Source organism: Amblyomma americanum, chromosome 3 (assembly GCF_052857255.1).
Source record: "Amblyomma americanum isolate KBUSLIRL-KWMA chromosome 3, ASM5285725v1, whole genome shotgun sequence".
Classification (NCBI taxonomy): Eukaryota; Metazoa; Arthropoda; class Arachnida; order Ixodida; family Ixodidae; genus Amblyomma; species Amblyomma americanum.
This window is the reverse complement of record NC_135499.1, coordinates 852,960-1,141,317: the sequence shown is the minus strand read 5'-3', so window position 1 is coordinate 1,141,317 and position 288,358 is coordinate 852,960. Positions and strand designations below refer to the sequence as shown.

The 288,358-nt window shown below is 50.3% G+C and overlaps 1 protein-coding gene and 1 long non-coding RNA gene across 3 annotated transcripts; both read left to right on the top strand.

The window, feature by feature from the left end:
- Nucleotides 1–55,110: 55,110 nt before the first annotated feature.
- Nucleotides 55,111–286,127, top strand: LOC144124408 (alkaline phosphatase-like). Its single transcript, XM_077657035.1, has 8 exons — nt 55,111–55,269; nt 136,289–136,623; nt 154,782–155,015; nt 188,368–188,560; nt 195,094–195,234; nt 265,456–265,647; nt 280,424–280,531; nt 280,590–286,127. The coding sequence occupies exons 1-8, from the start codon at nt 55,152–55,154 to the stop codon at nt 280,856–280,858; spliced, it is 1,590 nt and encodes a 529-aa protein (XP_077513161.1). The 5' UTR covers nt 55,111–55,151; the 3' UTR covers nt 280,859–286,127.
- LOC144124409 (uncharacterized) lies at nt 257,836–261,031 on the top strand. 2 transcript variants are annotated; one of them, XR_013313155.1, is made up of 4 exons: nt 257,836–259,208; nt 260,354–260,420; nt 260,473–260,535; nt 260,600–261,031. It is a non-coding gene; the product is annotated as an uncharacterized LOC144124409 (long non-coding RNA). The 2 variants fall into 2 exon arrangements; XR_013313156.1 differs by lacking the exon at nt 260,354–260,420.
- Nucleotides 286,128–288,358: the final 2,231 nt, after the last annotated feature.

The window sequence follows — 288,358 nt, the reverse complement described above, 5'->3', positions numbered from 1 at the left end:
TAGTTGGTTGATTCGTGTCAGAGCAGTGCAGCTGAAATTTGCCCTCCCGAGACCGTCGGAAGCGCGCTAGAATTATGCAACGCCTGCCGTATTCGTACACATGCCGGGTATAGCGGCCGGGAAGAGCGGTAGTTTGAGTCGTGTCAGAGCAGTGCAGCTGAAATTGGCTCTCCCGAGACCGTCGGAAGCGCGCTAGAATTATGCAACGCCTGCCGTATTCGTACACATGCCGGCTATAGCGGCCGGGAAGAGCGATAGTTTGAGTCGTGTCAGAGCAGTTCAGCTGAAATTGGCTCCGCCGAGACCGTCGGAAGCGCGCTTGAATTATGCAACGCCTTCCGGATTCGTACGCATGCCGGCTATAGCGGCCGGGAAGAGCGATAGTTTGAGTCGTGTCAGAGCAGTGCAGCTGAAATTGGCTCTCCCGAGACCGTCGGAAGCGCGCTAGAATTATGCAACGCCTTCCGGATTCGTAGACATGCCGGCTATAGCAGCCGGGAAGAGCGATAGTTTGAGTCGTGTCAGAGCAGTGCAGCTGAAATTGGCTCTCCCGAGACCATCGGAAGCGCGCTAGAATTGTGCAACGCCTTCCAGATTCATACACATGCCGTCTATAGCGGCCGGGAAGAGCGACAGTTTGAGTCGTGTCAGAGCAGTGTAGCTGAAATTGGCTCTCTAGAGACCGTCGGAAGCGCGCTAGAATTATGCAACGCCTGCCGTATTCGTACACATGCCGGCTATAGCGGCCGGGAAGAGCGATAGTTTGAGTCGTGTCAGAGCAGTGCAGCGGAAATTGGCTCTCCTGAGACCATCGGAAGCGCGCTAGAATTATTCAACGCCTTCCGTATTCGTACACATGCCGGCTATAGCGGCCGGGAAGAGCGATAGTTTGAGTCATTGCAGAGCAGTGCAGATGAAATTTGCTCTCCCGAGACCGTCGGAAGCGCGCTAGAATTATGCAATGCCTTCCGGATTCGTACACATGCCGGCTATCGCAGCCGGGAAGAGCGATGGTTTGAGTCGTGTCAGAGCAGTGCAGCTGAAATTGGCTCTCCCGAGACCATCGGAAGCGCGATAGAATTGTGCAACGCCTTCCAGATTCATACACATGCCGGCTATAGCGGCCGGGAAGAGCGACAGTTTGAGTCGTGTCAGAGCAGAGTAGCTGAAATTAGCTCTCTAGAGACCGTCGGAAGCGCGCTAGAATTATGCAACGCATGCCGTATTCGTACACATGCCGGCTATAGCGGCCGGGAAGAGCGATAGTTTGAGTAGTGTCAGAGCAGTGCTGCTTAAATTGGCTCTCCCGAGACCATCGGAAGCGCGCTAGAATTGTGCAACGCCTTCCAGATTCATACACATGCCGGCTATAGCGGCCGGGAAGAGCGACAGTTTGAGTCGTGTCAGAGCAGTGTAGCTGAAATTGGCTCTCCTGAGACTGTCAGAAGCGCGCTAGAATTATGCAACGCCTTCCGGATTCGTACACATGCCAGCTATAGCGGCCGGGAAGAGCGACAGTTTGAGTTGTGTCAGAGCAGTGTAGCTGAATTTGGCTCTCCCGAGACCGTCGGAAGCGCGCTAGAATTATGCAACGCCTTCCGGAATCGTACACATGCCGGCTATAGCAGCCGGGAAGGGCGATAGTTTGATTCGTGTCAGAGCAGTGCAGCTGAAATTTGCTCTCCAGAGACCGTCGCAAGCGCTCTAGAATTATGCAACGCCTTCCGGATTCGTACACATCCCTGTTATAGCGGCCCGGAAGAGCGATATTTTGAGTCGTGTCAGAGCAGTGCAGCTGAAATTGGCTCTCCCGAGACCGTCGGAAGCGCGCTAGAATTATGCAACGCCTTCCGGATTCGTACTCATGCCGGCTATAGCGGCCGGGAAGAGCGATAGTTTGAGTCGTGTCAGAGCAGTGCAGCTGAAATTGGCTCTCCCGAGACCGTCGGAAGCGCGCTAGAATTATGCAACGCCTTCTGGATTCGTACACATGCCGGCTATAGGGGCCGGGAAGAGCGTAGTTTGATTCGTGTCAGAGCAGTGCAGCTGAAATTTGCTCTCCCGAGACCGTCGGAAGCGCGCTAGAATTATGCAATGCCTTCCGGATTCGTACACATGCCGGTTATAGCGGCCGGGAAGAGCGATAATTTGAGTCGTGTCAGAGCAGTTCAGCTGAAATTGGCTCTCCCGAGACCGTGGGAAGCGCACTAGAATTATGCAACGCCTTCCGGATTCGTACGCATGCCGGCTATAGCGGCCGGGAAGAGTGACAGTTTGAGTCGTGTCAGAGCAGTGCAGCTGAAGTTGGCTCTCCCGAGACCGTCGGAAGCGCGCTAGAATTATGCAACGCCTTCCGGATTCGTACGCATGCCGGCTATAGCAGCCGGGAAGAGCGACAGTTTGAGCCGTGTCAGAGCAGTGCAGCAGAAATTGGCTCTCCCGAGACCGTCGGAAGCGCGCTATAATTATGCAACGCCTGCCGTATTCGTACACACGCCGGCTATAGCGGCCGGTAAGAGCGATAGTTTAGTCGTGTCAGAGCAGTGCAGCTGAAATTGGCTCTCCCGAGAGCGTGGGAAGCGCACTAGAATTATGCAACGCCTTCCGGATTCGTACGCATGCCGGCTATAGCGGATGGGAAGAGCGATAGTTGATTCGTGTCAGAGCAGTGCAGCTGAAATTTGCCCTCCCGAGACCGTCGGAAGCGCGCTAGAATTATGCAACGCCTGCCGTATTCGTACACATGCCGGGTATAGCGGCCGGGAAGAGCGGTAGTTTGAGTCGTGTCAGAGCAGTGCAGCTGAAATTGGCTCTCCCGAGACCGTCGGAAGCGCGCTAGAATTATGCAACGCCTGCCGTATTCGTACACATGCCGGCTATAGCGGCCGGGAAGAGCGATAGTTTGAGTCGTGTCAGAGCAGTTCAGCTGAAATTGGCTCCGCCGAGACCGTCGGAAGCGCGCTTGAATTATGCAACGCCTTCCGGATTCGTACGCATGCCGGCTATAGCGGCCGGGAAGAGCGATAGTTTGAGTCGTGTCAGAGCAGTGCAGCTGAAATTGGCTCTCCCGAGACCGTCGGAAGCGCGCTAGAATTATGCAACGCCTTCCGGATTCGTAGACATGCCGGCTATAGCAGCCGGGAAGAGCGATAGTTTGAGTCGTGTCAGAGCAGTGCAGCTGAAATTGGCTCTCCCGAGACCATCGGAAGCGCGCTAGAATTGTGCAACGCCTTCCAGATTCATACACATGCCGTCTATAGCGGCCGGGAAGAGCGACAGTTTGAGTCGTGTCAGAGCAGTGTAGCTGAAATTGGCTCTCTAGAGACCGTCGGAAGCGCGCTAGAATTATGCAACGCCTGCCGTATTCGTACACATGCCGGCTATAGCGGCCGGGAAGAGCGATAGTTTGAGTCGTGTAGGAGCAGTGCAGCGGAAATTGGCTCTCCTGAGACCATCGGAAGCGCGCTAGAATTATTCAACGCCTTCCGTATTCGTACACATGCCGGCTATCGCAGCCGGGAAGAGCGATGGTTTGAGTCGTGTCAGAGCAGTGCAGCTGAAATTGGCTCTCCCGAGACCATCGGAAGCGCGATAGAATTGTGCAACGCCTTCCAGATTCATACACATGCCGGCTATAGCGGCCGGGAAGAGCGACAGTTTGAGTCGTGTCAGAGCAGAGTAGCTGAAATTAGCTCTCTAGAGACCGTCGGAAGCGCGCTAGAATTATGCAACGCATGCCGTATTCGTACACATGCCGGCTATAGCGGCCGGGAAGAACGATAGTTTGAGTAGTGTCAGAGCAGTGCTGCTTAAATTGGCTCTCCCGAGACCATCGGAAGCGCGCTAGAATTGTGCAACGCCTTCCAGATTCATACACATGCCGGCTATAGCGGCCGGGAAGAGCGACAGTTTGAGTCGTGTCAGAGCAGTGTAGCTGAAATTGGCTCTCCTGAGACCGTCAGAAGCGCGCTAGAATTATGCAACGCCTTCCGGATTCGTACACATGCCAGCTATAGCGGCCGGGAAGAGCGACAGTTTGAGTTGTGTCAGAGCAGTGTAGATGAATTTGGCTCTCCCGAGACCGTCGGAAGCGCGCTAGAATTATGCAACGCCTTCCGGAATCGTACACATGCCGGCTATAGCAGCCGGGAAGGGCGATAGTTTGATTCGTGTCAGAGCAGTGCAGCTGAAATTTGCTCTCCAGAGACCGTCGCAAGCGCTCTAGAATTATGCAACGCCTTCCGGATTCGTACACATCCCTGTTATAGCGGCCCGGAAGAGCGATATTTTGAGTCGTGTCAGAGCAGTGCAGCTGAAATTGGCTCTCCCGAGACCGTCGGAAGCGCGCTAGAATTATGCAACGCCTTCCAGATTCGTACACATGCCGGCTATAGCGGCCGGGAAGAGCGATAGCTTAGTCGTGTCTGAGCAGTGCAGCTGAAATTGGCTCTCCCGAGACCGTCGGAAGCGCGCTAGAATTATGCATCGCCTGCCGTATTCGTACACAAGCCGGCTATAGCGGCCGGGAGGAGCGATAGTTTGAGTCGTGTCAGAGCAGTGCAGCTGAAATTGGCTCTCCCGAGACCGTCGGAAGCGCGCTAGAATTATACAACCCCTGCCGTATTCGTACACATACCGACTATAGCGGCCGGGATGAGCGATAGTTTGAGTCGTGTCAGAGCAGTGCAGCTGAAATTGGCTCTCCCGAGACGGTCGGAAGCGCGCTATAATTATGCAACGCCTTCCGGATTCGTACACATGCTGGCTATAGCTGCCGGGAAAAGCGACAGTTTGAGTCGTGTCACAGCAGTGTAGCTGAAATTGGCTCTCCTGAGACCGTCAGAAGCGCGCTAGAATTATGCAACGCCTTCCGGATTCGTACACATGCCGGCTATAGCGGCCGGAAAGAGCGATAGTTTGAGTCGTGTCAGAGCAGTGCAGCTGAAATTGGCTCTCCCGAGACCGTCGGAAGCGCGCTAGAATTATGCAACGCCTTCTGGATTCGTACACATGCCGGCTATAGGGGCCGGGAAGAGCGATAGTTTGATTCGTGTCAGAGCAGTGCAGCTGAAATTTGCTCTCCCGAGACCGTCGGAAGTGCGCTAGAATTATGCAATGCCTTCCGGATTCGTACACATGCCGGCTATCGCAGCCGGGAAGAGCGATAGTTTGAGTCGTGTCAGAGCAGTGCAGCTGAAATTGGCTCTCCCGAGACCATCGGAAGCGCGATAGAATTGTGCAACGCCTTCCAGATTCATACACATGCTGGCTATAGCGGCCGGGAAGAGCGACAGTTTGAGTCGTGTCAGAGCAGTGTAGCTGAAATTGGCTCTCTAGAGACCGTCGGAAGCGCACTAGAATTATGCAACGCCTGCCGTATTCATACACATGCCGGCTTTAGCGGCCGGGAAGAGCGATAGTTTGAGTAGTGTCAGAGCAGTGCAGCTGAAATTAGCTCTCCCGAGACCATCGGAAGCGCGCTAGAATTGTGCAACGCCTTCCAGATTCATACACATGCCAGCTATAGCGGCCGGGAAGAGCGACAGTTTGAGTCGTGTCAGAGCAGTGTAGCTGAAATTGGCTTTCCCGAGACCGTCAGAAGCGCGCTAGAATTATGCAACGCCTTCCGGATTCGTACACATGCCAGCTATAGCGGCCGGGAAGAGCGACAGTTTGAGTTGTGTCAGAGCAGTGTAGCTGAATTTGGCTCTCCCGAGACCGTCGGAAGCGCGCTAGAATTATGCAACGCCTTCCGGATTCGTACACACGCCGGCTATAGCGGACGGGAAGAGCGATAGTTTGAGTCGTGTCAGAGCAGTTCAGCTGAAATTGGCTCTCTCGAGACCGTCGGAAGCGCGCTAGAATTATGCAACGCCTTCCGGAATCGTACACATGCCGGCTATAGCAGCCGGGAAGAGCGATAGTTTGATTCGTGTCAGAGCAGTGCAGCTGAAATTTGCTCTCCAGAGACCGTCGCAAGCGCTCTAGAATTATGCAACTCCTTCCGGATTCGTACACATCCCTGTTATAGCGGCCGGGAAGAGCGATATTTTGAGTCGTGTCAGAGCAGTGCAGCTAAAATTGGCTCTCCCGAGACCGTCAGAAGCGCGCTAGAATTATGCAACGCCTTCCAGATTCGTACACATGCCGGCTATAGCGGCCGGGAAGAGCGATAGCTTAGTCGTGTCTGAGCAGTGCAGCTGAAATTGGCTCTCCCAAGACCATCGGAAGCGCGCTAGAATTATGCATCGCCTGCCGTATTCGTACACAAGCCGGCTATAGCGGCCGGGAGGAGCGATAGTTTGAGTCGTGTCAGAGCAGTGGAGCTGAAATTGGCTCTCCCGAGACCGTCGGAAGCGCGCTAGAATGATGCAACGCCTGCCGTATTCGTACACATGCCGGCTATAGCGGCCGGGAAGAGCGAAAGTTTGAGTCGTGTCAGAGCAGTTCAGCTGAAATTGGCTCTGCCGAGACCGTCGGAAGCGCGCTTGAATTATGCAACGCCTTCCGGATTCGTACGCATGCCGGCTATAGCGGCCGGGAAGAGCGATAGTTTGAGTCGTATCAGACAAGTGCAGCTGAAATTGGCTCTCCCGAGACCGTTGGAAGCGCGCTAGAATTATGCAACGCCTTCCGGATTCGTAGACATGCCGGCGTTAGCAGCCCGGAAGAGCGATAGTTTGAGTCGTGTCAGCGCAGTGCAGCGGAAATTGGCTCTCCCGAGACCGTCGGAAGCCCGCTAGGATTATGCAACGCCTTCCGTATTCGTACACATGCCGGCTATAGCGGCCGGGAAGAGCGATAGTTTGAGTCGTGTCAGAGCAGTGCAGCTGAAATTGGCTCTCCCGAGACCGTCGGAAGCGCGCTAGAATTATGCAACGCCTGCCGTATTCGTACACATGCCGGCTATAGCGGCCGGGAAGAGCGGTAGTTTGAGTCGTGTCAGAGCAGTGCAGCTGAAATTGGCTCTCCCGAGACCGTCGGAAGCGCGCTAGAATTATGCAACGCCTGCCGTATTCGTACACACGCCGGCTATAGCGGCCGGTAAGAGCGATAGTTTAGTCGTGTCAGAGCAGTGCAGCTGAAATTGGCTCTCCCGAGACCATGGGAAGCGCACTAGAATTATGCAACGCCTTCCGGATTCGTACGCATGCCGGCTATAGCGGCCGGGAAGAGCGATAGTTGATTCGTGTCAGAGCAGTGCAGCTGAAATTTGCCCTCCCGAGACCGTCGGAAGCGCGCTAGAATTATGCAATGCCTTCCGGATTCGTACACATGCCGGCTATCGCAGCCGGGAAGAGCGATAGTTTGAGTCGTGTCAGAGCAGTGCAGCTGAAATTGGCTCTCCCGAGACCATCGGAAGCGCGATAGAATTGTGCAACGCCTTCCAGATTCATACACATGCCGGCTATAGCGGCCGTGAAGAGCGACAGTTTGAGTCGTGTCAGAGCAGTGTAGCTGAAATTGGCTCTCCCGAGACCGTCGGAAGCGCGCTAGAATGATGCAACGCCTGCCGTATTCGTACACATGCCGGCTATAGCGGCCGGGAAGAGCGAAAGTTTGAGTCGTGTCAGAGCAGTTCAGCTGAAATTGGCTCTGCCGAGACCGTCGGAAGCGCGCTTGAATTATGCAACGCCTTCCGGATTCGTACGCATGCCGGCTATAGCGGCCGGGAAAAGCGATAGTTTGAGTCGTATCAGACAAGTGCAGCTGAAATTGGCTCTCCCGAGACCGTTGGAAGCGCGCTAGAATTATGCAACGCCTTCCGGATTCGTAGACATGCCGGCGTTAGCAGCCCGGAAGAGCGATAGTTTGAGTCGTGTCAGCGCAGTGCAGCGGAAATTGGCTCTCCCGAGACCGTCGGAAGCCCGCTAGGATTATGCAACGCCTTCCGTATTCGTACACATGCCGGCTATAGCGGCCGGGAAGAGCGATAGTTTGAGTCGTGTCAGAGCAGTGCAGCTGAAATTGGCTCTCCCGAGACCGTCGGAAGCGCGCTAGAATTATGCAACGCCTGCCGTATTCGTACACATGCCGGCTATAGCGGCCGGGAAGAGCGGTAGTTTGAGTCGTGTCAGAGCAGTGCAGCTGAAATTGGCTCTCCCGAGACCGTCGGAAGCGCGCTAGAATTATGCAACGCCTGCCGTATTCGTACACACGCCGGCTATAGCGGCCGGTAAGAGCGATAGTTTAGTCGTGTCAGAGCAGTGCAGCTGAAATTGGCTCTCCCGAGACCATGGGAAGCGCACTAGAATTATGCAACGCCTTCCGGATTCATACGCATGCCGGCTATAGCGGCCGGGAAGAGCGATAGTTGATTCGTGTCAGAGCAGTGCAGCTGAAATTTGCCCTCCCGAGACCGTCGGAAGCGCGCTAGAATTATGCAATGCCTTCCGGATTCGTACACATGCCGGCTATCGCAGCCGGGAAGAGCGATAGTTTGAGTCGTGTCAGAGCAGTGCAGCTGAAATTGGCTCTCCCGAGACCATCGGAAGCGCGATAGAATTGTGCAACGCCTTCCAGATTCATACACATGCCGGCTATAGCGGCCGTGAAGAGCGACAGTTTGAGTCGTGTCAGAGCAGTGTAGCTGAAATTTGCCCTCCCGAGACCGTCGGAAGCGCGCTAGAATTATGCAATGCCTTCCGGATTCGTACACATGCCGGCTATCGCAGCCGGGAAGAGCGATAGCTTAGTCGTGTCTGAGCAGTGCAGCTGAAATTGGCTCTCCCGAGACCGTCGGAAGCGCGCTAGAATTATGCATCGCCTGCCGTATTCGTACACAAGCCGGCTATAGCGGCCGGGAGGAGCGATAGTTTGAGTCGTGTCAGTGCAGTGCAGCTGAAATTGGCTCTCCCGAGACCGTCGGAAGCGCGCTAGAATTATACAACCCCTGCCGTATTCGTACACATACCGACTATAGCGGCCGGGATGAGCGATAGTTTGAGTCGTGTCAGAGCAGTGCAGCTGAAATTGGCTCTCCCGAGACCGTCGGAAGCGCGCTATAATTATGCAACGCCTTCCGGATTCGTACACATGCTGGCTATAGCTGCCGGGAAAAGCGACAGTTTGAGTCGTGTCACAGCAGTGTAGCTGAAATTGGCTCTCCTGAGACCGTCAGAAGCGCGCTAGAATTATGCAACGCCTTCCGGATTCGTACACATGCCGGCTATAGCGGCCGGAAAGAGCGATAGGTTGAGTCGTGTCAGAGCAGTGCAGCTGAAATTGGCTCTCCCGAGACCGTCGGAAGCGCGCTAGAATTATGCAACGCCTTCTGGATTCGTACACATGCCGGCTATAGGGGCCGGGAAGAGCGATAGTTTGATTCGTGTCAGAGCAGTGCAGCTGAAATTTGCTCTCCCGAGACCGTCGGAAGTGCGCTAGAATTATGCAATGCCTTCCGGATTCGTACACATGCCGGCTATCGCAGCCGGGAAGAACGATAGTTTGAGTCGTGTCAGAGCAGTGCAGCTGAAATTGGCTCTCCCGAGACCATCGGAAGCGCGATAGAATTGTGCAACGCCTTCCAGATTCATACACATGCTGGCTATAGCGGCCGGGAAGAGCGACAGTTTGAGTCGTGTCAGAGCAGTGTAGCTGAAATTGGCTCTCTAGAGACCGTCGGAAGCGCACTAGAATTATGCAACGCCTGCCGTATTCATACACATGCCGGCTTTAGCGGCCGGGAAGAGCGATAGTTTGAGTAGTGTCAGAGCAGTGCAGCTGAAATTAGCTCTCCCGAGACCATCGGAAGCGCGCTAGAATTGTGCAACGCCTTCCAGATTCATACACATGCCAGCTATAGCGGCCGGGAAGAGCGACAGTTTGAGTCGTGTCAGAGCAGTGTAGCTGAAATTGGCTTTCCCGAGACCGTCAGAAGCGCGCTAGAATTATGCAACGCCTTCCGGATTCGTACACATGCCAGCTATAGCGGCCGGGAAGAGCGACAGTTTGAGTTGTGTCAGAGCAGTGTAGCTGAATTTGGCTCTACCGAGACCGTCGGAAGCGCGCTAGAATTATGCAACGCCTTCCGGATTCGTACACATGCCGGCTATAGCGGACGGGAAGAGCGATAGTTTGAGTCGTGTCAGAGCAGTTCAGCTGAAATTGGCTCTCTCGAGACCGTCGGAAGCGCGCTAGAATTATGCAACGCCTTCCGGAATCGTACACATGCCGGCTATAGCAGCCGGGAAGAGCGATAGTTTGATTCGTGTCAGAGCAGTGCAGCGGAAATTTGCTCTCCAGAGACCGTCGCAAGCGCTCTAGAATTATGCAACTCCTTCCGGATTCGTACACATCCCTGTTATAGCGGCCGGGAAGAGCGATATTTTGAGTCGTGTCAGAGCAGTGCAGCTAAAATTGGCTCTCCCGAGACCGTCAGAAGCGCGCTAGAATTATGCAACGCCTTCCAGATTCGTACACATGCCGGCTATAGCGGCCGGGAAGAGCGATAGCTTAGTCGTGTCTGAGCAGTGCAGCTGAAATTGGCTCTCCCAAGACCATCGGAAGCGCGCTAGAATTATGCATCGCCTGCCGTATTCGTACACAAGCCGGCTATAGCGGCCGGGAGGAGCGATAGTTTGAGTCGTGTCAGAGCAGTGCAGCTGAAATTGGCTCTCCCGAGACCGTCGGAAGCGCGCTAGAATGATGCAACGCCTGCCGTATTCGTACACATGCCGGCTATAGCGGCCGGGAAGAGCGAAAGTTTGAGTCGTGTCAGAGCAGTTCAGCTGAAATTGGCTCTGCCGAGACCGTCGGAAGCGCGCTTGAATTATGCAACGCCTTCCGGATTCGTACGCATGCCGGCTATAGCGGCCGGGAAGAGCGATAGTTTGAGTCGTATCAGACAAGTGCAGCTGAAATTGGCTCTCCCGAGACCGTTGGAAGCGCGCTAGAATTATGCAACGCCTTCCGGATTCGTAGACATGCCGGCGTTAGCAGCCCGGAAGAGCGATAGTTTGAGTCGTGTCAGCGCAGTGCAGCGGAAATTGGCTCTCCCGAGACCGTCGGAAGCCCGCTAGGATTATGCAACGCCTTCCGTATTCGTACACATGCCGGCTATAGCGGCCGGGAAGAGCGATAGTTTGAGTCGTGTCAGAGCAGTGCAGCTGAAATTGGCTCTCCCGAGACCGTCGGAAGCGCGCTAGAATTATGCAACGCCTGCCGTATTCGTACACATGCCGGCTATAGCGGCCGGGAAGAGCGGTAGTTTGAGTCGTGTCAGAGCAGTGCAGCTGAAATTGGCTCTCCCGAGACCGTCGGAAGCGCGCTAGAATTATGCAACGCCTGCCGTATTCGTACACACGCCGGCTATAGCGGCCGGTAAGAGCGATAGTTTAGTCGTGTCAGAGCAGTGCAGCTGAAATTGGCTCTCCCGAGACCATGGGAAGCGCACTAGAATTATGCAACGCCTTCCGGATTCGTACGCATGCCGGCTATAGCGGCCGGGAAGAGCGATAGTTGATTCGTGTCAGAGCAGTGCAGCTGAAATTTGCCCTCCCGAGACCGTCGGAAGCGCGCTAGAATTATGCAATGCCTTCCGGATTCGTACACATGCCGGCTATCGCAGCCGGGAAGAGCGATAGTTTGAGTCGTGTCAGAGCAGTGCAGCTGAAATTGGCTCTCCCGAGACCATCGGAAGCGCGATAGAATTGTGCAACGCCTTCCAGATTCATACACATGCCGGCTATAGCGGCCGTGAAGAGCGACAGTTTGAGTCGTGTCAGAGCAGTGTAGCTGAAATTAGCTCTCTAGAGACCGTCGGAAGCGCGCTAGAATTATGCAACGCATGCCGTATTCGTACACATGCCGGCTATAGCGGCCGGGAAGAGCGATAGTTTGAGTAGTGTCAGAGCAGTGCTGCTTAAATTGGCTCTCCCGAGACCATCGGAAGCGCGCTAGAATTGTGCAACGCCTTCCAGATTCATACACATGCCGGCTATAGCGGCCGGGAAGAGCGACAGTTTGAGTCGTGTCAGAGCAGTGTAGCTGAAATTAGCTCTCCTGAGACCGTCAGAAGCGCGCTAGAATTATGCAACGCCTTCCGGATTCGTACACATGCCAGCTATACCGGCCGGGAAGAGCGACAGTTTGAGTTGTGTCAGAGCAGTGTAGCTGAATTTGGCTCTCCCGAGACCGTCGGAAGCGCGCTAGAATTATGCAACGCCTTCCGGATTCGTACACATGCCGGCTATAGCGGACGGAAAGAGCGATAGCTTGAGTCGTGTCAGAAGAGTTCAGCTGAAATTGGCTCTCTCGAGACAGTCGGAAGCACGCTAGAATTATGCAACACCTTCCGGAATCGTACACATGCCGGCTATAGCAGCCGGGAAGGGCGATAGTTTGATTCGTGTCAGAGCAGTGCAGCTGAAATTTGCTCTCCAGAGACCGTCGCAAGCGCTCTAGAATTATGCAACGCCTTCCGGATTCGTACACATCCCTGTTATAGCGGCCGGGAAGAGCGATATTTTGAGTCGTGTCAGAGCAGTGCAGCTGAAATTGGCTCTCCCGAGAGCGTCGGAAGCGCGCTAGAATTATGCAACGCCTTCCAGATTCGTACACATGCCGGCTATAGCGGCCGGGAAGAGCGATAGCTTAGTCGTGTCTGAGCAGTGCAGCTGAAATTGGCTCTCCCGAGACCGTCGGAAGCGCGCTAGAATTATGCATCGCCTGCCGTATTCGTACACAAGCCGGCTATAGCGGCCGGGAGGAGCGATAGTTTGAGTCGTGTCAGAGCAGTGCAGCTGAAATTGGCTCTCCCGAGACCGTCGGAAGCGCGCTAGAATTACACAACCCCTGCCGTATTCGTACACATACCGACTATAGCGGCCGGGATGAGCGATAGTTTGAGTCGTGTCAGAGCAGTGCAGCTGAAATTGGCTCTCCCGAGACCGTCGGAAGCGCGCTATAATTATGCAACGCCTTCCGGATTCGTACACATGCTGGCTATAGCTGCCGGGAAAAGCGACAGTTTGAGTCGTGTCAGAGCAGTGTAGCTGAATTTGGCTCTCCTGAGACCGTCAGAAGCGCGCTAGAATTATGCAACGCCTTCCGGATTCGTACACATGCCGGCTATAGCGGCCGGGAAGAGCGACAGTTTGAGTGGTGTCAGAGCAGTGTAGCTGAAATTGGCTCTCCCGAGACCGTCGGAAGCGCGCTAGAATTATGCAACGCCTTCCGGATTCGTACACATGCCGGCTATAGCGGCCGGGAAGAGCGATAGTTTGAGTCGTGTCAGAGCAGTGCAGCGGAAATTGGCTCTCTCGAGACCGTCGGAAGCGCGCTAGAATTATGCAACGCCTTCCGGAATCGTACACATGCCGGCTATAGCAGCCGGGAAGAGCGATAGTTTGATTCGTGTCAGAGCAGTGCAGCTGAAATTTGCTCTCCAGAGACCGTCGCAAGCGCTCTAGAATTATGCAACTCCTTCCGGATTCGTACACATCCCTGTTATAGCGGCCGGGAAGAGCGATATTTTGAGTCGTGTCAGAGCAGTGCAGCTAAAATTGGCTCTCCCGAGACCGTCAGAAGCGCGCTAGAATTATGCAACGCCTTCCAGATTCGTACACATACCGGCTATAGCGGCCGGGAAGAGCGATAGCTTAGTCGTGTCTGAGCAGTGCAGCTGAAATTGGCTCTCCCGAGACCGTCGGAAGCGCGCTAGAATTATGCATCGCCTGCCGTATTCGTACACAAGCCGGCTATAGCGGCCGGGAGGAGCGATAGTTTGAGTCGTGTCAGAGCAGTGCAGCTGAAATTGGCTCTCCCGAGACCGTCGGAAGTGCGCTAGAATGATGCAACGCCTGCCGTATTCGTACACATGCCGGCTATAGCGGCCGGGAGGAGCGATAGTTTGAGTCGTGTCTGAGCAGTGCAGCTGAAATTGGCTCTCCCGAGACCGTCGGAAGTGCGCTAGAATGATGCAACGCCTGCCGTATTCGTACACATGCCGGCTATAGCGGCCGGGAACAGCGATAGTTTGAGTCGTGTCAGAGCAGTTCAGCTGAAATTGGCTCTGCCGAGACCGTCGGAAGCGCGCTTGAATTATGCAACGCCTTCCGGATTCGTACGCATGCCGGCTATAGCGGCCGGGAAGAGCGATAGTTTGAGTCGTGTCAGAGCAGTGCAGCTGAAATTGGCTCTCCCGAGACCGTCGGAAGCGCGCTAGAATTATGCATCGCCTGCCGTATTCGTACACAAGCCGGCTATAGCGGCCGGGAGGAGCGATAGTTTGAGTCGTGTCTGAGCAGTGCAGCTGAAATTGGCTCTCCCGAGACCGTCGGAAGTGCGCTAGAATGATGCAACACCTGCCGTATTCGTACACATGCCGGCTATAGCGGCCGGGAACAGCGATAGTTTGAGTCGTGTCAGAGCAGTTCAGCTGAAATTGGCTCTGCCGAGACCGTCGGAAGCGCGCTTGAATTATGCAACGCCTTCCGGGTTCGTACGCATGCCGGCTATAGCGGCCGGGAAGAGCGACAGTTTGAGTCGTGTCAGAGCAGTGTAGCTGAAATTGGCTTTCCCGAGACCGTCGGAAGTGCGCTAGAATTATGCATCGCCTGCCGTATTCGTACACAAGCCGGCTATAGCGGCCGGGAGGAGCGATAGTTTGAGTCGTGTCTGAGCAGTGCAGCTGAAATTGGCTCTCCCGAGACCGTCGGAAGTGCGCTAGAATGATGCAACGCCTGCCGTATTCGTACACATGCCGGCTATAGCGGCCGGGAACAGCGATAGTTTGAGTCGTGTCAGAGCTGTTCAGCTGAAATTGGCTCTGCCTAGACCGTCGGAAGCGCGCTTGAATTATGCAACGCCTTCCGGATTCGTACGCATGCCGGCTATAGCGGCCGGGAAGAGCGATAGTTTGAGTCGTGTCAGAGCAGTGCAGCTGAAATTGGCTCTCCCGAGACCGTCGGAAGCGCGCTAGAATTATGCAACGCCTTCCGGATTCGTAGACATGCCGGCTTTAGCAGCCGGGAAGAGCGATAGTTTGAGTCGTGTCAGAGCAGTGCAGCTGAAATTGGCTCTCCCGAGACCATCGGAAGCGCGCTAGAATTGTGCAACGCCTTCCAGATTCATACACATGCCGGCTATAGCAGCCGGGAAGAGCGACAGTTTGAGTCGTGTCAGAGCAGTGTAGCTGAAATTGGCTCTCTAGAGACCGTCGGAAGCGCGCTAGAATTATGCAACGCCTGCCGTATTCGTACACATGCCGGCTATAGCGGCCGGGAAGAGCGATAGTTTGAGTCGTGTCAGAGCAGTGCAGCTGAAATTGGCTCTCCCGAGACCGTCGGAAGCGCGCTAGAATTATGCAACGCCTTCCGGTTTCGTAGACATGCCGGCAATAGCAGCCGGGAAGAGCGATAGTTTGAGTCGTGTCAGAGCAGTGCAGCTGAAATTGGCTCTCCCGAGACCATCGGAAGCGCGCTAGAATTGTGCAACGCCTTCCAGATTTATACACATGCCGGCTATTGCGGCCGGGAAGAGCGACAGTTTGAGTCGTGTCATAGCAGTGTAGCTGAAATTGGCTCTCTAGAGACCGTCGGAAGCGCGCTAGAATTATGCAACGCCTGCCGTATTCGTACACATGCCGGCTATAGCGGCCGGGAAGAGCGATAGTTTGAGTCATGTCAGAGCAGTGCAGCTGAAATTGGCTCTCCCGAGACCGTCGGAAGCGTGCTAGAATTGTGCGACGCCTTCCAGATTCATACACATGCCGGCTATACCGGCCGGGAAGAGCGACAGTTTGAGTCGTGTCAGAGCAGTGTAGCTGAAATTGGCTCTCTAGAGACCGTCGGAAGCGCGCTAGAATTATGCAACGCCTGCCTTATTCGTACACATGCCGGCTATAGCGGCCGGGAAGAGCGATAGTTCGAGTCGTGTCAGCGCAGTGCAGCGGAAATTGGCTCTCCCGAGACCGTCGGAAGCCCGCTAGGATTATGCAAAGCCTTCCGTATTCGTACACATGCCGGCTATAGCGGCCGGGAAGAGCGATAGTTTGAGTCGTGTCAGAGCAGTGCAGCTGAAATTGGCTCTCCCGAGACCGTCGGAAGCGCGCTAGAATTATGCAACGCCTGCCGTATTCGTACACATGCCGGCTATAGCGGCCGGGAAGAGCGGTAGTTTGAGTCGTGTCAGAGCAGTGTAGCTGAAATTGGCTCTCTAGAGACCGTCGGAAGCGCGCTAGAATTATGCAACGCCTGCCGTATTCGTACACATGCCGGCTATAGCGGCCGGGAAGAGCGATAGTTTGAGTCGTGTCAGAGCAGTGCAGCGGAAATTGGCTCTACTGAGACCATCGGAAGCGCGCTAGAATTATTCAACGCCTTCCGTATTCGTACACATGCCGGCTATAGCGGCCGGGAAGAGCGATAGTTTGAGTCATGTCAGAGCAGTACAGATGAAATTTGCTCTCCCGAGACCGTCGGAAGCGCGCTAGAATTATGCAATGCCTTCCGGATTCGTACACATGCCGGCTATCGCAGCCGGGAAGAGCGATAGTTTGAGTCGTGTCAGAGCAGTGCAGCTGAAATTGGCTCTCCCGAGACCATCGGAAGCGCGATAGAATTGTGCAACGCCTTCCAGATTCATACACATGCCGGCTATAGCGGCCGGGAAGAGCGATATTTTGAGTCGTGTCAGAGCAGTGCAGCTAAAATTGGCTCTCCCGAGACCGTCAGAAGCGCGCTAGAATTATGCAACGCCTTCCAGATTCGTACACATGCCGGCTATAGCGGCCGGGAAGAGCGATAGCTTAGTCGTGTCTGAGCAGTGCAGCTGAAATTGGCTCTCCCGAGACCGTCGGAAGCGCGCTAGAATTATGCATCGCCTGCCGTATTCGTACACAAGCCGGCTATAGCGGCCGGGAGGAGCGATAGTTTGAGTCGTGTCAGAGCAGTGCAGCTGAAATTGGCTCTCCCGAGACCGTCGGAAGCGCGCTGGAATGATGCAACGCCTGCCGTATTCGTACACATGCCGGCTATAGCGGCCGGGAACAGCGATAGTTTGAGTCGTGTCAGAGCAGTTCAGCTGAAATTGGCTCTGCCGAGACCGTCGGAAGCGCGCTTGAATTATGCAACGCCTTCCGGATTCGTACGCATGCCGGCTATAGCGGCCGGGAAGAGCGATAGTTTGAGTCGTGTCAGAGCAGTGCAGCTGAAATTGGCTCTCCCGAGACCGTCGGAAGCGCGCTAGAATTATGCAACGCCTTCCGGATTCGTAGACATGCCGGCTATAGCAGCCGGGAAGAGCGATAGTTTGAGTCGTGTCAGAGCAGTGCAGCTGAAATTGGCTCTCCCGAGACCATCGGAAGCGCGCTAGAATCGTGCAACGCCTTCCAGATTCATACACATGCCGGCTATAGCGGCCGGGAAGAGCGACAGTTTGAGTCGTGTCAGAGCAGTGTAGCTGAAATTGGCTCTCTAGAGACCGTCGGAAGCGCTCTAGAATTATGCAACTCCTTCCGGATTCGTACACATCCCTGTTATAGCGGCCGGGAAGAGCGATATCTTGAGTCGTGTCAGAGCAGTTCAGCTGAAATTGGCTCTGCCGAGACCGTCGGAAGCGCGCTTGAATTATGCAACGCCTTCCGGATTCGTACGCATGCCGGCTATAGCGGCCGGCAAGAGCGATAGTTTGAGTCGTGTCAGAGCAGTGCAGCTGAAATTGGCTCTCCCGAGACCGTCGGAAGCGCGCTAGAATTATGCAACGCCTTCCGGATTCGTAGACATGCCGGCTTTAGCAGCCGGGAAGAGCGATAGTTTGAGTCGTGTCAGAGCAGTGCAGCTGAAATTGGCTCTCCCGAGACCATCGGAAGCGCGCTAGAATTGTGCAACGCCTTCCAGATTCATACACATGCCGGCTATAGCGGCCGGGAAGAGCGACAGTTTGAGTCGTGTCAGAGCAGTGTAGCTGAAATTGGCTCTCTAGAGACCGTCGGAAGCGCGCTAGAATTATGCAACGCCTGCCGTATTCGTACACATGCCGGCTATAGCGGCCGGGAAGAGCGATAGTTTGAGTCGTGTCAGAGCAGTGCAGCTGAAATTAGCTCTCCCGAGACCGTCGGAAGCGCGCTAGAATTATGCAACGCCTTCCGGATTCGTAGACATGCCGGCTATAGCAGCCGGGAAGAGCGATAGTTTGAGTCGTGTCAGAGCAGTGCAGCTGAAATTGGCTCTCCCGAGACCATCGGAAGCGCGCTAGAATTGTGCAACGCCTTCCAGATTCATACACATGCCGGCTATTGCGGCCGGGAAGAGCGACAGTTTGAGTCGTGTCATAGCAGTGTAGCTGAAATTGGCTCTCTAGAGACCGTCGGAAGCGCGCTAGAATTATGTAACGCCTGCCGTATTCGTACACATGCCGGCTATAGCGGCCGGGAAGAGCGATAGTTTGAGTCGTGTCAGAGCAGTGCAGCGGAAATTGGCTCTCCTGAGACCATCGGAAGCGCGCTAGAATTATTCAACGCCTTCCGTATTCGAACACATGCCGGCTATAGCGGCCGGGAAGAGCGATAGTTTGAGTCATGTCAGAGCAGTGCAGCTGAAATTGGCTCTCCCGAGACCGTCGGAAGCGTGCTCGAATTGTGCGACGCCTTCCAGATTCATACACATGCCGGCTATAGCGGCCGGGAAGAGCGACAGTTTGAGTCGTGTCAGAGCAGTGTAGCTGAAATTGGCTCTCTAGAGACCGTCGGAAGCGCGCTAGAATTATGCAACGCCTGCCGTATTCGTACACATGCCGGCTATAGCGGCCGGGAAGAGCGATAGTTTGAGTCGTGTCAGAGCAGTGCAGCTGAAATTGGCTCTCCCGAGACCGTCGGAAGCGCGCTAGAATTATGCAACGCCTTCCGGATTCGTAGACATGCCGGCTATAGCAGCCGGGAAGAGCGATAGTTTGAGTCGTGTCAGAGCAGTGCAGCTGAAATTGGCTCTCCAGAGACCGTCGCAAGCGCTCTAGAATTATGCAACTCCTTCCGGATTCGTACACATCCCTGTTATAGCGGCCGGGAAGAGCGATATTTTGAGTCGTGTCAGAGCAGTTCAGCTGAAATTGGCTCTGCCGAGACAGTCGGAAGCGCGCTTGAATTATGCAACGCCTTCCGGATTCGTACGCATGCCGGCTATAGCGGCCGGGAAGAGCGATAGTTTGAGTTGTGTCAGAGCAGTGCAGCTGAAATTGGCTCTCCCCAGACCGTCGGAAGCGCGCTAAAATTATGCAACGCCTTCCGAATTCGTAGACATGCCGGCTTTAGCAGCCGGGAAGAGCGATAGTTTGAGTCGTGTCAGAGCAGTGCAGCTGAAATTGGCTCTCCCGAGACCATCGGAAGCGCGCTAGAATTGAGCAACGCCTTCCAGATTCATACACATGCCGGCTATAGCGGCCGGGAAGAGCGACAGTTTGAGTCGTGTCAGAGCAGTGTAGCTGAAATTGGCTCTCTAGAGACCGTCGGAAGCGCGCTAGAATTATGCAACGCCTGCCGTATTCGTACACATGCCGGCTATAGCGGCCGGGAAGAGCGATAGTTTGAGTCGTGTCAGAGCAGTGCAGCTGAAATTGGCTCTCCCGAGACCGTCGGAAGCGCGCTAGAATTATGCAACGCCTTCCGGATTCGTAGACATGCCGGCTATAGCAGCCGGGAAGAGCGATAGTTTGAGTCGTGTCAGAGCAGTGCAGAGGAAATTGGCTCTCCTGAGACCATCGGAAGCGCGCTAGAATTATGCATCGCCTGCCGTATTCGTACACAAGCCGGCTATAGCGGCCGGGAGGAGCGATAGTTTGAGTCGTGTCAGAGCAGTGCAGCTGAAATTGGCTCTCCCGAGACCGTCGGAAGCGCGCTAGAATTATGCAACGCCTTCCGGATTCGTCGACATGCCGGCTATACAAGCCGGGAAGAGCGATAGTTTGAGTCGTGTCAGAGCAGTGCAGCTGAAATTGGCTCTCCCGAGACCATCGGAAGCGCGCTAGAATTGTGCAACGCCTTCCAGATTCATACACATGCCGGCGATAGCGGCCGGGAAGAGCGACAGTTTGAGTCGTGTCAGAGCAGTGTAGCTGAAATTGGCTCTCTAGAGACCGTCGGAAGCGCGCTAGAATTATGCAACGCCTGCCGTATTCGTACACATGCCGGCTTTAGCGGCCGGGAAGAGCGATAGTTTGAGTCGTGTCAAAGCAGTGCAGCTGAAATTGGCTCTCCCGAGACCGTCGGAAGCGCGCTAGAATTATGCAACGCCTTCCGGATTCGTAGACATGCCAGCTATAGCAGCCGGGAAGAGCGATAGTTTGAGTCGTGTCAGAGCAGTGCAGCTGAAATTGGCTCTCCAGAGACCGTCGCAAGCGCTCTAGAATTATGCAACTCCTTCCGGATTCGTACACATCCCTGTTATAGCGGCCGGGAAGAGCGATATTTTGAGTCGTGTCAGAGCAGTGCAGCTAAAATTGGCTCTCCCGAGACCGTCAGAAGCGCGCTAGAATTATGCAACGCCTTCCAGATTCGTACACATGCCGGGAAGAGCGATAGCTTAGTCGTGTCTGAGCAGTGCAGCTGAAATTGGCTCTCCCAAGACCGTCGGAAGCGCGCTAGAATTATGCATCGTCTGCCGTATTCGTACACAAGCCGTCTATAGCGGCCGGGAGGAGCGATAGTTTGAGTCGTGTCAGAGCAGTGCAGCTGAAATTGGCTCTCCCGAGACCGTCGGAAGCGCGCTATAATGACGCAACGCCTGCCGTATACGTACACATGCCGGCTATAGCGGCCGGGAAGAGCGATAGTTTGAGTCGTGTCAGAGCAGTTCAGCTGAAATTGGCTCTGCCGAGACCGTCGGAAGCGCGCTTGAATTATGCAACGCCTTCTGGATTCGTACGCATGCCGGCTATAGCGGCCGGGAAGAGCGATAGTTTGAGTCGTGTCACAGCAGTGCAGCTGAAATTGGCTCTCCCGAGACCGTCGGAAGCGCGCTAGAATTATGCAACGCCTTCCGGATTCGTAGACATGCCGGCTATAGCAGCCGGGAAGAGCGATAGTTTGAGTCGTGTCAGAGCAGTGCAGCTGAAATTGGCTCTCCCGAGACCATCGGAAGCGCGCTAGAATTGTGCAACGCCTTCCAGATTCATACGCATGCCGGCTATAGCGGCCGGGAAGAGCGACAGTTTGAGTCGTGACAGAGCAGTGTAGCTGAAATTGGCTCTCTAGAGACCGTCGGAAGCGCGCTAGAATTATGCAACGCCTGCCGTATTCGTACACATGCCGGCTATAGCGGCCGGGAAGAGCGATAGTTTGAGTCGTGTCAGAGCAGTGCAGCTGAAATTGGCTCTCCCGGGACCATCGGAAGCGCGCTAGAATTGTGCAACGCCTTCCAGATTCATACACATGCCGGCTATTGCGGCCGGGAAGAGCGACAGTTTGAGTCGTGTCATAGCAGTGTAGCTGAAATTGGCTCTCTAGAGACCGTCGGAAGCGCGCTAGAATTATGCAACGCCTGCCGTATTCGTACACATGCCGGCTATAGCGGCCGGGAAGAGCGATAGTTTGAGTCGTGTCAGAGCAGTGCAGCGGAAATTGGCTCTCCTGGGACCATCGGAAGCGCGCTAGAATTATTCAACGCCTTCCGTATTCGAACACATGCCGGCTATAGCGGCCGGGAAGAGCGATAGTTTGAGTCATGTCAGAGCAGTCCAGCTGAAACTGGCTCTCCCGAGACCGTCGGAAGCGTGCTAGAATTGTGCGACGCCTTCCAGATTCATACACATGCCGGCTATAGCGGCCGGGAAGAGCGACAGTTTGAGTCGTGTCAGAGCAGTGTAGCTGAAATTGGCTCTCTAGAGACCGTCGGAAGCGCGCTAGAATTATGCAACGCCTGCCTTATTCGTACACATGCCGGCTATAGCGGCCGGGAAGAGCGATAGTTCGAGTCGTGTCAGCGCAGTGCAGCGGAAATTGGCTCTCCCGAGACCATCGGAAGCGCGATAGAATTGTGCAACGCCTTCCAGATTCATACACATGCCGGCTATAGCGGCCGGGAAGAGCGATATTTTGAGTCGTATCAGAGCAGTGCAGCTAAATTTGGCTCTCCCGAGACCGTCAGAAGCGCGCTAGAATTATGCAACGCCTTCCAGATTCGTACACATGCCGGCTATAGCGGCCGGGAAGAGCGATAGCTTAGTCGTGTCTGAGCAGTGCAGCTTAAATTGGCTCTCCCGAGACCGTCGGAAGCGCGCTAGAATTATGCATCGCCTGCCGTATTCGTACACAAGCCGGCTATAGCGGCCGGGAGGAGCGATAGTTTGAGTCGTGTCAGAGCAGTGCAGCTGAAATTGGCTCTCCCGAGACCGTCGGAAGCGCGCTAGAATGATGCAACGCCTGCCGTATTCGTACACATTCCGGCTATAGCGGCCGGGAAGAGCGATAGTTTGAGTCGTGTCAGAGCGGTTCAGCTGAAATTGGCTCTGCCGAGACCGTCGGAAGCGCGCTTGAATTATGCAACGCCTTCCGGATTCGTACGCATGCCGGCTATAGCGGCCGGGAAGAGCGATAGTTTGAGTCGTGTCAGAGCAGTGCAGCTGAAATTGGCTCTCCCGAGACCGTCGGAAGCGCGCTAGAATTATGCAACGCCTTCCGGATTCGTAGACATGCCGGCTATAGCAGCCGGGAAGAGCGATAGTTTGAGTCGTGTCAGAGCAGTGCAGCTGAAATTGGCTCTCCCGAGACCATCGGAAGCGCGCTAGAATTGTGCAACGCCTTCCAGATTCATACACATGGCGGCTATTACGGCCGGGAAGAGCGACAGTTTGAGTCGTGTCATAGCAGTGTAGCTGAAATTGGCTCTCTAGAGACCGTCGGAAGCGCGCTAGAATTATGCAACGCCTGCCGTATTCGTACACATGCCGGCTATAGCGGCCGGGAAGAGCGATAGTTTGAGTCGTGTCAGAGCAGTGCAGCGGAAATTGGCTCTCCTGAGACCATCGGAAGCGCGCTAGAATTATTCAACGCCTTCCGTATTCGAACACATGCCGGCTATAGCGGCCGGGAAGAGCGATAGTTTGAGTCATGTCAGAGCAGTGCAGCTGAAATTGGCTCTCCCGAGACCGTCGGAAGCGTGCTAGAATTGTGCGACGCCTTCCAGATTCATACACATGCCGGCTATAGCGGCCGGGAAGAGCGACAGTTTGAGTCGTGTCTGAGCAGTGTAGCTGAAATTGGCTCTCTAGAGACCGTCGGAAGCGCGCTAGAATTATGCAACGCCTGCCTTATTCGTACACATGCCGGCTATAGCGGCCGGGAAGAGCGATAGTTCGAGTCGTGTCAGCGCAGTGCAGCGGAAATTGGCTCTCCCGAGACCGTCGGAAGCCCGCTAGGATTATGCAACGCCTTCCGTATTCGTACACATGCCGGCTATAGCGGCCGGGAAGAGCGATAGTTTGAGTCGAGTCAGAGCAGTGCAGCGGAAATTGGCTCTCCCGAGACCGTCGGAAGCGCGCTAGAATTATGCAACGCCTGCCGTATTCGTACACATGCCGGCTATAGCGGCCGGGAAGAGCGGTAGTTTGAGTCGTGTCAGAGCAGTGCAGCTGAAATTGGCTCTCCCGAGACCGTCGGAAGCGCGCTAGAATTATGCAACGCCTGCCGTATTCGTACACATACCGACTATAGCGGCCGGGAAGAGCGATAGTTTGAGTCGTGTCAGAGCAGTGCAGCTGAAATTGGCTCTCCCGAGACCGTCGGAAGCGCGCTAGAATTATGCAACGCCTTCCGGATTCGTAGACATGCCGGCTATAGCAGCCGGGAAGAGCGATAGTTTGAGTCGTGTCAGAGCAGTGCAGCTGAAATTGGCTCTCCAGAGACCGTCGCAAGCGCTCTAGAATTATGCAACTCCTTCCGGATTCGTACACATCCCTGTTATAGCGGCCGGGAAGAGCGATATTTTGAGTCGTGTCAGAGCAGTGCAGCTAAAATTGGCTCTCCCGAGACCGTCAGAAGCGCGCTAGAATTATGCAACGCCTTCCAGATTCGTACAAATGCCGGCTATAGCGGCCGGGAAGAGCGATAGCTTAGTCGTGTCTGAGCAGTGCAGCTGAAATTGGCTCTCCCGAGACCGTCGGAAGCGCGCTAGAATTATACATCGCCTGCCGTATTCGTACACAAGCCGGCTATAGCGGCCGGGAGGAGCGATAGTTTGAGTCGTGTCAGAGCAGTGCAGCTGAAATTGGCTCTCCCGAGACCGTCGGAAGCGCGCTAGAATGATGCAACGCCTGCCGTATTCGTACACATGCCGGCTATAGCGGCCGGGAAGAGCGATAGTTTGAGTCGTGTCAGAGCAGTGCAGCTGAAATTGGCTCTCCCGAGACCGTCGGAAGCGCGCTAGAATTATGCAACGCCTTCCGGATTCGTAGACATGCCGGCTATAGCAGCCGGGAAGAGCGATAGTTTGAGTCGTGTCAGAGCAGTGCAGCTGAAATTGGCTCTCCCGAGACCATCGGAAGCGCGCTAGAATTGTGCAACGCCTTCCAGATTCATACACATGCCGGCTATAGCGGCCGGGAAGAGCGACAGTTTGAGTCGTGTCAGAGCAGTGTAGCTGAAATTGGCTCTCTAGAGACCGTCGGAAGCGCGGTAGAATTATGCAACGCCTGCCGTATTCGTACACATGCCGGCTATAGCGGCCGGGAAGAGCGATAGTTTGAGTCGTGTCAGAGCAGTGCAGCTGAAATAGGCTCTCCCGAGACCGTCGGAAGTGCGCTAGAATTATGCAACGCCTTCCGGATTCGTAGACATGCCGGCTATAGCAGCCGGGAAGAGCGATAGTTTGAGTCGTGTCAGAGCAGTGCAGCTGAAATTAGCTCTCCCGAGACCATCGGAAGCGCGCTAGAATTGTGCAACGCCTTCCAGATTCATACACATGCCGGCTATTGCGGCCGGGAAGAGCGACAGTTTGAGTCGTGTCATAGCAGTGTAGCTGAAATTGGCTCTCTAGAGACCGTCGGAAGCGCGCTAGAATTATGCAACGCCTGCCGTATTCGTACACATGCCGGCTATAGCGGCCGGGAAGAGCGATAGTTTGAGTCATGTCAGAGCAGTGCAGCTGAAATTGGCTCTCCCGAGACCGTCGGAAGCGTGCTAGAATTGTGCGACGCCTTCCAGATTCATACACATGCCGCCTATAGCGGACGGGAAGAGCGACAGTTTGAGTCGTGTCAGAGCAGTGTAGCTGAAATTGGCTCTCTAGAGACCGTCGGAAGCGCGCTAGAATTATGCAACGCCTGCCTTATTCGTACACATGCCGGCTATTGCGGCCGGGAAGAGCGATAGTTCGAGTCGTGTCAGCGCAGTGCAGCGGAAATTGGCTCTCCCGAGACCGTCGGAAGCCCGCTAGGATTATGCAACGCCTTCCGTATTCGTACACATGCCGGCTATAGCGGCCGGGAAGAGCGATAGTTTGAGTCGTGTCAGAGCAGTGCAGCGGAAATTGGCTCTCCCGAGACCGTCGGAAGCGCGCTAGAATTATGCATAATGCGATACAGCGCGAATAAAGACGGGGACGAAGCGAGACAAGACACCACAGCGCTGTGGTGTCTTGTCTCGCTTCGTCCCCGTCTTTATTCGCGCTGTATCGCATTATGGAAAATTACCAACTAGCCCGATCTGCCACTCTTGCTAGAATTATGCAACGCCTGCCGTATTCGTACACATGCCGGCTATAGCGGCCGGGAAGAGCGGTAGTTTGAGTCGTGTCAGAGCAGTGCAGCTGAAATTGGCTCTCCCGAGACCGTCGGAAGCGCGCTAGAATTATGCAACGCCTGCCGTATTCGTAGACATACCGACTATAGCGGCCGGGAAGAGCGACAGTTTGAGTCGTGTCAGAGCAGTGTAGCTGAAATTGGCTCTCCCGAGACCGTCGGAAGCGCGCTAGAAATATGCAACGCCTGCCGTATTCGTACACACGCCGGCTATAGCGGCCGGTAAGAGCGATAGTTTAGTCGTGTCAGAGCAGTGCAGCTGAAATTGGCTCTCCCGAGACCGTGGGAAGCGCACTAGAATTATGCAACGCCTTCCGGATTCGTACGCATGCCGGCTATAGCGGCCGGGAAGAGCGATAGTTGATTCGTGTCAGAGCAGTGCAGCTGAAATTTGCCCTCCCGAGACCGTCGGAAGCGCGCTAGAATTATGCAACGCCTGCCGTATTCGTACACATGCCGGCTATAGCGGCCGGGAAGAGCGGTAGTTTGAGTCGTGTCAGAGCAGTGCAGCTGAAATTGGCTCTCCCGAGACCGTCGGAAGCGCGCTAGAATTATGCAACGCCTGCCGTATTCGTACACATGCCGGCTATAGCGGCCGGGAAGAGCGATAGTTTGAGTCGTGTCAGAGCAGTTCAGCTGAAATTGGCTCTGCCGAGACCGTCGGAAGCGCGCTTGAATTATGCAACGCCTTCCGGATTCGTACGCATGCCGGCTATAGCGGCCGGGAAGAGCGATAGTTTGAGTCGTGTCAGAGCAGTGCAGCGGAAATTGGCTCTCTAGAGACCGTCGGAAGCGCGCTAGAATTATGCAACGCCTGCCGTATTCGTACACATGCCGGCTATAGCGGCCGGGAAGAGCGATAGTTTGAGTCGTGTCAGAGCAGTGCAGCGGAAATTGGCTCTCCTGAGACCATCGGAAGCGCGCTAGAATTATGCAATGCCTTCCGGATTCGTACACATGCCGGCTATCGCAGCCCTGAAGAGCGATAGTTTGAGTCGTGTCAGAGCAGTGCAGCTGAAATTGGCTCTCCTGAGACCATCGGAAGCGCGATAGAATTGTGCAACGCCTTCCAGATTCATACACATGCCGGCTATAGCGGCCGGGAAGAGCGACAGTTTGAGTCGTGTCAGAGCAGTGTAGCTGAAATTGGCTCTCTAGAGACCGTCGGAAGCGCGCTATAATTATGCAACGCCTTCCGGATTCGTACACATGCTGGCTATAGCTGCCGGGAAAAGCGACAGTTTGAGTCGTGTCAGAGCAGTGTAGCTGAAATTGGCTCTCCTGAGACCGTCAGAAGCGCGCTAGAATTATGCAACGCCTTCCGGATTCGCACACATGCCGGCTATAGCGGCCGGGAAGAGCGACAGTTTGAGTCGTGTCAGAGCAGTGTAGCTGAAATTGGCTCTCCCAGAACCGTCGGAAGCGCGCTAGAATTATGCAACGCCTTCCGGATTCGTACACATGCCGGCTATAGCGGCCGGGAAGAGCGATAGTTTGAGTAGTGTCAGAGCAGTGCAGCTGAAATTGGCTCTCCCGAGACCATCGGAAGCGCGCTAGAATTGTGCAACGCCTTCCAGATTCATACACATGCCGGCTATAGCGGCCGGGAAGAGTGACAGTTTGAGTCATGTCAGAGCAGTGTAGCTGAAATTGGCTTTCCTGAGACCGTCAGAAGCGCGCTAGAATTATGCAACGCCTTCCGGATTCGTACACATGCCAGCTATAGCGGCCGGGAAGAGCGACAGTTTGAGTTGTATCAGAGCAGTGTAGCTGAATTTGGCTCTCCCGAGACCGTCGGAAACGCGCTAGAATTATGCAACGCCTTCCGGATTCGTACACATGCCGGCTATAGCGGACGGGAAGAGCGATAGTTTGAGTCGTGTCAGAGCAGTTCAGCTGAAATTGGCTCTCTCGAGACCGTCGGAAGCGCGCTAGAATTATGCAACGCCTTCCGGATTCGTAGACATGCCGGCTGTAGCGGCCGGGAAGAGCGATAGTTTGAGTCGTGTCAGAGCAGTGCAGCTGATATTGGCTCTCCCGAGACCATCGGAAGCGCGCTAGAATTGTGCAACGCCTTCCAGATTCTTACACATGCCGGCTATTGCGGCCGGGAAGAGCGACAGTTTGAGTCGTGTCATTGCAGTGTAGCTGAAATTGGCTCTCTAGAGACCGTCGGAAGCGCGCTAGAATTATGCAACGCCTGCCGTATTCGTACACATGCCGGATATAGCGGCCGGGAAGAGCGATAGTTTGAGTCGTGTCAGAGCAGTGCAGCGGAAATTGGCTCTCCTGAGACCATCGGAAGCGCGCTAGAATTATTCAACGCCTTCCGTATTCGAACACATGCCAGCTATAGCGGCCGGGAAGAGCGATAGTTTGAGTCATGTCAGAGCAGTGCAGCTGAAATTGGCTCTCCCGAGACCGTCGGAAGCGTGCTAGAATTGTGCGACGCCTTCCAGATTCATACACATGCCGGCTATAGCGGCCGGGAAGAGCGACAGTTTGAGTCGTGTCAGAGCAGTGTAGCTGAAATTGGCTCTCTAGAGACCGTCGGAAGCGCGCTAGAATTATGCAACGCCTGCCTTATTCGTACACATGCCGGCTATAGCGGCCGGGAAGAGCGATAGTTCGAGTCGTGTCAGCGCAGTGCAGCGGAAATTGGCTCTCCCCAGACCGTCGGAAGCCCGCTAGGATTATGCAACGCCTTCCGTATTCGTACACATGCCGGCTATAGCGGCCGGGAAGAGCGATAGTTTGAGTCGTGTCAGAGCAGTGCAGCGGAAATTGGCTCTCCCGAGACCGTCGGAAGCGCGCTAGAATTATGCAACGCCTGCCCTATTCGTACACATGCCGGCTATAGCGGCCGGGAAGAGCGGTAGTTTGAGTCGTGTCAGAGCAGTGCAGCTGAAATTGGCTCTCCCGAGACCGTCGGAAGCGCGCTAGAATTATGCAACGCCTGCCGTATTCGTACACATACCGACTATAGCGGCCGGGAAGAGCGACAGTTTGAGTCGTGTCAGAGCAGTGTAGCTGAAATTGGCTCTCCCGAGACCGTCGGAAGCGCGCTAGAATTATGCAACGCCTGTCGTATTCGTACACACGCCGGCTATAGCGGCCGGTAAGAGCGATAGTTTAGTCGTGTCAGAGCAGTGCAGCTGAAATTGGCTCTCCCGAGACCGTCGGAAGCGCGCTAGAATTATGCAACGCCTGCCGTATTCGTACACATGCCGGCTATAGCGGCCGGGAAGAGCGGTAGTTTGAGTCGTGTCAGAGCAGTGCAGCTGAAATTGGCTCTCCCGAGACCGTCGGAAGCGCGCTAGAATTATGCAACGCCTGCCGTATTCGTACACATACCGACTATAGCGGCCGGGAAGAGCGATAGTTTGAGTCGTGTCAGAGCAGTGCAGCTGAAATTGGCTCTCCCGAGACCGTCGGAAGCGCGCTAGAATTATGCAACGCCTTCCGGATTCGTAGACATGCCGGCTATAGCAGCCGGGAAGAGCGATAGTTTGAGTCGTGTCAGAGCAGTGCAGCTGAAATTGGCTCTCCAGAGACCGTCGCAAGCGCTCTAGAATTATGCAACTCCTTCCGGATTCGTACACATCCCTGTTATAGCGGCCGGGAAGAGCGATATTTTGAGTCGTGTCAGAGCAGTGCAGCTAAAATTGGCTCTCCCGAGACCGTCAGAAGCGCGCTAGAATTATGCAACGCCTTCCAGATTCGTACAAATGCCGGCTATAGCGGCCGGGAAGAGCGATAGCTTAGTCGTGTCTGAGCAGTGCAGCTGAAATTGGCTCTCCCGAGACCGTCGGAAGCGCGCTAGAATTATACATCGCCTGCCGTATTCGTACACAAGCCGGCTATAGCGGCCGGGAGGAGCGATAGTTTGAGTCGTGTCAGAGCAGTGCAGCTGAAATTGGCTCTCCCGAGACCGTCGGAAGCGCGCTAGAATGATGCAACGCCTGCCGTATTCGTACACATGCCGGCTATAGCGGCCGGGAAGAGCGATAGTTTGAGTCGTGTCAGAGCAGTGCAGCTGAAATTGGCTCTCCCGAGACCGTCGGAAGCGCGCTAGAATTATGCAACGCCTTCCGGATTCGTAGACATGCCGGCTATAGCAGCCGGGAAGAGCGATAGTTTGAGTCGTGTCAGAGCAGTGCAGCTGAAATTGGCTCTCCCGAGACCATCGGAAGCGCGCTAGAATTGTGCAACGCCTTCCAGATTCATACACATGCCGGCTATAGCGGCCGGGAAGAGCGACAGTTTGAGTCGTGTCAGAGCAGTGTAGCTGAAATTGGCTCTCTAGAGACCGTCGGAAGCGCGGTAGAATTATGCAACGCCTGCCGTATTCGTACACATGCCGGCTATAGCGGCCGGGAAGAGCGATAGTTTGAGTCGTGTCAGAGCAGTGCAGCTGAAATAGGCTCTCCCGAGACCGTCGGAAGTGCGCTAGAATTATGCAACGCCTTCCGGATTCGTAGACATGCCGGCTATAGCAGCCGGGAAGAGCGATAGTTTGAGTCGTGTCAGAGCAGTGCAGCTGAAATTAGCTCTCCCGAGACCATCGGAAGCGCGCTAGAATTGTGCAACGCCTTCCAGATTCATACACATGCCGGCTATTGCGGCCGGGAAGAGCGACAGTTTGAGTCGTGTCATAGCAGTGTAGCTGAAATTGGCTCTCTAGAGACCGTCGGAAGCGCGCTAGAATTATGCAACGCCTGCCGTATTCGTACACATGCCGGCTATAGCGGCCGGGAAGAGCGATAGTTTGAGTCATGTCAGAGCAGTGCAGCTGAAATTGGCTCTCCCGAGACCGTCGGAAGCGTGCTAGAATTGTGCGACGCCTTCCAGATTCATACACATGCCGCCTATAGCGGCCGGGAAGAGCGATAGTTCGAGTCGTGTCAGCGCAGTGCAGCGGAAATTGGCTCTCCCGAGACCGTCGGAAGCCCGCTAGGATTATGCAACGCCTTCCGTATTCGTACACATGCCGGCTATAGCGGCCGGGAAGAGCGATAGTTTGAGTCGTGTCAGAGCAGTGCAGCGGAAATTGGCTCTCCCGAGACCGTCGGAAGCGCGCTAGAATTATGCATAATGCGATACAGCGCGAATAAAGACGGGGACGAAGCGAGACAAGACACCACAGCGCTGTGGTGTCTTGTCTCGCTTCGTCCCCGTCTTTATTCGCGCTGTATCGCATTATGGAAAATTACCAACTAGCCCGATCTGCCACTCTTGCTAGAATTATGCAACGCCTGCCGTATTCGTACACATGCCGGCTATAGCGGCCGGGAAGAGCGGTAGTTTGAGTCGTGTCAGAGCAGTGCAGCTGAAATTGGCTCTCCCGAGACCGTCGGAAGCGCGCTAGAATTATGCAACGCCTGCCGTATTCGTACACATACCGACTATAGCGGCCGGGAAGAGCGACAGTTTGAGTCGTGTCAGAGCAGTGTAGCTGAAATTGGCTCTCCCGAGACCGTCGGAAGCGCGCTAGAAATATGCAACGCCTGCCGTATTCGTACACACGCCGGCTATAGCGGCCGGTAAGAGCGATAGTTTAGTCGTGTCAGAGCAGTGCAGCTGAAATTGGCTCTCCCGAGACCGTGGGAAGCGCACTAGAATTATGCAACGCCTTCCGGATTCGTACGCATGCCGGCTATAGCGGCCGGGAAGAGCGATAGTTGATTCGTGTCAGAGCAGTGCAGCTGAAATTTGCCCTCCCGAGACCGTCGGAAGCGCGCTAGAATTATGCAACGCCTGCCGTATTCGTACACATGCCGGCTATAGCGGCCGGGAAGAGCGGTAGTTTGAGTCGTGTCAGAGCAGTGCAGCTGAAATTGGCTCTCCCGAGACCGTCGGAAGCGCGCTAGAATTATGCAACGCCTGCCGTATTCGTACACATGCCGGCTATAGCGGCCGGGAAGAGCGATAGTTTGAGTCGTGTCAGAGCAGTTCAGCTGAAATTGGCTCTGCCGAGACCGTCGGAAGCGCGCTTGAATTATGCAACGCCTTCCGGATTCGTACGCATGCCGGCTATAGCGGCCGGGAAGAGCGATAGTTTGAGTCGTGTCAGAGCAGTGCAGCGGAAATTGGCTCTCTAGAGACCGTCGGAAGCGCGCTAGAATTATGCAACGCCTGCCGTATTCGTACACATGCCGGCTATAGCGGCCGGGAAGAGCGATAGTTTGAGTCGTGTCAGAGCAGTGCAGCGGAAATTGGCTCTCCTGAGACCATCGGAAGCGCGCTAGAATTATGCAATGCCTTCCGGATTCGTACACATGCCGGCTATCGCAGCCCTGAAGAGCGATAGTTTGAGTCGTGTCAGAGCAGTGCAGCTGAAATTGGCTCTCCTGAGACCATCGGAAGCGCGATAGAATTGTGCAACGCCTTCCAGATTCATACACATGCCGGCTATAGCGGCCGGGAAGAGCGACAGTTTGAGTCGTGTCAGAGCAGTGTAGCTGAAATTGGCTCTCTAGAGACCGTCGGAAGCGCGCTATAATTATGCAACGCCTTCCGGATTCGTACACATGCTGGCTATAGCTGCCGGGAAAAGCGACAGTTTGAGTCGTGTCAGAGCAGTGTAGCTGAAATTGGCTCTCCTGAGACCGTCAGAAGCGCGCTAGAATTATGCAACGCCTTCCGGATTCGTACACATGCCGGCTATAGCGGCCGGGAAGAGCGACAGTTTGAGTCGTGTCAGAGCAGTGTAGCTGAAATTGGCTCTCCCAGAACCGTCGGAAGCGCGCTAGAATTATGCAACGCCTTCCGGATTCGTACACATGCCGGCTATAGCGGCCGGGAAGAGCGATGGTTTGAGTCGTGTCAGAGCAGTGCAGCTGAAATTGGTTCTCCCGAGGCCGTCGGAAGCGCGCTAGAATTATGCAACGCCTTCTGGATTCGTACACATGCCGGCTATAGGGGCCGGGAAGAGCGATAGTTTGATTCGTGTCAGAGCAGTGCAGCTGAAATTTGCTCTCCCGAGACCGCCGGAAGTGCGCTAGAATTATGCAATGCCTTCCGGATTCGTACACATGCCGGCTATCGCAGCCGGGAAGAGCGATAGTTTGAGTCGTGTCAGAGCAGTGCAGCTGAAATTGGCTCTCCCGAGACCATCGGAAGCGCGATAGAATTGTGCAAGGCCTTCCAGATTCATACACATGCCGGCTATAGCGGCCGGGAAGAGCGACAGTTTGAGTCGTGTCAGAGCAGTGTAGCTGAAATTGGCTCTCTAGAGACCGTCGGAAGCGCGCTAGAATTATGCAACGCCTGCCGTATTCATACACATGCCGGCTATAGCGGCCGGGAAGAGCGATAGTTTGAGTAGTGTCAGAGCAGTGCAGCTGAAATTGGCTCTCCCGAGACCATCGGAAGCGCGCTAGAATTGTGCAACGCCTTCCAGATTCATACACATGCCGGCTATAGCGGCCGGGAAGAGTGACAGTTTGAGTCATGTCAGAGCAGTGTAGCTGAAATTGGCTTTCCTGAGACCGTCAGAAGCGCGCTAGAATTATGCAACGCCTTCCGGATTCGTACACATGCCAGCTATAGCGGCCGGGAAGAGCGACAGTTTGAGTTGTATCAGAGCAGTGTAGCTGAATTTGGCTCTCCCGAGACCGTCGGAAACGCGCTAGAATTATGCAACGCCTTCCGGATTCGTACACATGCCGGCTATAGCGGACGGGAAGAGCGATAGTTTGAGTCGTGTCAGAGCAGTTCAGCTGAAATTGGCTCTCTCGAGACCGTCGGAAGCGCGCTAGAATTATGCAACGCCTTCCGGATTCGTAGACATGCCGGCTGTAGCGGCCGGGAAGAGCGATAGTTTGAGTCGTGTCAGAGCAGTGCAGCTGATATTGGCTCTCCCGAGACCATCGGAAGCGCGCTAGAATTGTGCAACGCCTTCCAGATTCTTACACATGCCGGCTATTGCGGCCGGGAAGAGCGACAGTTTGAGTCGTGTCATTGCAGTGTAGCTGAAATTGGCTCTCTAGAGACCGTCGGAAGCGCGCTAGAATTATGCAACGCCTGCCGTATTCGTACACATGCCGGATATAGCGGCCGGGAAGAGCGATAGTTTGAGTCGTGTCAGAGCAGTGCAGCGGAAATTGGCTCTCATGAGACCATCGGAAGCGCGCTAGAATTATTCAACGCCTTCCGTATTCGAACACATGCCAGCTATAGCGGCCGGGAAGAGCGATAGTTTGAGTCATGTCAGAGCAGTGCAGCTGAAATTGGCTCTCCCGAGACCGTCGGAAGCGTGCTAGAATTGTGCGACGCCTTCCAGATTCATACACATGCCGGCTATAGCGGCCGGGAAGAGCGACAGTTTGAGTCGTGTCAGAGCAGTGTAGCTGAAATTGGCTCTCTAGAGACCGTCGGAAGCGCGCTAGAATTATGCAACGCCTGCCTTATTCGTACACATGCCGGCTATAGCGGCCGGGAAGAGCGATAGTTCGAGTCGTGTCAGCGCAGTGCAGCGGAAATTGGCTCTCCCCAGACCGTCGGAAGCCCGCTAGGATTATGCAACGCCTTCCGTATTCGTACACATGCCGGCTATAGCGGCCGGGAAGAGCGATAGTTTGAGTCGTGTCAGAGCAGTGCAGCGGAAATTGGCTCTCCCGAGACCGTCGGAAGCGCGCTAGAATTATGCAACGCCTGCCCTATTCGTACACATGCCGGCTATAGCGGCCGGGAAGAGCGGTAGTTTGAGTCGTGTCAGAGCAGTGCAGCTGAAATTGGCTCTCCCGAGACCGTCGGAAGCGCGCTAGAATTATGCAACGCCTGCCGTATTCGTACACATACCGACTATAGCGGCCGGGAAGAGCGACAGTTTGAGTCGTGTCAGAGCAGTGTAGCTGAAATTGGCTCTCCCGAGACCGTCGGAAGCGCGCTAGAATTATGCAACGCCTGTCGTATTCGTACACACGCCGGCTATAGCGGCCGGTAAGAGCGATAGTTTAGTCGTGTCAGAGCAGTGCAGCTGAAATTGGCTCTCCCGAGACCGTGGGAAGCGCACTAGAATTATGCAACGCCTTCCGGATTCGTACGCATGCCGGCTATAGCGGCCGGGAAGAGCGATAGTTGATTCGTGTCAGAGCAGTGCAGCTGAAATTTGCCCTCCCGAGACCGTCGGAAGCGCGCTAGAATTATGCAACGCCTGCCGTATTCGTACACATGCCGGCTATAGCGGCCGGGAAGAGCGGTAGTTTGAGTCGTGTCAGAGCAGTGCAGCTGAAATTGGCTCTCCCGACACCGTCGGAAGCGCGCTAGAATTATGCAACGCCTGCCGTATTCGTACACATGCCGGCTATAGCGGCCGGGAAGAGCGATAGTTTGAGTCGTGTCAGAGCAGTTCAGCTGAAATTGGCTCTGCCGAGACCGTCGGAAGCGCGCTTGAATTATGCAACGCCTTCCGGATTCGTACGCATGCCGGCTATAGCGGCCGGGAAGAGCGATAGTTTGAGTCGTGTCAGAGCAGTGCAGCTGAAATTGGCTCTCCCGAGACCGTCGGAAGCGCGCTAGAATTATGCAACGCCTTCCGGATTCGTAGACATGCCGGCTATAGCAGCCGGGAAGAGCGATAGTTTGAGTCGTGTCAGAGCAGTGCAGCTGAAATTGGCTCTCCCGAGACCATCGGAAGCGCGCTAGAATTGTGCAACGCCTTCCAGATTCATACACATGCCGGCTATAGCGGCCGGGAAGAGCGACAGTTTGAGTCGTTTCAGAGCAGTGTAGCTGAAATTGGCTCTCTAGAGACCGTCGGAAGCGCGCTAGAATTATGCAACGCCTGCCGTATTCGTACACATGCCGGCTATAGCGGCCGGGAAGAGCGATAGTTTGAGTCGTGTCAGAGCAGTGCAGCGGAAATTGGCTCTCCTGAGACCATCGGAAGCGCGCTAGAATTATTCAACGCCTTCCGTATTCGTACACATGCCGGCTATAGCGGCCGGGAAGAGCGATAGTTTGAGTCATGTCAGAGCAGTGCAGATGAAATTTGCTCTCCCGAGACCGTCGGAAGCGCGCTAGAATTATGCAATGCCTTCCGGATTCGTACACATGCCGGCTATCGCAGCCGGGAAGAGCGATAGTTTGAGTAGTGTCAGAGCAGTGCTGCTGAAATTGGCTCTCCCGAGACCATCGGAAGCGCGCTAGAATTGTGCAACGCCTTCCAGATTCATACACATGCCGGCTATAGCGGCCGGGAAGAGCGACAGTTTGAGTCGTGTCAGAGCAGTGTAGCTGAAATTGGCTCTCCTGAGACCGTCAGAAGCGCGCTAGAATTATGCAACGCCTTCCGGATTCGTACACATGCCAGCTATAGCGGCCGGGAAGAGCGACAGATTGAGTTGTGTCAGAGCAGTGTAGCTGAATTTGGCTCTCCCGAGACCGTCGGAAGCGCGCTAGAATTATGCAACGCCTTCCGGATTCGTACACATGCCGGCTATAGCGGACGGAAAGAGCGATAGCTTGAGTCGTGTCAGAAGAGTTCAGCTGAAATTGGCTCTCTCGAGACAGTCGGAAGCGCGCTAGAATTATGCAACGCCTTCCGGAATCGTACACATGCCGGCTATAGCAGCCGGGAAGGGCGATAGTTTGATTCGTGTCAGAGCAGTGCAGCTGAAATTTGCTCTCCAGAGACCGTCGCAAGCGCTCTAGAATTATGCAACGCCTTCCAGATTCGTACACATCCCTGTTATAGCGGCCGGGAAGAGCGATATTTTGAGTCGTGTCAGAGCAGTGCAGCTGAAATTGGCTCTCCCGAGACCGTCGGAAGCGCGCTAGATTTATGCAACGCCTTCCAGATTCGTACACATGCCGGCTATAGCGGCCGGGAAGAGCGATAGCTTAGTCGTGTCTGAGCAGTGCAGCTGAAATTGGCTCTCCCGAGACCGTCGGAAGCGCGCTAGAATTATGCATCGCCTGCCGTATTCGTACACAAGCCGGCTATAGCGGCCTGGAGGAGCGATAGTTTGAGTCGTGTCAGAGCAGTGCAGCTGAAATTGGCTTTCCCGAGACCGTCGGAAGCGCGCTATAATTATGCAACGCCTTCCGGATTCGTACACATGCTGGCTATAGCTGCCGGGAAAAGCGACAGTTTGAGTCGTGTCAGAGCAGTGTAGCTGAAATTGGCTCTCCTGAGACCGTCAGAAGCGCGCTAGAATTATGCAACGCCTTCCGGATTCGTACACATGCCGGCTATAGCGGCCGGGAAGAGCGACAGTTTGAGTCGTGTCAGAGCAGTTCAGCTGAAATTGGCTCTCTCGAGACCGTCGGAAGCGCGCTAGAATTATGCAACGCCTTCCGGATTCGTAGACATGCCGGCTATAGCGGCCGGGAAGAGCGATAGTTTGAGTCGTGTCAGAGCAGTGCAGCTGATATTGGCTCTCCCGAGACCATCGGAAGCGCGCTAGAATTGTGCAACGCCTTCCAGATTCTTACACATGCCGGCTATTGCGGCCGGGAAGAGCGACAGTTTGAGTCGTGTCATTGCAGTGTAGCTGAAATTGGCTCTCTAGAGACCGTCGGAAGCGCGCTAGAATTATGCAACGCCTGCCGTATTCGTACACATGCCGGATATAGCGGCCGGGAAGAGCGATAGTTTGAGTCGTGTCAGAGCAGTGCAGCGGAAATTGGCTCTCCTGAGACCATCGGAAGCGCGCTAGAATTATTCAACGCCTTCCGTATTCGAACACATGCCAGCTATAGCGGCCGGGAAGAGCGATAGTTTGAGTCATGTCAGAGCAGTGCAGCTGAAATTGGCTCTCCCGAGACCGTCGGAAGCGTGCTAGAATTGTGCGACGCCTTCCAGATTCATACACATGCCGGCTATAGCGGCCGGGAAGAGCGACAGTTTGAGTCGTGTCAGAGCAGTGTAGCTGAAATTGGCTCTCTAGAGACCGTCGGAAGCGCGCTAGAATTATGCAACGCCTGCCTTATTCGTACACATGCCGGCTATAGCGGCCGGGAAGAGCGATAGTTCGAGTCGTGTCAGCGCAGTGCAGCGGAAATTGGCTCTCCCCAGACCGTCGGAAGCCCGCTAGGATTATGCAACGCCTTCCGTATTCGTACACATGCCGGCTATAGCGGCCGGGAAGAGCGATAGTTTGAGTCGTGTCAGAGCAGTGCAGCGGAAATTGGCTCTCCCGAGACCGTCGGAAGCGCGCTAGAATTATGCAACGCCTGCCGTATTCGTACACATGCCGGCTATAGCGGCCGGGAAGAGCGGTAGTTTGAGTCGTGTCAGAGCAGTGCAGCTGAAATTGGCTCTCCCGAGACCGTCGGAAGCGCGCTAGAATTATGCAACGCCTGCCGTATTCGTACACATACCGACTATAGCGGCCGGGAAGAGCGACAGTTTGAGTCGTGTCAGAGCAGTGTAGCTGAAATTGGCTCTCCCGAGACCGTCGGAAGCGCGCTAGAATTATGCAACGCCTGCCGTATTCGTACACACGCCGGCTATAGCGGCCGGTAAGAGCGATAGTTTAGTCGTGTCAGAGCAGTGCAGCTGAAATTGGCTCTCCCGAGACCGTGGGAAGCGCACTAGAATTATGCAACGCCTTCCGGATTCGTACGCATGCCGGCTATAGCGGCCGGGAAGAACGATAGTTGATTCGTGTCAGAGCAGTGCAGCTGAAATTTGCCCTCCCGAGACCGTCGGAAGCGCGCTAGAATTATGCAACGCCTGCCGTATTCGTACACATGCCGGCTATAGCGGCCGGGAAGAGCGGTAGTTTGAGTCGTGTCAGAGCAGTGCAGCTGAAATTGGCTCTCCCGAGACCGTCGGAAGCGCGCTAGAATTATGCAACGCCTGCCGTATTCGTACACATGCCGGCTATAGCGGCCGGGAAGAGCGATAGTTTGAGTCGTGTCAGAGCAGTTCAGCTGAAATTGGCTCTGCCGAGACCGTCGGAAGCGCGCTTGAATTATGCAACGCCTTCCGGATTCGTACGCATGCCGGCTATAGCGGCCGGGAAGAGCGATAGTTTGAGTCGTGTCAGAGCAGTGCAGCTGAAATTGGCTCTCCCGAGACCGTCGGAAGCGCGCTAGAATTATGCAACGCCTTCCGGATTCGTAGACATGCCGGCTATAGCAGCCGGGAAGAGCGATAGTTTGAGTCGTGTCAGAGCAGTGCAGCTGAAATTGGCTCTCCCGAGACCATCGGAAGCGCGCTAGAATTGTGCAACGCCTTCCAGATTCATACACATGCCGGCTATAGCGGCCGGGAAGAGCGACAGTTTGAGTCGTTTCAGAGCAGTGTAGCTGAAATTGGCTCTCTAGAGACCGTCGGAAGCGCGCTAGAATTATGCAACGCCTGCCGTATTCGTACACATGCCGGCTATAGCGGCCGGGAAGAGCGATAGTTTGAGTCGTGTCAGAGCAGTGCAGCGGAAATTGGCTCTCCTGAGACCATCGGAAGCGCGCTAGAATTATTCAACGCCTTCCGTATTCGAACACATGCCAGCTATAGCGGCCGGGAAGAGCGATAGTTTGAGTCATGTCAGAGCAGTGCAGCTGAAATTGGCTCTCCCGAGACCGTCGGAAGCGTGCTAGAATTGTGCGACGCCTTCCAGATTCATACACATGCCGGCTATAGCGGCCGGGAAGAGCGACAGTTTGAGTCGTGTCAGAGCAGTGTAGCTGAAATTGGCTCTCTAGAGACCGTCGGAAGCGCGCTAGAATTATGCAACGCCTGCCTTATTCGTACACATGCCGGCTATAGCGGCCGGGAAGAGCGATAGTTCGAGTCGTGTCAGCGCAGTGCAGCGGAAATTGGCTCTCCCCAGACCGTCGGAAGCCCGCTAGGATTATGCAACGCCTTCCGTATTCGTACACATGCCGGCTATAGCGGCCGGGAAGAGCGATAGTTTGAGTCGTGTCAGAGCAGTGCAGCGGAAATTGGCTCTCCCGAGACCGTCGGAAGCGCGCTAGAATTATGCAACGCCTGCCGTATTCGTACACATGCCGGCTATAGCGGCCGGGAAGAGCGGTAGTTTGAGTCGTGTCAGAGCAGTGCAGCTGAAATTGGCTCTCCCGAGACCGTCGGAAGCGCGCTAGAATTATGCAACGCCTGCCGTATTCGTACACATACCGACTATAGCGGCCGGGAAGAGCGACAGTTTGAGTCGTGTCAGAGCAGTGTAGCTGAAATTGGCTCTCCCGAGACCGTCGGAAGCGCGCTAGAATTATGCAACGCCTGCCGTATTCGTACACACGCCGGCTATAGCGGCCGGTAAGAGCGATAGTTTAGTCGTGTCAGAGCAGTGCAGCTGAAATTGGCTCTACCGAGACCGTGGGAAGCGCACTAGAATTATGCAACGCCTTCCGGATTCGTACGCATGCCGGCTATAGCGGCCGGGAAGAACGATAGTTGATTCGTGTCAGAGCAGTGCAGCTGAAATTTGCCCTCCCGAGACCGTCGGAAGCGCGCTAGAATTATGCAACGCCTGCCGTATTCGTACACATGCCGGCTATAGCGGCCGGGAAGAGCGGTAGTTTGAGTCGTGTCAGAGCAGTGCAGCTGAAATTGGCTCTCCCGAGACCGTCGGAAGCGCGCTAGAATTATGCAACGCCTGCCGTATTCGTACACATGCCGGCTATAGCGGCCGGGAAGAGCGATAGTTTGAGTCGTGTCAGAGCAGTTCAGCTGAAATTGGCTCTGCCGAGACCGTCGGAAGCGCGCTTGAATTATGCAACGCCTTCCGGATTCGTACGCATGCCGGCTATAGCGGCCGGGAAGAGCGATAGTTTGAGTCGTGTCAGAGCAGTGCAGCTGAAATTGGCTCTCCCGAGACCGTCGGAAGCGCGCTAGAATTATGCAACGCCTTCCGGATTCGTAGACATGCCGGCTATAGCAGCCGGGAAGAGCGATAGTTTGAGTCGTGTCAGAGCAGTGCAGCTGAAATTGGCTCTCCCGAGACCATCGGAAGCGCGCTAGAATTGTGCAACGCCTTCCAGATTCATACACATGCCGGCTATAGCGGCCGGGAAGAGCGACAGTTTGAGTCGTTTCAGAGCAGTGTAGCTGAAATTGGCTCTCTAGAGACCGTCGGAAGCGCGCTAGAATTATGCAACGCCTGCCGTATTCGTACACATGCCGGCTATAGCGGCCGGGAAGAGCGATAGTTTGAGTCGTGTCAGAGCAGTGCAGCGGAAATTGGCTCTCCTGAGACCATCGGAAGCGCGCTAGAATTATTCAACGCCTTCCGTATTCGTACACATGCCGGCTATAGCGGCCGGGAAGAGCGATAGTTTGAGTCATGTCAGAGCAGTGCAGATGAAATTTGCTCTCCCGAGACCGTCGGAAGCGCGCTAGAATTATGCAATGCCTTCCGGATTCGTACACATGCCGGCTATCGCAGCCGGGAAGAGCGATAGTTTGAGTCGTGTCAGAGCAGTGCAGCTGAAATTGGCTCTCCCGAGACCATCGGAAGCGCGATAGAATTGTGCAACGCCTTCCAGATTCATACACATGCCGGCTATAGCGGCCGGGAAGAGCGACAGTTTGAGTCGTGTCAGAGCAGTGTAGCTGAAATTGGCTCTCTAGAGACCGTCGGAAGCGCGCTAGAATAATGCAACGCATGCCGTATTCGTACACATGCCGGCTATAGCGGCCGGGAAGAGCGATAGTTTGAGTAGTGTCAGAGCAGTGCTGCTGAAATTGGCTCTCCCGAGACCATCGGAAGCGCGCTAGAATTGTGCAACGCCTTCCAGATTCATACACATGCCGGCTATAGCGGCCGGGAAGAGCGACAGTTTGAGTCGTGTCAGAGCAGTGTAGCTGAAATTGGCTCTCCTGAGACCGTCAGAAGCGCGCTAGAATTATGCAACGCCTTCCGGATTCGTACACATGCCAGCTATAGCGGCCGGGAAGAGCGACAGATTGAGTTGTGTCAGAGCAGTGTAGCTGAATTTGGCTCTCCCGAGACCGTCGGAAGCGCGCTAGAATTATGCAACGCCTTCCGGATTCGTACACATGCCGGCTATAGCGGACGGAAAGAGCGATAGCTTGAGTCGTGTCAGAAGAGTTCAGCTGAAATTGGCTCTCTCGAGACAGTCGGAAGCGCGCTAGAATTATGCAACGCCTTCCGGAATCGTACACATGCCGGCTATAGCAGCCGGGAAGGGCGATAGTTTGATTCGTGTCAGAGCAGTGCAGCTGAAATTTGCTCTCCAGAGACCGTCGCAAGCGCTCTAGAATTATGCAACGCCTTCCGGATTCGTACACATCCCTGTTATAGCGGCCGGGAAGAGCGATATTTTGAGTCGTGTCAGAGCAGTGCAGCTGAAATTGGCTCTCCCGAGACCGTCGGAAGCGCGCTAGATTTATGCAACGCCTTCCAGATTCGTACACATGCCGGCTATAGCGGCCGGGAAGAGCGATAGCTTAGTCGTGTCTGAGCAGTGCAGCTGAAATTGGCTCTCCCGAGACCGTCGGAAGCGCGCTAGAATTATGCATCGCCTGCCGTATTCGTACACAAGCCGGCTATAGCGGCCTGGAGGAGCGATAGTTTGAGTCGTGTCAGAGCAGTGCAGCTGAAATTGGCTTTCCCGAGACCGTCGGAAGCGCGCTATAATTATGCAACGCCTTCCGGATTCGTACACATGCTGGCTATAGCTGCCGGGAAAAGCGACAGTTTGAGTCGTGTCAGAGCAGTGTAGCTGAAATTGGCTCTCCTGAGACCGTCAGAAGCGCGCTAGAATTATGCAACGCCTTCCGGATTCGTACACATGCCGGCTATAGCGGCCGGGAAGAGCGACAGTTTGAGTCGTGTCAGAGCAGTGTAGCTGAAATTGGCTCTCCCAGAACCGTCGGAAGCGCGCTAGAATTATGCAACGCCTTCCGGATTCGTACACATGCCGGCTATAGCGGCCGGGAAGAGCGATAGTTTGAGTCGTGTCAGAGCAGTGCAGCTGAAATTGGCTCTCCCGAGGCCGTCGGAAGCGCGCTAGAATTATGCAACGCCTTCTGGATTCGTACACATGCCGGCTATAGGGGCCGGGAAGAGCGATAGTTTGATTCGTGTCAGAGCAGTGCAGCTGAAATTTGCTCTCCCGAGACCGTCGGAAGTGCGCTAGAATTATGCAATGCCTTCCGGATTCGTACACATGCCGGCTATCGCAGCCGGGAAGAGCGATAGTTTGAGTCGTGTCAGAGCAGTGCAGCTGAAATTGGCTCTCCCGAGACCATCGGAAGCGCGATAGAATTGTGCAACGCCTTCCAGATTCATACACATGCCAGCTATAGCGGCCGGGAAGAGCGACAGTTTAGCTGAAATTGGCTCTCTAGAGACCGTCGGAAGCGCGCTAGAATTATGCAACGCCTGCCGTATTCATACACATGCCGGCTATACCGGCCGGGAAGAGCGATAGTTTGAGTAGTGTCAGAGCAGTGCTGCTGAAATTGGCTCTCCCGAGACCATCGGAAGCGCGCTAGAATTGTGCAACGCCTTCCAGATTCATACACATGCCGGCTATAGCGGCCGGGAAGAGCGACAGTTTGAGTCGTGTCAGAGCAGTGTAGCTGAAATTGGCTCTCCTGAGACCGTCAGAAGCGCGCTAGAATTATGCAACGCCTTCCGGATTCGTACACATGCCAGCTATAGCGGCCGGGAAGAGCGACAGATTGAGTTGTGTCAGAGCAGTGTAGCTGAATTTGGCTCTCCCGAGACCGTCGGAAGCGCGCTAGAATTATGCAACGCCTTCCGGATTCGTACACATGCCGGCTATAGCGGACGGAAAGAGCGATAGCTTGAGTCGTGTCAGAAGAGTTCAGCTGAAATTGGCTCTCTCGAGACAGTCGGAAGCGCGCTAGAATTATGCAACGCCTTCCGGAATCGTACACATGCCGGCTATAGCAGCCGGGAAGGGCGATAGTTTGATTCGTGTCAGAGCAGTGCAGCTGAAATTTGCTCTCCAGAGACCGTCGCAAGCGCTCTAGAATTATGCAACGCCTTCCGGATTCGTACACATCCCTGTTATAGCGGCCGGGAAGAGCGATATTTTGAGTCGTGTCAGAGCAGTGCAGCTGAAATTGGCTCTCCCGAGACCGTCGGAAGCGCGCTAGATTTATGCAACGCCTTCCAGATTCGTACACATGCCGGCTATAGCGGCCGGGAAGAGCGATAGCTTAGTCGTGTCTGAGCAGTGCAGCTGAAATTGGCTCTCCCGAGACCGTCGGAAGCGCGCTAGAATTATGCATCGCCTGCCGTATTCGTACACAAGCCGGCTATAGCGGCCTGGAGGAGCGATAGTTTGAGTCGTGTCAGAGCAGTGCAGCTGAAATTGGCTTTCCCGAGACCGTCGGAAGCGCGCTATAATTATGCAACGCCTTCCGGATTCGTACACATGCTGGCTATAGCTGCCGGGAAAAGCGACAGTTTGAGTCGTGTCAGAGCAGTGTAGCTGAAATTGGCTCTCCTGAGACCGTCAGAAGCGCGCTAGAATTATGCAACGCCTTCCGGATTCGTACACATGCCGGCTATAGCGGCCGGGAAGAGCGACAGTTTGAGTCGTGTCAGAGCAGTGTAGCTGAAATTGGCTCTCCCAGAACCGTCGGAAGCGCGCTAGAATTATGCAACGCCTTCCGGATTCGTACACATGCCGGCTATAGCGGCCGGGAAGAGCGATAGTTTGAGTCGTGTCAGAGCAGTGCAGCTGAAATTGGCTCTCCCGAGGCCGTCGGAAGCGCGCTAGAATTATGCAACGCCTTCTGGATTCGTACACATGCCGGCTATAGGGGCCGGGAAGAGCGATAGTTTGATTCGTGTCAGAGCAGTGCAGCTGAAATTTGCTCTCCCGAGACCGTCGGAAGTGCGCTAGAATTATGCAATGCCTTCCGGATTCGTACACATGCCGGCTATCGCAGCCGGGAAGAGCGATAGTTTGAGTCGTGTCAGAGCAGTGCAGCTGAAATTGGCTCTCCCGAGACCGTCGGAAGCGCGCCAGAATTATGCAACGCCTGCCTTATTCGTACACATGCCGGCTATAGCGGCCGGGAAGAGCGATAGTTCGAGTCGTGTCAGCGCAGTGCAGCGGAAATTGGCTCTCCCGAGACCGTCGGAAGCCCGCTAGGATTATGCAACGCCTTCCGTATTCGTACAAATGCCGGCTATAGCGGCCGGGAAGAGCGATAGTTTGAGTCGTGTCAGAGCAGTGCAGCTGAAATTGGCTCTCCCGAGACCGTCGGAAGCGCGCTAGAATTATGCAACGAGTGCCGTATTCGTACACATGCCGGCTATAGCGGCCGGGAAGAGCTGTAGTTTGAGTCGTGTCAGAGCAGTGCAGCTGAAATTGGCTCTCCCGAGACCGTCGGAAGCGCGCTAGAATTATGCAACGCCTTCTGGATTCGTACACATGCCGGCTATAGGGGCCGTGAAGAGCGTAGTTTGATTCGTGTCAGAGCAGTGCAGCTGAAATTTGCTCTCCCGAGACCGTCGGAAGCGCGCTAGAATTATGCAATGCCTTCCGGATTCGTACACATGCCGGTTATAGCGGCCGGGAAGAGCGATAATTTGAGTCGTGTCAGAGCAGTTCAGCTGAAATTGGCTCTCACGAGACCGTGGGAAGCGCACTAGAATTATGCAACGCCTTCCGGATTCGTACGCATGCCGGCTATAGCGGCCGGGAAGAGCGACAGTTTGAGTCGTGTCAGAGCAGTGCAGCTGAAATTGACTCTCCCGAGACCGTCGGAAGCGCGCTAGAATTATGCAACGCCTTCCGGATTCGTACGCATGCCGGCTATAGCAGCCGGGAAGAGCGACAGTTTGAGTCGTGTCAGAGCAGTGCAGCAGAAATTGGCTCTCCGGAGACCGTCGGAAGCGCGCTAGAATTATGCAACGTCTGCCGTATTCGTACACATGCCGACTATAGCGGCCGGAATGAGCAATAGTTTGAGTCGTGTCAGAGCAGTGCACGTGAAATTGGCTCTCCCGAGACCGTAGGAAGCGCGCTATAATTATGCAACGCCTGCCGTATTCGTACACACGCCGGCTATAGCGGCCGGTAAGAGCGATAGTTTAGTCGTGTCAGAGCAGTGCAGCTGAAATTGGCTCTCCCGAGACCGTGGGAAGCGCACTAGAATTATGCAACGCCTTCCGGATTCGTACGCATGCCGGCTATAGCGGCCGGGAAGAGCGATAGTTGATTCGTGTCAGAGCAGTGCAGCTGAAATTTGCCCTCCCGAGACCGTCGGAAGCGCGCTAGAATTATGCAACGCCTGCCGTATTCGTACACATGCCGGCTATAGCGGCCGGGAAGAGAGATAGTTTGAGTCGTATCAGAGCAGTGCAGCTGAAATTGGCTCTCCCGAGACCGTCGGAAGCGCGCTAGAAATATGCAACGCCTTCCGGATTCGTACACATGCCGGCTATAGCGGCCGGGAAGAGCGATAGTTTGAGTCGTGTCAGAGCAGTGCAGCTGAAATTGGCTCTCCCGAGACTGTCGGAAGCGCGCTAGAATTATGCAACGCCTGCCGTATTCGTACACATGCCGGTTATAGCGGCCGGGAAGAGCGATAGTTTGAGTCGTGTCAGAGCAGTGCAGCTGAAATTGGGCGCTCCCGAGACCATCGGAAGCGCACTAGAATTATGCAACGCCTTCCGGATACGTATGCATGCCGGCAATAGCGACCGCGAAGAGCGGAAGTTTCAGTCTTGTCACGCAATAGCGCGCGCATTATGTAGCGTGAAACGCGGTATCTGTAAGGGGAAGGAGAGGGTGACGTGCACGAGGAGGCGGGTGGAGAGGAAGTGGCAACGCCGCATGGCCGCTAACAGCAACACTGTGTGGCCGTCAAACTCGGCTGTACTAAATCTGTCGTGCAGTCTGGTAACATTGGTGCTGGAGTCTGGCCGCCATTTAAGTTATGTCAGCGGGATACGCGCCGACAACAGTGCCTCCTATATGCTTCCGAAATACAGGAGGCGCTGGCCTGAGCGCACAACAAACGCTCACTGAAAAGCTACCGAGAGTGGAAATTGTCCTTAGCGCCGTATACGGTCCGCTGCGAAAAGCACGCGAGCGTACAGGCACTTCAACAATTACATACGCACCCAGAACATAGCACGTTTCATGAAGGTACTTCATGAAACAGAACCGGCGCGATCACACAACCCGTGAAGCTCATAGAAGAACCGTTGGCGCACTTCGAAACAGACCCGAAAAGGCGGAACCGGAAAATGCAAAAGCCATTACGGGTGGAAGCCTGGCGGCAGAAATTAGTTTTTGTTTCAGTTTCTTCAGGGAAAAAAAAGAAAGGTAGATTTTTTTTAACGACGTGTATTCGGCCCCATTGGTGCCCACAGAAGTCAAAGCGATCATCAGCACTTGTCTCTCGTGGACAACGTGTGTTGATTGACGATCTGTTGCTTCGTTTCGGGTTCAAAATGCTTGAGTTCCGTGGGCACAGTCTCAATACTGCGGCACTCATTCGCACGAACATTGGTTGATTTTCGTTTGCATAAGTCCTCATGCATGTTTTTATTTTCAGCTACTACGGGATAAAGAAGATTAACGACGTTCACAGCAAATAGCCATAGTGCGTAGGTTATTGCGAAAACTTAGCGTAGTGACTGCTGTGCATTTAAAGTCTTGTTCGGCATGCCACACGGACGATGTGACAGCGTCGAAATGAATCCGGAATTTGATCTTCATTGTGTGCTGCAGTTCCTGCGCGCGTGAATGTACTGCGTTCTTCAGCATGTTTCTTGCGGCAGGCAGCTTACACGTCGCCGATCGCATTCTCCATCTCTGAAACAGTACGCAGCTCCATCGGTTGTATACGTGGGCACGCCGTTGGGCGAAACAGTCAGGCGAACGTTCCTTCGCAACACAGGCGGGATCAAATCCGGCCCAAATGATATGAGAGCCCTACAAGTGAGGCAAACCACGTCCGTAATGTGAATATACGCCCTTTCAAAGCGGCCGCTGTGCCGAACAAGACGGGGTCAAATAAACTATATAACGGCGCTGAAAGAAAGTCGCATTATGAAGCAGCATTCTCAGAATCACTGCTGCCTAGATCGTCGACAAATAAACATTTTGTGCAGCCGATTGAGTCTAGACATTTTCCACGTTTCAGGGTGCGCGCACGCTGGCGGAGGCGGTCATTTTAAACTACGCTCCGCTAGCTGCTCTCACAAGGGGTTCAAGAATAATCGAAAGACAAACTGAAGAAAAAATTACCGTAATTCTTCAGCTTTAAGGCAGTGTGGCGCAGCATGTTAAAGAAAAGCGCGGAAGTTTTTGAATTTCGCTTTCGCAGTGCAACGTACAGCGGGCTACAATGATGGTCGGCGCGCGCCAAAGTTCATTTTGACCGGTCCAATTTGAACCTACACAAGTAGCTCAAGCTAGTCCTGTTCAAACTTATATGGGGCAAGCGGCTCCTATAACGATCAGGACATAACTATATTCCTAACAGGCGGCTCCTATGACGGTCAGGACATACCTATATGCCTGACAGGCGGCTCCTATAACGATCAGGGCATACCTATATGCATACAGGCGGCTCCTGTAACGATCAGAGCATACCTATATGCCTGACAGGCAGCTCCTGTAAATATCAGGGCATACCTATATGCCTGACATGCGGCTCCTGAAACGAACAGGACATACCTATATGCCTAACAGGCGGCTCCTACAACGATCAGGACATGCCTGTATGCCTAACAGGCGGCTCCTCTAACGATGAGGACATACCTATATACCTGACAGGCGGCTCCTATAACGAACAGGACATACCTATATGCCTGCCAGACAGCGCCTATATGTACCTGTACATTCCTATATTCACGACGGGAGGTGCCTATATGGACCTATATTTCTCTAAATGCCTGCCAGCCGCTACCTATTGTGGGGACCTGCCCTGCAGCCCCCTGAGTTTGCTTTCCCGCGAGGCACCGTGCAGCGGCGGTCTCACCTCGAGGCTGAGCGCGTTTCCTTGTGAGTTACATTAACTGGCAAGAGAGGGCACCAGCATCTCTGCGCGGAGACTGCCAAAGCCCGCGCACGGGAGAGGGAGTCTCGGCTGGGATTTTCGGCGCGGGCGGACGTGTCGCTCGCGGCTCCGCTCTTCGCCGGCGGGGCGAACAAGCGACGGGGAGACAGGCTCCCGTACTCGTCCCGTCCGGCCTGCGGAATTTATATCCCTTGCCCTAGCGCGGGCGAACATTCGCTCGGAACCTTGCTGGTGAGTCGGACGACCTCGATTCATTAGCGTACCTTGCTGCTAGCTGGCGTTATTGTTGCTGTAGCAATAAATGCCTGTTTGTGTCAGCCAATGTGTCGTTCCTTTGTTCCCGCAGAGCAAGGCCCGCCGTGGTCGGAGAGCGCTCGGTAGCGTACGCGATCACGGGGGTGGGGTTCGGGCGGCTTTGAACCGTGTCAGCCGCGATTGAGTGGGGAGAACGTACTTATCTCCCCAATTTAACCCCACACTATAAGAACCTAGCCAGACCTATCCCCTCCTATTTGTTTCTAATATATACCTCTTCTTACCTTTATGATCCTATACGAGTTTTTTTTAAAAGGGTGTCTCCTTCCTTTCTTTGGTCTCCCTTTAACTTTCTGTAAGAGTGTCAGTCACCGCCGTATATATGCGGTAAGGGAACCCTGCTTTGCACATTCTAGCTACCTCACCCTGAAAGCTCGCCTGCATCATCTGAGAGCATGACTTGAGGAGGGCGGATTCCAGGGATAGGGTCGCAACAGCTCTCATGACCGTTTTTCACTGTGCTAAATCAAAACGTAAAAAAATCTTTCCTAGCCCCAGGGCGGTAACACCAGCAAAAACATCTGTCTCCGAGCATGATGTTGAGGTCTAATAATTGAAGGTTACTTTGTTCAGACAACTCGTACGTGAAAAAGAGGCCTTTGCTATGTTGCCGGAACTTATCTAAAATCTCATTTGCAACTACCTGATGACCACATGTATTACGCCTGTTTAAAATTACTAAAAAGTCATACATATAAAAATCTTTCATCGTTCCATCGTCAATAACTGAAGCCAAAATGTTGTCAATTGATGAAAGAAAAATTTTGCGCAAAACAGGAGCGACACATGATCCTATGCATATGCCCTGACGTCGTAAAAACCGTCGGTTGTCAAACTGGATAAAGGTGGCGGGATATAAAACTCTAAAAAGTGACATAAAATTATCAACACTCAGGCCAGCTGCATTCTTGAAGGCAATTACGCCGTTTCTCTCAATGCAATCATTAACAGGAGTAAACAGGTAGAAGAACTGCAGATTGGGCTAGTTGGTGATGCATAGTGGTGGTTCATCAGCGCAGCAGCACACACAGACCAAGTAGGAGACGAGACACACAAACCAGCGCTGAACTTAAAGCTGATTTTTTATTGGGAAGAAGCACGTCATATATACAGTCACGAAAAAACAGCGCACATGCGCAATGTCAAGAAGACACCTAGTGGTAGTACATGGTAAAAACCGCTTTAAAAGCACGTGTGCATCCGCTGGACCGCTACCCACTATGTAGCATATTGATTTCTAGAGGCGATAATGAAACAGATGGCGTACTCACGCATCCTTCACTTTTTCCGGTAATATGAAATGCCTCAGCTACTTCTCGAGTACGCTGGTCAGGATGAGCGAACAGGACATCAGTGTCGTCAAAAAACGGCGTGCATTTGCACGTGAAACAATGTTTAGCTGGGTTGGTTTCTTTCTTCGTTAAGGAATTAGCGTGCTCTATGAGCCACGTGCGGCTCATAGAGCACGCTAATTCTTTTCTTGGAAATGCTCAATAATATTAAAGCAGCGCTAAGCAACAAGGACGAAGAAAGAAGGGAACACACACACACACAGGCGCTGATCTTACAACTGAATTTTATTTCAAGTAAGCAGGTCAATTTATACATACACAAGAACTACGCGCATGCGCTTGGTCAAACACAGATGTGCTCATTTAAAAATGCAAATAAAAACACACTGCATCAAAGGCTCGTGCAGTTGCTCGTGTAGTGTTGCGTCAGCCCACCTTCAGTAACCCTAACCTCCAAGGAAATGAGCCTGTTGCACAGAGGATAGCATATCGGCGATAACTGCACCAGCCTTTGATGCAGTGTTTTTTTTTGCATTTTTAAATGAGTACATCTGTGTTTGACCATGCGCATGTGCGTAGTTCTTGTGTACGTATAAATTGACCTGCTTACTTTAAATAAAATTAAGTTGTAAGATCAGCGCCTCTGTGTGTTCTCTTCATTCTTGATCCTTGTTGCTTAGCGATATTTTAACATTATGGAGCCAAGTGACTTTTTCGCTTACTATATTGTCCTTAATGGAGCATGAACTTTAGGACATGCAAGACGTGTTAGCAAAGTTTTGAGGGCAGAACTACGGAGGCAAGTGAGAATGCTGCAGGACTGGTTAAGTTCGGCGTGCCTAAGTGAAGGTACAGAATGTTTGGATAAGGTGAAATTTCAATCCCTTCGACAGCAAGCTGCCCAAGCGACTGAGGTATTATGGAGGTGCATGCTTGATCAAGCCCTGCACAGTGGTACGAAGCCCCCTAGAAAAGAGGAAGCAAGGAGGGAACCGGTGGTTCTTGGGGACGTCACTTTCCAAAAGACATCGCAGACCTCCGGGGCAAAGGCCCGCTTTGAACCGAGTGTCCCGATGCATGAGTTTTTGCCTCTTAACCGGCGCGTAGTAAAGAACGCGGAAAAACAGGACGAAGAAAGGTGTGTTCTCGACGCCGTAGACAGCCTGGCAAGGACCACGCTGAAGAAACCCGCCGCGAAGGGGAAAGCCATGCGGACAGGGTGGTGCCGTATTGCAGGGACAACGGTTGTTCTCTCCTGAAAGCGGTTAAAGAAGGATGCTTCGTCGTCTTACCATCTTCAAGCAATAGCGAAGAACTTTGTTTCGGTCAAAACCATCTGCGACCCGTATTAATGGCAAGGCATCCAACCTCTGTAAATCCATGGACCTCGAGAACCTGGAAATTAAGAATGAATTACTTGTCGGTTTTCTTCGCTGTGAAAACCCACAAACCTGATACTACGTTAAGACAATAGTTAGCGAAAAAGGCACTTTGCAGTAGCACATCAGTCGTTTCTTGCTGAAGTGCCTAAATAAGCTAGCAGTATCAGACCCTTTCGGTGCCAAAAATTCATTGGATGTTACCAGCTTTCTGGAAGGAGAGCAGGAAATTGCATAGGTTTTCTCTATAGATGTTGAGGATCTATTTTGTTCAGTGCCGCATATTCACCTGTTTACTGCTGTTAATGATTGCATTGAGACAAACGGCGTAATTGCCTTTCAGAATGCAGATGACCTGAGTGTTGATAATTTTGTCACACTTAGAGTTTTATATCAGCGCCACTTTTATCCAGTTTGACAACAGACGGTTTTTACAACGCCAGGGCATTTGTATAGGATCATGTGACCCTCCTGTTTTGCGCAACACTTTTCCTTCATCAATTAACACCATTTTGGCTTCACTTATTCACGATGAAACAGCCCTAAATATTTTTAGATATGGTGATGATTTTTAGTTATTTTTAACATTCGTAATACAGGTGGCTATCAGCAAGTTGCAAATGAAATTTTAGATAAGTTCCGACAACAAGGCAAAGAGCTCACTTTCACGTACGATTTGCCTGAACAAAACCACCTTCAATTTTTAGACCTCAACATCATGCTCGGAGAAAGATGTTTGCTGGTGTTACCACCCTAGAGCTAGGAAAGATTTTTTACCTTTTGATTAAGCACAGTCAAAAACTGTCAAGAGAGCTATTGCGACCCTTTCCCTGGAATTCGCCCTCCTCAAGTCATGCCCTCACATGATGCAAGCGAGCTTTCAGGGCGAGGTAGCTTGACTGCGCAAGGCAGGGTTTCCTGACCGCGTACTGACAGCGGTGACTTAGACACTGTTGCAGAAAGTTAAAGGGAGACCAAAGAAAGCAAGGAGACGACCAGGTAGCAGCGCCAAGCCAGCGATTATCCCCTGCATTCACAGGGTGTCCCACAACCTGAAAAGGGTTGGCAACAAGTACGGCGTGCCGCTGGTCTTCTCTGCGCCAGTAAATTGGCAAAGACGTGCTCCAAGGTCAGCAGTTGCAGCCCTGACAGTTCCGGCAGTGGGAAGGATCACGCAAAGCCGTACGTGTGGTGTGCCACAGGTGTGGTATACGAAATCCCCCTTAAATGTGGCAAAGTATATGTCGGGCAGACTGGCCACTGTGTGTACGAACGTACCAGGGAGCAAGAACGTTCACTTGGTAACGTTGCCGACTCGTTTGAAAATCTACCCGCCCACTGCTGCTCCTAAGAACGGCAAAAACTGTGAGCCACGACTTGAGCATATCAAAATTCTAAGCAGAAGTAAGGACAGATTAGCACGCGAATTGTCCGAAGTGTTCTTTATCAATCAAAGGGGTGACACGTGCGTCAGCACCACATCCGTCTCCCTGCGAGACAGCCAATACAGATTAACAAATAGACGAGAGGATGCAGTCTGCTCTCCCTTATCTACCCGAAATACCCCGCCCGCATGCGCTCTGGTCCTTCATTTTGTTTACTGAAGAAGTTGGAGGGGAAAAACGGGGACAAGCGATACAAAGACGATCGCTCGTCTTTGTCTCGCCTGTCCCCGTTTTTCCGCGCCAACTTCTTCACTATGAACATCAACCAACTAGCCCAACTTTCTGCTCTGCTTCATTGTGTTAAATACTGGATGGGTCAGCTTCATTAAAGCATTTGACTCAGTGCAGACCTCAGCAGTCTTGCAGGCATTGCGGAATCAAGGTGTAGAAGACTCTTAGGTGAAAGTACTTGAGGATGCCTATGACGACTGCACAGCTAGCATTGTCCTTCATAAAATCAGCAATAATAATCCTATAAGCAAGGGCGTTAGACAGGGAGACCCGATCTTGCCAGTGCTATTGACCACTTGTTTCCACGAGGTGTTCCGAGGCCTGGATTGGGAACAGTTTGAAATATGAGTTAATGGAGAATACGTAAGTAATTTGCCACAACCTGATGACACTGCCTTGCTAAGCCACTCGGGAGATGAGCGGTAAAGCATGCTAAAGGACTTAGGCAGGCAGAGCAGAACGGTAGGTTTTAAAATTAACATGCAGAAAACCAAAATAATGTTCAACAGTCTCGCAACGTGAACGACACTTCACATTTGCTAGCGAGATGCTGGAATTGGCAAGGGAATACGTGGACATAATGCAGGTTGCGATCGCTGATCCGGATCATGACAGGGAAATAACTAGCAGGATAAGGATGTGATGGAGCACATATGGCCGGTTATATAATATCATGAATAGCAGTGTACGAATATCCCTCAAGACAAAAATATACAACAGCTGTATCTTACCAGTACTCACCTACGGGGCAGCTGAACGAAAAGGGTTCAGTTTAAGTACAACGCAGTCGAGCCATGGAAAGGAAAATGATAGGTGTAACGTTAAAAAACCGGAAGCGGGCAGAGTGGGTGAGGGAACAATTACGGGTTAATTACATTATAGTCGAAATCAAGAGGAGGAATTGGGCTTGGGCAGGGCGTATATTTCGAAGGCGAGATAACCGCTAGTCCTTAAGGGTAACGGAGTGGATTCCAAGAGAAGGCAAGAGTAGCAGGAGGCGGCAGAAAGTTAGGTGGGCGGATGAGATAAAGACGTTCGCGGGATACGATGCCCGCAGCTGGCAAAGGGCAGGGTTAAGTGGAGAGATTTAAGAGAGGCCTTTCCCTGTTGTAGGTGTAGCCAGGGGGAGGATGATTATGATGGTGGTTAATTCGAATAATGCGCTTGAGAGACGGGGCATCGGACAAGATGACGATCATAAGAACTAGTGTAAAACGGATCATGTGTGTCAAGGTGCGTGTCTTCTCTGCTAATTCGAAGTCCCACTTGTGGGCGCCTTTTGTCTGTGTGGCGCCCCATTATCACTTATGCCGCACTAACTGACCGGCCAACATGCCTTCCGGCTGCAGTACTCTGCCTGCTTGCTTACTGTCGTACGCTGTTCAGCAGTTCACGGGAAAGACAAATGGCCATAATCTGAGGTAAAATTTCTAAGGAAAAGACAACTGGTTCGCAGAAAACCACGCTAGTACTACGTGTTGTTTAGCTTAAAACCAACTGGCCCAGCTGTCTGCTTTAAATTCGTGTACAAAGTGCTCTGGGCCCGGTATTCGCTCCGTCTTTATGTTTCAATCTTCCTGCTAGCCTAATCGCGGTGACGACGGGCCGTGCAAAGACCATCACCTATTCGCCGGACAACCGTCGCTTCGCTGAGCGCGATGTCGTGTTTCAACGGTGTTCTCTCTTTCCCGTACCTGGCTGCGGAGTGCGCCGCTCTGCCGGCGACGCCCGCCACTCGGCGGCGGACGAGAGAGAGGGAGTGCCCCCCTCGTCTTCGGGGCGGCGGCGGCGGCGTGGCAGAGCGATGTCGTCCTTCGCTGGCGTCGGGCTGCTGCTGCCGCTGCTGGCTGCCGCGTGTGCCGTGGCGCACGAGCTCAGCACCACTGCGAACGCCTTCCCCAACCCAAGCGCGACCGTCGAAGGTGAGTACAGGCATGCTTTCGCGCGACGCGAAACGTGGTGGCTGACCTTGTACCGCGTGGCGGGGAGAGCGGCCGGTCGAGTCACTCGCCAGGCATCGGCACGCACCTGACTTTCTTGCCGGAAACGAGTCGGGCAGGCAGCTGCTGATATGCTCGCATATGCTGAGCCACGCCAGTTGCACTTTGTAGCGGCAGTGATGCCCTCTGCCTTTCAACCCCCAGCGCAAAGACGGAAAGAAGAGAGCGGGACTTTTCTCGCGTGTTTCCTCGCTGTGTGGGTCTACACCGATTCCTTCGATGCCAGCCGCAAACAATGTGACCCAACAGGCCGCTTTCTACGCGGTCTGAGCATCAGGAACGCCAGGTTTAGTGGAACCCTCAGCTCAGACGCGCACCTTGACGCACGAGCGTTTGCCGATGCCAGCGAGATCAGTGCACGATTCACCACGAGAGCCCAAGCCGCGCAGCAGAAAGTATTCGGCCTGAATGGCTCAGGGGGAGGCCAGCGCAAGGCATTCTAAGACCTGTTAAATAAAAAAGGCATTCTGTTACCACAAAGGAACACCAAGCTTGCCAACGCTGCTACCATTCCAAACGTGAACTCACTGCTAGCCCCTACCTTGGCGCTCCGTGCACAGCTTCGCCCTCAGTGATGAATGCTGCTGAGATGGAGAGACACACTGTATGCACCCTAAGAAAATATCGAACGGTATTTTAGTATAGACTACTTTTTACCTGATTTGCGGACCGTAATAAGCGTTCCCACTTTCCAGCCGACCGGTATTAGTCGTTTCCGCGACTTAGAGAGGGAGCATTAGTGTATAGTGTATGCAGTATGCTGATATTATTCTATTTGGGCGCATAAACGGCCACATCGAGGATCTGGACTGATACACGGATCGCAACGGGAAGTTAATCCTAGAACTCGGTCAGCAGCGCAACCAATTTATTGCAAATAGAGAAACTAGAAGTAGGGGACAATCTCGTAAAGACCTAATGTCGCAGGGAATCATAGCAAGCTCGTAGAAATAGAAATGCGCGAGGAGGTACTGGAGTACAGTTTGGGAAGGGACCATAAACGTTTAGTCTTCAGATGAGACCAAGAGAGAAACGCTGAAGACACAAAAACGTAACGCAACATTAAACGACGAACAATTATAGCCCCAACAGCAGCGGGAGTTGAGTAGGAAATTGTGAAGCGCGAGAAAACTGAGACTATCATCTTAGCTACGGCTCACTAGGAAAATAAAACAAGTAAAAGTGGCAACCTGATGGAAAAGGAAGAGAAGGCCGCGAATCTGGTAAAATTAGGCCATCAAACGGCGACGGGTGGCTTCAAAAGAGCACACACAGCAAAGAAGGTGCAGCTTTTTCGGGAGAAAATAGACCAAAAATTGCAATCTTACCTTGAAAAGAACCCTGAGGCACACATCCTCGTCCAGGGTAAAATAAGGAATTAAAAAAAAAAAACTGCGCCGGTACGAAGACAACAGAATGGACAAAAAGACCACATGCGTTGTTGATTGTGTTGTCTCTCGTCCGTTGCCTTCGAAGCGCCCCACTGTTTTCAGTAATGCACTAACCCGCCCCACAGGCTGTTATTCTCAGTACAATAAGGAAGTTTTCTGATCGCTGAATGGCTCAGGTGCGTGATGCAGTTATTTCCGAACCATTCGCACTAAAACTGTAACATAACCGTTCGTCCTACAGTGTACCCGGTGGTTTGATCCGATTTCTCGTTGCATATAGCTTACATGTGGTAAAGGAGGACAAAAAAAATTCTGGAGTCTTGTAAGCCGTCTCGCTAAAAAGAATCGGCGAGAGCTGGAATGCATTCAAGGAGCCTACGGAAAATGCTGAAGGAGACGTCGCTGCGAAATACATTATCTCAGTTCTAGCTCAGTCATTTAGGAGCGATGATAGGGTAATCAAGGAGCAAAACAGGGAAGTATAATAGGAGGCAGCTCAGAACTGACCAATCGTAACTGAAAAGTGGTGGAATAAGATATTCCTAAATGCACATCCGCAGGGATAGACGAAATTCCAAATCAAGCTGATTAATCATCTTGGTTCAACAAGCAAAAAAAGACGTTCTAAAAGCATTGGAAACAAAGATAACAAATGAGGAAATTCCGGACAGCAGGGAACAGTAGGGTAGAATGAATTTAATTTAACTTGTAACTTCATTGGTGCGCTACTCATAGGTACGAACAGCACTAGAGGCAAGAAACAGAGAGAGAGGGCGCCAACTATCAACTGATTTTGTTCCGCGGGAAACACATATCATATGAACGGTTAAAAGGAAAAAGCGATTAAAGAACACTCAAACGTGGTGGCCTCAGGTGCTCAGTTAGCTTCTTTTTTTTTTTGAGGATGAGCATGCGCGGCGGTTCAGGCTCATGTCCTTAAGAAGTCGACTTCTCGCTTCGTCAACGTGACTGAAGGGTTGCTTACGCACGTGTCTTCATTCTCTGACGTCATGCAAAATGCTCCAAACAGCTGCCTTTTCATCTTATCCTGCGACCGAAGGATGACAGTAGTGTTGTCAAAAAATGGTTTGCACTTGTCGCGTCTGGAGCTGCACGTCGCAAAATTGCGTGTCGTTGTTAACAAGCGGCATAACCAGCGATGCTTCCGGAGCCGTACGCTCAAGCATCGTCCTGTCTGGCCGACGTATGCCCGGCCGAATGAAAGCGGAATTTTATAAACCACTCCCGAAGAGCAGGGCAAGAACTCTGCACATGTGCTCTCACGGCTTCTTGGCTTCGGGTTGTTTACCTTTGCACACGCGCCCTTTGGTTTATTTGGTGCAGAAAACAATGTTGCGACATCGTGCCGTTCAGCAACTTTCTTCAGCCTATGGGAGACAACGTGCATGTAAGGCGAAACCTCTGGCCGCCTATCTTTTTCTTTCTTAGTCCTTTGTTTTCCTTTCATGGCTGACTTGAGGACGCCTTCAGCCACTGAAAACAGCATTTACGTTGGGTAGCCTGCTGCTTTCAGCCGCACAGCTTGCAGTATGATGCTGTCACTGACCTGGTGACGACAATGGCTTTTTCCCAGCCTGCGTAAATAAGACATCGCGATGCCGCGCTTGACAAGCTTCGAACGCGCTGAGTCGAATGGCAAAGTCCCTTCTCGGTTCTGCATCTGAACGACCAACATAAGTGTAGTCCTTCTGAGATGAAAATGTCCAGGTAGTGGAAATTTCCTTCCTTCGGGACTTCATGCGTGAACTCGAGTCCGGGATGCGCTCTTCGAAACTGGCGCGTGATGGTGTGTATGAAGCCTTCCGTTGCGCATTTTACACGAGCGCAAATTAAGAAATCGTCTACATATCTCAAACATTTCACCGCCCCAAGGGGCTTTAAGGTCTCATCATGCTGTCTAGCTATCTCCCCTAGCCAAGCACAGGTCGCAAAGCACTAGCGCTATGCAACTGCCGCTACACATTCCATCTTTCTAGAGAAACACTTCACTTGCGAACTCGATGAACAGAGAGGAGAAGCATGTCGCGAGGAGAGCCACAAAATCCGAGGTGCTCACCCTGCTTTCGTTCATGAATTTCACTGCACCCAAACTCAGTTATAGCTGCCTCCACAACTTCAAGCATTTGCTCCCGTGGCACGTTGTCGAATAAATCTTTGATCTCTGTGGAGCAGCAGGACACTTTCGGATGTTCCTGTAGAAAACCGATCAAATAGTCCGAATTTCGGATTAGAAAGGGATCTTTCACAGGCAGCTTGTTCGGTTCTTTTGCGAATATCCTGCGAGTATCCTTTTGGCAGAAGAGTGCAAATACGGGCTGGTTGGTACATCTTTAACGGACTAGATAAGGCAGCGCTACGGAAGACGGGACAAGAGAAGGACGAACACCAGCGCTGGTGTTTGTATTTATCGTGTTTCGTCTTCCGTAGCGCTGCTTTATCCAGTCCTTTCGGCGCGTACCTCTACCTTCCACATTTGTCCAGAGGGGGCCATCTCGCTTGTGTGTCCTTACCAAGAAGAAAACATTTAAGCATAGACCTCTGCTTTCCATCATGTCCTCAGCAATATGCTCTAGGCCCATTGATTCGCAATGCTATTGTACTTGCTTTCGGATGGCCGTCTAATAATAATAATAATGGTTTTTGGGGAAAGGAAATGGCGCAGTATCTGTCTTATATATCGTTGGACACCTGAACCGCGCCGTAAAGGAAGGGATAAAGGAGGGAGTGAAAGAAAAATGGAAGAGGTGCGTAGTGGAGGGCTCCGGAATAATTTCGACCACCTGGGGATCTTTAACGTGCACTGACATCGCACAGCACACGGGCGCCTTAGCGTTTTGCCTCCATAAAAACGCAGCCGCCGCGTTCGGGTTCGAACCCGGGAACTCATAATCAGTAGCCGTGACATTCCTTCGGGAAAATGATATGGAGCTTCTGATGCGGGACAAAACAGGAAAGTTTTCTGCCATTGGAGTAAGTCAGTACAACGAAAAAGCCGTAGAAGCGATTCTACAGAACTTCAATAGGCAAGAGAACTTTAACGAAAAACAGCAGAAGCCCATCCTGAACCCGGGAACTCCGGATCAGGCTGGCCTTCCGCGGTTTTCGTTAAGGTTCTCTTGCCTCTTGAAGTTCTGTAGAATCGCTTCTACGGCTTTTACGTTGTACTGACTTATTCCAATGGCAGCAAACTTTCCTGTTTTTTCCCACATCAGAAGCTTCGTATCATTTTCCCGAATGAAGGTCACTGCTTTTTCTGGGGCCCAGCGTTCTTGGGCCTAGTGTTTCCTGGGGCCTAAGTTCTAGTAGTGGTTTGCCTTGCAACGCAGTTTAAGCCCTCCAATTTTCATGCCCCCTTCTCTTCTTTTTCGGCTTTGTTAGCTATTGCATAGGACATGCATAAGAGTTCGTCAAAAGGTGTTACTGAATGCTGAGCAGCGTGGTTCAGTCCTCTGTTCAAGTCTCAAGGATTTTGCTGGTAGTGGGCTCCCAGCGAGATTCACAACATCGGTTATAAAGGGAAAGGAGATAGGATGAATATAAAATTCTTCAGATTGATAGTGTCGCGAATTGGTAACGCGTCCCCGAGTTTCCGAAGGGGAACGCTATCTCATGCAGGTTCGAACGAAACAACAAAGAGAAAACAAAACGAAGCCTTATTTATAATTTAAAGCAAAGGGGCCAATAAGAAACGGAAACGAAAACAAGAAAAATACGCACTCAACACACGTACAGCCACACAGAATAAAAAAATTAATGTGGATTAGCTCAGCTAATTCAGGATATACAAAGCGTAAGATGGCGGCGTTCACAGTTCATTGGCGTTGGTGTTAACAATGTTCTAGACGGCGATGGCTTTGAGGAAAGGAAGGGCGCATAACTGGCTCCTTGGATATACGGACTCCTCATTCGTGCTTTGATACATGCGGTAGCGGTGAGAGGGAGATGTGGCCTGAATGCATTAGCGCTGACAGCGTTGTGGCTGACATGGCGCACAGCAGCAATAGCGAGGCCGCAGCGTTCATTTGGTGATCAATCTCTCGCGATCAACCAGTAACTGCATGCGACCTCCCAGGGTGGCAGGGAGGGCGCGCTGCCTGTCCAGTGTGCGGAACGCAATCAAAGCAGGCTTTTGCAGTTGCACACCAACGCCACGTACATGAAAGCGAGATTGAGGTCTCCACTGATCCACGGAGCCGGTTGTGCGCCTTTCGTTTCGTGAAAATGAACGGCCTTTGCACAGTTGTCAACGCCAATGAACTCTATGAACGGCGTCGGCTCACTTGTTTTGTTTGGTTTCTGAGGAAAGGAAATGGCACAGTAACCATCTCACATATCTCCGGGGACACTCGAACCGCGCCGTAAAGGAAGGGATAAAGGAGGGAGGGAAAGAAGAAAGAGGAAACTGAAAATTGAATGTTAGATTTTGAGGAAAGGCGCGGGGCTGCGCAGCGGCGGAACACCTGCGGCTCCGTGCTATTAGTGGCGCATGCGCAGTAGTGACTAGGGAGTGAGAGAGAGAGAGAAATATGCGCGGCGAGGCGCGCGTTGTGACGTCATGTGCTTCCTGGGAGCACCGCCACGGCGAAATCGCAAGTTCGCGGCCAGTAAAGCTTTCGCTCTAAAAGGAAACAGTTCACCAGGTACTGAGCGTCCAAGGTGAAGCGGGGATGCCTTGCAGACAGGGCGGATGCAGGTGGATGTAGTGCGACGCGTCGCTGGCGTTGCGTCGAAGGAAGCGGTGGAAGGGAGCCAGGTGGTAGTAGGAGCGGAGAGGACTGCAGGAAGACGCCGATGGTCCCCCGACAACAGCCCGAAGAACTTGGCAGCAGAAAGAAAACGCGTAGCCGAGACCCGTCGACGGCGTTCCGAAACACCGGAGGCTTAATGCAGGCTATCCAATGGTGCCTTTCGGCAGCACTCAGTCTATCGGCTGCCACCTCCACGCTTGCAAGGAACGCAGGAGGCTTGCGTTAATGATCCAAGGGAGGTCACGGCAGCACGGACCCAACGTCCGACGGCTGCCACCTCCACGCTTGAATGACTCGATCCCCGCTTCGCTGTCTCCCTTCACGCCTCGGTTTTCTGACACGTCAGCTCTCCGCTCCTCGTGCTCGCCACGTTCTTCGTCGCCTCGCACACACCATTCGCAAGCGCACACGCGCAACGCTGGGCTGGCACGCGCAGCGCTCCGCTGTCCGACGCACCATTGTGGACGCACCGCGTTCACAAATCCCCCGACGATTTCGTGTGCACATCACATATAAGAATAAAATCTATTATCCACAGGCCGTGAAATTAAAAAATATAGCCATGGATGGATAGGAACTAACACTGAAGGATGCAGGTGTCTGTCGTTAGATAATTGTTACCCTAAAGGTAATATACCGAGATAATAGATTTAACATTGCATAGGCAGGGACAAGAATTACAACTGTCCATGTGCGGAAAGGATTAAGGCAGCGTTGTCCTCTTTCATCGCTTCTAATCATGCTTTGCAAGTTGAGCATCAAAAAAGCTTACAAAAACTAATCTAGATTATAATAAATACCCCAGGTTAGGTGGAAGGCTGAAGGGCAGTTGCTGATCGGTTTAATCTCATCTTCGGCCCAGCTGCCCAGTACGACAAATGTCGAGGTACGGAATGATAAAGAAGGTTTGGCCTCTTTCACCGTCGCTATTCCTGCTTTGCACATTAAATGTGGATAGAAGGCTAAAACAAAATAACTTAGGTTATAGCAAAATAGTGAACACCATGCGGAAAGCTGTAGAGCAGCGGCTGACCGCATTATTGTCATCATCATCACCGGCCCGACGTCGCCCACTGCTAGAAGAAAGCTGCCATTTCCCCCCAATTAACGTTGTCCCGTACAACAAATGTCGACGCTGAGTTGAGTTTATTTTTTCCACAAACAATGAGATAAAAATGGTTGTGGGGGGATACAAGGGGGAAAAGCTGCGCAGGGACAGCTTGACTGGCCCCAAGTACAAGGGAGCAAGGGGCCCATACGGGCCCCGAAACGTCAATGGTTGTTTTTTTTTCTTTTTTCCTTTTTTAGCGAGTGCTCCTCTTTTCAGTTATTATGTCCTTCCCCCCCCCCCCCCCCCCTCGCCCGGTAGACGGGATTCTGTCAAACACTCGACTAGGTACGCATATGATAAGAAAGAGTTGTCCTCTTTCACAATTGCCATTCATGCTGTCCACAATAAATCTGGACACAAGGCTCACATAAAGTAATCTAGGTTATAATAAATAATAATAATAAAAAACAAATAATAAATAATAGGTTATAATGGCCACTCCCCCGGCGCCCCTGTTTTTATCAATGAACATTTATGCCCGACATTTAAGCAGTTACTTGGAATGGCCATATCAAAAAAGAAGGAGCATAAGTGGAGCTTTGTTTGGATCAAAAACGGAAAGGTGCTTGCAAAGAAAGATGAGTCATCTGATGTTCATATCCGACAAACACAGGACCTTGATATGATTGTTTAAATGGAAATGGCGGTGCCCCCATCTGATGTAAATGCTGTTGTTCGTTCCCACAAAGATATCAGGCTGACATGCTTTCACCTTAATATCCGTTCCGCAAGACATAAAGAAGAAGAATTGGCCACCTTTTTAAATGAATTTTCCTTTGACTTCGACGTGATCATGTTAACGGAAACATGGTATACATCAAAGGAAGAAGTATACAAACCCCCATGTTATCAAAGCTTTTTCCTGAACCGCTCACACAAAATTGGTGGTGGTGGAGCAATTCTGGCGAAATGTTGACTGGGTTTCGAACTGATCTCAGAGCTCAGCATTATCAATGCAGATGTTGAGTGTCTAACTTTGAAATTTCGTAATTACATGTGCTGTGTAATTTACCGGCCTCCTGATTCTAATTTAATTAATTCCTTCGTTTTCCTTGACAATATCCTGGAATCCGTGAAAAAAAACAGGTTCAAAGTTATTCTTGCAGGAGATTTTAACATCGATATTCTCAAACCCTCGCCTGCTCAGAGTTATTTTCGATCCTAGAATCAAATGCACTCACCGTTTTTACAGAAACTCCGACCCGTGTCACCGCCCGCACAGAAACTTTAATCGATTTATTTATCTCGAATATTGACGCAAGCCATGTGCATTCGGGTGTGCTTTGTAGTGATATTAGTGACCATTTTCCTATTTACATGCTCTAGAAGACACTCATAAAGTAGCGCACGACGAACCTTCCTTTACTATACAGAATATTACACCCCTTACACTTGACGCATTTCTAACGAGCATCGCAAACATCAGCTGGGATTATTTGTACCACTCTGAGGACGTGGATGCAGCCTACGAGTTGTTCATTTCTATATTTAAAATGATTTATAAACAACTTTTCGAAGAAAAGACTGTCAGGACAAAGGGAAAAAAATCGCAAGCCCTGGATTACTAAAACGCATCTAAAGATGATAAAGAACAAAACAAAGCTTTTTTAAAAAATTTCTGAGTACTAAATCTTTGAGTGGCTTGGCGAACTATAAGCAATATCGAAATAAGGTGACTGCACTTTTTAAACGCGAGAAAAGAGCATTCTTGCAAGATAAATTTCTTGCAAGATGAAGCCTGTAAGAGAAGCTGCGACGTTTGGAAAACTTAATCATTTATTCTGTCGTGCATCAACTGTACCTCCTGTCAGTGGACTAATTCTTGAAGGGCACCACATACAAGGATCAGAATTGGCAGAAGCATTCAATAACTTTTTCATAGACATTGTCGGTAATGTGCCATCATATGATACTGTGGGGCTGGATATAAGACGTAATACTGACAGTATTTTTCTTTGACCAACTGATGAGCATATAATTTGCAGAATTTTTACTTCTTTCAAGAACAGTAAAGCCTGCGATATTGATGGCATTCAAATAGCACCGGTGAAACATGTTATCAGTCTGGTAGCTCCTGCACTTACCTACATATTTAACCTTGCATTGTTTTCTGGGCAGTTTCCCAAATTAATGCAGATTTCTAAAGTCATTGTGCTTTTTAAAAGTGTAGACAAAGATAATATGTCAAATTATATAGGCCTATATCCATCCTACCAGTTTTTTCTAAAGGTTTAGAAAAGGTTATCCACAGTAGACTAACGAAGTTTTGCGCTAAATTCTCCTTACTTTCTTCATACCAGTACGGGTTTTTGGAGGGCAAGTCTACTGAATCCGCCTTGTTGATGCAAAAAGAGATTGTTTTGAGTGATTTAGAAAATAAACAGATATGTCTAGGTGTATTTATACATTTTTCTAAGGCATTCGACCGCCTTAATCACCAGCGTTTATTAAGAAAATTGGAAATTTTAGGCATTCGTGGCACGCCTCTGTCCCTTATAAAGTCATATTTGCAGCATCGTCTGCAATGTGTAGAAATAACAAAACAGGCCTCATCTTTTTTTACAATTAAAGCCGGTGTTCCACTGGATAGCATTTTAGATCCGCTATTGTTTCTTTTGTACATAAATGAGATCACGAACATCGACAATACACCAGAGTACATAATATACGCAGACGACACAACTATGCTTTTTAAAGGCGACACTCCTGATTCAATAATTCCAGTTGTAAACAATACACTAGGAAAACTGAGGGCTTGGAGCGAACAAAATTCTGTAATCATAAATACACAAAAATCAAAAGCAGTCATATTCCACCCCAGGCAACGTATAATTTTTAAAAACTTTGATTTATGCATGGGGGACTCCATTATAAACGTTTCACATTCTGTTAAAGCACTAGGAGTTATTTTTCACTAAAATTTGAGTTGGAACGCTCAGATTGACAATGTTGCATCTAAACTTTCAAAATGCACGGGTGTTCTTGCAAAATATCGCTCCTGTTTACCGGTGTCAATCAAACTCATAGTGTACAATGCACTGTTTTTGCCCTATCTCAGTTATTGTTTTTTGGTCTGGGGCAGTACCACGGAGACAAATATCCAAAAACTTTTTCGACTACAAAAGAAAGCAATTCGTTTTATTGCAAATGCTGAATACCGAGCTCACATGGACGAGTTGTTTACCCGCCTCAATATCATCAAAATTCCAAAGCTCTACGAATAATGCTTAGCTACAAGGTATAAAGAATCCCTTCACCATATCCATGATAGCTTTCTAGACATGTGTGCGCTAAAACCAAATGATCTAACATCTCTCTTCGAAATCCTGAATTTTGGTGGATCCCTTTTTCACGCACTACATATGGTGACCAAGTGCTGCGCCATAACGTTCCAGTACTGTTAATAGGCTTATCTTGAACAACGTCTGTATTGACACCTGCAATAAGGAAGACATCCGGGACATATGTTTACGATTGTAGTGTTATTTATGTTGTTTGTGCCTGAGACAGCAGATTAATCACTTGATGCACTTCTGTTTGTGGTATATTTTGAGATCTAGTGACCGCCTTGCTTGACATGTTTCTTGAGTTACCAGAATGTATATCTTAAATGCCAAATGTTTTGCGCTTTATTTCGCACGCAAATATTATTCGTGTTTTTTTTCTTGTTTTGTACATGTGTCCCCCTCGCTGCAAACCATGTATACGGGGGGGTTCAGGCTGTTTCAAGTGGAAGTTGTTTCCACTTTTTGCCTGAACCAACCCTCATCATTTTGTGATGAAAATAAAACGATTGATTGATTGATTGATTGATTGATTGATTGATACAGATTAGGTGTAAAGCTGCAGAGGAGCGGCTGACCGCTTGAATGTCGTTGTCATCGAACCATCTGTGCCCAATACAGGACAAAGGCATCTCCCATATTTTTACAACTAACTCGTTTCTGTACGACAATTGTCTGGATACGCATATGATAAGGAAGGTTTATCGCCTTGCACCGTTTCCATTCGTTATTTGAACGATAAATGTATATAGAAGGCAAAAATAAGGTAATCTATATTATAATAAATAGCACAGATTAGGTGTACTGCTGCAGAGGAGTGGCTGACCACTTGAATGTCGTTGTCATCGAACCATCTGCGCCCAATACAGGACAAAGGCATCTCCCATATTTTTACAACTAACTCTTTCCTGCACGACAATTGTCTGGATATGCATATGATAAGGAAGGTTTGTCCCCTTGCACCGTTGTCATTTGTTATTTGTAGGATAAATGCAGATAGAAGGCAAAAATAAGGTAATCTATACGATAATAAATAGCACAGATAGTGTAAAGCTGCAGGGGAGTGCATGACCACTTGAATGTCGTTGTCATCGAACCGTCTGCGCCCAATACAGGACAAAGGCATCACCCATATTTTTACAACTAACTCATTTCTGTACGACAATTGTCTGGATACGCATATGATAAGGAAGGTTTGTCCCCTTGCACCGTTGCCATTCGTTATTTGTACGACAAATGTAGATAGAAGGCAAAAATAAGGTAATCTATATTATAATAAATAGCACAGATTAGGTGTACAGCTGCAGGGGAGCGGCTGACCACTTGAATGTCGTTATCATCGAACCATCTGCGCCCAATACAGGACAAAGGCATGTCCCATATTTTTACAACAAACTCTTTTCTGTACGACAATTGTCTGGATACGCATATGATAAGGAAGGTTTGTCCCCTTGCACCGTTGCCATTCGTTATTTGTACGACAAATGTAGATAGAAGGCAAAAATAAGGTAATCTATATTATAATAAATAGCACAGATTAGGTGTACAGCTGCAGAGGAGCGGCTGACCACTTGAATGTCGTTTTCATCGAACCATCTGCGCCCAATACAGGACAAAGGCATGTCCCATATTTTTACAACAAACTCTTTTCTGTACGACAATTGTCTGGATACGCATATGATAAGGAAGGTTTGTCCCCTTGCACCGTTGCCATTCGTTATTTGTACGACAAATGTAGATAGAAGGCAAAAATAAGGTAATCTATATTATAATAAATAGCACAGATTAGGTGTACAGCTGCAGGGGAGCGGCTGACTACTTGAATGTCGTTATCATCGAACCATCTGCGCCCAATACAGGACAAAGGCATGTCCCATATTTTTACAACAAACTCTTTTCTGTACGACAATTGTCTGGATACGCATATGATAAGGAAGGTTTGTCCCCTTCCACCGTTGCCATTCATTATTTGTACGATAAATGCAGATAGAAGGCAAAATAAGGTAATCTATATTATAATAAATAGCACAGGTGTACAGCTGCAGAGGAGCGGCTGACCGTTTGAATGTCGTTGTCATCGAACCATCTGCGCCCAATACACGACAAAGGCATGTCCCATATTTTTACAACTAACCCTTTTCTGTACGACAATTGTCTGGATACGCATATAATAAGGAAGGTTTGTCCCCTTGCACCGTTGCCATTCATTATTTGTATGATAAATGTAGATATAAGGCTAAAATAAGGTAATCTATACTATAATAAATAGCACAGATTAGGTGCAAAGCTGCAGAGGAGCGGCTGACCGCATTAAATGTTGTCATCATCGAACCGTCTGCGCCAAATACAGGACAAAGGCCTCTCCCATATCTTTACAACTAACTCTGTTCTGTACTACAATTGTCTGGATACGCATATAATAAGGAAGGTTTGTCCCCTTGCACCTTTGCCATTCGTTATGTGTACGATAAAAGTAGACAGAAAGGTAAAATAAGGTAATCTATATTATAATAAATAGCATAGATTAGGTGTAAAGCTGCAGAGGAGCGGCTGACCGCATTAAATGTTGTCATCATCGAACCGTCTGCGACCAATACAGGACAAAGGCCTCTCCCATATCTTTACAACTCTGTTCTGTGCGACAACTGTGGAGTTACACATATGATAAGGAAGCTTTATCCTCTTGCACCGTTGATATTCGTTATTAGTACGATAAATGTGTATAGAAGGCTGAGATAAAGCTATCTAGGTTATAATAAATGGTGCAGATTAGACGGAAAGTTGCAGAGCAGCAGCTGACCGCTTTAATATCATCATAATCAGCCTGACGTCGCCCACTGCTAGAAGAAAGCTTCTCCCACGTGAAAGTGAGAGCCAGTTGCGCTCCCGAGTTCCGATGCCTGAGCGGAGGCAGGCCTGGGTTTATACGCAGGTCGGACCCACGAAATCCGGCACGGAAGGATTGTACCTACAAATTGCAAAGCGTTTTCAAATACATGCTACCTGCCTACGAACACGGGGGCGTGCACGTCTGGCTATCGGCGCGCCTGTTTCGTGTTGCGGAGGAACCGGAGTGTGGGGGGGGGGGGGGATTTGTAGCAGCAGCAGCGGCTATACGCAGCAGGAGCAGCACCAGCTGTCGAAGATGATGGCGGCGAAGTGCAGCCGAATTGAGCGCTCTCCTCGTGCTGACGTCACGCCCCGTTCGGCACTCCGCCATCATACGTTCTAGAACTTAAATCAGCCAGTAAATCAATCATTTCCTTCATCGGTCCGACCTCATACTGATTGGCGCGACAAACTGGTGACTCCGGACGTCCGCTCGAACACCCGCTCCTACCATGGCCGACGCCTCCGCCATGCCCGGTGACGGACCCTCCAGCGCAGTCTCTGCGCTGTCCCTTCGCCTTCCTCAGTTCTCGGAGGCCGATCCTCAACTCTGGCCGATCCTCAACTCCGCCCCCCGCGGCCCCGTTTGACACGTTGGCTGCTGAGCTCAACAAGCGAACAGCCGTCTCAGAACATCGCCGCCTGCAGCAGCTCATCTCCTCCGAAGAACTGGGGGACCGCGAACCAACACAGTTGCTGCGGCGGGTCCAGCAGCTCCTGGGCGACAAGGCTGCCACCTTCGACCAAAGCCTTCCTGCGTGAGTTTTTCCTTCAGCACTTGACGTCGTCGGTCCGCCTGGTGCTTGTGCGTGCCCAGGGTTTGTCTTTACAGAGCCTCGCTGAGCTGTCGGATTCCGTCATGGACATTTCCTACTCCACAATTTCTGGTTTCGCAGTAACCCAGCCTCCCAACCCGCCATCATCTCTTCCCTCCCGCGTGGACCTTCAGAGCCTCCGTGACGGCTTCCACGCCCAGATCACATGTCTCTCCGACCAAATCGCCGCACTGTCGACTTCCCGTCGCCAGTCCTCACCTTGCCGACATAGTGCTACCCCACCTCTTCAAACCAGCGAGTGCTGGTACCGCCGCTCTTTTGGCGAAGCAGCGCATCGGTGTACGCCGAAGTGCAGCGGAATTGAGCTCTCTCCTCGTGCGGGCGTCACGCTCCGTTCGGCTGCACGCCATCATACGTTCTGGCACTTCAGCCAGCAAATCAATCATTTCCTTCATCGTGCGGGCCTCATACTGATTGGAGCGACAGGTTTACAATTCACGAGTAAACTCACCTTGAGGGGGCGCTGCGAAGTTTGGCAACATAATCGCATTTCAGGAGTGATTAAGAAAAATCGGGGAAAATCAGTTAGTTAGAAAATTCTTCAGGTACCTGTACATGAGAAACGTTGACACAAAATGGAGAAAGCGAACTCTAAAACTGACCAGTAGATGTCTGGACAGGAATTGGGGACAAATCAGCAATTATCGGTTAAGAAAAAGGTTAAAGAAATAGAGAGTGCTCTGTGGAAAACAGGGATGCTGACAAATCGGCACTGGGAACGTGCAGGATCTTTAAGCAGGAAATTGCCCAAGAAAATATCTATAATAATAGCAAGGAAAACTCTTTTTTGTTTGAGGCCAGGACGGGACTTAGACATATCGAGTCAGTTACCATGAGATAGAAACGTTGTGCGGTTCGTGTGGAGAGGAAGAGGAAACGCCTGAACACTTTTTACTCTTCTGTAAAGTGCTTCACCCTACAGCGTAAAGCAGTGAGGCTGATTTATTCAAAGCATTGGGTTTTAAGGACAGTGAAGGAAAAGTAGATTTTAAGCGGGTAGAAGTAGCCAAAAGAAAGTTATCTGATCGGTGGCTAAAATAATGACAAGAGTATAATTTTTACGAGTCATGGGCAGGTAGCTTGAACCACCACCCGATTTAAAGCGTTCAGCGTTATCTATCCATCCATCCATGCAGAGCTGAGTGGAGGTTTACGAATAGCTCGTCTGTAGTGCCTAAAAGATATTCCTCGGCTCGTCGCTTATCAATGCATGAGCGTTAGTTGCTTGTGACGAAAATCTCGCTGGACTTATCGCGTCGTTAACGGTAAGCACTTAATTTTGACATTCTCTGAGGGCATCAGAGACTATCAGACCAAATTTTGGGCCACGGCGTGGCTGTCATGGCCATGGAAGAAATCGAAGGCCGTGCTCTTGCGTCCTTCACGCCTGCCCCAAAAGTATTCCTGAGGTACGTGGACGACTGCTTTTGCATCCTGAAGAAAGAAGCATTGCATGACTTTACTACTCACCTCAACAGTTTGGAGCCTAGCATACAATTCACCGTTGAAGAGGAAATCAACGGCCGCCTCCCATTTTTAGATATACTCGTTTCCAGAGAGTCCTCACGTCTTAATTTCACCATTTACAGAAAACCCACGCACACCGGCCGGTACCTACATTTTAAGTCCGTTCACCCTGATTGCCAGAAACGTTCTGTGGTGTCATGGCTCCTTCGACGAAAAGAAATGTGTTCCAGAGGAGAAGACCAAATTGCTGAAGATGTGCGTGTACGGCGTGACTTGTCCACATGTGGCTATCCTGTACACGTCATGGACTCCGTACAGCGCCAAATGGAACGTCCTAGGCTGCAAGCTAGTCCCGCTACCCAGAAACGAGCCGCGATTCTCTATGTCCCTGGCATCAGCGAACCTTTGGCGCGCATATTACGGTCCTACGAAGTCAAGACCGCGCATGTGCCAGCTCGAAAACTGAGGAGTCAGCTTGTGCACGTCAAAGACAAGCTAAAGAAAGAAAAGTTCCCAGGTGTCGTGTATTCGATACCCTGTGCGGACTGCCCTTCTGTGTATATCGGCGAGTCGGGTAACTTTGAACGAAGAATACGGGATCACCAGAGTGACGTCAGAAACCGGCGCGAAGGTCAAAATGCGCTTGCCGAGCACTCGGTTTCCGCCGCACACAACATAGACTGGGCCGAGGCACGTGTGATTGCAAAAGAAAGGGACAGCAAGTCACGGCTCTATCTGGAATCACTGATTATTCAGACGACAGCGCACACGCTCACTCGAAATGACGGGAACTTGCCCCCAATCTACGCCGGGTGTCTGGGGTCACTCATGCGCCGTGTATAAATAAAGGACGAAGCTACGTTATGCCTCATTGTGCACAAGGCTCCCGTGGGGGAGTCGAAACGTCATCCCATCTTTTCTTTTGGTCGGCGCCTTCTTCTTTCGTCATGTACCATCCCGACCAGACGGGTTTCCGTCAGACTCTAGACTTCAGATATGTACTTTGCTGCAAAAAGTGCTCGATACGAAGGACCTAGGTGGCTGGGGTGGGTGGCATCTCAAGTAGCTTCCAAGGCATCTACTGTATTCTTATAGTTGAGGTTAGGCGTCTACTTTTCTGGTTCCATTTGTTTGCTTCATAACGTTCGCAGCGGAGAAGATATGCTGCAGTGAGCTGTAAACAAATAATTCATTATATCGCCATTTCTCCCCGAAAGTTGGGGCACGCGCGCTCGAAACATACGACGCAGCCGAGAACGCTGTGCGCGAAAGTGGCGCGGAATATTCGTTCTTACGTCAAAGGCGGGGAGTTTCAGAGCACACTGACGCCTTCCTGCCATTCCTAAAGCCCAGCGCGGGCCTTGCCTGGGAACCTTAACACCAGTGCCATCTTCCCCGTACGGGGCCGTCTGCAGCTTGCAGACGTTGGTGAGTGGCGACACCACGGGTTCCCGAGCATCCGCAGGGACATCCCCGCAGAGGGATGATGGTGAACAGTGCATCACCACGGACCCGAGCACCCGCGCTTCGCCGTGCGTGGCATCGCCGTGTCCGGGGAAAAGGGGATCCTGGTGGTTGAGCCGATGCCGAGCGTTTGGACCCTTAAGGCCCCTCGGCGGAGGCAACACACCACTTTGGCCCCAGCTTCCTGTAGACGGCACCTCCGGCCTGACCCGACCGGGGGAAATCGGCAGTCGCCTTTTCCTATCCTCCCCTCCATCTTTCACTTTCCTATCTCTTTCTCACAACTCTCCTATCTCCTACTCACTTCTTGGGTTTTTCCTTTTTTCCTGGCGGCGAGGGTTAACCTTGTGTGACCGACTACCCTGAGTTGCGTCATATTTGGTTATAGTTGAGGTGTACAGCTGGCATGGGCAGGAGTTGCATTCAAGTTCCTGTCCCGTCCCCTTGTTGGACTCCGTGGTGGGTGGCTGGCACCATGACCGAATAACTAAATTTTCTTCATGGCTCCCCCCCTTTCGTAACCTGATCGCTCTCTGAAAAGAGGGCGGAACGAAGCAACAGACTTTTTCCCGAAAAAGAAAACAACCTTCCCAAAGTTCCATGTCATACATAGTACAGTAGAAGGAAAGCAGGCAAGAATACTATCCCCCTTTCTTGTGTCAAAGTGCCTAACAGATGCACTGGGCCCCGGATATAAGCTATCGAAAATGGCCAGTGGCGACTTATTACTAGAAATCCGTGACCATACCCAAAACTCCAAGATCTCAGACATTCTCTCTATTGGAGACATCCCAGTCTCCATAACAGCCCACAGATCCCTCAATACCGTCCGTGGTGTCACCTCAGAAAACGACTTCATTCATCTAACAGAAAAAGAAATGCTAGAAGGTCTCAGCGACCAAAATGTCACAGATGTCTATCGAATTAAAATCCGCAAAGACAACAAAGAAATAGATACTAAACACCTGGTACTCACAATCAGCACAAGCACATTACCTGAAACCATCGAAGTCGGATACCTTAAAGTTAATGTCAGGCACTACATTTCTTCTTTCACTCCCTCCCTTATCCCTTTCCTTACGGCGCGGTTCAGGTGTCCAACGATATATGAGACAGATACTGCGCCATTTTCCTTTCCACAAAAACCAATTATTCACTACATTCCGAACCCACGCAGATGCTTCAACTGTCAGAGATTCGGGCACGGCTCTCAGAGCTGCCGCGGCCGCAAAACCTGTGCGAAATGCGCTTCTAAGGACCACAATTCAGAGGAATGTGACGCAGCACTGCGCTGCGCAAATTCCGAAGGAGACCAAGCTGCGTACTCCAGGGCGTGTCCGTCCTGGAAAAAGGAGAAAGAAATTATCACCATAAAGACCAAAGGAAACATCTCATTTAAAGAAGCCAGGAGGCGTTTTGCACTAACCAACACATTCTCGTTCACAGCGAAACCAAACTTCGCTGATGTGGTGCGCAGGGGCGTAGCACCACACAGCACTCCGGCACCTGCCGAGGCCACTTCCACCGAGCCTATGGCAGGGCCATCACGCCCCAGGCAGGGTCAGCGAAAGCTGCCCTGCCATTGTCACAGCAGGGAGCGCCGGTCCATGGGTCGGCATCCCGCAGGACTTCCCCCCGTCAGGGGAGGCCTGAAACTAACACAACCGCGGCTGCGCGGTCCTCCAGCACCTCTGGCGAGGTGATGGATATAACTCCCAGTCCGCCCGCTTTGCAGCGGCGGAACAGCTCTCTTGAGCGAAAAAAAGACAGACCCCTCATAACGGGCCCTGAGCATAAGTAAACGCCTTAGCGTTCTTACCCCAAAAATAAACACGGCTTTCTTAATTCAGTGGAATTGTAGAGGAATTATGCGGAACTACAGCGACGTAACATATGTTTTAGGGTCAATGTTACCCACAGTTTTATGTCTTCAGGAGACCAATCTTGGTCCACAACATGTGCATATCCTTAAACATTATAACATTTTCAGACGCGATCGCGAGCAGGCAAATCGACTCTCGGGAGGCGTCGCGATTGTCCTTCAAAGCGGCGTCCCTGCTCAAGAAATCAAACTTTACACAAAACTTGAGGCAGTTGCAGTTAGCGTTGTTACCTACAAAACAATAACAATTTGCTCTTTATATCTCCCCCCACACATCACATTAACAATACAAGATTTAGAAGGCCTGATCAATGAATTGCCGGAGCCATATCTGGTAGTTGGCGATTTTAACGCTCACTCCCCGTTTTGGGGAAGCGAACGCTGTGACTCTAGGGGCAAAATAATCGAAGATTTTCTCCTCTCGAATAATGTCTGTCTTTTAAACACAGGAAAGGCCACATATTGTTGCCCAAGCTCAGAAAAAATGAGCTTCCTTTATTTAGCTTTCATATCACCGTCTCTTTTTAACGATTTTAAATGGGATGTTTTAAATGATCCTCTGGGAAGTGATCACCTACCCACTGTCATCAGGCTCTCGTCTTCCACTCCAGTCATCCCCACAAGACCACGGCGCTGGAAATTTCACCTCGCCGACTGGTCACTTTTTACAGAAAGTGCCACTCTAGATATAGAATTTTCTGAAGACCTCAGCATAGATGAAATTAATGAAAGGTTTACTACATGCATAATATCTGCTGCAACACTCGCTATACCACAAACAACAGGACTCGTACAGAAGAAACACAAAGTATGGTGGACACAAGAATGAACAGTCCTCACGCGCATGGAAACTCAAAGTGCAGACATAACTGGCTTAAAGAAACGCATGGAAAGCTTGAAGAAAAAGTTGATGACCAAGAAACAAAGAAACTGAGGCAAGAGATCAACAATCTCGAGCAGTATAGCAGACAGCAGAATATGGAAATACATGGACTGCCTCAGCATACCGACGAAAAGCTTTTAGACAAAATTAACCTTCTGGCCGATGAACTTGAGATTGCTCGACTTTCCGAGGCCGACGTTGAGGCAGTGCATCGACTTCCACTCAGGGGCGATAAAGACGCTTCGGAAAGGATAGCACCTGTGCTAGTTCGCTTTTCATCTCGTGTGACTAGGGACAAGTGGCTAAGCAAGAAGAATGAACTGAAGGACAAACAGTCAAAGATATTCTTAAACGAGAACCTTACAGCACAAAATAAGGACTTGTTGTGGAGAATGAAGTCGAAGGCGAAAGAAAAGGAATACGAGTTTGCCTGGGTTAAGAACGGAAAGCTGTTTGTGCGTCGGGCCCCTCGTAGCAAGATTATTAGGATCGCTTCTGTCGATGATCTAGAGAAAATACGATAAGGATTCTGATGGGCCAAGAGTTGCTTACTTACTGGCTTTATGCCAATGACAAACTGCATTTCTAAAGGCGGCTATCATGACGCTGTTTCTTTCCCTGATTACAAGACTCGTTGTGCTAAGGCCTTTTCTGTCTGCCACCTAAATGCTCAAAGCCTACGAACAAAAAAGGACGCGTGGGATATGCTTCTGGACTCGTTAAATCATCGGTTTGACTTGTTCGCTTTCACTGAGACCTGGTTTTCCAATGAAATGAAGGTTATTGAATTTAGCGGGTACAAACATACGTCAATTTTTCGTACTAATACAAGAGGCGGAGGCGTGACCGTTTATGTCAAGGAAAATTTAAGTTGCAGTGTTATCTCAAAATATTGCCGAATTAGTCCTCATTTTGAGACGGTTATGATAAAGTGCGAGAGCATAGTATGTGTGGTAGTATACCGACCTCCATCTGGAACACTGTCTATGTTTCTTGAATTTCTTGAAGAAATGTTGGAGTGCTGCATACAATATAGCTCATCGGTTGTTTTCCTTGGTGATTTCAATGTAGACATTCTTTGTCCTGATTTGAATAATCAAGAACTTACTGATGTGTTTCTTTTATACGGGTATGAAAATGTAATTTATGTACCAACAAGAGTAACAAACAATTGTGGAACCTTGTTAGATCTTTGTTTCACGAACTGTAGCTCAGCCGATATTGAATCTGGTGTTTTATTAGCGTACCTGAGCGACCATCTACCGATCTTTATTTTTCTAACACACCTTACACAACACACGGCGCGACCCTCGCGCACGTGGATTCAGTACACGGTTATTAATGAAGAAACAGTTAAGATATTTGAAAGACTAACAGCGCAAACAAATTGGGATGACGTTTACTGTTCAGAGGACCCAGTAATGGCGTACAATTTATTTTCAGAGAAAGTTGAGAACACTTATAAACAATCATTTCCAGTATTAGAATTCAGGAAAACTAGAAAAGTAAGAAAGCCCTGGATTAACAGAACACTTTTAAACAGAATCAAGGAACGTGATAGACTTTTCGCTCTATTTATCAGAACTAGAGCTCTGGACTACTTAAATCAATATAAGAAAATAAGAAACAAACTAGGACATGACATTAAAAAAGCGCGCCATTCCTACTACGAAAACAAGTTTGCAGGTGTCATCAACAACCCAAGAAAAATGTTGCAAACCGCAAACCATCTCATGTCAAATACTCAGAAGAAAGAACTCAAGGAATTGAATATTGAAGGCACAACTTATACGGGAACCTCGCTAGCAAATAAATTCAACAAACACTTCCTAAACGCAGGAGCATTTAATACGAACAACGCGGATAGCTCTAACCTTGACTGCAAATCATATATGGGTTCGGCTGTTGCGGGTTCCATCTATTTGACTCCTACTACAGAGGCAGAAATATTTACGCTACTAAAAAAGCTAAGTAACAGTAGTGCTTGCGGAGTGGATAACTTGAAAGCGCAACCAATAAAATCAGTTGCACATCTATTTAGCCGCCCTTTGTCGCATATATGCAATTTGATCCTAAGTTCGGGTGTCTTTCCTGATAAACTGAAAATCGCAAGAGTATCCGTTGTTCATAAAGGAGGTGATAAATGTAGCCTTAATAACTACAGACCTATCTCTGTCTTGCCAATCTTTTCTAAAATAATAGAACAAGTTATAAATACACGCCTTCTAAACTACTTCCAGCAAAACGACGTCATAGTAGAACAACAGTACGGGTTCCAAAAATGTAAGTCAACGGAGACGGCCCTTCTATATATTAAAGATCAAATAATAGATAACTTTGAGCATAAATTGTACACAGTAGGATTGTTTCTTGATTTCAAAAAAGCATTCGACTCTATCAAACATGAAATCTTACTGCAAAAGTTACCCAACTACGGAATTAGAGGCGTTGCTCTCGACTTAATTAAGAGTTACCTGTCAAACAGATTTCAGTACACAGCGGTAGGCAAAGCGCAGTCAGATATTGGTGTTATCGCATATGGGATACCACAAGGGTCTATACTTGGTCCATTATTGTTTCTGTTATATATCAATGATATTGTAAATATTCCATTAACCCCGCAAATTATCCTGTATGCTGATGACACTAACGCCTTTTTTCTGGTGCGAATATTGTAGATATTGAGAGGCAGGCGAATGTCTGGCTGTGTAACCTATCGGTATGGCTCGACGTAAATAAACTAGCCCTAAACACGAACAAAACAAAATATATTTTATTTCGACCAACAAATAAATGTATGTCAGACATTCTTCTGCGCTTCGGCAATGAACAGATCGAACGCGTTGCATCACATAAATTTCTAGGTGTAATCTTTCAGGAACACCTAAACTGGTCTGCACATGTCGAAAAAGTTCGAACAGATATCTCAAGAACGATTGGGCTCACCTATAAACTAAAGGATTTGCTACCACCATGGTTAAAAAAGCAATTGTATTATGCTCTAATACACTCCCGTCTGCACTACTGTCTTCTTGTATGGGGTACGACCACAAAAACAAATTTAGAAAACCTACATGTACTTGAGTAAAACACGTTTTTGGGCAAGTTGGTAACATTCTTGATTCATATTGGAGCGAAGAAGCACACACACACAGAGAAGGAACACGCAAAAAAACACGCAAAAAACACGGACGAACGCTGCTTCGTTCGTCCGTGTTTTTTGCGTGTTCCTTCTCTGTGTGTGTGTGCTTCTTCGCTGCAATATGAATCAAGACTACATGTACTACAAAAACATTTTCTGCGCCAAATAGAAAATGTCCCACGCCTAACTCATACAGCACCGTTATTCCAAAAACACCGAATCCTGACTATCACAAACATCCTATGTAAAAAACTAGCAGTAGCTATATACACTCAAATCAAACAGAATGCATCATCGTTCACAGAGAAATATCTTCATAAAGAACACATGTACAATCTCCGGCATACCATTTATAACAGAGACAGGATTCGTACAAACTACGGAACACAAAAGTTAACATATCAGATTCCTGATTTCTTGAATAAGCACGCCATGGTTATGAATATTATTACTGACAGTTCTTCAGCTCTAGCCTTTAACAGAAACATTAACACATTTTTTTAGCACACAATTTTGACTATTTCCTTTTTTTTCTGGGTTCCAAGTAGACACCAGATGGTTTTTGTTGTGAATGTTTTATTGTTCCCGCTTGTTTATTTTCTCTGCCTATTACTGCATGCGATTTATATTGGCTGTTTGTTTCCTCGCAGTATGACTTAGCCCTGTATGCTATGCTGTATTAATGTGTTCCTTTTATGTTGATCGAAACTTTGTTCAACGATGGGACTGTACCTGCTGTTGAGTGATGTGTTTGGGAAGGGGGGAAGGGGGCCGACACTGAGTCAGGCATTAATTTTCCTTTATGTCTGCCTCCTAGGCACCTATTACTGCTGCCTGAATAAAATGACTTTGACTTTGACATTTGCAAAAAAACAGCAAAATAAAGCATGGGGCACCCTGCGTCGGTACCCCACTAGAGAACTTACTCACTTTTAAGAGGGCCAAGGCGAGAGCGCGGTACGTGCGCAGGAATGCTGAGAAAACCTCCTGGCAGAAATATGTGTCCTCTATAAATAGTTCAATACCATCAAAGAAAATGTGGGACAAAGTTCGTAAATTCACTGGTGACCATACTTCCGTCACACTTCCGCTTTTGACAACACCCGGTACACAAACATCGTTGGAAGAACAGGCCAATTTATTGGGCGAGCACTTTGCTGAAGTCTCAAGGTCATCCCACTACACAAACACATTCCAGAAACACAAAGCTATAGCTTAAAAACAAAAACTTCCATTCGGAGCAGGCATGCAGGAAGACTACAACCAGCCCATTACGCTCCAGGAATTAAATAGGGTATTATCTTCCGGTAAAAAGACAGCACCAGGCCCAGACAATGTGCATTACAATATGCTTGCCCATCTCTCTGATACTGCCGTACAGGCACTGTTAAAATTCTTCAATAAAATATGGATGACTGGCAGAATACCTGAGGAGTGGAAGAAGGCAGTAATAGTACCTTTTCTGAAACCCGGAAAACCACCAACAAGTTCTGACAATTACAGACCAATAGCCCTCACCAGCTGCATTGCTAAATCTTTTGAAAGTGTAATAAACATTAGACTCACCTTTGTACTCGAATCTCGGCAACTATTAGATGTACATCAATGTGGATTCAGAAAAGCATGCTCAACCACCGATCACCTTGTCCGCCTAGAGAACACCATACGGGAGGCGTTCGTCCACAAGCAGCAGTGTATCGGGGTCTTCTTCGACATGGAGAAGGCATACGATACCACGTGGAAGTTCGGCATCCTCCGCGACCTAGCAGAGCTAGGTATCCGAGGCAGGTGCTGAACTGCTTGAACGACTTCCTGGCTAACCGCACATTTAGGGTCCACCTAGGAACAACTCTCTCCATGACTTTCACCCAAGAGAATGGCGTACCCCAAGGTTGCATTCTAAGCACGACACTCTTCGTAGTAAAAATGAATTCGTTAGCCAAAGTAATACCCAAGTGCATAATGTATTCGGTTTATGTAGATGACCTACAGATAGCATGCACTTCCTCCAGCATATCGTCCTGCGAGAGACAAATACAAATCGCACTAAATAAACTGGCTGCTTGGGCAGCGATAAATGGGTTCAAGTTCTCTCCTCAAAAAACAGTAGCTGTTCTGTTCTCATTGCGACGAGGCCTACAATCCAATCCCAACCTATACTTGAATCAAGCCACACTACCAATTAAACCAGAACATAAATTTTTAGGACTCACTTTTGACAAGAAACTCTCATTTCTACCACACATTAACAACCTTAAAAAGAAAGCATCCCAAGCCCTCAATGTATTAAAGGTGCTCTCGCGAAAACGGTGGGGTTCCGATAGAACATGCCTATTACACATCTATCGCTCTCTGGTACGCTCCAAGCTGGACTATGGGTGCATAGTATACGGTTCAGCAAGAGCATCCTACTTGAAACGACTGGAGCCTGTTCATAATCTTGGTCTGCGACTATCAACTGGAGCATATAGAACATCCCCGGTAAACAGTCTTTACATTGAAGCTAATGAGCCTGCACTAGAGGATAGAAGAGTCACACTGACATGCGCATACGTCCTGAAAACCCGTTCTCTTCCTAAACATCTCTGCCATCCCATTGTTACCAAGTGCCCATCCAAACGATTATTCAACAATAAACCACAATCCATCCGGCCACTAATAATGCGCTTTGAAGATAAATGTGAAGAGTTAGGAGTACTGGATGCCCTGCCGAATATTGCACAAAAATATGAAAATTTACCACCATGGTACAGCCTGCCTTCAGTGTGCGACTTCACACTGACACACTTACATAAAAAGGAAATGCCACATCAGCTCATACTACAAGAATTCTTTGAACTGCAAGAAAAATATGACACCTTCACTGAATTTTACACTGATGGGTCAAAAACAGAAAGTCATGTTGGAAGTGCAGTAATTCAATGAAAAAAATGAAAAAATGATACGACTGCCACAGTATGCATCGGTTTTTACTGCCGAGAGTTATGCAGTCTTTGTAGCCGTAGACCAAATAGTAAAAGAAAACATTAAAAATAGCATCATTTACACCGATTCACTGAGTATGCTCAAAGCGCTGCACTGTAGAAACGCTGCTGAACCCATTATAGTAAACATCATACATAACATAATTAAAAAAAAAACATAACATTATATTCTGCTGGGTGCCCAGCCATGTTGGAATTGTCGGTAATGAGAGAGCAGATGCATGCGCAGCACAAGCTCGAATTGATCAAATAAAACAAGATAACATACCACACAGGGATTTTTTGAAATTAGTGCACAGTAAACTCAGAATTAAGTGGCAGGCTGCATGGGAAGAACAGGCAAACAACAAACTGCATTCTATAAAACCCGTTTTAGGAGAATGGAAATCATGTAGACATCAAGAACGTTTCACTGAAATTATTTTATGTCGGCTACGCATTGGGCACACACACATTACACACCACTTCTTACTGACAAAACAAAGACAAACCTCTCTGCGAAATGTGCGGCGATGTACTCACTGTAAACCACATTTTAATTTCATGGACAAAACTGGAACAACTGAGGAAAAAATATTTTACAACACTCTACAATGAATACATTCCATTGCACCCCAAGTTGCTTTTAGGTGATCAAGCACTGGTTGATCTTTCAAGTATTTTTAAGTTTCTTAATGAAGCCAATGTTTTAAACAAACTCTAGTTATAAAAAGTGTAACATTTAACAAAAACCTAGCCTTGTGTTTGGCGCATCATAGCCATAGTTGCTTTTGCGCCATTAAAATCAATATAACTAACTAACCAGTGCCATCTGTGAAACATAGCGCTGCACGCCATTTTTATAGTGATGCGTACCCTGTAAACAGCCAGCTGAGCTGTGCCATCTGCAGGTGGCTGCTCCGCTAGTGCGGATCGGCAACTGGCGGCGCCCGCTCAAACGTAAATGCAAAGAACACATTTCTTGTATTGTAATGTTTCCATTGTGTACAGAAGCCACCAAAGAAGCGCGCGTTGAGCGAGGGAGTGGCCAGTGTGACCCATTTTGTGATTTTCTCACAGATTTTGCATGCGTTTTTCTTGTACCGCGCTCATGATCCTGGCATGTTTATTGCGTCGCACATTGTGTATTTGCTCTACCTCTTTCACCTGTGTGCGCACCACTGCCTGTCGCTGCAGAAGCGATGCGTACACGGGTTGGAAATTCAGTGTCACTTCGCATTGTAAAATGTCACTGCGGTGACAAGTGCTAGGCTGAGAAGAAAAGTGCACTTCGTAACGTACTTTTTCCAGCAACGTACTGTATTTCTGTAAGGCGCGTTACGGTCTTCCTGCGAACTGCGCACGACAAGTTGGCTGTTGTGGTAGTATTTTGTGAGCATACACACAGACGCCCGTACTTTTCCCACTGACCCGCCTCAGGAAAGAAAACGTGGCCTGGTTCGCTTGTCGAGGATTGAGCGTTCTAAAATTGCAGCGCCGACAGCGCACTGGCTGGCAGCTGTGCCCACAGGTGGTGAGCGCATGTATCTGGTCTGCTTAGACGACGCCGCCACTGCGCTAGAATTTTAGCCGCACGGGATGGCTGACTGTGGTGTTTCAGCTAAGTGGAGTGAGACCACTACGAAGTGATTGTTTGTGCACCCTATGCGCTTGAAACCAATCGTGTGCGGCTACCCGACTGACAGGAATATCAGAGTCACCAGAATTTTTGTACCTTCGCAGTTAATACTTATAGCATTCAAGAGGAAGCTGCGAACACACAGCAAACCACTCAGCGTGAAACGCGTGTGCAAGGCGTTTTGAGGGTATCATGTTTCCTTCAGCACTGTAGCCATTGGGCAGTGCCACTCATATGCAAAACATACTTTAGAGCAGCTCTGCATAGCAAGTACCTTCAATGTTAAGTCGCATTTCAGAAAAAAAAGGGCACTCTGACGTTGTTCTTATCCTTCTATTAATTTTTGCTTGTCAGAAACAATCAGCTTCCTCAGGCGAACACTCGCACTTAGCCAAATAGCAACGTTACAATGTAGGCTTAGAATGGAGTATATTTATCTATTCTGGTCAGGTAATATTTGCGGTTACAATTAGCGCTTGGAAAGATGTGAATCCTCTAACATTATCGGATTTCTGTGAGACAAACTTCCCTCACTGCTGCGATGTGACGGTTGTGTTGAGAAGCCTTAAAATTTACAAGCAATAAGCATTACATAAACGCGTCACAGGTGCGGCAGAAATCTAGGTGGGTGGATGAGATTAAGAAGTCTGCGGCGATAGGGCGGCTGCAGCTGACATGGGTGGGGTTAACTGCAGAGCAAGTTATGCTGCGGGGCTAGTTTGTTTTTGTCAGACATTATGGAATCGCAGTGCTCGCAGACGAGGTCACGCACACTGCTGTGTTGAAGGGTCAACTTTATTTTGAACGTGTTTTGATGCGCTCCTTGTATTTTACACAAGGACATTGACGCGCAAGCGAATATACAACGCAGATATGAATCTGTAGCGGCCAACATGGGCCGAGTGCTTATCCACAACAAAAAAAAAACAGCATGAAACAAATGGCAAGCAACAAATTGCCTGCGCCTGGGTCAACAAATTCCAACAACTAACAGAGCTACTAACGTAGCAGAGACATGGGAAAGGCATTCGTCCTGATGATGGAGAGTCAGGAGCATCCGCTCAAGTGCTGCCATACGGCTGCACTCGAAACCTGTGCGGCTTCTTCAGAAACTTTGCAGCTGATGAAAAAAATTGATGATTGCCTAGCTCTGTTGGGCCAGGGTTTACCTAGCGAAAGCGCGGCGACATCTGGTTCGGAAGAGTTGATATATGAAATCTGTGCATAAGCTGGCACTGCGGGACCTTTCACTTCTTAGGGGTTCATCTTCACCAAATTCGCAACAGTGGCGCCTACTGGGATTCGCAGGTAGTCTTCATGAGGCGAAAAACCCAGACTTGGATGGGTAGGGAACTCTCAGTGTCTGCTCTGGCTCAAGTCTGCAACATTTTTTTTTATTTTCAAAAGTTGCGTATGTGTTGCAGGTTCTCCACTGTGCGAGGAAGAGTGTGCAGGTGATGCGCAGAACAGTTGCTACATTCGTATGGCGTTCCCAATGGCAACCCATGCTTCGCGATAACCTATTTCTTTCTCTAGAGTCTGGTGGAATCGGCCTTGTTCACTTATTCGTGCATAAGCTTGTTTTTTGCTTTTCCAAATCGTCAAACCACCCTTTTTAGTAACTGTGCTTATTAGGCGTCTGAGTGCTAATTTGCCTTTCCGATTCGAACCGACTGGACACACTCGTGAGGGGCCTTTATGGGGATTCCTTAAGGAAGTTGCTGACACCTTAAATTTCCACCCTGTGCGCTTTTCTTTAGACTACCTGTATAGCCTCCCCAGAAGGCAGATGACTCAGGCCAGGCACTTACAGAGTATTTGTTTCCTGTACCGATGTATCGGCAACCTTTTCTGGACTCCCTCGACACCAGTGTTTTAAAACGTGTTAGAAGAATCTGCATTTCTTCTGCCGCAAAAACATTCTTCTTTAAACTGCACACATCCACGGTGCCTGCGAAGGCATGACTTCATGCTAAGTAGATGCTTGCGCCATGGACGATGAATTGCCGCCTGTGCAATACACCTGGGACAATCGACCATTGTTTAATTCTGTGCATTGATGCTAAATTCCTCTGGGACATTTTACAACGAACAATTAAGAAGGACATTGACATCACACCCCACAGTATCCGTTTTATTGCCTGTGGAGAAAAACAGTGTTGTGCCATATGATCTATTTATGTTGCTGGGACTATTTAGTCTCTGGAAGAGCCGCATGATGGACCACCACGCCGAAGCACCATGATCGTCGAAATCTTTATTTCGTGAACGATGCGCTTTGGTTCGGGGAGTATACGCTGCCCTGCAAGAGCCGCCTAGCTGGCTCCCCTATCTGGATGCATGTGTGTGCCTCCCAGACTTTTGATTTTTCGAAAGGAGGGTTCATGGAGGGGTAAGGTGGCCTGGTGTTTTGCCTCGTAAGCGTGCTTAGACTTTTCTTTTCGGCGCTATTTCCATGCAATAAAGGAAAAAAAAAGCTGTCGTGGCGGAGTGGCAGCATCCCCACATAAAACGCAGGTGGCTCCCGCCACCGACCAAGTTGTTGGTCACGTGGTCGGTAACATGGTGCGGAGCAGCTGCCCGGCGTCGCCGTGGCTGGTCACATGATTCGTCACGCGGTTGGCCATGCGACCAGTCACGTGGTAGGTCACGTGGTGCGGTGCGAGCACGGCGAAACTGCGAGTTCGTGGCCAATGTAGCGTTCGCTACAAAATCGTTCTGCTCCGGCTTTTGAACCCGGTTTGAAAAACGCCACCGCCTTGGTCTGACTCTCGTCTTACCATATGCTAACCGCTGCGGTTAGCTCAGTTGAGAGTGCTCCCGTGATTCTGTAGTCGCGGGTTCGAACCATAACGAATTTTTCTTCAGCTGCAAAGCTTTAGTCGAAAATGTATGTTATTCCTGTAGCATAGTTGATCCATTCTCAGAGTTCTTATTGCCCCGTCCTGCCTTCTTCATCCTCGCTCTGTGTGCAAAACAGAGCTCAGTGAAGTTGCCCAGCCTTCCTTTATAGCCGTATGGCTGTGCTTGAATCGATGGTAATGAGTGATTACTGAAAACAAGAACTTCGCAAAAAGCACGGGACTAGCGCATGCTGAGTGTGCTTCCCGTACGTTTCTTCTCTCGTGCCGCGTCCTTTTTCCTGTAATGCGCCCAACTAGCCCCTCACTGCACCCTTCTAGATCATGACCAATATCTCGGAGCCCCGCGCTCAGTATTGTACCAGTGTTTACTTCTTCGTCCGCCCAGTGCTGCAGCGGATGCAGGAAGCAGCATCATTGGACGTCATTAGAACCCGGACGCACGAAGCGCGCTATTGCCGGCAGTCAGCGGAGGACGCAGTTGCAATCGTTTTCAGCGCGGCCTAGCGCACTGGCGCCACTCAGAGGGTGCTGCTCATTACTGGTGCAGCGCAAGCACTGTTTGCAAGGCAGCCATTTTGCGCGTAAGTGTTCTCTTGCAACTCGTTATTTCGGTGTTCTAATGACTGCCTGCTCTCTGAGAGGGACCCGGCCTTCTCGGCCATTTCATTCTTTGCCGTGCTGCTCGTTGTACGGCTGTGTGGCCATCCGGCAGCAGTCTTGCTTGCATTCCATGGGAATGCCAAGCCTAAGGGCACGCTGTTGCGCCGTTCAAGGCACCCCGTAGTGGATGCGCGTGTTATTGCCGACATTGCATATGACAATCAAAAGGCGTTCCGCACTTCAGAAGTCCTTAGAAAATATCGAAGCTATGGAATATATCGAGAAGCCGCAGGGCATTGTCGGGTTCTTTGGGCGGCCGTCGGGTTTTTCGGGTAGCCAGCTACAGGTCGCCTATCGGGGGCCGTAATGCTGGGCCCGTTCTCCGTCGAGGGGACGGCTGGTCGCCATCAGCCACTTCAGATAACGGCGTCTGAAGAGAGGACTCGATAACGGTAACATTTTTGACCTGGCGGGCCGATGGCTCCTCGCCTGTTTCTTTTCAGAGAGGCCACGCCCCTCAGAATATTCTCCGCGGTCTGGGAAGCCCCCACTGTAGCGGGCGCGTTCGCTCCTTCCAATGCGCACCACTGCTGCCACCTCTATCGGCGTGTTCTGCCGAAGTGGGCGCGATTCCCTTGCATCTTTCGCCGAATTTACTGCGCATTCTAGGGTCGTAAAAGACCAACAGGATTCGTCTTGTGAGCACCCTTTCTGCCGTCGTCATTTGGCCGGAGCTGCGAGCTAACCAGCGCCACGAGGCAGCACAGCATTTGATAAAAACCTAAATGCCGGCGCCGCGTTCGAGGGCGGAGATCTGCAGGCTTTTAAGTACATAATAAATCACTGCTCTCGACGCTTGCTCCTTGCCTCGGTCGACTTGCAAAGACGCGGAACAGCCACGCACAGCCGGCCAAATCTTTAGCACTCGACGGCTGCGTCTTTTGTGCTCAAGATTAAGCACGGCCTTGGTGAAGATTTCATTTTTTTCTTCCCAAGTTTGACCGTCACAAGGCGTAGCAGCGGTGAAAAGACGGCGCTAACTGAAGATTTTTTTCGTCTGTACGAAGGGGACGCTGTTTCCAGGCAGTGTCGCTAACCATTCGAGATGCTCTGCACATCGCTGCGTTTTCCAAAAATGACAAACCAACCAATATGGTGTGTTTATGGGCCGCGTAGCGGAGCACGGAGCTCTAAATCCGTACGGCAACGTAACGTCAGGAGGGCTCACCTTTCGAGACCTTTGCGGTTACAGCAAGGACTGCGTTATAGATACGGCTGAGAGGCGAACCCGATTGTACAGCCCTACCTTCGGCAAGGATTTTGCAGCACATTCCAAAAAGTGCTTCTAAACACCATATTCCGCATACAGTGTTCAGAAGAACTCGGCATTCTCTCTTTTTGCAACCTACTTCTATTTCAGAGGTGATCAGGATTTTCGAAGGCCTTAAGAACAGCCACTGTAGGGATGCCGATGACTTACAAAATAAGTCCGTTAAGTATATAATAAATGTAATCGCGCCTATCCTTCCGCATACTTTCAACATAGCTTTTTCTACTAGCGTCTTTCCAAATAAAATGCAGGTAGCTAGGAAGATAAGAATACTTTTTCTAGTTACCGTCCAGTCTCAATTTCACCTGTGTTTTTGAAATGCTTTGAAAAAGTGATTAATGCGCGAATTGACAGTTTTTGTAGCAAACATAACCTCATAACAGGTAATCAGTTTGGGTTTAGGAAATGTCGTTCCACACAGAGTGCTCTTTTGATCCACAAAGAAATGATATTAGAAAACAGAAAATAAATCGATAGCACTAGGGATATGCTTGGATTTTGGCAAAACGTTTGACCCTGTAAATCACAACAATTTAACGGATAAACTGGAAAGTTATGGGCTCAGAGGAGTAGCGCTGGAGCTAATTGGTTCATATCTTACAGGGCGATCGCTATATACGGAAATAGGTAAATGCAAATCACGCTTGCAAGAGATGGTATCAAGGGTGCCACAGAAAAGTAGTTTGGGACCTATTCTGTTCTTTTCTACATCAACAACATAGTACAAATAAATAAAACTTGCAGATTTGTTATCTATGCAGATGATTGCTCCGTTTTTTTTTTCAGGAAAAGATCTAGCGCATGTTACTATCGAGGAAGATGCATTTTGCTACAGTTTAGGTGAATAGTGCAAGGCAAACTGTCTGATGTTGAACGAACCTAAAACGAAATGGGTATTGTTTCGTGCACTGGGAACATCGGCAGAAGCGCATGAATCCATTATGCTTGGCCCGTACAATTTTTGTAATGAAAAGAGTGTGAAAACACTTGGTACAATGTTTACTGATCAAATATCCTGGAACGAGCACATTCAGTTGTTACTCAATAAATTAAGCAAAACAGTGGGCGTAGTGAACAGGTACCGACAAACCCTCCCGGCGACGATTAGGCGATTACTTTGTGGTGCCCTGTTTAGCTCTAATTTGTGTTATTGTATACTGGTTTGGGGTACGACTGCAGCTGAAAATTTACGCACAGTCACTCTAGTGCAAGAAGAGAAGCAATCCGCGCTGTATCCAATGCTTCCTATTTAGAGCACACGGCAGCTCTTTTCGAAAAGCATAAAATCATTAAATTTCTGCACTTGTACGCAAATACACTATTATGTTCCCATCAAAAATCGGTTCCAGGCAGACTACATGCTTTTCTCGGCATTACACAACTTGAGCCCACCCCTATTTCATATGCGTTTCGCTGTATCCCACTTTGGCTTGTTCGTTTTTCGCGCACACAGTATGGTAGACAAACAATTCAGCATATGCTTCCAATGATGCTAAATCTTTGTGAGGCACAGAATATGGACGTCACAACATTAACAAAGAAAAGCCATAATAAGGTTGTTTACACGGTAAAATAAAAGAACATTTGTTTGTGTACAAGAGTATGGGTCAAGATGTCTGTGCTTGTATTCTGTGCTGTAATCCTGTCGCCCTACCACCTTTTATCTAAGATGTTGCATTTTTTTAAATATGTCCTTTGCTCTTCTTTAACAGCATCAGTGTGCATCATTATGTGCTAAGTTTTCCGTGCGAGAATGACTGTCGCCTATTATATCATTTGCTGTGTGTTGTCTTAGTTTTTGATGAACTATTGTTCATCAAGAAGGCATAGGCAGGCGTAGGCATTTGATGGGCGCAGCTGCCAAAGGACAGGGTTCATTGGAGAGACATGGGAGATGCCTTTGCCCTGCAGTGGGCCTAGTCAGGCTGATGATGATGATGATGAACTATTGTATCGCATAGGTAGTACATGCCCTCTTGTTATCATTGAGGATTCTCCGTTCCTCTATATCAAAATGTCCTTATAGTGGCGCATTTGATTTCTGGTATATTTTTGTTTTAGTTAGCGTGCTTTTTATTATTTTTAATGCATCTTCGCTTCCACTGCTGACGGGTGGCTGGAGCCTGGTCAAACGGCACTGTAGCAGCTTTTTCTCCGGCCACCTTTTTCGCGTTGTAAAGTTGCGAAATAAAGTTACTTTGATTTGATATATTGCTTTTTTGTGTGCACTAGCTGAAATAGGAAACCGTATTTCCGGACGCAGTCAGCAGTAAATTCTGAGCATAAATTGTACGGTTCAACGTTTTGAAGCGACGACTAAGCTATGAGGGACGCCGATGTGGACCGCTGCGGATTAATTCATGGGGTTCTCTCAGCGTGTCCTCTAATATCGCGTCTCCACAAAGTGCTGCCTTTGTTCGATCCCACCGCCTCAAGTCCCCAAACCTGGTGTTTCGACCTAAGAATGTCCCACCACTTTGTAAGATATCTTTAAGATACGCGTAAAGCAGTTTCCGTTGTTTTTCTTTTGTTGACTTTCTTGACGCCTGCATTAATAACATCTTTTGGGAGAAATCGCCAGAAACCCGAACCCTCTCGGCCTTGTGCTCTTGCGTTGGCAGAGTAAAATTACGGGAGGGCATCTTTAACGTTATGCTCACACCGAGCCCTCTTGCTCTGTGCTGTGTGCAAGTGGCCTGGATTATCCTATGAAGACAACAGCGTAGCAGCTTTCCTTTTACCCCGGACAAAACAGACGCAAGTAGTGCCTGTGCGAGGCAGGATTGTCCTACTGCAGGACAATTACGACTTGTGCGCAGCTGTGACCAACAGCTGCGCTTACTGTTCGCTGCCGAAAGATGCTTCCCATTGCGGCTGGTTGGCTCGATCGGCAGGAGCTTTTTCCGTTGTCCTAGCTACACAGTGCAATAGAAACATTTTCTTTTAATGAGCACTGGGGACAACTGTGCCAAATTTTTGTGTGAAAAATACGATACACTAGCGCTCAGTGTCGCTTCTCCGGAAGCGAATTACGTGTTTATTGCTGAGGTTGGATTGGAAAACATTTAATTGGTTTCGATTCAAACAGCAAATCGTCCTTCCCGCCCCTCTGATTCAAACCTGGCACTCTCGTGGAGTAATCTGCAGACAATAACAGTGCGGGCTACATGATTGCTGGCAGCCAGCGGTGTGGTTCAGCAGTAGCCGAACATTTTGTATTTTCTGTTGTAATTTATAATTTCCGCCAGAAGGCACGCTGCCGCAATAAAAAAAAGGAACCATCCGAACTGAAAGCTACCGCCGGCCGGCCGTTGCAGGCATCTTAAATCAGCTGCCGCTTCGTTTCTGCCAGCCTTACTGTGCATCCTGTCCCGACAGCGAAGTTCTCGCCAACCCCGGCCTGCACTTCAATGGTTTCGCAGAGCGTGTGACACTTTTGAGGGCTGATGCAAATGGGCGAGAGGGATACCAAGAATATCCGAGCGCCGACAGAAGGTACCACTGCGGCATGCAGCTGTCATCTCCGATCAATTGTTACTACGACTGACTATGAGTTGATACGGCAGACACTTTTAAATTCTTTAATGATAGTCCACGCAGCACTGGTTATGCAGCCTAGCTTCCGCGAAACGAACACGACGAGTAATGTGGTCGCTTGCGTGGAGGCCCGTGCAACATTCGCTAGCCGTAGCTGTTTTCCTCTACCTTCTCCGAAGCGTGGGGGCAAAAAAATGCAAAACAATCTTTAAAATTCGGCATCACCTATCGCTTACCGATACAGGGTGTTGTCTGAATTATTAGCGAGGGTAAGGAAAGATTAGTAAGGGTATAACATAACTTACTTGGTGACGTACTTGACTTCGCTGATAACGCAGTCGGCTCAGCATTTGTGGCCAGAAACGTATTAAACTTGCTACCTGCACTCCTCACTGGGAACACAGACAGGAGTCTTGTTTCAGGCATATCATATACCGAGCAATTCTGGACAAAAGCATTTTTGAACGGGAAACCATTTATGAACGCAATTTTTTCATATAATGTAAGATTTTCCTATAACAATCAACTTATCTGCAGGCCACCCGACGGCAGTCTTGAATTTTTCTATTAACGGTTTTGCGATCTCCAAAAGCGCTCCCCATTGGTTTTCTATGGGAGCATTAACTGTTCCCCCGCAGGGGGGCGCCTGCAGCTTGCAGGCGTCGCGACGGTGAGTGGCGACACCGCGGGTTCCCGAGCATCCGCAGGGACATCCCCGCAAGGGGATGATGGTGAACTGTGCATCACCACGGACCCGAGCACCCACGCCTCGCCGTGCGTGGCATCGCCGTGTCCGGGGAAAAGGGGATCCTGGTGGTTGAGCCGATGCCGAGCGTTTGGACCCTTAAGGCCCCTCGGCGGAGGCAACACACCACTTTGGCCCCAGCTTCCTGTAGACGGCACCTTCGGCCTGACCCGACCGGGGGAAATCGGCAGTCGCCTTTTCCTATTCTCCACTTCATCTTTCACTTTCCTACCCCTTTCTCACAACTCTCCTGTCTCCCACTCACTTCTTGGTTTTTTCCTTTTTCCTGGCGGCGAGGGTTAACATTGTGTGGCTGACAAACCTTTGTTACGCCATATTTGGTTATAGTGATGGTGTACAGCTGGCGCAGAGAGGGCTTTTTAAAGGCACCTGTCCCGTCCCCATGTAGGGCTCCATGGTGGGTGGCTGCCACCATTGCCGAACAAAGAACACATTCCATGGCTTCTCATTTTTTTCAACCCGATCTCCCTCGAAAAAGAGGGCGCACCGAGACAGATAAATTCTTCAAAAAAAATCGCTACAAGCTTCCCTCGATTCCACGTTGTTCACAGCGAACACGAGGAACAAACTGCTAGACAAGTGTCACCATTCATTGTTACCAGGACTTTAACAAGTGCCATAGGAGAAGGGTACAAGATCAAAAAACTAGCAAACGGAGACCTTCTTTTAGAAGTTTTATACAACCACCAACAAGAAAAATTGTCAGAAGTGAAGTCATTCGGAGATATACCGGTCACAATCAGCACACACCGATCTTTGAATACTGTTAGGGGAGTTATCTCAGATGATGACCTCAGATATGTAACTGATGAAGAACTTCTGGAAGGTTTGAAGGAGCAAAACGTGACCAACGTGTACAGAATAAAAATGAGACGAGATAATAAAGAAATCCCCACAAAGCACATTGTCCTGACATTTGCATCTAGTATCCTCCCCGACTCCGTAGAAATAGGCTACATAAAGCTCCAACTAAGACAGTACATACCAAACCCACGACGCTGCTTCAAATGCCAACGTTACGGCCACAGCTCTCAGAGTTGCCGGGGCCAACTCACATGTGCTAAATGCTCTTCCCATGAACACGATTCCGAAAACTGTGCAGTTGAACCACACCTATGTGTAAATTGTGAGGGCAGCCATCCTGCATACTCACGCACATGTCCAGTTTGGAAACAAGAAAAGGAGATTGTCACAATCAAAGTCAAAGAAAACATAACATTTAGGGAAGCGCGAAAGAGGGTAGCTTCAATACACAAACCTACTTTCTCCGATGTGGTGCAAAGGGGCACAGCACCACAGCCGCTTTTGGCTCCCACTCAGGCCACACGCAGTGAGCCTGTAGTGGGGCCACCCGTGCCCAAGGTGGCAGCAGCTAGCGCTGCGCCACCACCCACAAAACAGGACGCGCGGACCTCCAGGTCCGCGGGCTCCAAGGTCCCTCCCCACACGGAGAGGCCGAACATGAAAACAAACGTGCGGCTTGCACGTTCGTCCAGCGTGTCGGAGGATGCGATGGACACGATGGACACAAGTCAAAGTAGTCCTAAGGCGTCGACGTCGAAAGGGCGGCGGGGCTCCATAGACCGAAAAAAAAGAAAAGCCCCGAATAAGGGCGCCTGAAAACCCCACCTAGTTCCTTTCAGTACCCACATAATACAAGATGGCTTTTATACACCGGAACTGTAGGGGACTCTTACATAACCTAAGCGACATAAAAGACATATTAGCCACATACTCACCTGTCGCCTTGTGTTTACAGGAGACAAATTTAGGCTTTAAACACGAAAACATTCTAAAACACTATAAGGTCTTCCGCCGTGACCGAGAGCAGGTGAGCCGGCTTTCGGGTGGCGTAGCCATCATTGTTAACAGTGGAATCGCAGCCCGAGAACACAAGCTTAAAACCAAATTAGAAGCTGTGGCGGCCATCCTGCACACATTTAAAACAATCACAGTGTGCTGCGTTTATATTGATCCAAATCTTAAAATAACACTCCAAGACTTACAAGACCTTTTAGTGCAACTACCAGAACCGTTTTTGATGGTCGGAGATTTTAACGCCCACTCCAGTTTTTGGGGCAGTAACAAAACCGACACTAGAGGCCAACTGATCGAGGATTTTATACTCTCCAATAACCTTTGCCTCCTGAACACTGGCAAACAAACCTATTGTTCCCCTAGCTCAGGAAAATTCAGTTGCATAGATTTGTCTTTTAGTTCGTCCTCGATTTTTACAGATTTTAATTGGGATGTCTTAGATAACCCATATGGAAGTGATCATCTACCCATACTAATTAGCTTAGCACATTCACCCGAAGTAATCCCAACTAAACCACAACGATGGAAACTGCACTTAGCCGACTGGGCACTGTTCCGTGAAGAAGCCAGCCTAGATAGAATAGTTTCTGACGACGGGAGTGTAGACGAACTAAACGAATGTCTCACAAACTGTATTATTGCCACTGCACGCCAAGCTATTCCTCAATCCTCTGAAATAGTAAAACAAAATCACAAATACTGGTACACAAAAGAATGTACAGAAGCAAAAAAGAAACAAACCAAAGCCTGGGGCATTTTTCGCAGATACCCCACACAGGAGAATTTTATAAAATTTAAAAAGGCGAGAGCAAAAGCTCGTTATATCCGTCGTAGTGCAGAAAAATCTTCTTGGAAAAATTACGTGTCGTCGATAAACAACTCAACCACATCAAAACAAATGTGGGAGAAGGTCAGAAAGCTAAAAGGCAACTACTCTCCGTTCACAGTCCCCCTTCTTACCGCCCCCGGTGTACAGACTAGTCTAGAACAACAGGCAGATATTTTAGGCGAATATTTTTCCGAAGTTTCCAGCTCATCCCACTACAGCGATTCATTTTTAAAAAGCAAAAAGACAGCAGAGAAACAAAGACTGCCGACAGACTGCGGTACAAACGAACCGTACAATAGTTTAATTACAATACAAGAAATCCAAACAGTACTTTCTGCCGGTAAACATACCGCCCCCGGCCCAGACCAAATGCATTACCAAATGCTAGCCCATCTTTCTGAACCTGCCGTAGAGGCGCTTCTAAAGTTTTTTAACAAAGTTTGGGTATTAGGAAAAATACCCAAAGCTTGGAAGGAAGCTATTATTGTGCCGTTTCTTAAACCCGGGAAGCCACCAACCGCTCCGAACAGTTATAGACCCATAGCCCTTACCAGTTGCCTCGCCAAGTCCTTTGAAAGTGTCCTAAACATAAGATTAACTTTTGTCCTTCAATCCCGTGAACTTCTCGACAGCCATCAATGTGGTTTTAAAAAAGGATGCTGCACCACAGATCACCTAGTCCGCCTTGAAAATACTGTCAGAGATGCGTTTATACACAGACAACAATGTCTTGCAGTCTTTTTTGACTTAGAAAAGGCATACGACACAACCTGGAGGTTTGGGATTCTGCAAGACCTTGCCGAGCTTGGCGTCCGCGGCAGGATGTTAAATTGCATAAAAGACTTTTTATCCAATCGCTCATTCCATGTGCGCCTAGGCTCGACCTTTTCAAAGAATTTTATTCAGGAAAATGGGGTACCCCAAGGCTGTATTTTAAGTACAACTCTCTTTGTCGTAAAAATGAATTCTATTAGGAAAATAATCCCAAGGTCCATTATGTATTCTGTTTATGTTGACGATCTTCAGATAGCATGTACATCCTCAAACATATCCACTTGCGAAAGACAAATACAGCTAACAATAAATAAACTGGCAACATGGGCAGACAGGAATGGTTTCCAGTTCTCTCCACAGAAAACAGTGGCCTTACTTTTTTCACTGAAACGGGGTCTACAGACAGACCCCACATTATACCTAAACGAAAGCCAGTTACCTTTAAAAACTGAACACAAATTCTTAGGCATAACATTTGACCGAAAACTAACTTTTCTACCTCACATAAATGCCTTGAAAAAGAAAGCTTCTCGATCGCTGAATATACTCAAAGTGCTTTCACACAAACACTGGGGTTCTGACAGGGCAAGCCTTCTACACATCTATCGCTCTGTGGTACGGTCCTGCTTAGACTATGGCTGCCTGGTGTATGGTTCTGCAAGGCCATCCTACTTGAAACGACTAGATCCAGTGCGTAATTTGGGGTTGCGTCTTTCCACTGGCGCTTACAGGACGTCGCCCATAAACAGTCTTTATGTCGAAACAAACGAACCATCACTTACAGATAGAAGAAGCATGCTTACATGCTCATACGTCCTAAAAATCCGTTCCCTTCCAAAACACATCTGTTATGAAATAGTTACAAAGTGTCCATCCAGAACAATCTTTAACAACAAACCGCAAACCACCAGGCCACTGCTCTTGCGCTTTGAAGAGATCTGCCAGAATCTCGGCATACTGAACACATTACCCAGCATTGCGCAAAGACGAGGTCCACTGCCTCCATGGTATGATTTTCCTACATTGTGCGATTTCACTCTCACACAGTTCCGCAAAAAGCAAACTCCACAACTCCAAATAGTACAAGAATTTCTGGCACTTGAGGAAAAATACAATGGTTTCACAGCCTTTTATACTGACGGTTCGAAAACGGATACTTATGTAGGAAGTGCAGTGGTGCGAGGGAATTCGGAGACAACAATACGACTTCCACAGTGCGCATCCATCTTCACTGCAGAATGTTACGCAGTATATGTGACCGTAGAAAAAATACTCAGCGAGAACCTCGAAAACGCTATTATTTACACAGACTCTTTAAGTATACTTACAGCCCTCCACTCAAGAAACGCAATCACTCCTATACTTGGTGACATTATACACAACATAGTAACAGCCACAGCTAGAAGACAAAACATTAAACTCTACTGGGTCCCGAGTCATGTCGGCATAAAGGCAATGAGCGAGCAGATTTCTGTGCTGCTCAAGCTCGTGGCAAGGAAATAAAAAAGTAAATATACCCTTGAATGACTGCATGAAATTAGTACAAAGGAAGTTAAGGAAAAAATGGCAAACGGCTTGGAACAGCGAATTGAATAATAAACTACACTTAATAAAGCCGATTTTAGGTGAATTTAAGTCATGTGTGCACCAAGAACGTTTTAAAGAAGTGATTTTATGCCGTCTCAGAATAGGCCACACGCACCTTACGCACAACTTCCTGCTAACAAAACAAGATAACCCTGTTTGCGAAGAATGCGGAGGTGAACTTACAATTAACCACATTTTATTCTCATGTATAAAACTAGAAAAACTAAGAAAAAAGTACTTCACTCAATTTTATCATGAATGCATTCCTTTCCACCCTACATTGCTTTTAGCTGATAATGCCATTGTTAACATACCTTCCATTTTTAGCTTTTTAAAAGCAGCAGGCGTACTTGAAAAGCTGTAATTTTTTTTAACCACTGGATCGCCTTTATACATGATACACCTCAGCCACTTTCTCATTCTTGAGAAGTAGGCTGAGGCTGTTTATTTGATTGGTTGGAAGCCTCAGGATCCTTGCTAGCCAAGGAAAGTCGCTTAGGCTGCCTGACCATCTTTAAGGCTTTTACCATTAGCCATTTCCAAATTTCTTCCCTTTTATTACTAGGCAGTACAATCTTTTTAAGTCATCTGCACCATCGCCTCTTTTTTATACTCCAAAACATTCTGTAGAAAAGCAATTCTATACCTTGTGCTTGGCGCATGATGGCCTTAGCTGCCTATGTGCCATAAAACCCAACACAACACAACGCATTAACTGTTCGATTCGACCGATGGAAACACTAAAGAAGGGCCTCTCCAATATTGCTCCAACTATTCCTGTTCTTGACCCCTCTGATAACTTGATGAAACGCACGTGGCCCTAAAATAAACGTTACAAAATTTGCAAGCGGAATTTTAAAATACTGTGAGGAGCGCCACATGACTGGAAATATTGTGACAGAACAGAAGACGAACTGGGCAGTGGCGCGGGCAGCATTGCTCGCGCCAGGCCGTCCGCCATAAAAATCATTCTGTAGCCATCTGTCACCTCATCTCATTCATCGGCTTGCCGTCACGTAACATTTGGTGTGAGGTGCTAGGGTCCCTTCATCGCCATCCTCATCGGTCATCGGTCGTGTGCACCTCGTCCGCCCCGCCCAGCTTTGCCCCAGCCCGCCAGACCAGAACCGACCTCGCCAGTCACCCCTGCCCCATCCCCCGCCCGGACCACAAGACACGACGAACTGACGACGTTGCCGCGACCAGAATGACTCGACCCACCCGAGACGCTGCCCACACCTGGGGACACCCCCACCTCCTGCCGTTCGGTTCGTCCGAGGACCTCGGCCGTCAGCTGCCGGCACTCTGCGGCCCGGGTGCTTCGCGGACCGGGACTCATTCGCCTATCGTCCCATCCACCGTGGCGGCGAGCGTTTTTAAAGCCCATTGTCATCTACAGCATTTCACCTTCACTGCCGGTCTTCTCGTTGGCGATCGGAACGATCCCCTGGCAGCCCCGAGTAGTGTGACGGAACAGAAGACGAACTGTGCAGTGGCGCGGGCAGGAGTGCTGGCGCCAGGCCTTCCGCCATTAAATCATCCTGTAACCATCTGTCATCGGCTTGCCGTCACGTAACATTGTTGTGTCGTTGGTTTCATTTAGCGCCGATAGGTGATTTGTTTTGAAATCCCTGGTTCTTGTTTGTTTATTGTTCATGAGGTTTAAGGCTCAAATCCCATGAGGGACGCTGTAGTGCGTGGCTCCGTGTGATTTCGACCACCTGCGGATCTTTAACGTGCGCTGACATCGCACAGCACACGAAGTATATCATCTCGACTCCATCGAAATGCCACCGCCACGCCTGCAGTCGGATCCGCGTCTTTCGGGTCACCATAACCATTGAGCCACAGCGACCATTGCTTCAAGTGACGTGAAACACCCTGTGTGTATTTTTCCTGGCGGAGTGCGTGCGATGTCACAAGCTCTCACTCCTAACGTCACTGAGTTCGGACTAGTCAGCGTGGTGCACTCTCCTAGCGCGTTGCAGTGACGTCATGCGTGATGCCAGCTCATGCTGACCAGTCAATGTCGAACGAGGCCGCGCAACTAGCAAGCACGCCCTTCACAGCTCTCGGTGTGAAACGGCTCTCACTCCGGCGTCGCACAGCGTGTTTCGGCGAGGGCGGCTTGGTTGAACGCCACGACGTGCTCCTGTTGCCCATGGCTGACCCACTGTGACTATTTTGCGCCAATAGTCGATTCGTATGCGGTTCTATTTGGAAAACATGTTCCATTGCAGCGTTTTTATTGCGCGTAAATACGATGGATTAGAAATTGCCGTGTGAAGAGTAGCTTCAGACTTCAGTGCAGGAGTGCTTATCCCACGCTTTAAAGTGGTTCTCGTAGCGCGGCACCAAATTGCGCCTTGTCAGGAAAGAGGTCCTGAAGTCCGCGGTCAAAAAGCGCTTCAGGGTCTCAATTATGGCTCACACGCTTCCTTGCAAAAATTGCTGCCCTGTTCAGACATCTGGCTGCAGTAAAACCGTGCCTTCCCTCTGAGGCTGGGTGTTAGGGCGCGTCTACTGAAGGCCTGCGACGGAGGAATGTATGCTCTGTGGGGAGCAGTGTCAGCGCCTGCACACACTCCTTTCCGCTGAGCACACAGCAGCAGACGACCAGCCCGAGCGCCGGTCACCTTGACAAAGCAGGCGGTGAGCGTATGCCCAAACCGGTCGCTTATCATCCCTCGCGCCGGTGGTAAAAGTGCGCTTGCAGATAAAGCCGCTCCAGTGCAAACAGTGTCACCCGGAGGTGAAGGTGTCGTAAGATTCCCTCCCCTCTTGGGCCCGCCGTGAGCAATGGGGCATAAACTTTGCGTAGCAGCGAACAAACGGCTTATGTCAACACACGCTGCATTCACAGATCTTTATTCAAGGGGGGCTTGCAAGGTCATCTGTAAACATATATACCTTATGTAAATTTTATTCAGATACGTAAACTGTACACCAAGAGGCGTTCGAGGGCTGAAATAAGCAAGATCGAATCGCTGATTCCGCATGAATGAAACTTTCAGCTTTCATGTAACGAGCGTGTAATGCACTTCTGTAAAGATTTATTATTCCTTAGCTGCTTTAAATCAGGTGAACTGCTGAAACTGGAATCTCAGTGAACAGTCGCGAGTAACAAAGATTAGCACTAGTGACGTGCCACAGGAGCGGCCCAACGCTCGCCCCAACGGTTACGAACGCGCTGATAACAAAATTCCTATAGGTGTGTTCGAAAAGCACGGCGCCGCGCGAGCCGCGCTATGCGATTTTCATCGCTCGGGTGACGTCACACTGATAATCTTTCTATGGTACCTAGCCACCAGAATTCCCTTTCTTTAAGCGCCATTTTTTTAAGCGAAAGAGTTCAATGCCTCATACACGCGGCCACGACCTTGTCCGTCCATCCGTTACGTTCTTCAGCAACTCAATAAGAAAAAAAGCTTTGTGCACGATGGGATTCGAACCACCATTCTTCCGTTCCGCAGCCGAGCGTGCTGACGACTACGCTACTTCCTGCCAACACAATTGCAGTTCTCCTTGTCTAGGACGCCGGGAAGAGTTTGTGGAAAGGCGTGGAATCAGACGGATGCCTCCCAAGCGCCCTCCAGTGTCTCCATCATTGAAGATTCACAAACAATTGTGTACTTAATTAACATCTTAACCACACATCAGTGACACAAGAAGCAACACCGCGCTAAAGCCTTTCGCCTCACCGCGCTTTAGGTCAAAGGGCCCGCGAAATTTTATTTTATGAATCAGTTTGCAAAGGCTTTACTTTTCAACTGTGTAAAGAATTTGTCAGTTCGTAGGAATCAGATATCAAATTTCCGCTCTGCAAATACGTGTTTTGTGTTTCGTGATGTGCCTGCATACGAAAAAAGTTTCTTTATGTACAAAGACGGCTCGAATTGCTTAAACAATGTCGGTACTTGAATTGGCCCCACAATCTCGGTCCTGAAAACTTCATGAGCTGTGTTTTATCTTCCTCTGGCAAAACCAAGATTTGCTCGACAGACTGTATGCTGCAGAAATTGGAACTGACAAAAAGAGTGTTTCAGGACTGTGTGCCCTTAATTTAGGACGTGGTATCTCAAAACAGAATCACATTTTGCTTCAAAATAATGTTTATCTCGTACGAAATATTCAGAGTATTATATCAATTTATTTTGAGGCCACCTCTGTGTGCAAGCTGTTTTATTTTCTCTGACATATTTTTCATAAAAATGCCCCGACAGTTACGGTGAGGGCAGGGTAGCGCTTGTTCCGAGGACACTTCTGCGTAATAAACAACCGGTCAATTAACTTTCCTGTGAATCTGTTTAAATCGATTCGCACTGAATGAAAAAGATCATCCTCTGGTGTCTGGAACTATGCACACGTGTAATAAAGAGGACGCAAAATGGTACTTACTATCGCTCGTATCGGCTTCCTGATCTGTTTGTTTCAGACGAGATTTATTTATTTATTTAAAATCGGTACTTACAGCGCCTATGAAGCATTATTGCAATATATAATCAAACGTTCGACGGAACACAGTCTAGTCAGGGTGAAACATTGCTAACATGAAGATTGGGTCACTGACCAAGTCAATTTCTGATTGAAAGCTGTCCGCTAAAAAAAAAAAACGTTAACAGGAAAAAGAGAGGACAGACGACAGGGAAGAAGCGCAACTTTCAACTTTAATGACGACAAGAGAAGCCAGGCGCACTTATATATCCGCTGTTATCCAAAGATCAGCTGCATGAGAGAGCGTCAACCTAACAACCAAACACGAGAAAGAGCAATGGGGCATAGCTAGGCGAGATTAAAAACCTAAGAGGGTGAACATATCATCAACACGTGCCGAGGTATGGTAATGTAGTGGTGCTGTGGTGGAGCACCGAGGAGGCACAGAAACAGACCTTGAGCTAGGCGGACGCCGCGCGCTCGCCGCGCCATATGGCATGACGTCACACCGCGCGCATCTCGCCGCCCTTACCCTTACGCGCTTAACCGCTAACCAACGTGTTCGGTGGCGGCATCTATGGGAACCACTGAAACCCCCGCACACTCATTGAATAAAAGGAAAACTGTGTCAAGGTCGGGAATCGAGCCGGGGTCTTTGTCGTTTGAAGCGGTGACGATGCCACTAGTGCCGCCACGGCGGCTCAAGGTTTAATGATGAATAAAGGCGCATCTAGTGAATGCCCGGGTTTCATATATTAACTCTTCCGATCCAGAAGTAGCCGCGCTTTCGCTACGTATGGACCTCCTGCATGTTTGTAAACAAACGAGGTGGCGCTGCAGTCGCTAGCGAGCTCGTGGTAGGCAATAGGTCGGGGAGTGGCGTCGCGGATAGGTGTTGTGCGCGGGTTTTCAAGGCTTGTAGGCGCGTTTCCAGTTTCTGCGAATCATAGCAATGGTCGATGCTTCCAACTTAGTAATTTGTCGAAGTACATGAGCTCGCGTTGTCCACGTGCGGCCTATAAAGAGAAATAGTTTGACACTGTGTATTGTATATATGGTTAGTAGTAAACATGTAGAAAGCGTTCCTGCTGTTTATTCATGCGCTAGGCATTGAATAAAACAAGTTTTGACACTCTGCACTAGCCGGAATGATTTTACTTCGGGACAGTAGTGAGGGGAAGTGCTGGCGTTGTTTCGTCGGAGCAGACATGCGCTCATCGTCTGCTGACATACGTACGTGTCGCGCTGCGCGAAAAGTGGGGACAGCGTCGTGTCCCCGATCTCCTGTCTCGCTTAGCGCTGTTTTTAGCCGCATGACCACGCACCAGCCAGGCCGACTTGTCCTCTTGTTAAGCTGGTCGATTTGATGAAAATTTTTGATTTCTAGAATTATTTTCTTTCCTAGCCCTGAAGTCTAGTTTCGTGACGAAAAATTATAGCAAAATATTGAGTACAAATTTATAAATTACGCTTTTTAGAAGTGTGGTCGTCAGAAATTGTGAGGTAATTTCTTTGATTTCAGTGCCGCATTTCTTTGACCAAAGCGAAAGCGAAGATGCCATAAACGAGGGAATAAAGTTTAAGGTTCGTTTTCTGACCTCTTGCATTTTCTGCGACTGGATCACTCACCTTCGTAATTCGCATGAAAATCAAATGATTCCATTTGTCGCAAACTATTCCTGAGACGTTGAGGAGCGTAATAAATATCTCGATTTTTTTCCCTACACATGCAGTATTGTGTTAGTTATTTTTTGTAAGAAACGTTTTCATGTAACTATGCATGCATAAGTACTGATCATATAGAAAAAGAACTAATCGCGTCATCATACAGAACAGGGCTTTATGCACATGCTGGCATAAAAAAACTGCGCACTATCTACTCAATTATTTGAGACCTAGCTTGGGGAGACTTGACGACGGTGTTAATTATAATTACCCAGAACTGCACCAGGTATAGCTATATATAAAAGGAATGACTGAAACTAGCGTAGGAATTTCATATTTGCACCAAGTTTAGTTACATATCGCATGCATGAATAACGAAAACACTTTTCATGCCGCGTCCCCTCTCAATCTCGCCACGTGTCTGTTAGTAGCACGCCTGCGGCTGCTTCTTTCCAAACAAGCTTCGCGATCATGTATTACTTCATGAAACATGACACATTCATGATGCAATGAAAAAGCATATGGCGTTTAGCACACTTAAGGTACGCTATTCTAAGCACACCAATGCGACCGCGCAAGATTGACACAACTTACCAGACTTCTTTCTACTCGAATGAAATAATTACGTCGTCATATCAAGAAACAGTTTCAAGTAAATATTAAATATCACAAAACGCGCCATTTAAACATGGTGTGCTATTAACAAAAAAACGCATTCCTTGGGGGCGAGTGAACCAGTCGGCGCCCCGTGCACTCCGGCTCAAGGTGATAAGTACGTGTGCAGCTAAATGTCTTTTTTTTTCCTTGAGCAATTATCAGCCTACTATCCTGAAGTTCAGGTGGATGAACGCAGTAACTTGCATGCTATTAAGTGCATTGAGTGGCAGTGCCCATCGACTCCCAGACTTCGCGCTGTACTACTGTTAGCCAGTTTCCGAATGCGGCATTTATGCGCGAGAAACCTATCGAGGCTAATTTAATATTTTTTTTATGCTACTACGCGGATCCAGCAGTGACGCAGCTGGTCAATACATGCTGCTTCTGCAGTGCACAGGCTTGAAGCAGCCGCCGGTAGCTGCGGCAGCTGCGGTAGGCACGGGCAAGCGGAACCTGTTTTGCCTACCATGCGAAAGTCGCTGCTAACATCAGCGCCACCGCATCTTCGTGACGTCGCGGGGTGAAGGAGGTCCATATCCTGGCCTAACAGGGCTAGGCCATCAGCAATGTTTCTTCACTTTCGTGGTAAAATTTCTGGGGTAACCGTTTCGTTCAAGGTCCCTTGTTACCACCTTCATTTCATTGCCAAGGTTTGCCGGGTCTGAACAGATGTTTTTGGCAATGTTGTTTACCGAAGCAACAACCGCACTCTTGTGAGCCGTAGGGTGAGCCGATTCAAGACCCAGCTATCTTCCAGTGTGCGTTGCTTTTCGGAAGACGCTGAAGGTCAAGCGACGCGCATCTTACGGTTGAGGAGTGCGTCCAAAAGCGGGTGAAATTTATGGATGGCTCTGCGGCATTGAGGTTTTCAAGAAAACGTTGAAGGTGCTGCTTGTTTGAAATGCAAAAGCAGTGATCAACGCACCCAAGGGAAATCTTCGGACGTGATGTAGACGAATTTAAGGATTTCTGTTCAATGCATTCCATTCTCTGGTTGGCAGCCGTGACTGAAAATGGTGCTCCCGTTGCGGTTCCGAAAATATGCTTGTATACCGCGCCATTGCAAGCGAAATACTTGTTGACCAAACAGAAGTGACTCAGTTAGTTCGCTGATCTCGCTGACGTCCAACGGTGTGCGATCGGGAAGCGACGGGTCGTTTTTCATGAGCTTTTTGCAGACGTCCACGGCAAGGTTGCCCGGAACGTACATCGAATGGCACGAGTACGTGCTTTCGTCCAGAACGATGTCCTTGATTTTTTCAATAATTCCTGCGAATTCCTAATGCACGTCGCTGATTTTCCCACCAACGGAACCAGAATTTTGTGGAGATAGCTGGACAGCTGGAAAAGGGGCGACTTGGTGAAATCGATGATTGGCTTTAGCGGAGATTCATTTTTGTGGATCTTCGGCAAGCTGTGTATTGCGGCCCCGCAGGGCAGTCTGCTACATGCAGACGTTGGTGAGTTGCGACACTACGGGTTCTCGAGCATCCGCAGGGACATCCCCGCAAAGGATGATGGTGAACCGTGCATCACCACGGACCCGAGCACCCGCGCTTCGCCGTGCGTGGCATCGCCGTGTCCGGGGAAGAGACGATCCTGGTGGTTGAGCCGATGCCGAGCGGTTGGCCCTTTAAGGCTCCTCTGTGGAGGCAACACACCACTTTGGCCCCAGCTTCCTGTAGACGGCACCTCCGGTCTGACCCGACCGGGGGAAATCGGCAGTCGCTTTTTCCTATCATTCCTTCCACCTTTCACTTTCCTGTCTTACTTACACTTCTCTTGTCTCCTCCTCTCTTGTCGGTTTTTTCACTTTTCATAGGCGGCGAGGGTTAACCTTGTGTGGCCAACCACCCTGAGTTGCGTCATATTTGGTTATAGCTGGGCTGTACAGCTGGTGTGGGAAGGACTTCCTTGCAAGTGCCTGCCCCGTCCCCTCGTTGGGCTTCATTGTTGGTGGCTGGCAGCGTAGCCGAAAAACGCGCATATTCGATGGCTAACCTTCTCTCAGCAACTGATCGCCCTTTCAAAATAGGGCGGACCGATATTACTCAACAGATCCTGCAAAAAAAAGCAACGTTTCCTAAGTTTCCTTTGATTCATAGTGAACAAACAGAGAAATCTGCTAGAATAATCTCCCCATTCATTGTAGAAAAATGCTTGACAGTTGCCTAAAGCTTAGGTCACAAGGTTAAAAAAAGTGGCCAGTGGAGACCTCTTACTCGAACTCCGATATAGCGTCCAACACTCAAAGCTTTCCAACATTGTGTTGATGGGTTACATACCTGTCTCCGTCTCCGCCCACCGATCCCTCAATACAGTCCGCGGTGTAATTTCAGAGAATGATTTCCTCCACCTTACTGAACAAGAAATCAAAGAAGGGCTTGTCGAACAAAACGTCCTGGATGTTCACAGGGTCAAAATAAAAAAGAGGGCAAAGAAATACCAACAAAACACATAGTCTATGCATTTGCACTTACTGCTCTCCCAGATTCAATTGAAGTGGGTTATCGGAAAATTAATGTGAGACCCTACATTCCTAACCCTCCATCATGCTTTAACTGCCAGAGGTTCGGCCACGGTTCACAAAGTTGCCGCGGTCGCAAAACTTGCCCGACATGCGCTTCAAAACGTCACTCTTCTGATGACTGCAACGGCATTCCACGCTGCGCAAACTGTGGAGACAATGCTCATACTCCAAGCCGTGTCCGTCCTGGAAGAAAGAAAAACAAATAATCACACTGAAAACTACTGAAAACATTTCTTTCAAAGTAGCAAGAAGGCGACGCACACAAACAAGCACATTCTCCTTCACCGCAAGAACAAACTTCGCCTATGTGGTGCATGGGCGCGGCGCACCGCACCAGGCTTCGGCACCTGCCCAGGCCACACGCAGTAAGCCTGTGGCGGGGCCATCCGCGTCCACGGGTGGAGTAGCTAACACTACTCCGCCAACCCCAAAGGAGGCCTCTCAGACCCTCCTGTCGGTGGGCCTGAAGATCTATTCCCATAGGTCGAGATTTATCTCGAATGTCAACTTGCCTTCAGCACGGTCGTCTAGCGTCTCTACAGAGGCGGTGGGCACGACTCAAGGCAGCCTCGTGCCGTTCACGTCAGACGGACGGCTAAACTCCTTGGATCGATCAAAAAATTGTAGGCCCCAGTCATTGGCCAAATACAAGCTAATCTAGTTTTATCTTCACAGAGACACACACATCGAGATGGCTTTCATAATAGGCTGGAACTGCAGAGAACTCGTAAATAACTAGAATGACATAAAGGACATTTTAAACAGAATTTCTCGTGTTGCGCTATGTGTGATTTATCTCGAATGTCAACGTGCCTTCAGCACGGTCGTCTAGCGTCTCTACAGAGGCGGTGGACACAACTCAAGGCAGCTTCGTGCCGTTCACGTCAGACGGACGGCTAAACTCCTTGGATCGATCAAAAAATTGTAGGCCCCAGTCATTGGCCAAATACAAGCTAATCTAGTTTTATCTTCACTGAGACGCACACATCGTGATGGCTTTCATAATAGGCTGGAACTGCAGAGAACTCGTAAATAACTATAATGACATAAAGGACATTTTAAACAGAATTTCTCCTGTTGCGTTATGTGTGCAGGAAACCAATTTATGCCCTCTGCACACAAAGGTGCTAAAAAATATACTGTATTTTGCCGTGACCGAGAGGAGAGGGGGGGGGGGAGCAGACTCTCGGGAGATGTAGCCATCATTGTGCAACCTGCAGTAGCTAGCAGCTCGAGAGCTAAAACTGAAAACTAGATTCGAAGACGTAGCAGTCACTGTGGTTGCTGACAAAACCATTACACTGTGTTGCATATATCTTGAACCACACCTCGAAGTAACACAGCATGAATTAGAGAAACATTTTGAGCAGTTACCGCAGCTGTACTTGGTAGTGGGAGATTTTAATGCACACTCTTATTTTCGGGGCAGTGAGATAACTGATTGCAGACGTCAGGTCTTAGACAATTTGGTACTATCGAACAATATTTTATATTGAACACCAGAAAAGCTACTTATTGCTCTTCTATAGTTCATGAAAAATGAGCGTTTTAGATTTTTGTTTTAACACTCCATCACTTTTAGCGATTTTAAATGGAATCTTTTAGGCAACCCCTATGGAAGTGATGATCTCCCTGTTGAAATCTGCCTGTCATCCTCACCATGAGTCACCCCGACAAAATCACGGCGTTGTAGACTCAATTTAGCAGACTTGCAACTATTTAGAACAGAAGCCACGTTAGAAAATATTGCGTTAGAAAATTTTAATGCCAGTTAAATAAACGAAATGTTCACAAATTTTATTCTAGCTGGCGCACACTTGGCTATCCCTCAATGTTCAAGAAAAGCACGATGCAACCATAAAGTGTGGTGGACACGAGATTGCAAAGAGGCAAAAAAAACTACAAAATAAAGCTTGGGGTATATTTCGCACATACCTCAAGCAGGAGAAACTTATAAACTTTCAAAAAGCTAGAGCCAAAGCGCGGTACGTACGTCGCAATGCCGAAAAAACATATTGGCAGAGTTTCATTTCCTCGATAAGCAGTCAAGTCTCATCGAAAAAAAAAAAACAATGTGGGAGGCAGTACAGAAATTAGATGGTTGCTACTCTCCGTTCACGGTTCCTCTTCTGGCAGCCCCTGGTGTGCAGACAAATATAAAAGACCAAGCAGATATATTAGGTGAACATTTTTCCACTGTATGTAGGTCATCTCATTATAGACAATCATTTTTGAAATGTAAAAACACAGCCGATAAACAACGACTGACGACAGCGGGCAGTGCTCCCGAAGCATATAATAACCCATTTACACTACAAGAAATTAACAGGGTACTTCCGGTAAACAGACTGCACCAAGACCAGATGATATTCATTACAAAATGCTCGCGTGTCTGTCCGAACCCGCAGTATACTCGCTTCTGAATTTTGTTAACAAAACAAGGGTATCAGGAGCAATACCGGAGGCTTGAAAAAGAGCCATTATTGTATCATTGTTGGGGCCGGGAAAGGTACCTACGTCTCCTGGCAATTACAGGCTTATAACCCTATTAAGCGTACTTGGTAAATCCTTTGAAAGCGTCCTTAAACACTAGATTAATGTTTCTATTACATTCCCGTGTTCTTCTTCACATTCATCAAAGTGGATTCAAAAAGGCGTGCTCTACAACCGACCATCTGGTCCGCCTACAGAACACAGTCCGAGAAGCATTTATACACAGGCAACACTACCTTGCGGTATTTTTCAATTTAGAGAAAGCCTATGGCACCACATGGAGGTATGGCATACTGCCGGGGCCTTGGAGATCTCGGAATCTGCAATAGGATGCTGAAAATCTTGAGCGACTTTTTGTCCAACCGTTCATTTCAAGTACGCCTGGGTGCCACTTTCTGAGAACTTCATTCAAGAGAACGGCTTGCCTCAGGGGTGCATTTTAATCACCGTGCTTTTTATAGTAAAAGTGAATAAATTCCTTTGGACTTTGGAATTAAAAATAATTCCAAAGTCTATCATGTATTCAGTCTCTGTCCACGATGTCCAGATTCTTGCACATCTTCTAACGGAACATCGTGTGAAAGGCAAATACAGCTTAGAGTAAATAAACTAACAACGTGGGGACATAAAATGGTTTCATGTTTTGTACGCAAAAGTCAGTAGCTGTTCTCACGTAGAAGACGACTGCACACTGATCGCTCCCTCCTTGCTTCTATATGAAGTCACACTGCCAGTTAAAGATGAGGCCAAATTTCTATGAATAACTTTTGGCAAAAAGCTCATATTCCTACCGCACATAAACACCCTCAAAAAGAAAGGGTCCCGATTTCTGAAAATACTAAAAGTACTCTCACGAAAACACTGGTGTTCCGATAGGACTTGTCTTTTACAAATTCATTCCTCTGTAGTGCGCTGTACATTAGATTACGGATGCGCAGTTTATGGATCAGCGAGGCAATCGTACATTCAACGTTTGGGTTCACTACATACTTTAGGTTTGCGTCTTTCCTCTGGTGCATACATGACGTCACCCGTAAGCAGTATTTATGTAGAAATCACTTACAGACAGAAGAACCATGCTCACACGCTCGTACATTTTAAAAATCCGTTCACCGCCCAAACACCTATGTTACCCCATAGTCACAAAGTTCCCATCTAGAACACTATTTACCTACAAACCGCTAGCTATAAAGTCACTCCTCCTGCGTTTTGGAGGGATCTGCCAAAAGCTGGGAGTACTAGATACATTAACTGGCATTGCTCGGAGACAAGATCCACTGTCTTCTTGGTACAATTTTCCAGCAATCTGCGACTTCACTCTTATATAGTTCTGTAAAAAACAAAGTCCGCACTGACATATAATACAAGAATTCCTTGCCCTCGAATAAAAATACAGTAGTTTTACAGAATTTTATACTGATTAATCAAAACCGGATGGTTACGTAGGAAGCGCAGTGGAAATAATACGACTACCACAGTCTTCAACCATCTTCACGGCGGTATGCTACGCTGTATGTGTGGCCATAGAAAAAATACTCAGCGAGAACCTCAAAAACGTTATTGTTTACACAGACTCCTTAAGTGTACTTACAGCTCTCTATTCTAAATGTCCAAGCACCCCTCTGCTCGGTCACATCATAAACAACATAGTAACTGCCACAGCTCAAGGACAAAATATAAAACTGTGCTTTGTCCCGAGTCATGTGGGAATAAAACGCAATGAGAGCAGATTTGTGAGCTTCTCAAGGTGATAGCAAGGAAATAAAAACGTAAATATAACTTTTAAGGACTGCATAACATTAGTAGAACACAAGTGAAGGGAAAATGGCAGTCAGGTTGGAACAATGAAGTACACAACAAACTGCACTTAGTAAAGACAGTCCTAGGTGAATGGAAGTTATGTTTCCACCAAGAGCGTTTCATTGGCGTTATTTTATGTCGTCTCCGTAAAGGCCATACACATTACACACAATTTTCTATTCACAAAAGAAGAGAAAACGGTTTGTGAAAAATGTGGAGATGACCTAACAGTTAAGCATATTATATAATCATGCATAAAACTTGACAAACTTGGAAAAAAATATTTTACTCAGTTTTTTAATGAACACATTCTTTTACACCCATTGTTGCTTTTGAGAGAAGATGCAATAGTTGACACAATTTCTGTTTTTGGCTTTTTAAGAGAAGGAGGTTTTCTTGGCAAACTCTAAATCTCTATCCACTAATTCACTTCATTTTTTGATACACCTCAGCCACCTTCACATTCATGAGAGGAAGGCTGAGGTTTTGTTTTACTGGTTGGGAGGCTCAACATCCTTGCCCAGCCAAGGAGGCCTGCTGAGACTACACGACCTTCTTTGCAGCTCTGATAATTACCATTCATAAAATTTCTTGCTTCCTTCAGCATTAGGTAATGCAAAACAATGTTTTACGCGGCCTACACTGTCGATAGTTATTATTTCTAAACACGTCTGCAGAAAACAATTTCCCTTGCATTGTGTTTGGCGCATTCAGTTTCGCTATGTGCCATAAAACACAACACAACAGCACACACAACGTATATTGCGGGAGCCGACATATTTGTGCAGTGAATCCTGTAGTACAGCTTTCTTTTGGAAGGTGGGAGACCGCTGAATATGTTAGGCAGGATTTCTTGGAGACTACGCTGCACTTTGAATGTAGGGTGCTTGGCGAGCATGCAGTATAGGTCCTCGCATGCGCGAGCATCTCTGTCATTTTTTTAGTGTTAAGCAGAGCGGTCAAGAACCACTGAGACATTTTTTTTGCCTGGGAGGAGAATGGCAATACCCTCATTTTTTTCGCGCTGACTCGACAGCTTTTGTTCAGCTTCGGAGAGAGTGTGCTCTGGAGGGCGTCTCCGTCTTCCCTTGAGAACACCGACCGCGTTTGTTTTCATACCTTCTTCTACATATCGGTCACGGAGACTAACGGCTCTTTTCACAGCGCAAATCATCTTCCGCGCATCCGGCAGCTTCCTCTCATTGGAATTCAAGCCCGGACTCAGCATAATCTCCTCGGCAGCACTCGTAGTGATCGATGACAGGTTTTTAGCCTTCAAGGATGGTCCTTTGGTCTCGCTCTCTTTTTCGTCCATCGAAGTGCATAGCTTCCTTCTCTGAGAATCTTCGTGTTTTTCCGTTGTCCGCCTCATTTCTTGGTTGGCGGTGAGTTGTATCTCAGCGGAACTCTAGCCGCCGCTTCGCAAAGCAAGCCCCCCGTTGTAGGCATTTCAAGGTGCACTTACATCCATAACGGAGTGGAGCGCATATAACAGGTTTTCTCAGATCATGAATGGCAGTTTACCAATATCCCTCAAGAGAAAAGTGTACGACAGCTGTATCTTACCGGTGCTCACGTACGGGGCAGAAACATGGAGGTTAACGAAAAGGGATCCGCTTACGTTAAGGACAATGCAGCGAGCCATGGAAAGAAAAATGAGAGGTGTAACGTTAAGAGACCGGAAGCGGGCAGTGTGGGTGAGGGAACATACGCCGGTTAAGGACATCCTAGTCGCAATCAAGAGGAAGCAAGGGGCTTGGGCAGGGCATGTAATATGAAGGCAAGACAACGGCTGGTCCTTAAGGGTAAAGGAGTGGATTTCAAGACAAGGCAAGCGTAGCAGGAGGCGGCAGAAGGTTAGGTGGGTGGATGAGATTAAGAAGTTTGCAGGCAAAGGATGGCCGCAGCTGGCAAAGGACAGGGTTAATTAGAGAAACAAGGGAGAGGCCTTTGCCCTGCAGTGGGTTTAGTCCGCTTTTTGATGATGATGATGCCCCACTAAGGTCATCTAATACAAACGCTATTTGGATGACATCTTTTTAAATTGGACTGACACAGAGCAAGAACTCATACATTTTATTTTACACTTCAACCTCGTCCACCCCTACATTTTTTCACTGACATGTACTCCCACACAACATTTAACTTCCCTGATGTTAAGATTTCGGTAAAGGAAGGCTCAATTACCACAGGTGTATACAGAAAACCGACCGACCGTTAACAATACTAGCGCTGCCAAAGCTACCATTCTCGTCATTCTAAAACAAGCATTTCATACACTGAGGCACGTCGATTTCAAAGAATATGGTCCCGAGATCAAGTCTTCGAAAAGAATTCCAAATGCATCCGAGAGGTCCTCATTAAACAACGATTTCCCCCGCCATTGTCGACGATGCCATTTAAAGGGCATCTGAACTCAACCGAGAGCAAATACTAGAAGGACGTCGACACAGCGAGGAAATGGATCGCCGGACAAATTTCGTACGTACCTTCACAAGTAACCCCTTAACGTAAACAAAATCCTCAAAAAACATTACAACACTCTCGAAAAAAGCAAGCGCCTCGCAAAAATTTCCCTGCTCTCCCTCGCGTAGTCTACAGACGACCAAAAACATTCGAAACATTCCAGTACACTCGAAAACAAAGAGCCAGCCGGCGTTGGGGTGCTGACCCTATGGAAACATTAGATGACAGGTCTGCAAACATATACAAATATCAAGCTGCGCAGTAAGCGCAGCTTCGGGCTTCAAATGGGAAATTAATGGCAACTTTGAATGTGATTCCTGCAACGTAATATACCTCCTAGAATGCAGTGTGTGCAGTATGCAGTATATTGGGCAGACCGTCAACCCTCTACAAATTCGCTTTAATAACCACCGCGCTCATGTCCTATCCTTGCCCAACCTCCCTTTGTGAAAAAACAAACACATTAATGAGAAAAATCACCCATTCGACGCAATTAAGTTAAAAGTCCTACAGGGTGGGTCAACAACACCAGGGAAAGAGAACAACGTGAGTCGCACTTTATTTACAAGTTTGGAGCAATCCGCCACAGCATTAATGAAACCCAGAGTGTATTGTCCTCCATCCGCCCCTTGCAGAGCCAGTGGAGACCTTGCGAGTGCCGGCTTGACATACCTCGGTCGTTTCTCGCCAGCGGCATCTTTTTCAAGCTTCGCCCATCCGCTTACACAAAGCTCTTCATCCCCCACCCCACCCCCATCTTCCCAGTTCGACCACATTGCCGAGCGCGGTGCAATTAAAGAACCCTGGCTTAAATGCTCCCGCCATTCACAGTGACCCCCCACACCCCACTTTCCCAAACTCGGATGTGTTGTCGCCTTTTTTTTCTTTTGTGTGTGTGTTCATGCATAGCGCACGTGTGTCCACTTACGCTCACTGTGCCACTGATTCCGCCTTGACTCATCCTGCCGAAGAGGTTCCAGATGACGGAAGTCTCCTGGTCTCTTCGCGTTTTATTTTGTTTATTTGTTTACTCCTTTAGGCCAGCAGCACGCGAGTGCATGGATCAATAATTCCTATATTTCAGACATGGTAGTTGCGCGGAACACGCACACACAAGACAGGGTGCGGGACGAGCGCAAACTCTGATTTTATTCAACGGACACATCACATATTTGAAGGAAAAAGAATGCACTTTGATTAAGCGCAGCGAAAGGGTACAGCATGTCACAATCAGTAGCACACCAAGGTCAGAACGTACATCGTCGTATCGAGGAAGGCTACCTCGCTATTCTACAGTACGATCGAAGAATCACTGATACATGCATCTGCTCTTTTCCTTATGAAATTGGCTTCCATGCCTTCACGTGCGATTGAATCGCGACTCTTGCCCAGAACTCTAATCTCATTTAGCCGCGGCCTACAGTCACTGCTGGACAGGCAATGCTTAGCGAAATTAGATCCCTCCCCTGTTGTTAGAGATAACCCATGTTCCCGTGCACGATCGTTCAAGCAGCGTCCAGTCTGCCCTACGTACGTTTTTCCACAAGTCAGTGGTATTTCGTAGACAACCCCGACGACGCATCCCGCAAAGGGCCTAACGTGCTGCTTGCCATAACCACTTTTATTTGTTCCTTGATTGGTTATGCGGAGGCATAACGTTGCCACTTTGGACGGTGCTGTAAACACCACTGGCACATTGTATTTTCTGTCCACCTTCTTCAGGCTGTGTGATACTTTGTGCACGTACGGCATGACTACTGGTCTTGCTTTGCGTTCATATGGGGGAAGCCAACAGTCACCGAAACCAAGGTGAATAGGGGAACGTTTGTATTTTTTTTAAATCTGTAGTGCTGAAATGGGAGAATAATACTTAGATTAATCTATCGCTTAAAGAAAATTACTTATAAAGCAGCAGAAAAAACAACCATGCCGCCGGTGGGATCCGCACCCACGACCTCTGAATATCGCGTCCGGTGCTCTACCAACTGAGCTACGGCGACGGCTGTCCAATCTGCTGCCCTCGTGGGTATTTATGTTTTGTTGGGTGTAAGCTAACCTTGAGAGTGTCAGCCCTCGCCTTTTGATGACGTTCCACGTCACACGCGATAATACAGGACGTGCTACGTCCGCCACTCTGGACGGGGGTAGATCCTCAGTAGGTCCTCATTGATTCGCAGGGACTGGTTGCTTTAAGATCTTAAAGGCAGGACGATTTTCGCCACTTGTTTACAAAGAATCTTAAAACACAAGAAGACAATTGTGGCTGTGCCGGCAGTGGCGATGAAACGCTCTTCCAGCGTGAAAGCGACGCATAGGGTTGATAACGCCGCACGTAAGCCTCGTGCTGATGAATATGGGGGCGCAGACTGGATCGAAGCATTTGTCCTTCATAAAATCTACGAGGAAGTGCAGGGAATGCCAGGTTGGCTCAGTCTTACAAAGCCTGTGTCATTCGATCCTTGGGGAAGTGACGCTCGCAGAATCGGATGAATTTATTGTACAGATAACGTGGAACTGTGTGTTATCGTTATATGCGTTAGGCGTTATCATCATATGCGTTGTCGTCCCATTACTACCTGCCATTTAGTTTACATGGTGTCAAGGTTGCGAAGGAGGTGGAAAGTGCTCGTATCGTTCCAGGAAGGTATTACCCGCAGCGTATGCTCGGAAAGCGGAAGTTGCTGAGCGGCTGTACAAGGCGTGATAACATCAAATGCAAGAGCCTTTATCTTATCTAGGATAAAAGGTGTGTTGTCAGCGGTGTCTGGCGATGATAAGAACACAAGAGTAAAACTCGCCGTTCGCTGGTCGCCAGACAGGGCATGACAGCTGCGCTCACTGCAGAATCCTCGATATGAGAAATGTCTTCTCGCTGTGACCAGTCTTAGAAAGAAAGCGCTGCGTGTGTCTCTGCATGCCTCCGTTGCGGTGTTTGAAGAAACACGAGCCACCCGCACGTCTGCCCCTAGAAAGAAAGCTTTGTCTGTTTCAGAGCTTGACGAAATAAAGTGCAGCCAGGCTTCTCATTTGCCATTAGTCGGTTGTACAGTTCACCCTATCCTAAACTTGATTCTCTAACCGCGCATATTGACCATTTATTTGAGTACTCTAAAGCATTCCTAATTCTAGCTCACCCTGCGTAATTACTTTCAAAAAGAAAACGTGAAACGCCGATAAAAAGTGGTTGTTGAATCGTTTTAGTGCGGTTCTGAACAATGCTTCTGTATAAAGGACCTTTTTAACAAAGATCGCCAGAGATGTCGTCAAACAATCCCCAGATGTCAATTTGTAATCTACGGCGATGACTGTACTGTGTATGTTGCAGGCCGAGATTTATCATGTATGCTTCGCGAAGCAAGCTCCGTTTGCAATACGCTTCAAGAATGGTCGCAAAGAAACAACCTGCTTCTCAACGAGGCAAAAACAAAATGCGTCCTTTTCAGGGCTCGAGGGACTTGCGTCAAGATGACGAATACTATCAGATTAGGACCATTTAGTATATCGTGCGATAAAAGTGTAAAAACACTTGGGGTGACTTTCTCAGATGTCATGACTTGGAACGAACATGTCAAGAATCTTTGCGGGAAAGTGCAAAAAGCTACCGGTATTTTAAATAGGTGCCGTCACTGGTTTCCAACTGGCGTAAAAAAACTTCTTTATAATTCATTAATTCATTCGCAGCTTGATTATTGCTTACTGATTTGGGGGAACACGACAGTAAAGAATTTACATAGCTTAATTCTATTGCAGAAGAAAGCAATAGGAGCAATTGAGAATGTTCCTTACTTGGAACACACTCGACCACTTTTCCTCAAAAACAATATATTAAAAGCTACTGACATACATAGCTTCAAATTAATTAGATGCTACAAGCGAGCAATTAAGGGGAAACTTGAGACACTCCTAACACAGGCAAACTTAGAGAGCACACACAGCGTCTATCCCTATCGTCATCAGGTACCCTGGAACATTCCTTTTTCGCGTACATACTATGGCCAACAAAGAATTGCGCACACGCTGCCAAGCATTCTTAACCGCTTCCACTCGGAAGGCGTGGATGTGGAAAGTCTTCAAAACAACCGCATATCACTGATATTATCATGTCGTAGTGAACATTTGTGATGTCAAGAGAAATAATCAATGTGGATAAGTTTTTCATTTCATTGAAATTATTAGTGTTTTCGCATTAGACAGATGCGTTGCGTATGTATGTCTTTCTTCCACGTATATTTGCCCGAATCTTTCATTTTTTATATTTCTTTTTTTCCCTGTAAAAAACAATGATTGTCCTTTGCCTGGTGCCTTTGTAAACTTCTAGGCTTTGAAACCTGTAGTCTTGAATGCAGTATTTAATCTTTTTTTCTGTAATCTTGTAACGGGATATATGCAAGCTGTTACTGTTGCCTTTGGGGGGATGGAGCGCTGTCAAGCTGTGTTGAAACAGCTTTTTCTCCACCCTCCCTTTTCACTTTTGTGTGGAATAAACAAATGTTCAAATTCAATTCAATTCCTTAAATTTCATCACCCAGTCTAAGGCCAGCTGAAATAAGCGCTCGTCTGCTCTTCTTTCAGGCCACACCATCTTAGATGCTACGCTTACTGCCACTTTCTGCCAGGCCCTATAGCGGCAGTGCATCGTCGTTCTCTTTTTCAAACCTCGTAGCACCGTAGAGAGAAGGCGCACAGCAAAATGAACGACGGTTGATGGATGCCCTCCTAGCGAACTGACGCTGTCGCTCGATCGTGTTTGGAAACAAATTTATTTACATATGTACACATGTCAAGGTTACGGGATACATTGACATTCACAAGTAGACATGACGCTAAGCATCTAAGGACAGCCATTTGGAGAGGTACCATAAGCAGCTTAGAGCAACTAACAGGAATTGCTTGTGAGCGATTTAAGACGGGATAGCATACGTATTCACAGAAGAGTGAAACAGCAATAATCTGACGCGGAAAAAAAGACCTTAGCGCCAGTTTGGTCTAAAGACCAAACTGGATCTTTGTACTTCATAGCTGGCAAAATGCAAGTTTGCCGGACCACATGTACTCTGCATGCCAAGGAGGTAATGGGACTTTTTACTACCACCTAAAAATGAAAATGCGTAGAGTGGCTAACTATGAGTTTGCTCTCAGTTATTTTATTCCCTCGTTGGTCGACTTCTCTGGTAAACGCACTCATTGTGTGCTGCACGAGATTGCAATTTTCCAAATTGCTATTTCCTTTGTTGTAATCTGTAGCACAAAGACAGTCGATAGGAAAATTCGTCCATCAAGCAGGACATAATGCGCGTAGTTTGGAGATTAAGAAGTTCGGAAACCAGAACGACTACTTCCTTCTCTGAACATGAAGCGCCCGCAGAGCAAAAAATAAAAGCTTGTAGGCTGTGTTATTACATAAGGTATCCATCGTATTAAAAACCAGCGCCAAAAAAACACAGACAAACGAAGAAACTAGACACACAGAAGGCGCTGAACTTAACAACTCACTTCTTATTATTATCTGAGAAGCTCGCAGAGGTTCTGAATTTCGAGCAAAAAAAAAATTGACGGCAAGTGCACAGAAATGGTGCACAACAATAAGATTGGTAAGCGTCGTATGCCAGTCTAATTAATTTCATCCCCTTTCCTCAAAATTCAACCTGCGTGACCGTCTGAACAGTGACGTTCATAAACCTGGAAGGGAGGTCCACGCTGAAACCATTTTCTGACCAGCTTTTGTTCGCCGTAGCCGAGTGAGCGGCAACAGGGCGGCTGCCAACATTTGTTTCGAGAAGTGAACTAGCCTTCCCATCCACGTGGCAGGAGGTGATCAGCGGTGGCAGATGCAGCTGAGCGAACCTGCAGCAGCGAAACGGGAGCGAGACACAAAAAGAACAGTAAGCAAAAACGAGGAACAAAGAGAAATAAATCATTTTTAACAAACGTCAGGAGAGCAGGCTGACGTACTTTTCGGCGCCGGCTGCGATAAGGCAGGTGTTGTTGCTGTCGGCGCTGAAACAATGCCGCGAAGAGAGGCTTTCCTTTTAGCGCATATGCACTGAACAGGAATGCGTGGCAGCGCTGTCACTGGATGAATGGATGGAAGGTACGAGTGCCCCCTTTGAAACGGTGTGGTGGCAGTTGCCACCGTGCTCGGCTTTTATTTTATACTTTTGTTTAACTATGTTGTAAATTGCTTTTCGTGTTCTTCGGACGCCATAGTGCAGGCTTGTAAAGCTCCTTCGTGCACTGAAATTGAAGAAATTGAAGTTGGCTTGTATCGATAGAATACCAGCTGCTGATCACAAAAACGCCGCTCTTACTGTAAACAAAGCTCTCGTAAGGTAGAAATTAGCAAGAACCAAAATACAGGTATCGCCACCACAGGCCAATATCGCAAGTAGAAGCGTGGCAACGCCATAGGACAAGAGACGCCACCTTGGAGGAATTTTCCATCCTACATGGAGTCGCGAATCTCTGAGGCTGACAAAGGTAGGTTGCGCAGATCAGTATTGAAGTAAGTTTCGTTTTAAAACCAATAGTGCACTTTTATCACACAAGGAAGGCAGGCAAAAGACAACCAGAATGTTGGAAGCAAAGAAAACCGATGCTTGGCGGCGGCACAGGCGGCCAGGAGAGTTTCGATTTTTTATGGCGCTTCGCGTCTATGAGCTTTGCGTGCCCCGGGGTTTTGTTTTTGACGCGCCTCGATTTACAAGCGCCGAACAGCAGAGGCACTCCAAGTGCCGCTTGAAGTGCTAGTTATCCTTTGAAAGAGCCTGTTAAGACTTGTCAAATGATCGCCACGGTCGATGAAAAGCTATGATGGCACGATGGTCGGTGATCGTACAAGGCAGCACTTGCGTATTCGCACGCTTGCCCGCCGAAACATTCCCGGATGTGCCAGTCAACTTCAAACTACATAACGGAAATCGTTCATTAGGGACGGGAGACAAGGTTCAAGGCAGTTCAATAAAATTGCTGATGGCCTAGCTCTGTTAGGCCAGGATATACTTAGCGAAAGCGCGGAGATTTCTGCATCAGTGCATCAGAAGAGTGCAGTTCACTAGATGCGCCCTTACTGACGGCTGTAACTTGAGCCGTCGTGGCGGAGTGGCAGCGTCTCCGTCTCAAACGCCGAAGGCCCTGGTTCGATTCCGAACCTCGACACAGCACTTCCTTTCTTTTATTCAGTGAGTGGGCGGGGGGCTTCAGTGGCTCACATGGATGCCGCCGCCGAATACGTTGGTTAGCGGTTAAGCGCAGGCGCTGTTCAGCCGCGTTTACGCTGCGGCGAGGCGCGCGCGCGCGCGCTGAACGGCAAAGTCGCGTCGGTCAAAGCGAGAGCCTCTATACTCCAACTGCGCTTGACCGCCGACGCGTTCGGCGGCTTCGGCGCACCCTGACCGCACTGGCGCGGAGACTTGGAGAATGTCTCTATTTCGCGCTGAGTGCGCCAGCCGCCGCCGGCTCGGCCAGACTGATTTGGATCCGCGGCGAGGTGTGCGTTGTATTTAATAGCTGCGGCAGTTGGGCGGAGCTGTACCTTTCGAGCTCGGCTAATTTAATCCATTCACAGTACATATCTGAAGGTACATGCAAGTGGGCGAGAGAGCCAGATCCATTGGACCCAATATATCTAGCGGAAGCCGTTGAAGCGTCGTGCGCCGGCTTTAGTTTCAAGCCGCCGACATTAAACGCGACCGCCCTTGAGCACCCATTTGTTTTTTGTGGCAATAAATAAATAAATAACTTGGCCCTTGCAACCTTATGAGACCTCGACGCCGCCTGCTGCGCCGTGCAACCGCGCCGTTCAAGGAATCACAATCCGTTGGCCCCAAAGCCCCGGCCAGCCTCCGATGGGCGCAAGACGCCGACCTTGTCCTGGCCCCTTGCGACTCCCCGCACTGGGGTTATGATATTTAGTTTGCAACGGCTGCTCTCTGAGGAAGGGGGAAACCACCCGCCGGCGCCTAACCTAACCATGCTCCGGACCCTCAAAAGCATCGCACGCCCTGGGGTCTGAGGTCGCTGAAATGCAGGCCGGAGTTTTTGGGAGAACTACGTCGTCGGGTTCGGGAACGGGATCGATCGTAACGCTGGCAAGACGCCGGTGCAAACGTAAACAAAGCGACGGTAGCGACCCCCGATAGATGCCTTCAACGTGCGGCAGCGGTAGCTTTCATTTCGGCAGCTGCTAGACCGCACCTCTTGCAGATAGAAATCACGGAGTCTCCGTTTACGTCACGTTTCACGTCACTCCGTTCTGTGTCGTCATAAGAGTTCTCCGTGTCGTCATAAGAGTTCTCGAGTTTGAATCGGAGCGGGGGGGAAAATTTTTCAACTTCGAATCCAAATTTCATTGAAATAAATGAATCTTTCGCTCCCCGACAAGCGGCAACAAAGCCATGAAATAATGAGCTATCAGATATTGCTAACAAAAAAAAATTTGATATGGTTCTCCTCAGTGTGCATTTAATCTCATCCGCCCACCTAACTTTCTGCCGCCCCCTGCTACGCTTGTCTTCTCTTAGAATCCACTCCGTTACCCTTAAGGGCCAGCGGTTGTCTTGCCTTCGCATCACATGTGCCCTGCCCAAGCTCATTTCTTCCTCTTGATTTCGACTAGGATGTCATTAACCCGCGTTTGCTCCCTCACCCACTCTGCCCGCTTCCGGTCTCTTAAAGGGACACTAAGGAGACCTCTATCATTTTTTTTTTGTTAGCAAAATCTGATAGTTCGGCATTTCATGGCTTTGTTGCCGCTTGTCCGGGCGCGAAAGATGCATCTATTTCAAAGAAATTTGGATTCGAAGATGAAAAAGTTTTTCCCGCCGCCCTGATTCAAACTCAGGAACTCTTATGACTCCACGGCAACTCTTATGACGTCTCAGAACGGAGTGACGTTATACTTGACGTAAACGCAGACTCCGTGATTTCTGACGGCTAGCGGTGCGGTGCGCAACCTTCCTTTGCCAGCCTCAGAGATTCGTGGTTTCCATGAAGTAAGGAAATTTCCTCCAAGGTGGCACCTCTTGTCCTAGGAAGTCATCACGCTTGTACTTGCGAGATTGGCCTGTGGCAGCGACACCTGTATTTTGGTTCTTGCTATTTTCTACATTGCAAGAGCTTTGTTTTCAGTAAGAGTGGCGTTTTCGTGATCAGGAGCTGCTATTCTATCGATACAAGCCAACTTCAGTTTCTCCTCAGTGTCCCTGTAACGTTACACCTGTCATTTTCCTTTCCATGGCTCGCTGCGTTGTCCTTAATTTAAGCTGAACCCTTTTCGTTAGCCTCCACGTTTCTGCCTCGTAGGTGAGTGCCGGCAAGATACAGCTGTTGTACACTTTTCTCTTGGGGGATATTGGTAAACTGCCATTCATGATCTGAGAGAACCTTCCATATGCGCTCCACCCCATTCTTATCCTTCTAATTATTTCCCTCCCATGATCCGGATCAGCTGTCACTACCTGCCCTAAGTAGACGTATTCCTTCAAAACTTCCAGGCTCTCGCTGCCAACTTTGAACTGCTGTTCCCTTGCTAGGCTATTGAACATTACTTTGGTTTCTGCATGTTAATTTTTAGACCCACCGTTCTGCTCTGTCGGTCTAACTCATTGACCATGCGCTGCAGTTCATCTCCTGGCGTGACTCAGCAAGGCAATGTCATCAGCGAATCGCAGATTATTTAAGTATTCTCCATTAACTCTTATCCCCAACTGTTCCCAGTTCAGGCCTCTGAATACCTCCCGTAAACAGGCGGTGAATAGCATTGATGAGTCGTTATCTCCTTGCCTGATGCCCTTCCTTATTGGAATTTTTTTTATTGCTGACTTTATGGAGGGCTATGGTAGCTGTGCAGTTGCTATATATATCTTCCAGTATTTTCAGATAAGAGTCTTCTACACCCTGATTCCGTAAGGTCTGTATGACAGCTGAGGTTTGTACAGAGTCGAATGCCTTCTCGTAATCAATGAAGGCTATATATAATGGTTGGTTATATTCCGCGCATTTCTCTATCACCTGATTAATAGTGTGAATATGATCTATTGTTGAATAACCTTTACGAAAGGCTGCCTGATCATTTGGTTGATTAAAGTCTAAGGCTGATTAATGTCTAAGGTTGATTAAAGTCTTTGACTCTTTGCCACCACCTTTAAGTCGGAATGTACCTCTTATTGTGAAAGCAGATTGTGGGTTATCAATTTTTTTAAGTTGTCTATTTTTATCACTTCTTTTCATGACCTTTTCCACCCATTTTTTTTCGCCCGAATTTTTTCAATGATATGTGTTTTTTCCGAAACATGTGTTCATCACTGCTGTTTCTGCCAAGTGGTGCGTCTCATCAAGCCTCTAGAGTGCTTTTTGCCTCTACCCACAGCTCTGCATATGTACTATTGTGATGTTCAAATAAATTTGCTCTGATTTTCCCATTACAGAGGGTATTACTGGAGCAAATATGATGCCGAAATTATGGCAAAACCGTGCATAAAAGCACAGAGGAATCTGGACACTTTTCCGGCCGCCGCGGGCATGCGTGAGGGCTTTTAAATGGCAGTCAGCGGCAAACCTTTGTCCTGGACTAAACCTTTGCTTCGGTTTTGGCAGGATCTGCCGGCCGTGGGGCAGTATAAGCTGGAAAGCCGCTCGTAGCTTCAACGCCTGTCGCCTTCGCAGCTGCTTCTGCTGACTCCTCTACGCATGCCTATCTAAAGAAAGCTGCAGTTTCGTCATAGGAAGCCATCCTTGAATTCATTGGTTCTCGACCTGCCAGAGATGTTTCAGCTTCCCCCATGAGAGAGACTTCCCTCCTTGCCCAGCCGGTGCTCTCCTGACGCACGACAAAGATGGGCAGGGTCGAAACGGAGGGGGGAAACAGGTTCTCCACAAACTGCACCCCGTCTTCTTTGTGTACTTCTTACTCAAACGCCATACCAAAAGATGTGAGATTTATGACTTGTACCTGTAAGGGCGAATTTCACCTTTGGAAAAACTGATCGTTAGTTACTGATAACGCCCACAAGAATATGATTACAGTAACACGCGAAATATGGAAGTGTCCTTCATGCAAGGTTGATTTGGTTAAGCAGCCTGACGTGGCATCCAACCCGAGTGACGGTTCGTTCGTTTATTAAGAAAGCTGGCGACAATTTCTTCGGCATGCCTTCACTGTCATTGCTGGGGAATGAAATTGCTTTTTTGGATGACTGTGATTAGGATTCACATCATGATAACTGAATGTATTTAAACGTCGAGGTTTTTCAAATAAAATCAGTTGGAAGTGCAGCACAGTCCTGTCTTGTTTGTTCCTTGTCTTCTGTGTGCGTTTTATTTTTGCTGTGAATCTTGTGTGCATAATGAATAGCAACCAACTAGAGCAATCCACCGTGCTACTTCTCTCAGCAAATGTATGCTTTGATTGTCAATCTGGATTCTTTGACGACGACTGTTTCAGCACTGATGGTGAAAATTGAAGAACTATTGCTGGTCAAGGAAACTATGGAAGATGTTGTTTCAGCAGTCGAGGACACGCAGTCCGCAAATGATTTCCTGTCTTCATGGTATGACTGGCTGCTTGCTACAGTGACCACTAATCAGGCTGATCTTGCAGACCTGCGATCACAAGTTCAGTCGCCGTCTTCAACAGTAGCTTCCCAGACACAGCTGATTGACAGCATGATTGGGGCAATAAATGATCGCGAACAATACAGCAGAAGGTGTAACTTCGATATTCACGGCCTTCCAGTCAAATTTGATGAAAACCTGCACTCTTTCTTAAGTACCTTAGCAAGCAAGCTAAACATAACCGATTTTCAACCAACAGATATCTCAGCAGTACATCGGTTGCCATCCAGAGGCGACTGTATTCCACCGGTTCTAGTGAAAACTCAATCAATTTCTGTTACGCAGAAATGGATCGGGGCTCGGAAAAGCCTTCCTGATTTGGTGCAAGATGATCAGCCTCCTCGGCTGTTTTTTGACGATAACCTGTCTCGGGTTAATCGCGAGTTGTTAAGACTATCAAAGTCTGGGGGAAAGGAAAGTGGTTTGGGTTCGCCTGGAGCGAAAATGGGAAGTTCCTTGCAAAACAGTAAAAAGACGGATACCTCTCATTCGCATCAACAAGTTTTCGGAACTTGAAAAACTAACATAACCATGCCTGACATCGGTTTCATAAAATGTTGCGATTTTTTTATTGGTTTGGCTTGGTTTATGGGGGTTTAACGTCCCAAAGTGACTCAGGCTATGAAAGACGTCCGATTTTTTTTTGAAGTCCCGAAGTTCTTTCAGCAACACACAGGCAATTCGTTTCAATTTACTCATGTTAATATTCGCAGTATACAGAAACACTGGGACCTCTCTTGTGCGAAGTCAATGAAAAGGGAGGCCTTCTCATTCAAGTGTTGACGTTGTTGCTCACATGGATGTGAACGCTTCGTCAGCCTTGTTATCACATTTCTCGCTGCCAGGTTACCAGTTATATTATTACAAGCGTCTACAACAAAAAGGAGGAGGAATCGCACTCTTTAAAGATTCTTGGTCGGTTTCTGAAATTAGTATTCCTTTTACTCAAGCAGAAGTAGTTGCACTGGGCCTGAGTACACCTTGGTTGTCGTTGGTTCCTCTCCCAATTTGCCGCCCTCCGTGTTGTAACGGTCAACTCCCTTCAGCTGAGCTTCATTCTCCAAAATCATCATTCTCCCGCGAATAGCACGCGTGTATTATCGGTGATAGGTATATCTATATTATACGCCCCACTGGGACAATGGCCGCAGATCATATCGACACTTGATCAAAATGGGGACTAGAGACCAAAGTTCACAGCCATACAAGTGAGGAATGCTTATCTGGGCAGCTGGTCGCGCCTTTTATCGACTACATAAACGTGCGTTCGCAAAACCTGTCGGCGCGTTCTGCTCTGGTTGAGGTCAAGCTTGCAGACCAGTATTTCGTTTGCTGCTCGTCAACGGATGGTTTCAGCCATCCTGTATCTATGCGCTGCCAGCAAAAGGTACCAGTACTTGATTATAAGCGTCTTTATGAAAGAATAGCAAAGCATGATTGGGGATTCTTTTACTGACAGTGTCCTCTGCAGACTTATATGACAGTTTCTTCGAGATTTTTCTTTCACACAGACCCGAATCTTCACGCATGGAGTTAATTAAACAACGAAATTGAGACAATAAGTAGATGTCACCCGTAATACTGGAAGCCTGGAAGATCTGCTGTGGGCTCCATCAAGACGTGCCCCAAACTGTTCTGAACTACTACTGCAATTTAATTTTGAACACAACCGTGAGAATGTAATGATTTGTTTGGCCAAGCGCAACCACTTGAGGTCTCAGTTTAACGACGCACGTTTTGACAGCAAGAAAACATGGTCGTTGGTAAATAATCTGAAAAGATTGAGCGCTGCTATTTATATTGATACATGTTTTGTCTCGCATTTTTGTAAAGATGAGCAGAGCATAGCGAATGGGTCTAAAAACCTATACTCTCTGGACTCCGGTGCATCTCGGACCCTGCCTGCCGACTGTCCTATGCGTCCCAGTGTGATTGAATCTGCTTTCCTTCCTGATACTACCGAAATTGATTTAATGTGTATTCTTTTGTCTTTATCGTAGCAAATCTCGTGGTCATGACAGCCTCACAATTTCAGAATTGCGCTGAAATTTTGAATTGATTAAATAAAGGTGTCCTACTAGTTATTCTTAACAGTATCATTCTCAGGGGTATAATACCAACTTGAATGATAACTACTAAAGTTATACCTCTGTATAAGGGTCGCTCCAGAAAGGCTATGAGTGATCCACCTATCTCGATTCTGCCATGCGCTGGCCAAATTTTCGGAAAGCATTTACTATATTTGCCATGACGAATTTTCGGAATATCCAGTGTTCTATCACCTTGTCAGTACTGCTTCATGCCAGGAAAATGAACAACAGTCCTTCTTGAAGAATTCTCTGACGTGCTAAGTTCAGTTTTGGATAAGAATTAAGAGTATACTCTCTTTTTTTTTTGACGTAAGCTAGGCTTTCGATAGCATCTTCCACAATCTTTTGCTTGATAAACTTTCTGCACTGGGATTTCGAGGTTCATTTTTGCTATTGCTAACTAACATTTTACTGGATAGGCGCCAATATGTGTAGATTTCAAGATTCCATAGCGACTAATATTATTTTTCTTAGTTCACGGCAATTGCATCCGGAGTCCCGCAAGGTTCTATATTGGGTCGTTTGTTATTCAATCTCTAGGTTAGTGTTCTTGCTCACAATGTGCCCGTTTTATTGTTCCAATATGCAGACGACACTGTTATTGCTTCACGCGCGAAGAAATACGCTGATGTCATTACAGCATAGCCCATTAAAATAGTTTGAGTCAAACTGTTTTATTTGCATACTTTCTATTGTTTTCATAGCAACTCTGCACCAGTAAAATGTGCGCATTCGGTCAAATATCTTGGCCTGGTCTTCGACAGCGATCGCTCATGGAACTCGCACCTTTCTTTTGTTTGCAAAAGACTTCGTGCTGTATCGTATGGGCTGTATAATATTGCGTACTTTATGCCTTTTTCCCTCTGTAAATGTGTTACACATGCTCTAGCCTATAGTGTGCTTAGATATGGAATCGCTGTTTATGGTCACTGCACGGTTCGCTGGCAGCACAGGGTGAATTCACTTCTGCGTTCACGTCTAAGTTATATTGCCTACGACCTGTCCATTGGTAATGGCGTTGATATTTCTAGAAGACTAAAGCTTCCAAGTTTTAACGCTTTGTCAACAAACTATTGTGGTAAAACATTTTTGGTATAGTCATTTCACCACTCCATATGTTTCTGCACGTGATCTAAGACCAAAATACCGTTACGCATTCTTCGCTTCTCAACCCGGTACAGGAAGTTCACACGCCAATATGATGTACCTTACTGTTTCAATAGCTCGCCACTTACTGTGTTCCGCATGAAAACTAAATACACACTGAAAAAAATTTTGCTGTATGTCTCTGCGTTGCTTCCTGCCCCATAATTATTTCATATAATGTTACTGTCTTAAATTAAAATTACTGTCAGCCCTCTTGGTGTTGGAATAGTTGTGTGTCTATATTTTTCTCTCTTTGTTGTTATTTTTTTGTCAGGTACGTTGCAACATCTCAGTTAATTTTGAAAAGGTGATGGGTGGCTGATCGATGTTGGTGATCGACAGATCGATGGTGTTGATCTTGAATTCTTCTGGTGGTTCGCTGATCCGGTGACACGTTGCTGAACAGACTGGATAACTTCTTCGGGACGCTATGTCTATGGTACGGGGCGCTCACAGGCGACCTGCCCTTCGATCTCCCCCGTTCGCGCCAAAAACGCCCTTAAATCCCTTCGCCCAGCATTGTGGGGACTCTTTTTGTAACCAATAGGAAATGCTTCTCAGAGTCAATCAGGATAATTTCGTTCAAACTGAAGGAGCGAATATCACGCTGGTGCTCACGCTGTTGTGTCGCGAGCACCGCGCGAATTCCACGAAGACGCTACGCATTTCTGCTTGTTTACAGGACAGAGGCACAACCGCACTAAAAACGCTAGCGGGAGCTCAGGGAAACCGGACACCCAGTCCGAACCGCGCGCACTGCCATGGTCGCGCTCCCCCCTTCAGCTGCCCGCTCCCAGGTATCCTGGCCGTCCCGCGGTGCGCCGTTAAAAGCACTAAACTTACACGCGACCCCCTCTCGAAACCCCATGGGTCCGCGCGTCGGCTGTGTCTTGCAGCGGGCCTCCTCATTGCCGGTTAACCGTCGTTGCCGCCGTCGCCCGCGTTTGCCTCAAAACAAACACATTTCGGCGGCGCCGGGATGGCGGCTTCCCGAGGAGCCCCGAAAACAGCTAACACACACAAACCAAGGGGGGCCAAGCAACCGGCTCCGGGGTGCGCATGCGATCGGTCCCTGAGCAACAACGTGGCTACTTAACTGTCTCTATTTTTCCTTTGTTTCTCCAAGGTTTCCTATAAGCCAGGCGCTGCCACTCAAGCCCTTTGAGGCTTTGCTAGGCCTGATTTATGCTGTATAAAAATCGACATGAGTGAAAGTGCTATCTGTATCTGTCTCCGTCCGTCCGTCCGTCCGTTGGTTGGTCGGCTGGCGGTCGGTCGGTCTGTCCGTCCGTCCATCCGATCATTTATTTCCTTTGAGATGGTGTGAGCTCACGCAATATTTCGGCTTTCGTTTTCGTGATGTGATTTACACCGAATCGTATCTCTTCGTTTACATTTATTTTGAAAGGGGTTTCGCGCACCAGTGAACCCGGCGATACGGTTCGCAAAACAGCTGAGCGGCTGGCAGCAGAAGCGTAGTTAGTCTACACAGGCAGAGGTCTGGAGCCGTGCGCCGGCCCTTCATCTTTAACTTCTTCGTCTGTCATGGGGGCAACATCAGGCGCGTTAATCATAGTTCCCTACAATGGCGCCAGGAATGAAGAGGGGTCATCCTGGCGACCTAAGGCGACGGCAAGAGGAGCTGGTCGTAACCAGTCTCGAGGCGATTGACGTGGACAAGTTCACGACCGCGACGACCCAAGTCCGAAGAGGGTCTGAGCGGCTCTATACGATATAATTACAACAGGGGGCGTTGACTCGACGACGCGGTAAGGGCTATGATATTCTGTGCGAAATTTCGAAGACTGTCCCGCTGTAGAGGAAGGGACCCAAAGCCAAACCAATGATCCAGGACAGAAAATGTGCGGGGTTTGATGTGGATCGTGTTCATGCTTTCGGCAATCTTGAGGATTCCGAGGTGAAAGAACGGGCCAGTTGGCGACATTCCTCGATCGGCGTGCTTGGCGAGTTCGGAAAGGGGCGTGCATTCGGAGTTGCCCGGAGTGCACGACAAAATAGTCTCCATTGTGGAAGACGGCTCATGCCCATACATCAGGTAGAAAGGGGAAAACTCAGTGGTTGACTGGGTGGCGGTATTGTATGCATACGTCACAAAAGGAATGACAGCTTCTCAGTTAGATTACCTGCTTTGCCTTCCCAACAGCCCAACTGACTCCATAAACTTGGAAGGTATTCTTAATGAATGGAAGAGAACTTTTCCCTGCCTTCAGTTCACATCTGAAACCCCGAAGGGCTGTCAGATTAGATTCCTAGACCTGCTGGCGACTTGCAACGCCAACCACTCTTGCTGGGCTTACAAGCCCAGGTCAGAAAATCCGCTGTTGCGATTTATTCCGGTCATTCTAGAATTGTAAAACGAGCTGTAGCAACTTCTTGCCTAAAACTGGCTATAAAAAAATCATGCTCTCACTCGATTATTCACAGCATTGATCAACAGAAGTGTTGCTTGTTGGCGAGTTGGTGGTCCATAATAATAGAGCAGCGCGTAACAAAACAGGACAACAGGAGGAACACAGAACGACACGAGCGCTAACTGCCAAAATGTGAAATGTGAAAGAGCGATCAGGTCAGCTGACACAAGCTATACAACTCAGCATTTCGCTGGTTGCCATCGATTTAGATAAGCGAGCTCTTTTGCTGAAAGTGCCAGTGATGCCACGCTCACGCTCTTGTGGCCTGCACGTGAAATATTGAAAGCCTCAATAATCTCTCTGACAAGGTTATCATTGTGGCGGTCGATAATTTGGCTCCTTTTAAAAATGAGCATGCACGGCTTTGGACGGCCCGCTTTCTTAGACTGGATCTTGCAGTAGCGACAGTGCTGGCTCAGGTGGCCCGATTTTCTCTCATTAACATTGTAGTCATGTGCGTTTTACCTGCTATTTACACACCTCCCTGTTTGTCCAATATACTCATGGCCACAAGACAACGGTACACGATAGACAACACCCTCTTCACAAGCGACAAACCGTTTTTGATGGTCAACCAAGCACATTTTCTTTCTTTAGTTACCGCAAGGGTTTTGTATTCTTGCAAAGCACAGACAGTTTTATGCGCGCTGAAAATACAACTTCGACGCCTGCTCGTTTTCCTATTTCCTTAAGGTTGTGGGAGGTCTGATGAATGTAAGGGATGACAGCTATTTTCTTGCGATCCTGCTGTCCATTGCTGCCTTCATGCTTGTCGAACCGTCGTGCTGTTTTCATTTTTTGGAGCAGCCCTTCAGCCACAGAAACAATTAGTGGCCCAGATACCCAGAATCAGACAGTCGTCTAATCTGCAATGCCAAGCATCTTGCTTCATGTGCTCGCATTAGTTTTGAGCGCATTTGTCAGGCAGTACTTGATAGTACCTCTCTTTACCAGTTTCGAATGCGCTGATACCGCTGGCAGTAGGCCTTTCTTTTGCCCGTGGTTCATAACACCAACAGATGTGGTTAGTATGAAATTTAAGTCTAAGATCTAAGAACTTGGTAGAGTTCTTGTCAGGAAGCTCATGCGCCAGAGTTAATGGAGTTAAATGTCTTTTAAAGGTGTAAAGCACATTAGCAGTGTCCGTACAAAAATCTGCTTTAGAGCTGTCAATGATCATCAAAAAACCGTCCAAAAATCTAAAAATGTTCACAACTTTGGAGCCACTTAAGCTTTTCTCTAGGTTCTTGCAAAAGAACTTGGCGTTACTCGAAATTGATGACCCCTACCTTGTAAAAAATTTTTCACAGGTTGTCGACTATCTGCGCCAGAATAGAAATAAAAATATATTGGCTGATTTTAAGCTTGTTCAATAGATATCAACGATCTGTTTTTCTCCTTGCCACAGGATGAATTGCTGTTGTGTGTTGAACAGGCTGTGGACGCGCTTGGAGTTGTTTCCTTTCAGAACAGTTCTGGAGTGAGTTTGAGTGGGTTTTTCGAATTGCTGGATGTATAACGGCGCTCAACAATGGCTAACTGCGACAAGGGTGTTTGCCTGCAAAAGTGTGGGATTAGTATTGGTTCGTGTATTGCGCCTGTTCTCAGCGACCTTTTTGTTGCAAAGCATGATAGGAACCTAGAGCTTAAGTGGCTCCAAAGTTGTGAAAATTTTTAGATTTGTGGACGATTTTTTGATCATCATTGACAACTCTAAGGAAGATTTTTAAAAGGAGCCAAATTATCAACCGCCACAATGATAAGCTTGTCAGAGAGAATATTGAGACTTTGAATATTTCACGTGCAGGCAACAAGTGTGTGAGCGTGGCATCACTGGCACTTTCAGCAAAAGAGCTCGCTTATCTAAATCGATGGCAACCAGTGAAAGGCTGAGTTGTATAGCTTGTATCAGCTGAAAACATGATTTGATTTGTATTTGATTTGACCAGATCGTTCTTTCCCATTCCATGCTTTTGTTCATGTATTTATATGTAGCAACGGCAAGAAATAAATGGTTGACAGCGCTCGTGTCGTTCTGTGTTCCTCCTGTTGTCCTGTTTTGTTACGCCCTGCTCTATTATAATGGATCAAAAGGTTTCCCGACTGATGGCTAGCGGCTATCCGGAGCAGTTACTCGGCGGCATTGCCTAATGCTTACTATGGGAAGTTACTGGGTCCCATAAGACTAAGAAACCGAGGTATGAGGGACGCACCGTTGGGATGCCGTAGATTCATAATATCTCCCATACAATGTGGAATACAGTTAACAAGTACGGAGTTTGGGTGGTTTGTTCAGCTCCCAATAAGCTCATTGGAATGTGCAGAAAGGTCAACGAGAATGAAGACCACAAAAAGAAACCTGGCTGCAACGTCAAACACGACATCACCTATGTAGATTGTAAAGAAAACTTCATTTATAGCATTCCGTTTAGCTTTCAACGAACCTACGTAGGGCAGACGGGTAGGTGGCGGAACAAGAGACTTAGAAGGCACGAAAGATTATGCGAAGAAGTTCTAAAATCCAGGAATCTGGCACCACATTGCGCACACTGCAAATGCACTCCGATGGTAAAAAACACCAAGGTAATCGGTCGTGCCAGAACCAGGCGGGAACGCGAAATTATCGAAGCTTTCGCTGTGCATGTTGCTCCAGATAAGCAATGCGTCAGCTCCCCTTTGGTGATTTTAGGAAGAACAGAATCAAACTACCTCAAGAATAGTAATCTTCGGCTATTGTTAGGGCACGTGTTGTACGTCTTTTATATTTTTCCTTCATATCACTCTTGTCATCGCCGTGCGCTCTTTCCTCTCCTGAGTATGATATGACGTTAATATGTGTATATAGCCATGTTTCTTCAGAGAATAAACAGTTGTTAGAAAGCGCTTCGGCCTGCGTGTTCGTCCCTTTCCGTATTTTCATAGCGCTCGCCAATACCTTCAAGGCTCTTTCCTCGTATAGGCCTTTATCTACGCCTGGTCCTGATGGAATTTCGTACGCGTCTCTCTCTCACCTTGGCATTGAAGGGCGAAGTGTGCGGCTCAGTTACTACAGTGATACATGGGCTTCCGGAATTGTTCCAGAACACTGGAAGATCAGCCGGCTTGTTGCTCTTTCGAAGCCTAGAGAGCCTCCTTATGAGCTTACCTCATACCGGCCAGTTGCACTAGCAAGCTCCTTCGGTAAGGTTATGGAGCGACTGGTGCTGACGCGGCTCGAATGGTTTTTAGAACAGAATGTTCCCTATCCGGACACGATGACCGGGTTCCGGAGGGGACGTTCTTCCATTCACAGCGTTAATCGACCTCGTAGCGACAGTGGAACATAAAAACGTAGCTGCCGACTCGTCGCTGCCGTCTTCTTGGACATCAAAGAGGCCTACGATAATGCACTTCATTGCGCCGTAACGGGCGCGTTAGCATGACATCTGTGACGCTATCTTGTCGGGAGGGACATGCTTCGTAGTGGATAACAGTTCGAAAATATATTCACCTGCTTTTGAGGTTTTTTTTTACTTTTTACGAGAACGTCTGTGCTTGACTATGCGTATGTGAACTGCTTTAGTGTTGTATATATCAGTTGACGTGCGTACTCGCAATAAAATTCAGTTTCAAGCTCAGCGCTTGTTCTTTTGTCCGTTATCCTACTCGGTCGTGTCGTTTCGACTTTTTGAACTGTCATGAACCAACTCGCCCAATCTGCCGTTCGTCTGGCCTCCGTTATCTAATACGTGGACGAGCTTCTTGTGCCAGCCAATCTCTGGACGACCAATTGCACCATCTGCGTCAGTTGTTTAACCGACTCTTTGCCCGCGGCATCGTCATGAACGGTGCTAATAGCGAGTTCGGTGTCCCTTCTGTTGACTTGGTCACAACGTCGACACAAGTGGCATTCGACCTTTTACGTCCAAAGTTCAAGTGATTGTGGATGTTCCACAGCCTACCTGTATTAACGCAAATTCCTCGGCATAGTGAACTGCGTGCTATACTACCGTTTTATTCTGAACTGTGGTACTTTGGTCGAGTCCCTCGATCGTTTGCTTACAGCTAAATCTAAGACGCATCCGCTAACCGGTCGCTCACCATGAGCCAGCTAGTCATTTGCACTTATTACGGACGCTTCCAGTACGGCCGTCGGCCGCTAGCATTGCACTGGTGGCACCTGGCAGCCTTTCGCGTGCTTCTCCAAGCGTATGAGTCCTACTCAGACGCCTTAGAGCGTGCCTGCCCACGAGTTGCTCGCCGTGTACACTGGTGTTCGCCACTTCCGTGACCTTGTTTAATGTAAATTGTGCCTTCAACACCTTTACCGACCACAAGCCGCGGACGCATGTGCTCTACCACTCCAACAGCCCTTACACACCCGAGAGGTTCTTCAGCTGGCCTATGTGTCGGAATGTAGCACCGACATCCGGCACGTCAGTGGCTCTGCCAACAGACGCGCTTAGCCGCATGGGCACCACCATGGTACATCCCCTCATTCCCATTCATGGCCCGCCGCCGCCCATCTTACAGACTCCGGGCTGACGCGTTTGCGCGCCTTTACCGCGCCCCTGCAACTCGAGGAAGTCCCCATGCGTGGCACCGCTCTTATAAACGACTACTCCACGGGTTTCCCCAGACCGTTTCTGCTTGACTCTTAATGCAAGCGTGTTCTCGACACCGTGCACAGCTCGGTCCCCCTTTGAACTCGCGCTACGTAAAAGCTCATATCGTCTCGCTACGTGCGGCCGCGCACGAACGCCATTTGTTCGTGATTGGACGCGCGCATGTGTTGTCCTTGCCAGCGAACCAACGTCCACCGCCACCCCGTTCTCCCAGCCACTTCTTTTCTTCCACCCGACGCTCTCTTTGATGCCGTCCACATCGACCTTTAACTAACGGACCTCTTCCACCTTACAACGGCTACCGATACTTACGTATACCTGCGCCAACAGGAGCACACGTTGGTCAGAAGCAACACCACTACCCGATATTGCTGCCTCCACCGCCACGTCTGCTTTCGTTTCTGCCTGGGTGGCCATTTTGAATGATCGTCTGCTATCATCACGGACCGACCATGGAAGACAGGTCGAGTCGTCTCTTTTCGCTGAGCTTCTTCGAATGATTCTACCGCCACCTCTAAACCGCTTTCACCCCTCATGCCAAACCAGCGGAGTAGATTCAGCGCCTGCCTCTCACCTTACTAGGCATACGCTGCGCTATCAAAGTGTTGTAATTAAAGCCCCAAATGGAGCAAGTTGGTGAACGTTCATGAAGTAAAATATAACGCAAAAGAAACACGAAATACAGGAAGGACTGACTGTGTTGCAATGCATGGAAGTTTCTCTTTATCTCGAACGCGTTATATTTTTATAAAATGAGTGGCGGGCTGCCCTGAAACATCCGGTATTTTTTATTTTCTCGAAGTGCCGAGGAGTGAGCAATCACAGATGCTAAGCTTGAGTGCACTTATTACAGCAGAATGTTGCTTAATAGTTGTGTTGAAATAACCGTAACTCAGTCGTCTGGCACGCGTTCCCTGAAGAAATCATAACAGCTTTTCCTAGTTAACCAACAAAACGAGTCACAATGGGGTCGTAATCCTCGCAGGTATTTGGTATCAGTTTCAAAGCAGACACGCGCTTCCTATACAAGCTCGCCAGCCGAACAGTGCCCAAAAGCTGTAGAAATGAGAGAGCGGTCTTTGCGTGTTTCTTCCCGAAGGCAACTTTCGAAGTGATGTACGCAGCATGCCATCAAGGCGAAAGCGCAATGGAAGGAGCCCTGTATTTATGAGGCCCCCGTCTCTCGCAGCGGACCGCAACCACTGGTACCGGCAGGGGGCCCAGGGCATCTCCGAGCGGCTCGCGCGGCGGGCTAACGAGCGCCGCGCCCGCCGTGTGGTGCTCTTCCTAGGCGACGGAATGGGCATCCCCACGGTGACGGCGGCGCGAATCTACAAAGGCCAGCGGCTGCACCGCGAGAGCGGCGAAGAGCAGCAGCTCTCGTGGGACCAGTTCCCACACGTGTCCCTGTCCAGGACGTACGGCCTGGACGTGCAGACGTCGGACTCAGCGAACACGGCCACCGCCTACCTCTGCGGAGTCAAGGCCAACGTCGAGACCCTGGGCGTCGACTCGCAAGTTAAGGTTTGAGGCCTTTCTTTCTATAAACGAAGCTATCGCAAAGATCGAGTGAAACCGCACTATGCCGAGCATTGAGTGTAAACATGAAATGTCTGCCAGCGTAGCGCATTACAGGGCGAGTGCCTCTTTCAGTGCTTCTCGGTAGGTCTCTTGGCTGCTTAATGGACCGCCGTATCCGGTTTGTATGCGAGTGACTACAAGCATTCTTTAAGTTATTTGTATTACAACGAGCCAGCCTCTTAATTGTTGCAGAGTGGAAACACTCTCATTCACTGAGCTTTACCCGCCGCGGTGGCTCAGTGGTTAGGGCGCTCGACTACTGATCCGGAGTTCCCGGGTTCGAACCCGACCGCGGCGGCTGCGTTTTTATGGAGGAAAAACGCTAAGGCGCCCGTGTGCTGTGCGATGTCAGTGCACGGTAAAGATCCCCAGGTGGTCGAAATTATTCCGGAGCCCTCCACTACGGCACCTCTCTCTTCCTTTCTTCTTTCACTCCCTCCTTTATCCCTTCCCTTACGGCACGGTTCAGGTGTCCAGCGATATATGAGACAGATACTGCGCCATTTCCTTTCCACAAAAACCAATTATTATTATTATTCACTGAGCTTTGTGGGGACCTGCCCTGCAGCCCCCTGAGTTTGTTTTCCCGCGAGGCACCGTGCAGCGGCGGTCTCACCTCGAGGCTGAGCGCATTCCCTTGTGAGTTACATTAACTAGCAAGCGAGGGCGCCAGCATCGCTGCGCTGAGACTGTCAAAGCCCGCGCGCGGGAGAGGGGGCAGGGGGGCTTCGGCCAATACCCCCTAGACTAGCTCAAGGCCTCCGCATGCGTCCGTGACGTCACACACAGCAGATGGGCCTGGAAGTCGGCTTCACCCCACGCGGATTTTCCGGTTGCCCGTCGGGCACCCATTTCTCAAAATACTGCGTGTTTTGTGCCAGCGTAATATCAGTATTTAACGGTTTCTGATTAGAATATGTATTCTTCAGGAGCAGGCGGGAACGCGAAATAATCGACGCCTTCGCTGTGCATGTTGCTCCAGATAAGCAATGCCTCAGCTCCGCTTCGGTGCTGTTAGGCAGAACTGAATTAAACTACCTCAAGATAAGTAATCTTCGGCTGTTGTAAAGGCACGTGTTGTTCGTTTCTATTCTATTTTATTTCTTTCTTCATATCGCTCTTGTCAGTGCAGTGCGGTTTTCTCTCTTCTGCGCATCATTTGACGTTAACATGTGTATATATATTCATGTTTTTTCATAGAATAAACAGTTGCTAGAAAGCGCTTTGTCCTGTTTGTTCGTCCCTTCTCGTATTTTGACAGCGCTTATCATCCCCTTCAAGATTTGCATTTCCAACTAGCCCCAGTTGTAGCTCCTTTGCCTTTTTTTTAATTCTTCCTAGTCAGTTGTCTTGCATCCATAAAATGATTACACTATTCACTTCCCACTCATAACCACTTCACTAAAAATCGAACATTCCCCTATGCTTTCCTTGGTTGCATTGACTGTCAGCTTCCTTCATATGTTATTCTATACTACTTCACGTTGCACGGATGTTTCACAACAAACCAGCAAGATTTCTAAAAAAAGTTGCAACGAATACAGTGAATAAAGAGTTTATTTAAGCACTTCACACTCACACACACATACACAAAGAATATAGCTGTCACCAAGTTGTGTGATTTGGTGAGATGCGCACACAAGAATCCAGTACAATTTGTTCAGTGCCATACTGTATGAAACAGGAACAAACATACCCATTTGCATTTACATGTCCATCATACAGGAGGGAAAAAAATTTGGTACACAAGCTACCACTCACTATAGTTCTATCAAATGTTCTATAGCTGCAGTTGCTAAGTAGGAAAAGAACATGTACAGATTATAAAATGCCTCAATACAAAGCTATCTTTATAATGTAATCAGGTGTGCAAGAAAGGTCCGCTATCTCAGAAACACTTGCCATTAAACGATACAGTCATCAATCCTCAACTCTTTAGAGTTTGCATTTTTCGCTGCCCCTCTGACACTGTTGTGTTGTTTTTCGTTTTGCACAGATTATTTAACAGCGTGTTGGCAGCAGCACTCAAAATATGGTGCATGACTTTTTCTGGCGAATGACCAGAATCACACGTATCAAGGTCTCCAGAATCGTGGAGAATGGTTGACACAAGAGAAACAAGAGCCTCCTCCTGATTTGGAAGAGCCAGAAATTTGGATGCATACTGCTCACTCCTCAATCTGTCAAGGACTATTTCTGTATAAAGTACAGCATTCACTACGACATCTCGTGGAAACTTTAATCCTCCTCTTGTCATGCCTGAAATGAGCAGTGTGTCATCATGGTCCAAACTGGTGTTATCCAGGACGAGATTGTCCTTGCACGACATACACATGAGCTTTTTCAGTGTTGCATGGGCACAGTATCCCGCAACATACGTAACAGCGGGAATCATCGACGATTTTTTTGCTACATCAGCATTGGTCACTGCTATACTGAACTGTGCACAAAGTGATTCAACACTTATGACGGAGATCGGTTCTGCAATAATGTCAAGATCGGGCATGTCCAGCACTTTTTGAAGCCTTAGCTTGTTCTCAGATTCATAAATCTGCCTGATCGAGACATGGTATTGGGCTCCGGATAGCTGGCGATACTTCCCGAATCTATCCTCAAGGCAATCTGTTTGAAATTTTCCAAGGAGCACATACCGAAATCCCAGCTCTTCCAGGCAGTATAAAGCGATCTCATGCAGAGCGTGGCTCGTGTGGCCAAAAGCCATGCGAGTTTCTTTCATCAGGTGGCCAGCATCGTGTCTGAGGCTAGCCCAGTAGTCTAGCCACTCTGGTATTTTCCTCAAAAATTCAAGCTGTGGACATGTTGTTGACGCAATCAGAGACTGCATTTCATCACGCAGGCGTTCACCTTTTCTTGGCGTCTTTACATTCACTATTCGCCACCATGTCAAAATGGTGTTTATGAAATCTGCTGTTCCTTTAGCATGTTGTAGAGCGGAACATTGCAGTGCAGCTGCTGTCGATTCATTAAAAATCCTGAGAGCAAGCTTAACGTTCTGGCGCTCCATAGTTGATGGGTTCAGTGCTTTCAGTGAGAGTGTTGGTGCCAGCTTTAAAAGGTTATTTTGCTCAGCCTCATGCAGATCACACAAAGATTTAAATGATGCCGTAAGAATAGGTGGCTTTGGGTCATTGCTGCTTGGATCAGGGTAATATATACACTTTCCACTGTTTCTCTGGTTTAGCCAATTGTTCCTAATTGACTTCAAAAGGTGCACAGGGTCCAAAATGAAAAACAGTGGACGAGAGGAATCAGCTGGGTGTGTGTAAACTATACTGGCTTTGGGGGGGGCTAGCGAAAATGTCATGGCTTTCCGATTGATAGCATTGTTGTCTGAAACAACAGCTAGTACCTTAAATCCAAGTGACTCAAGGTCAGTAATGAGCTTGTGCCAAAATAGATGCAGTGCTTTTGCATCTATCTGTGGGACTGGCAAAATGTGAACAACATCCTTGTTGCTTGACAAAAGGCTTTGTAGCATGAACACATATGCTGTTTTAGCCGGATCGGAACTATTGGCTGCGGCACCTGTAACGAAGCCTGCTTTGTACTCAAATTAGGTTTTAAGATGGATCTCATCCATCATTAATGTCACAGTGCGCACATGCTCGGCCATTGCTTGCAATACAGTTTTAGCATAGTTCAAGAAACAAGGATCTTGCTGTTCAAGTGCTGGATTCATGTGATATGACGAACACAGTCGTCGAATAGTGTCTGGGTGCGGCAGCTTAATTTTAAGCGAGCTTCTGATGAACCTGTATGCATGTGGAGAAATGTTATACAGCAGACCTGAAAACACGAGTACATCTGGTGGATATCGAGGCACATTTTTCAAAACAAGCTCGACTTGGCTTCGCACAAATTTCAGTACCTGTAAGTTCCATCCATGATGTTCTCGGAGCTCATAATCCTTGTTCACCTCATCCAGGAGCATTAGCACAGTTGCGAGAAGCTGGTGTTCTTTTTCGCTGCCACTAGCACAACTCTGCAGCTTTTCAACAGACTGCAGCACTTTATCAAGCTCCCTTAAATCCTTCATTTGTGACGGCACACATTCGTCTCCAAGATTGTGGAGACGGGACCCTCCGAGAAACACCTGAACAGACAGGTATTCTAAACCCACCACTGATTAACGCACTGCGGGAGCTCGGTCGAGGGAGAGCTCCAGGAACAAAACATTTGCCTGCGTAGTGACCAGTCCAGAAGTCAGAAGTCTTAAGCTTCGGAAGGGCAGAACACAGCTCCCCAAAACTGCAAATTTTGTTCCTGCGATCTTCTTCCTCTTGAGCAGCAACAGAAAGCTCTATCGCTTTTCGCAGTGACGCTGCCTCGAGTCGGGCCTTCTTTCCTGCAGGAGCTTCTCGCGAAGATGGTGGCTGAGAGAGATATTTCGGGCAGCCGGGAAACACACTCGGGACAGCAGCCTGCTTCAGGCGGACACGCTGCAGCGGAACTTCGATAACGTTTCCAGTGTTCTCGTCCGTGTACGTTGCAAACCTGACGAAGTCACACGTTTTAAAGTGTTTTTCACACACCTAAAAACAAAGTAAAACCACAAGTCCATTAGGTTTGGGCGACAGGCTTACAAAATTCGGCAAGCGAAATAACTGGGAAATAAAACTCCACAAGCGAAGTAATAAGAAAGTGAAGAAAAAGTCCCCTCTCCGAAGCAAGCCATAAAAAAAAATGTCGTGTGAAGCACAAAACCAAGGAAAAGGAGCAGCGCAAAAGCATGCAACCACAAGAGAAGAAAGGACAAGACACGGCACAAAACGCGAAAACAGCGCTCGTGTCTTGTCCTTTCTTGCGTGGTTATGGTAAAAGAATGCAGCGGGAAAAAGCAAGGACGAAAGCTCACAAAAAGGCAGCGCTCACAAAAAGCTGTCCCCATACGATGCAGAGCAGTGTTAACAACCAAGTCCAACGTCTTTACAGTGCTGGCTACTCACCAACACTAGTGAGTAGCGTTTTAGAGACTCTTCTCCAGAAATTGAAAGTGCAAGGCAAAGACGCAGGCAAGCTAGAACAGGTCAAACGACCTCCCTTGGCCGTCATCGCGTATCTTCACAAGCTGTCTCACAATTTAAAGAACGTTGCAAAAAGAAACAACGTAAACCTTGTCTTCTCAGCCCCGTGCAAACTGTCACGAGTGTGTACACTGCTGACAAAGCAAAAGAAAAAGGTTTGCCCTATTACACATGTAGAACCACTCACACATTGTGCTACATGTGTCATTTACGAGATTCCCTTGAAGTGTGGACGCGTGTATATTGGGCAAACCGGCAGGTGTCTCAACGAGAGATTGTTTGAACACCGCCGGAGGGTCCGTAACAAAAGCGGCGGGCACCTGGACGACCATTGCAAGTCTTGCGAAGGGTGCGAACCTTGTTACACGCGCACGGTTGTCAGAGCACGGGCGCGGACAGAAATTGAAAGGGTCATCATTGAGGCAAGGATGATAGCCAAAGCTGGAGACAAGTGCGTCAGCACGCCTTCAATTTTACTTACAGACAAGGAGTCCAGTTTTCTAGGCCCACTATAAACACGTCTTTTTTTTTTTAATCACGTCTGCTTTTAATTCTTGTTCTAGAGAACTTTCAACTTTTTTGACTCAGTTTGACTGTGAACGGTTGACTCAGCTTTTGCGTAGCGTTTTGTATTGTTTTGTTATGCGTTTGGCCCCGACCCTGCTTTTAGCTTCGACTTTTACTTAGTGTTCGGTGACTATATTGTTATTTTCGTTTTCGTTTTGCCTCGTGCTGCATTGGCGGGAAAAGGTCGCTGACTGATCATTTTTCATGCGTGCACCTTACGGTTCGTCGTGGTCCTCTCGGTTTTATCGGTTCTTGGCTGACTTTGCGTTACCTAGATATGTATCACTTTGATATTGTGCACTTCGTTTTGTTTTTTTGTATTAGATAGTTGAACGCGTTTGCTATGTTCTTGGTCACGTGGGTGTTGGTCTGCGTTATATAAGCAGCTCATCTTTCTGAATAAATGTGTTGGTAGTCAGCGCCCTGTCCTGTCCACTTCTGTTCGTCGTTGTTTTTTTTCGCGCTGCATTCTTTTACCATGTTCACTGACCAACAAGCCCAAACAGCCGCTTTACTTGCGTGCTTGCATGCTTTTGCGCTGCTCCTTTTCCTTGGTTCAAAATGCACTAACTAGGCTAAAAACAAGTTTTACTGAAGCAAAAAGTTTAAGGCAAGCATTCTCAAAAACAGCACCACAAGCGACGCTTACCACAGTGTGCTTGGTTGGCACAAAATCTTCGCGAGAAATAGCCTTTGTCCATGCTGCCCTTTGCGTCTCGTCGGCAGGAAACTTGTAGACGCGGACACTCGGATCACCATCATTATTTGATCTGCAGCCTGGGGCGCAGCAGCAGCCAGGCATTTCAGAACTGAGGCTACGCAGGTTCAAACACGCAAACGAAGCCTCTGCAGATGAAAAAGCTTGCACAGTTCTTGAGCTCTTCCGTGAAAACGCGACACATTCACGTCAGCTAGCACCATGACCATGTGCGTACTGGTTGTCTCAGTGTTCCCAACCAACTTAGGATGCGGACTGGCATTAGCTTTCAAGCGCAAGTAGAGTTTGATATTAAACATTGTTAAAGCCGCAGTTGACAGCAAGGATGCAAGGCTTAACACGACATTTATTTTTGCAATATTTCAAACTATAAACTAGTTAATATAAGCGTGGCAAAAATGAGAAAAGAGCTTTCTTGAGTTTTATTTGAAGCGACAAGAAAATAGCCGAGTTCGAGCCAAGCCAGGATAATTTCAAATCCGATCGAGGGAACAGAATTTTTCCGCTTAGTCAGTTTTCTCCCAGATGGCGCCACGTCAACCTGCTGCGCGCTGCATCTCTTAGCAGTGACGTAGACGCTCGGCGAGGAGGTCATGCGGGGGCCTTGTAAAGTTATCTAGGTGGTATTGCTTCGGCTGGGATCGTCGGCACGAGCGGACGTGTCGCTCGCGGCTCCCCTCTTCGCCGGCGGTGCGACGAAGCGACGGGGAGACAGGCTCCCGTACTCGTCCCGTCCGGCCTTCGGAGTATATATCCCTTGCCCTAGCGCGGGCGAACATTCGCTCGGAACCTTGCTGGTGAGTCGGACGTCCTCGATTCATTAGCGTACCTTGTTGCTAGCTGGCGTTATTGTTTCTGCAGCAATAAATGCCTGTTTGCGTCAGCCAATGTGTCGTTCCTTTGTTCCCCCAGAGCAAGGCCCGCCGTGGTCGGCGAGCGCTCGGTAGCGTACGCGATCACGGGGTGGGGTCCGGGCGGCTTTTAACCATGTCAGCCGCGTTTGAGTGGGGAGAACGTACTTTTCTCCCCAGTCAACCCCACAGCTTCAAACACGGCTGTTTTTGAAACGACTTCTCCGGCGCTGCAGACTTGGGCTACCTTCCATTCGAAGTTTGTTTATCTCTAATGCTAATGAGAAGCCTGTTTTGACAATAGTTTCTAAATTGTGCTTTATTCAGGGCCGCAGGTAGGCGGCGACGGCCATTACAGAGGGCGCAGCATGCAAGAACGAGTTCACGCGATTGGCTGGTTCGCACCGCCGCGCGGGCAAGAGGCTGGCGGCGGGGCGAAAAGACCTGATCGCGCTAGATAGGGAGCGCATAGCGAGTTTTAGCGCCGCTGGGCCTAGTTATTCGCACGTTTTTCGAGATGGGCCTTTAGGTGCTTCTCAGTCCTGGGCTGGTGCCGCTGCAAGAGCAGCAGTGCTGACTATCTGCACGTAATATTCCCCTTGAGGTCCTTCCTTCTGTAGTAAGTTGCGCCGCCTGTGGTTCGGCGCAGGACTTACTGGCGTAGATTCGACTTTGGGCCACAGAGCGACAGGCGTGTTTTCGAGCGCTCATGCCTTGCTGGGCTCTATCTGCCACTTACAGTGACTGCTATCTCGGACACCGCTGTCTCAAACCCGCCGCCGCCGGCTTGCTGCCGGAGGCCACCGTTGCTACGTGTTACCTCCCGTCAAAGTTTTTTGTGCTTGCATGGCCCCGCCGGACTAATCTGAACGACCAAACGACGTGCCGCTGCCCGAAGAAATGGACGTGCAGGCTCCAGACAACTCGGCAGCAGACTCCAACGGCGAACGCTGCCACTGCTGTCATGGCACCAAAGATGCTCCTCATGCCGGACGCCATCCCCTTCGCCCCACTCTTTATGTCGGCCAAGAGAAATGGCGCTGAAGCCAAATCTGAGCATGCTGTTCATGAAGCTCGCGTCAGTTCTGCTGCATCGAATGTAGAAAAAAAAGTACGAAGCTTGCCCTCCTACACTGCTCGTAACATGTCCAGGGATTACGCCCATGCGCCAGGCTCCTGTTATTTTCCAGGATGAAGTGGGCGGCTGGAAAATAGTTGCTACCGTACGACAGACACCAACGCACCATCATACGGTCATATGACTCTGTATATTCAAATAAACTCCTAATCTATGATGCCTAGGCCGAAGCCTAACCAGCCGTGCCGCGTCATGGATGGGCGCTTTAAACGGAGAGAACGCGCCATGTATCGGCGCATCTCCGTCTCTCTGAGGAAGGCACAATACTTTCTTTTCTTTCTTTATTTATTGCTTAGACATTTTTGCTACTTAAGCCGGAGCGACCAGCTCGCTGTCGACGTGGCGGAAGCGATGTGCGTGTCGCACTTGTTATTGTAGCATACTTTCCAATCAGCGGAAAGGACGTGCCATTTCAAGAATACGAAACCGCTGGTCACAATCAAATAAGAGGCGTTATTAGAAACGCTGGTGACGTGGCTTCTGGGGAAATAACGAAGTTTTTGCATTGCCGAAAGTGCCAATCCTGCAGGCGCGCCCACTTCCATAATGATATTGGAAGACAGCAGCCTACCCTGAAAAGTCGGGCAGCGGTCATTTACTGTCCATGTTTCTCCGTACGGTCCACGAGTTGCGGTTTGGGACATGTCACAAGATTGGGAATCGCAAGGACTAATTCCCCTATGTGGTGGCAGAAAGATGCTTCACCTGCGGTTTGCCAAAACATGAAAAGGGTACACCAAGCTCGAACGCAGAACCTAAATGCCCGGATTGCGGTGGGTTTTTTTGGTCACAACGTAACATTTTCTAAAATGTCGTCAACTGAACAAACAAATCGCACAAAAGCATGTCGCCTGCAAAATGGCAACGCATGAAACGGCAGACACAGGAGCGTCGGCACTACGAACTCGAGAGCGGTACGGAACAAAACACATCTAGATTCATGGCTAAGGCAACGCGCTGAAGTTTCTACACCAGCCCGCAGGTACCCCACGCAAAATTAGGAAGCAGCAAAACCTCCTTCTCTGATGTCGTAAAACAGGCAAACGCGCACCTAACAGCTAGTCCCGCACCGGGTCCCGTACGCCCAACAAGGAGTCAACCTCAGCGGGAGCGGCAAATCGAAGTAACGAAGCTCAGCCTGCGACAACCTTTTCATAGCCCCACGATAATTCATATCTTCCCACTCCAACGACACCCCTAGATCTCGTCTTGAACAAAATATGGCACAATCTTTTTTTTTTTATTCGCAAGTGTGCCATGAGGCATAAAGCGAAAAAAGAGGAAGGAATGCGGGAGATTGAAAGTTAAAACGAGTGAAGACCCGTTGCGCTGCGGTACTCGTAGAGGTTGCTGATGAAACTATTGTTCATAGTCCACTGCACATAGTCGCGTTCGCGGTTCCACCGCAGGCCCACTTTTCTGAGGCGCCGTTTTCTGATAGCAGCCGTCGCTGGGCACGTCCACAACAAGCTCCGCACATCCAAATGTCCGGTTCAGCGCTACAGTGAGGGCACCTGTCCGTTGCTGGCAGATCTTTTACACGCCACCGGTGACACACAGATGGTGTCAGAGCCGCCCCTGTCCGAATCCGGCGCACGGGTGCTTCCTCCTGCCGAGTAAGCATACGGGGGAGAGGGTGCGAACACGGAGGAATAAGAGCGCGTTTTCGCTGGCGGAGAACTTCGGAATCGGAAACATGGGACAGGAACGGATCTGGGGGAAGAGGGGAAGGTGGCGGGTCGTCTGATGTGTCAAGGCGAGTCATAGCATCCGCTTGAATGTTATGTGGATCCTGGGCATGGCCGCGAATCCAGTGTATGGGCACAGGACATGGATACTTTGCGCAGAGCACGTGAATTGATTGTGAAATCTGGAATGTGCGTCGTACAGACTTAAGCTGTTCAAGCGCGGCGCGGGAGTAGGTGCAAATATGAACTGTATTGAATGTTGTAACGAGCGGAAGGGAAGCAATGGCATTATAAATAGCTTGAAGTTCCAATGCCTTGAAGCTATCAATCTTGAGGCTATACGCGCCATTACATATCTGCCTGGTTTAACACCCATACCTGTGCTACAGGAGTTCGCCGAACTTAATACACTTAGTGAACTCATCGACCAACGGGTGGCAAACAGAGCTCGAAAACAGTCTCTCCAACGTCATCGTTTAAAGACTCTTCCTCCGTGGTCATAATGCCAGCTCACACACAATCCCCCACTGTTTTCCCGTCGGCATCAGCCGCGTACCTGCCTGGCGGGTGGAAATTGTACACGGATGCATCACATATTGCAGAGAGGGGAGTTACTGCTGTGTATAGTCCATCTCATCCGCATCTCAACTCTCGCGTGACGTATACAGCGGATACGTGCACTCCCTAAGTATGAAACAATCAGAGTTGTTGATCCTACAAAGAGTCCATGAACTTATCAGCGTTGTTTTTTTTGGGGGGTCTTAAGAAGACGCACCATAAAACGTACACGAGAAAGCTGTACAGGACGACAAGCTACTAACTGGTTCATGTATTGGAAGACATACAATGTTATGTAATAGCTATATGGAGCAGAGGTAATCTGTCAGGCAGGGGGTCGATGGCCTGGGACAGCCGAACAGAACACAAGCGCACACCACAACGTTTTCGTCGTTCTAGCCACTTCGTCGTCATCCCGTCCGTAGCACTAACTTCCCGCTGCAAAAGCACAGTCCCGGTGCTCACTACACAGGTAATCGAGAGTGCGAGTAGTAAGGCTTGAGGCATGACACATATACGATGCCGTTGCAGGGTGTAGCGGGCGGCAACTGTGGATGCAGCGGAGTGATGTCGTACGTCACTGAGGTCACGGGACATATGGCGCGATAAGGGCCTGTATAACGTAGCAAAAGTGTTTCACACAGGCTGATACGTCGGGACAGGTCTACAGCAGCACAAGGGAGCCAGGAGAGTGGGTGACGTCGCGACAGTCATGATGGAGTTTCTCAGAGAATTGGGACGCCGAAGACCGCTGGCGAGCTAGAAGACGGGCGGCGTCTGCACAGGCGATGGCGTCCCGACCGTAAGTGCTCGTGAAAGCGGTGACGGACAGTACACTGTCGTAGGGCAGCGAATGATCGCGGCCAAACAGAAAATAAAGAAGGAGGGAAACCTGCTGTATCGTGACGTGTGTCTGCGAATGTCCCAAACGGGAGGCTGATATTCCAGTCACGCTAATGGACGGAGACGTACATGGACGCTATGTCCTCATGTAGAGGTAGAGGGCTTCGTGTTTACGAGAAATAATTACGTAAACACAGGAAAACACATGTACACGCAAATCTACAAAATGAACTGTATTGAGCATTAACTTCCAGAGTGCTCAGCAACGAGCGGAAGACAGCGACCGACCGACTCACGGTTCTCGTGCGCGAACAGGAGATTACGGGCGGCGCCGGCTGTGACTCCGTCCCGTATGTGCTGCTATAAACTTTTCAGACGTTCGGTCTGGCCGCTCATGATTGGGTGGTAGGCCGTGGTGAATTGATGATGGACGGAGCAGGAGCGGACAAGTTCGGCGACCACTTGGGGGAAAAAAAGCAGCGGCTGGAATCGGTGAGCAGGTGGCGTCGCCATAGCACAGGGGCAGATCCAGTCGGTGGAACAGTCAATAAGAGCTGAATGGGTGGTTAAAATGGTTAAAAAGTCAAGGCTTGCAGGGATCGCGTCCTGAGGGCAGCTGGTCAGGATGGTCAACAGAACTGGAATGCGGCGTCCGGCAATGCTGACATGCGCAGTGCACATCGCCGACGCGAAAGGAGGACGTAGCAGCGTGCTTTAAAGCTTTCTTGGGGCGGCGGTGCAAAGAGCTCAGGTCAGACACTTGGACACCATTATCAGTGTTTATATAGGCATATCGCCACCGATCAGCTTCAGTAAACGACCATAAAAAGGATAAGAGAAAGCATGTACGTTTGACGAAAGGTATCTCAAAGCGATAAAGGCGAACCATTAACCTAAGAAATAAACGCTAAAGATGGCATGCAGTGCATAGTGGCCAAAGTAGCATGAAATAAGGGTATCTGTGGAATGAAAATGCATTAAAAAGATGAAAACCGCCAAACACATGGTACTTCATAAGACCTTCGGAAATGGCTTCTTGCACTGTGCACTTCAGTAAACACTCGAAAAGGCACCCGTACACGTGGTCTTAACTCGGGAGAACCATGCCCTAGAAACAAGCGCCCACACCATCATGGAGCGCCTCATGCTTTTGGGCATGTTCCATCTAGGCACACGCCCTCCAACAACCGCAGCAGCGCACACGCTGCCTATCCCTTGGGCAGCAGCAAACATCACTGCCTCCGATGCAACACGCCTCTTCGTGTCTAACTCTTCTGGGCCATCGCCATGGGCAACTGTCTCGCAGTCGATTTCTCGCTTACTTCGCAGCAAGAGGGCCAACATGGTCGCCCAGTCCTTCTGCACGCAAGACGGCACGAGTCTATTAAACATCGGCCTTCTAGCGGTTAGCGACCCATTGCTGCGAATAATAGGCCACGACAGCTACGCCCTGTCAGAAGACCTCGCTGCACCGACGAAAACAGCAGTGTACGTGTGGCAGGGAGAAATATATGTGTAGCTAAACACGCAACCCTGGTACGGCATGACCTTCAGTGCTGTCGGTTGCCGGGTGCAAGTCCCTTCACAGCGTACAATCCGCGTCTTTTCCGTGCACATGGCTCCCAAAAACACAAGGCATCCGTTGACCTCATCTTAAGAGGCTTTGCCCGCAAGACATTATACTCGTGTGTGGGGCCTTGAGCTCTCAGAGCATCGCATAATGATACAACAGATGCAGCCGGTGAGGCAGGCGTGTGTTGCCATATACCTTGCCACCAACCGTACACGTCATCAGATCTCAGAGTAGCCTTCCACAGCTGCTCTGACTGGAGGTGCCGAAGAATTTCATGGGATGCGACCCCTTTCCGATACTCATGTATACCTTCGCACAGGCCAGATCAGTATAAAAATGAAACCGGGCGCCACTGCAAAGTTTACCCACATCACACACTGGGACTAATTTCGTGAAATATCGGGGCAGCAGCCTCGAGCCGAAAATATTGTTCAGCGGGTATCACAACTGCGCAGCCACGAGGAGCGCCACCAAGAGCCTACCGGTTTCTTCTGACCACTCCGAGCCTCAGCAGGCGGTCTCGCCCAGCGCACCACAAAACATGGTTGCGTAAAATACAACGGTCCTTTGAAGACTTATCTGCTACGGTCTCGTCATACAGCCCAAAGGTCGGACCTCAAAGGGCAGACCCTTACGTCTAAGGTTGGGCCATCCTTCACTCACTGATCGGCCATCGCTAGACCTCTGACGGGGAGGCGTGCATGGTCCTCCGGGAAGGTATCAGCGCTAAGGAACTCGCTCAGGTGTGCGTGTCTCGCCTAAACAATTTACCCCCAAGCACAAGCAAGCCCTCCTAGACGAGTTTAAACGTGTCTGGGATACTGAGGGTTTATCCTCTACATTTTATTTATTTGTTTTACAATACTGCCAGCCGCCTTTTAGCGGCCGAAGCAGGAATGGGCAGAGTACAGTGCATTTGCAAACAGGCAAGCAAGTGGTGTACATTGGGCACGGCGACCTTGCAAGGATGTGGACGCTTAATCCGTTCCTCTTTATTGCGCAGTTAATTAAGCGGTACAGATTAAGCGTTCACATCCTTGCAACGCCACCGTGCCCAATGGAGACGCTGGTCCCGAGTGGGGCATTTATAGGCGGGTGGCGTGAGGGCACGTGTGTCCACTGATTCGGCTATCAGGTGATCCCAAGCGTAGGGTGAAGTACAAGATCCATATGGAAGGTGGTTATGTTCACTATGTGATGTTCACTTACAACACGGAAGTTCCCGGTAGCCAGACACCCATTCCTGAGCCTGGCTAGCCGTCACAAACCTCTGTCCTATTTCTGTGACCTCTTCTCTCTGTAAAGTGAAGGCAAGCATAGTCAGCACACGCTTGACGCGGTACCTTAAAGTTCGCGACATTTTGACCCCCCAGATAGTACGGATTCCGCCCCTGGCTATCCACACAAGATGTGCTGCCTCGCCTGAGAGAGGACGGCCTCGATTCTGATTGGGTGCACCCAAGAGCTGTTGTCAGAGGCCTTTGATGTCATGCCACAGAGCACTAGTGTGACTAAAGCTCTCGCCCATGGACTTGAAGGGAAAATTTTCAACTTCATAGCGGGTTTTCTTGAAGGGCGAATCTACTCAGACAAAGTTGGTCACGACGCCAGTGCTATTTAATCCTACCAAGTAAGCGTTCCCCAAGACACGGCCATCTCACCTATATTGTCAATATACCTATGCACCACTTGCCGAGGCGCCTTGCGTACGTACCAGGGATAAAGGACGCGGTGCATGCCGGAGATGCAACTGTGTGGGCGCATCAGGGATTCATTGGCTACAAGGAGGATGTCTTAGAAAAAGCTCTTGAAATTATTCACAACTATGCCACGGAGACTGGTTTGCACACTTCCCCTATAAAACCGACTTGGTCGTCATTCTGGTGGCCGATCTCTCTTTACCAAACAGTAAGAAAAGCACGTTTTCAACTTTGCAAACTAATTATGCACACTTAGAATCTATAACCGCGCCCGTAGGCCAAACGAACGTTACTTGCGGCAATTAGTTCAAGCTTGTCTCGTCGCCCGTGCATGGTACGGCCGGCCGTATCATCCCGTCAACTGCGCACAGTTTCTCGCGCTTGACCGTTTCATAACGTATAAACTTGGGCTTACTGGTTCATATTGTAGCGTCAAGATGTCTAACGCAACTAGTGAATATATTCACAGAGGGAAATCACACAATACTGCGCAACCGAACAACCTAGGCTAGCGGGGCCCAGCACCACCAAAGCAAAATTGTTCTCTTCGCGTTGTATATGCACGAGCGGAGCATGTGGTCCACGTCCACGGCCGTGGCAATATTTCCGAGTGATAGCGCATCAAAAAGAAGAGCCGTGAACAATGGCTGACACAGACAGACCGCTTACTTAACGAGACCAAACACGTCATCACAGAATGTATCCGCGGTACACGCGCCTCGAAGCGCTCAAGAGCTGTAGCAAGCTCAGCGCCTGCCAGAGCTCGTCATCCACACGCAGGAGACGAGACTTGGCACCACACGCTTCTGCTCTTCGCGCACCATGTCCACGCATTCAGCCCAGAAAGACGCCTTGCTCACTGAGGGGAGGCCACTTCCACTTATAAGGTTGCACATCAGCGAATGCGACGCCCCTACCAAGAGACTTGCCAGGCTATGAGTTCGCTCTTCTTAACTGCATTCACTCTTGCTATGTCACTGCGTGGTACGAGCAGACAAATGAAAATCAGGGCCGACTCCACCATATAACGTTAAGGCCCATGAACAAAACTAATGGCTATCATAGACTATTTGGAACTTCGTCTGAAACTGACGTCATTCACTACCGGTGTAAAAAGACTCTCAGGGCGCCTATGCGCCGACGTTCTTTATGCACACCGGGTATTGCACAAGATTAGCCATAAGACATGCTTGCTCCGCCAGCGCGGTCACCATGTTGCCATCCTTGCGATCCAGCGCACTGCGGTATCCCCCGCAAACGAGAAGGCTCATAGACTAGCTCGCGCTCATCTCTCTACCGTGCTAGCCAGAGCGTCAAATACTGTTTTCTTTCTTTCGCCACCACACCTGAGATAGTGGATCTGATTGCAGACAAGCATCTGGCCAAACAAGATCATGCGGCCTGCCTCACGGCAGTGGGTAACACTCTCTGTACCTGCGCTTCCCACGAAGGTGTTCACACGAATAGAACCGGTCTTGCTTTGGGGACTTCAAACGCATTCTCTCTACCCCTTTCCTGTTGCACCGTTTTCATATCGATAGCATCACACCACCTGTACCTGGCTCCTGCTCCATGTGCAATTGCCTTTCTGATCTCAACCAGCTGTTCTGGGAGTGCTGTCTTCGTGCCCTCGCCACCATTAAGCGGGGACCCTGGCCTTCTCTGCGGGCCTGACAGCATCCCACCCCTCCAGATCGTGCCGTTGAGCTCTGGCGGCCACCCGTGTTCCTCCAGCGCCCGGAGGTTGGCTCCGCAAAGGCCACAAGACGCGCGCTTCCCTCATCTAGCTGTCTCCGGAAAGTCCGTTAATAAAACGCAGAAAGATTTACCCCTCTCATTTATAATATACCCCCTCCCCCCCCCCCCCCCCCTTATTCTACACCTCGGTGCATTCTGATGTGGAAAAAACACGGTTTCATTCATTCTTGGCGGCATATTTGCCAACGAGTGGCGCCGTCCCTGCTACAGACGCTTCCTTGAGCCGACTGTTACTTCAGCCGTCGGAGCTGCATTCGCTTTTATCCAGTATCTTGCTCGGTACGCCTAGCAGCTTGGTTGTGTACGCATAAATTTAACTGACGTGCGCTGTCCGTCTGGACAGGGCCAGCTAAACCCTTCAGTGAGAACGAAGAACAAGCGGACACAATTTGTGTGCGAAGCTTGTTTCCGGTTACGTTCGTTAAAAAGTTATCTGGCTCCCTCGGGCAACTTTTAGCCAGCTAAAACGTGTTCTTTTGAATGTACTCCTCCGTCCGCAGTTTTTAGTCATCGACTGCTCTATGTATATGTTCACTTATATAGTGATCACTTCTAGGAAAGGTGCCGAGTGCTCATGAGTATTCTTCGCTGAGGCGCATCCTGCAGAATAGATTGCACTGCAACCTGTCTGTCCTAGATTCACCTTCCGGTTTATCGAAGAAATAACGGCAATTTAGATTTCGGTGGAAAAGTTGTTTTTGTCATTATCATTATCACGTCACTGCATATTGCACATTTCGTTAGTCCTCTATAAACAACCCCAGCTGCTGATGGAACAGATAACGCCGTCCTTCGCAGCCTATATCACTTTGAGACATTAAACCCCGTTAGCCAAATAATAATAATAATACTGTAATATAGCAGGACAGCTTGGTCCCAGTGCAAGCAACTACCGTAGAGTAGAAAGACGGTTGTGTCCAATGCGCCAGACCTGACTTCTAAACCGTCTTTTTGAACTAGCTCGACGTCGCGCTGACTGATCGCTACCTCGCCGCTGCCTTCTGGTCTTCGCCCAGAAGTCCCGAGTCTTCTTACAACACTTTATTTTACCTTCGATAGAAGAAAAGGAGGCCGCTAAAAAGCCGCTTCTTAGAGCCGCGTGACGACGCGGCTGCCACCGTACATGACGGAATTTGGCAGCAAACGACAAGTCACGCTTGGGTAAATGAGAATCTAATAAATAAAGCTTTTCGTTCAGGCCAAAAAAATACCTTAATGTTAGTCAGGGAGAATGCGTGAGAGTAACAGAAACGCGCCACAAGGGGGAACACTGGTCGCTCAGAAATATATATTCATACTGTAAACAGGAAGGTGGGCAGCGGCGGCAGCCACACCGCCAGCGTACGGCTCATCGTTGTGGTGGTGATCGGAGCTTGGACGGCCATTTTGACTATGGATCATTGGGCTGTCTTTTTTTTCTATAAATCCCGTTACAGTATAAAGATTTCGCGGGTAACACAAACCAGACCATTTTCTGCGGACATTAATGTGTTACAGGTCCCACCGCCGTTAGAAGCTGCTATTAAGTCTCCTGGAGCTGGGCGCCGACGCCTGCTCAGCTAGTGACGCATTGATTTCAGAGGCCCACGGCAGTGTTGATGCAGTCTTTAGCAGTGTTCATGCTACAGTGCTTGTACAGTTGGATGCTGCAATCTCCCGCAGAGCGGCCAGTGCCACAACGACTCGAGCGCGTACCTGACGAGCATCATGCAGTGGGCGCAAGACGCTGGCATGTGGACGGGCATCGTGACCACCTCCAAAGTGACGCACGCCACGCCGGCGGGCAGCTACGCGCACTCGGGTCACCGCGACTGGGAGGGCCAGGTGCCCGACGGCTGCGCGGCTGAGGACATCGCCTGGCAGCTCGTCCACCGGCAGCCCGGCGCCAGCTTCAAGGTACGGCGATGTTTATTTTTTGCGACTGCTGGTCTCGTTGGTCGCATTTGTTTTCCGGATTTCTGATTCGGGTTCTGTCGGATGCGCAAGTCATGCTCAGTGAGACTGCATTCCAGCTCGGCACTCTTGGCAAGGTCCCTGAATCCATCTTCCGCGGCAGTTCTTTATTTTTGCATGAAAAGGAGACCAGCTTCTCGGTTCTGTCGTGTTCGTAAGGTATTACTGCGACGTGGCGCAAAATCGTAATTGCTTGATGGTCGTTTTTGACTGAATAGGATTATTGGCCTTATCACAGCATCCAAAATGATTTTTCTCTCCGGAAGTTCTCAGTCTTTGACCACGTGAAGTAGCCTGCTAACTCGGAACTGCTCTTTCATCCTTTCAAGCTCCCTGTGGTCTACCGCCCTTCATTTTACGCCTTCATGTCCTTTTCTTTCTGGAACCACTTTTGACGCCAAACGACCGCTTGGGGCATGATTCCCGGCAGGAATGTGACCGTCTATTCGCTAGTTGAAAGGTCTGCCAGCGGAAGTCTTGTTGGCACGACACGCGCATAACTGCGTGGCTGCCAGACGTAGACACAATCAACAGATCACCTTTAGTAGGAAACATTTTGCAGCGTTGTGTGAACAGCAGTGGCGTTTTTAGACGCGCCTTTCGACGCTGACTTTGCAGATGGATATTCCAGTTTTCTTTTTTTTCTTTTTCTATCTGTCTGCCACTTCGCGCTTCGGCCGGCACTGGCTTCAGGTGAGAAGGGTACTGGGGAAGGGCATAGTACCTGGATTCGACATGCTTCTCTTGGTGTCTTCGGCAAAGTTACAACAAGCAAATGAAGGCTGCAGACATCTGAGTTATTCCATGTCGAATATACGGTTGCCATTCATTTCCTGATATCAGTTTCAGCCACTCTTCACTAAGTATTATGTCTGTGGGGATCTTGCGGAAATAAACGACAAGTTGGTTCTTTAGAGAAGGCATTCAGAAGACCGGACTGGGAACAGTCGAGGATAACAGCTAATAGGGAATACCTGAGCAATGTGCGATTTGCTTATTGCATTGCCTTGCTAAGTCACTCAGGAGATGAACTGAAAAGCATGATCAATGACATAGGCAGACGAGAACGGTGGTTCTAAAGATTAACATGCAGAAACCCAAAGTAATGTTCAACAGCTTCGAAAGGAACAGCAGTTTGCGATTGGTAGCGATGTGCCCGAAGTGGTAACGGAATATGTCTGCTTAGGGCAGGTAGTTACAGCTGATCCGGATCATGAGAGGGAAATAACTAGAAAGATAACAATGAGGTGGAGCGCATGTGTCAGGTTCTCTCAGATCATTAATCCAAGCTTACTAATGTCCCTCAAAAGAGTAGTACATAACAGCTGTATCTGACCGGTACTCACCTGCGGGCAATAACGTAGGCTAACGAAAATGGTTCAACTTTAATTGAAGACAAGGCAGGGAGATATGGAGTATAGCAGTACGCTTCATATACTCAAATTTTTCTAGACATTCTAGCGTATCTAACCTACTTCACAAAGCAGATCTTCACACCTTAGCACAGCGCAGAATAACATCAAGGCTTAAATTTCTGTACTTACTTTATTACGGTCATTTGAACATCTCAAGAGAAACATACCTCCAGGAACCATTCCGTCACTCTTCAAGAAATAACCATGAAAAAGCACTTCATCAACCCATAAGCCACATTAATGCTCATAAATATTCTTTATTCCCATCGGCTATTTTTTGCTGGAATAAACTACCACCGGCTGCTGTAAACTGCAACTCAATCGAATCATTCATAGAGCATGTTAACAGAGTTGAATCACTGTCAGTACCACCGTGATGAACCTATGTCGCCCAATTTCCATTTGTATTTTCTTTGCAATTACATGTGTTTCCTTTTCAACCCGCTAGTTTCTTCTCCTGGCTTTGACGTCATTAGTACCCTGTGCCACTATAGCGATGAAATGTTATTTTTGTACCCTTGTACTTTACGTATTCCCTTTGTTTTATATTCCCTCCTTGTAACCACTCCTGCATGGGCCCGAGAAGGGCCTGCAGTATCTGTAAATAAATAAATAAATAAATAAATAAATAAATAAATAAATAAATAAATAAAATGATAGGTGTAACGTTAAGAGACCGGAAGCGGGCAGAGTGAGTGAGGGAACAAACTCGTGTTAATGGCATCCTATAGTCGAAATCAAGACGAAACAATTGGTTTGGGCTGAACGTGTGCTGCGAAGGAAAGACAGCCGATGGTCGTTAAGAGTAAATCATTCGATACCAAGGGAGGGCAAGCGTAGCTGGGCCGGAGAAATTTAAGTGGGTGGGTGAGATGAAGCTTGCGAGGATGAAATGGCCACAGTAGGCACAGGACAGGGTATATTGTAGAGATACGGGACAGGATGCGTGGATGCTCTTCAACAATGTGATCACGTTTAGCCAATAAAGGTGCGAGCTTCAGTAAAACTTTTTTTGGGCTAGTTGGTGCATTTGGAACCAAGGAAAAGGAGCAGCGCAAAAGCATGCAACCGCACGAGAAGAAAGGACGAGACACGCGCTAGACACGCGCTGCGCGTGTCTCGTCCTTTCTTGTGCGGTTGCATGCTTTTGCGCTGCTCCTTTTCCTTGGTTCAAAGGTGCGGGCGGCTCAGGGACAGCAAGAGCACAACTCCAGGTTTCTATTCAGTAACTCAGTTTAGTGTCAGGACACAGCGTCGCTGCGTTGCGGCGGCGCACGTAAACAGCAGAGGGCTAGGCGGAGGACTGTTACTGCTGCCGCATGCTGTCACTGCTGGCGCTGCTGCGGTTGTCTGCCTGCCGGCCAAGCATTGCACCCCGTAACTGTTTCTCGCTGAAATGGCCTTTTCTCTACTTACAAATTGGCGGGCATGTTATTAAGATTTTCCAGAAGACACTAAATTTGACACGTTCTGAATGCCGTCAATGCTACCTTCTCGGTAAATGTTCAACAGTAAGTAAACACGTGTGTTCAAGAAGAAAAGTGAAGATGCTAAAAAAGCTCTTAAGTGTCCGTCGTGTCGCTCGTCTGCATCTAAAGCTTCCAAAGATGAAACCCTGACTCTGCCTGTAGAGTTTAACAAATAGCCTGTCGACATTCACAAAAAGTTGACATTGTTAACGGCACAAATTGACGGGTGAACAAGACTTCTGTATGGAAGCCGAAACGTCTTGTTTTGACACAAATGTTTGGTTGGCGTCTTCTTTTTTCTGTTCAAATGAGTTACTACCCGAACAGACGAGATTTCATCAGACCTTAGATTTCAAATTGGCGATATATCTGCACTAAAGGAAACTGTTTCCAATATTTAGACTTCTGTTCAGGATTAGCCTGAAGTATATGACAACTTTTGGAAATATCTACTCTGCGTGACAGCGAGATCGCTAGCATCTGTATGCGCATTCAGAGCATTGAAGGGAGCCAGGACAACGAACAAGTGCAGATGTTGAGCGGCGAACTTAATGGTCTGCAACAATACAGCCGGCGCCACAACATCGAAATCCACGGCTTGCCGCTTAAGAAAAATGAAAATCTAGGGGAAGCAGCTAACGACCTTGCAAAAAACCTTGATCTGCCTGTTCTGGCTGAGTTCAAATCATTCACCGTCTTTCATCGCGCTCAAACATAGCGCCTATGGTGCTGACATGATTTGCGGAAGGTCACTGAATGCAGCTCGGCTTGCCAAGCATGGAGCGCTGAAAACAAGGGCATATACTTTATGAGGAAAGGAGCGCGAAAACAAGACGACGGACGAATACCGAACACACAGCACGAGCGCTGTGCGCAATAATTTGGTGGCTTTCAATCGCCAACTTTTCACGCTAGCGGAAACGAGGGCTGACGAGCAACAGTACTCTTGTATGGACTAGTGATTGAAATATCTTTGTAAGAAAGGAACCGGGTGCAAAAACAATCACGATTGTTTCCGAAGATTATCTTAAGTGTGTAGGTTTCGACCCTTTTTTTTTTTCAAGATGTCTAATATCTTTCCAACTTCCGGGCGTTAGAGCAGCCGTAAGATTACGTCCGTAAGATTATGCTACTGTACCTACAAGATGACGTTAATGAATTCCTATGGTTTGTTGAATTGTATGTGCAACTGTGTGCTCATAACAACTGGCAAGCCATTTTGTTTGGTGACTGGAATATTGATCATTCTGCAGACTATTAGCCCAAAACGAAACTTTGGAAGCCATTCTCGGCTATAGCCACGAGATCATCATCAACCTACCCACTCGTATAAGTATACTTTCAGATACATCAAATAGGCCTTCGCTTCGTAAATTTCATCCTAGACATAACTTCCTCAGGTACATTTTAATCATCCATTATAGATCATTTCCCACTTTTTGCATTGATTCCAATGAAGGGTCGTAGTGAAGATAAGAAGTACGAGCGAAACTATCAATGACGTTAACATTTTCAGATCCTCATCCCCAAGTTTTGAACAAACTTGATTCGTCAAAAGCTTATGCCATATTATTACAGGGTTAGTTCAGCAGCAGGAACGATAGGCCGCACACAGAAGACACACCAGAAAGCCAGGTCACTCAAGCACTTGCTGCAGCGTCTTTGTCGTCGTCGACTGCACAGCGACAGAACAACGTCCTTTTCGCTTCGCGCCTTAGTACTGTAACACTACCCCCACCTGCGCCCCGCGGAAGTAGGCGCAGTCCCTGGGCGGCCTAAGGGGGTGGGTGGGGTTGGTAGTGTTTAAGACGGGCGACGTGCACAAGCTGCGTGGAGGAGGCCACGGAAGAAGAGTGGGGGTGCAGCGAAGTGAGTTCATGGGTCACATCGCTCAGTTGCCCCAAGACGCGGTAAGGACCGACGAAACGAGGCAGGAGCTTCTCACACAGTCCCACACGGCGTGCAGGGAGCCAGAGGAGGACCAGGGAGCCGGGAGGGTAGTGGACGTCACGATGATGAAGGTCGTAACGACGTTTTTGGGTGGTCTGGGGAGCGTGGAGACGATCCCTAGCGATTTGGCGGGCGGCGTCAGCACGGGCAGTGGCGTCACAAGCATAACTGCTAGTAGAGAAGAAGAAGAAGAAAGAATTTTAATGAAAGAAAGGCGGAGAGGTCGGCCGGTGGTAACAGGGCCCTGGCCTGCTACTCCACACAGGGGAAAGGGAAGAGGAGGAAAAGGAAAGTGTGAATGAAGGCTGATGATGGCATAATACAATGAGTTTCACGGGTGATGTCTATGCACACGCACACACACACACACACACAACACTGGCTGGCGCTCGCATCGCGGTCACTGGACACACATAAAACTCAAAACTGGTGTCTGCAACACAACACCGACACATGTCATTAACCATGTAGGTTGTGCACAGGCGGTCACAAACGAGTATCCAGGCCTGTTTCACACAAAAAGTTGAGCAGGGCTTTTGTCACACGCCACCAATCAGAACGTCTCGTCCTTGCGCCCAGAAGAGTTTCCTCAGAGAGAGGGCGAGAGTCCAGGTTTTTCACGGTCGCCTCCAATGTTGTTCTTTCAGAAGTATACTTCGGGCACGCGCAAAGAAGGTGTCCAATAGTCTCTGGTGTGTTGCACTGTGCGCAACGTGGGTTACTTTCGATGCCGATCTTGTGAAGATAGTGTTTGGTGTAGGCAACGCAAGCCGTAGCCGGTGGAGTAAAGTCCCATGACGTCGCACCACCACAGATGGGAAATGTAATCGTGAGCCAGCGTCAAGCTTACACACGCGGTCCTGTTGATGACTCGGATCATGCCAGCGCGACTGCATTGCCGCCTGCATTAAATGCGCCAACAAGGCTCCAATGTCTGATCTTGAAAAGGCTATCTCAATGAAAGCACCATCACTATGTGCCATCCGAGCCTCGGCGTCAGCACGCTCGTTCCCGCTATGCCGCAATGGCTCGGTATCCATTGAAACTTTATGATATGGCCGCGGTGGAAAGCCTCGGCTAACAAAAGCACAATCTGTTGAACCAGCTGCTCGCATGCTCTTGGTTTTAGATAAGATTGTACGACCTGTAATGCCGATCTCGAAGTCGCAGAATATAGTCCATTGCTGCGCTGGCTGGTGACCAATATAAAGGACGGCTTCTCGTATGGCTGCCAATTCGGTTGCCGTAGAGGACGTTTTGTGCATGAGCCTGAAACGGTGACATGGGGCATTTCCTGGCACTATCACCGCTGCAGCTGAAGAAGTGGTCGTAACGGATCCGTCCACGAAACCATGCTGGGTGTTAGTATACATAGATGTAATGTATGACAGCGCCAGCTGTTTCAGTCCGACTGTTGGAATGTGCGTTTTCTTTGTTATCCCTGGGATTGTTGTCCGTATAGATGGTTTTGGTACTGCCCAAAGTGGCACCTCCGCAATCTGGTGTGGCACGTAGTTCGAAGGCAGCGCATTGCGCTGCATCCAAAGGGCTCTGGAAAAGGCTGCATCTGGACGCACCGCACTAATGTTAGTCAGGGGGTGATGACGATGCCTGGTCAGATGCCGCAAATGCACACGAAGTGGCTCCTGTTGAAAATAAATTCGTGCTGGGCAGGCGCGGGCCTCATAAAATGTGCCCCATGTAGAAGTTTTACATGGCAAACCCAAGCATACTCTTAAAGCACGAGCCTGCGCGCTTTCAAGCACACGCAGGCCTGATAGTCTGACCCCCGAGAGAACGGGTGCACTGTATCTGAGAAGGCCGACTACCAGCGCCTGGTACACGTGTAGTAAAGATCGCTCAGAGGGACCCCAACATTTTCCTGCCATACACCGCACAATGCTTGCAAAGCTGTCGAGCTTTTTCTTGAGCACAGAAATGTGCTTCGTCCAGGACAGGTCACGGTCTATCGTAACACCTAAGAATTTGTGATGTGTTACGTATGGAACAATTTGCCCGTACGATTGTGACCGGATACCACGCTATTATCTTGCGTGTGAAAGCCAATGTTACGCTTTTAGTTGGCGAAAGTTCAAGCCCCTGACGGCGCAAGTACACAGACGTAATGGACACCGAACGCTGCAATCTTGCTTGCACTTGGGGACGCGTGACACTTGATGTCCAGATGCAAATATCGTCTGCGTAGGCGGATATTGAAACAGTCTTCGGTAGTTGTTTGAAAAGGCCAATGAGCACGAGATTGAACAACGTTGGACTGAGCACTCCTCCCTGAGGAACACCACAAGCAACATGATGATCTGCTGTGTCACCTTCAAGAGTCTCCATGTAGACTGTCCGGTTTGTCAAATAGCTTGCAATCCAATTGTGTAGACGTCCGCCTATACCACATTCTTCGAGTGCATTTAGTACTGCATCATGCTGAACATTATCGAATGCGCCCCTTATGTCGAGGAAAAGAGCAGCAGTCAACCTGTGACGGCGTTTTTCATGTTCTACCGTTGACACGAGATCAATTACACTGTCGATGGCAGACCGGCCTTTGCGGAAACCCGTCATTGTGGAAGGGTATAGCCCATGTTTTTCAAGGAACCATTCTAGACGGGTTAGCACCATACGCTCCATTGTCTTGCCAATACAACTTGCCAGAGCTACTGGTCTGTAGGATGTTAATGTGAGTGGCGATTTCCCTGGTTTGAGCAAGGCCACAATGCGGCTTCTTTTCCACTGCTGTGGTACAGTGGCAGAGGCCCAAGAGTGGTTGAACAATGTTAAGAGGGCTTCCATTACCTGTGGGCCTAGATGACGAAGCGCATTGTATGTTATTCCATCAGGTCCTGGGGATGAAGGATGCGTGCAAGCAGAAAGAGCTGCTTTCAGTTCTTGAATTGTGAAGGGGATGTCCAGTCGATCGTCCATCGTGGGGGGAGCACATCGATGCTGCCGAGGTAAAGAAGCGCTTCCGGCAATTCTCGAGCAGAAATCCTCCGCCACCTCTAGTTCTTGCCGTCTATCATGAAGTGCCAATGCACGGAAAGGGTGTTTCTGCTGGGGAAATGTCGGCAGTGCTCGAACAACGTGCCAGATTGTGGAGAGTGGTTTGCGGGGATCCAATCTGCTGCAAAATGACCGCCACCGTTGTTTGCCTAGGTTCTCCAAATAGCGCTGTATTTGCTTCTGGGCACGTCGAGAGGCCCGGAGATCCGAGACATCCTTTGTCCTCCGGTATTTTCTTTCTGCGCGCCGACGAATCGCCCGAAGCTGCGCGTAGATGACATCCACTGGTGCTGTGGAATTTGGCGCTGAGATATTGCGTGTTGCATCGTGCATGGCCGAAATAATACGCTTTTCCTCATCTGTTGGATCAGCGAGTTTCCCACAGGTTTTTTCTAGAACTGCTAGTAGAATGGTCAGAAGGCAATCAGCTGTCAAAGGGTAGCAACGGGTCGCGGCCAAAGAGCAGGTAGGAGGGGGAGTATCCGGTGGTGTTATGGCGTGGGGAATCGTAGCCGAACCTCACGTAAAGTAAACTGACGTACCAGTCACGATTGTGGTCGGAGACATATATAGAGAGCATGTCCGTCAGGGTGTGGTTTTGGCGCTCAGTAAAGCTGTTTGTTTGGGGATGGTAGGCCGTCGTGAGCTTCCACTTCTCCCGGAAGTTGATGTGGGAAAAGACCCGAGTAGATCGAGACCAACACGAAAAAATGGGTCAGTCGGAATGTTGAAGCTGGCTGAAGCTGGCCACTAAGACCAAGCAGAAATTTGAGCGCCAGTGTCAATCAGAGCGGTAACTGGTGCACTGTCCACGCAGATATCGAGAAGGTTGCGGCAAGGAGCGCGAGTCAGGAGAGGATTTTCGGGCAGGGTCGTCAATGCAGCGTCACCTCCGGGAGCTGCATTGGTTACTTTTCCGAATGAGAGCCAGGTAAGGGCGGAGTGGACGGGCGTTGAGGCTGCGGCGGACGGTAGCGGCGGACCTGAGTTGAAGGCGAGCGGCTGTGCCTGCGCGGGGTCGGAGGGTCGAAGCCGTGTGAGAACTCAGCACTGGAAGACATCTGGCGCGGTCCTGTAGTCGGCACCACGATCGTAACCGGAATGAGGTCCGTAGTCGGCACGACGATGAGCGAGGTCCGTTGTCGGCACGACTATCATAGAGCTAGGTTCGTAGTCCATACGACGATCGTAATTACAGCTAGGTTGAGGTGGCGGAAACCAACGGCTGCGGCAGTGGCTGGAAATGTGGCCGCCACGCGAACAGGTGAAGCAGATAGGCCGGTAGTCTGAGGTGCTCCAATCCGCAGGATTCCGGTTGCGGTAACGCGGCGGAATGGCCGGAGTCGGTGAAGCAGCAGCAACCACTGGAGCAGTGGTTGGTGTACAGGGCGACGCAGATGGAAGGTCAGAATTGACACCCACGTTCGCGAAATCCTGACGAACAACGGCCTGGATCAGAGCAATCGCAGCGTCAGGCGGGTGAAGGGCGAAGGCGACGGGAGTCGTAGCCTCCAATTCTCTCCGTACAATTCTGGTTAAATTGGCAGGGTGGGATGCATGTTGCAGTGTTGGCAGGTCATCGCAGGAGGATGTCGCCGCCGTGTTTGGAAGGTGGTCGAAACGGGGAGCTTGCTCAAACTGCCGGCATACCTGGAGGACGGAGTCCACCGTTGCGCAGTCTTTGCCGAGGAGCAGGTTAAAAGCGTCATCAGCGATCCCCTTGAGTATGTGGCCCACCTTGTCGGTCGCTGACATGGCGCTGTCTACTTTACAGCAAAGAACGAGGACGTCTTAGATGCAGGCGAGGTAAGACTCGGTGGACGACTGAGCTCGAGAAGCAAGGTCTTTTTTAGCGCCGAGCTTGCGTCCAATTGGCTTGACAAATGAGTCGCGGGGCTTCTGATTACAGGTGCCCCCAGAGGTAAGGTCTTAGTAAGGCATGTTTCTGGGGCTAACTAGTTTAGCATTTTTTTTACTTGGGAAAAAAATCCAACTTGGCGCAAATAAATTCACACAGACCAAAAAGACAAGGAGACAGCGGATAGGCGCCAACTTCCAACTGTTATTGCACAAGCACAACCAAATAGATTTATAGCCTCAGGATGCGCCCACTTTTTTCACTCCACGTGCCTTACCACAGCCGTAACTTATCACCTTGCATTATCAGTTTTGCACAGAAAATCGTACTCCGCCGCATACAAATTGACAGAAGTATCACTCACACACAAGGCTGCCTTTTTCTTTATGTGAAAGGCTTCTCTATAAAAGCCTCGCCTGTTTAAACTTGCTCTTGCCTAGAATCCTTGCCCTTTCCAGTCGAGGTTCACACGTTGCACGTGTTAACACTGCTGACCAAATTGCCATATTTATCTTCATTATTTTCTGCCATTTTGCGATTTTCTCCAAGGCGTTTGTTGATGCACCTCCCCGTTTGCCCTATATAGAGCATTCCACAGGTTAGGGATATCTCGTACACCACTCCTTCCATACAGCGGATGAAGGTACGCTGATTGTTTATACTGCACCCAGGGCTCTGAGTGCCACAAATCCGGGTTGTAAGTTTTTTCAACTTGTTTCGGGCTGAAAACACTAGCGGTACCTTGTCTCTGTTCGCCACTTTCTTCAGATTATTTGACACTTTGTGCGCATAAGGCATAATTTCAGGTTTTACCGCAGGGCCCCTTTCTTCGGGATTTTTTGGACTGCTGCAGATTTTTGTTTTTTGGAGGAGGGTTTCAGCGACGGCAGTCAACACCACCGAGGGGAATCCAGCAGCCAAAAGGCGGCCAATCTGATTTTTTAAGCTTCCTCATGCGTCTTGCACCAGACGCGCGCCGTGCCCGCCTAGTAGAAGATCACGTTAGCAACCATGAGGGTCGCGTCCCAGCGGTAGTGCTTACTCACACGCTCATACAAGGCTAACCAGTCTTCAACATCGACGTCATCGGTGCCACAAAAGGGGCCCGGGTCTCTAGGCTCTGCCACGACAACGGTCGGTGCTTGGGTTGACGCTGCAGCTGGAAGTGTGTTGGCCGGCATAGTGATGGATCCAATTTGACGACCGCTGCGGGGGTCCAGGGCGTGGTGTAGTGCCAGCGCAACCTCCACCAACTATTACGCGGTTAGTTCAGCAGCAAGAACGATAGGCCGCACACAGAAGACACACAAAAAAAAACAAATTCACTCGAGCACTAGCTACAGCGTCCTGATTGTCGTCAACTGCCCAGCAACAGGACAACGTCCTCTTCGCTTCGCGACTGTGTACCGTACCAATCTGTACCGTAACTGTGTACGTGTTCGAATATGTTGGCGGCTTCTAGGATGGGTCGCATCATAGGATGGGTCGCATCATAGGCCCCCAGATCACTTAAAGTTCTTCTGTACAAGACACTAATCCGTAGCAAACTAGAATACGCTGCATCCATTTGGGACCTTAGCTGTGCTAACCTAACCTATGCCCTGGAGCTTGTCCAGAATAACTCCGTTCATTTCATTCTGCATAACTACCATCGTACTGCTAGCATATCATCAATGAAACACATGTTAAACCTTCCTTCATTAGCTTCTCGTCGGAAATTTTCTCGAATTTTCTTATTCCATAAAATTTTTCATATTAGTCCCAAAATTCGTAGCGCACTCATCCCTTCGCCTTCGTACATCTCATCTCGTCTGGACCACTCACACAAGGTTGGAATTGCTCCACTCAGGACGAAAACATGCAGCAACTCCTTCATTCCTCGAACATCCAAGGACTGGAACCACCTTCCCGGACCGATTGCCAGCATTGTAGACATTACTCATTTTAGAACCGCATTATAGCCACCATTGTATATGTCGATCATTAATTTGTCTGCTTCGTGTTATCTTTTCGGTATCGTATCTCATTAAACCACTCCCCTCTGTAATGACCCAGGCCTTGAGGGTAAAATAAATAAATAGGTTCGAGTTCCGGCGGCGTCGTCAAGTTTTCGTGTATTCGAGTCTGGGCGGGGGGCGGGGGTGAACGGCGTGGTCGGTTCTGGTCTGTCGGGCTGGGGCACAGCCGGGTGGTGCGGCCGACGACCAGGGCACACGCAGAACGCCGAAGCTCCAGGACCAGGATGGAGACAGGACTACATGACAGATGGCGATGGAATGGTTTAATGTCGGTGGGCCTAGCGCGAGCGCTCTGTGCAGCGTCACTGCCCACTTTGTCGGCATCTAGTTCGTGACACTATTTTTAGGTAAAACGTTATACAGCTATAATCTTCCTATTCTACTAGTGCTTATAAAAATCATAGAAAAGCACGTAAACCATAGGTCACAAGGTCATTAGGCAATCTCGGCAGTTCATTTTCTATATATTTTCTATATAGTTCTATACATTTAATTATACCATTCACCAATCCATCTTGTGTTGCACACTTACTTGTGTTTTTGTATATTAGACAGCTCGCGGAAAAAATATGTTGTGTTAGTAATTTCACGCTTAATGGCACGACGTATACGGAAATCATATATTTTGGTTTTCAGCAGAATTTTGTATTTGAGAAAGAGTTCCTTTGTACGATATGTTCTGGGTACATTTGCGATGATCCTGATGAAATTTTTTTTTTAAGAGATGTAGTCTTTGCAATTTTTGTATTCTGATGTTGAGGCCCAGACTGAACACAGTAATTCAAGTGTGAGTGAAAAAGTGAGTGATGCACTAAGCAGTGCTGTTACAGGAAGTATTTGACGGTTTCGGTAAATGAGACCAAGTATTTGAGAAATCTTTGTTACAATGTAATTGGCATGATCATCCCAAAACATATGTTGATTAAAGAAGACACCTAGTGATTAGCCGGACGGTGTTAAAGTGTATTTTCTTGGGTAGGCTTACTAGCTTGTCCTTCGCTCTAAACATGACAACTTTTTCTTTGCAAGGTTCACTTTTAAACCGTCCTTCTTTGACCATTCATTTAGAATTTCTAAACCACGATTTTTCATTTCAATAGTGTGATCTATGTTGTCACCAGAAAATAATATGGTGGTATCATCCGCATACATTACGAATTTTGCTCAAGGAATTGTTAGAACTATGCCGTTAATGTAAGCGTTAAAAAGAAAGGGACCTAGAGTACTACCCTGTGGAACACCACAGTGAACTGGTTTTATTTCTGATAGAAAGCCATTAATGCTGACTGCTTGTTTACGATTGCTGAGGTAATATTTTATTAAAGATGTTTCTTGACAGCGAAAACCGTAGCGTTCTAATTTGCGCAATAACAGTTCACGGTTTAGGAAGTCGAATGCTTTTGTGAAGTCAATAAATATACCAATTATTATTTTATTCTGATCAAGATGCGGTAGTATATATTATTTTAGATCTAGTAGCTGTAGTTCTGTAGAATGATACTTGCGAAATCCGTACTGGGAAGTAGTTATTAAGCGATGTTTTTTTTTTGTGAAATGCTGCTAAGCGCCGATGTATAATTTTTTCAAGTGGCTTGAAAAATATTGGCAATACAGATATGGGCTTATAATTCCCAAGTTGTTTCGATCGCCTTTTTTAAAAGTTACCGATACATGTGCTGTTTGCATGTTTCGGGAAAGACCGCTTCAGAGATGCATATATTGAAGTTATGCGTGAGGCAAGGTACAGTAAGGTCAAGAACATATTTCATAGGATTTATCTGTAGTCCATCGATATCTTGTGCAGAAGGATTGTTGAGTTCACTAAGCACAGCTATCACCTCGCTTTCCTCAACAGGATCGAGAAATATAGTCTCGCTAATGGGAGCAATACCGGTACAGTCATTATGCTGGCGAAAATAATGAAGCGCCGACCAAAAGGTGTTGTCAAGATGGAAGGACGTTTCGACTTCCACACGGAAGTCTTGTTCACTGATGGAAAAATTTCGCACACAAAGCTTAAGTACGTTGTGCTAATCGTCGCAGGCATCTAGCGTACGAGGGCGGTAGATTGCCGATGTTACGGTTGAGCGTCTGATCTGTTGTCTGGATAAACAGAGACTCCAGATATTGGCGTGACATCCAGTTTTTCTCACGGCCGATAATTGCCGCTTCTTCCCAAGCGATATCATGCTTCGTGTTTTCAACGTGTTCAGATAGTGCGTTGGAACAAGCCTTCTTTTTCTTGACATCATTCTTGTGCTCATTCAGCCGTCTTTCAAAGTTTCCGCTTTCACCTATGTAGGAGTGATCGCAGTCTGAGCAGGGGATTTTATAAATTACTCCGGGAAACTTTTCCTTTTTTAGCTTGTCCTTTACGCACACCAACTCGTGACGAAGCTTGCACGCAGGCACGTGAGCTATATGCACATCGTAGGTGCGAAAAATGCGGGCCAATGACTCGCTCACGCCTGGCACATAGGGTATTGCAGCTCGGGCACGGCAAGGTAGGCGAACGGGCTGAGCTGGTCTCGTTGTCTGCTGTATTACAGCGTTCACGAAGTGCTGTGGGTAGCCACAATTGTTGAGCTCGCGTCGCACTTGGCGTATGTCAGAGGCTTTTTCTTCGGGTTTCGAGCATATTCTTTCCGCACGACGGACGAGGGTAGAAACGACGGAGCGCTTATGGCACGTAGGATGGACTGAATTAAAGTGAAGGTATTGGCCTGTGTGCGTGTCCTTTCTGTACACCTTGAATGATAGGCGGTCATCACGTCGCTCCACCATGACGTCCAGAAAAGGAAGACGGCCAGAAATCTCCTCCTCGACGGTAAACTGGATGGAATCTCCCATGCTGTTCAAATGGTTCGTGAAAGCAGCCAAGGCATTCTTTTTGATTATGCAAAAGCAGTCATCAATGTACCGCAGGAAGACCTTCGGGCGCGGCTCGAACGAAGCCAAAGCGCGGCTTTCCAGTGCTTCCATTGTGAGGTTTGCGGTTGTGACCGAGATAGATGCTCCCATGGCAGTGCCATGAACCTGCTTGTAGACAGTGCCCCGAAAGATGAAGTACGTGTTCTTCAAGCAAAACTGCAGAAGCTTCAACAGGTCCGATTGATCGATGGGTGTCCTAGCACTCAGTCCGTCGTCGTCTCGAAGCGCTGAACGGCATACCTCCACCGCCAGATCCACGGGGACGCTGGTAAACAGTGATCTGACGTCAAATGACACCATTATCTCGTCGCTGTCAATCGTGATTTCGCGTATTTTTTCAGTAAAATCAAAGGAGTTGCGTACGAAAGTCGGTCTCTTGCCAACGAGTGGCGAAAAAACTTTGTGCAAGTAGCCTGAAAGCCGGTACAAGGGAGAGCGGGTAAAATCCACTATTGGTCGCATTGGAACGCCTGGCTTGTGGATCTTCGGGAGGCCATATAAAGCAGGGGCAGATCCATTGTGGCAGAGGAGCGTGAAGTATAACGACCTGTGCTGTGGTGGCACAAACTGGAAGACGTCTGTCAAAAGCCTTTGCAACTCTCGCTCTACCTTGAGTGTAGGGTCCCGCTTGAGTCGCATGTACGTGCCATCATCCTCCAGAAGCTTCGTCATTTTCTCAACGTAGTCGCTGTGGTTTAGGATGACGGTGGCGTTGCCCTTGTCAGCAGGTAGGATTACGATATCCGTATTGTTCCGCAGGCTCCTGACTGCATCACGCTCCTGAGCAAGGAGTGGGGTGGGGTGCCGATGTGGCAGCTTGGCGAGTATGCTGATCGCAAGGGTACGAGCTTCTTCTCGGCGATTGTTTTCCACACGTCCCACAGCCTGTTCCACGGCACAGATGATTTTTCTTGCGTCCGGAGCCGCTCTCGTATTGAAGTTCAAACCAAGCTCCAGAACGGCGAGCTCTGTTCGAGTCGGCCTATACGAAGACAGATTGTGGACGGTGGGGGTAGGTCTGTTGGCCGGACTCCCTTTACGGCCAGGTAGCAGTCTGATTAGCTTCTCTTTGTGTGTGCGCCCACGCTGACCAGACTGTAGACTAGCTACGAAGTTCGCGTGCAACTGGATGCTGACGAACTCGTTCGGACACTGGTGTTCAAGGCGGCGACGGGCAAAAAAGGCTTGGTTCTGAAGGTGCCTTATTGAGTCCTTGCACTCCAGGATTCTGGCTTGAAGCAACTGTCGTTCTGCTCTTGACACCACGCTATGACCGAAGGGCGTATCGACCGGTCGTAGCAAGCGGAGGGACCGCGGGGTTAGGTTCCTGGCTTTGCATATGAGGTTGAATTCTAGATGAGCCTTGAACGCAGAAAGTCGGACGGTGATGAAATTCTGGCCATACGACCGTCGTAGCATGATGAAATCTAAGGTTCGACGAAATCTCGTCTGGTCGGGTGAATACATTGGCGAAAATAATGAAGCGCCGACCAAAAGGTGTTGTCAAGATGGAAGGACGTTTCGACTTCCACACGGAAGTCTTGTTCACTGATGGAAAAATTTCGCACACAAAGCTTAAGTACGTTGTGCTAATCGTCGCAGGCATCTAGCGTACGAGGGCGGTAGATTGCCGATGTTACGGTTGAGCGTCTGATCTGTTGTCTGGATAAACAGAGACTCCAGATATTGGCGTGACATCCAGTTTTTCTCACGGCCGATTCACCCGACCAGACGAGATTTCGTCGAACCTTAGATTTCAGTCATTATGCTGACTCCTGATTTGGCAATGGCGTTGTCCATGTTTGTTATAAACACATCTAGTAAGGATGAGGAAGGAGTCGTAATGCGTGTGGGAAGTTCAATTGCATTGAAAGATGCTTTGGCTTTCATGAGGAAGTCGAAACTTTTCTTGGAAGAGTCAGTACTGAGCATATTTATTTTCATCACCACCAAACGCTAATCTCGAGCTGTTCTCATTCGCATAGGAAAATATCGTTCCAACAAAATCCAGAAAATTGTTTATGCAACCAAGCGGAGGGCGATAACATAAAGCACCTTTCATATGCTAGCAGTCAAAGCTTCATAGTCATTATTGGCCTGTGTAAACTGCGGAAGCAAATCGGGATGATATTCGTCGCGGAAGAGCATGCAAACACCACCTCCACGACCAGTGCGGTGATTTAAAAAACGGGTTTTATGGTATGACTTTCGCAAAACACGTCATTTCTACATCAAGTTTAACGCACCATGATAACATCAAATGTTACATTCAAACTTTGAAGCAAAGCAGTTAGCTGAAACTCCTTATTTTCAACTGATTTGGCGTTAAGATGAAGGCACTTGATAGATTTCACAGAATCTGTGCCAATAAGTCTTTTAAGCTGACCTGGAAGTTGATAAGGGAGTGTTAGAGACAGAGCCATTAGTACCGTGAAAAGTTTAGAAATAAGACAAGGAAACGGGAATTGTAGATACCCTAAGGCAGGTGATCGAGTTCGCAAGATCGTGATATGACCGTTGCCGGCATGCTATCAGATTTCAGATTTCTTGACCAATATTTTTCTGTTGCTTTAACAGACGTACAACCTTTGTTCGTAAAGTGCCGAGACTGAGTCCATTAAAAAAAATGCGTTTAACATCGAAATCATTTGTATAGCACCCCTTCGAAATAGTCTCCCTTACAGTCTATACAAAGCTTCCATCGCTTCTTGAGGTCTTGGAAACAGTTGGAAAACACTTCTTTTGGCAGGGCTGTCCGCTCCTTTTTCGTGGCGTCTTAAATGGCCTCCACGCTCCCCATCCAGCGACATTTTAGGGCTCTCTTCACACGAGGAAACGGGGAAAAAATCGCATGTGGAAAGGTCAGGCGAGTATGGCGGATGTGGAAGTACAGCAATGCTGTGCTTGGCGAGAAATTTTGTCATGCTGAGAGCAGTGTGCGGCCTTGCGTTTTCGTGGAGAAGGCTCCATTGTCCAGATGACCATAAGTCGGGGGGATGGCGTCGCAGTGCAGCACGCATGTGTTGGAACACGCGGATATAAAACTATTGATTCACAGTCTGCCCTTGTGGGACGAACTTGTGGTGTATGACACCTCTGGCATCTAAACAAACTGTCAGCATCGCCTTTGTTGTGGTGTTCTGTCACCGCACCTCTCCCGACGCCGGAGAGCTCGTGGACCGCCGTTCGGGGCTCTGCCTCTTTGTTTGAGGGTCGCATTGAAAACACCATGTTTCATCTTCAGCAATGATGCTGTCGACGAATGCAGCATTCTTCTCTGCCTCGGAGTGCAAATCAGCGCTCACTGGTGCCCGCGTGTCCTTCTGGTCCTGTGTGAGGGAGTGCGGCACAAGTCCGGCATTAATTCAGCTTTCGTTTCCCGAAGTTCTCACGCAAAATTTGGTGTCATGCTGTCTTACTAATGTCAGGAGCATCTGATAGCATGCGGACTGAATGGTACGCTGTTGCTGTACGATTTCCCTGATCCGAGCCATGTTGTTTTCATTCCGTGAGGTTCAAGGGCGCCCCTGCCTTGTGTCGTCTTCCAGCGACGTTCTCCACGAAACGAACCTCTTGTGCCACTCGAAAACTCGCGCCCGCGATAATGCCTCGTTGCCGTAAGCGTCATGAAGGAGCTCATACGTCTGTGTGGCTGTCTCGCCAAGCTTCACACAGAATTTTGTGTTTACACGCTGTTTGAGGTGGACGTCCATCTCTCCACATTCACTCAGAGTAGGATGCGCAGACGACTAGTGAAACGTATTTTACTACGTGTAGTGCCATCTAGCGGCTGCCACAGCAATTAACACAAATAGCTCAGGTTAGCCCGAAAAGATGGCGCTGCACATACGCCCCAACATTTGTTTTAGGGAATGATTTCTAGAGAAGCAAATAAATCAGTCTCGAAACTTTATGAACAAAGATTGTCACCACTTCGCGCACATTTGCGTGCACTCCCAGATACCCTTAGAGCGTGTAGGGGTAGCGGTCTCGGTCACAAAGGAGATGCCCTCGACTCAGCGTGGCAAGCTCAGCCGGAGACCAGCTACCAAGTGACAAGGCGGTAGGTCGTTTCGTGGCCAGAGAATGGGTCGGAGCCAAAGGTTCACAAAACAAAACAAAGTTTATACAGGAAAGAGACGATACACAAGAGTTCACAAACACTCGTAGGAGCAGATACAGTGATTTACAAATACAATGCAACTCGTGCAAAGTAACACTCGAGAGATTACAATTCAACAGAATCTTTGCGCCTTAGGTGCACTAACACAGAGAGACAAAAAATTAGCTGTTGTTTAGATCTTGTTAAACGTGGTTGAATTGCGAAAGATTGTTTAGCTTTCGCCTTAGAATTAAACTGTTCCGAAGCAGTAGAGCAACTAGATTCAGATATAGACTCATCGTCGGTAACTTCCATGGCGAGACTGATCAACTAACGCGTAGCCCACCGCTATATATCCCAGTGAAGCCGCCACGGAGCGAGCGCAAGGCGACGAGGTCGTCATATCAACGGAGAGACCACCTGCTAGGCGCGGCGCCCGCTCGGGGGCGACGGCACACGCGACGAGCGGCTCCTTTCTAGCTGCGGCGGGGAGCAAGCAGACTTCATGCGTTGTCATAGCAACAGAGAGAGCTGACGTCACACCACATGCCAAACGCAGCGCCGGCTCTGGGGGGGATCACGGCATACGCGACGGACGGTTAGATCTGGCGTAGTATAGCTTTCGCAATAATAAACAACACAATTTGTTCACCGGGCACTAAAACAGTCCTACGAACCTGGGGAGCACCACAGGGCCGATCCGCAGACTGGCGCACGTTGCCTCGCTGGTCCGTGGCTGGGCGGTGGTGTTCTCCCGGGAGTCGAGCGGGCGCGCTTCTCAGAACCTTGACAGACAGCGGTTAAAGCCCTCATTTTTATAGGTGCTGTCCACGTCTCTTCATTCTTTGCCCCAAGGTAGGCGCGCACATACACGCAGTATCAACTGCACAAGCTCCTCCTCCTCGCACCGGGCGCGCGCCCCGTTGGTCAAGCTCGGAGACCGGGTTCTAGAAGCATCGAGGGCTCTCTCGTCTCGCGCTGTCGGCGACGCGAGGGGAGAGAGAGGGCACCGCTTTGCACGGTCGGGGTTACGCCCTCTCTGCCGACAATGAGTAGAGACTACTAGGACATTCTAGAGAAATCGACGCCGCGCGCGGCCATGTCTCCGTTGCCGCCGAGCCAGGGAGCGAAACGGAAAGGGCTGCAGCACACGCAAAGCTGCGCGCTTTCTGGGGTTTCTTCTCCGCTGTTTTTTGTTTGTTTTATTTTACAGCGCGCTGGCGTGACTGCTTACGGGCAGCGCCGTTTTTTTTTTTTTCAAAATATGCGCCAAATTTTGTGACAGTTGTATATGCTGTACAATGTGGCATACAGTACAGGAATAACCTTCAGTATCAGCCACTAGCATCTAACACTGTGCACATTCAGTATCATCAGGCATTACAATAAACTTGGCAGCAGCAGTTGCAACTTGAAAACTGATTTTACTTTAGCTAAAAAATAAAAATAAAACAGCCAACCTGCGAACAGCACAGGGAACGAATTAGGCAGCTGTCATCGTGGCCACTGCTGCCGCCAAAGTTTAGTGCACGCTTCCAGGTCGCATTTTATGCAGGCCAGATGTTGAAAGTGGCGCCAATGGAAGTACTTTGGCGAAGTATGTTCGTCTCCAACCGATGACGAGCGAGGTGCAAGGGCACGTGCGCTGGCTCTTTATCAGACACATTGCTGTTGCTTGCGTCGTTGAGGTAGAATTTCTGCGAACAGCACAGGGAACGTATTAGGCAGCTGTCATCGTGGCCACTGCTGCTGCCAAAGTTTAGTGCACGATGCTTCCAGGTCGCTTTTTATGCAGGCCAGATGTTGAAAGTGGCGCCAATGAAAGTACGTTGGCGAAGTATGTTGGTCTCCAACCGATGACGAGCGAGGTGCAAGGGCACGTGCGCTGGCTCTTTATCGGACACATTGCTGTTGCTTGCGTCGTTGAGGTAGAATTTCTGCGAACAGCACAGGGAACGAATTAGGCAGCTGTCATCGTGGCCACTGCTGCCGCCAAAGTTTAGTGCACGCTTCCAGGTCGCTTTTTATGCAGGCCAGATGTCGAAGGTGTCGCCAATGGAACTACGTTGGCAAAGTATGTTGGTCTCCAACCGATGATGAGCGAGGTGCAAGGGCACGTGCGCTGGCTCTTTATCGGACAAATTGCTGTTGCTTGCGTCGTTGAGGTAGAATTTCTGGGAACAGCACAGGGAATGAATTAGGCAGCTGTCATCGTGGCCACTGCTGCCGCCAAAGTTTAGTGCACGATGCTTCCAGGTCGCTTTTTATGCAGGCCAGATGTTGAAAGTGGCGCCAATGGAAGTACGTTGGCGAAGTATGTTGGTCTCCAACCGATGACGAGCGAGGTGCAAGGGCACGTGCGCTGGCTCTTTATCAGACACATTGCTGTTGCTTGCGTCGTTGAGGTAGAATTTCTGCGAACAGCACAGGGAAAGAATTAGGCAGCTGTCATCGTGGCCACTGCTGCCGCCAAAGTTTAGTGCACGATGCTTCCAGGTCGCTTTTTATGCAGGCCAGATGTTGAAAGTGGCGCCAGTGGAAGTACGTTGGCGAAGTATGTTGGTCTCCAACCGATGACGAGCGAGGTGCAAGGGCACGTGCGCTGGCTCTTTATCGGACACATTGCTGTTGCTTGCGTCGTTGAGGTAGAATTTCTGCGAACAGCACAGGGAATGAATTAGGCAGCTGTCATCGTGGCCACTGCTGCCGCCAAAGTTTAGTGCACGCTTCCAGGTCGCTTTTTATGCAGGCCAGATGTTGAAAGTGGCGCCAATGGCAGTACGTTGGCAAAGTATGTTGGTCTCCAACCGATGATGAGCGAGGTGCAAGGGCACGTGCGCTGGCTCTTTATCGGACACATTGCTGTTGCTTGCGTCGTTGAGGTAGAATTTCTGCGAACAGCACAGGGAACGAATTAGGCAGCTGTCATCGTGGCCACCTCTGTCGCCAAAGTTTAGTGCACGCTTCCAGGTCGCTTTTTATGCAGGCCAGATGTTGAAAGTGGCGCCAATGGCAGTACGTTGGCAAAGTGTGTTGGTCTCCAACCGATGATGAGCGAGGTGCAAGGGGACGTGCGCTGGCTCTTTATCGGACACATTGCTGTTGCTTGCGTCGTTGAGGTAGAATTTCTGCGAACAGCACAGGGAATGAATTAGGCAGCTGTCATCGTGGCCACTGCTGCCGGCAAGGTTTAGTGCACGATGCTTCCAGGTCGCTTTTTATGCAGGCCAGATGTAGAAAGTGGCGCCAGTGGAAGTACGTTGGCGAAGTATGTTGGTCTCCAACCGATGACGAGCGAGGTGCAAGGGCACGTACGCTGGCTCTTTATCAGACACATTGCTGTTGCTTGCGTCGTTGAGGTAGAATTTCTGCGAACAGCACAGGGAACGAATTAGGCAGCTGTCATCGTGGCCACTGCGGCCGCCAAAGTTTAGTGCACGATGCTTCCAGGTCGCTTTTTATGCAGGCCAGATGTTGAAAGTGGCGCCAATGGCAGTACGTTGGCAAAGTATGTTGGTCTCCAACCGATGACGAGCGAGGTGCAAGGGCATGTGCGCTGGCTCTTTATCGGACACATTGCTGTTGCTTTGCGTCGTTGAGGTAGAATTTCTGCGAACAGCACAGGGAACGAATTAGGCAGCTGTCATCGTGGCCACTGCTGCCGCCAAAGTTTAGTGCACGATGCTTCCAGGTCGCTTTTTATGCAGGCCAGATGTTGAAAGTGGCGCCAATGGCAGTACGTTGGCGAAGTATGCTGGTCTCCAACCGATGACGAGCGAGGTGCAAGGGCACGTGCGCTGGCTCTTTATCGGACACATTGCTGTTGCTTTGCGTCGTTGAGGTAGAATTTCTGCGAACAGCACAGGGAACTAATTAGGCAGCTGTCATCGTGGCCACTTCTGCCGCCAAAGTTTAGTGCACGCTTCCAGGTCGCTTTTTATGCAGGCCAGATGTTGAAAGTGGCGCCAATGAAAGTACGTTGGCGAAGTATGTTGGTCTCCAACCGATGACGAGCGAGGTGCAAGGGCACGTGCACTGGCTCTTTATCGGACACATTGCTGTTGCTTGCGTCGTTGAGGTAGAATTTCTGCGAACAGCACAGGGAATGAATTAGGCAGCTGTCATCGTGGCCACTGCTGCCGGCAAGGTTTAGTGCACGATGCTTCCAGGTCGCTTTTTATGCAGGCCAGATGTAGAAAGTGGCGCCAGTGGAAGTACGTTGGCGAAGTATGTTGGTCTCCAACCGATGACGAGCGAGGTGCAAGGGCACGTACGCTGGCTCTTTATCAGACACATTGCTGTTGCTTGCGTCGTTGAGGTAGAATTTCTGCGAACAGCACAGGGAACGAATTAGGCAGCTGTCATCGTGGCCACTGCTGCCGCCAAAGTTTAGTGCACGATGCTTCCAGGTCGCTTTTTATGCAGGCGAGATGTTGAAAGTGGCGCCACTGGCAGTACGTTGGCAAAGTATGTTGGTCTCCAACCGATGACGACCGAGGTGCAAGGGCATGTGCGCTGGCTCTTTATCGGACACATTGCTGTTGCTTTGCGTCGTTGAGGTAGAATTTCTGCGAACAGCACAGGGAACGAATTAGGCAGCTGTCATCGTGGCCACTGCTGCCGCCAAAGTTTAGTGCACGATGCTTCCAGGTCGCTTTTTATGCAGGCCAGATGTTGAAAGTGGCGCCAATGGCAGTACGTTGGCGAAGTATGCTGGTCTCCAACCGATGACGAGCGAGGTGCAAGGGCACGTGCGCTGGCTCTTTATCGGACACATTGCTGTTGCTTTGCGTCGTTGAGGTAGAATTTCTGCGAACAGCACAGGGAACAAATTAGGCAGCTGTCATCGTGGCCACTTCTGCCGCCAAAGTTTAGTGCACGCTTCCAGGTCGCTTTTTATGCAGGCCAGATGTTGAAAGTGGCGCCAATGAAAGTACGTTGGCGAAGTATGTTGGTCTCCAACCGATGACGAGCGAGGTGCAAGGGCACGTGCGCTGGCTCTTTATCGGACACATTGCTGTTGCTTGCGTCGTTGAGGTAGAATTTCTGCGAACAGCACAGGGAACGAATTAGGCAGCTGTCATCGTGGCCACCTCTGCCGCCAAAGTTTAGTGCACGCTTCCAGGTCGCTTTTTATGCAGGCCAGATGTTGAAAGTGGCGCCAATGAAAGTACGTTGGCGAAGTATGTTGGTCTCCAACCGATGACGAGCGAGGTGCAAGGGCACGTGCGCTGGCTCTTTATCGGACACATTGCTGTTGCTTGCGTCGTTGAGGTAGAATTTCTGCGAACAGCACAGGGAACGAATTAGGCAGCTGTCATCGTGGCCACCTCTGCCGCCAAAGTTTAGTGCACGCTTCCAGGTCGCTTTTTATGCAGGCCAGATGTTGAAAGTGGCGCCAATGGCAGTACGTTGGCAAAGTATGTTGGTCTCCAACCGATGATGAGCGAGGTGCTAGGGCACGTGCACTGGCTCTTTATCGGACACATTGCTGTTGCTTGCGTCGTTGAGGTAGAATTTCTGCGAACAGCACAGGGAATGAATTAGGCAGCTGTCATCGTGGCCACTGCTGCCGGCAAGGTTTAGTGCACGATGCTTCCAGGTCGCTTTTTATGCAGGCCAGATGTAGAAAGTGGCGCCAGTGGAAGTACGTTGGCGAAGTATGTTGGTCTCCAACCGATGACGAGCGAGGTGCAAGGGCACGTACGCTGGCTCTTTATCAGACACATTGCTGTTGCTTGCGTCGTTGAGGTAGAATTTCTGCGAACAGCACAGGGAACGAATTAGGCAGCTGTCATCGTGGCCACTGCTGCCGCCAAAGTTTAGTGCACGATGCTTCCAGGTCGCTTTTTATGCAGGCCAGATGTTGAAAGTGGCGCCAATGGCAGTACGTTGGCAAAGTATGTTGGTCTCCAACCGATGACGAGCGAGGTGCAAGGGCATGTGCGCTGGCTCTTTATCGGACACATTGCTGTTGCTTTGCGTCGTTGAGGTAGAATTTCTGCGAACAGCACAGGGAACGAATTAGGCAGCTGTCATCGTGGCCACTGCTGCCGCCAAAGCTTAGTGCACGATGCTTCCAGGTCGCTTTTTATGCAGGCCAGATGTTGAAAGTGGCGCCAATGGCAGTACGTTGGCGAAGTATGCTGGTCTCCAACCGATGACGAGCGAGGTGCAAGGGCACGTGCGCTGGCTCTTTATCGGACACATTGCTGTTGCTTTGCGTCGTTGAGGTAGAATTTCTGCGAACAGCACAGGGAACTAATTAGGCAGCTGTCATCGTGGCCACTTCTGCCGCCAAAGTTTAGTGCACGCTTCCAGGTCGCTTTTTATGCAGGCCAGATGTTGAAAGTGGCGCCAATGAAAGTACGTTGGCGAAGTATGTTGGTCTCCAACCGATGACGAGCGAGGTGCAAGGGCACGTGCGCTGGCTCTTTATCGGACACATTGCTGTTGCTTGCGTCGTTGAGGTAGAATTTCTGCGAACAGCACAGGGAACGAATTAGGCAGCTGTCATCGTGGCCACCTCTGCCGCCAAAGTTTAGTGCACGCTTCCAGGTCGCTTTTTATGCAGGCCAGATGTTGAAAGTGGCGCCAATGGCAGTACGTTGGCAAAGTATGTTGGTCTCCAACCGATGATGAGCGAGGTGCTAGGGCACGTGCACTGGCTCTTTATCGGACACATTGCTGTTGCTTGCGTCGTTGAGGTAGAATTTCTGCGAACAGCACAGGGAATGAATTAGGCAGCTGTCATCGTGGCCACTGCTGCCGGCAAGGTTTAGTGCACGATGCTTCCAGGTCGCTTTTTATGCAGGCCAGATGTAGAAAGTGGCGCCAGTGGAAGTACGTTGGCGAAGTATGTTGGTCTCCAACCGATGACGAGCGAGGTGCAAGGGCACGTACGCTGGCTCTTTATCAGACACATTGCTGTTGCTTGCGTCGTTGAGGTAGAATTTCTGCGAACAGCACAGGGAACGAATTAGGCAGCTGTCATCGTGGCCACTGCTGCCGCCAAAGTTTAGTGCACGATGCTTCCAGGTCGCTTTTTATGCAGGCCAGATGTTGAAAGTTGCGCCAATGGCAGTACGTTGGCAAAGTATGTTGGTCTCCAACCGATGACGAGCGAGGTGCAAGGGCACGTGCGCTGGCTCTTTATCGGACACATTGCTGTTGCTTGCGTCGTTGAGGTAGAATTTCTGCGAACAGCACAGGGAACGAATTAGGCAGCTGTCATCGTGGCCACTGCTGCCGCCAAAGTTTAGTGCACGCTTCCAGGTCGCTTTTTATGCAGGCCAGATGTCGAAGGTGTCGCCAATGGAACTACGTTGGCAAAGTATGTTGGTCTCCAACCGATGATGAGCGAGGTGCAAGGGCACGTGCGCTGGCTCTTTATCGGACAAATTGCTGTTGCTTGCGTCGTTGAGGTAGAATTTCTGGGAACAGCACAGGGAATGAATTAGGCAGCTGTCATCGTGGCCACTGCTGCCGCCAAAGTTTAGTGCACGATGCTTCCAGGTCGCTTTTTATGCAGGCCAGATGTTGAAAGTGGCGCCAATGGAAGTACGTTGGCGAAGTATGTTGGTCTCCAACCGATGACGAGCGAGGTGCAAGGGCACGTGCGCTGGCTCTTTATCAGACACATTGCTGTTGCTTGCGTCGTTGAGGTAGAATTTCTGCGAACAGCACAGGGAAAGAATTAGGCAGCTGTCATCGTGGCCACTGCTGCCGCCAAAGTTTAGTGCACGATGCTTCCAGGTCGCTTTTTATGCAGGCCAGATGTTGAAAGTGGCGCCAGTGGAAGTACGTTGGCGAAGTATGTTGGTCTCCAACCGATGACGAGCGAGGTGCAAGGGCACGTGCGCTGGCTCTTTATCGGACACATTGCTGTTGCTTGCGTCGTTGAGGTAGAATTTCTGCGAACAGCACAGGGAATGAATTAGGCAGCTGTCATCGTGGCCACTGCTGCCGCCAAAGTTTAGTGCACGCTTCCAGGTCGCTTTTTATGCAGGCCAGATGTTGAAAGTGGCGCCAATGGCAGTACGTTGGCAAAGTATGTTGGTCTCCAACCGATGATGAGCGAGGTGCAAGGGCACGTGCGCTGGCTCTTTATCGGACACATTGCTGTTGCTTGCGTCGTTGAGGTAGAATTTCTGCGAACAGCACAGGGAACGAATTAGGCAGCTGTCATCGTGGCCACCTCTGTCGCCAAAGTTTAGTGCACGCTTCCAGGTCGCTTTTTATGCAGGCCAGATGTTGAAAGTGGCGCCAATGGCAGTACGTTGGCAAAGTGTGTTGGTCTCCAACCGATGATGAGCGAGGTGCAAGGGGACGTGCGCTGGCTCTTTATCGGACACATTGCTGTTGCTTGCGTCGTTGAGGTAGAATTTCTGCGAACAGCACAGGGAATGAATTAGGCAGCTGTCATCGTGGCCACTGCTGCCGGCAAGGTTTAGTGCACGATGCTTCCAGGTCGCTTTTTATGCAGGCCAGATGTAGAAAGTGGCGCCAGTGGAAGTACGTTGGCGAAGTATGTTGGTCTCCAACCGATGACGAGCGAGGTGCAAGGGCACGTACGCTGGCTCTTTATCAGACACATTGCTGTTGCTTGCGTCGTTGAGGTAGAATTTCTGCGAACAGCACAGGGAACGAATTAGGCAGCTGTCATCGTGGCCACTGCGGCCGCCAAAGTTTAGTGCACGATGCTTCCAGGTCGCTTTTTATGCAGGCCAGATGTTGAAAGTGGCGCCAATGGCAGTACGTTGGCAAAGTATGTTGGTCTCCAACCGATGACGAGCGAGGTGCAAGGGCATGTGCGCTGGCTCTTTATCGGACACATTGCTGTTGCTTTGCGTCGTTGAGGTAGAATTTCTGCGAACAGCACAGGGAACGAATTAGGCAGCTGTCATCGTGGCCACTGCTGCCGCCAAAGTTTAGTGCACGATGCTTCCAGGTCGCTTTTTATGCAGGCCAGATGTTGAAAGTGGCGCCAATGGCAGTACGTTGGCGAAGTATGCTGGTCTCCAACCGATGACGAGCGAGGTGCAAGGGCACGTGCGCTGGCTCTTTATCGGACACATTGCTGTTGCTTTGCGTCGTTGAGGTAGAATTTCTGCGAACAGCACAGGGAACTAATTAGGCAGCTGTCATCGTGGCCACTTCTGCCGCCAAAGTTTAGTGCACGCTTCCAGGTCGCTTTTTATGCAGGCCAGATGTTGAAAGTGGCGCCAATGAAAGTACGTTGGCGAAGTATGTTGGTCTCCAACCGATGACGAGCGAGGTGCAAGGGCACGTGCACTGGCTCTTTATCGGACACATTGCTGTTGCTTGCGTCGTTGAGGTAGAATTTCTGCGAACAGCACAGGGAATGAATTAGGCAGCTGTCATCGTGGCCACTGCTGCCGGCAAGGTTTAGTGCACGATGCTTCCAGGTCGCTTTTTATGCAGGCCAGATGTAGAAAGTGGCGCCAGTGGAAGTACGTTGGCGAAGTATGTTGGTCTCCAACCGATGACGAGCGAGGTGCAAGGGCACGTACGCTGGCTCTTTATCAGACACATTGCTGTTGCTTGCGTCGTTGAGGTAGAATTTCTGCGAACAGCACAGGGAACGAATTAGGCAGCTGTCATCGTGGCCACTGCTGCCGCCAAAGTTTAGTGCACGATGCTTCCAGGTCGCTTTTTATGCAGGCGAGATGTTGAAAGTGGCGCCACTGGCAGTACGTTGGCAAAGTATGTTGGTCTCCAACCGATGACGACCGAGGTGCAAGGGCATGTGCGCTGGCTCTTTATCGGACACATTGCTGTTGCTTTGCGTCGTTGAGGTAGAATTTCTGCGAACAGCACAGGGAACGAATTAGGCAGCTGTCATCGTGGCCACTGCTGCCGCCAAAGTTTAGTGCACGATGCTTCCAGGTCGCTTTTTATGCAGGCCAGATGTTGAAAGTGGCGCCAATGGCAGTACGTTGGCGAAGTATGCTGGTCTCCAACCGATGACGAGCGAGGTGCAAGGGCACGTGCGCTGGCTCTTTATCGGACACATTGCTGTTGCTTTGCGTCGTTGAGGTAGAATTTCTGCGAACAGCACAGGGAACAAATTAGGCAGCTGTCATCGTGGCCACTTCTGCCGCCAAAGTTTAGTGCACGCTTCCAGGTCGCTTTTTATGCAGGCCAGATGTTGAAAGTGGCGCCAATGAAAGTACGTTGGCGAAGTATGTTGGTCTCCAACCGATGACGAGCGAGGTGCAAGGGCACGTGCGCTGGCTCTTTATCGGACACATTGCTGTTGCTTGCGTCGTTGAGGTAGAATTTCTGCGAACAGCACAGGGAACGAATTAGGCAGCTGTCATCGTGGCCACCTCTGCCGCCAAAGTTTAGTGCACGCTTCCAGGTCGCTTTTTATGCAGGCCAGATGTTGAAAGTGGCGCCAATGAAAGTACGTTGGCGAAGTATGTTGGTCTCCAACCGATGACGAGCGAGGTGCAAGGGCACGTGCGCTGGCTCTTTATCGGACACATTGCTGTTGCTTGCGTCGTTGAGGTAGAATTTCTGCGAACAGCACAGGGAACGAATTAGGCAGCTGTCATCGTGGCCACCTCTGCCGCCAAAGTTTAGTGCACGCTTCCAGGTCGCTTTTTATGCAGGCCAGATGTTGAAAGTGGCGCCAATGGCAGTACGTTGGCAAAGTATGTTGGTCTCCAACCGATGATGAGCGAGGTGCTAGGGCACGTGCACTGGCTCTTTATCGGACACATTGCTGTTGCTTGCGTCGTTGAGGTAGAATTTCTGCGAACAGCACAGGGAATGAATTAGGCAGCTGTCATCGTGGCCACTGCTGCCGGCAAGGTTTAGTGCACGATGCTTCCAGGTCGCTTTTTATGCAGGCCAGATGTAGAAAGTGGCGCCAGTGGAAGTACGTTGGCGAAGTATGTTGGTCTCCAACCGATGACGAGCGAGGTGCAAGGGCACGTACGCTGGCTCTTTATCAGACACATTGCTGTTGCTTGCGTCGTTGAGGTAGAATTTCTGCGAACAGCACAGGGAACGAATTAGGCAGCTGTCATCGTGGCCACTGCTGCCGCCAAAGTTTAGTGCACGATGCTTCCAGGTCGCTTTTTATGCAGGCCAGATGTTGAAAGTGGCGCCAATGGCAGTACGTTGGCAAAGTATGTTGGTCTCCAACCGATGACGAGCGAGGTGCAAGGGCATGTGCGCTGGCTCTTTATCGGACACATTGCTGTTGCTTTGCGTCGTTGAGGTAGAATTTCTGCGAACAGCACAGGGAACGAATTAGGCAGCTGTCATCGTGGCCACTGCTGCCGCCAAAGCTTAGTGCACGATGCTTCCAGGTCGCTTTTTATGCAGGCCAGATGTTGAAAGTGGCGCCAATGGCAGTACGTTGGCGAAGTATGCTGGTCTCCAACCGATGACGAGCGAGGTGCAAGGGCACGTGCGCTGGCTCTTTATCGGACACATTGCTGTTGCTTTGCGTCGTTGAGGTAGAATTTCTGCGAACAGCACAGGGAACTAATTAGGCAGCTGTCATCGTGGCCACTTCTGCCGCCAAAGTTTAGTGCACGCTTCCAGGTCGCTTTTTATGCAGGCCAGATGTTGAAAGTGGCGCCAATGAAAGTACGTTGGCGAAGTATGTTGGTCTCCAACCGATGACGAGCGAGGTGCAAGGGCACGTGCGCTGGCTCTTTATCGGACACATTGCTGTTGCTTGCGTCGTTGAGGTAGAATTTCTGCGAACAGCACAGGGAACGAATTAGGCAGCTGTCATCGTGGCCACCTCTGCCGCCAAAGTTTAGTGCACGCTTCCAGGTCGCTTTTTATGCAGGCCAGATGTTGAAAGTGGCGCCAATGGCAGTACGTTGGCAAAGTATGTTGGTCTCCAACCGATGATGAGCGAGGTGCTAGGGCACGTGCACTGGCTCTTTATCGGACACATTGCTGTTGCTTGCGTCGTTGAGGTAGAATTTCTGCGAACAGCACAGGGAATGAATTAGGCAGCTGTCATCGTGGCCACTGCTGCCGGCAAGGTTTAGTGCACGATGCTTCCAGGTCGCTTTTTATGCAGGCCAGATGTAGAAAGTGGCGCCAGTGGAAGTACGTTGGCGAAGTATGTTGGTCTCCAACCGATGACGAGCGAGGTGCAAGGGCACGTACGCTGGCTCTTTATCAGACACATTGCTGTTGCTTGCGTCGTTGAGGTAGAATTTCTGCGAACAGCACAGGGAACGAATTAGGCAGCTGTCATCGTGGCCACTGCTGCCGCCAAAGTTTAGTGCACGATGCTTCCAGGTCGCTTTTTATGCAGGCCAGATGTTGAAAGTTGCGCCAATGGCAGTACGTTGGCAAAGTATGTTGGTCTCCAACCGATGACGAGCGAGGTGCAAGGGCATGTGCGCTGGCTCTTTATCGGACACATTGCTGTTGCTTTGCGTCGTTGAGGTAGAATTTCTGCGAACAGCACAGGGAACGAATTAGGCAGCTGTCATCGTGGCCACTGCTGCCGCCAAAGTTTAGTGCACGATGCTTCCAGGTCGCTTTTTATGCAGGCCAGATGTTGAAAGTGGCGCCAATGGCAGTACGTTGGCGAAGTATGCTGGTCTCCAACCGATGACGAGCGAGGTGCAAGGGCACGTGCGCTGGCTCTTTATCGGACACATTGCTGTTGCTTTGCGTCGTTGAGGTAGAATTTCTGCGAACAGCACAGGGAACTAATTAGGCAGCTGTCATCGTGGCCACTTCTGCCGCCAAAGTTTAGTGCACGCTTCCAGGTCGCTTTTTATGCAGGCCAGATGTTGAAAGTGGCGCCAATGAAAGTACGTTGGCGAAGTATGTTGGTCTCCAACCGATGACGAGCGAGGTGCAAGGGCACGTGCGCTGGCTCTTTATCGGACACATTGCTGTTGCTTGCGTCGTTGAGGTAGAATTTCTGCGAACAGCACAGGGAACGAATTAGGCAGCTGTCATCGTGGCCACCTCTGCCGCCAAAGTTTAGTGCACGCTTCCAGGTCGCTTTTTATGCAGGCCAGATGTTGAAAGTGGCGCCAATGGCAGTACGTTGGCAAAGTATGTTGGTCTCCAAACGATGATGAGCGAGGTGCTAGGGCACGTGCACTGGCTCTTTATCGGACACATTGCTGTTGCTTGCGTCGTTGAGGTAGAATTTCTGCGAACAGCACAGGGAATGAATTAGGCAGCTGTCATCGTGGCCACTGCTGCCGCCAAAGTGTGCTGCCGCCAAAATTAACTAATTGCACCACGACATCCACCAAATTTTTCCCACAGCGAGATCTCATCAAACACTAACAAAACGAAACGTTTGCATATTTATCGACACAGAACGAGGTGAATGTATTGAAGAAGCGTAGCTTGTTGGGCCAGTTGGTGCATGGTATGTGGAAAACCAGCGAAAAGGACGCATTCACACGCAGAGAATGTTTTTCTGACGCGAAACTTGGGACATAGCCATCTAATGCTTCGCATTAATATAGAAAAAGGTGCCGTAGTGGAGGGCTCCGGAATAATTTCGACCACCTGGGAATCTACCCTGCAGTGACGTCGTACAGCAAACGGGCGCCTTAGCGTTTCGCCTCCATCGAGACGCGGCCCAGTGGGAGGCTACAGGTAGAGCAGGCGACAGCGTTACATCGCAGAGGGTGGGTGCTGCAAGAGCGGCGCTACGTCGCCGGCGGCAGCTGCTGCGAAACGCACCGCCAAAGGAGAGGTCCAGCAGCGATGGTTCGCAGCGTTTGCTGATGAAGCCGACACCCAGCGCCCGTTTCATTGATCACTGCGTGTTCCGTCCGCGGTCGTCTGTGTTTCAACTGCCGCAGCACTTGCGCTGAAAAATCGCATGATCGAAAAGTGTAATCTCGGGCCATTTTTTTTTAAGAGAAAAGCTTTACTACGCTAGGTAAAGCAGTCTTCGGGTAGGCAGCACAATGACCTTGATCGACCTTTAGCCCAACGAAGGATAGCTGTGTATGACCACATGTGCTACAGTTATGTAGTCGAACCCTTTACTCATGACGTTTAGATCACCTTTGAACTAAGCGCATCCGATCGGATGATGTGAAGCCACGTGATGACATCCGATGGGGATGTCGTCAGACGATGTGATAGGACGTCATAGCCACGTGGTCGTGTGGGTATATATAAAACGGCTGTCGCGAGCGTGTAGCGGAGCTGCCATGGACGAGCCTCTGACCCTTTGCAAGCGTGCTTGCTTTTCGCTGAATTCCAGTGTTAACCACGTTAACCAAGCAACTGCCATTTTTTTTAATTTTTCGCTGTAAGGTTTCCCTTGGGCTGGACGCGGGCCCGTTTCGTTCAGCTTCTTCAGAGAAATGCGCACGACGGAAAGGCATGCTGACCGGCTTGCATGAAATTCTTGAAGAGCTTGTTGCTGCGCTTGTCGCCACCACCATTCGCGAAGACAGCATGCGCTGCCTTCAAGGATTTTTTGTTCTTGCTTCGATGCTGCGAGCACGATTGTTTGCCCATGGCTCAGAGGCAGGCCTTCAATATTGCAGGTGGTGATGGGCGGCGGGAGGAAAATGTTCCGAGGCACCGCCGACGAGGAAGGCAAGCCGGGCGTCCGCAAGGATGGCAAGGACCTCATCGAGGATTGGAGGAAGGCGAGGTCCAATATAGGCAACGCCAGCTACGTGTGGACCCGGCAACAGCTGCTGAGCGTCAAGCCAGAAAAGACCGACTTCTTGCTCGGTGCGTTCTCGAATCGCTGTCTCCATGATGGGCTTCATGGTAGAGAGAGGGCACTATTTATCGCAACACAAAACGAAGTGAACAAGGGTTGAGGTGAAACCCCAGTCTGCTTGGCCACGTCTCTTTATTTATTTCTTTATACAAGTACCTGCACCACCACAAGGGCATTATTGCAGGGGGGGGGGGGGCAATTGGAGGAACATGAACATGTGACAAAAACTTAAAGCAGCCAAGCACAGGTGTTAAAACCAAGAAAGTAACAAAATACGCAACATCTATAAGTGATCTTCGCGGCAAACGGTCTTCAGGGCACCGCGGTGCAAAAATCACTGCACAGAAATGATGAGATTATACTATCGCATGAAGCGCAATGCCAGCCAGAAGATATGAAGTAAACGGGATGATATTAATCTACGGCAGACTGCGTGACAATAAAGACAAAAACTCTGAACACGTTTTACATTCACCAATGCTCCTGGGAAGCCTCTTGCAGTGTGCGGAAGCATGCGGAAAAAATCAACTCCGGTAGACATCAGTACGACAGCGCCTTTCAAGAACTTTCAGCTCGTGATCACATCGTTTAGAGGTGAAGTGGGGAGGGAAAATGTACAACTTCTTATTTCTTCTTGTGAGATTAGAGTAGATTCGGAAAAAGTTCTAGTCTTGCAGTTAGTCGGCGGTGTGCTAGCGTTTTCCAACCAAGGTTCTCTAACTAATGTACTGCTACGGAAGTTATAATTACCAGAAACAAATTTTGCAGCGCGGTTTCGGACGCGTTCAAGCTTTTCTATAAGATTAGAGCTTTGAGGGTCCCATACCGCGCAAGCGTATTCAAGTACCGGACGAACATTTGTTATGTAAATGAGTTCTTATAAATTCTGGGCGGCTTTATAAACATTACGTCTAACGAGATTTAGCACACGAGATGTCTTTTAAGGTTAACAATTCAATATGTCTGTTCCATGTTATATTTTCTGAAAAAATAGACCCCGCGATATTTGCAATGTTGTACGTTTTCAAGAAGTAGTCCGTCCAATTTATACACCGATCTCCCAGGAATGCCTTTACGGGTGAATGACACAAGTTGACATTTAGCACTGTTCAAAGACAGGCCCCACTTAGAGCTCCAAGCATGAATTTTTTTCAGATATTTCTGCAAACTGCTAACACCACAATCATTTTCTACATTCCTGTATATGGCACAATCATCAGCATATAACCTCACTTTGCATTTTAGATTTTGGACAATGTCGTTTTTAAAGACTAAAAATAACAAAGGCCTCAAAACAGACCCTTGGGGCACACCAGAGGTTACAGGGACATGCGTTGATTGAGTTCCGTTTATTAAAACATGCTGTGTTCTCCCAGAGGAGTAATTTCTAATCCAATCCACTATTGTAGGGTGCATACCGAGACAAGATAATTTATATAACAGCAATGAATGAGAAACGGTGTCAAAAGCTTTCCGGAAATCCAAAAATATGCAGTCTACTTGAAATCCAAGGTCAAAAGAATAAAAGAGATCATGGGAGAACTCTACCAGTTGAGTCGTACATGACAAGCCACGCCTGAATCCATGTTGAGCATTGGAAAAGAAATTATTGCTTTGAAGGTGTTTCATCACAGCACTGTATATAATGTCTTCTATTGTTTTGCAACACACGCATGTTAGAGAAATACGCCTGTAGGTTTCTAGCACAGTTTTGGGACTATTTTTTATGAATAGGAACGACGTGGGCTACCTTCCACTCTGGAGGTAATGAAATGGTGTTTAACGATTTATTAAACAGAGCTGCCAAAATAGCACAATTTCTTGTTAGCAGGATTTTAATACCTGCGACGGAATGCCATCAGGACCGCCAACCGATTTGTTGTTCTGTTTGGAAATAAGCTTGAGAACACCGTTAGATGTGACAGTAACCATAGGCGCATTTTCGTAGACTATTTCTTGTATTTCAGGCAATTCTCCAAAAAAACACTTTTAAAATAGGAATTCAGACAGCAAGCCTTCTCACAATCAAGCACTATTTTCTCGCCAACTGATCAACGAGAGACAGTGGTGGCCTTTTTAATATTTATTTTAACAAACTTCCAAAATTCTTTAGGATCCACCCTCAACTTTAGGTCAAGCGATCAAATATAAGTTTGTTTATTTACTTTTATTTCTTGCTCAATCTTGTAGTTCACGTGACGCATTTCTTGTAAAACAGACTGATTGCGAGTCTTGAAATACGAAGCACGCAGGTGGCGTTTCTCGTTAATCAGGTGCCGAATATTCTGATCCACCCAAGGTTTATCTTTCCGGTGCCTAGTGGTCGAAAGTATGAAATGTATGTATTTTTCAGGTAAAGCCTTCACTTTATCTCTAAAAAGAATCCAAGCTTCATCTATGTTCACTGACTGGCTGATCTCATAAAAAAATGGGGAAGAAAATAAAAAGTCCTCGTGATAAAGATTGTGGGGTTGACTTGGGGAGATATAAACACTTTCTCCCCGATTAATGGCGGCTGACACTGTAAAAAGCAGCCCGGACCCCACCCCGTGATCGCGTACGCTACCGAGCGCACGCCAACCACGGCGGGCCTTGCTCTGAGGGAACAAAGGAACGACACATTGGCTGACACAAACAGGACTTTATTGCTACAGCAACAATAAAGCCAGCTAGCAGCAAGGTACGCTAATGAATCAAGGTCGTCTGACTCACAAGCAAGGTTCCGAGCGAATATATGCCCGCGCTAGGGCAAGGGATACTCCACGGCCTGGAAGGGACGAGAATACAGGAGCGGGTCTCCCCGTCGTAGTGAAAAACAGCGCAAAAGCAAACAGACAGAAAGAAGGGGACAAGCGCTGATCAGCGCTTGTCCCCTTCTTTCTGTCTGTGTTTGCTTGTGCGCTGTTTTTCACTAAGATGCAAAACCAACTAGCCCATTCAGCTGCTTTACTGACAATCTCCCCGTCGCTTCCTCGCCCCGCTGGCGAAGAGCGGAGCCGCGAGCGACACGTCCGCTTGCGCCGGCGATCCCCGCCCAAGAGCCTCATGCCCCCTCTCCCGCGCGCGGGTTTCAAGCAGTCTCACGTGCAGCGACGCTGGCGCCCTCCCCTGCCAGTTAATGTAACTGACAAAGGAATGCGTTCCTCCTCGAGGTGAGCATGCTGCTGCGCGGTGTCTCGCGGGAAAGCAAACACAGGGGGCTGCAGGGCAGGTCCCCGCATCCTCCCAACCTTAAATAGACCCACGCGCCTGAAAGTACATGCTATGGAGGAGTCTCCTGGTCTTCATGTCCTTGAGGCACGTCTTGGAGCGGAGGTCACGCCGACAGCGTCCAAGAAAGGACAGGGACCAAGAAAGGAAGACACACACATGGGTGCTGTGTGTGTGTCTTTCTGTCTTGGTCCCGTCTGCTGCGCTGTTTCCATGCAAGGCTTGGAGCAGTGTAGGCGCGTGCTGCGTTTTTGCCTGCACCCCACGTCGCTGCCGACCGGAGCGCTACCCTTGTTTACAAACATGACGCTTGTATCTACGTGTTCGTCCGACGTAATCTGCGTCACCGCATGAATTGCCATCCGTGCGAAAGTGTTCGGCAGCGCCCAGCTTCTCTGGATTGAGTCTTTTACGTTTAAATTGACTAGATCACCTGGTTGGTGACGTAGTGTAGTCCCTTCAGCACGCAACGGCGTCGACCCAATGTCATGGCATCATGGCTAATCCCTTTGGATTAACTGCCGCTAAGTTGGTCGGCGCCATTGTGGATCGTTTGAGGGCATCGCTCTTCAGTTGTATCCACATGTAGAACAGGCCGTGCTCTCTCCTGTCTCGCCTGTTGCGCAATACCTTGCCGTTGATTCTCCTTTGGCTGCAGGAGAAATCAAAACAGCGTAGAGCAAAAGACAAACTTGTCCATTGCTTAACGCCTGCAACGAACTTCTCGTAAGAAATTTCAGTCGGTGTTTCACTGCGCTCTAAAAGAAGCCAGTGGATGAAGCGCTTTGCCCGTGCCGTATCTCGCTTCGTGCCGGCTCTACGAGCTTAGAGCAATGGTGCAAAATTAGCCAAAACAACTGCACTGTCCAGCAGATGCACAACGTTCCCCCATTTCATCTAAAGCGCTGCCCTTCAACGGAGTTCATTGGAACGTGCCTCTGTTCCCGTCGTTTATTTTAAGCGCCACGTACCAAGTGGGCAAACACTTGGCACTTTTTAAGCCATCTGTCCCGGGGAACCGCTTCTTCTTGCTTGTACACTCTGCAGCGTTGCTGCTCTCACAGGTGGAGATTGAGCGTGGAGGCGCTTTATGATGACATAAGCAGTTTTTTGTTTGCAATTTCTGCCTCTCAGCAACACGTTCAAATCCTAAACGGAGAGCTCTTTACGCGTTGGCGCGGAATGCGACGGCCTCTGCCGCATGCCGCACACGTAACTGAAACTACAGACCAGGGAAAGGAAACACGCATAAATCCTTGAACGAGCAACTGACGGTTCAATCGGAAGAAAAAAAACAGTTAACTATCTAACCGCAGCAGGACGGCCTCGTGTCATCCTCAAGAAATAAGCACATTAAAATGACAGCTCAAACGCTGATTCGTAAACACCCACAGGCGTCCGTCTCGTCCCAAAAGTCCCGTCTCGCTATTTGTCAAGGCCGAGGAAGTGCTCCTCACACGCGGGTCTGCTTTTCGGAAGATGTGAGGCGCCTCTGCTGCTCCCCGCACAAGTTGATCTCTTCGCGATACAGCACAAAATATACACACTGCAAAACCTGCCTGTGCACCTTGTATTTCGACTCCTGATTTGAAACTGCTAGCCTACAGGACTTACATATTGCCGAAATTAGAGTATGCAGAAATACTATGGGATCCCTTTCATCTAAAGCGTAAACGTAAACTTGAAACGGTTGAGCGGCAAGCAGTGAAGTTCATTTTCGACAAGTTTGGGCCCACCGTTTTTCCGTCACAACTCATGGCTGACAACCATATCCCATAGCACGACTTAAATTTCTTTTCACGATGTATGACAAGTCGCTGGAATTTAACGGACGGCCATACATTCAACGTTACCTGCCACGCGCGTCAAGGCACCGTCACGCTCACAATTTGCTGCCTTTCTATGCCCGCACTAACTTGTATAAAAATTCTTTTTTCTTCGTACAATTAGTCAGTGGAATGGTCTCCCCTCTGAAATTTCTTCCACTGACAATTTTGACCAGGAGCTGCAGCTGTATTTTGCGTCGTGACATTCTGTGCTGTTTTTTTCTGTACTTTCATCGGGTTATGATTATTCTGAGCGTTATCATTATCATTAACTTGCGTATGCAAGTTCATTTCTGTGGAGATTGTGTCAAGATCATTCTACAAAACTGAAATGCTTGCTTGTTGACTTTTGTTCTCTTTCACATGTTAAACGCAAGACCATATGTATTAATTGATGTTAATTGGAAGAAAATGTTGTACGACGTGCCCACCTGCTTGGTCTCCTCAAGACCGCAGTATTTGTAAATAATAAATAACAAATAACACTGTTCTGTTGCATCAACACAACAGTGTTGATACAAAGTGCAAGACAGGACTTTTGGAACGAGATGAACACCTGTAGGTATTTACGAATCAGCATTTGAGTTACCATATTAATGTTTTTTTCTATTTGGAGATGGCATGAGCTTGTCCAGCGGTGGTTAGATATTTAACCGCGTTTCTTTCCGATTACACAGCCAGTTGTTAGTTCAGCGCTTGTGCGTGTCCTTCGTTTCCCTGGTTCTTTTCATTTCATTTCGTTTATTTCCACAGTATAGTCGGGGGCCCCCGGCAGAAAGGTTTTTGAGAAACAGCTTGGCAGTGCCTGGGGCCTGTACAAGGCACCAGCATGCAGAGTAGCATATAGTGAAATGAGTAGGTCACGCACAAAAATAGGAATAATTTAGCACTGATGTGGGCAATTTACATTGCACACGCAAAAATAGGCCTAAATTTGTGTGCCAGAATGCCAGGATCGAAAGCAAAATGAACAAAAGGTGACGAGTAACACTGATAGAAAATATTAACAGAGAGCAATTATTAATGAGGTCAGTTTTCTTCGAGACATTCAACATAGAAAAATTTATGGACGCCGTGTTCAGATGGGCAAAAATACTTCGCGAATTACTTTTCGGGTTGCAGTGGTCAAGTCAATACCTTGCTAAAAAATTTTGGAAAAGCAACATGTCGCAAATAAATTCACATACACAAAAGAGACGAGGAGGCAACGGACAGGCGCCATGTTTCAAGATGCTAAACCAACTAGCCCGGCAAAATGCCTGACTGAGCAATACCTTGTTCTGCAAGATTATTCACTTGCGCTGTGTCGTTCTTTCAAGATGCGGTACCAACTCGCCCAGTGTGCTGTGTTGAAACTGCTCGAGTCCGCTCATGTGCGTTGATTGCTGTCGAATGCGCGGTGCGTATGTCGCGGAAATCTACCACATGCATGAGTTTCCTTCATTGAGCTACAGTCCGGAGTCGAAAGCAAGCAAAGGGAAAAACCTGCCGTTTCCTTCTCGCAGGCCTGTTCGACAGCGACCACGTGCCCTTCGTGATCGAACGCAGCCACCCCCAGACGACCAAGCCCACGCTGCCGGAAATGACCAGAGTCGCCGTAGAGCTGCTCAGGAGGGCGCCCAACGGCTTTGTGCTGCTCGTCGAAGGTGCGCTCTATCACCTCCAGAGGCACCACCGCGCCTATTACGCATGCCTATTTGGGTCTTTAGCAAAGCCGTGTACCTATATTCTCAGCGATATAACCGTCTGGTTACCTCTCGCAAGCACGCTGCGAATAGCAGTCGGCATGTAAACGGTGTTCTTCTCCTCTCAGGGGTTATGGACATTCACCTCTGCGCCGTCGTTACGCTTTTGCGGGAAAGGTGCTGATATTTTGACATTTCAAACGACCCACTATGCTGCAATGTTACAGAAAGAAAAACACCTAATGTCAAATAGCATAAGCTTTCTAAACGGAGCGCGCAAAAAATGTACCCGCATTTCAAACGACTAACTGTTATTTTACGTTGTGCACATTTTGGAGATTTTAAGATCCAAGAAGTAAAATGGGACAAAAATGAAGCCGGGTTCACGAGCGAATTAAACTTCAGCAGCTACTGTGCAGATGTCTTTTTCCCATGGGAGCTGACAAAGGTAGTCAAGGAAGATACTTATGTTTATGGTGACAGCAGATCATTCCTGGATATCGTCTACATAGCTGACAGCGACGCATTGCAGCAGCACAAAGTTTCCGTTTACATGGAAATTAGGATAATTCCTTCGCGTAAATTTGCAGTAGCGTCCAGTTTCTTCGGCCCATAAACACCTCACATAAAACAGGGACCTAATAGAGCTGATGGCGCTACCACTCTTGACCAAATTAGTGTCCGTTCTGTTTACCTTACGAAAAGGAGCCGCGATGATGCCTCACACATTAGTGAACTATTACTATCAAATCAACTGTTCACAACTATGTAACGCAATTTGACACTTCAAATGTAAAAAAAAATGTTCACAATTTGTGGATTACGAGAGAAATTCTTCAACTAAAGAGAAAAGTGTGCAGGCACAAAGGAACAAAGGACCGCTGCGGCAATTAGTGAACCCGGCGTTGCCTGATGACTTACCGACATAAGGCAAAAGGTTCAGATAGTTGAATAAAGAATAAAGAGATTGATAGTGAGATGCTCCATTGCTGAAGAAGCTGACGGTGAGCGCGCGAACTGTGCGCTCCATCCTAGTCGGCTACCAGAAGTTGCGCCATTCCACCGGTGTTGCAGCTACACCTCGCTGTGGAGCTTTACGTATAAAAGCCCTGAGGGTATCCGCATTGGTAGTGAGGTGCCCCATGGGTGAAGAAGCTGACGGAGAGCGCGTGTTCTGCGCGCGGCATCTTTATCGGCTACGACAAGCTGCACCGTTCCGCACGTGCTGCAGGTATGCCTGGCTGTGGAGCTTTACGTATAAAAGCCCTGAGGGTATGCGCATTGGTAGTGAGGTGCTCCATGGGTGAAGAAGCTGACGGAGAGCGCGTGTTCTGCGCGCGGCATCTTCATCGGCTACGAGAAGCTGCACCGTTGCGCACGTGGTGCAGTTGTGCCTGGCTGTGGAGCTTTACGTATAAAAGCCCTGAGGGTATGCGCATTGGTAGTGAGGTGCTCCATGGGTGAAGAAGCTGACGGAGAGCGCGTGTTCCGCGCGCGGCATCTTCATCGGCTACGAGAAGCTGCACCGTTGCGCACGTGGTGCAGTTGTGCCTGGCTGTGGAGCTTTACGTATAAAAGCCCTGAGGGTATGCGCATTGGTAGTGAGGTGCTCCATGGGTGAAGAAGCTGACGGAGAGCGCGTGTTCTGCGCGCGCCATATTTATTGGCTACGAGAAGCTGCACCGTTCCGCACGTGCTGCATTATTGCCTGGCTGTGGAGCTTTACGTATAAAGCCCGGAAGGTATGCGCATTGGTAGTCAGGTGCTCCATGGGTGAAGAAGCTGACGGAGAGCGCGTGTTCTGCGCGCGCCATATTTATTGGCTACGAGAAGCTGCACCGTTCCGCACGTGCTGCAGTTGTGCCTGGCTGTGGAGCTTTACGTATAAAAGCGCTGAGGGTATGCGCATTGTAAGTGAGGTGCTCCATGAGTGAAGAAGCAGACGGAGAGCGCGTGTTCTGCGCGCGCCATATTTATTGGCTACGAGAAGCTGCACCATTCCGCACGGGCTGCAGTTGTGCCTGGCTGTGAAGCTTTACGTATAAAAGCTCTGAGGGTATGCGCATTGGTAGTGAGGTGCTCCATGGGTGAAGAAGCTGACGGAGAGCCCGTGTTCTGAGCGCGCCATATTTATTGGCTACGAGAAGCTGCACCATTCCGCACGGGCTGCAGTTGTGCCTGGCTGTGGAGCTTTACGTAGAAAAGCTCTGAGGGTATGCGCATTGGTAGTGAGGTGCTCCATGGGTGAAGAAGCTGACGGAGAGCGCGTGTTCTGCGCGCGCCATATTTATTGACTACGAGAAGCTGCACCATTCCGCACGGGATGCAGTTGTGCCTGGCTGTGGAGCTTTACGTATAAAAGCCCTGAGGGTATGCGTATTGGTAGTGAGGTGCTCCATGGGTGAAGAAGCTGACGGAGAGCGCGTGTTCTGCGCGCGCCATATTTATTGGCTACGAGAAGCTGCACCGTTCCGCACGTGATGCAGTTGTGTCTGGCTGTGGAGCTTTACGTATAAAAGCCCTGAGGGTATGCGTATTGGTAGTGAGGTGCTCCATGAGTGAAGAAGCTGACGGAGAGCGCGTGTTCTGCGCGCGCCATATTTATTGGCTACGAGAAGCTGCACCATTCCGCACGGCTGCAGTTGTGCCTGGCTGTGGAGCTTTACGTATAAAAGCTCTGAGGGTATGCGCATTGGTAGTGAGGTGCTCCATGGGTGAAGAAGCTGACGTAGAGCGCGTGTTCTGCGCGCGCCATATTTATTGGCTACGAGAAGCTGCACCGTTCCGCACGGGCTGCAGTTGTGCCTGGTTGTGGAGCTTTACGTATAAAAGCTCTGAGGGTATGCGCATTGGTAGTGAGGTGCTCCATGGGTGAAGAAGCTGACGGAGAGCGCGTGTTCTGCGCGCGCCATATTTATTGGCTACGAGAAGCTGCACCGTTCCGCACGGGCTGCAGTTGTGCCTGGCTGTGGAGCTTTACGTATAAAAGCTCTGGGGGTATGCGCATTGGTAGTGAGGTGCTCCATGGGTGAAGAAGCTGACGGAGAGCGCGTGTTCTGCGCGCGCCATATTTATTGGCTACGAGAAGCTGCACCATTCCGCACGAGCTGCAGTTGTGCCTGGCTGTGGAGCTTTACGTATAAAAGCTCTTAGGGTATGCGCATTGGTAGTGAGGTGCTCCATGGGTGAAGAAGCTGACGGAGAGCGCGTGTTCTGCGCGCGCCATATTTATTGGCTACGAGAAGCTGCACCGTTCCGCACGGGCTGCAGTTGTGCCTGGCTGTGGAGCTTTACGTATAAAAGCCCTGAGGGTATGCGTATTGGTAGTGAGGTGCTCCATGGGTGAAGCTGACGGAGAGCGCGTGTTCTGCGCGCGCCATATTTATTGGCTACGAGAAGCTGCACCGTTCCGCACGGGCTGCAGTTGTGCCTGGCTGTGGAGCTTTACGTATAAAAGCTCTGAGGGTATGCGCATTGGTAGTGAGGTGCTCCATGGGTGAACAAGCTGACGGAGAGCGCGTGTTCTGCGCGCGCCATATTTATTGGCTACGAGAAGCTGCACCGTTCCGCACGGGCTGCAGTTGTGCCTGGCTGTGGAGCTTTACGTATAAAAGCTCTGAGGGTATGCGCATTGGTAGTGAGGTGCTCCATGGGTGAAGAAGCTGACGGAGAGCGCGTGTTCTGCGCGCGCCATATTTATTGGCTACGAGAAGCTGCACCGTTCCGCACGGGCTGCAGTTGTGCCTGGCTGTGGAGCTTTACGTATAAAAGCTCTGAGGGTATGAGCATTGGTAGTGAGGTGCTCCATGGGTGAAGAAGCTGACGGAGAGCGCGTGTTCTGCGCGCGCCATATTTATTGGCTACGAGAAGCTGCACCGTTCCGCACGGGCTGCAGTTGTGCCTGGCTGTGGAGCTTTACGTATAAAAGCTCTGAGGGTATGCGCATTGGTAGTGAGGTGCTCCATGGGTGAAGAAGCTGATGGAGAGCGCGTTTTCTGCGCGCGCCATATTTATTGGCTACGAGAAGCTGCACCGTTCCGCACGGGCTGCAGTTGTGCCTGGCTGTGGAACTTTACGTATAAAAGCTCTGGGGGTATGCGCATTGGTAGTGAGGTGCTCCATGGGTGAAGAAGCTGACGGAGAGCGCGTGTTCTGCGCGCGCCATATTTATTGGCTACGAGAAGCTGCACCGTTCCGCACGGGCTGCAGTTGTGCCTGGCTGTGGAGCTTTACGTATAAAAGCCCTGAGGGTATGCGTATTGGTAGTGAGGTGCTCCATGGGTGAAGAAGCTGACGGAGAGCGCGTGTTCTGCGCGCGCCATATTTATTGGCTACGAGAAGCTGCACCGTTCCGCACGGGCTGCAGTTGTGCCTGGATGTGGAGCTTTACGTATAAAAGCTCTGAGGGTATGCGCATTGGTAGTGAGGTGCTCTATGGGTGAAGAAGCTGACGGAGAGCGCGTGTTCTGCGCGCGCCATATTTATTGGCTACGAGAAGCTGCACCGTTCCGCACGGGCTGCAGTTGTGCCTGGCTGTGGAGCTTTACGTATAAAAGCTCTGGGGGTATGCGCATTGGTAGTGAGGTGCTCCATGGGTGAAGAAGCTGACGGAGAGCGCGTGTTCTGCGCGCGCCATATTTATTGGCTACGAGAAGCTGCACCGTTCCGCACGGGCTGCAGTTGTGCCTGGCTGTGGAGCTTTACGTATAAAAGCCCTGAGGGTATGCGTATTGGTAGTGAGGTGCTCCATGGGTGAAGAAGCTGACGGAGAGCGCGTGTTCTGCGCGCGCCATATTTATTGGCTACGAGAAGCTGCACCGTTCCGCACGGGCTGCAGTTGTGCCTGGCTGTGGAGCTTTACGTATAAAAGCTCTGAGGGTATGCGCATTGGTAGTGAGGTGCTCCATGGGTGAAGAAGCTGACGGAGAGCGCGTGTTCTGCGCGCGCCATATTTATTGGCTACGAGAAGCTGCACCGTTCCGCACGGGCTGCAGTTGTGCCTGGCTGTGGAGCTTTACGTATAAAAGCTCTGAGGGTATGCGCATTGGTAGTGAGGTGCTCCATGGGTGATGAAGCTGACGGAGAGCGCGTGTTCTGCGCGCGCCATATTTATTGGCTACGAGAAGCTGCACCGTTCCGCACGGGCTGCAGTTGTGCCTGGCTGTGGAGCTTTACGTATAAAAGCTCTGGGGGTATGCGCATTGGTAGTGAGGTGCTCCATGGGTGAAGAAGCTGACGGAGAGCGCGTGTTCTGCGCGCGCCATATTTATTGGCTACGAGAAGCTGCACCATTCCGCACGGGCTGCAGTTGTGCCTGGCTGTGGAGCTTTACGTATAAAAGCTCTGAGGGTATGCGCATTGGTAGTGAGGTGCTCCATGGGTGAAGAAGCTGACGGAGAGCGCGTGTTCTGCGCGCGCCATATTTATTGGCTACGAGAAGCTGCACCGTTCCGCACGGGCTGCAGTTGTGCCTGGCTGTGGAGCTTTACGTATAAAAGCCCTGAGGGTATGCGTATTGGTAGTGAGGTGCTCCATGGGTGAAGAAGCTGACGGAGAGCGCGTGTTCTGCGCCCGCCATATTTATTGGCTACGAGAAGCTGCACCGTTCCGCACGGGCTGCAGTTGTGCCTGGCTGTGGAGCTTTACGTATAAAAGCTCTGAGGGTATGCGCATTGGTAGTGAGGTGCTCCATGGGTGAAGAAGCTGACGGAGAGCGCGTGTTCTGCGCGCGCCATATTTATTGGCTACGAGAAGCTGCACCGTTCCGCACGGGCTGCAGTTGTGCCTGGCTGTGGAGCTTTACGTATAAAAGCCCTGAGGGTATGCGTATTGGTAGTGAGGTGCTCCATGGGTGAAGAAGCTGACGGAGAGCGCGTGTTCTGCGCGCGCCATATTTATTGGCTACGAGAAGCTGCACCGTTTCGCACGGGCTGCAGTTGTGCCTGGCTGTGGAGCTTTACGTATAAAAGTTCTGAGGGTATGCGCATTGGTAGTGAGGTGCTCCATGGGTGAAGAAGCTGACGGAGAGCGCGTGTTCTGCGCGCGCCATATTTATTGGCTACGAGAAGCTGCACCGTTCCGCACGGGCTGCAGTTGTGCCTGGCTGTGGAGCTTTACGTATAAAAGCTCTGAGGGTATGCGCATTGGTAGTGAGGTGCTCCATGGGTGAAGAAGCTGACGGAGAGCGCGTGTTCTGCGCGCGCCATATTTATTGGCTACGAGAAGCTGCACCGTTCCGCACGGGCTGCAGTTGTGCCTGGTTGTGGAGCTTTACGTATAAAAGCTCTGAGGGTATGCGCATTGGTAGTGAGGTGCTCCATGGGTGATGAAGCTGACGGAGAGCGCGTGTTCTGCGCGCGCCATATTTATTGGCTACGAGAAGCTGCACCGTTCCGCACGGGCTGCAGCTGTGCCTGGCTGTGGAGCTTTACGTATAAAAGCTCTGGGGGTATGCGCATTAATAGTGAGGTGCTCCATGGGTGAAGAAGCTGACGGAGAGCGCGTGTTCTGCGCGCGCCATATTTATTGGCTACGAGAAGCTGCACCATTCCGCACGGGCTGCAGTTGTGCCTGGCTGTGGAGCTTTACGTATAAAAGCTCTGAGGGTATGCGCATTGGTAGTGAGGTGCTCCATGGGTGAAGAAGCTGACGGAGAGCGCGTGTTCTGCGCGCGCCATATTTATTGGCTACGAGAAGCTGCACCGTTCCGCACGGGCTGCAGTTGTGCCTGGCTGTGGAGCTTTACGTATAAAAGCCCTGAGGGTATGCGAATTGGTAGTGAGGTGCTCCATGGGTGAAGAAGCTGACGGAGAGCGCGTGTTCTGCGCCCGCCATATTTATTGGCTACGAGAAGCTGCACCGTTCCGCACGGGCTGCAGTTGTGCCTGGCTGTGGAGCTTTACGTATAAAAGCTCTGAGGGTATGCGCATTGGTAGTGAGGTGCTCCATGGGTGAAGAAGCTGACGGAGAGCGCGTGTTCTGCGCGCGCCATATTTATTGGCTACGAGAAGCTGCACCGTTCCGCACGGGCTGCAGTTGTGCCTGGCTGTGGAGCTTTACGTATAAAAGCTCTGAGGGTATGCGCATTGGTAGTGAGGTGCTCCATGGGTGAAGAAGCTGACGGAGAGCGCGTGTTCTGCGCGCGCCATATTTATTGGCTACGAGAAGCTGCACCGTTCCGCACGGGCTGCAGTTGTGCCTGGCTGTGGAGATTTACGTATAAAAGCTCTGGGGGTATGGGCATTGGTAGTGAGGTGCTCCATGGGTGAAGAAGCTGACGGAGAGCGCGTGTTCTGCGCGCGCCGTATTTATTGGCTACGAGAAGCTGCACCGTTCCGCAAGGGCTGCAGTTGTGCCTGGCTGTGGAGCTTTACGTATAAAAGCTCTGAGGGTATGCGTATTGGTAGTGAGGTGCTCCATGGGTGAAGAAGCTGACGGAGAGCGCGTGTTCTTTGCTCGCCATATTGGCTACGAGAAGCTGCACCGTTCCCCACGGGCTGCAGTTGTGCCTGGCTGTGGAGCTTTACGTATAAAAGCTCTGAGGGTATGCGCATTGGTAGTGAGGTGCTCCATGGGTGAAGAAGCTGATGGAGAGCGCGTGTTCTGCGCGCGCCATATTTATTGGCTACGAGAAGCTGCACCGTTCCGCACGGGCGTCAGTTGTGCCTGGCTGTGGAGCTTTACGTATAAAAGCTCTGGGGGTATGCGCATTGGTAGTGAGGTGCTCCATGGGTGAAGAAGCTGACGGAGAGCGCGTGTTCTGCGCGCGCCATATTTATTGGCTACGAGAAGCTGCACCGTTCCGCACGGGCTGCAGTTGTGCCTGGCTGTGGAGCTTTACGTATAAAAGCTCTGGGGGTATGCGCATTGGTAGTGAGGTGCTCCATGGGTGAAGAAGCTGACGGAGAGCGCGTGTTCTGCGCGCGCCATATTTATTGGCTACGAGAAGCTGCACCGTTCCGCACGGGCTGCAGTTGTGCCTGGCTGTGGAGCTTTACGTATAAAAGCTCTGAGGGTATGCGCATTGGTAGTGAGGTGCTCCATGGGTGAAGAAGCTGACGGAGAGCGCGTGTTCTGCGCGCGCCATATTTATTGGCTACGAGAAGCTGCACCGTTCCGCACGGGCTGCAGTTGTGCCTGGCTGTGGAACTTTACGTATAAAAGCTCTGGGGGTATGCGCATTGGTAGTGAGGTGCTCCATGGGTGAAGAAGCTGACGGAGAGCGCGTGTTCTGCGCGCGCCATATTTATTGGCTACGAGAAGCTGCACCGTTCCGCACGGGCTGCAGTTGTGCCTGGCTGTGGAGCTTTACGTATAAAAGCCCTGAGGGTATGCGTATTGGTAGTGAGGTGCTCCATGGGTGACGAAGCTGACGGAGAGCGCGTGTTCTGCGCGCGCCATATTTATTGGCTACGAGAAGCTGCACCGTTCCGCACGGGCTGCAGTTGTGCCTGGCTGTGGAGCTTTACGTATAAAAGCTCTGAGGGTATGCGCATTGGTAGTGAGGTTCTCCATGGGTGAAGAAGCTGACGGAGAGCGCGTGTTCTGCGCGCGCCATATTTATTGGCTACGAGAAGCTGCACCGTTCCGCACGGGCTGCAGTTGTGCCTGGCTGTGGAGCTTTACGTATAAAAGCTCTGGGGGTATGCGCATTGGTAGTGAGGTGCTCCATGGGTGAAGAGGCTGACGGAGAGCGCGTGTTCTGCGCGCGCCATATTTATTGGCTACGAGAAGCTGCACCGTTCCGCACGGGCTGCAGTTGTGCCTGGCTGTGGAGCTTTACGTATAAAAGCCCTGAGGGTATGCGTATTGGTAGTGAGGTGCTCCATGGCTGAAGAAGCTGACGGAGAGCGCGTGTTCTGCGCGCGCCATATTTATTGGCTACGAGAAGCTGCACCGTTCCGCACGGGCTGCAGTTGTGCCTGGCTGTGGAGCTTTACGTATAAAAGCTCTGAGGGTATGCGCATTGGTAGTGAGGTGCTCCATGGGTGAAGAAGCTGACGGAGAGCGCGTGTTCTGCGCGCGCCATATTTATTGGCTACGAGAAGCTGCAGCGTTCCGCACGGGCTGCAGTTGTGCCTGGCTGTGGAGCTTTACGTATAAAAGCTCTGAGGGTATGCGCATTGGTAGTGAGGTGCTCCATGGGTGAAGAAGCTGACGGAGAGCGCGTGTTCTGCGCGCGCCATATTTATTGGCTACGAGAAGCTGCACCGTTCCGCACGGGCTGCAGTTGTGCCTGGCTGTGGAGCTTTACGTATAAAAGCCCTCAGGGTATGCGCATTGGTAGTGAAGTGCTCCATGGGTGATAAAGCTGACGGAGAGCGCGTGTTCCGCGCGCGGCAACTTCATCGGCTACGAGAAGCTGCACCGTTCCGCACGTGCTGCAGTTGTGCCTGGCTGTGGAGCTTTACGTATAAAAGCCCTGAGGGTATGCGCATTGGTAGTGAGGTGCTCCATGGGTGAAGAAGCTGACGGAGAGCGCGTGTTCTGCGCGCGCCATATTTATTGGCTACGAGAAGCTGCACCGTTCCGCACGGGCTGCAGTTGTGCCTGGCTGTGGAGCTTTACGTATAAAAGCCCTGAGGGTTTACGTATAAAAGCTCTGAGGGTATGCGCATTGGTAGTAAGGTGCTCCATGGGTGAAGAAGCTGACGGAGAGCGCGTGTTCTGCGCGCGCCATATTTATTGGCTACGAGAAGCTGCACCGTTCCGCACGGGCTGCATTTGTGCCTGGCTGTGGAGCTTTACGTATAAAAGCCCTGAGGGTATGCGCATTGGTAGTGAGGTGCTCCATGGGTGAAGCAGCTGACGGAGAGCGCGTGTTCTGCGCGCGCCATATTTATTGGCTACGAGAAGCTGCACCATTCCGCACGTGCTGCAGTTGTGTCTGGCTGTGGAGCTTTACGTATAAAAGCCCTGAGGGTATGCGTATTGGTAGTGAGGTGCTCCATGGGTGAAGAAGCTGACGGAGAGCGCGTGTTCTGCGCGCGCCATATTTATTGGCTACGAGAAGCGAAGTACACCATTCCGCACGGGCTGCAGTTGTGCCTGGCTGTGGAGCTTAACGTGTAAAAGCTCTCAGGGTATGCGCATTGGTAGTGAGGTGCTCCATGAGTGAAGAAGCTGACGGAGAGCGCGTGTTCTGCGCGCGCCATATTTATTGGCTACGAGAAGCTGCACCATTCCGCACGGGCTGCAGTTGTGCCTGGCTGTGGAGCTTTACGTATAAAAGCTCTGAGGGTATGCGCATTGGTAGTGAGGTGCTCTATGAGTTAAGAAGCTGACGGAGAGCACGTGTTCTGCGCGCGCCATATTTATTGGCTACGAGAAGCTGCACCATTCCGCACGTGCTGCAGTTGTGTCTGGCTGTGGAGCTTTACGTATAAAAGCCCTGAGGGTATGCGTATTGGTAGTGAGGTGCTCCATGGGTGAAGAAGCTGACGGAGAGCGCGTGTTCTGCGCGCGCCATATTTATTGGCTACGAGAAGCTGCACCATTCCGCACGGGCTGCAGTTGTGCCTGGCTGTGGAGCTTTACGTATAAAAGCTCTGAGGGTATGCGCATTGGTAGTGAGGTGCTCTATGAGTGAAGAAGCTGACGGAGAGCACGTGTTCTGCGCGCGCCATATTTATTGGCTACGAGAAGCTGCACCATTCCGCACGTGCTGCAGTTGTGTCTGGCTGTGGAGCTTTACGTATAAAAGCCCTGAGGGTATGCGTATTGGTAGTGAGGTGCTCCATGGGTGAAGAAGCTGACGGAGAGCGCGTGTTCTGCGCGCGCCATATTTATTGGCTACGAGAAGCTGCACCGTTCCGCACGGGCTGCAGTTGTGCCTGGCTGTGGAGCTTTACGTATAAAAGCTCTGAGGGTATGCGCATTGGTAGTGAGGTGCTCCATGGGCGAAGAAGCTGACGGAAAGCGCGTGTTCTGCGCGCGCCATATTTATTGGCTACGAGAAGCTGCACCGTTCCGCACGGGCTGCACTTGTGCCTGGCTGTGGAGCTTTACGTATAAAAGCTCTGAGCGTATGCGCCTTGGTAGTGAGGTGCTCCATGGGTGAAGAAGCTGACGGAGAGCGCGTGTTCTGCGCGCGCCATATTTATTGGCTACGAGAAGCTGCACCATTCCGCACGTGCTGCAGTTGTGTCTGGCTGTGGAGCTTTACGTATAAAAGCCCTGAGGGTATGCGTATTGGTAGTGAGGTGCTCCATGGGTGAAGAAGCTCACGGAGAGCGCGTGTTCTGCGCGCGCCATATTTATTGGCTACGAGAAGCTGCACCATTCCGCACGGGCTGCAGTTGTGCCTGGCTGTGGAGATTTACGTATAAAAGCTCTGAGGGTATGCGCATTGGTAGTGAAGTGCTCCATGAGTGAAGAAGCTGACGGTGAGCGCGTGTTCTGCGCGCGCCATATTTATTGGCTACGAGAAGCTGCACCATTCCGCACGGGCTGCAGTTGTGCCTGGCTGTGGAGCTTTACGTATAAAAGCTCTGAGGGTATGCGCATTGGTAGTGAGGTGCTCCATGGGTGAAGAAGCTGACGGAGAGCGCGTGTTCTGCGCGCGCCATATTTATTGGCTACGAGAAGCTGCACCGTTCCGCACGGGCTGCAGTTGTGCCTGGCTGTGGAGCTTTACGTATAAAAGCTCTGGGGGTATGCGCATTGGTAGTGAGGTGCTCCATGGGTGAAGAAGCTGACGGAGAGCGCGTGTTCTGCGCGCGCCATATTTATTGGCTACGAGAAGCTGCACCATTCCGCACGGGCTGCAGTTGTGCCTGGCTGTGGAGCTTTACGTATAAAAGCTCTGAGGGTATGCGCATTGGTAGTGAGGTGCTCCATGGGTGAAGAAGCTGACGGAGAGCGCGTGTTCTGCGCGCGCCATATTTATTGGCTACGAGAAGCTGCACCGTTCCGCACGGGCTGCAGTTGTGCCTGGCTGTGGAGCTTTACGTATAAAAGCCCTGAGGGTTTACGTATAAAAGCTCAGAGGGTATGCGCATTGGTAGTAAGGTGCTCCATGGGTGAAGAAGCTGACGGAGAGCGCGTGTTCTGCGCGCGCCATATTTATTGGCTACGAGAAGCTGCACGGTTCCGCACGGGCTGCATTTGTGCCTGGCTGTGGAGCTTTACGTATAAAAGCCCTGAGGGTATGCGCATTGGTAGTGAGGTGCTCCATGGGTGAAGCAGCTGACGGAGAGCGCGTGTTCTGCGCGCGCCATATTTATTGGCTACGAGAAGCTGCACCATTCCGCACGTGCTGCAGTTGTGTCTGGCTGTGGAGCTTTACGTATAAAAGCCCTGAGGGTATGCGTATTGGTAGTGAGGTGCTCCATGGGTGAAGAAGCTGACGGAGAGCGCGTGTTCTGCGCGCGCCATATTTATTGGCTACGAGAAGCTGCACCATTCCGCACGTGCTGCAGTTGTGTCTGGCTGTGGAGCTTTACGTATAAAAGCCCTGAGGGTATGCGTATTGGTAGTGAGGTGCTCCATGGGTGAAGAAGCTGACGGAGAGCGCGTGTTCTGCGCGCGCCATATTTATTGGCTACGAGAAGCGAAGTGCACCATTCCGCACGGGCTGCAGTTGTGCCTGGCTGTGGAGCTTAACGTGTAAAAGCTCTCAGGGTATGCGCATTGGTAGTGAGGTGCTCCATGAGTGAAGAAGCTGACGGAGAGCGCGTGTTCTGCGCGCGCCATATTTATTGGCTACGAGAAGCTGCACCATTCCGCACGGGCTGCAGTTGTGCCTGGCTGTGGAGCTTTACGTATAAAAGCTCTGAGGGTATGCGCATTGGTAGTGAGGTGCTCTATGAGTGAAGAAGCTGACGGAGAGCACGTGTTCTGCGCGCGCCATATTTATTGGCTACGAGAAGCTGCACCATTCCGCACGTGCTGCAGTTGTGTCTGGCTGTGGAGCTTTACGTATAAAAGCCCTGAGGGTATGCGTATTGGTAGTGAGGTGCTCCATGGGTGAAGAAGCTGACGGAGAGCGCGTGTTCCGCGCGCGCCATATTTATTGGCTACGAGAAGCTGCACCGTTCCGCACGGGCTGCAGTTGTGCCTGGCTGTGGAGCTTTACGTATAAAAGCTCTGAGGGTATGCGCATTGGTAGTGAGGTGCTCCATGGGTGAAGAAGCTGACGGAAAGCGCGTGTTCTGCGCGCGCCATATTTATTGGCTACGAGAAGCTGCACCGTTCCGCACGGGCTGCACTTGTGCCTGGCTGTGGAGCTTTACGTATAAAAGCTCTGAGCGTATGCGCCTTGGTAGTGAGGTGCTCCATGGGTGAAGAAGCTGACGGAGAGCGCGTGTTCTGCGCGCGCCATATTTATTGGCTACGAGAAGCTGCACCATTCCGCACGTGCTGCAGTTGTGTCTGGCTGTGGAGCTTTACGTATAAAAGCCCTGAGGGTATGCGTATTGGTAGTGAGGTGCTCCATGGGTGAAGAAGCTCACGGAGAGCGCGTGTTCTGCGCGCGCCATATTTATTGGCTACGAGAAGCTGCACCATTCCGCACGGGCTGCAGTTGTGCCTGGCTGTGGAGCTTTACGTATAAAAGCTCTGAGGGTATGCGCATTGGTAGTGAAGTGCTCCATGAGTGAAGAAGCTGACGGTGAGCGCGTGTTCTGCGCGCGCCATATTTATTGGCTACGAGAAGCTGCACCATTCCGCACGGGCTGCAGTTGTGCCTGGCTGTGGAGCTTTACGTATAAAAGCTCTGAGGGTATGCGCATTGGTAGTGAGGTGCTCCATGAGTGAAGAAGCTGACGGAGAGCGCGTGTTCTGCGCGCGCCATATTTATTGGCTACGAGAAGCTGCACCATTCCGCACGGGCTGCAGTTGTGCCTGGCTGTGGAGCTTTACGTATAAAAGCTCTGAGGGTATGCGCATTGGTAGTGAGGTGCTCCATGGGTGAAGAAGCTGACGGAGAGCGCGTGTTCTGCGCGCGCCATATTTATTGGCTACGAGAAGCTGCACCGTTCCGCACGGGCTGCAGTGTTGCCTGGCTGTGGAGCTTTACGTATAAAAGCTCTGAGGCTATGCGCATTGGTAGTGAGGTGCTCCAAGGGTGAAGAAGCTCACGGAGAGCGCGTGTTCTGCGCGCGCCATATTTATTGGCTACGAGAAGCTGCACCATTCCGCACGGGCTGCAGTTGTGCCTGGCTGTGGAGCTTTACGTATAAAAGCTCTGAGGATATGCGTATTGGTAGTGAGGTGCTCCATGGGTGAAAAAGCTGAAGGAGAGCGCGTGTTCTGCGCGCGCCATATTTATTGGCTACGAGAAGCTGCACCGTTCCGCACGGGTTGCAGTTGTGCCTGGCTGTGGAGCTTTACGTATAAAAGCCCTGAGGGTATGCGTATTGGTAGTGAGGTGTTCCATGGGTGAAGAAGCTGACGGAGAGCGCGTGTTCTGCGCGCGCCATATTTATTGGCTACGAGAAGCCGCACCATTCCGCACGGGCTGCAGTTGTGCCTGGCTGTGGAGCTTTACGTATAAAAGCTCTGAGGGTATGCGTATTGGTAGTGAGGTGCTCCATGGGTGAAGAAGCTGACGGAGAGCGCGTGTTCTGCGCGCGCTATATTTATTGGCTACGAGAAGCTGCACCGTTCCGCACGTGCTGCAGTTGTGTCTGGCTGTGGAGCTTTACGTATAAAAGCCCTGAGGGTATGCGTATTGGTAGTGAGGTGCTCCATGGGTGAAGAAGCTGACGGAGAGCGCGTGTTCTGCGCGCGCCATATTTATTGGCTACGAGAAGCTGCACCGTTCTGCACGGGCTGCAGTTGTGCCTGGCTGTGGAGCTTTACGTATAAAAGCCCTGAGGGTATGCGTATTGGTAGTGAAGTGCTCCATGGGTGAAGAAGCTGACGGAGAGCGCGTGTTCTGCGCGCGCCATATTTATTGGCTACGAGAAGCTGCACCATTCCGCACGTGCTGCAGTTGTGTCTGGCTGTGGAGCTTTACGTATAAAAGCCCTCAGGGTATGCGCATTGGTAGTGAAGTGCTCCATGGGTGATAAAGCTGACGGAGAGCGCGTGTTCCGCGCGCGGCAACTTCATCGGCTACGAGAAGCTGCACCGTTCCGCACGTGCTGCAGTTGTGCCTGGCTGTGGAGCTTTACGTATAAAAGCCCTGAGGGTATGCGCATTGGTAGTGAGGTGCTCCATGGGTGAAGAAGCTGACGGAGAGCGCGTGTTCTGCGCGCGCGATATTTATTGGCTACGGGAAGCTGCACCGTTCCGCACGTGCTGCACTTGTGCCTGGCTGTGGAGCTTTACGTATAAAAGCTCTGAGGGTATGCGGATTGGTAGTGAGGTGCTCCATGGGTGATAAAGCTTTCGGAGAGCGCGTGTTCTGCGCACGCCATCTTTTTCGGCTACGAGATCATGCACCGTTCCGCACGTGCTGCACTTGTGCCTGGCTGTGAAGCTTTACGTATAAAAGCTCTGATGGTATGCGCATTGGTAGTGAGGTGCTCCATGAGTGAAGAAGCTGACGGAGAGCGCGTGTTCTGCGCGCGCCATATTTATTGGCTACGAGAAGCTGCACCATTCCGCACGGGCTGCAGTTGTGCCTGGCTGTGGAGCTTTACGTATAAAAGCCCTGAGGGTATGCGTATTGGTAGTGAGGTGCTCCATGGGTGAAGAAGCTCACGGAGAGCGCGTGTTCTGCGCGCGCCATATTTATTGGCTACGAGAAGCTGCACCATTCCGCACGGGCTGCAGTTGTGCCTGGCTGTGGAGCTTTACGTATAAAAGCTCTGAGGGTATGCGCATTGGTAGTGAAGTGCTCCATGAGTGAAGAAGCTGACGGTGAGCGCGTGTTCTGCGCGCGCCATATTTATTGGCTACGAGAAGCTGCACCATTCCGCACGGGCTGCAGTTGTGCCTGGCTGTGGAGCTTTACGTATAAAAGCTCTGAGGGTATGCGCATTGGTAGTGAGGTGCTCCATGGGTGAAGAAGCTGACGGAGAGCGCGTGTTCTGCGCGCGCCATATTTATTGGCTACGAGAAGCTGCACCGTTCCGCACGGGCTGCAGTTGTGCCTGGCTGTGGAGCTTTACGTATAAAAGCTCTGGGGGTATGCGCATTGGTAGTGAGGTGCTCCATGGGTGAAGAAGCTGACGGGGAGCGCGTGTTCTGCGCGCGCCATATTTATTGGCTACGAGAAGATGCACCATTCCGCACGGGCTGCAGTTGTGCCTGGCTGTGGAGCTTTACGTATAAAAGCTCTGAGGGTATGCGCATTGGTAGTGAGGTGCTCCATGGGTGAAGAAGCTGACGGAGAGCGCGTGTTCTGCGCGCGCCATATTTATTGGCTACGAGAAGCTGCACCGTTCCGCACGGGCTGCAGTTGTGCCTGGCTGTGGAGCTTTACGTATAAAAGCCCTGAGGGTTTACGTATAAAAGCTCTGAGGGTATGCGCATTGGTAGTAAGGTGCTCCATGGGTGAAGAAGCTGACGGAGAGCGCGTGTTCTGCGCGCGCCATATTTATTGGCTACGAGAAGCTGCACCGTTCCGCACGGGCTGCATTTGTGCCTAGCTGTGGAGCTTTACGTATAAAAGCCCTGAGGGTATGCGCATTGGTAGTGAGGTGCTCCATGGGTGAAGCAGCTGACGGAGAGCGCGTGTTCTGCGCGCGCCATATTTATTGGCTACGAGAAGCTGCACCATTCCGCACGTGCTGCAGTTGTGTCTGGCTGTGGAGCTTTACGTATAAAAGCCCTGAGGGTATGCGTATTGGTAGTGAGGTGCTCCATGGGTGAAGAAGCTGACGGAGAGCGCGTGTTCTGCGCGCGCCATATTTATTGGCTACGAGAAGCTGCACCATTCCGCACGTGCTGCAGTTGTGTCTGGCTGTGGAGCTTTACGTATAAAAGCCCTGAGGGTATGCGTATTGGTAGTGAGGTGTTCCATGGGTGAAGAAGCTGACGGAGAGCGCGTGTTCTGCGCGCGCCATATTTATTGGCTACGAGAAGCCGCACCATTCCGCACGGGCTGCAGTTGTGCCTGGCTGTGGAGCTTTACGTATAAAAGCTCTGAGGGTATGCGTATTGGTAGTGAGGTGCTCCATGGGTGAAGAAGCTGACGGAGAGCGCGTGTTCTGCGCGCGCTATATTTATTGGCTACGAGAAGCTGCACCGTTCCGCACGTGCTGCAGTTGTGTCTGGCTGTGGAGCTTTACGTATAAAAGCCCTGAGGGTATGCGTATTGGTAGTGAGGTGCTCCATGGGTGAAGAAGCTGACGGAGAGCGCGTGTTCTGCGCGCGCCATATTTATTGGCTACGAGAAGCTGCACCGTTCTGCACGGGCTGCAGTTGTGCCTGGCTGTGGAGCTTTACGTATAAAAGCCCTGAGGGTATGCGTATTGGTAGTGAAGTGCTCCATGGGTGAAGAAGCTGACGGAGAGCGCGTGTTCTGCGCGCGCCATATTTATTGGCTACGAGAAGCTGCACCATTCCGCACGTGCTGCAGTTGTGTCTGGCTGTGGAGCTTTACGTATAAAAGCCCTCAGGGTATGCGCATTGGTAGTGAAGTGCTCCATGGGTGATAAAGCTGACGGAGAGCGCGTGTTCCGCGCGCGGCAACTTCATCGGCTACGAGAAGCTGCACCGTTCCGCACGTGCTGCAGTTGTGCCTGGCTGTGGAGCTTTACGTATAAAAGCCCTGAGGGTATGCGCATTGGTAGTGAGGTGCTCCATGGGTGAAGAAGCTGACGGAGAGCGCGTGTTCTGCGCGCGCGATATTTATTGGCTACGGGAAGCTGCACCGTTCCGCACGTGCTGCACTTGTGCCTGGCTGTGGAGCTTTACGTATAAAAGCTCTGAGGGTATGCGGATTGGTAGTGAGGTGCTCCATGGGTGATAAAGCTTTCGGAGAGCGCGTGTTCTGCGCACGCCATCTTTTTCGGCTACGAGATCATGCACCGTTCCGCACGTGCTGCACTTGTGCCTGGCTGTGAAGCTTTACGTATAAAAGCTCTGATGGTATGCGCATTGGTAGTGAGGTGCTCCATGAGTGAAGAAGCTGACGGAGAGCGCGTGTTCTGCGCGCGCCATATTTATTGGCTACGAGAAGCTGCACCATTCCGCACGGGCTGCAGTTGTGCCTGGCTGTGGAGCTTTACGTATAAAAGCCCTGAGGGTATGCGTATTGGTAGTGAGGTGCTCCATGGGTGAAGAAGCTCACGGAGAGCGCGTGTTCTGCGCGCGCCATATTTATTGGCTACGAGAAGCTGCACCATTCCGCACGGGCTGCAGTTGTGCCTGGCTGTGGAGCTTTACGTATAAAAGCTCTGAGGGTATGCGCATTGGTAGTGAAGTGCTCCATGAGTGAAGAAGCTGACGGTGAGCGCGTGTTCTGCGCGCGCCATATTTATTGGCTACGAGAAGCTGCACCATTCCGCACGGGCTGCAGTTGTGCCTGGCTGTGGAGCTTTACGTATAAAAGCTCTGAGGGTATGCGCATTGGTAGTGAGGTGCTCCATGGGTGAAGAAGCTGACGGAGAGCGCGTGTTCTGCGCGCGCCATATTTATTGGCTACGAGAAGCTGCACCGTTCCGCACGGGCTGCAGTTGTGCCTGGCTGTGGAGCTTTACGTATAAAAGCTCTGGGGGTATGCGCATTGGTAGTGAGGTGCTCCATGGGTGAAGAAGCTGACGGGGAGCGCGTGTTCTGCGCGCGCCATATTTATTGGCTACGAGAAGATGCACCATTCCGCACGGGCTGCAGTTGTGCCTGGCTGTGGAGCTTTACGTATAAAAGCTCTGAGGGTATGCGCATTGGTAGTGAGGTGCTCCATGGGTGAAGAAGCTGACGGAGAGCGCGTGTTCTGCGCGCGCCATATTTATTGGCTACGAGAAGCTGCACCGTTCCGCACGGGCTGCAGTTGTGCCTGGCTGTGGAGCTTTACGTATAAAAGCCCTGAGGGTTTACGTATAAAAGCTCTGAGGGTATGCGCATTGGTAGTAAGGTGCTCCATGGGTGAAGAAGCTGACGGAGAGCGCGTGTTCTGCGCGCGCCATATTTATTGGCTACGAGAAGCTGCACCGTTCCGCACGGGCTGCATTTGTGCCTAGCTGTGGAGCTTTACGTATAAAAGCCCTGAGGGTATGCGCATTGGTAGTGAGGTGCTCCATGGGTGAAGCAGCTGACGGAGAGCGCGTGTTCTGCGCGCGCCATATTTATTGGCTACGAGAAGCTGCACCATTCCGCACGTGCTGCAGTTGTGTCTGGCTGTGGAGCTTTACGTATAAAAGCCCTGAGGGTATGCGTATTGGTAGTGAGGTGCTCCATGGGTGAAGAAGCTGACGGAGAGCGCGTGTTCTGCGCGCGCCATATTTATTGGCTACGAGAAGCTGCACCATTCCGCACGTGCTGCAGTTGTGTCTGGCTGTGGAGCTTTACGTATAAAAGCCCTGAGGGTATGCGTATTGGTAGTGAGGCGCTCCATGGGTGAAGAAGCTGACGGAGAGCGCGTGTTCTGCGCGCGCCATATTTATTGGCTACGAGAAGCGAAGTGCACCATTCCGCACGGGCTGCAGTTGTGCCTGGCTGTGGAGCTTAACGTGTAAAAGCTCTCAGGGTATGCGCATTGGTAGTGAGGTGCTCCATGAGTGAAGAAGCTGACGGAGAGCACGTGTTCTGCGCGCGCCATATTTATTGCCTACGAGAAGCTGCACCATTCCGCACGTGCTGCAGTTGTGTCTGGCTGTGGAGCTTTACGTATAAAAGCCCTGAGGGTATGCGTATTGGTAGTGAGGTGCTCCATGGGTGAAGAAGCTTACGGAGAGCGCGTGTTCTGCGCGCGCCATATTTATTGGCTACGAGAAGCTGCACCGTTCCGCACGGGCTGCAGTTGTGCCTGGCTGTGGAGCTTTACGTATAAAAGCTCTGAGGGTATGCGCATTGGTAGTGAGGTGCTCCATGGGTGAAGAAGCTGACGGAAAGCGCGTGTTCTGCGCGCGCCATATTTATTGGCTACGAGAAGCTGCACCGTTCCGCACGGGCTGCACTTGTGCCTGGCTGTGGAGCTTTACGTATAAAAGCTCTGAGCGTATGCGCCTTGGTAGTGAGGTGCTCCATGGGTGAAGAAGCTGACGGAGAGCGCGTGTTCTGCGCGCGCCATATTTATTGGCTACGAGAAGCTGCACCATTCCGCACGTGCTGCAGTTGTGTCTGGCTGTGGAGCTTTACGTATAAAAGCCCTGAGGGTATGCGTATTGGTAGTGAGGTGCTCCATGGGTGAAGAAGCTCACGGAGAGCGCGTGTTCTGCGCGCGCCATATTTATTGGCTACGAGAAGCTGCACCATTCCGCACGGGCTGCAGTTGTGCCTGGCTGTGGAGCTTTACGTATAAAAGCTCTGAGGGTATGCGCATTGGTAGTGAGGTGCTCCATGAGTGAAGAAGCTGACGGAGAGCGCGTGTTCTGCGCGCGCCATATTTATTGGCTACGAGAAGCTGCACCATTCCGCACGGGCTGCAGTTGTGCCTGGCTGTGGAGCTTTACGTATAAAAGCTCTGAGGGTATGCGCATTGGTAGTGAGGTGCTCCATGGGTGAAGAAGCTGACGGAGAGCGCGTGTTCTGCGCGCGCCATATTTATTGGCTACGAGAAGCTGCACCATTCCGCACGTGCTGCAGTTGTGTCTGGCTGTGGAGCTTTACGTATAAAAGCCCTGAGGGTATGCGTATTGGTAGTGAGGCGCTCCATGGGTGAAGAAGCTGACGGAGAGCGCGTGTTCTGCGCGCGCCATATTTATTGGCTACGAGAAGCGAAGTGCACCATTCCGCACGGGCTGCAGTTGTGCCTGGCTGTGGAGCTTAACGTGTAAAAGCTCTCAGGGTATGCGCATTGGTAGTGAGGTGCTCCATGAGTGAAGAAGCTGACGGAGAGCACGTGTTCTGCGCGCGCCATATTTATTGGCTACGAGAAGCTGCACCATTCCGCACGTGCTGCAGTTGTGTCTGGCTGTGGAGCTTTACGTATAAAAGCCCTGAGGGTATGCGTATTGGTAGTGAGGTGCTCCATGGGTGAAGAAGCTGACGGAGAGCGCGTGTTCTGCGCGCGCCATATTTATTGGCTACGAGAAGCTGCACCGTTCCGCACGGGCTGCAGTTGTGCCTGGCTGTGGAGCTTTACGTATAAAAGCTCTGAGGGGTATGCGCATTGGTAGTGAGGTGCTCCATGGGTGAAGAAGCTGACGGAAAGCGCGTGTTCTGCGCGCGCCATATTTATTGGCTACGAGAAGCTGCACCGTTCCGCACGGGCTGCACTTGTGCCTGGCTGTGGAGCTTTACGTATAAAAGCTCTGAGCGTATGCGCCTTGGTAGTGAGGTGCTCCATGGGTGAAGAAGCTGACGGAGAGCGCGTGTTCTGCGCGCGCCATATTTATTGGCTACGAGAAGCTGCACCATTCCGCACGTGCTGCAGTTGTGTCTGGCTGTGGAGCTTTACGTATAAAAGCCCTGAGGGTATGCGTATTGGTAGTGAGGTGCTCCATGGGTGAAGAAGCTCACGGAGAGCGCGTGTTCTGCGCGCGCCATATTTATTGGCTACGAGAAGCTGCACCATTCCGCACGGGCTGCAGTTGTGCCTGGCTGTGGAGCTTTACGTATAAAAGCTCTGAGGGTATGCGCATTGGTAGTGAGGTGCTCCATGAGTGAAGAAGCTGACGGAGAGCGCGTGTTCTGCGCGCGCCATATTTATTGGCTACGAGAAGCTGCACCATTCCGCACGGGCTGCAGTTGTGCCTGGCTGTGGAGCTTTACGTATAAAAGCTCTGAGGGGTATGCGCATTGGTAGTGAGGTGCTCCATGGGTGAAGAAGCTGACGGAGAGCGCGTGTTCTGCGCGCGCCATATTTATTGGCTACGAGAAGCTGCACCGTTCCGCACGGGCTGCAGTGTTGCCTGGCTGTGGAGCTTTACGTATAAAAGCTCTGAGGCTATGCGCATTGGTAGTGAGGTGCTCCAAGGGTGAAGAAGCTCACGGAGAGCGCGTGTTCTGCGCGCGCCATATTTATTGGCTACGAGAAGCTGCACCATTCCGCACGGGCTGTAGTTGTGCCTGGCTGTGGAGCTTTACGTATAAAAGCTCTGAGGATATGCGTATTGGTAGTGAGGTGCTCCATGGGTGAAAAAGCTGAAGGAGAGCGCGTGTTCTGCGCGCGCCATATTTATTGGCTACGAGAAGCTGCACCGTTCCGCACGGGCTGCAGTTGTGCCTGGCTGTGGAGCTTTACGTATAAAAGCCCTGAGGGTATGCGTATTGGTAGTGAGGTGTTCCATGGGTGAAGAAGCTGACGGAGAGCGCGTGTTCTGCGCGCGCCATATTTATTGGCTACGAGAAGCTGCACCATTCCGCACGGGCTGCAGTTGTGCCTGGCTGTGGAGCTTTACGTATAAAAGCTCTGAGGGTATGCGTATTGGTAGTGAGGTGCTCCATGGGTGAAGAAGCTGACGGAGAGCGCGTGTTCTGCGCGCGCTATATTTATTGGCTACGAGAAGCTGCACCATTCCGCACGGGCTGCAGTTGTGCCTGGCTGTGGAGCTTTACGTATAAAAGCTCTGAGGGTATGCGTATTGGTAGTGAGGTGCTCCATGGGTGAAGAAGCTGACGGAGAGCGCGTGTTCTGCGCGCGCTATATTTATTGGCTACGAGAAGCTGCACCGTTCCGCACGTGCTGCAGTTGTGTCTGGCTGTGGAGCTTTACGTATAAAAGCCCTGAGGGTATGCGTATTGGTAGTGAGGTGCTCCATGGGTGAAGAAGCTGACGGAGAGCGCGTGTTCTGCGCGCGCCATATTTATTGGCTACGAGAAGCTGCACCGTTCTGCACGGGCTGCAGTTGTGCCTGGCTGTGGAGCTTTACGTATAAAAGCCCTGAGGGTATGCGTATTGGTAGTGAAGTGCTCCATGGGTGAAGAAGCTGACGGAGAGCGCGTGTTCTGCGCGCGCCATATTTATTGGCTACGAGAAGCTGCACCATTCCGCACGTGCTGCAGTTGTGTCTGGCTGTGGAGCTTTACGTATAAAAGCCCTCAGGGTATGCGCATTGGTAGTGAAGTGCTCCATGGGTGATGAAGCTGACGGAGAGCGCGTGTTCCGCGCGCGGCAACTTCATCGGCTACGAGAAGCTGCACCGTTCCGCACGTGCTGCAGTTGTGCCTGGCTGTGGAGCTTTACGTATAAAAGCCCTGAGGGTATGCGCATTGGTAGTGAGGTGCTCCATGGGTGAAGAAGCTGACGGAGAGCGCGTGTTCTGCGCGCGCGATATTTATTGGCTACGGGAAGCTGCACCGTTCCGCACGTGCTGCACTTGTGCCTGGCTGTGGAGCTTTACGTATAAAAGCTCTGAGGGTATGCGGATTGGTAGTGAGGTGCTCCATGGGTGATAAAGCTTTCGGAGAGCGCGTGTTCTGCGCACGCCATCTTTTTCGGCTACGAGATCATGCACCGTTCCGCACGTGCTGCACTTGTGCCTGGCTGTGAAGCTTTACGTATAAAAGCTCTGATGGTATGCGCATTGGTAGTGAGGTGCTCCATGAGTGAAGAAGCTGACGGAGAGCGCGTGTTCTGCGCGCGCCATATTTATTGGCTACGAGAAGCTGCACCATTCCGCACGGGCTGCAGTTGTGCCTGGCTGTGGAGCTTTACGTATAAAAGCCCTGAGGGTATGCGTATTGGTAGTGAGGTGCTCCATGGGTGAAGAAGCTCACGGAGAGCGCGTGTTCTGCGCGCGCCATATTTATTGGCTACGAGAAGCTGCACCATTCCGCACGGGCTGCAGTTGTGCCTGGCTGTGGAGCATTACGTATAAAAGCTCTGAGGGTATGCGCATTGGTAGTGAAGTGCTCCATGAGTGAAGAAGCTGACGGTGAGCGCGTGTTCTGCGCGCGCCATATTTATTGGCTACGAGAAGCTGCACCATTCCGCACGGGCTGCAGTTGTGCCTGGCTGTGGAGCTTTACGTATAAAAGCTCTGAGGGTATGCGCATTGGTAGTGAGGTGCTCCATGGGTGAAGAAGCTGACGGAGAGCGCGTGTTCTGCGCGCGCCATATTTATTGGCTACGATAAGCTGCACCGTTCCGCACGGGCTGCAGTTGTGCCTGGCTGTGGAGCTTTACGTATAAAAGCTCTGGGGGTATGCGCATTGGTAGTGAGGTGCTCCATGGGTGAAGAAGCTGACGGGGAGCGCGTGTTCTGCGCGCGCCATATTTATTGGCTACGAGAAGATGCACCATTCCGCACGGGCTGCAGTTGTGCCTGGCTGTGGAGCTTTACGTATAAAAGCTCTGAGGGTATGCGCATTGGTAGTGAGGTGCTCCATGGGTGAAGAAGCTGACGGAGAGCGCGTGTTCTGCGCGCGCCATATTTATTGGCTACGAGAAGCTGCACCGTTCCGCACGGGCTGCAGTTGTGCCTGGCTGTGGAGCTTTACGTATAAAAGCCCTGAGGGTTTACGTATAAAAGCTCTGAGGGTATGCGCATTGGTAGTAAGGTGCTCCATGGGTGAGGAAGCTGACGGAGAGCGCGTGTTCTGCGCGCGCCATATTTATTGGCTACGAGAAGCTGCACCGTTCCGCACGGGCTGCATTTGTGCCTGGCTGTGGAGCTTTACGTATAAAAGCCCTGAGGGTATGCGCATTGGTAGTGAGGTGCTCCATGGGTGAAGCAGCTGACGGAGAGCGCGTGTTCTGCGCGCGCCATATTTATTGGCTACGAGAAGCTGCACCATTCCGCACGTGCTGCAGTTGTGTCTGGCTGTGGAGCTTTACGTATAAAAGCCCTGAGGGTATGCGTATTGGTAGTGAGGTGCTCCATGGGTGAAGAAGCTGACGGAGAGCGCGTGTTCTGCGCGCGCCATATTTATTGGCTACGAGAAGCTGCACCATTCCGCACGGGCTGCAGTTGTGCCTGGCTGTGGAGCTTTACGTATAAAAGCCCTGAGGGTATGCGCATTGGTAGTGAGGTGCTCCATGGGTGAAGCAGCTGACGGAGAGCGCGTGTTCTGCGCGCGCCATATTTATTGGCTACGAGAAGCTGCACCATTCCGCACGTGCTGCAGTTGTGTCTGGCTGTGGAGCTTTACGTATAAAAGCCCTGAGGGTATGCGTATTGGTAGTGAGGTGCTCCATGAGTGAAGAAGCTGACGGAGAGCGCGTGTTCTGCGCGCGCCATATTTATTGGCTACGAGAAGCTGCACCATTCCGCACGGGCTGCAGTTGTGCCTGGCTGTGGAGCTTTACGTATAAAAGCCCTGAGGGTATGCGTATTGGTAGTGAGGTGCTCCATGGGTGAAGAAGCTCACGGAGAGCGCGTGTTCTGCGCGCGCCATATTTATTGGCTACGAGAAGCTGCACCATTCCGCACGGGCTGCAGTTGTGCCTGGCTGTGGAGCTTTACGTATAAAAGCTCTGAGGGTATGCGCATTGGTAGTGAAGTGCTCCATGAGTGAAGAAGCTGACGGTGAGCGCGTGTTCTGCGCGCGCCATATTTATTGGCTACGAGAAGCTGCACCATTCCGCACGGGCTGCAGTTGTGCCTGGCTGTGGAGCTTTACGTATAAAAGCTCTGAGGGTATGCGCATTGGTAGTGAGGTGCTCCATGGGTGAAGAAGCTGACGGAGAGCGCGTGTTCTGCGCGCGCCATATTTATTGGCTACGAGAAGCTGCACCGTTCCGCACGGGCTGCAGTTGTGCCTGGCTGTGGAGCTTTACGTATAAAAGCTCTGGGGGTATGCGCATTGGTAGTGAGGTGCTCCATGGGTGAAGAAGCTGACGGGGAGCGCGTGTTCTGCGCGCGCCATATTTATTGGCTACGAGAAGATGCACCATTCCGCACGGGCTGCAGTTGTGCCTGGCTGTGGAGCTTTACGTATAAAAGCTCTGAGGGTATGCGCATTGGTAGTGAGGTGCTCCATGGGTGAAGAAGCTGACGGAGAGCGCGTGTTCTGCGCGCGCCATATTTATTGGCTACGAGAAGCTGCACCGTTCCGCACGGGCTGCAGTTGTGCCTGGCTGTGGAGCTTTACGTATAAAAGCCCTGAGGGTTTACGTATAAAAGCTCTGAGGGTATGCGCATTGGTAGTAAGGTGCTCCATGGGTGAAGAAGCTGACGGAGAGCGCGTGTTCTGCGCGCGCCATATTTATTGGCTACGAGAAGCTGCACCGTTCCGCACGGGCTGCATTTGTGCCTGGCTGTGGAGCTTTACGTATAAAAGCCCTGAGGGTATGCGCATTGGTAGTGAGGTGCTCCATGGGTGAAGCAGCTGACGGAGAGCGCGTGTTCTGCGCGCGCCATATTTATTGGCTACGAGAAGCTGCACCATTCCGCACGTGCTGCAGTTGTGTCTGGCTGTGGAGCTTTACGTATAAAAGCCCTGAGGGTATGCGTATTGGTAGTGAGGTGCTCCATGGGTGAAGAAGCTGACGGAGAGCGCGTGTTCTGCGCGCGCCATATTTATTGGCTACGAGAAGCTGCACCATTCCGCACGTGCTGCAGTTGTGTCTGGCTGTGGAGCTTTACGTATAAAAGCCCTGAGGGTATGCGTATTGGTAGTGAGGCGCTCCATGGGTGAAGAAGCTGACGGAGAGCGCGTGTTCTGCGCGCGCCATATTTATTGGCTACGAGAAGCGAAGTGCACCATTCCGCACGGGCTGCAGTTGTGCCTGGCTGTGGAGCTTAACGTGTAAAAGCTCTCAGGGTATGCGCATTGGTAGTGAGGTGCTCCATGAGTGAAGAAGCTGACGGAGAGCACGTGTTCTGCGCGCGCCATATTTATTGCCTACGAGAAGCTGCACCATTCCGCACGTGCTGCAGTTGTGTCTGGCTGTGGAGCTTTACGTATAAAAGCCCTGAGGGTATGCGTATTGGTAGTGAGGTGCTCCATGGGTGAAGAAGCTTACGGAGAGCGCGTGTTCTGCGCGCGCCATATTTATTGGCTACGAGAAGCTGCACCGTTCCGCACGGGCTGCAGTTGTGCCTGGCTGTGGAGCTTTACGTATAAAAGCTCTGAGGGTATGCGCATTGGTAGTGAGGTGCTCCATGGGTGAAGAAGCTGACGGAAAGCGCGTGTTCTGCGCGCGCCATATTTATTGGCTACGAGAAGCTGCACCGTTCCGCACGGGCTGCACTTGTGCCTGGCTGTGGAGCTTTACGTATAAAAGCTCTGAGCGTATGCGCCTTGGTAGTGAGGTGCTCCATGGGTGAAGAAGCTGACGGAGAGCGCGTGTTCTGCGCGCGCCATATTTATTGGCTACGAGAAGCTGCACCATTCCGCACGTGCTGCAGTTGTGTCTGGCTGTGGAGCTTTACGTATAAAAGCCCTGAGGGTATGCGTATTGGTAGTGAGGTGCTCCATGGGTGAAGAAGCTCACGGAGAGCGCGTGTTCTGCGCGCGCCATATTTATTGGCTACGAGAAGCTGCACCATTCCGCACGGGCTGCAGTTGTGCCTGGCTGTGGAGCTTTACGTATAAAAGCTCTGAGGGTATGCGCATTGGTAGTGAGGTGCTCCATGAGTGAAGAAGCTGACGGAGAGCGCGTGTTCTGCGCGCGCCATATTTATTGGCTACGAGAAGCTGCACCATTCCGCACGGGCTGCAGTTGTGCCTGGCTGTGGAGCTTTACGTATAAAAGCTCTGAGGGTATGCGCATTGGTAGTGAGGTGCTCCATGGGTGAAGAAGCTGACGGAGAGCGCGTGTTCTGCGCGCGCCATATTTATTGGCTACGAGAAGCTGCACCATTCCGCACGTGCTGCAGTTGTGTCTGGCTGTGGAGCTTTACGTATAAAAGCCCTGAGGGTATGCGTATTGGTAGTGAGGCGCTCCATGGGTGAAGAAGCTGACGGAGAGCGCGTGTTCTGCGCGCGCCATATTTATTGGCTACGAGAAGCGAAGTGCACCATTCCGCACGGGCTGCAGTTGTGCCTGGCTGTGGAGCTTAACGTGTAAAAGCTCTCAGGGTATGCGCATTGGTAGTGAGGTGCTCCATGAGTGAAGAAGCTGACGGAGAGCACGTGTTCTGCGCGCGCCATATTTATTGGCTACGAGAAGCTGCACCATTCCGCACGTGCTGCAGTTGTGTCTGGCTGTGGAGCTTTACGTATAAAAGCCCTGAGGGTATGCGTATTGGTAGTGAGGTGCTCCATGGGTGAAGAAGCTGACGGAGAGCGCGTGTTCTGCGCGCGCCATATTTATTGGCTACGAGAAGCTGCACCGTTCCGCACGGGCTGCAGTTGTGCCTGGCTGTGGAGCTTTACGTATAAAAGCTCTGAGGGTATGCGCATTGGTAGTGAGGTGCTCCATGGGTGAAGAAGCTGACGGAAAGCGCGTGTTCTGCGCGCGCCATATTTATTGGCTACGAGAAGCTGCACCGTTCCGCACGGGCTGCACTTGTGCCTGGCTGTGGAGCTTTACGTATAAAAGCTCTGAGCGTATGCGCCTTGGTAGTGAGGTGCTCCATGGGTGAAGAAGCTGACGGAGAGCGCGTGTTCTGCGCGCGCCATATTTATTGGCTACGAGAAGCTGCACCATTCCGCACGTGCTGCAGTTGTGTCTGGCTGTGGAGCTTTACGTATAAAAGCCCTGAGGGTATGCGTATTGGTAGTGAGGTGCTCCATGGGTGAAGAAGCTCACGGAGAGCGCGTGTTCTGCGCGCGCCATATTTATTGGCTACGAGAAGCTGCACCATTCCGCACGGGCTGCAGTTGTGCCTGGCTGTGGAGCTTTACGTATAAAAGCTCTGAGGGTATGCGCATTGGTAGTGAGGTGCTCCATGAGTGAAGAAGCTGACGGAGAGCGCGTGTTCTGCGCGCGCCATATTTATTGGCTACGAGAAGCTGCACCATTCCGCACGGGCTGCAGTTGTGCCTGGCTGTGGAGCTTTACGTATAAAAGCTCTGAGGGTATGCGCATTGGTAGTGAGGTGCTCCATGGGTGAAGAAGCTGACGGAGAGCGCGTGTTCTGCGCGCGCCATATTTATTGGCTACGAGAAGCTGCACCGTTCCGCACGGGCTGCAGTGTTGCCTGGCTGTGGAGCTTTACGTATAAAAGCTCTGAGGCTATGCGCATTGGTAGTGAGGTGCTCCAAGGGTGAAGAAGCTCACGGAGAGCGCGTGTTCTGCGCGCGCCATATTTATTGGCTACGAGAAGCTGCACCATTCCGCACGGGCTGTAGTTGTGCCTGGCTGTGGAGCTTTACGTATAAAAGCTCTGAGGATATGCGTATTGGTAGTGAGGTGCTCCATGGGTGAAAAAGCTGAAGGAGAGCGCGTGTTCTGCGCGCGCCATATTTATTGGCTACGAGAAGCTGCACCGTTCCGCACGGGCTGCAGTTGTGCCTGGCTGTGGAGCTTTACGTATAAAAGCCCTGAGGGTATGCGTATTGGTAGTGAGGTGTTCCATGGGTGAAGAAGCTGACGGAGAGCGCGTGTTCTGCGCGCGCCATATTTATTGGCTACGAGAAGCTGCACCATTCCGCACGGGCTGCAGTTGTGCCTGGCTGTGGAGCTTTACGTATAAAAGCTCTGAGGGTATGCGTATTGGTAGTGAGGTTCTCCATGGGTGAAGAAGCTGACGGAGAGCGCGTGTTCTGCGCGCGCTATATTTATTGGCTACGAGAAGCTGCACCATTCCGCACGGGCTGCAGTTGTGCCTGGCTGTGGAGCTTTACGTATAAAAGCTCTGAGGGTATGCGTATTGGTAGTGAGGTGCTCCATGGGTGAAGAAGCTGACGGAGAGCGCGTGTTCTGCGCGCGCTATATTTATTGGCTACGAGAAGCTGCACCGTTCCGCACGTGCTGCAGTTGTGTCTGGCTGTGGAGCTTTACGTATAAAAGCCCTGAGGGTATGCGTATTGGTAGTGAGGTGCTCCATGGGTGAAGAAGCTGACGGAGAGCGCGTGTTCTGCGCGCGCCATATTTATTGGCTACGAGAAGCTGCACCGTTCTGCACGGGCTGCAGTTGTGCCTGGCTGTGGAGCTTTACGTATAAAAGCCCTGAGGGTATGCGTATTGGTAGTGAAGTGCTCCATGGGTGAAGAAGCTGACGGAGAGCGCGTGTTCTGCGCGCGCCATATTTATTGGCTACGAGAAGCTGCACCATTCCGCACGTGCTGCAGTTGTGTCTGGCTGTGGAGCTTTACGTATAAAAGCCCTCAGGGTATGCGCATTGGTAGTGAAGTGCTCCATGGGTGATGAAGCTGACGGAGAGCGCGTGTTCCGCGCGCGGCAACTTCATCGGCTACGAGAAGCTGCACCGTTCCGCACGTGCTGCAGTTGTGCCTGGCTGTGGAGCTTTACGTATAAAAGCCCTGAGGGTATGCGCATTGGTAGTGAGGTGCTCCATGGGTGAAGAAGCTGACGGAGAGCGCGTGTTCTGCGCGCGCGATATTTATTGGCTACGGGAAGCTGCACCGTTCCGCACGTGCTGCACTTGTGCCTGGCTGTGGAGCTTTACGTATAAAAGCTCTGAGGGTATGCGGATTGGTAGTGAGGTGCTCCATGGGTGATAAAGCTTTCGGAGAGCGCGTGTTCTGCGCACGCCATCTTTTTCGGCTACGAGATCATGCACCGTTCCGCACGTGCTGCACTTGTGCCTGGCTGTGAAGCTTTACGTATAAAAGCTCTGATGGTATGCGCATTGGTAGTGAGGTGCTCCATGAGTGAAGAAGCTGACGGAGAGCGCGTGTTCTGCGCGCGCCATATTTATTGGCTACGAGAAGCTGCACCATTCCGCACGGGCTGCAGTTGTGCCTGGCTGTGGAGCTTTACGTATAAAAGCCCTGAGGGTATGCGTATTGGTAGTGAGGTGCTCCATCGGTGAAGAAGCTCACGGAGAGCGCGTGTTCTGCGCGCGCCATATTTATTGGCTACGAGAAGCTGCACCATTCCGCACGGGCTGCAGTTGTGCCTGGCTGTGGAGCATTACGTATAAAAGCTCTGAGGGTATGCGCATTGGTAGTGAAGTGCTCCATGAGTGAAGAAGCTGACGGTGAGCGCGTGTTCTGCGCGCGCCATATTTATTGGCTACGAGAAGCTGCACCATTCCGCACGGGCTGCAGTTGTGCCTGGCTGTGGAGCTTTACGTATAAAAGCTCTGAGGGTATGCGCATTGGTAGTGAGGTGCTCCATGGGTGAAGAAGCTGACGGAGAGCGCGTGTTCTGCGCGCGCCATATTTATTGGCTACGATAAGCTGCACCGTTCCGCACGGGCTGCAGTTGTGCCTGGCTGTGGAGCTTTACGTATAAAAGCTCTGGGGGTATGCGCATTGGTAGTGAGGTGCTCCATGGGTGAAGAAGCTGACGGGGAGCGCGTGTTCTGCGCGCGCCATATTTATTGGCTACGAGAAGATGCACCATTCCGCACGGGCTGCAGTTGTGCCTGGCTGTGGAGCTTTACGTATAAAAGCTCTGAGGGTATGCGCATTGGTAGTGAGGTGCTCCATGGGTGAAGAAGCTGACGGAGAGCGCGTGTTCTGCGCGCGCCATATTTATTGGCTACGAGAAGCTGCACCGTTCCGCACGGGCTGCAGTTGTGCCTGGCTGTGGAGCTTTACGTATAAAAGCCCTGAGGGTTTACGTATAAAAGCTCTGAGGGTATGCGCATTGGTAGTAAGGTGCTCCATGGGTGAAGAAGCTGACGGAGAGCGCGTGTTCTGCGCGCGCCATATTTATTGGCTACGAGAAGCTGCACCGTTCCGCACGGGCTGCATTTGTGCCTGGCTGTGGAGCTTTACGTATAAAAGCCCTGAGGGTATGCGCATTGGTAGTGAGGTGCTCCATGGGTGAAGCAGCTGACGGAGAGCGCGTGTTCTGCGCGCGCCATATTTATTGGCTACGAGAAGCTGCACCATTCCGCACGTGCTGCAGTTGTGTCTGGCTGTGGAGCTTTACGTATAAAAGCCCTGAGGGTATGCGTATTGGTAGTGAGGTGCTCCATGGGTGAAGAAGCTGACGGAGAGCGCGTGTTCTGCGCGCGCCATATTTATTGGCTACGATAAGCTGCACCATTCCGCACGTGCTGCAGTTGTGTCTGGCTGTGGAGCTTTACGTATAAAAGCCCTGAGGGTATGCGTATTGGTAGTGAGGCGCTCCATGGGTGAAGAAGCTGACGGAGAGCGCGTGTTCTGCGCGCGCCATATTTATTGGCTACGAGAAGCGAAGTGCACCATTCCGCAAGGGCTGCAGTTGTGCCTGGCTGTGGAGCTTAACGTGTAAAAGCTCTCAGGGTATGCGCATTGGTAGTGAGGTGCTCCATGAGTGAAGAAGCTGACGGAGAGCACGTGTTCTGCGCGCGCCATATTTATTGGCTACGAGAAGCTGCACCATTCCGCACGTGCTGCAGTTGTGTCTGGCTGTGGAGCTTTACGTATAAAAGCCCTGAGGGTATGCGTATTGGTAGTGAGGTGCTCCATGGGTGAAGAAGCTGACGGAGAGCGCGTGTTCTGCGCGCGCCATATTTATTGGCTACGAGAAGCTGCACCGTTCCGCACGGGCTGCAGTTGTGCCTGGCTGTGGAGCTTTACGTATAAAAGCTCTGAGGGTATGCGCATTGGTAGTGAGGTGCTCCATGGGTGAAGAAGCTGACGGAAAGCGCGTGTTCTGCGCGCGCCATATTTATTGGCTACGAGAAGCTGCACCGTTCCGCACGGGCTGCACTTGTGCCTGGCTGTGGAGCTTTACGTATAAAAGCTCTGAGCGTATGCGCCTTGGTAGTGAGGTGCTCCATGGGTGAAGAAGCTGACGGAGAGCGCGTGTTCTGCGCGCGCCATATTTATTGGCTACGAGAAGCTGCACCATTCCGCACGTGCTGCAGTTGTGTCTGGCTGTGGAGCTTTACGTATAAAAGCCCTGAGGGTATGCGTATTGGTAGTGAAGTGCTCCATGAGTGAAGAAGCTGACGGTGAGCGCGTGTTCTGCGCGCGCCATATTTATTGGCTACGAGAAGCTGCACCATTCCGCACGGGCTGCAGTTGTGCCTGGCTGTGGAGCTTTACGTATAAAAGCTCTGAGGGTATGCGCATTGGTAGTGAGGTGCTCCATGAGTGAAGAAGCTGACGGAGAGCGCGTGTTCTGCGCGCGCCATATTTATTGGCTACGAGAAGCTGCACCATTCCGCACGGGCTGCAGTTGTGCCTGGCTGTGGAGCTTTACGTATAAAAGCTCTGAGGGTATGCGCATTGGTAGTGAGGTGCTCCATGGGTGAAGAAGCTGACGGAGAGCGCGTGTTCTGCGCGCGCCATATTTATTGGCTACGAGAAGCTGCACCGTTCCGCACGGGCTGCAGTGTTGCCTGGCTGTGGAGCTTTACGTATAAAAGCTCTGAGGCTATGCGCATTGGTAGTGAGGTGCTCCAAGGGTGAAGAAGCTCACGGAGAGCGCGTGTTCTGCGCGCGCCATATTTATTGGCTACGAGAAGCTGCACCATTCCGCACGGGCTGTAGTTGTGCCTGGCTGTGGAGCTTTACGTATAAAAGCTCTGAGGATATGCGTATTGGTAGTGAGGTGCTCCATGGGTGAAAAAGCTGAAGGAGAGCGCGTGTTCTGCGCGCGCCATATTTATTGGCTACGAGAAGCTGCACCGTTCCGCACGGGCTGCAGTTGTGCCTGGCTGTGGAGCTTTACGTATAAAAGCCCTGAGGGTATGCGTATTGGTAGTGAGGTGTTCCATGGGTGAAGAAGCTGACGGAGAGCGCGTGTTCTGCGCGCGCCATATTTATTGGCTACGAGAAGCTGCACCATTCCGCACGGGCTGCAGTTGTGCCTGGCTGTGGAGCTTTACGTATAAAAGCTCTGAGGGTATGCGTATTGGTAGTGAGGTGCTCCATGGGTGAAGAAGCTGACGGAGAGCGCGTGTTCTGCGCGCGCTATATTTATTGGCTACGAGAAGCTGCACCGTTCCGCACGTGCTGCAGTTGTGTCTGGCTGTGGAGCTTTACGTATAAAAGCCCTGAGGGTATGCGTATTGGTAGTGAGGTGCTCCATGGGTGAAGAAGCTGACGGAGAGCGCGTGTTCTGCGCGCGCCATATTTATTGGCTACGAGAAGCTGCACCGTTCTGCACGGGCTGCAGTTGTGCCTGGCTGTGGAGCTTTACGTATAAAAGCCCTGAGGGTATGCGTATTGGTAGTGAAGTGCTCCATGGGTGAAGAAGCTGACGGAGAGCGCGTGTTCTGCGCGCGCCATATTTATTGGCTACGAGAAGCTGCACCATTCCGCACGTGCTGCAGTTGTGTCTGGCTGTGGAGCTTTACGTATAAAAGCCCTCAGGGTATGCGCATTGGTAGTGAAGTGCTCCATGGGTGATAAAGCTGACGGAGAGCGCGTGTTCCGCGCGCGGCAACTTCATCGGCTACGAGAAGCTGCACCGTTCCGCACGTGCTGCAGTTGTGCCTGGCTGTGGAGCTTTACGTATAAAAGCCCTGAGGGTATGCGCATTGGTAGTGAGGTGCTCCATGGGTGAAGAAGCTGACGGAGAGCGCGTGTTCTGCGCGCGCGATATTTATTGGCTACGGGAAGCTGCACCGTTCCGCACGTGCTGCACTTGTGCCTGGCTGTGGAGCTTTACGTATAAAAGCTCTGAGGGTATGCGGATTGGTAGTGAGGTGCTCCATGGGTGATAAAGCTTTCGGAGAGCGCGTGTTCTGCGCACGCCATCTTTTTCGGCTACGAGATCATGCACCGTTCCGCACGTGCTGCACTTGTGCCTGGCTGTGGGGCTTTACGTATAAAAGCTCTGAGGGTATGCGTATTGGTAGTGAGGTGCTCCATGGGTGAACAAGATGACGGCGACCGCGTGTTCTGCGCGCGCCATATTTATTGGCTAGGAGAAGCTGCACCGTTCCGCCCGTGCTGCAGTTGTGCCTGGCTGTGGAGCTTTACGTATAAAAGCCCTGACGGTATGTATGCGCATTGGTAGTGAGGTGCTCCATGGGTGAAGAAGCTGACGGAGAGCGCGTGTTCTGCGCGCGCCATCTTTTTCGGCTACGAGAGCATGCACCGTTCCGCACATGCTGCACTTGTGCCTGGCTGTGGAGCTTTACGTATAAAAGCCCTGAGGGTATGCGCATTGGTAGTGAGGTGCTCCATGGGTGAAGAAGCTGACGGAGAGCGCGTGTTCTGCGCGCGCCATATTTATTGGCTAGGAGGAGCTGCACCGTTCCGCCCGTGCTGCAGTTGTGCCTGGCTGTGGAGCTTTACGTATAAAAGCCCTGAGGGTATGCGCATTGGTAGTGAGGTGCTCCATGGGTGAAGAAGCTGACGGAGAGCGCGTGTTCTGCGCGCCATATTTATTGGCTACGGGAAGCTGCACCGTTCCGCACGTGCTGCACTTGTGCCTGGCTGTGGAGCTTTACGTATAAAATCTCTGAGGCTATGCGCATTGGTAGTGAGGTGCTCCATGGGTGAAATAGCTGACGGAGAGCGCGTGTTCTGCGCGCGCCATATTTATTGGCTAGGAGAAGCTGCACCGTTCCGCCCGTGCTGCAGTTGTGCCTGGCTGTGGAGCTTTACGTATAAAAGCCCTGAGGGTATGCGCATTGGTAGTGAGGTGCTCCATGGGTGAAGAAGCTGACGGAGAGCGCGTGTTCTGCGCGCGCCATATTTATTGGCTACGGGAAGCTGCACCGTTCCGCACGTGCTGCACTTGTGCCTGGCTGTGGAGCTTTACGTATAAAAGCTCTGAGGGTATGCGCATTGGTAGTGAGGTGCTCCATGGGTGAAGAAGCTGACGGAGAGCGCGTGTTCTGCGCGCGCCATATTTATTGGCTACGAGAAGCTGCACCGTTCCGCACGGGCTGCAGTTGTGCCTGGCTGTGGAGCTTTACGTATAAAAGCTCTGAGGGTATGCGCATTGGTAGTGAGGTGCTCCATGGGTGAAGAAGCTGACGGAAAGCGCGTGTTCTGCGCGCGCCATATTTATTGGCTACGAGAAGCTGCAGCGTTCCGCACGGGCTGCACTTGTGCCTGGCTGTGGAGCTTTACGTATAAAAGCTCTGAGCGTATGCGCCTTGGTAGTGAGGTGCTCCATGGGTGAAGAAGCTGACGGAGAGCGCGTGTTCTGCGCGCGCCATATTTATTGGCTACGAGAAGCTGCACCATTCCGCACGTGCTGCAGTTGTGTCTGGCTGTGGAGCTTTACGTATAAAAGCTCTGAGCGTATGCGCCTTGGTAGTGAGGTGCTCCATGGGTGAAGAAGCTGACGGAGAGCGCGTGTTCTGCGCGCGCCATATTTATTGGCTACGAGAAGCTGCACCATTCCGCACGTGCTGCAGTTGTGTCTGGCTGTGGAGCTTTACGTATAAAAGCCCTGAGGGTATGCGTATTGGTAGTGAGGTGCTCCATGGGTGAAGAAGCTCACGGAGAGCGTGTGTTCTGCGCGCGCCATATTTATTGGCTACGAGAAGCTGCACCATTCCGCACGGGCTGCAGTTGTGCCTGGCTGTGGAGCTTTACGTATAAAAGCTCTGAGGGTATGCGCATTGGTAGTGAAGTGCTCCATGAGTGAAGAAGCTGACGGTGAGCGCGTGTTCTGCGCGCGCCATATTTATTGGCTACGAGAAGCTGCACCATTCCGCACGGGCTGCAGTTGTGCCTGGCTGTGGAGCTTTACGTATAAAAGCTCTGAGGGTATGCGCATTGGTAGTGAGGTGCTCCATGGGTGAAGAAGCTGACGGAGAGCGCGTGTTCTGCGCGCGCCATATTTATTGGCTACGGGAAGCTGCACCGTTCCGCACGTGCTGCACTTGTGCCTGGCTGTGGAGCTTTACGTATAAAAGCTCTGAGGGTATGCGGATTGGTAGTGAGGTGCTCCATGGGTGATAAAGCTGACGGAGAGCGCGTGTTCTGCGCACGCCATCTTTTTCGGCTACGAGAGCATGCACCGTTCCGCACATGCTGCACTTGTGCCTGGCTGTGGAGATTTACGTATAAAAGCCCTGAGGGTATGCGCATTGGTAGTGAGGTGCTCCATGGGTGAAGAAGCTGACGGAGAGCGCGTGTTCTGCGCGCGCCATATTTATTGGCTACGGGAAGCTGCACCGTTCCGCACGGGCTGCAGTTGTGCCTGGCTGTGGAGCTTTACGTATAAAAGCTCTGGGGGTATGCGTATTGGTAGTGAGGTGCTCCATGGGTGAAGAAGCTCACGGAGAGCGCGTGTTCTGCGCGCGCCATATTTATTGGCTACGAGAAGCTGCACCATTCCGCACGGGCTGCAGTTGTGCCTGGCTGTGGAGCTTTACGTATAAAAGCTCTGAGGGTATGCGCATTGGTAGTGAAGTGCTCCATGAGTGAAGAAGCTGACGGTGAGCGCGTGTTCTGCGCGCGCCATATTTATTGGCTACGAGAAGCTGCACCATTCCGCACGGGCTGCAGTTGTGCCTGGCTGTGGAGCTTTACGTATAAAAGCTCTGAGGGTATGCGCATTGGTAGTGAGGTGCTCCATGGGTGAAGAAGCTGACGGAGAGCGCGTGTTCTGCGCGCGCCATATTTATTGGCTACGGGAAGCTGCACCGTTCCGCACGTGCTGCACTTGTGCCTGGCTGTGGAGCTTTACGTATAAAAGCTCTGAGGGTATGCGGATTGGTAGTGAGGTGCTCCATGGGTGATAAAGCTGACGGAGAGCGCGTGTTCTGCGCACGCCATCTTTTTCGGCTACGAGAGCATGCACCGTTCCGCACATGCTGCACTTGTGCCTGGCTGTGGAGATTTACGTATAAAAGCCCTGAGGGTATGCGCATTGGTAGTGAGGTGCTCCATGGGTGAAGAAGCTGACGGAGAGCGCGTGTTCTGCGCGCGCCATATTTATTGGCTACGGGAAGCTGCACCGTTCCGCACGGGCTGCAGTTGTGCCTGGCTGTGGAGCTTTACGTATAAAAGCTCTGGGGGTATGCGCATTGGTAGTGAGGTGCTCCATGGGTGAAGAAGCTGACGGAGAGCGCGTGTTCTGCGCGCGCCATATTTATTGGCTACGAGAAGCTGCACCATTCCGCACGGGCTGCAGTTGTGCCTGGCTGTGTTGCTTTACGTATAAAAGCTCTGAGGGTATGCGCATTGGTAGTGAGGTGCTCCATGGGTGAAGAAGCTGACGGAGAGCGCGTGTTCTGCGCGCGCCATATTTATTGGCTACGAGAAGCTGCACCGTTCCGCACGGGCTGCAGTTGTGCCTGGCTGTGGAGCTTTACGTATAAAAGCCCTGAGGGTTTACGTATAAAAGCTCTGAGGGTATGCGCATTGGTAGTAAGGTGCTCCATGGGTGAAGAAGCTGACGGAGAGCGCGTGTTCTGCGCGCGCCATATTTATTGGCTACGAGAAGCTGCACCGTTCCGCACGGGCTGCATTTGTGCCTGGCTGTGGAGCTTTACGTATAAAAGCCCTGAGGGTATGCGTATTGGTAGTGAGGTGCTCCATGGGTGAAGAAGCGGACGGAGAGCGCGTGTTCTGCGCGCGCCATATTTATTGGCTACGAGAAGCGAAGTGCACCATTCCGCACGGGCTGCAGTTGTGCCTGGCTGTGGAGCTTAACGTGTAAAAGCTCTCAGGGTATGCGCATTGGTAGTGAGGTGCTCCATGAGTGAAGAAGCTGACGGAGAGCGCGTGTTCTGCGCGCGCCATATTTATTGGCTACGAGAAGCTGCACCATTCCGCACGGGCTGCAGTTGTGTCTGGCTGTGGAGCTTTACGTATAAAAGCCCTGAGGGTATGCGTATTGGTAGTGAGGTGCTCCATGGGTGAAGAAGCGGACGGAGAGCGCGTGTTCTGCGCGCGCCATATTTATTGGCTACGAGAAGCGAAGTGCACCATTCCGCACGGGCTGCAGTTGTGCCTGGCTGTGGAGCTTAACGTGTAAAAGCTCTCAGGGTATGCGCATTGGTAGTGAGGTGCTCCATGAGTGAAGAAGCTGACGGAGAGCGCGTGTTCTGCGCGCGCCATATTTATTGGCTACGAGAAGCTGCACCATTCCGCACGGGCTGCAGTTGTGCCTGGCTGTGGAGCTTTACGTATAAAAGCTCTGAGGGTATGCGCATTGGTAGTGAGGTGCTCTATGAGTGAAGAAGCTGACGGAGAGCACGTGTTCTGCGCGCGCCATATTTATTGGCTACGAGAAGCTGCACCATTCCGCACGTGCTGCAGTTGTGTCTGGCTGTGGAGCTTTACGTATAAAAGCCCTGAGGGTATGCGTATTGGTAGTGAGGTGCTCCATGGGTGAAGAAGCTGACGGAGAGCGCGTGTTCTGCGCGCGCCATATTTATTGGCTACGAGAAGCTGCACCGTTCCGCACGGGCTGCAGTTGTGCCTGGCTGTGGAGCTTTACGTATAAAAGCTCTGAGGGTATGCGCATTGGTAGTGAGGTGCTCCATGGGTGAAGAAGCTGACGGAAAGCGCGTGTTCTGCGCGCGCCATATTTATTGGCTACGAGAAGCTGCACCGTTCCGCACGGGCTGCACTTGTGCCTGGCTGTGGAGCTTTACGTATAAAAGCTCTGAGCGTATGCGCCTTGGTAGTGAGGTGCTCCATGGGTGAAGAAGCTGACGGAGAGCGCGTGTTCTGCGCGCGCCATATTTATTGGCTACGAGAAGCTGCACCATTCCGCACGTGCTGCAGTTGTGTCTGGCTGTGGAGCTTTACGTATAAAAGCCCTGAGGGTATGCGTATTGGTAGTGAGGTGCTCCATGGGTGAAGAAGCTCACGGAGAGCGCGTGTTCTGCGCGCGCCATATTTATTGGCTACGAGAAGCTGCACCATTCCGCACGGGCTGCAGTTGTGCCTGGCTGTGGAGCTTTACGTATAAAAGCTCTGAGGGTATGCGCATTGGTAGTGAAGTGCTCCATGAGTGAAGAAGCTGACGGTGAGCGCGTGTTCTGCGCGCGCCATATTTATTGGCTACGAGAAGCTGCACCATTCCGCACGGGCTGCAGTTGTGCCTGGCTGTGGAGCTTTACGTATAAAAGCTCTGAGGGTATGCGCATTGGTAGTGAGGTGCTCCATGAGTGAAGAAGCTGACGGAGAGCGCGTGTTCTGCGCGCGCCATATTTATTGGCTACGAGAAGCTGCACCATTCCGCACGGGCTGCAGTTGTGCCTGGCTGTGGAGCTTTACGTATAAAAGCTCTGAGGGTATGCGCATTGGTAGTGAGGTGCTCCATGGGTGAAGAAGCTGACGGAGAGCGCGTGTTCTGCGCGCGCCATATTTATTGGCTACGAGAAGCTGCACCGTTCCGCACGGGCTGCAGTGTTGCCTGGCTGTGGAGCTTTACGTATAAAAGCTCTGAGGCTATGCGCATTGGTAGTGAGGTGCTCCAAGGGTGAAGAAGCTCACGGAGAGCGCGTGTTCTGCGCGCGCCATATTTATTGGCTACGAGAAGCTGCACCATTCCGCACGGGCTGCAGTTGTGCCTGGCTGTGGAGCTTTACGTATAAAAGCTCTGAGGATATGCGTATTGGTAGTGAGGTGCTCCATGGGTGAAAAAGCTGAAGGAGAGCGCGTGTTCTGCGCGCGCCATATTTATTGGCTACGAGAAGCTGCACCGTTCCGCACGGGCTGCAGTTGTGCCTGGCTGTGGAGCTTTACGTATAAAAGCCCTGAGGGTATGCGTATTGGTAGTGAGGTGTTCCATGGGTGAAGAAGCTGACGGAGAGCGCGTGTTCTGCGCGCGCCATATTTATTGGCTACGAGAAGCTGCACCATTCCGCACGGGCTGCAGTTGTGCCTGGCTGTGGAGCTTTACGTATAAAAGCTCTGAGGGTATGCGTATTGGTAGTGAGGTGCTCCATGGGTGAAGAAGCTGACGGAGAGCGCGTGTTCTGCGCGCGCCATATTTATTGGCTACGAGAAGCTGCACCGTTCCGCACGTGCTGCAGTTGTGTCTGGCTGTGGAGCTTTACGTATAAAAGCCCTGAGGGTATGCGTATTGGTAGTGAGGTGCTCCATGGGTGAAGAAGCTGACGGAGAGCGCGTGTTCTGCGCGCGCCATATTTATTGGCTACGAGAAGCTGCACCGTTCTGCACGGGCTGCAGTTGTGCCTGGCTGTGGAGCTTTACGTATAAAAGCCCTGAGGGTATGCGTATTGGTAGTGAAGTGCTCCATGGGTGAAGAAGCTGACGGAGAGCGCGTGTTCTGCGCGCGCCATATTTATTGGCTACGAGAAGCTGCACCATTCCGCACGTGCTGCAGTTGTGTCTGGCTGTGGAGCTTTACGTATAAAAGCCCTCAGGGTATGCGCATTGGTAGTGAAGTGCTCCATGGGTGATAAAGCTGACGGAGAGCGCGTGTTCCGCGCGCGGCAACTTCATCGGCTACGAGAAGCTGCACCGTTCCGCACGTGCTGCAGTTGTGCCTGGCTGTGGAGCTTTACGTATAAAAGCCCTGAGGGTATGCGCATTGGTAGTGAGGTGCTCCATGGGTGAAGAAGCTGACGGAGAGCGCGTGTTCTGCGCGCGCGATATTTATTGGCTACGGGAAGCTGCACCGTTCCGCACGTGCTGCACTTGTGCCTGGCTGTGGAGCTTTACGTATAAAAGCTCTGAGGGTATGCGGATTTGTAGTGAGGTGCTCCATGGGTGATAAAGCTTTCGGAGAGCGCGTGTTCTGCGCACGCCATTTTTTTCGGCTACGAGATCATGCACCGTTCCGCACGTGCTGCACTTGTGCCTGGCTGTGGAGCTTTACGTATAAAAGCTCTGAGGGTATGCGTATTGGTAGTGAGGTGCTCCATGGGTGAAGAAGATGACGGCGACCGCGTGTTCTGCGCGCGCCATATTTATTGGCTAGGAGAAGCTGCACCGTTCCGCCCGTGCTGCAGTTGTGCCTGGCTGTGGAGCTTTACGTATAAAAGCCCTGACGGTATGTATGCGCATTGGTAGTGAGGTGCTCCATGGGTGAAGAAGCTGACGGAGAGCGCGTGTTCTGCGCGCGCCATCTTTTTCGGCTACGAGAGCATGCACCGTTCCGCACATGCTGCACTTGTGCCTGGCTGTGGAGCTTTACGTATAAAAGCCCTGAGGGTATGCGCATTGGTAGTGAGGTGCTCCATGGGTGAAGAAGCTGACGGAGAGCGCGTGTTCTGCGCGCGCCATATTTATTGGCTAGGAGAAGCTGCACCGTTCCGCCCGTGCTGCAGTTGTGCCTGGCTGTGGAGCTTTACGTATAAAAGCCCTGAGGGTATGCGCATTGGTAGTGAGGTGCTCCATGGGTGAAGAAGCTGACGGAGAGCGCGTGTTCTGCGCGCCATATTTATTGGCTACGGGAAGCTGCACCGTTCCGCACGTGCTGCACTTGTGCCTGGCTGTGGAGCATTACGTATAAAAGCCCTGAGGGTATGCGTATTGGTAGTGAGGTGCTCCATGGGTGAAGAAGCTCACGGAGAGCGCGTGTTCTGCGCGCGCCATATTTATTGGCTACGAGAAGCTGCACCATTCCGCACGGGCTGCAGTTGTGCCTGGCTGTGGAGCTTTACGTATAAAAGCTCTGAGGGTATGCGCATTGGTAGTGAAGTGCTCCATGAGTGAAGAAGCTGACGGTGAGCGCGTGTTCTGCGCGCGCCATATTTATTGGCTACGAGAAGCTGCACCATTCCGCACGGGCTGCAGTTGTGCCTGGCTGTGGAGCTTTACGTATAAAAGCTCTGAGGGTATGCGCATTGGTAGTGAGGTGCTCCATGAGTGAAGAAGCTGACGGAGAGCGCGTGTTCTGCGCGCGCCATATTTATTGGCTACGAGAAGCTGCACCATTCCGCACGGGCTGCAGTTGTGCCTGGCTGTGGAGCTTTACGTATAAAAGCTCTGAGGGTATGCGCATTGGTAGTGAGGTGCTCCATGGGTGAAGAAGCTGACGGAGAGCGCGTGTTCTGCGCGCGCCATATTTATTGGCTACGAGAAGCTGCACCGTTCCGCACGGGCTGCAGTGTTGCCTGGCTGTGGAGCTTTACGTATAAAAGCTCTGAGGCTATGCGCATTGGTAGTGAGGTGCTCCAAGGGTGAAGAAGCTCACGGAGAGCGCGTGTTCTGCGCGCGCCATATTTATTGGCTACGAGAAGCTGCACCATTCCGCACGGGCTGCAGTTGTGCCTGGCTGTGGAGCTTTACGTATAAAAGCTCTGAGGATATGCGTATTGGTAGTGAGGTGCTCCATGGGTGAAAAAGCTGAAGGAGAGCGCGTGTTCTGCGCGCGCCATATTTATTGGCTACGAGAAGCTGCACCGTTCCGCACGGGCTGCAGTTGTGCCTGGCTGTGGAGCTTTACGTATAAAAGCCCTGAGGGTATGCGTATTGGTAGTGAGGTGTTCCATGGGTGAAGAAGCTGACGGAGAGCGCGTGTTCTGCGCGCGCCATATTTATTGGCTACGAGAAGCTGCACCATTCCGCACGGGCTGCAGTTGTGCCTGGCTGTGGAGCTTTACGTATAAAAGCTCTGAGGGTATGCGTATTGGTAGTGAGGTGCTCCATGGGTGAAGAAGCTGACGGAGAGCGCGTGTTCTGCGCGCGCCATATTTATTGGCTACGAGAAGCTGCACCGTTCCGCACGTGCTGCAGTTGTGTCTGGCTGTGGAGCTTTACGTATAAAAGCCCTGAGGGTATGCGTATTGGTAGTGAGGTGCTCCATGGGTGAAGAAGCTGACGGAGAGCGCGTGTTCTGCGCGCGCCATATTTATTGGCTACGAGAAGCTGCACCGTTCTGCACGGGCTGCAGTTGTGCCTGGCTGTGGAGCTTTACGTATAAAAGCCCTGAGGGTATGCGTATTGGTAGTGAAGTGCTCCATGGGTGAAGAAGCTGACGGAGAGCGCGTGTTCTGCGCGCGCCATATTTATTGGCTACGAGAAGCTGCACCATTCCGCACGTGCTGCAGTTGTGTCTGGCTGTGGAGCTTTACGTATAAAAGCCCTCAGGGTATGCGCATTGGTAGTGAAGTGCTCCATGGGTGATAAAGCTGACGGAGAGCGCGTGTTCCGCGCGCGGCAACTTCATCGGCTACGAGAAGCTGCACCGTTCCGCACGTGCTGCAGTTGTGCCTGGCTGTGGAGCTTTACGTATAAAAGCCCTGAGGGTATGCGCATTGGTAGTGAGGTGCTCCATGGGTGAAGAAGCTGACGGAGAGCGCGTGTTCTGCGCGCGCGATATTTATTGGCTACGGGAAGCTGCACCGTTCCGCACGTGCTGCACTTGTGCCTGGCTGTGGAGCTTTACGTATAAAAGCTCTGAGGGTATGCGGATTTGTAGTGAGGTGCTCCATGGGTGATAAAGCTTTCGGAGAGCGCGTGTTCTGCGCACGCCATCTTTTTCGGCTACGAGATCATGCACCGTTCCGCACGTGCTGCACTTGTGCCTGGCTGTGGAGCTTTACGTATAAAAGCTCTGAGGGTATGCGTATTGGTAGTGAGGTGCTCCATGGGTGAAGAAGATGACGGCGACCGCGTGTTCTGCGCGCGCCATATTTATTGGCTAGGAGAAGCTGCACCGTTCCGCCCGTGCTGCAGTTGTGCCTGGCTGTGGAGCTTTACGTATAAAAGCCCTGACGGTATGTATGCGCATTGGTAGTGAGGTGCTCCATGGGTGAAGAAGCTGACGGAGAGCGCGTGTTCTGCGCGCGCCATCTTTTTCGGCTACGAGAGCATGCACCGTTCCGCACATGCTGCACTTGTGCCTGGCTGTGGAGCTTTACGTATAAAAGCCCTGAGGGTATGCGCATTGGTAGTGAGGTGCTCCATGGGTGAAGAAGCTGACGGAGAGCGCGTGTTCTGCGCGCGCCATATTTATTGGCTAGGAGAAGCTGCACCGTTCCGCCCGTGCTGCAGTTGTGCCTGGCTGTGGAGCTTTACGTATAAAAGCCCTGAGGGTATGCGCATTGGTAGTGAGGTGCTCCATGGGTGAAGAAGCTGACGGAGAGCGCGTGTTCTGCGCGCCATATTTATTGGCTACGGGAAGCTGCACCGTTCCGCACGTGCTGCACTTGTGCCTGGCTGTGGAGCTTTACGTATAAAATATCTGAGGGTATGCGCATTGGTAGTGAGGTGCTCCATGGGTGAATTAGCTGACGGAGAGCGCGTGTTCTGCGCGCGCCATATTTATTGGCTAGGAGAAGCTGCACCGTTCCGCCCGTGCTGCAGTTGTGCCTGGCTGTGGAGCTTTACGTATAAAAGCCCTGAGGGTATGCGCATTGGTAGTGAGGTGCTCCATGGGTGAAGAAGCTGACGGAGAGCGCGTGTTCTGCGCGCGCCATATTTATTGGCTACGGGAAGCTGCACCGTTCCGCACGTGCTGCACTTGTGCCTGGCTGTGGAGCTTTACGTATAAAAGCTCTGAGGCTATGCGCATTGGTAGTGAGGTGCTCCATGGGTGAAGAAGCTGACGGAGAGCGCGTGTTCTGCGCGCGCCATATTTATTGGCTACGAGAAGCTGCACCGTTCCGCACGGGCTGCAGTTGTGCCTGGCTGTGGAGCTTTACGTATAAAAGCTCTGAGGGTATGCGCATTGGTAGTGAGGTGCTCCATGGGTGAAGAAGCTGACGGAAAGCGCGTGTTCTGCGCGCGCCATATTTATTGGCTACGAGAAGCTGCACCGTTCCGCACGGGCTGCAGTTGTGCCTGGCTGTGGAGCTTTACGTATAAAAGCCCTGAGGGTATGCGTATTGGTAGTGAAGTGCTCCATGGGTGAAGAAGCTGACGGAGAGCGCGTGTTCTGCGCGCGCCATATTTATTGGCTACGAGAAGCTGCACCATTCTGCACGTGCTGCAGTTGTGTCTGGCTGTGGAGCTTTACGTATAAAAGCCCTCAGGGTATGCGCATTGGTAGTGAAGTGCTCCATGGGTGATAAAGCTGACGGAGAGCGCGTGTTCCGCGCGCGGCAACTTCATCGGCTACGAGAAGCTGCACCGTTCCGCACGTGCTGCAGTTGTGCCTGGCTGTGGAGCTTTACGTATAAAAGCCCTGAGGGTATGCGCATTGGTAGTGAGGTGCTCCATGGGTGAAGAAGCTGACGGAGAGCGCGTGTTCTGCGCGCGCCATATTTATTGGCTACGAGAAGCTGCACCGTTCTGCACGGGCTGCAGTTGTGCCTGGCTGTGGAGCTTTACGTATAAAAGCCCTGAGGGTATGCGTATTGGTAGTGAAGTGCTCCATGGGTGAAGAAGCTGACGGAGAGCGCGTGTTCTGCGCGCGCCATATTTATTGGCTACGAGAAGCTGCACCATTCCGCACGTGCTGCAGTTGTGTCTGGCTGTGGAGCTTTACGTATAAAGGCCCTCAGGGTATGCGCATTGGTAGTGAAGTGCTCCATGGGTGATAAAGCTGACGGAGAGCGCGTGTTCCGCGCGCGGCAACTTCATCGGCTACGAGAAGCTGCACCGTTCCGCACGTGCTGCAGTTGTGCCTGGCTGTGGAGCTTTACGTATAAAAGCCCTGAGGGTATGCGCATTGGTAGTGAGGTGCTCCATGGGTGAAGAAGCTGACGGAGAGCGCGTGTTCTGCGCGCGCGATATTTATTGGCTACGGGAAGCTGCACCGTTCCGCACGTGCTGCACTTGTGCCTGGCTGTGGAGCTTTACGTATAAAAGCTCTGAGGGTATGCGGATTGGTAGTGAGGTGCTCCATGGGTGATAAAGCTTTCGGAGAGCGCGTGTTCTGCGCACGCCATCTTTTTCGGCTACGAGATCATGCACCGTTCCGCACGTGCTGCACTTGTGCCTGGCTGTGGAGCTTTACGTATAAAAGCTCTGAGGGTATGCGTATTGGTAGTGAGGTGCTCCATGGGTGAAGAAGATGACGGCGACCGCGTGTTCTGCGCGCGCCATATTTATTGGCTAGGAGAAGCTGCACCGTTCCGCCCGTGCTGCAGTTGTGCCTGGCTGTGGAGCTTTACGTATAAAAGCCCTGACGGTATGTATGCGCATTGGTAGTGAGGTGCTCCATGGGTGAAGAAGCTGACGGAGAGCGCGTGTTCTGCGCGCGCCATCTTTTTCGGCTACGAGAGCATGCACCGTTCCGCACATGCTGCACTTGTGCCTGGCTGTGGAGCTTTACGTATAAAAGCCCTGAGGGTATGCGCATTGGTAGTGAGGTGCTCCATGGGTGAAGAAGCTGACGGAGAGCGCGTGTTCTGCGCGCGCCATATTTATTGGCTAGGAGAAGCTGCACCGTTCCGCCCGTGCTGCAGTTGTGCCTGGCTGTGGAGCTTTACGTATAAAAGCCCTGAGGGTATGCGCATTGGTAGTGAGGTGCTCCATGGGTGAAGAAGCTGACGGAGAGCGCGTGTTCTGCGCGCCATATTTATTGGCTACGGGAAGCTGCACCGTTCCGCACGTGCTGCACTTGTGCCTGGCTGTGGAGCTTTACGTATAAAATCTCTGAGGGTATGCGCATTGGTAGTGAGGTGCTCCATGGGTGAATTAGCTGACGGAGAGCGCGTGTTCTGCGCGCGCCATATTTATTGGCTAGGAGAAGCTGCACCGTTCCGCCCGTGCTGCAGTTGTGCCTGGCTGTGGAGCTTTACGTATAAAAGCCCTGAGGGTATGCGCATTGGTAGTGAGGTGCTCCATGGGTGAAGAAGCTGACGGAGAGCGCGTGTTCTGCGCGCGCCATATTTATTGGCTACGGGAAGCTGCACCGTTCCGCACGTGCTGCACTTGTGCCTGGCTGTGGAGCTTTACGTATAAAAGCTCTGAGGGTATGCGCATTGGTAGTGAGGTGCTCCATGGGTGAAGAAGCTGACGGAGAGCGCGTGTTCTGCGCGCGCCATATTTATTGGCTACGAGAAGCTGCACCGTTCCGCACGGGCTGCAGTTGTGCCTGGCTGTGGAGCTTTACGTATAAAAGCTCTGAGGGTATGCGCATTGGTAGTGAGGTGCTCCATGGGTGAAGAAGCTGACGGAAAGCGCGTGTTCTGCGCGCGCCATATTTATTGGCTACGAGAAGCTGCACCGTTCCGCACGGGCTGCACTTGTGCCTGGCTGTGGAGCTTTACGTATAAAAGCTCTGAGCGTATGCGCCTTGGTAGTGAGGTGCTCCATGGGTGAAGAAGCTGACGGAGAGCGCGTGTTCTGCGCGCGCCATTTTTATTGGCTACGAGAAGCTGCACCATTCCGCACGTGCTGCAGTTGTGTCTGGCTGTGGAGCTTTACGTATAAAAGCCCTGAGGGTATGCGTATTGGTAGTGAGGTGCTCCATGGGTGAAGAAGCTCACGGAGAGCGCGTGTTCTGCGCGCGCCATATTTATTGGCTACGAGAAGCTGCACCATTCCGCACGGGCTGCAGTTGTGCCTGGCTGTGGAGCTTTACGTATAAAAGCTCTGAGGGTATGCGCATTGGTAGTGAAGTGCTCCATGAGTGAAGAAGCTGACGGTGAGCGCGTGTTCTGCGCGCGCCATATTTATTGGCTACGAGAAGCTGCACCATTCCGCACGGGCTGCAGTTGTGCCTGGCTGTGGAGCTTTACGTATAAAAGCTCTGAGGGTATGCGCATTGGTAGTGAGGTGCTCCATGAGTGAAGAAGCTGACGGAGAGCGCGTGTTCTGCGCGCGCCATATTTATTGGCTACGAGAAGCTGCACCATTCCGCACGGGCTGCAGTTGTGCCTGGCTGTGGAGCTTTACGTATAAAAGCTCTGAGGGTATGCGCATTGGTAGTGAGGTGCTCCATGGGTGAAGAAGCTGACGGAGAGCGCGTGTTCTGCGCGCGCCATATTTATTGGCTACGAGAAGCTGCACCGTTCCGCACGGGCTGCAGTGTTGCCTGGCTGTGGAGCTTTACGTATAAAAGCTCTGAGGGTATGCGCATTGGTAGTGAGGTGCTCCAAGGGTGAAGAAGCTCACGGAGAGCGCGTGTTCTGCGCGCGCCATATTTATTGGCTACGAGAAGCTGCACCATTCCGCACGGGCTGCAGTTGTGCCTGGCTGTGGAGCTTTACGTATAAAAGCTCTGAGGGTATGCGTATTGGTAGTGAGGTGCTCCATGGGTGAAGAAGCTGAAGGAGAGCGCGTGTTCTGCGCGCGCCATATTTATTGGCTACGAGAAGCTGCACCGTTCCGCACGGGCTGCAGTTGTGCCTGGCTGTGGAGCTTTACGTATAAAAGCCCTGAGGGTATGCGTATTGGTAGTGAGGTGCTCCATGGGTGAAGAAGCTGACGGAGAGCGCGTGTTCTGCGCGCGCCATATTTATTGGCTACGAGAAGCTGCACCATTCCGCACGGGCTGCAGTTGTGCCTGGCTGTGGAGCTTTACGTATAAAAGCTCTGAGGGTATGCGTATTGGTAGTGAGGTGCTCCATGGGTGAAGAAGCTGACGGAGAGCGCGTGTTCTGCGCGCGCCATATTTATTGGCTACGAGAAGCTGCACCGTTCCGCACGTGCTGCAGTTGTGTCTGGCTGTGGAGCTTTACGTATAAAAGCCCTGAGGGTATGCGTATTGGTAGTGAGGTGCTCCATGGGTGAAGAAGCTGACGGAGAGCGCGTGTTCTGCGCGCGCCATATTTATTGGCTACGAGAAGCTGCACCGTTCCGCACGGGCTGCAGTTGTGCCTGGCTGTGGAGCTTTACGTATAAAAGCCCTGAGGGTATGCGTATTGGTAGTGAAGTGCTCCATGGGTGAAGAAGCTGACGGAGAGCGCGTGTTCTGCGCGCGCCATATTTATTGGCTACGAGAAGCTGCACCGTTCCGCACGTGCTGCAGTTGTGTCTGGCTGTGGAGCTTTACGTATAAAAGCCCTGAGGGTATGCGTATTGGTAGTGAAGTGCTCCATGGGTGAAGAAGCTGACGGAGAGCGCGTGTTCTGCGCGCGCCATATTTATTGGCTACGAGAAGCTGCATCATTCCGCACGTGCTGCAGTTGTGTCTGGCTGTGGAGCTTTACGTATAAAAGCCCTGAGGGTATGCGTATTGGTAGTGAAGTGCTCCATGGGTGAAGAAGCTGACGGAGAGCGCGTGTTCTGCGCGCGCCATATTTATTGGCTACGAGAAGCTGCACCATTCCGCACGTGCTGCAGTTGTGTCTGGCTGTGGAGCTTTACGTATAAAAGCCCTGAGGGTATGCGTATTGGTAGTGAAGTGCTCCATGGGTGAAGAAGCTGACGGAGAGCGCGTGTTCTGCGTGCGCCATATTTATTGGGTACGAGAAGCTGCACCATTCCGCACGTGCTGCAGTTGTGTCTGGCTGTGGAGCTTTACGTATAAAAGCCCTCAGGGTATGCACATTGGTAGTGAAGTGCTCCATGGGTGATAAAGCTGACGGAGAGCGCGTGTTCCGCGCGCGGCAACTTCATCGGTTACGAGAAGCTGCACCGTTCCGCACGTGCTGCAGTTGTGCCTGGCTGTGGAGCTTTACGTATAAAAGCCCTGAGGGTATGCGCATTGGTAGTGAGGTGCTCCATGGGTGAAGAAGCTGACGGAGAGCGCGTGTTCTGCGCGCGCCATATTTATTGGCTACGGGAAGCTGCACCGTTCCGCACGTGCTGCACTTGTGCCTGGCTGTGGAGCATTACGTATAAAAGCTCTGAGGGTATGCGGATTGGTAGTGAGGTGCTCCATGGGTGATAAAGCTGACGGAGAGCGCGTGTTCTGCGCACGCCATCTTTTTCGGCTACGAGAGCATGCACCGTTCCGCACGTGCTGCACTTGTGCCTGGCTGTGGAGCTTTACGTATAAAAGCTCTGAGGGTATGCGTATTGGTAGTGAGGTGCTCCATGGGTGAAGAAGATGACGGCGACCGCGTGTTCTGCGCGCGCCATATTTATTGGCTAGGAGAAGCTGCACCGTTCCGCCCGTGCTGCAGTTGTGCCTGGCTGTGGAGCTTTACGTATAAAAGCCCTGAGGGTATGCGCATTGGTAGTGAGGTGCTCCATGGGTGAAGAAGCTGACGGAGAGCGCGTGTTCTGCGCGCGCCATATTTATTGGCTACGGGAAGCTGCACCGTTCCGCACGTGCTGCACTTGTGCCTGGCTGTGGAACTTTACGTATAAAAGCTATGAGGGTATGCGGATTGGTAGTGAGGTGCTCCATGGGTGATAAAGCTGACGGAGAGCGCGTGTTCTGCGCACGCCATCTTTTTCGGCTACGAGAGCATGCACCGTTCCGCACATGCTGCACTTGTGCCTGGCTGTGGAGCTTTACGTATAAAAGCCCTGAGGGTATGCGCATTGGTAGTGAGGTGCTCCATGGGTGAAGAAGCTGACGGAGAGCGCGTGTTCTGCGCGCGCCATATTTATTGGCTACGAGAAGCTGCACCGTTCCGCCCGTGCTGCAGTTGTGCCTGGCTGTGGAGCTTTACGTATAAAAGCCCTGAGGGTATGCGCATTGGTAGTGAGGTGCTCCATGGGTGAAGAAGCTGACGTAGAGCGCGTGTTCTGCGCGCGCCATATTTATTGGCTACGGGAAGCTGCACCGTTCCGCACGTGCTGCACTTGTGCCTGGCTGTGGAGCTTTACGTATAAAAGCTCTGAGGGTTTGCGCATTGGTAGTGAGGTGCTCCATGGGTGAATTAGCTGACGGAGAGCGCGTGTTCTGCGCGCGCCATATTTATTGGCTAGGAGAAGCTGCACCGTTCCGCCCGTGCTGCAGTTGTGCCTGGCTGTGGAGCTTTACGTATAAAAGCCCTGAGGGTATGCGCATTGGTAGTGAGGTGCTCCATGGGTGAAGAAGCTGACGGAGAGCGCGTGTTCTGCGCGCGCCATATTTATTGGCTACGGGAAGCTGCACCGTTCCGCACGTGCTGCACTTGTGCCTGGCTGTGGAGCTTTACGTATAAAAGCTCTGAGGGTATGCGCATTGGTAGTGAGGTGCTCCATGGGTGAAGAAGCTGACGGAGAGCGCGTGTTCTGCGCGCGCCATATTTATTGGCTACGGGAAGCTGCACCGTTCCGCACGTGCTGCACTTGTGCCTGGCTGTGGAGCTTTACGTATAAAAGCTCTGAGGGTATGCGGATTGGTAGTGAGGTGCTCCATGGGTGATAAAGCTGACGGAGAGCGCGTGTTCTGCGCACGCCATCTTTTTCGGCTACGAGAGCATGCACCGTTCCGCACATGCTGCACTTGTGCCTGGCTGTGGAGATTTACGTATAAAAGCCCTGAGGGTATGCGCATTGGTAGTGAGGTGCTCCATGGGTGAAGAAGCTGACGGAGAGCGCGTGTTCTGCGCGCGCCATATTTATTGGCTACGGGAAGCTGCACCGTTCCGCACGTGCTGCACTTGTGCCTGGCTGTGGAGCTTTACGTATAAAAGCTCTGAGGGTATGCGCATTGGTAGTGAGGTGCTCCATGGGTGAATTAGCTGACGGAGAGCGCGTGTTCTGCGCGCGCCATATTTATTGGCTAGGAGAAGCTGCACCGTTCCGCCCGTGCTGCAGTTGTGCCTGGCTGTGCAGCTTTACGTATAAAAGCCCTGAGGGTATGCGCATTGGTAGTGAGGTGCTCCATGGGTGAAGAAGCTGACGGAGAGCGCGTGTTCTGCGCGCGCCATATTTATTGGCTACGGGAAGCTGCACCGTTCCGCACGTGCTGCACTTGTGCCTGGCTGTGGAGCTTTACGTATAAAAGCTCTGTGGGTATGCGCATTGGTAGTGAGGTGTTCCATGGGTGAAGAAGCTGACGGAGAGCGCGTGTTCTGCGCGCGCCATATTTATTGGCTAGGAGAAGCTGCACCGTTCCGCCCGTGCTGCAGTTGTGCCTGGCTGTGGAGCTTTACGTATAAAAGCCCTGAGGGTATGCGCATTGGTAGTGAGGTGCTCCATGGGTGATAAATCTGACGGAGAGCGCGTGTTCTGCGCACGCCATCTTTTTCGGCTACGAGAGCATGCACCGTTCCGCCCGTGCTGCACTTGTGCCTGGCTGTGGAGCTTTACGTATAAAAGCCCTGAGGGTATGCGCATTGGTAGTGAGGTGCTCCATGGGTGAAGAAGCTGACGGAGAGCGCGTGTTCTGCGCGCGCCATATTTATTGGCTACGGGAAGCTGCACCGTTCCGCACGTGCTGCACTTGTGCCTGGCTGTGCAGCTTTACGTATAAAAGCTCTGAGGGTATGCGGATTGGTAGTGAGGTGCTCCATGGGTGATAAATCTGACGGAGAGCGCGTGTTCTGCGCACGCCATCTTTTTCGGCTACGAGAGCATGCACCGTTCCGCACGTGCTGCACTTGTGCCTGGCTGTGGAGCTTTACGTATAAAAGCTCTGAGGGTATGCGCATTGGTAGTGAGGTGCTCCATGGGTGAATTAGCTGACGGAGAGCGCGTGTTCTGCGCGCGCCATATTTATTGGCTAGGAGAAGCTGCACCGTTCCGCCCGTGCTGCAGTTGTGCCTGGCTGTGCAGCTTTACGTATAAAAGCCCTGAGGGTATGCGCATTGGTAGTGAGGTGCTCCATGGGTGAAGAAGCTGACGGAGAGCGCGTGTTCTGCGCGCGCCATATTTATTGGCTACGGGAAGCTGCACCGTTCCGCACGTGCTGCACTTGTGCCTGGCTGTGGAGCTTTACGTATAAAAGCTCTGTGGGTATGCGCATTGGTAGTGAGGTGTTCCATGGGTGAAGAAGCTGACGGAGAGCGCGTGTTCTGCGCGCGCCATATTTATTGGCTAGGAGAAGCTGCACCGTTCCGCCCGTGCTGCAGTTGTGCCTGGCTGTGGAGCTTTACGTATAAAAGCCCTGAGGGTATGCGCATTGGTAGTGAGGTGCTCCATGGGTGATAAATCTGACGGAGAGCGCGTGTTCTGCGCACGCCATCTTTTTCGGCTACGAGAGCATGCACCGTTCCGCCCGTGCTGCACTTGTGCCTGGCTGTGGAGCTTTACGTATAAAAGCCCTGAGGGTATGCGCATTGGTAGTGAGGTGCTCCATGGGTGAAGAAGCTGACGGAGAGCGCGTGTTCTGCGCGCGCCATATTTATTGGCTACGGGAAGCTGCACCGTTCCGCACGTGCTGCACTTGTGCCTGGCTGTGCAGCTTTACGTATAAAAGCTCTGAGGGTATGCGGATTGGTAGTGAGGTGCTCCATGGGTGATAAATCTGACGGAGAGCGCGTGTTCTGCGCACGCCATCTTTTTCGGCTACGAGAGCATGCACCGTTCCGCACGTGCTGCTCTTGTGCCTGGCTGTGGAGCTTTACGTATAAAAGCTCTGAGGGTATGCGGATTGGTAGTGAGGTGCTCCATGGGTGAAGAAGCTGACGGAGAGCGCGTGTTCTGCGCGCGCCATATTTATTGGCTACGGGAAGCTGCACCGTTCCGCACGTGCTGCACTTGTGCCTGGCTGTGGAGCTTTACGTATAAAAGCTCTGATGGTATGCGCATTGGTAGTGAGGTGCTCCATGGGTGAAGAAGCTGACGGAGAGCGCGTGTTCTGCGCGCGCCATATTTATTGGCTACGGGAAGCTTCACCGTTCCGCACGTGCTGCACTTGTGCCTGGCTGTGCAGCTTTACGTATAAAAGCTCTGAGGGTATGCGGATTGGTAGTGAGGTGCTCCATGGGTGATAAATCTGACGGAGAGCGCGTGTTCTGCGCACGCCATCTTTTTCGGCTACGAGAGCATGCACCGTTCCGCCCGTGCTGCACTTGTGCCTGGCTGTGGAGCTTTACGTATAAAAGCCCTGAGGGTATGCGCATTGGTAGTGAGGTGCTCCATGGGTGAAGAAGCTGACGGAGAGCGCGTGTTCTGCGCGCGCCATATTTATTGGCTACGGGAAGCTGCACCGTTCCGCACGTGCTGCACTTGTGCCTGGCTGTGGAGCTTTACGTATAAAAGCTCTGATGGTATGCGCATTGGTAGCGAGGTGCTCCATGGGTGAATTAGCTGACTGAGAGCGCGTGTTCTGCGCACGCCATCTTTTTCGGCTACGAGAGCATGCACCGTTCCGCACGTGCTGCAGTTGTGCCTGGCTGTGGAGCTTTACGTATAAAAGCCCTGAGGGTATGCGCATTGGTAGTGAGGTGCTCCATGGGTGAAGAAGCTGACGGAGAGCGCGTGTTCTGCGCGCGCCGTATTTATTGGCTACGAGAAGCTGCACCGTTCCGCACGTGCTGCAGTTGTGCCTGGCTGTGGAGCTTTACGTATAAAAGCCCTGAGGGTATGCGCATTGGTAGTGAGGTGCTCCATGGGTGAAGAAGCTGACGGAGAGCCCATGTTCGGCGCGGGGCATCTTTATCGGCTACGAGAAGCTGCACCGTTGCGCACGTGCTGCATTATTGCCTGGCTGTGGAGCTTTACGTATAAAGCCCGGAAGGTATGCGCATTGGTAGTGAGGTGCTCCATGGGTGAAGAAGCTGACGGAGAGCGCGTGTTCTGCGCGCGCCATATTTATTGGCTACGAAAAGCTGCACCGTTCCGCACGTGCCGCAGTTGTGCCTGGCTGTGGAGCTTTACGTATAAAAGCCCTGAGGGTATGCGCATTGGTAGTGAGGTGCTCCATGGGTGAAGAAGCTGAAGGAGAGCGCGTGTTCTGCGCGCGCCATATTTATTGGCTACGAGAAGCTGCACCGTTCCGCACGTGCTGCAGTTGTGCCTGGCTGTGGAGCTTTACGTATAAAAGCCCTGAGGGTATGCGCATTGGTAGTGAGGTGCTCCATGGGTGAAGAAGCTGACGGAGAGCCCATGTTCGGCGCGGGGCATCTTTATCGGCTACGAGAAGCTGCACCGTTGCGCACGTGCTGCATTATTGCCTGGCTGTGGAGCTTTACGTATAAAGCCCGGAAGGTATGCGCATTGGTAGTGAGGTGCTCCATGGGTGAAGAAGCTGACGGAGAGCGCGTGTTCTGCGCGCGCCATATTAATTGGCTACGAGAAGCTGCACCGTTCCGCACGTGCTGCAGTTGTGCCTGGCTGTGGAGCTTTACGTATAAAAGCCCTGAGGGTATGCGCATTGGTAGTGAGGTGCTCCATGGGTGAAGAAGCTGAAGGAGAGCGCGTGTTCTGCGCGCGCCATATTTATTGGCTACGAGAAGCTGCACCGTTCCGCACGTGCTGCAGTTGTGCCTGGCTGTGGAGCTTTACGTATAAAAGCCCTGAGGGTATGCGCATTGGTAGTGAGGTGCTCCATGGGTGAAGAAGCTGACGGAGAGCGCGTGTTCTGCGCGCGCCATATTAATTGGCTACGAGAAGCTGCACCGTTCCGCACGTGCTGCAGCTGTGCCTGGCTGTGGAGCTTTACGTATAAAAGCCCTGAGGGTATGCGCATTGGTAGTGAGGTGCTCCATGGGTGAAGGAGCTGACGGAGAGCGCGTGTTCTGCGCGCGCCATATTTATTGGCTACGAGAAGCTGCACCGTTCCGCACGTGCTGCAGTTGTGCCTGGCTGTGGAGCTTTACGTATAAAAGCCCTGAGGGTATGCGCATTGGTAGTGAGGTGCTCCATGGATGAAGAAGCTGACGGAGAGCGCGTGTTCTGCGCGCGCCATATTTATTGGCTACGAGAAGCTGCACCGTTCCGCACGTGCTGCAGTTGTGCCTGGCTGTGGAGCTTTACGTATAAAAGCCCTGAGGGTATGCGCATTGGTAGTGAGGTGCTCCATGGGTGAAGAAGCTGACGGAGAGCGCGTGTTCTGCGCGCGCCATATTTATTGGCTACGAGAAGCTGCACCGTTCCGCACGTGCTGCAGTTGTGCCTGGCTGTGGAGCTTTACGTATAAAACCCCTGAGGATATGCGCATTGGTAGTGAGGTGCTCCATGGGTGAAGAAGCTGAAGGAGAGCGCGTGTTCTGCGCGCGGCATCTTCATCGGCTACGAGAAGCTGCACCGTTCCGCACGTGCTGCAGTTGTGCCTGGCTGTGGAGCTTTACGTATAAAACCCCTGAGGGTATGCGCATTGGTAGTGAGGTGCTCCATGGGTGAAGAAGCTGACGGAGAGCGCGTGTTCTGCGCGCGCCATATTTATTGGCTACGAGAAGCTGCACCGTTCCGCACGTGCTGCAGTTGTGCCTGGCTGTGGAGCTTTACGTATAAAACCCCTGAGGATATGCGCATTGGTAGTGAGGTGCTCCATGGGTGAAGAAGCTGACGGAGAGCGCGTGTTCTGCGCGCGCCATATTTATTGGCTACGAGAAGCTGCACCGTTCCGCACGTGCTGCAGTTGTGCCTGGCTGTGGAGCTTTACGTATAAAAGCCCTGAGGGTATGCGCATTGGTAGTGAGGTGCTCCATGTGTGAAGAAGCTGACGGAGAGCGCGTGTTCTGCGCGCGCCATATTAATTGGCTACGAGAAGCTGCACCGTTCCGCACGTGCTGCACTTGTGCCTGGCTGTGGAGCTTTACGTATAAAAGCCCTCAGGGTATTCGCTTTGGTAGTGAGGTGCTCCGTGGGTGAAGAAGCTGACGGAGAGCGCGTGTTCTGCGCGCGCCATATTTATTGGCTACGAGAAGCTGCACCGTTCCGCACGTGCTGCAGTTGTGCCTGGCTGTGGAGCTTTACGTATAAAAGCGCTGAGGGTATGCGCATTGTAAGTGAGGTGCTCCATGAGTGAAGAAGCTGACTGAGAGCGCGTGTTCTGCGCGCGCCATATTTATTGGCTACGAGAAGCTGCACCATTCCGCACGGGCTGCAGTTGTGCCTGGCTGTGTAGCTTTACGTATAAAAGCTCTGAGGGTATGCGCATTGGTAGTGAGATGCTCCATGGGTGAAGAAGCTGACGGAGAGCGCGTGTTCTGCGCGCGCCATATTTATTGGCTACGAGAAGCTGCACCGTTCCGCACGGGCTGCAGTTGTGCCTGGCTGTGCAGCTTTACGTATAAAAGCCCTGAGGGTATGCGTATTGGTAGTGAGGTGCTCCATGGGTGATAAAGCTGACGGAGAGCGCGTGTTCTGCGCACGCCATATTTATTGGCTACGAGAAGCTGCACCGTTCCGCACGTGCTGCAGTTGTGCCTGGCTGTGGAGCTTTACGTATAAAAGCCCTCAGGGTATGCGCATTGGTAGTGAGGTGCTCCATGGGTGAAGAAGCTGACGGCGACCGCGTGTTCTGCGCGCGCCATATTTATTGGCTAGGAGAAGCTGCACCGTTCCGCCCGTGCTGCAGTTGTGCCTGGCTGTGGAGCTTTACGTATAAAAGCCCTCAGGGTATGCGCATTGGTAGTGATGTGCTCCATGGGTGAAGAATCTGACGGAGAGCGCGTGTTCCGCGCGCGGCATCTTCATCGGCTACGAGAAGCTGCACCGTTCCGCACGTGCTGCAGTTGTGCCTGGCTGTGGAGCTTTACGTATAAAAGCCCTCAGGGTATGCGCATTGGTAGTGATGTGCTCCATGGGTGAAGAAGCTGACGGCGACCGCGTGTTCTTCGCGCGCCATATTTATTGGCTACGAGAAGCTGCACCGTTCCGCACGTGCTGCAGTTGTGCCTGGCTGTGGAGCTTTACGTATAAAACCCCTGAGGGTATGCGCATTGGTAGTGAGGTGCTCCATGGGTGAAGAAGCTGACAGAGAGCGCGTGTTCCACGCGCGGCATCTTCATCGGCTACGAGAAGCTGCACCGTTCCGCACGTGCTGCACTTGTGCCTGGCTGTGGAGCTTTATGTATAAAAGCGCTGAGGGTATGCGCATTGGTAGTGAGGTGCTCCATGGGTGAAGAAGCTGACAGAGAGCGCGTGTTCCACGCGCGGCATCTTCATCGGCTACGAGAAGCTGCACCGTTCCGCACGTGCTGCACTTGTGCCTGGCTGTGGAGCTTTATGTATAAAAGCGCTGAGGGTATGCGCATAGGTAGTGAGGTGCTCCATGGGTGAAGAAGCTCACAGAGAGCGCGTGTTCCACGCGCGGCATCTTCATCGGCTACGAGAAGCTGCACCGTTCCGCACGTGCTGCACTTGTGCCTGGCTGTGGAGCTTTATGTATAAAAGCGCTGAGGGTATGCGCATTGGTAGTGAGGTGCTCCATGGGTGAAGAAGCTCACAGAGAGCGCGTGTTCCACGCGCGGCATCTTCATCGGCTACGAGAAGCTGCACCGTTCCGCACGTGCTGCACCTGTGCCTGGCTGTGGATCTTTATGTATAAAAGCCCTGAGGGTATGCGCATTGGTAGTGAGGTGCTCCATGGGTGAAGAAGCTGACGGAGAGCGCGTGTTCTGCGCGCGCCATATTTATTGGCTACGAGAAACTGCACCGTTCCGGACGTGTTGCAGTTGTGCCTGGCTGTGAAGATTTACGTTTAAAAGCCCTGAGGGTATGCACCTTGTTAGTGAGACGCTCCATGGTTAAGAAAGGAAGGAAATCGAGAGGGCTTCTCTTCTAGGGGGTGTTGGCCCACCGGATATTAATGAAATGGATGTATGGACGGACGGACGGACGGACGGACGGACGGACGGACGGGTGGGTGGATGGACGGGTGGGTGGGTGGGTGGGTGGGTGGATGGATGGATGGATGGATGGATGGATGGATGGATGGATGGATGGATGGATGGATGGATGGATGGATGGATGGATGGATGGATGGATGGATGGACGGACGGACGGACGGAGACAGACGGACGGACGGAGACAGACGGATGGATTGGTGCGTGGATAGGTGGATGGACAGGGTGATGGCATTTCAATCAATCATTCAATCAATTTATTTTTCGCATGGAAAAATACAGCGAAAAAAAGGTGACTGAAGAAAAAGCCGCTTTGTTGCGGCTTGACTAAGCTCCAGTCACCCATCACCGATTAGCAGCGACGAACAATGCTCTTATGTAAAAAAATACACAGCAGAAAGAGAGAGAGAAAAAAGAGAAGCATACATCAGAAAATACTGGAACTGAAAAACAATACAAAAAACAGCAAAAAGCAAACAAACAAACAAGGCATATTACATTAGTGCAATATGTAGTGGTAGCAGCATACAAAATTTATATGAACAGCTCGGTAATACGTTTAAGGGATAGTTTTTCAATGTCTATTTGTGAAGCATCCGAATAGTGATTTAATATTGTTGGTAACGTATGTTGAGTCATCATTTTACCGTAATTAGTTCGTGATGATGGAACTAGCCAAGGTGATTGATGACGAAAGCAGTAGTTAATCAAAGGTCTTTTTAGTTGCGCTAAATCAAAAAATACATCTAAGGTACCTGCATTGGCCCTTTTGTATGAGCAGAGTAATATTTGCACATACATGTCTTGCGCCTTAATGATCTTGTGCTTGGGAAAAAATGGTGCTGTGTGTTCTGAGAACGACACGTTTTCAACTGCTCGGAGGGCTCGTTTCTGTAGTACGGTAATTTTCTGCAAATTCGTTAGAGTGGTGTTGCCCCACAACAAAACACAATAACACAGGTTGGAATGAAATAAAGCATAATAAATCACGCGTTTTACTTTAGTTGGAAGGAAATGGCGGCACCGGTTTATCATTCCTACAGCCCTGCATAATTTTGATGAAAGATAGTTAACATGATTATTCCATGACATATGTCCCGAAAAAATCACCCCAAGTGATTTAACACATTTTTCTATTTCTACTACATACGGTCCCAAAACAACGGTCTTCGGAACATCAACTGATGAGCCACGAGCCCGAAATAGCACGCATTTCGTTTTCGATTCGTTCAGAATCAATTACTTGTTTTTGCACCAATCTTTCAGATTACAACAAAAAGTCCGTGCTTTACTTTCAATTTCTGCCATGTCCTTCCCAGAGAAAAAAACGGTACAATCGTCCGCGTAAATAATGAACTCGCATTCTTCGTCTAGTTTTACGATGTCGTTTATGTAGTATAGAAACAAAATGGGCCCAAGGATACTTCCTTGAGGAACCCCTGATTCTATACGTCTGAGCCGCGATTTCTGATTACTTATGTCAGTGAATTGTAATCGGCCTTCAAGATATGAGTGCATCAGTTTTTGAGCAGTTCCTATAAACCCATATATTTCAAGTTTATCCAGCAAAATTGTGTGATTCACGCAGTCGAAGCCCTTACAAAAATCTAGATATAGTCCAAGAACTAATAATTTATCTTCAAACTTCTTTAATATCATTTCTTTTTGCGCCAACAACGCTCTTTCTATTGTACGGTTCTTTCTAAAGCCAAATTGGTATCTGGTTATGAGTTGGTGTTTCTGGGAATAGTTATCAATGCGTATTTTGATCGCCTTCTCAAGGCCCTTCGAGAAAACTGGTAGTATGGAAACTGGCCGGTAGTTGCCAAAAGTATTTTTGTCACCATGTTTGTGGATTGCGATTACCCTTGCGATTTGCATATTATTGGGAAAAATACCTGTGGAAAGTGAGCAGTTGTAGATATGGGCTAGTACAGGGGCAATTATATCAATGACGTGTTTAACCGGTCTTATTTCAATGTCGTTAGCATCGCGACTGTGGCTGTTTTTAAGGGCGTGAAAAAGGGAAGTAACCTCAAAGGCGCATGTGGGCTGGAGAAAAATAGACTGTAGTAAAGGTGAAATGCACAATGCCGCTTCAGGAGAAGGATTTGAGCTGCCTATTTCGATGAAGAAGTCATTGAATTTATTTGCAAGGCTTGCGCCAGTGACTTCTGTACCATTCAATACAATGCAGGCATTGTTGGTAATTGCCTTTTGCCTATTTAGAACCTTATTAAGGTTTTTCCACATCATATCACTTTTGTGATGGCAGCAATTCTCAAATATTTGTTTGTAGTAGTTTTCTCTTGAATTTTTTATGGATTTACTTAATTTGTTCCTAAAGACTTTGTATTCGCGTAACTTCCGCTCATCACGAGAGTGTATGAAAGTTTGATACATTTTATTTTTATTTTTGACACGAATGAGTTTTAGGTCTCTGGTAATCCATGGTTTACGCGACTTTTTATGTACACGGTGTGTTTTTATCGGGAAAGATGCGTAATAGTGTGTTTTAAACATGTTTAAAAATGCATCATATGATTCGTTGGCGTCCCTAAGGAAGAATATTACGCTCCAATTTTCAGATGAAATGTTTTGTGTGAAAGTTTCCATCGTGTGATAAGATACTTCGCGGTGCGTGACTTCAAGCTTCGTGTGTCTCTGATATGGCAAATGCTGTTTCGAAAGTAAAATGATAGGTAAATGGTCACTGATGTCAGAGCTAAGGACGTTAGTTATGATGGAATCGTCGGATGCATTTGTAATAAACATGTCAATCAAGGAACATGTCGCGGGTGTAACACGAGTGGGAGCTGCTATACAGTTGCGATAGTTATGGCACTCTAAAATCATTGACAGCTTTCTAGCAGCGTTTGAAGTTTTCAAAATGTCAATATTTAGATCACCGCCGATAGTCAGTACATATCCATTCATATTTGCAAAAGACAGTACGTCGTCCAAGAAATTTAGAAAAGCCGCCACATTTCCGTGGGGGGGTCTGTACAGAACAGCGAGAATATTCTTTCCCTTCAGGATGCACAACATTTCGTAATCGATATTCACTGTAATATATTCGGATACGATGTTAAAACCGAGGTTTAATGGGTGTATAGCAACCCCGCCTCCTCTACTCTTTTCTGTTCAAGAAGAAATAATTGTAGTCGGGTAACACTAAATGCTCTGAGTCATCACTATCCCAGGTTTCCGTGAACATCAGTACGTCGAACTTTGTGCCACATGATTCCAACAGGAGCAGTATGTCATCCCATTTTGGTCGGACAGATCTAGCGTTTAGATGAAATATTTTGAACCACTTGACGGCTTGGTTATTTTGAACTGTTTTTTGGAGATCTTCAGGAAGAATCGCCATGACTAAGCAACTAAAGCTTATACAGAAGCTTACGACGAAAGTTCAGAGACGTCATTGATAGCACATATCTTGTCGAGGTCGCTCTCATGTTTGACTGAAATCACCGCTGACGTTTCATTGTGACGGGCAAAGATTTGTCCATTTCTTACGCACACAAATCGCCAGCTGTGCTTACGCTTGCGGGCAGTGGCTGTTCCTAGAAGTTTCTTGAGGTAAGGACATAGGTGTTCATTAACATATATGGGCAGCTCGTTTTGGGAACCAAAATGCTCCTCATCGGAAGCATGTTGCTCAGGCCAAGAGTAGAATTTGTGATTTTTTGCTTTTTTGCCTTTTCCAGGATCTTGTCACGCTTTTCTCGTCTTTGGAACTGGACGACAATGTTCGAGCTGTTTTTGTCCTTCGTTGCTACCCTGTGGCATGCGTCAATGTCCGTGCGGGCGATTGTCTCTCCTATCACGTTACCAATTTTTTCCAAGATCTCAGGAATGCTTTCATTTGGGTCCTGCAGCACACCTTTAATTTCTAAATTCCTGTTTCGTGTGTATTGCTTCGATTTCACTAAGCTGGTTTGGGAATCATTTAGCTCCTTTTCCACGGCCTGCAATCTTTGCTTCAGCTTTTCATTTTCCTTCTTCAGTGTGCTGTTTTCTATTACAGTAGTTCTAAGAAGTTTGTTTGCTTCATCAAGCCCTTTACTACAAAAGTCCAGGCTTGCATTGATGTCTTCAAGCTCAGTGCGCAAGGTGCGTTCATCTGAGCGGAAGTTTCTTTCCATTTTTTCTCTGTGCGACTTCAACTCTGCTTTTGGTTCACCTCTCAATTCGTTAAAAAGCTTGGCGATTTCCTTTGCCATTTTATGTAGGGCAAACAAAAAAGTTTTTAAGAAACTAAGTACTAAGGAGTGACTAAAAACTTACTAGGCAAAAAGAATAAAAAAAATCACTCATGCATTGGCAGCAGTGACGGCGATAGCAACAGCAAAGCGGGGGAAAAAAGAAGAAAAAAAGAAAATGCTCTAACCTGCGATATGCGAAAGATTTTGTTTAGCTGCCGTTCGCACAGCCGTCACCGCTGCCATGAACGCGTCATTGCCACCATGATCAGCTCTTTTTAACCTCGCCATTTTCTTTAAGTAAGCCTTCCTACTCTTCTAACCTCATGTCACCTCACTGCTTTTAAGCCACCAATCTTTCAATCGCTTTTTGCTAATTTTCACCGCAGATTTATTTACATGAGCATTGTTATCTCTCAACCGTACGGCCTCAAGAAGAGTGACTGTGCCGGCCTCGACATCGGGATGGATTCCATCACATTTTAGTGTGAGTTGGTCTATTGTTTCTACTGATTTACCACACGCAGCACATGTGTCATCTTCTTCGTTAAGTTTCTTTTTGTAGCTGCGCGTTCTAAGACATCCTTTCTGATCTGCCTTTTTCAGTATTGGTATAGTTCTGCACTGCTTGTATTCCATTGAATCTGTCCAATTTTTACCTTCCGCGTTTTTACCCTGTCGTTTAATGCTCTGTCTTTCTCCGTCCTCGTGTCGTGCATACTATACTGGCTATAGCTTCCTATTTCTTTTCCGCCAATGTGAGTCAACGCTCGTTCTGCATAGGTTGAAAAGGGGTTTAATAGCCCTGAAAAAGAGGCACTGAACGGGGTTCTTCTAGGAGTCGGCGGTTGTTCTAGAGCTAACCAGCAGCGCGCGCTCAGAGATAGCACTGCCGCTACCGCGTTGACACATCTTCGTCGTTACTATTGCCCCCGGGGACGAAAGGAGCCATCCTGGCGAATCAGGGCGTAGCGCGGATGAAGGGTCCATGGTAAGGCTCCAGACGACTTATATGCACCGCTTCACGGCCACGACGGTGAAGCTCAGAGGATGGTGTCAGAGGTTCGACTACATAGTTCGCAGGAGAAGGTTGAGACAGAACACGGTAAGGTCCGTGATATTTGTCTTGGAATTTGGACGACAGGACAGGAGAGCCAGCAGGGATCCAGAGCCAAACAAGTGAGCCGGTGGGAAGGGGTACGCGGGTTTTACCACCGGAATCTCGGCGCTCTTTTTGCCGGTTCTGTTCATCGGACGTCAGGCAACGGGCGAGCTTGCGGCATTCCTCGGCATACTTGTAAATTTCAAAAGCAGTCGCGCATTCGGATGCGTCATGATGGTAGGGAAAATGGTGTCAAGAATACTTGTAGGTTCGCGGCCGTAAAGAAGAAAGAACGGAGAATATCCGATGGTGGACTGGATGGCGGTATTATATGCGTAGGTGACGAACGGAAGGATGAGGTCCCAGTTGGATGGTCGTGACTGATATACATGGTGAGCATGGCACCGAGAGTGTCCGGTTAAACCGTTCGGTGAGGTTGTGAGTGTCCGGTTAAACCGTTCGGTGAGGTTGTGAGTGTCCTGTTAAACCGTTCGGTGAGGCCGTTGGTCTGATGATGGTATGCTGTGCAGGTTCTGTGGCAACCGCGCGAAGCTTTGCCGGATCGCAAGGATGCCCGCTTTGGTTACGACATGGCCGGTATGGTCAGTTGGTGAGCTCGGAAGTGGCATTGCTTCAAATTTAATTGCAGGCCGGCGGCGGTGGCGATATCCGCTTCGTGGTTACGGAACCAGAGATTTGCGACATCAGCCAGGTAAAAGATGACATTAAGTTTCATGGCGTCATCCCAGCGGTTGTGCGTGCTGACTCTTTCGTAGGAAGCCAGCCAGTCCTCGATGCGAGAGCCGCCGAGACCACTGAAGACAGCCGGGCCCCGTTGTAGAGGCGTGCCGGAGCAGACAGGCGGAGCAGGCGGCTGCTCGGGATCCAGGGGGGTGTTTTTCGGCATTTCTCATGTTACAGTGCCGCAGCGCAGCTCCGGGACTGGATCAGGGGAAACCTCCACCACTTGCAAAGAAGTTTAATAGCCCTGAGAAAGCCAGGCACTGAACGGGGTTCTTCTAGGCTTCGGCGTTGGTTCTAGTACTAGCCAGCAGCGCGCGCTCAGCGATAGCACTGCCGCTACCACGTCGACACATCTTCGTCGTTACAAGGTATATAAATACCTTAGCTGCCAACCTGTTATCGTCCAATTTCCCCAGGCGTTCTTCGTATAGTATTTTACTCTGAGCTTCCCGTGCTTCGAACGATGCCCAGCCCAAAGCCCCCTGTACTGCTTCGTTTGTGGTGAAATCTAAGGTTCGACGAAATCTCGTCTGGTCGGGTGAATACATTGGCGAAAATAACGAAGCGCCGACCAAAAGGTGTTGTCAAGATGGAAGGACGTTTCGAATTCCACACGGAAGTCTTGTTCACGGAATAACGAAGCGCCGACCAAAATTCCGTGAACAAGACTTCCGTGTGGAAGTCGAAACGTCCTTCCATCTTGACAACACCTTCTGGTCGGCGCTTCGTTATTTTCGCCAATGTATTCACCCGACCAGACGAGATTTCGTCGAACCTTAGATTTCATCATGCTACGACGGTCGTATGGCCAGAATAAAGAGTGAACAAGACTTCTGTGTGGAAGTCGAAACGTCCTTCCATCTTGACAACACTTTTTGGTCGGCGCTTCGTTATTTTCGCCAATTCGTTTGTGGTTTTCTCTTGGGTACCAAGTGCTAATCTCTCAACACCTCTCTGATTTACTTCGAGCGAACTCTCTAGGGTTTTGACAGTACCACGTTAGTTTTCTTGGTTTTCTCTTCGCTGCCGCTACACTGATTGGCTGGGCTTGGTCACGTGGACAGTTTGCTGCATAATTGGTTTACGTTGGCTCGCGTCCCGCATCGTCCGCGCCGGGCGCGGCTGCTTCAAGCCGCTCTCGTCCACTTATTGCAAAGTTCGCGTACGCTCTACGCCTGCGGTACGAGAGGCGAGGATGCTCGGGGTTGAGCTTTTGGCTGTAGATCTCGGGCAAAACTTAAAGCCCTCGATTCCGCGCTCCCACGCGGCAAAATCACAGAAGCACGACGTGCCGCTTACCCCCCTCGTAGTTTGGGTTCCTCGCGTGCGTAATATGCGGTTGTGCAAAGTAGATTGTAAACTTTCTTCTATTGATGAGATCACTAAAGGTTGAGTGTCTGTAAATAAAACCTGGCAAAAGCTTAAAAAGACATTAAGTGCTTTCTCTTTCTTTTTTTCTTCTGGCATACGCACATTTAATTTTTTCTTCAGCCACTTTATCTGTTTTAATGCGTCGAAATGAAAATATAATCGTCCTGGTGGTTGATCGTTTTTTATAAGTAAAGTGATCGATACTGGGAGCATGGTGGCTTTAGTTCTTGAATGCGTATCTAATACGCATGTGATAAGCTCTTTGCCAACGCGTCATCAACCCGCCCGGCTAAGTTATGGTTATAAATGGTACTAAGCCGTCTTGTTTCATGAGTACAAAAGAGATGAAGGCCCAACATACGTTTGTATTCATTATGAATACGTTTCTGTACGCGCGCGAGTCACCATCTGCTGACGCTCCTCAAGCTGCAAGTAGCAGACGACGCGCCCATCCCGAAGCGACCGCAGCACCACCGCCTAGGCGGCAACCGTTCGGGTCCGCTCTGCTCCCTGGCGCGCCGCCGCAGTTTTCCAACCGCCGTTATCTCAAACGTTGGCCACGCTGACCTCGCGCATTAGCTGGCGTATTGCAGCTATCACTACAAAAAAGCTGCGGTGGTCTGAGGCAGAGGCCAGCGGAACTGATTTTTTAGCGCCTCCTTGGGTTCGGATCCCGCTCCCCCAGCCATGAAGTTTTTTTTTTCTTTAGTGTCTTTCCCTAGTGCGATGCCGCCTTTTCGCTGCAGTGAGACTCTTATCATCTCGCTTTAAAACATTATTCTGGGCACTCAAAAATTAAGCGGGTCGTTAAAATGCAGCATTTGGACCGAATAATGGTAATCACTAACTCCCCGATTCTGGAGTGAACGATTCCTGTGGCTGCCATTTTAGTGCCCTAGCGCTTCCACTCCATGGAAAAGTGATTGTCTGTCTGTCCGAAGCCAGCTTCTAGCATGTGGGCCGCCTTGGTCACGTGAGGTTGTGATGTCATCACAAGCTGCCCACCATATTGTGAGCAAACTGCCCACCGTGGCAGTTCAATTAATGTTTAGTCGCGATATATTTCTCAGGAACAATAGGGGTCTAACAAGCCCCCCGATGGCAGCGCCTGTCTTCGCAGGGCAGTCGCGCGTAGCTTAACCGCTGCACCTCTGCACCAGGAGCTGAATCAGAACTCCCAGGGATCTGTGAATGTAGAAAACGACCGATTCTACCGCAGTGCGTCAAAAATTATGCAATATCACGCAAATTTACATCATATGATATATCAGCCAAAGTAAACGAGTTCATGTCAAGCAAAAGCACAGAAAGTGAAAATAAACCATGCAAAACCAAGGCTAATTGTGTTAGCGCGCGATAATTCGTGGTTAACGTGAAGCTGAACCGCCTGTGATTTTTTTGCTTGCACGTCTGCGCATTACCCAAACGCTGAGTGCCAATTCCCTACCATGCTTTTAAGAAATTTGGTTATTAGCTCAGGTGCGCGACTACGTGGTCACAGCAGAAATAAACTAAGAGATGTTCCTGTTATTTGGAGAGGTGTACAACCTTTTCTTTTTTAGCACAACGCACAATGCCAGGCGTACCGAGCGATGATTCAGACCGAGGCGGTTAAGCTGCGGCTTTATTTCCATGGCAAGACTACAGTGGTTGCCTTTGCTCAGCACATTGCGGCACCGCTGTTCTATGGCGCAATTCCAACGAAAATCGAATATAGAAAAGAGATACGGCTATAATGAGCCACTCATAGTGAGAATGAAAAAATTCCACATCAACGCCGCCAACAGACATTGATGTATGACTGTGGAATTTCGTAGAAGCATTTTTTGCGCTGCAGCCAGTTCTTTGAAACAGCACTGAGCTGAAATCGGCATTCGTTCCGGGAAACAAGAGAATTCAACACTCTTATTAGGTATTTTCTACATGTTTTATTCTACGCTCTGATCATCCGACAGACTCGGGGCTGATAATGAAAATGTTGACTGCGGTACTACGGATCCCGTTGGACCGGCGGCCACCCGCACGGCTCGGCAAGTGCCTTGTTATCACACTATACAGGGTGTTTCACCTAAGACCTTACACAGTTTTTCAAAATAGGCATTTTGATTTACAGAACGGCTTTTTTTTGTCATAGCATTCTCAGCGGTGTAGTACATCGCGGCGACGGAGAACGCGTGCGGCTCCCCGCCTTTCGTGTTCGCCTCGTGCACCTGCAGAGTGCAGAAACTATACCTCTTTTCAGGCTACGTTCATCCTAAGAACTAGCGCTTTAAAACCGGAATTCTTAATGGGCTGCAGAGATATTAAAAATTCTATTCCGGAGCACCATCCTCGGCCTCCGACAGTGCATCTTGCCCTCCCTCACCCTCGCTTCATCATATCTTCCCTCCGCCGCCGCGGTGGCTGAGTGGCTATGGCGCTCTGCTGCTGGCTCGAAAGACGCGGGTTCGATCCCGGCCGCGGCGGTCGAATTTCGATGGAGGCGAAATTCTAGAGGCCTGTGTACTGTGCGATGTCAGTGCACGTTAGAGAACCCTAGGTGGTCGAAATTTCCGGAGCCCTTCACTACGGCGTCCCTCATAGCTTGAGTCGCTTTGGGACGCTAAACTCCCATAAACCAAACCAAACCATATCTTCCCTCCCTCGCCCTCACCTCACCACGTCTTTTCTCCCTCACTCTCGTCGTCACGAAGTGTCAAGCGCCCATCCCCCTCACCCTCACCTCACCGCATGAAGTCCTCAGGAGTTGAGGGTGAGGACGCCCTCGTGAGGATGCCCACCTGTGGAGCCGACCGGTGCCTGTCGTCACCGCCCGTGTACCCAGAGATCTACGCGAGGCGGATTCGCACGTTGCGCGTTGAGAGGGCTCTGATTATGGAAGTAATCTGCTGTGCAATTGGCTGCGTCGAGGATGTGGTGCATGGAGCTTATAATAAAACGCGACTATACACGGTTACAAGTGATCGTCGCAACACGGTTGCAAGTGATATTTTTTCTTGTCGCTTTCCCCGACTGCACGGTTTATGGCTACATGTTCAGTTCGTAGCGACTGACGAAAACTCACCAAAACTTGCAAAAATAAAAGCCATAGTAGGAATGCATTGATCACACCGAGGTGAATGTTCTTTGAATTCATCTTGACCAAGTATTCCGCTACGGCGCCCAAACGCCAGTACTTTTCCACCTTGCTAGTTTGGCGAAAGTTTTCCTCTGTGCCGATCCCAACGAATTTTCCTCATCACACGGGATTCCGTTGCACCTTCGATACCTGATGAGTTACTTCAAGCATTTCTAAGTTGCCAATGAAAATACTCGGGTCGCTAGCAATGCGTTTATTTTGTCAATGTGTACAAATCCACATAAATATTCACGCCGCGAGATCAATAAGACCTGGTGGTGCCGGTGTTGATAATGACTTTCCTGCAAACAACAATAAGGTTTTCCTCCTCTGTCCGATGTTCTCTCGGCGTTGAAATATCTCTACTGCAATGTGCGTATACAAATGGCGTCCTCGCAGGCGCCCGCATCGACATGGCGCACCACAAGAGCCAAGGGGGATCGGCGTTGGAAGAGGCGCTGGAGTTCGACCAGGCCGTGAGCGAGACGCGTAGCTCGCTAGACCCGGAGGAGTCACTGCTCGTCGTCACGGCCGACCACTCGCACACGTTCACCATGGGTGGCTACCCAGAGCGGGGCACCAACATACTCGGTACGTGACTCTCCTTCCTAAATCCTCGAAGGCATAAGCCGCCAGTCAGCGAGGTAACATTTATAGAGTACTGTTGCAGTTGAGGTCTTCTCGCGCGATTTTCGCGGGCTGCTATGCTGCGATTCGTACACCGTTAGTCTATTTCTCAGCAGTTAGTCCGTTGAGTTTGCGCATGGCGCGAATTTGTGGCAAGGAGAATGTCGTGTGCAAATTTGGGGACTAACGGGGGGTTTTGAGGACTAAAGTTGGCTTTGCTACCTCCTGGGCCGGTTTTTTTTTCGTAGAGTGTACGCTCAATTCCACTTGGACAGACAAGGTCTTTGTTGCTTTTTTTATACGCAACTAACGAAACAGGGTGGTCGGCGTCTTCACCCGCCGTGGTGGCTCATTGGTTAGAGCGCACAGATGAGGCCTGAGTACCCGGGTTGGATATATGGATGGAAACAAGTTTATTAGATGAAGAAAAAGAAATCTTCCAATGTGGTTTCCTACTGGGCCAGGAGTCCACGGGCTTTAGCTTCACATGAAGCCCGATCCAGCAGCCATTTCTTGCGGCGATCTGAGCGGTCCGTAAAGCAGCCTCCCAGGAAGAATGAGTGGGATTGGGGATGGGGGGTACTGCTACTGGTGAAGGTTGTGAAAAAGTGTAGATTTGGGCAAGCCACAGGTGTTACTACAATGGGGGAAGCTAGGGAGAAAGCATGAGAGACGGTAAGGTGGAATAAGCCAGCCCGTTTGCAATTGTCGCCATGTGATGCTGGATAAGGTCGACAAGGTATTTTGGGGTGGTGGCAGTGTCATGCGGCTGAGTTTGCAGAATGTGGTGATTTCATGATGTGTAGAAAGGACCGATGGGGCCTCTTGCGTACAGTTGCGTGCCGTATTGTCCGGGGCCCGGGAGGAGAGTTCTCAGGCGAGCGCATGAACGCGCTCATTATCGGGGATCGAGGCATGCCCAGGGATCCACGACACAGTCCGCTCGGTCAAGAGAGGTGGCTGTGGCAAGAATGCGGTGTGTGGCTGGCCTCGCCACGCACTTTAGGTAGTGGCGGTATGCTGCCTGGGAATCTGTGTAAATTTCGGTTATGTCTTTGTCATTGGTGGAGTGGCCAGCGCAAGTGCGATGGCGGCTCCTTCCGCCTCTGCAGGCGAATTAGTTCGCACAAGGGCGGTGGCCCCACTGTGCCGTGAAAAATCCTACTTTACAATTTTCTGCCGCGTCGACATAAAGGACATTGGAGCAGTTGCTGTATGTTTTTGTGTAATAGCTCGCTCGAGCCTGCGGCCTACCCTGATGGAGGCTAGCGCTCATATTGCGCGGTAGGGGCTTCTGGCATAAGGGATCCTGCGTGCGCAGGGAAATCATGTAAGATGTAGGACTTGTTGGGGTGGGAATGGGTGGATTGAGACGGAGCTCTCGCACAGGCGTTCTCATGTTTCCGTGCCACTTAGGTGCTTGGTGCGTCGAGCCTCTAATAGTTCGATCACGGTATTTTGGGTACCAGTAGCCAGGAGACTTTACATGCTAACTGTCCGTGGAATACGTAGGGCGGAGGTGACAGCCGGCGTATTAGGATGTATGTTTGTTGTGTTTGGCGCTGAGTTAGTACGTGGTATGGGAGGTGGTATATAATTCGGCTAATGATTAATGCATTAGTCATATTGAGGGTCTCGCGTTCAGACAGCTCATGATTGCGTGCTTCCATGCGCCTGATTAGTGCAGCGACCTGTTTAGTCTGTCTTTGAAAGAGCTGTAGGGTCACAGTTGCATCGAGTGTGTTGTTAATGAGAAGGCCGAGAAGCTTTACCTGAGACACAATGGGAACAATGGGAGACACAAGGGTTTCAGCTGCAAGAGTTCCGATTTATTGGGAGAGGCAACGGAGGCCTATGTTCGCTAAATGGGTGGTGCTGATGTCTATGACAGATTACAGGATATCCTGGGTTGTTCCAAGGGATCCGCCCGTTGTCCAGAGGGTTATATCATCTTCTTATATGGCTGTGTGGAGCCCTGGCATAGTAGCAAGGGCCTTTGCCAGTGGCGCTAGGGCAATGTTAAAAAGTAAACGTGATAGGACCGCCTCTTGTGTTGTTCCCCGGTTAGGCAGGGGGAAAGGCTGGGAGGCGACATCCTCGAGGTAGAGTTTAGCCGTGTGTCCCTGAAGGAAGGCCCGAACATATTGCCATATGCGGGTGCCACAGCCGGTGGTGGCTAATGTCGTCAGGATGTGGTCATGGCTTATCGTGTCGAAAGGAGAATGAATATGCAGGGTTCAGTATGGCTCGCGTAGCGGCTGTACGGCGCTTAGTGTAAAAGCGAGGCTCTTTAAGGGCGAGAAGTACGTCTTGCGGCGAAATGTTTCGACGGAAGCCAAATTGAACGTTGGAGAGAAACTCTGTTGTATCTAGGGACAGTTGCAGGCGATTGAGAATCACATGCTACAAGAGCTTGCCGACACAGCTCGTTAAGGAGATGGGGCGCAAATTTTGAAGGGTGAGGGGTTTGGCCGGTTTAGGTATAAATCACATGCTGGCATGGGACCAGGCTGGTGGGAACGTCCCAGCGTGCCAGTGGTTATTAAAGAGCTCCGTGAGTTCCTGGAGGGAGACAACGTGCAGACTGCGCAGTACCTTGTACGTTATGCCGTCCGGCCCCGGCGCCGTAGAGCGGTGAACACTAAAAAGTGTTCGGCAGACTTCATTTAAGGTGACATCATCATCAAGTTCCGGGTTAGGTGGAGGTAGACTAGTTGGACCTGCTGACTGAAGAGGTGTTGGTATATAGGTGTCCCGTAGTTGATCAACGATGTCGTTGCCCTTTTTGGATCTCTAGTTGTATTATATGTCGTGTGTTTACTCGTGTCTAAGATTTAGTGGTTTTTGGGATCTGACAGCGCGCGTAGGAGGACCCGCGTGCTTTTAGTGCTTAATGTACACTTGAGGTCGTTACAAAAGGTTGCCCAGTTTGCGCGGGCTAGCGCGTTCGCGTATTCTTCTGCCTCACGAGTGAGAGCGGCTATGCGGAGTCTGAATTTACGATTGCGTCAGTGGTGACGCCAGCGCTTGAGAAGTCCCTGTCTGGCATCCCAAAGATGACCCAGATGCGGATCAAGCTGTAGTGCCGTAGCGGTATTTCTATTGCGTTTGCTGTTCGCCTGGATGGCCTCCACCAGGCGGTCTGTCCAGTCGGTGACTGTATGTAGTTCGGTGAAATGAGCTGCCAAGTATGAGTGCAATTTATCCCACTCAGTGAGAAGCTGTGACAGAGGGTTGAAAATCTTAGAATCGTAAGCGATAGTAGTGGAGACGGGAAAGTTGTCACTCCCAAGGCTGTCTTGGAAGCACCATGTGAGATTTATTGATTACGTTTGGTGTGGCCCACGTGATATCAGGCATGGTGTCGCGAGTGACACTTGTGCCACTGCGATTGGGTACGGTGGTGCTTGTGACCAGGCCAACGTTGTAATGACCAACTGCGGTAGAAATGAGGTTACCCTTTGGGGTATCCGAGGTGTCTCCTCAGTGCGTGTGACGTGCAATAAAATCACCCACCGCAAGGAGCTTTGAGGAGCGAGAGTTTCCCATAATGCCTTTATCTTTGGTATTGCTGTATATGTTAACAATAGTGAGGACATGTGTGTGCTACTGGGAACAAATGCGCTACAAGCGACACAAAAAGGACACATACACACGGCACAAGCGCAAACTAACAACTGTTTATTCCATACGGAAGGTGCGTTTATATACGCAGCGTCAGCTTTTGAAAGAAGCAACCATCCCATCATCAAACACATGACCATCACCACGACACAGCATCTGCACTTATCATGTCAATCTCAGTTTTTGTAAGTGCAATAGAAGGAGTGCTTACACAGGTTTCATTTTCCGCCTTCTCGATTAAAAATGCTTCGACTATCTCTCTTTCAATCCTTTCTTTCTGTTTTCCTCCAATTGTGGTCCTGTGGAAAATTGGTGCGCACTTCTTACACCTGCTGCAATGTTGCGCTAGATTTCCCGGGTGGTTAATTTTGTCGCAGTCATTGTGATGCTCCAAAAGTCGCGTGTTGACACATCTTCCCGATTGTCCATTGTATTGTTTTCCGCATGATATTGGTATTCTATATATGATGTTCTTCTGGCATGGTACGAACCTTTCCCTGTGGGCAATGTCACATTCCTTGCGCTTGTCACTCTTTCCTTTTGCGTTCACCTTGTTGCACAGGCTTATCAGCTTTTTTGGTGCGCTGAATACAACTTTCGTTTGTTCGCCACCTTCTTCAATCCGTGCGATACCTTATGTATATACGGTATAACAACCATTCCTTCTCTATTACTCTGTTCTTTCGACTTCTTTTCTTCCTTCCTCGTCAGGTATTTCAGCACTTTTTCGCCCACTGACGCGATCATGTTGTCAGAGAACCCACTATCCGTCAGCCGACTTATTTGCATGCTGATGCTCTCAGTCATTTTGTGCTCGCAGGACATCGTCAGGCTCTGCATCATACACGATTGGGCAACACTCCTTTTGACAAGCTTAGACTGGCTGGAATCATATCGCATGATGCTTTTTTCACTTTTTGTATGATACCACCAGCAAGTATTGACAGGGGTCTCCTGTATTTGTAGATCAAGGAATCTTATCATCGCTTTTTCTGGGAGTTCATACGTGAAGTCAAGGCCATCAAATATGCGTTTAAAAAGCGTGACCATCGCCTCCGCGTCAACCGCGCCTGCTTTTTCCGCACTAAAACGGAGCAAGAAATCGTCTACATACCGAAAGCATGCCAACACGTTCCTGCCTTCGAGCTCTGGTTTGAGGGTGCGATCACCCTTTGCCATGTACAGGTTCGAAAGCACAGGGGCCAGACACGAACCAATGCATAAGCCGCCTCTCTGTGCGTACACTTTTCCTTCATACTGCACGTACAGGGATCTTAAATATACCAAAAGTAGTTCAAGGAACCCACTGATGCTTGTCCCACATTCATTCTGAAACTTCGTCGCTCCGTAGCTGTCAATACTTTACTGCAGAAATCGCACCGTCTTGAGGAATTGAAAACATGTCTTTAACGTCCACAGACAAACACGTCACCGGTGTCCCATTCTTCAAGAAGCAGATGACCTGCTCTGATCCTTTCACCATGTATGGGTCATCACCAGTCAGCTTAGACAGTTGGACCTGCAAGTATCTAGCAACATGACTTTGCCATGTGTTCTTGTCCTCAACGATCATCCTGGAGGGGTTGCCTTCTTTGTGGGTTTTGACCGAAAAGAATGGCCGCAGTGTGAGCCCCTTGCTTCCTTTGACCGCGTTCGAGAGCTTTTCCAAACCAAGCCGGGCACAGGATTTGGCCGCTTCCAATCTCATTTTCTTCAGATCTTTTTCCTCCACATTCAATTCGTCGAAATTCTTTCGAATGGCGTCAATAGCTTTTCTCTCGTGTTCTTCTCTTTTCATAACCACGAATTGACCGGTTTTGTTCGAAATTTGAAGCGTAAGTGCGTGGTCGATTAAAAATTCAACAGTCTTCTTGATTGAAAAATGCTCCTTTCTTGGTTGTGGCAGTTTTTTGACGCAATTTACACCTTCAGCAACGCAGGCAGCTTTCTCCAGCCCAGGGGCCCTACTGGCAATGGTGTGTACCATTCCTAACAGCTGTACTGCAATGGCTTTGACCGGAACGGCAAACTTGAGACCTCTGTCTAACATGGACTGTACCTTGCTTGGTAGATGGCTCCCAGACAAGTCGATGTGACCTTTTCTCTCACTTGGTCGACGCTGCTTCTTTGGTAATGAAGCGAAAGTCCTCTTCCACTTCTCTTCTCCAAGGGACTCTGCCAACTCAAGGAAGTATCTCACCATCACCCTAGTTCCTTCTTTGTCGAGCGTTTGAGCGCAGGTCGATTCGATGTGGAGACGGTATAACCCAATCTGCCTCCAGCTTTCTGCTCGGACGATTTTGCATATTCTTCGAGCCGTCCTCTCTCTGGGCGCCATAGCTCCCAACACAGTCTTGATTGCAGCACTCGTCAGGCCGTGGTTCAGGGCATACGTGAGAGTTCGGGTCCTGGTCCTTTCCTCCGCCATGCTGTTCACGAGGTAGTAAACACGATGTAATGGTTGCAGGAGTGGAACATAGAAGCCCGTTGTACTTGAAATAGAGGCCAGGAAAGCTATTACAGGGGCTAGTTGATTGATCATACTGGGAACAAATGCGCTACAAGCGACACAAAAAGGACACATACACACGGCACAAGCGCAAACTAACAACTGTTTATTCCATACGGAAGGTGCGTTTATATACGCAGCGTCAGTTTTTGAAAGAAGCAACCATCCCATCATCAAACACATGACCATCACCACGACACAGCATCTGCACTTATCATGTCAATCTCAGTTTTTGTAAGTGCAATAGAAGGAGTGCTTACACAGGTTTCATTTTCCGCCTTCTAGATTAAAAATGCTTCGGCTATCTCTCTTTCAATCCTTTCTCTCTGTTTTCCTCCAATTGTGGTCCTGTAGCGCTTGTGCCGTGTGTATGTGTCCTTTTTGTGTCGCTTGTAGCGCATTTGTTCCCAGTATGATCAACCAACTAGCCCCTGTAATAGCTTTGCTGACATATGTGTGCCCGGGTGAGCTGAGCTTTTCCGCGGTATATTGAGTGCCTTTGCTGTCGGGCGTGTTTGTTGGTGTGTGGTCTGGCACCGGCATGGATGCGAATGTTATGATCGCCGTATGTGGCGTAACGGCTACCGTGTGACGGCAGACGATATGAACGCGATTTTTTTCCGTCTCTTGCAGTTCGATGATATGGGGGATTAGGGAACTTTGCTATATATGCTGCTTGCCGCGCTTGTTGTCGGCGTATGCTGCGGTAGTTCTATTCCCATATTATTGTCTCGGTTCGAACCCGGGTAGCACTACACCTACTCGGGTTCGAGCCGTGCCGCCGCAGCCGCGTTTTGATGTAGGCGAATAGAAAAAATTGGCTGTGGTTTAGCTCTGGTTAAGCCTAGTTTAATTGCGAAAGCTTCGTTTCCTCGGCACGTCGTCTGAGCAGCGTCTCATTCCGACGCTCTCGAGAATTCAAACCGGTCTCTTCCACAGTTGAAGAGTCACTCCGGGACGTGACACGACTTCTTTTAGCGGCATCTTTGTTACGACGCTTGTCGAGTCGTGCGGCGCGCTCTTCTGACGTCTCTTGAGCGCGTTGTCTTTCTCGCTTCGTTCTGTCGTTTTTTCGTCTCTTTCGCGCTCTCCATAACGACTAAAATACGCTGAGGCGAAGCGCATATATATATATACACCCCCCGCGAGGCGACACCTCCTCTCCCCCTACCCCAGCGGAGCACATCTGGTGGAACGAGCGGCGACGGCAACAGCGGCGACGGCGGCGCCATCTGTTGGAGCGTGTCTGCGGCGTTGCTAGGCAACGGCAGCTCAAGGTCGTTCGTGGGCTCGCGCATACGGCTGAAGCGCGCCGATTCAAAATGGCTCGCTGGCTGGAGTACTCAAGCTTTCGCTTTAAAGGTAGCCCGTGTGTCCTGCGATGTGAGTGCACGTTTAAGACCCCCAAATAGTCGAAATTATTTCGGAGCCATAAGTGAGTGAAGAACGCGTATAATCCGTAGAATAAATTGCAGTTAGTTGGATAGGTCATGATATTAACTATAGCGCAAAGGAAAGACTAAAGACGGGAAGGACGAAGCAGGCAAGCGTTATTTCGTACCTGGGATTTATTGCTGAATGTACGCAATTTATACATAGCACGCTGAAAAACATGAAACAAACGGGTCCTCTCGGGAGCCGATTCAAAGGCTAAACTGGAACGCATACAGCACGGTGGCTCAGCGGTTAGAGCGCTCGGCTACTGATCCGGAGTACCCGAATTCGAACCCGACCACGGCGGCAGCTTTCCGATAGAGGCGAAACGCAAAGGCGCCCGTGTGCTGCGCGATTTCCATGCACGTTAGAGATCCCCAGGTGGTCGAGATTATTCCAGAACTCTCCACTACGGCACCCTTTCTTCCTTTCTTCTCTCAATCCCTCCTTTATCCCTTCCCTTACGGCGCGGTTCAGATGTCCGCCGAGATGTGACATACTGCGCCATTTCCTCCCCCCCCCCAAAAAAAAAATGGCGGTGGTTTAGCTTTGGTTAAACCTGGAGTGACGCGATAGCTACAGCTGGCCGAGTGAAACTTGGTCATGTGACCAACCACGTGACGAACCCCGTGATCAGCCACGGCGCCGCGCAGCCGGCAGCTGCTCCGCACCACGTGACCAGTCACGTGACAGCGTGGCGACGCAGCCACAGGGTGGCGGCGCAGCCACGCTGAAAGCTCGAAATGCTACCGTAATGTAGCTATCGCTAAAAAGTACAGTTTAGCAAAATTAGCGTAAACGCACCATCAATAACCTTCCACGGTAACAGCCTCCTCACCCTCCAGAAACTCCGGTTCGTGAGCGAGCAAGTCGCCAGGATGGTCGTCAGGATAACGAGGCGGAAATCAGGGATGCGAGAAGAAAATATTCTTCGACTGGTGCAGGCTTTCGTCGCAAGCCGCGTCGTCTACGCAGCACCCTACCCCCGCCTCACGAAGCGTGACATCAAGAACTTCGACGTCATAATCAGAACAGCCTACAATGAAGCCCTAGGCCTCCCTCTTGCGACATCGATGAATCGCCTCTTACGACTGGGCGTGCACAACAAGATAGACGAACTGATAGAGGCACACCTCACGGCACAGGTGGACCGGCTCTCCACTACTCGGGCTGGCCGACAAGTCTCAGTGATTTAAACATCAATTGCCCCCGACAGCTGGACACCAAGACCGACATCCCAGCCTCATGGAGAGGACAATTCAAGGCAGCTCCTCTACACAGGAATATGCACCCTGATTTTCACCAGCCAAGGCGAGAAGCACGAGCTGAAGCTATGAAAAGGCACTTCCATGGACGCGAGGGCGTGTTTTATGTCGATGCTGCGGGTCCCGAGCAGCGAATGACGGCTGTCGCGGTAGTACACCAAAATAAAACAATGGATGGACTAGTACTGGCTATTCAGGACATACTGGCTGCGGAAGAAGTGGCGACTGCTATAGCTGCAACACACACTACCTCAGACTACATTCTTACAGATTCGCAGACAGCGTATCGCAATTACCTCAGAGCAGGATCGCACCCCTAGCAGCTACAGTCCTGCAAGATAGCTACACCCGTGGCTACCAACGCACACAAAAACACTTAATATGGCTACCAGGTCACCACCGCATCGCAGGGATCCTGAGCGCACATGCCTCAGCCCGAGCATTTCTCCCCGGGCACCAAGTACGCATGCCGTGTAACCTCCTACCCCTCTACTTACTTACACCGACATACTTCAGCACTTAAGATTATCCCTTCGGGTCTACCCTCCGCCGGCTAAGATAAGAAACAAAGGGCAGGAACTACACCTCCGAAGGCTACAGACGGACACTTACAACGATCCACGAAGACTACACGCAATAGACCCGGAGTCATTTGACTTACAGTGCAAATTCTGCGGGGGAAGGCGGACCTGTACCTATGGTTTGGGCATGCCAACGAAATCAGGTGGTCACTCTTAATAACCAGCGAACGCAGAAGGGGTGGGAGGCAGCTATGACCAGCTCGGACGAAACGAGTCAAAAGGAACTCATCGAAAGAGCCCGCACAGCAGCTTACGCCAATGGGGTTCCGGACTGAGTGCTCCAACCGCTGCTACATCCTCCTAAACAATTTCATTAATATATTTGCACCACCACCGCAGTGCAGAATAAAAAAACTACTGATTCGCGAATGCGACATCAAACAAAGAGAGTTAGCTAAGTTGTTTTCACCTATGCTTTCGACAAACTCGGATACCAACGTGTACATCACGAAACGACGTTTGGTAACACCCGAATTCTACCACTGAACCACCGACGCTTCCCTTACGGCGCGGTTCAGGTGTCCAACGATATGAGACAGATACTGCGCCATTTCCTTTCCCCAAAAACCAATTATTATTATTATTATTATTATTAACACCCGCATCCCTCTGCGCCCACCGCATCGCCCACCACGGCACTCCGAAGGTCGCCCGTCATTACGGTTTCGAGGAACAATCCCTCACACACACCAGGCTCCAACCCGATTAACAACATTGCGCGCCAAATTGTGCCAATTCGTTTTCCACCACTCCGAGCTCTTTGCGCCAAGCGGAAAATTCAAAACTGTTTTTCTCAAAAAGGAAGTGGCGCAGTATCTGTCTCGCATCTCGGCGGACACCTGAACCGCGCTGTAAGGGAAGGGAGCAGAAGGAAGTGAAAGAAAGAAGGAAGAAAGAGGTGCCGTAGTGGAGGATTCCGGAATAATTTCGACCACCTGGGGATCTTTAACGTACAGTGACATCGTACAGCACACGTGCGCCTTTGCGTTTCGCCTCCATCGAAACGTTGCCGCCGCGGTCGGGTTCGAACTCGGTTACTCTGGCTCTGTAGCCGAGTGCCCTAACCACTGAGCCGCCGCGGCGGGTCGGGTCGGCCACAGTTTTGTCACCAATGGCGACCCCCAAGTGGCTAAGTCTCGGCACCCGCTCAGAGGGTACATATACAGCGGAACGCCAGTATAGGGAGTAATCCGGCACAGACTGCGTGCTACCGCGCGGTCACGTGGTGGGGTATTACATTTTGTTTACCTGCAGTGTTACGGCTATGATCACGTGATTTAGCCGCCATCTTGAAATCTAAGAGCAGACGGAGATACGGACGCGAAACGAGCAAATGTAAGCAGTAAGAGCTCACGCTCTTAAAATTAACCTGTGGAGATAAAGCGAAAACTGTCGGAGTTTATTGTGTTCATTGGCGTTAGCGTTGAAACTACCAGACTCCGATGTTTTTGGTAAAAGGAAGGGCGCATAACTGGCTCCTTGGGTCAGTGGACGCCTCAGTCGCGGTTTGAGATATGTGGAGCTAGTGAGAGAGAGAGATGAATAATAATAATAATAATAATAATAATAATAATAATAATAATAATAATAATAATAATAATAATAATAATAATAATTGGTTTTTGGGGAAAGGAAATGGCGCAGTATCTGTCTCATATATCGTTGGACACCTGAACCGCGCCGTAAGGGAAGGGATGAAGGAGGGAGTGAAAGAAGGAAGAAGAGGTGCCGTAGTGGAGGGCTCCGGAATAATTTCGACCACCTGGGGATCTTTAACGTGCACTGACATTAAAGATCCCCAGGTGGTCGAAATTATTCCGGAGCCCTCCACTACGGCACCTCTTCTGCATGAAATTGAAAATTGGTTTTTGAGGAAAGTAAATGGCGCAGTAAGTGTCTCACGTATCTTGGTGGACACCCGAGCCGCGCCGTAATGAGGGTATGCGGCCGCTCAGTCTTCCAGCGTTGCTGTGGCATGCCACGTGGTTGTGACGTCACGTTTCTCGGAGCCGGCTTTGCTCGCTCCTGCTAGGCCAGTAAAGTTGTCGCTTTAAAAATTATACTCACAATCTGCCATGGCAACTGAGGGCTGGCTGATAAATGATCTGGACAGATCCGTATGTGGTAAGCTTCCATAATTTCACGTACTAGCTTCCGTGGTGTCTAAAAAGGATGGTTGTTGTTGCCTTAGTGACATGAAACATACCCACGACAAGACATTTGCCAGGCTTCAGTGAGGAGGGCCAAGAGAAGAGGGCAAACTGGTTCCAAGCTAATGGTTGTGCTTTGGTGAAATGTCAGTCTCGGAGATTATTTAAAAAGAAAAACAAAAAATGGGACACTTGAACAGAGAATTCAATACATAAAACTCATTGTAAGATTTTTAAATATGGAAATTTTGCATACATGCTAGCAAGAAAGTGTACCGGAGCGATTATGTAATTGCCGAGGTGTCCGCAAGCTTGATGCAATGAAAAAAACCTCTGGCACTCGCATCGAAGGAGGGAGTCCAAACTTTGTAATTGCAATTTCTAGATGCGTCCTTCTCTAATGCGCAAACCTCCGGCAAGAGAGTAGAAAATGCTCCAATGTTTCTGCTTCTCCACAAGGCGTGCAAATGTTTGTGGGGCTGAGCCCGCAACTACTTCAGTAAAGATTTAAGCGCGGGATCCTACACTGCATGAGAGTGGTCGCAACATCACACTGCCGGGTTTTGCACGCATGAGCTATCCTAGGGTGCATGAGATGATGTTAGTCAACGGGAGAGAGCAAGAGATCGCTGCGCGTGGCGGTTATATACTGATAATGAATGGAAATCTTGCGCACACATAAAAAAAACATGGACCAGGAAGGGAACACACACAAGCGAAAACTTCAACCGAAATTTTATTGCAAGTGCAACATACATACATATGCTCCCACGATCAGACGATCAGATCTTCTCTCAGTCCCTCCTTTATCACTTCCGTTACGGCGCGGTTCAGGTGTCCGCCCAGATGTGAGACAGATACTGCGCCATTTCTTTTCCCCAAAATAATAATTGGTTTTTGGGCGGGAAAAGAAATGGCGCAGTATCTGTCTCATATATCGTTGGACACCTGAACCGCGCCGTAAGGGAAGGGATAAAGGAGGGAGTGAAAGAAGAAAGGAAGAGAGAGGTGCCGTAGTGGAGGGCTCCGGAATAATTTCGACCACCTGGGGATTTTTAACGTGCACTGACATCGCACAGCACACGGGCGCCTTAGCGTTTTTCCTCCATAAAAACGCAGCGCCCGCGGTCAGGTTCGAACCCGGGAACTCCGGTTTAGTAGTAGTAGTAGTAGTGGTTTTATTAAAAATAGTAGTAAAAAGGAAGCAAAAGATTTTTGCTGGCCCCGGCATCTTCCATCGATACTGAAGCACCTGAGCTGGTGCAGCGGAAAAAAAGGACAGCAGGCAGAATGGAGAAATGAAATGGAAGAGATGAGGGGACAGGAAGAGAGGATAGGGGGAGAAGTAATATGTACAAACTATTTACACAATAAGAAATGTGTCCAGGTTGTGCGCGTGATTAGTTCATTTTAGGGGAATTAAATCACACACGCGCTCAGCACTGTGTTGGTTATAACTGGAGTGGGGCGTCCAGTTATTAATCGTTCAAGGTAGAACTCCGGTTTCCCCAAAATCCAATTTTCAATTTTCATCAAGCTCGTGGCGGAAACGTGGCACGCAGATCACGTCATCACCCCTCCTGGAGCAATAGACCGCCGGCGTTCCCACTGCCACGTACCTCAAAGCGCGATTGGGGTCTGCACCACTCAGGCAGCCAGTTATGGGATGGGCCTTCTTTTTTCTCAATGGCAACAGAATATGCCTCCGCAGGTTTTATTTATTTATTTAGAAAATACTGTCAATCTCTTGTGTAATTTTTACAGGCAGCGCAGAAACACATGCAAAAGTCAGACAATATTAGACAAGTGTTTTACAGCAAGAACAGTAATTTGTAATTGAAAGGAAAGTAAAAATTCAACGAAGGAAAAACTGTTCAGTGTAAATTAATAACTATAATGAAGCGCTGTTAGATAACAAAATACAATATCAATTATGACTTTATGACAAGAGAAACTGCTAATGCATATCGATAAAAGGTTACAGTGAAAATATATCTGAATAAATCTTCATAAATTATGCATAATGCAGAAAAATCTAGTACAATTTACGAGTAATTAATGTATGCGGATTAGGAATATGAGATATAACATTCAAGAATTGATCAAAAAGGACGGCCTCAATATGTACTACCTGCATCAATATGTAGGTGGACGCCACCGCCTACAGACAGCGCAATTGAGGTGTCCACTGATCCAGCGAGCCATTTACGCATGACCTCACATTTGCACATCAGAATTATTGCTTCATCATCATCAGCCTATGTGCGCCCACTACAAGACGAAGACCTATCCTGTGCCATCTGCGGCGACCCATCAACTTCATCCTGACCGCGCACTTATCTGACGCCCACTGCTGGGCCTGCCTTCTGTTCCTATATGAATAAACCAGTTACGTAACGCATAGGTGCTTCCAAGAATTTTTTTACGCGGATTCTCTCACTGGCCCGTGTGCATCGTATTTTAATTACGTTGTCATCATTAGAAAAGACTCTCACGTGTAAACCTAGCCAATGCGAACGAATCGCTAGATTCAGGCCGGGCATTGTTGGCTTATTGCTGTGTCTGAAAGAGCCAGCTCATTGAATTGATTTCATTTTATTACCTCAAAAGCCCCAACAATGGCCACTTGCATACGGGATGGGAAGTTAGGAGGCATGAAGTTTGACAAGGTAAGTTGTTGGACGAGCTAGTGGCGGTGTTTTAGGACTACAGCTTGACGAACGGGACAGAAGAAAGGAACTCATAGGTACAACTTTGTTTTGTCCCTCCTTTCGTCGGCGTCCCGTTTGTCGCGCTGTATGCATGGAAGTATATTCAGAAAACATGGTTCCGAAAATATATGCCTTGAGCGCTTTCAGTGCATGAATGGGGGATGACGGCCGTGATGCTTGTGAGGCCGTTTCAGTCGGCAGCTGTATACGAGAAAAAAAAAAGAATTGGAGAACGTGGAAATGCGTGAGCGGACTCACACGGTTAATGGCATCTTCGTCTCGAATAATTAATATATAAAGTGCCTTAAAAACTTAGTCCTGTTGTAAATTCACCGCTCGTACTTCTCTACTTTGAGCCTCCCTTTCTCTTTTGCCCTGAATTCAACAGGACCAACAACAATTGCAGAATTGTTTCAATGCAGGCGTGTGTAGTTTCTCGCAGAATGGCGCCTTATTTATTGTGCAGGCATCGCCGGCTATTCCGACGTGAACCAGTTGCCGTACACTGTCCTCACTTACGGAAATGGCCCGGGCTTCTCCAACAGCAGCGAGAACTTCACAAACGCCGACGTCGGTAAGCTCTGCATTGCGTGATGAGTGGCGCCCTCACTGACCGCGTGGTGTGCACGCAGCGCGGACGGACCACGTGCAGCGCTCGGCGTTCAAGCTCTCCGAGGAGACCCACGGTGGCGAGGACGTGGCCGTGTACGCGACAGGGCCCTGGGCGCACCTCTTCTCGGGCGTGCACGACCAGTCGTACATACCGCACGTGCTCGCCTACGCGGCCTGCGTGGGGCGCTTCGCCGGCGACAAGTGCGCCACGGCCGCCGCTGGGGCCTCGCCGGCGGCGCCGCTGGCCGCAGTGCTGGCCTCAGCGCTCGCCACGCTGCTGCTCCGCTGATTCCTCTTGCGTCTCAACTCCTGGCCGGAGCACACACTGAGGGAGAAAAGAAAAGGAGACGCAATTACAGCTCGCGAACTGCAACCGACTGATCCACTCTCGGGACACTGTTTTCTTCTGGGCGGCGCTGCTTAAATGACGGAGGTCGTGTACTTGTGAGACAACAGAATTCAACAGAGTTCCCTCAGCGCCAGCTGATAGGAGCCAATGTGTCGGCGCTTTGCATGATACATCCAGGCTGGCAGTCTGTCCAACACGGCTAACCCCATCCCTGTTTTAACACACATGGCCCGGTACTTCACACCGTTCGTTAGCGTGGAGAGACTGAGTGGAATTGCCGAGAAATGTTCCCTATCTCATTTTGGACGCCCTTCTGTACAAAATGTTCCAATCTACTTCAGTCAGCTCTTCGTCCACAATTCTCTATTTTTGGCCGTCACTGCACGTGCCTGACAGTGACTCATCTCTACTTTTTTAGTCGTTGGGAACTTTTGGGGACAGCATTTCGAGCTTCGTGTGCGTTATTTGCCCGGTGTAGGATTTATGTTTGACTCTGCCGATTCCTGCGCTTGGTAATTTTTAAATCATTCGCAACTAAACTGAACGGGCCAACTTTCCAAAGCGTACAGTCAAAGCATAGAACTTTAGCTCTGTGTGGACGAATTTATTGTCCACCAATGCAGGATCCGGAATTGAAAGTGTTTACCCGATGTATTACGCTGCTTCAGACTGCAGGGAAACATTTCACGATATTCTTATGTTGAGTACTTTATCATTGCGCAATACCTGACTTGTTCAAACCGCGAGAGAGTTCCAAACGTGTCGGGTCAAACTAACTTTGCAGCAGAGAAGTGCCTTTGCACAACGTACAAATATATCCCCCGTCCGGATACTATGTCAAAAGCCCTTCAGTGTTATACTGCTGACATAACCCTTGCCGGCCTCCTTTAATTCACTTATACTTTTGAATTCCAGCTTTCAAAAGGATAGTGCGTGTGCTGTTATGCAGTTGCGCATTGGTTTCGAGTTTAGGTTGCAGAAGGCGCGCTGCATGTCTATGTCTATGATGGTTGTAGTAGGGCAACATTGCTAGATAAAAAATCGCGAAAAATTTTCCAAACAAAAGAGCTGTCCGCGATTTCGTTTGCATGCTGCAACGTAGCCTTTGTACCTTCTAAAAAAAAAAAGAAATCTACACAAAACTACTCCTGATGGTTCACTTCTGTGCAGAAATAACCGTGTGTATCACATAAAAATTTCAAGAAAAGCCCCCTGCGGATTTCCAGAAGCTGAGCAAACCGAGAACGAAGAGCCATAATCATAGTTATCAGAGCCTGACGCCTCAAGAGAAATGTATACGACAGCTGTATCTTACCGGTACTCATCGACGGGGCAGAAACGTGGAGGCTAACGAAAAGGGTTCAGCTTAAGTTAAGGACAACGCAGCGAGCCATGGAACGGAAAATGATAGGTGCAACGTTAAGAGACCGGAAGCGGGCAGAGTGGGTGAGGGAACAAACGCGGGTTAATGACATCCATTCGAAATCAAGAGGAAGAAATGGGCTTGGGCAGGGCATGTAAAGCGAAGGCAAGATAACCGCTGGTCCTTAAAGGGACACTGAGGAGAACTCTATCATTTCTTTTTGTTAGCAAAATCTGATAGTTCGGCATTTCATGGCTTTGTTGCCGCTTGTCCGGGCGCGAAAGATGCATTTATTTCAAAGAAATTTGGATTCGAAGATGAAAAAGTATTTACCGCCGCCCTGATTCAAACTCAGGAACTCTTATGACGTCACGGCAACTCTTATGACATCTCAGAACGGAGTGACGTGATACGTGACGTAAACGCAGACTCCGTGATTTCTGACGGCTAGCGGTGCGGTGCGCAACCTTCCTTTGCCAGCCTCAGAGATTCGTGGTTTCATGAAGTAAGAAAAATTCCTCCAAGGTGGCACCTCTTGTCCTAGGAAGTCATCACGCTTGTACTTGCGAGATTGGCCTGTGGCGGCGACACCTGTATTTTGGTTCTTGCTATTTTCTACATTGCAAGAGCTTTGTTTTCAGTAAGAGTGGCGTTTTCGTGATCAGGAGCTGCTATTCTATCGATACAAGCCAACTTCAATTTCTCCTCAGTGTCCCTTTAAGGGTAACGGGGTGGATTCCGAGAGAGTAAGCAAAGCAGGGGGAGGCAAAAGGTTAGGTGGGCGGATGAGATTAAGAAGTTTGCAGGCATAGGGTGGGCGCAGCTGGCAAAGGACCGGGTTATTTGGAGAGGCCTTTGGCATGCAGTGGGTGTAGTCAGGTTGATTATGATGATGACCTAAATAATCAGCAATTCGCTGATGACATTGCCTTGCTGGATCACTCAGAAAATGAATTGCAAAACATGATCAATTAGTTAGGCAGAGCAGAACGGTGGGTCCAGAAATTAACATGCGTAAAACCAAAGTCATGTTCAACCATCTAGCAAGGGAACAGCAGTTCACAGTTGGGAGCGAGGTGCTGTAAGCGGTAAAGGAATACTTAGGGCAGGTAATGACAGCTGATTCGGATCATGATAGGGAAGTAACTAGAAGGATAACGATAGGGTGGAGCGCATATATGACAGGTTCTCTCAGATCGTGAATGGCAGTTTACCACTATCCCTCAAGAGAAAAGTGTACAACAGCTGTATCTTACCGGTACTTACCGAAGGGGCAGTAATGTGGAGGCTAAAGAAAAAGGTTTAGCTTAAGTTAAGGACAACGCAGCGCGGCATGGGAAGGGAAATGTTAGCTGCAACGTTAATGAAGTCGAGGGCATGACGGACTGCCGTCTGGCCGGGTGAATACATTTGAAAAAACAGAGACGCTGACCACTAAAATGAAATTTGATGTTGATGTTGTCGAGGTCGTGACAGCAGTCGGTCTGTTAACCTTTGAAAAGAATTGGTTCCAAGTCAAGAACCCAACTCATTTCATAAGGTGAACAAATCGACAGCTGTCGCGACCTCGACAACCTGACGCCACTTTACCCCCGAAGAAACGTGCGGCTATTCCGTATGTCTCGAAAACAAGTGAGTGGCTCGCCCGTATATTACGAGATTGTAAAGTGCAAATAGCCCATGTCTCCGCCAAGATAATGCGACAACCGCCGATGAATGTGAAAGACCAGTTGCCGAAAGCAAAATTCTCAGGTGTTGTCTACGCCATCCCTTGCGCAGATTGCAACAGCGTGTACATAGGCGAAACTGGAAATTGTAAGAATCGCTTACAACAACATGCTCGGGATGTGCAGAATTAAATACTCGCAATAACGCCTTGGCCGAGCACGCAGTCATGCAAAGTCACAAAATCGATTCGGAAACGGTAAGAATCATGGGGAAAAAGAACAGCATCAGGGCTTCATCTCGAATCTCTGGGGATACAGACAACGTCGCACACGCGTAATCGTAACAAGGGCAATCTTAACCCCATTTACTCGCGATCTTTGCGGCGATTAGTCTTGCTTTTAAAGACGAACTTTTTTCGTGCGATTTCATTGTGAACAAAGCCCCCGTTCTGGGCGGCGAAACGTCAACGTCAAGTTTCATTCTACTGGTCGGAGGCTCTGTTTTTTGAAAGGGAGGTGTAACGTTAGGAGACCGGGAATGGGCAGAGGGTGTGAGGGAATAATCTTAGGTCAATGACATCCTAGTCGAAATCTAAAGCAAGAAACGGGCTTGGGCAGGGCATGTAATGGGAAGACAAGATAACCGCTGGCCCTTAAGGGTAACTGAGTTGATTCCCAGATAAGGAAGCGTAGGAGTGGGTGGCAGAAAGTTAAGTGGGCACATGAGATTAGGAACTTTGCTGGCATACGGTGGCCGCAGCTGGCAAGACAGGGTTAACTGAAGAGACATGGTAGAGGCATTTGCCTTGCAGTGGGCGTAATCAGGCTGATGATGATGATGATGATGATGATTGTGCCCGCCTACTTCTTTGAGTAGGTGCAAACGTATGCTTTAAATGTTCCTCCACTGTCCGCGGCCACCTACCCTTATGTGAACCCTTCTACGCGTTGCCCATTATACGCGAGTGTTGTAGGTACAACGCCAAACCGTCGCCTTCCACTTGGAGATGTGAAATCAACACCAATGGCGCCTGTGCTCACTCAGGTGGACGGTTTCATTGTCGGGGAGTTTTCCGGATAATGCAAAAGCGCTTATTTTCTTTTGTTATGAGTCGCTGATTAATCTGAAATAAGAGAGAAGATTATTTCCAACGGACGCCACTGCGGTTTCATGTTCTTAGGCTTTCTTGAGTTTACGATATGGATTAACTGAGTTGCAGAATTGTGTACATCGGAGCAGCAGCTAAGTGAAGCGCTGCGGTGCCGCAAATTGGAAGGAAAGATGTACTTTCGGCCAGTTACTTTCAGTGCACATCTCGCCAAAGCAGCCGCGGTAATTCTGACAGTGGCCTCGGAGAGTCTGTCACCAAGCACAGAGGGTGGCATGGGGCTTGGCGACTAGAGCAAGTGGCACTTGAACCTGTTACTAAGCTGTGCGAATGTTCCGGATGTGAAAGTTGACTTTTTGGGCGGACGCTTTCAGTTTTGTCCACAGATAGCCAGTGGCAAATCACATGGTTCGTGTGTTGAAAAAATGCATTCGTGGACGCTCTTGTGTGTAGAGTGTTCGCTTATTCACAGCAATAGCTCTCCAGTCATGTCTTCGTTTCTTTATGCCTTCTGCGGGACAGCGAATCAGAGCGAAGCCTGATAATTCTCTGCGCCTTCTCGTCGCAGTTTCGGCACACGAAAGCAGTGTTAAAATGGGTTGGCGGCTGACTTAATAGTTTTTCGAGTCTATGGTAGTGGAAAGAGGTCTCTGGCTCGGTGAAGAGCACAGCGCACGCTGGAAATTGCCTTAGCAAGGAAAACAGGGTTTTGATACAGCGTTATTCCTGCCGTGCCAGTGCCCAGCTCTCGTGCCTTAGTACGAAAGTTGCACATGCCAGCATGAAAGGGCCTTTATCCCAGCTCATTCGAGCTCGGCGCGTGTAGTTTCAGCCACGTCGACGTACGGAGTTGTGAAAGCTTAAAATGTATGAAAGATTACTCTCCTGTGCGTTTTCATGTTATAGACGCCATTGTTGATTGTTTGCTTGGCGCTGAACTGTCCCTTTTGTTATACACTCCATGACTCCATCTGCGCCAGAGAGAGAGAGAAAAAAAAATGCGCAGGACCAACGCTGTGATAAGCGCGCGTGTACAAATGTTTTTTGGGGCATTAAAGAAATTATTACGATTTACGTCTTTCTTTTGGTACGTTGTAGTCGTCAACTACGATATTCATTTATTTTTTTGTTTAATTCATTTTCTGTTATTGGAAAGTGTCATTAAAAATGACAGTGAGCCTTTATAAAACAGGACAGAACAGCAATGACCCGCAGGTTATTTTTAATCATAAGAGATTACGCCCGTAATCCAAGTTCTGCGTCATAAATATCCAGGGTCAAGAAAACAGTACAATACTGCAAAAAAAATTCAAAAACATGCGCACGCAGTCAACGATTTTGGGGTAAAAAATTTTGGAGGGGACACCAATTAAGGTCTTCCTGAAAGATATGACGTGCTAGCGTAATGGGTTAATTCCCATATATGCAGAAGGTCAATCTCTACTTTGCATTCATAGATCCCAGGGAGTCCTCATAACCCTCCCGGATCAGCTGTGCAGCGGTTAAGCGATGCGCTGCTGCCCTGCGATGGCAGGGGCTCCTAGCGATGGGCATTGTGCTGCCCAGGCTGCTCTTCCCGTTCCAGCAATCATTAATTTGACTGCCACGGTGCGCAGTTTCCTGGCTATCTGGTGGGCAGGTTGTGAAGTCGCCGGGAGGTCACGTGACCTCGACAGACCACCTGCCTCCTGGGTTGCTCTCTGGAGACCACCTGCCAGAGCCATGCTCTTGATTTTTCGCTCACCACGCCGATACCTGAATTTCTGGAGGACGGGGCTTTTAACGCTGCCGCGTTAAAATACGGCATGTATGAGAAGATGAGAAGATGTTCGCCTTGCAGCGATGGCGTGTGGGTGAAGCATATGCTTCGCGCGGAAGAGGACCGTGGTTAGAATCCCAGATGAGCAATCCGCTTCTTGGTGCTTCCGCCCCGACTTGTACACGACCGTTACGTCGTACTCCTGTAAACGGCGGATCCATCTCTCCATCCGCCCACGCGGGTCTTTAAACCTATAGCGAGCCAGCATAACGAATGGCGGTCACTGACAATGCAACTCAATTGAATTCGTTTATTATCCAGAGCGATACAAACACAAACTGTGAATGGTCCCCTGGACTGAAAGTTGCACTAAGCAACATGACGACGGTCCAGAGGCCACCTTACAAAACAGCAGTCTATGCAGATTATCAACAAAAGAAACCGCACTCATCAATGATGACATTGAAAATATATGGGCAATAAAGCAGGTCTCAAAAGCGTACATATACACGAAACAAACAGTGAGGCAATAAAAAAAGAAAAACTCATTACATGATATGGAAGCGCACGGTCAAAGGACAATTAGCCAGCTTAAAACGAAGGCAAGATGCATGAAATCAGGGTGACACCTAAGAGTTCAGTAGAGGTTACAGAAATAATTTTTAAATTCTTTCTTCGAGGGAAAAAAAAACTCCTTTGGATATTTGTTTAGAAGTGATGAAACATTATGCTTTAACGACTGAAGCTTGTTTTGGGTGCGAAAATAGGGAACTAGCCAGTGTGGGGGGTTCGTAGTGAATACATCTGTTGTTCGCTGTTGTAATGTTGCAGCAGTTTTAAGAACATTTGCAGATTCAACGGACGAGAAACAAAGCCGGTGTTAGAGTTGATATTCATAGCTGTGCAGGAAACGAATAATCCCATATTTCGGGAATAGGTTGTTTGTACATGTGTGCGTTCCACCATTTGCCACATAGCGCAAGACTTTCTTCTGGAGTACATTAATTTTACCCATATTTCTCTTTGTTGTTGTGCTCCACACAAGACCGCAATAATTTATGTGGGGTGCAAATAACGCTTCGTACAACTTCTTTCGGGAATGAGGATTCTGCAGCGGGACAGAGTGCCTGCAACAGTAGGCAGCATCTTGCAGACGTGATTAATGTGGTGATCCCAGTTTAGGTGAGAATTAAAAGTAACGCCAAGAACCTTATGCTCATCTGCTATGGTTATATCTTTATTCTTATAATTGATCTTATTTTGCAGTGTGGAAACTTTATTGCTTGGCCTAAATAGTAAAAACTTAGTCTTAGCGGGACTGATTACTATGCAGTGAGAGTGGGACCACCCTGATAGTGATTCAAGCGGTCGGTTGCACTGCAGAGCTAAATCGTTTGAATTTTCGCCTTTAAAAGAATGGTACTGTCATCAGCATATATCAACCATTTAGCTGACTGGCTAATAAGAACTATATCATTAATATATAGATTAAATAATAGCTGGCCTAAAACACTACCGTGTGGTAATCCGCTTTGTAGGCGC

What these genes read in the sequence shown, in the direction of transcription:
- LOC144124408 (XM_077657035.1), top strand. Translation starts at nt 55,152, where the DNA reads ATGTCGTCCTTCGCTGGCGTCGGGCTGCTGCTGCCGCTGCTGGCTGCC. An exon ending in GCGTCGACTCGCAAGTTAAG is followed by an intron (nt 136,624 to 154,781) that starts GTTTGAGGCCTT and finishes AATCTCCCGCAG; the next exon opens with AGCGGCCAGTGCCACAACGA. An exon ending in AAAGACCGACTTCTTGCTCG is followed by an intron (nt 188,561 to 195,093) that starts GTGCGTTCTCGA and finishes TCCTTCTCGCAG; the next exon opens with GCCTGTTCGACAGCGACCAC.